The 269,005-nt window shown below is 41.3% G+C and overlaps 2 protein-coding genes, 1 non-coding gene and 1 pseudogene across 5 annotated transcripts; all 4 read left to right on the top strand.

Annotated features, from left to right (window-relative positions):
* Positions 1-69,369: 69,369 nt before the first annotated feature.
* Positions 69,370-117,158, top strand: PLSCR4 (phospholipid scramblase 4). 2 transcript variants are annotated; one of them, XM_075555899.1, is made up of 9 exons: positions 69,370-69,508; positions 91,610-91,637; positions 94,071-94,181; positions 105,100-105,335; positions 108,072-108,114; positions 109,129-109,355; positions 110,227-110,388; positions 113,712-113,870; positions 114,978-117,158. In XM_075555899.1, the coding sequence occupies exons 2-9, from the start codon at positions 91,631-91,633 to the stop codon at positions 115,023-115,025; spliced, it is 993 nt and encodes a 330-aa protein (XP_075412014.1). In that variant the 5' UTR covers positions 69,370-69,508; positions 91,610-91,630; the 3' UTR covers positions 115,026-117,158. The 2 variants fall into 2 exon arrangements, with proteins under 2 accessions (XP_075412014.1, XP_075412013.1); XM_075555898.1 differs by lacking the exon at positions 69,370-69,508 and adding an exon at positions 69,637-69,878.
* LOC142455937 (U1 spliceosomal RNA) lies at positions 109,453-109,616 on the top strand. The gene has a single exon (XR_012786041.1). It is a non-coding gene; the product is annotated as a U1 spliceosomal RNA (small nuclear RNA).
* LOC142454621 (methionine-R-sulfoxide reductase B1 pseudogene) lies at positions 115,442-122,791 on the top strand (annotated as a pseudogene).
* A 17,767-nt stretch (positions 122,792-140,558) lies between these two features.
* PLOD2 (procollagen-lysine,2-oxoglutarate 5-dioxygenase 2) lies at positions 140,559-267,846 on the top strand. 2 transcript variants are annotated; one of them, XM_075555897.1, is made up of 20 exons: positions 140,559-140,861; positions 191,936-192,027; positions 194,208-194,344; positions 219,362-219,525; positions 222,604-222,716; positions 227,320-227,383; positions 229,287-229,384; positions 244,482-244,583; positions 248,283-248,408; positions 249,777-249,898; positions 251,917-252,021; positions 255,473-255,598; positions 259,041-259,182; positions 260,292-260,354; positions 261,208-261,321; positions 262,618-262,683; positions 264,426-264,530; positions 265,704-265,850; positions 265,965-266,090; positions 266,794-267,846. In XM_075555897.1, exons 1-20 carry the CDS (start codon positions 140,747-140,749, stop codon positions 266,947-266,949), a joined length of 2,283 nt encoding a protein of 760 aa, XP_075412012.1. In that variant the 5' UTR covers positions 140,559-140,746; the 3' UTR covers positions 266,950-267,846. The 2 variants fall into 2 exon arrangements, with proteins under 2 accessions (XP_075412012.1, XP_075412011.1); XM_075555896.1 differs by lacking the exon at positions 260,292-260,354 and having other exon boundaries at positions 140,589-140,861.
* Positions 267,847-269,005: the final 1,159 nt, after the last annotated feature.

Raw genomic sequence — 269,005 nt, 5'->3', positions numbered from 1 at the left:
GTTGAATAAATTAGTGGAAGTGACAAAAATTTGGGTAGAAGAGTCATATTAAAAAATATGTGACACCACCACATGCCTACAGATTATATCATTCCTAATTAACATAACTGCCTATAATTCTGCTTTTTTATAGAGGTTAGAATTCTCAACACATCAAACTCAAACTCACTGCCATTGGGTTCCTTCTGAATCGGTAACCCTGTTGTGACCCATAGTACACTCTAGTGACACTACAGACAGAGTGGAATTGCACCTGTGGGTTTCCAAGGCAGTGAAACTTTACAAGATCAGAAAGCCTTATCTTTCTGGAGTGCCTGCTGGGTTTGAACTACTGACCTTGTGGTAAGCAGCTCTCTATACCAACAGGTCTCTTTTTCAACATATAAAGTAATTAAATAACAGATAACCAGATAAATAACAGAATACAAAGTGGAGAGTAATTTAATAACACTGAGAGTCAGGACCTAGCCAAGTTGGCAAATAGTTTGGGGGGCACAATTCAATTCATCACAGTAGCAGAGCAGTAGCAGTAGCAGAGCACTTAAGCATTGTGAAATTTTACATAACCACTACATAATCAAGTCAATAAACATCAAAAAAGCATTTGATGGATTTTAACATTTATTTATAATAACAACTAACAGCAAACCAGGAATTGAGAGGAACTTCCTTAACCTGAAACTGGGTATCTATAAAAAACATGGGGGTAGCAGAATAGGTAATGATGAAATAGTGAGTTTTTACTCTATGATTTAAGACAAGCAAAAATCCCAAGGCAATCCTGTAGTGGGCATGCCCTCCACTGGAAGGATGCATTAATCAAGCTCCAAATGGAGGAAACGAAATGGCCGCTTATAAGCAGAGAACTTCCAAGAGCCTAAAAGGATGCTAGGAATCATAAGTAAATTGACAAAGACACAGATGTGAAGTTAGTGATAAAAACCAATTGTATTTTTATAACAGCAAAATAATTGGAAATTGAAATTATGGAAAATCCATGTATGGTAATTCCACAATACAGCACTATTTCGAAAGAATGTAGGGGAACAAAAGACATCGAAGACTTCTACACTTTAAACGATAGTCCATTGCTGACTGGGCTGAAAGGGGCAAATTAGTGGGGAGGCAAACAGTATCAAGGGTTGGAAGAGTCCGTCTTTGTCTGATACCATTTTTGTAACGTTGACCGCTGGCAGTTTTTAAGCCTCACTTTGCTCTCTACTTCTTGTGACCCACATCTGGACAAAGTGATGAGAGAGCTTGGGTGCTTCCTCCCTGGCATCATCATGGGCTTGCAAATCCAGCAAACCCCAAGCCCTGCCCCTAACCATCGTATGAAAAAGTAGGCAAGTCTACTTTCTTTTCTCTCTCAAGACGTTTGTATCTTGCTTAAGGGGCTTACCTTGCTCTCCCCAAAGACTTCAATTGTATAAGTAACACACCTTATTACTCTCAGTAGTCCATGAGGGTTCACCTATCTGAGCAAGCAACCATGAAATATTGGGACGACATCAATGAACACAAACATGCTATCACATAAACATATCACATAAATGTTTCAATAGCATCCCAAACACAAGTCATTGGGTGCTTTTTTAGAACATATATGAAAAGGTATGTTGTTACTCTTGCCCTGTGCTACTAAGTCCATTTTAAGTGGACCCTGGGGCAGGGGAGAAGGGCCTGTGCTGTTTCCTTTGTGGCCATCAAGGGCAGGTCTTTCCTCCTGCAAATCTGAACCTTTGACATTGAGGTTCCCATCCAAGGACTTACGTAATTATTTCACTGTAAACACTGAACTATCCAAAGCAACTTTTACAAAAAAGAATCAAGTTGGAGGATGTACATCATTTCCCCTAAAATTACAGTAATTAAGACAGTGTGGTACCAGCAGGAAAATGAACAAATAGGTGAATACGACAAAGCAGGGATTGGAGAAACAGACTCACACAGTGAGGGCAAAAACAGATGTTGATGAAATCATGAGAGGATTCTATGGGAGATCGTAAAATCTTTCCAGCAGATGATTCTGGGACAACCGGAAAGCTACCTGGAGGGAAAATGAACATCAAAGGGACAACTTTACTTCTTAATAATTTAAAGACGTCATTTGCAGCATATTTGCCCGATACAATACATACTTTAATTTCTGACTGCAGCTTCCATGAGAAACGATCCAAATAAAATAGAATCCTTGACCACTTCAGTGTGTCTTCAATCTGTCGCGATGCTGCTTAATGGTCCAGATTTGGGTGTTTTTGTTTTCCTGAATTAGAGTCCACATTGAGGCTGCAGTCTGTTCTCCTCATTCAGTTCAAGTCTCCACGTTCAGCAAGCCAAACTGTGTTACCTGCAATATAATGTTGCTGATGAGTCTTCCTCCACTCCAGATGGCAGATTGTTTTTTTTTTTTCATATAAGCCAGATCCTCCAATTACTTGCTCAGCATACACACTGAATATGTATGGTGAAAGGGTACATATCTGATGCATATCTTTCTTCATTTTAAACCAGTCAGTATCACTTTTTTTCTGATTGAATGGATGCCTATTGGTATATGTGCAGGTCTGGGTCAACAGAATTAAGTGTTTTGGAAATCCTAGTCTTTCACAATATTTTCCATAATTTATTTTATTCCACATGGTGAAATGTCTGTTCATAGTCAATAAAATACAAGTAAACATCTTTCTGGTATTCCTTATTTTCAGCCAAGACCTATCAATAGTGAAATGTCTCATCCCACATTGTTTTTGAATCAAACTTAAATTTCTGGTAGCTCCATGTAGATGTACTGCCCCCATTTAAAAATTCTCTTCAGCAAGATTTTATTTACTCATGATATTAATGATATTTTTTAATAATCTCTACATTCCTTTGGGTCACCTTTATTTGGAATGGACCTAAATATATATATCTTCAAGTTGGCTGGCCAGGTCTTCCAAAGTTTTTGATATAGACTAGTGAGTGCTTCCAATGCTACATTCCCTTGTTGAAACATTTTAGGATAAAAAAAATAGGATACTATCTGAAGCCTGGGTGCGATAGTTTATTGTGCCAGCCTGGCCGATAAACACAAGTAGGATTAACTGAAGGACAGAGGGATAAATGGCTCGGTGAGCCTCGCCTTGATTGTTCTGTGCCTCAATTCAAAGGGGTACACTACCTGTGGGATGCCTAGCCTGTGGACTGTGTCGCTGTAAGTTAAGGTCCCTTTAAGTTCACATGATTGGAATGTTCGTCTCTGGAGCTGGGGACCGACAGTTAGTGACAGTTGGTGACCTGCCTTGCTGTTTGCTGCCTGGATATATATAGCCCAGCTGTCTCAACTGAAAGGGACTGGCAACTGGCGGCTCTCAAGCCTTAAAGGACTGCTGCTTTATAATTTAACTGTTAATTTTTTGTATTATCTATCTGTATATAATTTAATGGTTCATTTCTTGCATTATATATCTATTTTTTTAAATAAACATTTTATTAGGGGCTCATACAACTCTTATCACAATCCATACATATACATACATCAATTGTATAAAGCACATCCATACATTCCCTGCCCCAATCATTCTCAAAGCATTTGCTCTCCACTTAAGCCCTTTGCATCAGGTCCTCTTTTTTTTCCCTCCCTCCCAGCTCCCCCCTCCCTCATGTGCCCTTGGTAATTTATACATTGTTATGTATCTATTTTTATAAATATATTTATATATAAATTACTAGCAATCTGGTTTGTCTCTCTAGAGAACCCTGTCTAACACACTGAGTTAATAAAATATTTCTTTTTTTATCATTTTATTGGGGGCTCGTACAATTTTTATCATAATCCATACATATATTCATTGTGTCAATCACATATGTACATTTGTTGCCATGATAATTCTCAAAACATTTGCCTTCTACTTGAGCCCTTGATCAAATATTTCTTAGAAAAGACACAAAACGAATAACCATGAAGTAAAATAATCCATAAATTGTATCTCATGAAAATTAAACTCCTGTTCTCAAGACTAAAAGATGACCCAGAAGCTAAAAGATAAATCTAATAATGTATTGCTATCTATAATACATGCATAATCTTGTAACAAATTAAAAACACAGCCCAATTAAAAATGAACAAAATATTTTAATAAATATTTGAAAACAGAAGTACAAATGGCCAATAAACACTTTTTAAAAACACAATTATTCAACATCTTTTTTCTCCAGAGAAATATATATGAAAATCATAATCAGGCAATATTCTTCTGATTCCTTAAGGCTTCCTCACCCCTCACTGTCATGACCCCAGTGATGCTTTCACTTCAGACTAGACAGGAGCATGTACAGAGGTCCAGACAAGAGGTAAGAGCTCAGGCAGGACACATGGGATCCAGGAACAGGAATGGGAATAGCAATACCAGTAGGGTAGGGGGAAGGAGGGGTGAAGAAGGGAAGAATGGGAAACTGATTTCAATGATCGACACAAGACCACCACCACCTCCCCTTTCCAGGAGGACGAACAACAGAAACCATGGGGGAAGGGAGACAGTTGTCAGTGTAAGATATGAAAATAATAATAATTTATCAAGGTGTCATGAGAGTGGGGAAGAGAGGCAGGGAAAAAAGAGGATGATACCAAGGGCTCGATAGAAAGTAAATGTTTAGAAAATATGATGGCAACATATGTACAAATATGCTTGATAAAATTAATGTATGGATTGTTATAAGAGTTGTAAGATCCCCCAATAAAATGATCTTTTAATTTAAAAAAATCATAATCAGATACCATTTTAAAATGGCTAAAAGGGAAAAGATTGACTTCACCAATAATAGAAAAGAATGTGGAGAAATTTCAATTTACACACATGGTTGGTGAAGCATACAATGGTACAGCCACATTGGGAACGTTCTGTCGGTTTCTTATAGAACCATAGTATATGTACAGTATGATCTTTTAATTCTACTCCTAGGTGTTTCTATAAGGAAAATTAAAAATACATGTGGGAATAAATCCCAATTTATACAGGAATCTTTACAGAATCCTTATTTATAAGAACCAGAGCCTTAAAACAGTCTCATCAATAGGATAATGGAGTTTGAAAAAGAAAATTTAATACATTCTTATAATGAAATACTTCGCACCAATAAAAGGAAATGAACTACTTATGCATAAGGTCACTATAAGTCAAAATCAATTAGATGGCAGTGAGTAACTCATACACAAAAGAATATGGATGAGCCTAAAACATACTCTCCTGAATGAAAGAAGCCTTATATATGAACATGCAGTATATTCTTATAATTTATAGAATATTTAAATTGGCAAATTAATCTGTGATGGGGAAATTTGAACAGCGGTTGCTTCTGTGGGGTGGGAATTAGAACAAGAGCATCGGAAACCTGTCATCAGGATTGCAGAAGCTAAGTATTGCTTTTAGGCAATAAAGCAGTATTTCTGACAGACAAAGGTGAAGCCATTTTAATGAAGGCATTCTATTTATATGAAAGAGTGCTGATATTTATGTTATTTGATGTAATTTTAAAATTATATTTATCTTTTGATATCAAATGCCAATTTATGCTTATGTTGAGTTACATAAAATTCTACTTACCTTTTAATGATTTTTAAAAATTTTTCTTGTTAAGCTGTCTTAACAAAATTATGGAAACTACATTGTCAACATGAAGTTGAAAAGGAAATTTATTACAATATTAGATATTTCCCTTTTCTCCACTCACACCCTCTCCCACTTGTCTCACTCCATTTTATTCAATTAGTCTTTTAAGCATTCATTGCTTCCTTGCCTACATGAAATTCAATAACAAAAGTATAACACAAGCAAAAGCAGCTAACAAAGAATAAAGAAATGCTTTCCTAGCTTTTGAAACTCTTGACTCATAATTCTGTGGCATTGAAGTGGGAAATTTAATAGGTTCATGGCACATAAAGAGATCCCCAAAGAAGATTAACTTGGCAGAGGAACTAATGATTGTCTTTACTAGGAGGTTGGATTTGTCAATACTAATGGGAACCATGGGAAGCAAAATGCAAGATGCAAGATGGCATCCTGAACTCAGAAGGAAGACCAATGAGGGTTCAGTTACCTCAGCAGAGACTTGAGAGCTAGTCAGATTTCAGAGAAATAAATTGTCTGCATTCTGCATCTACCAGAAGGTTTCAGGTCTTGCAGGAAACTCCTGGGGGCTTGTAAGAAAATCAGAATAATTATTTCTGGAGACTTAAGACTAGAAACACTCACTTGTCTATGCCAAGAAGTTTGGAAGACAGTTATATAGGAGACACCTGGAAGAGATCCATATTTGTACCTATTCCAAAGTAAGAGAACCTAACAGAATGTGTAAATTATAGAATATTACCACTGATATCACCTGAAAGTAAGATGTTGCTGAATATGATTCCACAACAATTGCAGCGGTACATTGAGAAGGAGCTACCAGAAATTCAACCTGGATTCAGAAGAGCATGTATAACAAGATATGTCATTGCTAATGTCAGATGAATCTTGGCTGACAGCAGAGAATACCAGAAAGATACTCACTTGTTTCTTATTGAATTTGCAAAATCAATCGACTGTGTGGGTCCTAACAGCAGTGCTAAGAGAAAGAGCAATTGTACGTACCTGTGCTATGATGATGAAAATACAGAACCTCTCCATGGTGCCTATGTTATGTTGGGTTCTCTAGAGAAGTAAAACTAGTGACACTTGTAGATGTATGTATATAGAAAAAGATTTATATCAAGAACTGGCTGACACAGTTGTAAAAGTAAGTAAGTTCATTCCAGTTCAAGGTCAGACATAAGCTGGACATTTCTTTTGACTTGTGTAGCTGCATGAGAAATAGGGGAGATGAAGCAGCAGTATCAGAGGCTGGTGAACACAGAGCTGAATTTACCAGACATAGGCTAGTCAACGAACCAGACATAGTATCCAGATTTGGCAGGGGCACAGGGACAAGAGAGAGCTCAGGGATTTCTTATGTAAAAGGCCACACCACAAATATATGTCATCAGCATGGGGCCTCCACTCAAGCACTCCCTCAATGCAAGAATACTTTCTTCTATTAAATTGGCATTCTATGATGCTCACCTTCCCAACACAACCACTGAAGACAAAGCGGGTGAATAAGCAAATGTGGTGAAGAGAGCTGATGGTGCCCGGCTATCAAAAGATATAATATCTGGGGTCTTAAAAGCTTGAGGATAACAAGCAGCCATCCAGCTCAGAAGCAACAAAGTCCACATGGAAGAAGCACACCAGCCTGTGTGATCACAAGGTGTCGAAGAGATCAGGTATACAGCATCATCAGAACAAAAAAGTCTTACCATAGTGAATGAGGTGGGGAATGCAGAGTGGAGACCCAAAGCCCATTTGTTGGCCACTGGAGACCCTTTGCAGGATCCTTTCCCCTTCTAGGGGAAGAAACGAGCCAGTCAAGGTGCGACGTAGCAACCATGAAAACTACAACTTTCCTCTAGTTCCTAAATGCTTCCTGCCCCCATCCCCATCATGATCCAAATTCTACCTTTCAAGTCTGGCTAGATCAGAGGATGTACACTGGCACAGATAGGATCTGGAAACACAGGGAATCCAGGGCAGATGATCCCTCCAGGACCAGTGGTGAGAGTGGTGATACTGGGAGGGTAGAGGGAGAGTGGGTTGGAAAGAGTTAACAGATTACAAGGATCTACTTCCAGGTTTAGTGGAATCAGTGTTGTGTCTCCAGATGGTAGTGTTCTTTTCTTTGGCACTAAGATTTCCAGACTCCAAGAGCATAGAGGAAGTAGACCTGTGTAATCCAAGGACAGGAAGGAAAAGCGTAGCACGTGAGTCATTAGGAGTAATAGCGTGTGCTGCCACTCCCATTTCCACCCTCTATTGAAAGCTGGTTTAAAGCATACACAGTCTCCTGAAGAATGTTGCCCCAAACCTGCAAGGTGTTACCACTTAGCTGGCACTGTAATTGTGACTTTAAAAGTTCATTCCATCATCTTATAAAGCCAGCTGATTCAGGATTATGAGGAACACGGAAAGGCCACTGTATTCCATGATCCTGGGTCTATTGCTGCACTTCATTTGATGTGAAGTGAATTCCTTGTTCTGAAATGATGTTGTGTGGGAGACAATGCCAGAGGATGAGGCATTCTCTAAGTCTGTGAAGGGTGGTTTGGGCAAAAGCATTGCATGCTAGGAAAGTAAATGCATATACAGAGCGTCTCTTCCAGTAAGAACAAAACATTGCACTTCCCATGAATCTTTCTATAAATCTTTATGGGAACAAGTTAACTTTACCTTTCTTTTTTTAAATCATTTTATTGGGGGCTTGTACAATTCTTATCACAATCCATACATCCATCCATTGTGACAAGCACATTTGTACATTTACTGCCATCGTCATTCTCAAAACATTTGCTTTCTGCTTGAGCCCTTTGTATCAGCTCCTCATTTTCCCCCTCCCTCCCCACTCCCTCTTCCCTCATGAACCCTTCATAATTTATAAATTATTATTATTTTGTCATAGCTTACACTGTCCAAAATCACCCTTCACCCACTTTTATGTTGCCACCCCCAAGGAGAAGGTTATATGTTGATCCTTGTATTCAGTTCCCCCTTTGTACCCCACGTTCCCTCCACCCTCCAGGTATTGCCACTCTCAGCACTGATCCTGAAGGGATCATCTGTCCTGGATTCCCTGTGTTTCCAGTTCCTATCTGTACCAGTGTACATCCTCTGGTCTAGCCAGATTTGCAATGTAGAATTGGGATTATGATAGTGGGGGAGAAGGAAGCACTTAAGAACTAGAGGAAAGCTATATGTTTCATCGTTGCTAGCCTGCACCCTGACTGGCTCATCTCCTCCCCACAACCCTTCAGTAAGGGAATGTCCAGTTCCATATACTTGGGCTTTGGGTCTCCATTCTGCACTTACCCTCATTTACAATAATATGATTGTTTTGTTCTGATGATGCCTGATACCTGGTCCCTTCAACACCTCGTGGTCACACAGGCTGGTGTGCTTCTTCCATGTGGGCTTTGTTGCTTCTGAGCTAGAAGACCGCTTGTTTATCTTCAATCCTTCAAGACGCCAGATGCCATCTTTTGATAGCTGGGCACCATCAGCTTTCTTCACCACATTTTCTTATGCACATATTTGTCTTCAATGATCATATCGGGAAGATGGGCACCCACTGATAAGATGTTTTTGTTCTTTGATGTCTGATACCTGGTCCCTTCTGCACCTCGTGGTCAGCCAGGCTGGTGTGCTTCTTCCACGTGGGCTTTGTTGCTTCTGAGCTAGATGGTCGCTTATTTCCCTTCAAGCCTTTGAGACCCCAGATGCTATATCTTTTGATAGCCAGGCACCATCAGCTTTCTTCACCACATTTGCTTATGCACTCATTTGTCTTCAGCGATCGTGTCGGGAAGGTGTGCATCATGGAATGCCAATTTCATAGACCAACATGTTCTTGCATTAAGTATTTGAGGGTCCATCTGAGTCCAAATGAGTGTCCATTTGAGTGTCCAATGTCCATCGGTTGCCTTAATACTAAACCTATAAATATATGCACGTAGATCTTTTTCCCCACCATCATCTATAAATATATTTACATATGTACATGCCTGTATCTAAACCTTTATAAATACCCTTTGTCTCCTAGTTCTTTCCTCTATTTCCTTTTACTTTCCTCTTGTCCCACTATCATGCTCAGCCTTCATTTGGGTTTCAGTAATTTCTCTCGGTTACATTGCCCTTTCTGAATCCCTATCAGGCCTCTCACACCTTCCTTGCCACTAATTTTGGATCACTTGTTGCTCCCCTGTCCCTGGGTTGGTCAACACCACCCCCCAGGAATCATCAGTTCCATTGTTTTCTCCTCCAGACTATTCATCCAGCCTCTCTTATTTAGGCAGATCTGTAGAGATAATAATATGCACCAAAAAACAAGGCATAGCAAGACAAGGTGACGAATGAGAACACAGCAATGACAAAAAAGAAAACCAAGATCCATAAAAGAATAAATTAATTAAAAGAAAACATTTTAAAAAGAAAGAAAAACCTGTAAATAGATCAAGGTCTGATTTTTGAACTCTAGGCGTGTCCTCCAGTCAAGTCCGATGGGGTGCAACGCACTGGCTCCAGAGTCTACCCTTTGTACTCCCTCGGGAGCTCCCTGCTCTGCTCTCCCCTGCCCTCCACCGTTGCTCTGCCACATGCCTTTAGTGTTTGCCTCAGTGTCGCAGAGTAACTTTAGACTCTATGCTTACCCACAAGTTTTAAAGATCCATTAGGATATATCCCAGGTGTTATCTGAATCCTAAAAATGGATATTGTCATACAGTTACACATAATTTTGTTTAAATTATATTTTCCAATTGCTTGTCTCTACTATATGAAAAAGTTATTTGCATATTCACTTGCACACTGTGACCTTGCTAAGTTAACCATTTTAGTGGTTTCTTTTGAATTTTTTAGTCATACATTCATATCAGTTGAAAATAGTCATATTTAATCATTTCCAATCTTCATGAAGTTTTTTTCTTAAGGCATTATGTTAGGCAGATGCTCCAAAGGAAGGATGAAAGAAATATTGGTATTAGACATTGGTCATTAATCAACATGTATGGTGTTAGGTTTACTTTTTTTATAGATAATCTTCATCAGTTTGAGGTATTGAAATTAATTTCCTGAATACGTACTATTTTACTTTATTATAATTAATGATATTATTTTCCTGCATTTTTATAAGATCACTTTTTCTCCTTTATTCTCATAAACTGTTGAATTAGTTTGATTCATTTTTGTATATACTTAACCAGCCTTCTTCCATTACTAAATTATCTATTTTATGTGCACAACTACTTAATCTTGATGCATTCATTTTATGGGGGTTTTTGTGGGGGGGTGGTTGACTGAAGTTAATATTAATTTATATTTTATTAAACTTTTCTACATATAAGTTCATGAGTTATTTTTGCAAGTAGTTTTCTCTCATCAAATTATGAAATAAAAACTTATCAGATCCTGTGCATTGCTAGTAAATGTCAAACCATTTACTCCCAAGTGAATAAAAATGACAGTTTGCAGCAATTGATCATTATGCTGCTGTGCACATTCCCACATTGGCTGCTTCCAAATCTCCAAGGTGAAGTCATTGGAAGCAGAAATGGAAGAGATGCTCATACTTGGCTCTTGTGAGCCTTTGTAAGTCGTATCCAGTGCACCACTCTCTGACCTCATGAAACAAGTTGGCGATTCTTCTTGCATGCTTTACTCTGAGAAAGAATTTGTGTAAGGTTGGGATTACTATTATTTCTTCTTTTGATTCTCTTAGAGGTTATAATTATTTTAATTAATGAATATGAACATTGAATCTTACTGAAGTGGAAAAATAATGAAACTTGACCAGAGTAACCCCAGAGCTACAAACAACTGCAGATGGTTCCCCAACCCTGGAGGAGCCACTGAGTGAACATTGTTTACTTGCTCTGATAAAACTTCTGTTTTTGTCAATTCCACTAAAAAAAACCTCCCCTTACAAGCTGGAAGTAGAGAAGTAGAAAAGGCTTATTTGTTAGGCAGGGTTGACTAGAGAAACAAATCCAGTGGCACTCATATGTGTAAGAAAGAGCTTTATATCAAGAAGTAATTATATACCAAGCAAACATTCCATTCCAGTCCAGATCAAGTCCTTAAGTGTGATCCTAACCCATAGGTCCCTCTTCAGTCTCACACAGCCACATGCAACGATTCAGAATGCAGAAACATCACAGGCCAGTGGGTGCAAAGTCCTGTGGATCCAGCGGCAGTGGAACCATGAGGTCTCAGAATGGCTCACCAGGCAGAAGGTGAAGGCAGAGAGAGCAGGGAAGGTTTCCAGGGCCCTCCTTATGAAGAAGCCACGCCCACAAGGAGGCACCATCAGGCTGTGACCTGATTGACAGGTTGAATACCACCTCTTCACTTTTTTATATCTTGACGTTGACATGGACTTATGTAACGACCACGGCTTGCTTGCTGTGACTTCATTTAAGCTCAGCCTGCTTAATAAAGCGAGGGCTTCTTTACTCCTTCTACTGCCTGCTTTCTTTCTCAAGTCATTTTCTGTCCCAGGTCCAAATTTCTACACTATTATTATTCATCAAATATATGAAGTATTTTGGGGGAAAGAGATGAGACTTTCTATTCTTATAAAGGGTTACAATCTTGGAAAGTCACAGGGATCATTGTACTCTGTCCTGTAGAGTAGCTGTGAGTCAGAATTGACTCGATGGTAATAAGTATATATATTTGTGCTAGTCTGGGTAGACTAGAGAAATGAATCCATAGAAACTCATATGTGTATAAAGAATTTTATATAAAGGATAACTGTACATTAAGAAAGCATCCCAACCCAGTCCAGCCCAAGCCCGTAAGTCTGTTATTAGCCCATATGTCTGATACCAATCTATAAAGTCCTCTTCAGATTCATGAAGCACATGCAATGACGCCAAATGCAGGACAATCACAGGCCAGTGGCATTGCAAGCATCTCAGTGCTGGCAGGGTCTCCACATGGCTTCTCCAGTTCCAGAGGTCTGGTTGCATAAAAATAGGCCCAGGTGGCTTCTCCAGCTTGCAGGGCAGAGCATCTCCAAGGGAGTGAGCGAAGAGAAAGTGCCTCTTGCCTCCAAGGAAGAAATTCAGGAATTCCCATAATTCTCAGGAGCAGGCCATGCCCACACAAAGGCCTCATTTGCTATGATTCGATTGAAAACAGACTCCACCCCTTCATTCTTTATCCTCTCAAGTCCCAAACTGACACCAGATTATGTAACTACCACAATATTCTTAATTTAGAAAAATATTCCTTTTCTAAAAGGAACATGTGTCTTTCAAAAGAGGCTCTTATTTAAAATGTAAGTGCCATGTTATAAGAAAAAAGATGAAGAAAGAGCCAAGAACATCAGGATCCTACAGCCTGAAAGCACATTTGTAGTTGGTTAGCTAATCAGCAGTGGTTTGGGTCAAAAGCTGTCCAACAAGGATTTATGCTAATAGTGGTTCTCTTTATCTTATGCTAAGACATTAATTTAATCAGTGGCACAATTTCTCTTTAACTAAGACATTAACTAAATCACATTGGGAAAATAAAACCCAGAAGCAGAAACTAATTGGAAACATTGCTTTTAGGTAATGAAGCACTTATACATCCATTTTGGGATTCATTAAGTTTTACTTTGGGAAAATGCTCATATAACTCACCTGAAAAGCACACACTCGTGATGGAAATACGTAGTTTCTAAAGTCAGTGAGTAAAGTGGGGATTTAGCGCTTTATTTCATTTCAACAAACACTTAATCAAAGTGTTGATTAAATTTTTTAGTTCTAAGATTAAGTGGATGCGTAAGAGAGTATTCCAATACTTAAGGAGCCCAGTAGGGGGAGCAGCACACTCAAACCAATAAGAACTCCACCAGGTGATAAGTGCTGTTAAAGAGGCTTCTATTAAGGTGCTGTTGGATCTCTCTCTCTCTCTCTCTCTCTCTCTCTCTCTCTCTCTCTCTCTCTCTCTCTCTCTCTCTCTCTCTCTCTCTCTCTCTCTCTCTCTCTCTCTCTCTCTCTCTCTCTCTCTCTCTCTCTCTCTCTCTCTCCTTTCGTATTTTGAAAGTATGTCCCAAGAAAAGTTAAAGTATCCATGTATCACTTCAGGAAAGTACGCAAAGTCACATATTCTCCAAGGCCTGCTGTTTATGAGAATCTTTGTCAAGCAAACAAAGGGGCCGTTTAGAAGCTACAGAGAGACGCAGTGGAGTGTCTTCCTGTGCTGAACTCCATAAGCCATGGAGAACAGTTCAGCAACAAGTGAGTTCACACAAATTCTGTGACTACATTTTTCAGAGAACACAAAATGCTGAAATAGGGAAAGTTGTCCTAGGGGGAAACCATTACCAAACTATAACAGCAAGGGAAACAACAATGTATTCAGCAGATATATTGATGAGAAAGGCGAGGAGTGAAATGGACAAAGCTACATCTGACTAAATCTAAAGAGCAATGCAGGATTTGCATTGTACATACAGAGTTAGTAGTAATTTGGATCTTTCAAGAAATGAGATAAACATAAATAGTAACTTTGCAAAGTTCTTTGTAAAAAAATTTGGAATAAAAATAGCAAACAACCCCCCCCCCACACACACACACACGCACACTAAAAAAAAAAAGAAAGAAAACAAAACACCTACTGCTGTCAAGTCAATTCTGACTCATATGGACTCTACAGGACAGACTGGGACCACCTCTGTGGGTTTCTGAGATGGAAATGGTTTACTGAAGTAGAAAGCCTCTTCTTTCTCCAGAGAAGTGGCTGCTGGTTTCAAACTGCTGACCTTGTGGTTTGCAGCACAATATTATCAGAGCGCAAAGACAGTTAAAGAGGGGTCTTTTGCTGATGCATCAGACCAGAATTGAGAAGGACAAAAGAGATAGCCCTCATCTATTTGCATATCTTGGTCTTGAGGGGAGTCTTCCTTAAGTCGTCCCTTCTTCTTTGTGAATGTCCCTCCTTCATCTATCTGTCTTTCCCGTAAGCAAACTGGCCCTCCCGGACTTCCTGTGTTACCAAGCTTGCTCAGGGCTACTGCCCTTCCCTGTCTCCTGTGGACTTCACCTGGGCAGTTTCAGGCGGTGAATGTGGTATACTCAAGATGGCTTTAGGGCTGTTTCAAGGCTTAGGATGAACGCAGGAATCTGTCAGGGCACCTTTCATTTTCAGTTACTAATGCACAGTGAAGCTCTTTTCCCTACTGATGAAAAGATAAACTGTATATACTCGCGTATAGGCCGGCCTGAATATCAGCTGAGGCACCTAATTTTACCACAAAACTGCGTTAAAAATGTGCTGAAAACTTGGCTTATACTTGAGTATATCCGGTAGATCACTCCCAAACTGTCCAGGACAGCACTGTTATTCATTAGAATGCATTTTACCACAATCACTACAAACATGAAGACTATTTAAAGTACTGAGATATTTTCCACAAGCAAAGCAGCACCAGCTGTTCCTAGGAGAAAAACAAGGAAGTGACAGATGGTCTCAGAAACACTCACGGCCAGTTCCACCCTGTCCTCGAGGGTCACTCTGAGCCGCGTTATAGTGAGTGGTAAAGCATTTCATTTTACTGGGCTCCACATCAACTGCACACGACCTAGGCTCCTCTGTCAAGTGTGGAAAAGCATAGATGTCACTTTGGGGACCAAGGTGCACCTGACCCGAACCAGGATATTTTCAAGTTCCTCATAGGAAATCCTTGAAAACTTCAATCTTTTCTCCTTTTATTGATCCAATTGAGAGAATTATGTGGAAAAGCTTGCTTTGCTTTTTGCTTTGTCTGGATCCTGCATCTAGCTCATTGACCTCTGGTTCTTTGGACTTTAGCCAGCAGCTTGCCATAGTGCAGTGGTTCTCAACCTTCCTCGTGCCGCAACCGTTTAGTACAGTTCCTCGTGTTGTAGTGACCCTTCCCCCCAAGTATAAAATTACTTTTGCTGCTACTTCATCACTGTCATCTTGCTACTGTTATAAATTGGGCGACCCCTGTGAAAGGGTCGTTCGACCCCCAAAGGGGTCATGACTTACAGGTTGAGAACCGCTGCCATAGGGCTTGTTATTCCTGAAAGGTAGTGAGAGGCCTATTGACTGTGGATTCATTTGCCTCTGCAGCCAGCCGACTGTGGTATTCCCGCTGATCTTGCATTCATCAGCCCCCACAGCTACGGCAGTCAGGAGAAGTTACTAGGTTCACATCTGATCCCTGACTTGGAATCTACCTGGACTTGATCTTGCCTGCTTCACCAACTGTGTGAGCCATTTTACTGATATGGATTTCTACATGCAGATAGATATATAAGCATCTCTGAGTTTGCTTTTGTATAGAATCCAGGCTAATTCAGGCACAGTGTCTACTTCTCCAGGAAATCTGTTTTTGTTCTTAAGCTTTCCCACACACATTATTCAGAGTAATACCCTCAACTTAATGTCATTTTAGATGTTATTCATTGAATTGGGGGGTCCCTAAAATATGGCTTGGAACCCTCACCCCTATACCTATGCTACAAGCCTCTTTGAAAATAGAATTGTCTTTGTATGATTTTGAGCTATGTAAATGTTGGGTCTGTTCTAAAACTTCAGAATTTGATGGAGCCTTATAGATGGGCACAAATGAGCACAAAGCAGGGTTGGGTTGTGGGGGAAATAGATGCCTTGGGAAGATGACTAAGGAACTGAGGACTTTTTTTAAGAAACAAGGATCTCATACCAAAGCTGAGAGAGAGAGCGCACACATGTGATCTATACCTTTAGAGTTGCTAACATGAATTTGGACTTCTAGTCTTAAGAATATTGAAACAATAAAGTTCTGTTTTTCAAAGTCACCCAATTTAGGTATATTTTTTTAACAGCAGCACTAGAAAAACAAGATAGATTTCCTTCCATTCCTATGGCTGTACTTTAAACATTTGATTTTTTAAAACCCTGCTCAAAATCAGGACCCAGAAATGAAATATACAATATTCTACAGTCAGTATACTCAGTGATGACAATGATTAAAAATATGTGACCTTTCCTGCTTGGATACTGGACACAGGACTATAAATGACCCTGGCATCAATTCCTTTGGTAGCTCTCAATGAGGGACTCATTCATACTGAACAAGGCGCTGACTGATTCACTTTGATTTTATTTATTTATGTTTGTTTACTTTACATGAAGGGTTTTATAGTACACTACTTAATTACTAGTTCACTTGATTTTATGGAAGTCATACCAAGTAGCTGAAAGGGTATTAGACTTAACATGAGAACTTGGGTTGAGTTTCTACAATAATATTATTAACTCCTTCAATTGCTATTCATCAGTCTCAAGAATGTATTATGTAACCAGTCACAGTTTAGTTTTTAATCTATATGGACTTCACAAAGATTAAACACCAAATTTATAAATGCCCATATTATTAGTTATCCTCTTTTAAAACTTAAAAATATCATTTCTTTTCATTTAAAATATATTAAACTTTTCCCAACATTCCTGTGTCATGAAGAGTTAACTCTGGGGGAAGATAGATAGGGTTAATGATCTCAATGAAAGCCATAGAAAGCAGGTGGTTAGGCTCCTCTAGAAATTATTCATGCCTTGTCTATTAAGAAGAGTGAAAAAGTGTGTGTGTCAACTATAGTAATTACCTTTTTTGAGCATTTACAAAGTAGGAAATAGCTAGATCTGAGAATGACTTAAGAACTGCATCCACAGATATGCAGATGTGTGCATATCATGAAAGATTAGAACTGTTGCACCTCAATTTTAGATTATAAAAATCTCTTGATCATTTATTATTTCTATCTTATTTGTGAATTCTCAGAGGACACCAAGGTCAGTTGGCATAACATAATTCACAAAGCCAATGGCCTGTATCCTTCTTTGGCGAGTAAAAGGCGAAGTCTTTGAGATGTGGTCAGTTACTCAAGAGAGCCCTTCTAGCCATACTCTCACTTACTATGCTCCCTTTTGTGGTGTGTTCTAAATGCTTGCTTCTGTGCCTATGGTTATAATCCCATTTTGGAGCACGTTCTCTGTTACGGAATTAAAATGGCATGAGCTAGTTTAAGTGGCATGAGCTAGTTAGAGGCTGGCCAGAAAAAAGAGGCGACATGGCAAGAATTGTAACACAAAAGAGAGGTGGAGACACACTAACTCTTCAACACAAAAGGAGGTGGAGGGCAGAATCATACACCTTTCCTTATCAATGGAGGAGACCAGAGATAGTGAGGAGAGAATGAAAGGGCAGGTTGAAGAAAGACACTACCCCCACAATAAATGATTACACTCTAGAGTTTTTAGTCTGAGACAAAAGCACAACATGAACTCTGGGCTTTTGGGGTGTTGGAGTGCTGGGATGCACACACTTGGAGAGAGGAGGTACAGAACAAAGGACCAGCCAATAGCAGCAGACCCACAGAAAGCCAGTCTAAGGTGGGAGGTCCTCCATTTGCAGAATACAAGGTTTGGCTCTAGATTCTGCCAGGCCTTTGAGACTCCATAAGGGCCCTTTATACTTCTTTTATATCTCCTTTAATAAACTTATGCCTTCTGTTCAAACTTTGTTTCTACCTCTGATCTGAATTTTGTCCCTCACTTGAAATCTTTATTGCAAGTAGGACAAGATCCGAGGAGTGAGAGGCTCGACACTCTGATCCTCCTCCTGGGAACAGACTCTCCTGGAGGGTGACACCCAAGTCACCATTCTTTTTTTCTCCTGGGGTATGGTCTGCCGAAAGATAACGTCATACCTCCCCCAAAGTCATCCCTGTTTGTAAATCTTAGCTCTGCTTTGTTTCTCAGCTATATTCAGCCTTGGGCTCTAGAACCTGTATTTGTCTTGTCTTTGCCTAGCGTTCAGATTTGGGTCCTAACAGTATCCACAAACATATTAGACATGTCTTTCAGGTTTTGTGAGTTTCTGTGAGTTGCAGCAAACTGCAGGGTCCAGGTGTGTGAGGGACGATGCTCAATGGAGTGGGGGAGGGCAGGAGTGGTAGAACATCTTGGAAAAGTTGGACGCTTGGGACAGCTTGACTTTCCAACTCCTTGGGACTCATCTGCTATTAATTCTTCTGAAAGAAATTATTATCACAGTTGGTAAGGGCAACATCCCTGACTCCCTGGAAATATGGTTTGGAGGGAAAGAAATAAAGGGAACAAAGAGAAAACTTTGACTTCTCAATGGGATAAAGAACGCCCGAGTTTAAAGCAGCTTTATGCACAACCTAATGCACTCAAGAACCAGCAGAGGGAAACACTGCGGGGTCCTGTGGTTCCTACGCTTAGGCCCACTGCGGCAGCCACTGCATCAGCCCGTCTCCTTGAAGACCTTCCTCGTTTCACTGCCCTCCGCTTTACCAAGCACAATGTCCTTCTCCAAGGACTGGTCTCTCCGGACAACATGTCCAAAGGAAGTCTCACCATCCTTGCCTCGACGGAGCACTCTGGCAGCACTTCCAAGACAGATGTGTTTGTCCCTCGGGCAGTCCATGGTGCCACAATATTTGTTACCAGCACCACAATAGAAATGGATTGAGTCTTCTTCCATCTTGCTAGTCAGGGTCCGACTTTCACATGCATCTGAAGTCGTTTCCATAATGAACATCTTGTGGAAATGCACAGTGATAAGGAAAGGGTAGGACAGACAATTCCTTGGTTTCTGTTATCAGTAGCAGCTATGATGGCAGGGAAAATGAAAAAGGGTGAGTTGTAACACTAACTCAAGCCCAGAGCCACTCCAGGCAGAGCGACAACTCCTAGTCTGGAGGCTGAAGCATGAAAGGGAGGTTTTGTGTCAGAACAACAGGAGTACTCCTACAACTGCTGGTCGCCAAGGCCGTCCAGAAGAGAAACAGAGAAAGACAAGAGGCGATTGAAACCGAGGGCATATTGTAAAGAAGTTGTTTCAGTTCATTGGTCAGTCTTGTCAGCTGCCTGAAGAACCATTCCTACAATGGACTAAGGGTGCCTAATACAGGAGCAGAGTCTTTAGTTGAGGAGGTCTGGTAGCTTGGTGGTTATGAGGTGGGCTACCATGCACAAGGATCAACAGTTTGAACCGCCAGCTGCTCCGCGGGAGAAAGACCAGACTTTCCACTCCTGTAAACAAGAGTTGCGGAAACCCATAAGGGCAGTTCTGCCTTGGCGCATCGAGTCACTCTGCGTGGGAGTCACCTCGACATCAGTGCGCTTGGTGGATTGGTGGTCTTTAGTTTTGAATGCTAGTAAATGGAAGAGTATGTTCGGATTGATGCGAGACTCACAGCTCACTATTGAATGATCATGAAGGATATTACTGGATCCAGTCACAAGGAGGTTAGCCAAGTGGGGACAGCTAGCCTGGTGGACTGGAGCTAATTTACAATGAGATTTGTTTACCCTGAGAAGGGAACCCCCTCTCTTCCTATATACTCCCTAGAACACTCCAGAGGAAGCGCCAACATGTTGCTCATGGCAGCAATGCCAGAATGGGTTTATGGTGATCAGGGTATTGATCCAATGAGTGTGCCCTGGGCATGGGTCATGACAGATAGATAATCAAGGGACCCTCTTCTCGCTGGCCACCTCATATAACCAGACAATTCCAAACAAAGCGATAATCCGGGAAGCAGTATCAGATTTGTTGGCACAACTTCCCTGCATGGGTTTTTCAGATGCAAGACATTTAAGGATAATTAAATGGAGAATGGGAAGGGGAAATTGGGGAAGAATTTATCCCAGTAGGAAAGAGATGCTTTTGGATAGCTACTAGGATGTGGGGTGATTATAATGGATGTTGATGGAGCTGATACAAGAATGAAAACTGAAGACAGGTGGAGACAATTAGTCCAAAGGATTAGCAGACTACAGGAACATCAGTATCCATGACCTGAGGCCAAGAGAACTAGATCGTGCCTGACTGCCACTATCAACTGCTGTGACAGAGATAACGTTAGAAGGGCCTGAACAGAGTGGGAAAAACATGTAGAATAAAATTCCAAATCATGAATGGAACCAGGCTCACTGGTCAGGTAGAAATTAGTGGAACCCTGAGACTATATATAGTCGTTGTTATTCTCGGATATGAAAATGAATTCACCCCAGAGGTTCAATTATCAGTCAAACAATAAACAGGTCTTTAAGGGGAACAGTAGAATGAGGGAGGTAATCACACCTTAATATTAGCAATCTTTTGCGATTTGAAAGGGTGATATTTACCTAAGGAGGAAGTTCAGAGGGTGCTGAAAAGCCCAAGGAATGGAAACAGGAAACACGGGGAGGAAGTGAGAGATGTTACATTGGAGCATTGCAATGAATGAAATGAAACAAAATGTGCATGAATCACCGCTGAGTGTAAAACTGATGCTCTACTCTGTAAATCCTCACTCAATTTACAACAACAAGTTTTGTATTTTTTAAGAAGCAACTAAAAAATGCTTGGCACTTCCAAGAAATTAAAATCTGTTACTATGGGATCGAATATGTACTAAAGATTTCCAAAACCAGTCCCAGTAGTGATTGGTTGCTTTCTGAACAAAAGGTTGGCAGTTAGAACCCACCTACTTCAATGGAAGAAAACTTTCCATAAAAATTATAATACGGGAAATCCTGTAGGGCCATTTTACTCTCTCACAGGTAAATTCAAATCATTCAAAGGCCACAGCCAAGCCCTCTGCTATCCAGTCAATAAAGGGTGTGTGGTGGAATAATTTTTCTTTTTTTTCCCTCAAATGTTAAGGACCATTTGGCTTTATTCTACAACAAAAACATGAAATTGAATGAGTTCAGGGTGCAACACTGTTCATAGACAGTCCTTATAATAATTATGAAATGAATTTAAATAGTTCAAGAGAATATCATGTCTTTCCAATTTAGTGATGGCGAATATTTTTTTATCCTTGGAGTATTAAAAAATATCAGACAGCAAAATCCTCATGATATTCACATAATATATGTAAGGGAACATTATCATGCTGATTGTGATATTTAGGAGATTACCAGATGTCTTATTTTGCCATTCTCTGGATAGTTGACTAGTATTAAAAAATAGTAGCAAAATAGAATATGATGTGATCCATAAAATTTTGACAAGAAACCGAACACTTACAAAAACAAACCGTTTGAGACAGTGTTATCTGCAAAGAAACGTAAATACAGCCTTCACCTTCCTGCTGGCTGACCCTGATTAGCCATCGCCATGGTATCCACTTGACATTGTACCCACCAGCCTGTGATCTTCCTGCACTCTGCTGTGGGGCACTGGTGTGCAACTGCTAGAATCAGCAGAGTAAAAGTTAAAACAAGCCATATGAAAGCTGGGGTTCCAGGTAGGCCTAGGTTTTGGTTTCAGTTTCAGTTTTGGTTTCAAGTTCCTGGTCACTGATGTAACACATCACCTGATCCACTTAACCAATGGGACATCGCCCGACATCGCCTGATCCTACCTAACCAATGGGACACATCGCCTGATGACGCCTTAGCCAATAGAGTTCGAGTGACAGCCCGCCAGTGACCGACCAATCAGGAAAGCACGCGCGAACTTACTCACCAATCACTGCTGGACAATGCTGGCGCCAGAAGTTTTCTCCAATAAATTTAAATAACAGCAACCCTGGACTGCCCCGTGTCCCGCCCCTTGTCCCTGGCCCTATAAAAATCAGAAGAACAAAGCGCTGGGTGCTGATTCCTTTGGTGCCCCTTTGCTCCGGGCAGCGGAGGCAGGTGGCAGGAGGCCGTAGCTGGAGCTAGCAGATAACCTCCTTTTGCCGCTTTTGCATCTCAACTGGTCATATTCTTCTGCGTGCCCAAGGTAATCTCGCCTTCCTTCCCCAAATCTAACACTGCATCATTGCATGTGGCTGCATGAGTCTGAAGAGGATTTTATGGCCTAGTATTGGATTTATGGACTTGAATTGGACTGGCCTGGGATGTTTTCTTGATATATAAAGTTCCCACTTAAGCATAGTTGAGTGTCACTGGATTTGTTTCTCTAGTCAACCAGCCTAACACATGCTACCAGGAGTGGGGAGGGGTCTAGAGAAACAAACCATAAACACGGAGAGGGGATGATTGTCGCACCTCTGCCTTCTGGCAGGGTTTCTTCTTGGCTAGCCAGAGGTCGGATATCGCCATGCTGTGCACTCAATTGTTTTCTGGAAAGGACCTGGGAAGTGAAGGTTTTCCTTCCTAGAAGTTGTCTTTTGTTATTCCAAACTGATATGGTGAGAGTGAATGTGATAAATATTGTAAATAAAATACTGTAACAAATGAAAAACTCAAAATATTATAATAAAATACTGTAAATATTTTTATTGTAAATAAGAAGACCAGAGGAGGAAATTGTGTTCTAATTTTAATTTTGCAGAAGGCTGTGGCTGACAATGAAAGCCCCCAATCCATTTTCAGCATCCCATGTGAACTGTCTCCCCTGATGTCCTTCTGATCATCGACCAGAGATATGAATAACTTTGTCCTCAAACAGAACGCTTTGTAAAATGGATTACTGCAACTATAGTTAGCTTAAAATTTCACATCTTGCCATTTGTTTTCCCTCTTCGCCCATTTTTAACTTGTTCTAGTGTTTATTGTTTTCTGTTTTCTTTTTGATTGAACGCTGTAGAAAATCTCTAGTAACGAAGGAGAGGTCAAGAAGGAGAAAAATAAATTGTCATGGCTCTCATAAGACTGGAAAGAAAAGGATAAGGGCAAGTTCATGATTGACCCTAAGCGAGGAGAGGCAAACTCCACCTGTGAGAAAGGACTTTTGCTAAATATGAAAAAAAAAAAATTTTAAGGGTGGGGCAGCAGCTGCAATTCTTTTTTAAAGAGTCTTTCATAAAAAAAGTACACACACACACAAACCCAAAACACGTTTTATTGTGCATTGGATGGATGGACAGAGCAGCATTTTATATGTGGATACTCAGACACTGTTTCTTTCAACCCATCCGTGGCTTCCCCTCAGTGTAATCTCTTAGCCCACTCTCTCTCCCTTTCGGTTCCCATTCTTCTTTCTTTCCTAACCCACTGACCTTTGCCCTTGTGTAAATGATGCCTTCTGATCTTAAATGGTTGATTCTTTTGAGCTGGGTGTACCACACTATTGTAGTTGAACCCTTTATAAGCCTGTTTCTTGTTTGGTCAAAAATAGAGGTACAGTTCTAAATTCATAGCAGACCAGACTAATTCAGGGGGTTCCAACAACCACCTATCTGATTAGGAAAAACAATCTCTCTCATAATTTTGAGTTTTGCTCCATATTTCTCTCCCACTCTACCCAGGACCTTGTAATGTGATCCTTTTTTAGAGAAACTGTCACGGGAAACAGGACATAGCTAGTTCTTTTAGTCTCCGGCTTGAGAAGACTAATGGTTACAGGTTTCATCAGCCTAATAGTTTCCATAAGCTTCAAGTTTTCTTCTTCACTCTTCCTTCATCTGGAAAGGGAAAGACACATATTTGCACCTTAGATGACAGCTCACAGGCTTTTTTTTTTTATGTGATTACCTTAACTTCTTTAGCGTATTGAAGGGCAAGGATGTTGCTTTGAGGAATAAAGTGAGCCTGACCCAAGCCATGGGATTCTCCATTGCATCATATGCATGTGAAAGTTGGACATTGAATAAGACAGACCTTAGAAGAACCGATGCATTTGAATTGTGCCGCTGGAGAAGAATACAGAAAGTGCCAGGGATTGCCAAAAGGGCAAACAGATCTATATTGAAAGAAGTAAGGCCAGCGTGTGCCTTAGCGGCGAGGATGGCAAGACTTCATCTCACTTAGGACAGTCTGTGGCGAAGGACATCATGTTTGTTTAAGGTGGAAGGGTGGTGAAAAAGAGGAAGGCCATCAAGGAGATGGACTGACAGTGGCTGCATCTATGGTCTCAGACATCAGAACAATTGTGAGGATGATGCAGGACCATCAACGCTTTTTCTGTTGTGCATGGGGTCACTATAGGTTGCAGCTGACTCAATGGCAACTAACAACAACAACTACCGTATATACTCATGTGCTGAAAAACTGGGGTTTGGTTTATACACAGGTCAGTGGTACCCCAATGAGGTGTAACATCTCACTGGGGGGCCCTGAGGTAACTGGACGAGCGCCTGTTATCGCGCAGGTGATCGCCGTTTCTCCGCTGTTCATTCAAGGGCCCCCTGACACTGCAGGGCTTTGAATGTTTGTTTACTCACATCTAACCAATCAGAGCCATCCTATGACATGTATCTTTGAATAAGCCGTTTAAAGACCATGTGCGAAGGATGTGTTCTTCCTTATTTTCTAACTCTAGGTCATTGCACATTTCCTTAAAATATTTAACTTTGTCTTCTCAATCTGTCCTTTGAAAATTTCTATTCAGCTCTTTGAATTCATAATTTCTTCCATTTGCTTTAGCTACTCTACAATGAAGAGCACATCTCAGAATCTCTTCTGAGATCCACTTTGGTTATTTCTCTCTTTCCTGTATTTTTAATTACCTAATTCTTCATATATGAACATCCTAGATGATGTTCTTAATGTCATCTCCCTGCTCTTTGGGTCCTTGGGCATACAGTTCCAGATGTCAAATCTGTTCTTGAGATGAGGAAATTCAGGTGGGATAAACTCCAGGTTATATTTTAGTTCTTGTGGATGTCTTTTAATTTTCTTCATCATTAACCTGACCTTAGGTATGTATAATTGGTGGTCTCTTCTAAGTCGGCCCCTGGACTATCTTAGCTGCTGCTTATGAGCTTCTCCATTTTTCTTTCCATCTGTCTTTCCACAGATGTAGTCCATTTTATTTCTATGTATTCCATCTGTAGGTAGCCTGAAATGCTAGCTAGGTGACTCTCTTGATCACTTGTTGAGTAGAAATGGAAAAAATGTAGCAATGGAGAGGCAGGGTGAGTCTGGCCACCAACACCTGTGGACATGGTTCATGGGGACTAGAGGAGAGGCCAGAGCGGGCTGGCTGGTCTGAAGTTTAAAGAATTGTGTGGCATCTGAGCTATGGCCTGACCCAGCTCATTTTATCTTAACTTCTAGTTTTCTCCTCTAACTATTCTCATAATGTTCACCTATACATAGTTTCAGTTTAAATATTCTTCTTTAATATTAAGGACCTTTTTTTGAACATAATGTGACCCAGTTTGAACTTTTTATCTTCCCTCTTTCCAGTTCCCATCCTCTCTCTCTTGTATTCAGTGCATCAGCAGCTCCAGTAGGTTTCACTTCCATATAATCCCATCCATCTGAACACTTTCATCCTTTTCAATCTTACCTCCCAGGCTGATTCAGCAACAGCTCTCCTCTGGGTGACAACAGCTGCACCCTCATTGCCCTGCTTTCCCTCTGCCCTCCAAAAGCCCAAGATGACAAAGTAGCCCAAAGAGTAGGAACAGAGCAGAACCCCACTGTTTTAGATATATAGATGATGATAGATAGATAGATGATATATAGATGAGAGTTTGAAAAAGTCAATGAAATTAGAGCCAATATATTTCACTAGAAATAAGATGCATACAGGTAACCTCTGTCCCTGTAGTATTTTTCTGGAAAAGAAGTGCTTACTTTCCCTTCTGTGTTAGGCTGGGTTTTCTAGAGAAATAAGCTGGTGACACTCATCTATGTACAAGTAAGAATTTTATAACAAGGAGCAACTTTAGATTTAGAATGAACCCCAGCCCAGTCCAACTCAAGTCCATGCCTTGGCCCTCTTCAGACTAACATCGCTGGAGGTGGATGCTGTAAGGTGAAGCAGGCAGCAGGAAGATTAGAGGCCAGTGAGTGCAGTCACTAGGGTTCAAGGCATATGGAAGCATGGCTTGTTGCCGACCGCTCTCATGGTCCTGTGACCCGCATGGACACAGAGTCCCAGTGAAGCCCCAGCCAGCAGGAAGGTGAAGTGGCCAGGAAGACTCTTCTCCATTCCAACTTGCTCTTATATGAAAGACCAGCCCCTCAAGCAGGTCATCAAGCGATCACTTGATTGACAGGCTGAACTCCACCCCTAGCTAGGAGTGTCTAATTGACATAATATCACTCCTTTTTATACATGCATGTTATATGAGTGTGATACAGTATAGCTCCTCATTACAGGATCCAAAAAAACAAAGTCCATTATAGTGGTCCTATAGGACAAGTAGAACTGCTCTCCATGGTTTCTAAGACTGTAAATCTTCTTTCTCCCTGGGACCAGTAGGAAGTTAGGCCTTGCTGACCTTGCATTAGTAGCAAAATACCTATCATCGTGCTGGGCCACCGCATCAAAGCATAAATCACGGCCAGCAAGCTCCTTCTCTCTGGTGACCCTGCAGGACAGGCTGCCCTCCTTCTCTTGGTGTCTGAGTCTGTAACTTTTACATGAGGAGAAAGTGTGTGTTTGAACTGCTTCCCTGGCAGTAAGCAGCACCACAAGTAACCCAAGGATTTACTGAATGCAAGAATAGCCCCGCCTAAAGGCAAAGTCTTGAGAACTCTAAGTTATAATTAAGGTGTAACAAATGCATTTTTTTATTTTACTTCTATGCCTTTGAACATGATCTATTTTAAGTTGTTTTTCATTTATTGAAGATAAAATAATTCTGTCCAACAAAGTGGTATTTGATGGTTTTTGAGATTCAGCTTTTCCAATAGTTCTCAACCGCTTAAAGAAGTACTTAACCACAAAATAATATTGGCTAAATATCGTTCACACTAAAGGGCTTCATTTATCTAGGGTAGTTTGATCAGCACCAGACATTTTACTAATTTGTGAATATTTTTATCTTCTAATCCTAGATTTAAATAACCTGAAAAAAAAGTTTTAAGTCCTTCAAACCCTTTAGCATTGATAATTGCTTACATGCACACCAAAGGTTTAAGGAGTCATGAAGTTTAATATGATTGCATTCTAACTGTGGCAGTCACATAATCTACTGTGAACTTGAGGAAGGGGTGGAGTCTAGCCTGTCAATCGGGTTGTAACCAATGATGCCTCTGTGGTTATGGCCTTCTCCTGATGTTTCTGGGCATGCTTGTCTACCTCCCTGGAGGTGGGACACATACTCTCTCTGCTAGACATTCCAGTTGACAATCCACATAGAGCTACACTGATGGAGCCAGAGCCCTAGAATTGGAGGAGCCATATGGAGACCCACACCAGCGCTGAGATGCTTCTACCCCTACTGGATCCACAAGGCTTTCCACCCACTGGCCTGTGATCTTTCTGCATTCGGCATCATTGCATGTGTTGCTAAATCTGAAGAGGAATTTATAGACTGGTATTGGATATATGGACACATATCAGACTTATGGACTTGATCTGGGGTGGGATGTTTTCTTAATATACAATTATTCTTTAATATAAAGCTCTTTCTTATATATATACTAGTGTCTGTGAATTTCTTTAATCAACCCAGATTAACACACTAACCCTCAGCAAAGATAAAGAAAATAAGCACATAATTATAGCACTAATCTGAACAAAAATTGCTAACATGAATAAATGTAAAGTGATGGCTTTGTGCATGTAGATAATGAAATTCACACAAACAAATCATAAGACCAATCCTGATTAATCATAAGACAAATACTGATTAATCCCGTTCTTTTAAGAAGGTGTGATAGGTTGTCTTGTCTTGAGAAACAAAATCAATAACATCCATACATGTATAAGAAAGAGCTTTATATCCACAAGTAGTCTTATATCAAAAGAAGTTGTCTCAGTCCAGTCCATAAATTCAGTGCAAGCCAGGGCCCTCCTCCAACTCACATAGCTGCAGGCTGATGATGCAGAAAGATCACAAAGCAGTGGGTTTAGAGTCATATGGATCTAGTATCAGTGAAAACATGGAGGGAGCCCATAGCCATCAGAGTCAGGCTCTCACAAAGGGCTACCACTGGAGGCAGTCCAGTAAGCAGGACAGCAAAGTGAGAGCAGTTTCTAGTTTCTTCTTATAAGAAGTCTACATCACCTGATTGGTCGGTTGGACTCTACCCTTACACTTTCATAAAAATGCATGGGCCCAGGAAACAAGGGGTGGAAGCTGGAGTGGCACCACTCACTATTACTCCTAGTGATCCGCTTGCAGCATTTTTGCTTCCTGTCCCGGCACCCTATGCAATCCAGGCCTCAAGGTAGTAGTTTCAAAGGGAGGAATAATTCCCCCTGCAAACACAGGACTGATTCTATTGAATTGGCAACTAAGAATGCCCCCTGGCCATTTGGGGCTCCTCATGCTTTTGGATTAACAGGTAAAGAAGAGTATCACTGTACTGCGTGGTGCGATTGTTCATGATTACTAAGTGGAAATAGATTGGTGCTACATAATGGAATTAAAGAAGAATAGGTCTGGAATCCAAGAGATGTCTTAGGTCGTCTCTTAGTACCACCATGCCCTGTGACTAAAGTAAATGGTAAACCACAACAACCCAGTCTTGACAGGACTGCTAATGACCCACACACCTCAGTAATGAAGGTCTGGGTCAACCCACCAGGCAAAGAACAATGACCAACTGAGGTGCTGGCCAAGGGTAAAGGGAAAACAGAATGGGTAGTAGAGGACGGTAGTTCTACCTATCAGTTATGACCACATGATCAATTATAAAGGTGAGGACTGCTGCCTGTGTGCCAACCCTGCTCATCTTGTCACCACTCCAGAGGCCATACAACCAGCCAGCCACCTTGTGTGGGCTCAGAAACATGGACTTCCACTCACAAAGGTTGATGTGGCCACTGCCACTGCTGGGTGCCCCATCTGCTAGCAGGAGAAATCAACACGGAGTCCAAAATATGAGACCATTTCTCTACGGACACATACCACCTTTGGTACCAGGTCTCCACCGCAATCTGCTTCACTATGCTGTGTCCCAGGCCTCTGACACGCCTCCCACCTCGTCTTCCTACTGCCTACTTCCTTGGTCTTGAGTTAGCAGCCACGTGAGTTGGAAAGACCTTCAGTATATTAACTGACTCACAAAAGTGAGTCTGAGTGAGCTCTCTGTACTGCTGTATGGACTAATTTGCCATTATAATTCATTTTTACCATATAACTGTGTGTATATATATATATATACATGTACAGTCATAAATGTCCTGATTTTGCTTCTCTAGCAGATTGGCTCACTTCCTCTTCTGGGATCAAACCCACATGTCTTTAAATTAGTAACATAATGGTTAATTAACTATCTCCAGGGTTCTCTGTGACAAGAGCAGCTCACCCTTTTTATCTGCCAAGACCAATTCTGGTCCTTATTATTCTTTTAATATGTTAACTAATTTAATCCTCATAATAACACGAAGAGTTAGATTACTATTATAGTTCCTATTTTAAAGGTAAGAAAATTGAGACTCAGCATCTTGCATTAGATCAGTGGTTCTCAACCTTCCTAATGCCATAGCCCTTTAATATAGTTCCTCATGTTGTGGCGGACCCCCCCCCAACCATAAAATTATTTCATTGTTACTTCATAAGTGTAATTTTGCTACTGTTCTGAATAGGGTGACCCCTGTGAAAGAGTCATTCGACCCCCAAGGCAGTTGCAACCCTCAGGTTGAGAACCGCTGCCTTAGATGATCCAGTTGGCTATCCATCCACATCTGGCTCCAGAGTCTGCACCAGTCATTTTAGCATTCGCCTCTTTCATTTATGTGACTTTTGATTTCTTCATTTGCTAGCACAGTGAATAGCACAGTGAATAGCACAGGGGAATAGAAATATATGAAAATGAGGGGATGCTAATTTGTGTTCTCTAGTTTGGGTGCTGGCTGATAAGTCCATGAAGTTCCAAGGAGACCATGTCTAGAGGTGTGCTCTCTCCTGAGAGGTTAACTTTTCCTTCTGCTGGGGCCTCAGTGGTGCTACTAACGGAAGGCCACTTTTTACGTGGTTTCAGTTCAGTATTTTCCAGGTCACATGTGCATAATAAACATGCACCCCAAAGCAATGACAACACACCTTGATAATAATTTTTCAGTGGACAATTTTCCCACTGTTTCTAGAGAATATGCTCATACTCTAGCACAAATCACAATAGTCATGCATAATTTCTGTTTGTCAGTGGGAAAATTTTTCCTAGCACTACTCTATACAGGGTGTGTTTTTTTTAGATTTCCTGCATTATTTGGTTTTCTGTTCCAATACGCCATCTTGTTCAGATCTAGGACTCCACTTGTCTGCTTGGTTGGTAAAACCAATTCTCCTTCTGAAGACAGATTTCCTTCTGGAAACCAAAGCAAAGTAAATGTCTACCTGTGCACAACAGTCAAATTTTTCAAATGGTTCCATATTTTGCACCCCATATATTTCTTTCACTTCCCTAAAAGCTCAGCTTTCCCTGTTAATGGATTCAGATGAATTCAGTCAGCATTTTCTATGTTCTTAACATGAACTGTTTTGCAACATAGCCAGAAATGAAAGTGACACATTGAAATAGGGCATAGATAGTCTTTTAATTACTAAAAGATCATTTTATTGGGGGTTCATACAACTCTTATTGCAATCCATACCTCAGTTGTATCAGGCATATTTGTACATATGTGTCCATCATTCTTTTCTAGATAATTACTTCCTATTAAGTCCTTGGTATCAGCTTGTCTTTCCCTCCCTTCTCCCCTCACCCTGGTGACCCCTTGATAGATTATAAATTATTATTTTTATATCTCACACCGACCACTGTCTCCCTTCTCTCATGGTTTCTGTTGTTCTTCCCCCTGGAGGGGTGTGTGTGGTTGTGTGTCGATCATTAGGATTGGTTCCCACTTCTTCCCCTGCCCCTTCTCCCTACCATTCTGGTATCACTATTCCCATACCTGCTCCTGGATTCCGTGTATTGTGAGCTCTTATATATACTTGTGTACACGCTCCCGTCTAGTCCGAAGTGAAAGGCAGCACTGGGGTCATGATAGTGGGGTTGAGGAAACCTCAAGGGACCAGAAGAATATTGTGTGTTTCATTGGTACTTTATTGCGCCCTGGTTGACTCATCCCTTCCCTGTGATACCTTTGTGGGGGAGATGTTCCATTGTTTACAGATGGGTTTGGGATCTCTGGTCCAATGCCTCTCATTCTCAATAATACGGTTTTGTTTGTTTTTTGTTTATGGGTCTTCTGATGCCTGTTACCGGTTCCCGCTGACACCTCATGATCACACTGGCAGGCAAGCTTCTTCCATGTCGCTTGTTTCTCTGTTGGATTACTGCTTGTTTCACTTCAAGCCTTTAAACCCCCAGACACTATATCTCTATATCTTTTAATAGCCGAGCACCATCTGTCTTCTTCACCAATTTACTTATGCACCCATTTTTTCCTCAGTGATTGTACCAGGCGGGTGGTTATCACAGAATGACAGTTTGCTAGAACAAAGCATTCTTGTATTGAGGGAGGGTATGAGCAGGGGCTCGAAGTCCATCCACTACCTCACTGTATTGCCATATAAATATATGTACATAGGTCAATAGCTCTATTTTTATAAATTAATGTATTTACATATGGACACACCTGTGCTTATCCCTCTATCCATTGCTTTGCTTCCTAGGTCATTCCTCTGTTTCCTATTACCTTCCTTCTGCCCCACCATCACGTTTGCCCTACTTCTGCCTCTTGGTACATCCTCTCAGCTAGATTGCTGTTGCTCCAACACCCCCAGAATCTCTCTATCCTCCTTGTTGTTGATTTTAATTCCCTAGTTGTTCCCCTGTCTATGGCATTGTTTACTCACCACAACCTTCCCCTTTCCCCTGTTCCTCCCAAGTCCCTCTGGGACCATTAGTCCTATTGCTTTTTCCTGTAGCTTGCTTCCCATGCCTGTCTTGTGTAAGTAGGCATACCAACAATGGGTTAGACCAAACAAATAGAAAACAAAAGATTGAAAAAAAATGAAAAACAAAGAGAGAGCACAGAAGAGAAAACATATATAATTCCAGGTCTGTCCACTGACCTTTATGACTCCCTATTGATCCTGGGAGTCTAAAGTCCATTTTGGAGGGCTCTTTAGGGGATTTGTGGCCTGGCTTTGCCCCAGTTGCTGATCTGTTATGTTCCCTTCTTGATCTGCCCCGCTGTGGGGGGTTCAGTCTCCACTACCTCCCCGCCATGTGTCCCCAGTATTGTCCTCTGTTGCAGTGTGCTCCAGTAGGGGACAACATGTCATGAGCTTTTGTTGGCCCTACAGTTCTCTCTGTGGCTTAGCAGCTCCGTGCAGGGATGTCGTCCTCCAGGTTTGGTGTGCACATATGGGGTCAAGACCGACATCCCTTTTTTTTCCTTCTTGGTTTGCTTCTGTGTGGGCATGATATGCCAGCCCCTCACCCAAACCCATAGGTTTAGTGTTGTTCTCTGTCTCACGTACTTCTAGGGAGGGTGTGAGTTTGGCTCTGGTTGGGCCGGCCCTATAGCCCAATCTTGCCGTGCATTCCTCCTTGTGGTTACGTTGAAGGGCATAGAGGTTTTAATGTGAAGCATGTCCAAGAAAATGCTTAAGCACCAACATAACAATAAAAAAGTATCCTGGTGAATTATTATTAATTATTGATAATAAATAATTTAAAATCCTCATTTGTTTTCTATTTGAGATGGCATATATGAAGTTTCTGTCAGCACACTGTTGAATTCCAGATCTTCTGGAAACATTTACATCTATTACTGTTTTAATAGGTCAGGCAAATTCAATTAATATGGGGATGGTTCTGAAGTGCAGGTAAAGATATCTCATAGAAGCTGTGAGGTTTGGGAAAGTTACATAAACACATTTTCTTTCTCAATTGCCAGCTCAAAACAAAACATATTTTTTATTAAATTAAATCTTAACAGAGTTACAAATCAAAGAATGTTTTCCAAAAATTTATTCTGGGCAATAATAGTCAAATGTGGAATTCCAGAAAAACAAGCAGTTAGAGCAGCATAATACTGTTTATCTAGTGTGGTAGTTACATAATCTGGTGTCAGTTTGAGGAGTAAGAGTGTAGGGGTAGTCTAGCCTGTCAATCGGGATATAGCCAATAAAGCTGTGTGGGCATGGCCTTCTCCTGAGGATTCTGGAAGTTTCTGTATTTCCTCCTGGGAGACCGGAGACACTCTCTTGTTCACTCCTTGAGAGACTTTCTACTGACACGACATATGGAGCTACGCTAGTGCCCTGAGCTGGAGAAGTCATGTGGAGACCCCTTCCAGCGCTGAGATGCTTATAAAGCCACTGGATCCAAAAGACTTCCCACCCACTGGCCTGTGATCTTCCTGTTTTCTGCATCATTGCATGTGTTTCTTGAATCTGAAGAGGACTTTATAGATTGGTATCGGACACATGGTCTAATATCGGACTTACAGACTTGATCTGGAATGGGCTGGGATGTTTTCTCAATATTCAATTGCTCTTGTATATAAAACTCTTTCTTACACACATATGAGTATCTATGGATTTGTTTCTCTAGTCAACCCAGACTAACACATCTAGTTTTCCAAAGTAATGACTGTTGGTAGCCTTTTATCACATTCCTGTCACAAAACAACTCTATAAAGGGACAGCCCTGGTTCATACTTTTCTTTACTAAAATATGTTCATTTTCTTAACCAAATCGATGCCAGTATGAGTCTATTCCTTTGATAAGTAGATTTGCGTTTGTGTATGTTTTTAGACTTAAAAGAAGGATGAAGAACTATATCTTCTGCATTCTGATTTACAAAAGAAACTAAAGAAGACCCAGGTCACCTCCGAAATGGAGCAATGCATCAAAAGAGCTACCACAAACCTCAGCTCGATTTACACAAGTTCTTGGCATGAAGGAAATCATTACCGATGCCATACACATCTTGGCTGAAAGCAGAGAATGCCAGAAAGATGGTTTTGTGTGACTTATGCAAAGACACTTGACAGCGTGAATCATAACAAACTTTGGATAAAATTTGTTGATTGCACAATAGTAGGCGAGCACAGGTTAAATCAAATCATTGCCTTGAATACAAGAAGGGAAATTTAACTACAGGGTCATTGACTACAGTTCTATCCAGATGTGCCCTACTCTGGGGATTGGCTTGGTAGATGATACAGTGCACCCAGATATATTTTGTTCAGGAATCTGAGAGATCACAGTGAGAGAAAGAGATTACTTTGAGGATGCTACAATATTTTCTATCCTCTTGGGTTGTTTATTCATGTTTTTCCACCAAATGTAACATTTCCATTTTCCTTTCTGTTTTCTGTTTGTTTAATTCTGATTGTTCTGTATATCTTTTCTGGGGACCACTTAATTCATTTCATTGCTTGCAGTGTGGTCATAACATGTGCGTGGGCATGAAAATCATAGAGAGATTGCATTGTTTTCACTGACAGTTTTGTAAATTTCAAAGGGAAAATGTGTTCGTTTTTGTGGTGTTCTGAGAGATCATTTAATATTATCACCACTCTTTACCTGTGATGAAATTCTCTTTGAGATAGACACTGACTAAGACAAACTTCACCTTTGTTCTGATTAGGCTGTTTGGAGGGTATGGTTATGTATTAGTCTGGGAACTAGAGAAACAAATTCATAGACATGCATATGTGTGTAAGAAAGAGGTTTATATACAAGAGCAATTGAATACCGAGGAAACATTCCAGTCCAGTCCAGGTCAAGTCCATAAGTCAGGAATTAGCCCATATATCTGATACCAATCTATAAAGTCCTCTTTGGACTCACAAAACACGTGCAGTGATGCTGAATGCAGGAAGATCACAGACCAGTGGATAGAAAGCTTTGTTTGATCCATTGGCAGTGTAAGCATCTCAGTGCTGGTGTGGTTTTCCACATAGCTCTTCCAGCTCCTGGGCTCTAGACAGGTCCATGTGTGTTGTTATCAGAAATGTCTTGCAGGGAGTGTGTGTGTCCCACTTCCAGCGAGCTATTTATCTCCTTAGCACCTCCAAATGAAGTCATCAAGCTGTGACCTGATTGACAGCCTAAATTCAACCCCTTTACTCTTACTAGTCTTAAATTGACAGCAGATTATGTAACTGCCACAGGTTATGTTCTCTGGGAAGTATCGATTTGCAGAAGGTAGTAAATGGCAGTTACCTTATCTGCTTCAAACACAGCTGGAACATCACAGTCTTCTCAGAAGGAGGACTGGCACTATAAAACTTACCCCGTTAAGGACTTAGGACGGTGTACTGTCTGCAGACAGAATGCCTCTCCAAAGAATCAGGGAAGGTATGAACTGATAGTATGAACTCATGAATTCCTACCATTTGTTCTTTAAAAATCCCTGGTCTGATTTATCATTCCTACTCCCTGAAGCCAGTAAAAGAGGGGCAGAGGCAGGTCAGGAGTAAGTCTAATACAGCTCCCTTTGTATGGAAATGTCGGAAGTGTGGAGTACTTATGGTAGAATTTCTGTATGTTCCCAGAAGTCTGTGTGCCCTTCTTGCCCAGTAACCCTCTGATTACATTAGTTCCCTCTGGATGCCTGGTATTCCACTTAAAGCCTGGAAAAACACAATCGAGGTAATTCTCCCTGCAGATTCCTGACCCATGAGAAGTGGGCTGACTCCTGTAAAAGCTAACTGGCACATTCCCTTTGCCTCCCCTTAGATGGAACGGGATAGGAGTGTCCTTCCTAGAATCTGAGCTGATTTGGGGAATCAAATGCATAAATCATAGAGAACCATCATATAAGAAGTCTGGATTCCTGATCACTTCATGGAGTCAGTAAAGCTAATGTAAAAATGGCCTACAATATCTAGGCTACCCAATAGCAGACATTCATGTAAGAAAAAAATAAAACTTACTGCTTTTGATCTGTTACTTTCACCTAAACATACTAAAGGACATATCATATATTTCCTAACATGCTTATTTTTTAATTGTGTTAATAATGGGTTATCTTGATTATTTTTAAACGCTTATCTAAGAGTTAATAGACAATTCGGCATGTTTTAAAATACAGACTAACCTCAGTGATTTTTTTTTTGCACTTTTTCTTCTAGGGCATATAAAGACAGTTGTTTATTTACAAATTACTTCTTGTAATTTAGTCTATATTCTTGATGATAAATGCAAAACAGTCGTCATCATATAGTTAGTTTCCAGTCCTTAAATTCTCTCCTCTTTTGATTCTCAACAATGGGCTCAAACATGAGACCAATTGTGAGGGCGGCTCTGTTTTACAAAGAGTGGCCACAAGTCAGAACTGACTTGCTCCTCAAAGAACAATCTTCTGTTCCTTTTCCCAAAATATGAGACTCTTCAATGCCTCGGGATCAGAATTTGTCTCCGAGTTAAGTCACATAAATCATAGACTGCAGTAAGGCATTCTTTTTAAATTCATTTATCTGAATAACAATGCTCAGGAAAGCAGCAGTCAAGAGACCAAGCAACACATTGCATTGAGTACATCTGCCTCACAAGACCTCTTTAAAGTGTGTCAAAGCAAGGAGGCCATTTTGAGAATGAAGGAGCACCTGACCTGAGCCATTGGTAATTTTAATCGCTTTCTATGCATGTGACGATTGAACATTGCAGAAGGAAGAAGAATCGGTGCATGTGAAGTAGGGTGCTGGCAACGATTATTGAAAGTACCATGGGCTGCCAAAAGAGCAAACCAATCTTTCGTAGTAGAAGGAGGCAAGGATGGTGAGACTTTGCCTCACAGGCTTTGGACATGTTACCAGGAAAGATCAGCTCCTAAAAAAGGACATCGTGTTTGGTTAAGTAGAAAGGGCACCAAAAAAGAGGAAGACTCTCAAAGAGAAGGATTGGCACAGTGGCTACAACTGTGAGGATGGCGCAGGACTGGACAGCGCCCTTCGGTTGTATAGAGATTGCTATGCGTTGGAACTGACTCATGGGCAATGAACAATAGCAACATCTGATTAACAGGTTGTTCCATCTTATTGATTTTCTCGATAAAATACAAACATCTCTAGTACAGAACACATTGTGTCATCACAAGCTCAAATTCTTATTGCAACCAACCTTGTGGCATAAAGAGTGATGTAAGACCACCAAAGACCGTACAGGATTGCAAGCTAGTAACTCTGAAAGGCAGACCATGCACTGTGCCATACAGCCTGTGTCACTGTGCTGCAGACTCAAAGGTGTGTAGCTCATTCTGAGATGGTGAGAAGACTTATGTTTCCATTGTGCCCTCCAAGAAGACTCTAGAAATGTTCTAGGTACACCAAAGCAAGAGAACAGAATGTACATTTCCCTGAAGCTATTCTACTTTATCATCTCCTGACTTGATCAACTGGTTAAACTCATGGATATAACTATTTCTACATAATAGGTGAAATGAGAGACCACCAGAACCGGAAAAGTACCATCACTGGTTTTATATCGACCTTACAGGTCTCAAAGAATAAAACAACCTCCTCTGTAGAAATAAAGAAATTTTATCCAGAACACAGTCAGGAGCAGGGAACACAGGTATAATATAAAAGTGGCAAGTGTGCCAATGTTTTGAGAAATTGCTGATTCCTGACTTGCAATAAAGCACCTGGTCCCAGGACTAGAAAAAGACAAGGCTCCTCCTTCCTCACGAAATGGGATGTGAGCATTTGGAATAAAAATGCTACAGTTCTAGGACAACATGGAGATCCTAAACAACTTGACATTTCAATTTCCAATCTTGTTGACCAGGATTCACAGCCTTGAGTCTGTCCAGGCTTGGTTCTGCTTTCCATTCTATTTTCTGTATTTCATTGTCCTCTTGGAGGACAGCATGATTCTGTTTATCATCATCAGCCAGAAGAATCTCCATGAACCCATGCGCTAGGTCCCATCCATGCTTCCAGCTACTGACCTATGGTGTTAACTACTCTATCTTCTGTGGTTTGAGGCAAACAAAATCAATCTGAGTACCTACATTATCCAGTTGTTTTTCCTCCATGAATTCACCTTTATGAGAATTAGCGTACTTGTGGCTATGGCTTTTGACCTAATATGGAAATTTGTAACCCTCTGAAGTACAACCCCATCCTCACTAATTCCAGAATCATTCAGATGGATATCTTGATAATACAAACTGTATTAATAATAGCACCACTACTCTTGCTGCTTAAACATCTCTCTTTCTGTAGAACTAATGTTCATTCCCACTCCAGATGTTTAAATTAGCATGTTTAGAGACTTGGGTCAAGAGTTTCTTTGGATTAATTGATCTCAACTTGACCATAGGAATAGATAGACCAAACGTTATCCTGTCTTGCACCATGATTATTTGCCCTATCTTGGGTATTTCCTCTCTTGAAGTGCAGTATAACATCTTTAATACTTGTGGTTCCGTGTTTGAACAGTTGCCATTTTCTACATCTCCAGGTGAGCCTATACTTAGTGCATCACTATTGTCAATGAGCCCCAGAGTGGTCCATTCATTGATAACCAACATGTATCTTCTGCCCCCTGTGCTCAACCCCATCTACAGTATCAAAACCAAACAAAAATGCAAAGTTGCACTCCATCTGCTGCTCACAAAATCAGTGACCTATTACTTAATACCATGAGCAACATGCAAATCTCAGTGAAAAAATGGACACATTCTTTTCCTAGATATTTCCTAAAATGTTTTTGTTATCATAAAAAAGACCTTCCTGTGAATCATCTTAGCAGCTTTATTATTATTTATACTAGATAAAATTCCTATATATCAATAGGTAATAGATAAAAATAAGAGCAGAATTTTTCTTTCTGTAAAAGAATCTTGATCAAACAGGAGAAATGTAGGACAGAATTTCCATTTGTTATGTTAAAGGCAAGAAAAGGGAATGCTGTCACATAAGCAAAATTTAAAATTACGTTCTTGTGAGCTCCAGATTCCTGGGCACATGAACTCCAGGGGGAAATTTGCTTTGAAACAATCTTTAAACCCTTACACAAAAATATACCCTAATGTTTTCTTAAAGTCAGTCCATAGAATAGTTTAGTCTAATTAGAAAGAAAAGTCTGCCTTGAGCTGTGTGCTCTTTAAACTATCTATTTGGGATCAAATTGACAACAGCAATTCTGAAGATTAGCTAGAAACTTTAGGGTTCAGTGAATTTGGTTATGTGGTGAAGAACAACCCAGAAAAAGGGAATGAGAATTGTTACACAGCTTAAACATGTAATCAATGTCACAAAATGGAACATGTAAGAATTATTGAATTGCTATATTTTGCTGGGTACTATAAACAACAACATAAAGAAAGTGTTATCTTAAAAAAAATAGGAAAGCTGCTATTTAGAATTAGAGTGTGTGAGAATTTATAAGGCCACCCTGCCAATTAGGGTAGGCTAGGCTGTGTTGAAATGGAAGTAATTCCAAAATAGTAGTGCTTATAAGAACGAAACCCTGGTGGATCAGTGGGTTACATGTTGAGTGCTAATCTTAAGGTCAGCAGTTAGAAATCACTAGCTACTCCATGATAGAAAGATGAGGCTTTCTACTGAAAATAATTAAAGTCTCAGAAACTCACAAGGATAGTTTTGTTCTGTCCTATAGAAACAAATTGGAATTAACTCAGTGGTAGTGAGTTTTGTTTGACTTAGCTTACTCTATATGTCCAATGCAGATGATCAGGATGCCTCTGCTTACAATGGTCACTCCAGGACTCCATGCTGGCAAAGATTCTATCTTGATTCTTGCTTCCGTATGTGTCAAGGCAAGAAAAAGTAGACAATAGCAAGCCCTAAAATGGTTTTATGATTTTTGCCCAGATGGAACGCATCGGTAGCAAATTCAGTGGCCAAAGCAAGTCATATGGATGCGATTAACTTAAAATGACAAGAAAAAATGTAATGACAGAATATTCCTGGAAGGGGAGGGAATAATAAATTGTTTGTAAATAGCACCAATGACTCCCACACAGGTTTTCTTCATAATACTCAGCATGCCAGATGTTATGTGAAATCTCTGGTTATACAAATGAGGGCAACTAGGTATATTTTAGAACGTGTATGAACTGAAGAGGTTTGCTGACTAGTTTGTCGTCGCATGTCTAAATTAGATTCATTTGGTAGCTGAGTAAAAGTGGTAAAAAGCCATGGAATTACTCTACACAAGTTGTTGCTGTTGTTGCTGTCATCAAGTCAGTTGTGACTCATAGCAACTCCCTCTCTGGTCCTGCACCATCTTCACAACCGTTGCTGTGTTTGGACCCTCTGTTGCCGCCATGGTGTCAGTCCATCTTGCTGAGGACCTTCTCTTTGTCATTGCTTCACTGCTTTATCAAGCATGATGTCCTTCTCCAGGGAGTCGTCGCCACTCGCAACACACTCAAGTACATGAAGTGAAGTCTCTCCACCATTATTTCTAAGGAGCATTCTGGCTGAATTTCTTCCAAGACAGATGTGCTTGTTTGTTGTTTATTTTTAATATTCTCCAGCACCACAATTCAAATGAATCAATTCTTCTTTGGTCTTCCCAGTCCAGTGGCCAACTTTCACATGCATATGAGGCTATTGAAAATACTATGGCCTGGATCAGGGGCACCTTAGTCCTCAAAGTAAAATCCTTGTTTCTCAACGCTTTCAGGAGGGCTTCTGCGGCCGATCTATCCAATGCAGTGTGCCACTTGCTCTCTTGACTGCTTTTTACGTGAACATCGATTGTGGATTTAGCAAGATGAAGCCGTGACAGCTTCAATATTTTCCCCATGTATCTTGATGTGATCTTTTGTTTTCTTGAGAGTAGGTGTAATCCACACCGAGGGCTGCAATCCTTGATCTTCAATAGCAAGTGCTTCAAGTCCTCCTCACTTTCAAAAAGCAAGGCTGTTCCATCCTGATGCCACAGTCTTCTTCATAGAATCCAGCTTCTCTGAAGATTTGCTCCGCATGCAGATTGAATAAGTCTGCTGAGAGGATATAGCCCTCTGCATGGGAAAAACACAAATCAGCGAGGTGCCAAAGGTATATTTTTACCTGCTTCTAAAAATGCTGTCTTTTCTGACTGGTTAAAATGAAAAAAACTGACAAATTGAGGTGTTGCTTGTGATGCGGAACAATTGTTATTAGGTTCAGCCCAGAAGGTCCTGACCCATGACTACCCTGTGCTCCACAGAAGGACACACCGCCTAGCCTTGGGCTTCACTAGAGTTATATTTGAACTCATTGCTGCAGCCAGTGGGTCAGTCAACCTTACTGAAAGTCTTCGATTTTGTTCAAGGACCCTCCATGATATCCAGCATTATGTCCTTTTACAGGGACTGTTCTCTGCTTATAAAATACCCAGTGTAGATGAGATGCAGTCTGACTGTCCTGTGGTGCTTCCAAGATGGCTTTACTTGCTCTTATGAAGTCCCTGGTACCTTCATTATTCACTAGCACAACAATCCAAACACATTCATTCTACTGTCTTCCTCATACAGTGCCCAGCTTCTCCATGACTTGGGGCAGGTGCACCTTAGTCCTTAATGCAATACATCATTATTTGACTTCTTGACTGCTGCTGCCAAGAACAGTGATTGTGGATCCATTAAAATGAAATCCCTGACAACTTAAATCCTTTCTCTATTATGATGTTGTCTATTTGTCCAAATGTATTTTTGTTTTCTTTACATTGATTTGCAGTCCATATTGAAAGCTGTATTTTTTATATTCATCATTAAGTGCTTCAAGTACTCTCGGTTTTCAGGAAGTACAGTTATGATATCATCATACCATACTTTAAAAAATAAACTTTTATTGTATTTTCAATGAAGGTTTATGCAGCTTATTACGTTTTCATTTAACAATTTCTATACAAACTATTCAGTGATATTAGTTGCATTTATTTTTCAATCCAAAAGGAAGCAGAAAGTAATTTAAAGAGGACAATTTAAGAATGTCTTAAAAGGGAAAACATGACACAGTGTTAAATTTTAACCTAATTGTATCTGCAATAATTCACTTTCTTACGTACTTTGGCTCAGAGATTTTCCCATCCCTGGTCAATGGTCTGAGAGTATTCAATGAAAGTTAATTTCCTGTGGGTCTCTGCAAATAGATTTCGGGCTTTCACTGTTATCCATAGCCTTCTGCAAACCAAGTGCTCAGATTTTAAGTTCTAATATATTCTGCTCCTCTGATCATGGATTTCATGATTTACAATCCCTGGATCACCTAGGAAGAAGGACTTCTTCCATGTGGGCTTTGCTGTCACCTCACTTGGATGAATGCTTGTTTTGAGACAAGCTTTTAAGATCCCAGATGCTATTCTCTCTGATAGCTTATTACCACCTGATTTCATCACCACAGTTGATACAACAAGAAGGAATTTAACAGCTATTTAGTCCACACAGCAGTATAGAGGGTTCAATTCAACATACTTCCGTGGAACAGTTAATATACTGGAAGTCCTTCAACTCACATGGGCTGCTGGGTCCAAGGTCTAGGAGGCAGACAGCAGAGTCCTCCCTGGGGCAAAATAAGCAGAGTCGGTCTACAGGCAATAAATGGCAGGGTGGTCACCAATAGCAAGTAGGTCGGGAGTTTATCGAAGCTGGTCCAGATGGGATATCAAATGCAAGAAATGCAAGGCGATAGGATCCACCAGCCTCAAGCTCAAGTAATTTAAGCACCAGCAGTGTGGTGAAGCAGGTCTTGAAGGTGACTGAAGCTCTAGCAACATGATCCCCGGGTTGGCTTGGCCCACAGGTAGTATAGCTCACAGGTTGAAGCAGAGAACTAGCTAAAGCACCAGCACACTGCAATCATCAGAGAGCAAGAAAGAAGAAGGTGGGCCTTTCAGAGCACCTTATCTCTTTGCCCTCCAATCAAACTCTGACATGATTAATCCCACATGTTCATATTGGCCAGGTTGGCATAATAAAGTTATCACAGTCACTACGGGATTTGTAATATGGAGCAAAAGTTGGGAGTCATTGGTCTGTGTTACCCAATTCTTTATTGTTATATACTACAATTACCTGAAAAACCTTGGGGTGGGTGGAATCTCAATATGCTGAACTAAACCCAGCAATTATTTAAGAATTTCCTTGAGTTTCCTGAGGGATAATTTTGGATCTCTGGGATTAGAAAAATTAATTGTTCTGCCTCCCAAGTTCTAGGACTCTCATTTCACACAAAGCAATCACCAACCCCTTTCTTGGCCCTCCAATTAAGATGGCTGATAGTCTTGATCTCTGAATTTGTTCTTCATTCAAGACCTAAGGTCACATATTGTCTGAGTGCCAGAGGCCAGAAGGATTGATAACACAGAAAATATTAGAATAATACTAAATATAATAAGAGTTAGCCTTCCCGACAAGTGTCATGTGTTTTGTGACTTTTAACACAGCAATGGTCTTAATGTGGATGTTCACATTACTGCTCATTCCCTGCCCCGTTTTATAGCTGAGAAGATCTACAAGACTAATATTAAGCAAGATACCCAGGGTGGGCAGAGCTCATATTTAGACCCAATCATCTGACACCAGATCCTGCTCTTTCAACTACTAGACCCTGCCCAGGGCAAGGGCCACAGCCCAACACTATGTTCATGATAATATTAAGTTGTTTTTCTCCTCATTACATCAAACATGGGCAGTGGAATTTTCTGCTGTATGTTTTAAAGATATAAATAACTCGGTGAGTTAATATACTTCAAAGATCCAATGTAGAATGTTACAAAATCATACAAGAGTAAAACTTAGAGTTCTGATAGACCAATAACTTCAATGGAATAGAATATCAGTGTTCATCAATACATTTTCAGATCCTCCAGTGTTCAGACATGGTCAGATCTTGGCAGGTTCTTGTCTGGTGATCAAATCAAAGCTTGGGAGGCTGAGTCCACCAGGTGGTGTCTGGGGGGGGGGGGGAGTTTCATAATTCATTTCTGAAAAATGAAAAATTAGCCATTGAATAACAGCGAGCAGAGGAATTCATGGGTCTGCTATGAGTCAAAATCAAGTTGACAATAACTGGGATAATATAGTAAATAATAATATCCACAATTATCTGCAAAGGCTATTTTTCTGCTACATCTTTGCATGAGACCAGATTTTCTTAATGCACTTCAACAACAAAAGCAAAACATCACTGCGAGCCGAATGTAGTATTACAAAAAAACATCTGTGTTCTATTAGGCTGGCTATTACAAATTTTGCAAGCATGTATAATAGTGCCACAGATTTTTGTTTTGGAAAATAAAGTTGATGGATTAAAATGTGTTATTTAGTTAACATATAATGAGCGTTGCTTTTAAACAAGCATTTTTATTTTATTTCACTTTTGAATATGATGCCTATTAAAATAACCGCTGCTATCCAGTTGGTTCCGCCTTACAGTGGCCCTACATAGGGTTTCCGAGGCTGTAACTCCTTCCCCAGCAGGGAGTCTCAACTTTCTTCCAAGGGCTGCTAACCACAAGGTGGGTGATTCGAAGTTGAGGCTGTCTGCTCCCATAAAGATTTACAGCACTGGAAACCCTGCATAGGGCCCCAATGTATAGGAATCAACATGATGGAGGTCAAAATATCAACAATAATATCAACATAAAAATAGGAAGTAAATATCCCAGGGCTGTAATAATTGTGCTGAAAATTACCAAAGCAGATAAAGTATATAAATAAATTTAAGTAATTATTTTAAATACTTACAGGGATACCATTTTGTGTCTTAACAAGGAAATTTTCCCATGAAACTAGTGACAATGCGACTTTTAGGGAGAAAACAATAAAAAATGAACTATTGGCTAGATTTGACATGATTGAAATAAGTCACCAACTGTCTGAGATCAGCTGACCTCGCGTTAGTATATGGTATCTCTGGTCCCCATTCATTTGAAAATGTCCAAAGTTAAGTTTATTGCACGAGATACTGTATGATTTCTCAGCTGTTCTATCCCAAAGGGAGCATTACGGTGTTGTTTCCCTCTCCCTACGTCATTTCTTTTCATCTGTTACTGGGTTTATTTCACCTTGGCTGGTGACCCTTATGAACGTTCCTGTACACCAAAAAGAATCCCTCCATTCCTGTTCCTAACTTCCTCTCTTTGAATGTTTGCTAAGAATGTAAGTGTTCCAAACACTAAAAAGTTTTAGAATTATTTTCCTAGCAAGAGAATAGAAGGCTCCTAAACTTATTTGGCTTACCACTCCCTTTTCAGGAATTAAAAAAAAAAACTCAGGGTTCCCTTGGCAATTAAAACATTTGTACTACAGAGCACAATCCAGGATAAAAGGTTGTTTTTTGCTTTTGCAGCCTCTTGAATTGTTCCAGCACCCCTGGGCGGGGGGGAGGGGGGATGTGGCACCGCCCACTTTGGGAAACATGGGGGATGGATAAACAGGGCTGAAGACGGAGGTGTTTTGATCGTGTTATAATAGACTGTGCAGTTGAATGAGAAGAATGCAGAGAGGAGGGTTGGCGGGATAGGGTGGTTGGCCAGCAGGAAGAGCGGTGTAGGCGAAGGCTGCAATGGTCAGCTTGCCTTGCAGGGGCCTGTGACGGTGCTTGATTGCGTAACTCTAGTGGGGTGATAGAAACAGGGAAGAAAGCTCAAAAGGAGTTATGTGAACAAGTAGATGGATTCCACCATCCCAAAAGACAGAGGATTTTTGTTTGTTTGTTTTTGAAAATAAGATTAGTCTTTGGGTCTGAACAAAAGAAATATCAAAGAATGCAACTGGATTATCTGTTCAAATTAAAGCAAAAGTTATTATTGGAGAAATAGAACAGCTCACCCTGGGGCAGCCTTTACGAAGGATTCACTAAGATACCCTGGCTTTCTAAAAGGGAATAAAACGTGTTATACAAAAAAGTGAAGAGTGCAGATTGTGTCTGCCGTCCAGGGGGCTGGGGTTGCTCAGTGTTAGAAGACAGTAGCAAATTGAAGTTGTACGAGATCAGTTGATGTTGTTCGGTGCACGGGGCGCACTGTTCCAGAGGCCTGCTGTCCGAGCATTCTTCTGGGACAATCTTGACAAACACTTAACTGGAAAATATTGTTTCCTGAGGGTGCTTTAAATTTCACAATAAGTTGCAGCTCTAAATCAAAAGCTAGAAAAGAGGACTTTCAATAAGTTTAATCCAACAAGGAAGTTTTGATTTCAATGTAAGACGGTCCTCTTTAACTATGACAACCATCTCCGTGTTACAGGAGATGCTTTCCATCTCCATGGAAATAACTGACTGAACTCTGGGTAAAAGACTTCCAGTCCATTTTCTAAAAAGGTGTCTTAACTTTTGCAAATAGTTGCAGCATCCCTCTCCTGAAAAATTCCTTAAACCATCATCACTATTGAGATTTACACTGTTACACTCTGCCAAGAAGACAATTAATTCATTCTTCTCTCTAGTTAAACTATCCTCTTCCTCAAGACCCTCTGCAAATATTTCCAGTGGTTTGAGTTCAAAGTTAATTATAAGCAGAGGCAAAATCGCCTAAAGTGCAGGGTTTTTAAAAAAAAAATAACAACAATAAAATGGATTTTGGTCTGTACCGGGGTCTGTCCTCTCAGCCATGACAAAAACTCCAAATATTTGGGTGCTTCTCCACAGAGATAAAGAGCTCTAAACATCATTAGAGGGATAGCAGAGAAGCTTCGAAGAACACAGAGGTTGATTTGAGCAAAATGAATTATGCTCCAAAATGAATCAGTTCCAAAAATGAATAATGGAATTCCTGGAACTTCTCATGGAAAAACTTAATTCTTTTGTTGTTGTTGAAACTATTCATTCAGGACACAGCTTAACTCTTGGGAAGAGAGAAGAGGAGGATAGGAGGCGGAGGAGGAGAGGAGGAGGAGGAGGAGGAGGAGGAGAAGAAGAAACAGTAATTCCAACGAATGGCAGCTATTGTTGCTGGTTTCTCGAGTGCGGCTCTGTAACAACTGCAGAGACTCGGTACAGGTTCACCACTCATGGGGAGCAGAACCCACGACTGCTGCCCCTGGAGGCAGCATCAGCTAGAAATGCGTGAAGGGTTATTGATCAATTGCTGCATCATGGACCACCTTCAGAGATTAAACACTCTTAAAGTTGGAGCCTGAGGGAAGTCCTAATACTCTTGACACTGACCTGTGGGAGCACCACCAGGTTTTAATGTGAAGCATGAAGAAATTCCCCTCATAGTTATAGCAGAAAAAAGGTCATAGATCTTACCAATAGGTACATAAAATTCTCATCAAATCCAACTCCTGGGTTTTCGGTTAGGAGCTGAGCTTATTAAGGGATGGAGCCACCCAGGAATAGTCCAGGGTTCGTTGAAGTTCACACAGAGGAAACTCAGAAGGAAAGTCTGGCAATCTACTCTGGGGAAAAAAAACAAACAATTAAAAACCAGTCATTGAAAACCCTGTGATGGGACACAGTCCTGCCCTAACACACAGAGATGCCATGAACTGGAATCAAGCCAGGGAAAATGGTTTCTACCCCACTAGGAAAGCTAAATTCCAAACTACTGAAGAAACCACGTGTGGACAAGGGTGCGGAATAACAGGACCTGTCACTCACTGCGGGGGGGGGGGGGGGACACAACTCAACGTTTCACAGCTATTTACCAAGACAATGCGACATTTTGATCCAGCAGTGACCGTTACCCAATTGAGTTAAAATGTGCCCACACGAAAACCTAATGCTGACACGTGTACAGGCTAATGGACATAAATAACACCATGAAATTGTCCTTGGGAAGAGAGGTGAAATAGAAAGTGTTTTCACATAGGTATTTACCACCGGAGGGGGAAAGGAGAGAGGAAGGGTGGAGCTGAAGGGATTTTAAGGGCAATGAAACTCTTCTATCTGACATTGTATTGTGGTGTCAGGGTTAATGTTGGTAAGTGAACTGACCTTGTCCATTAGACCACATAACTCCACTGTCCTCAGGGGCAGGGCTGGTAAGATCAATGTGGGCATGAACATAGCAGGCCCCAGGGAGTGAGGTGAGGTATGGAGAACCCGCAGCACAAAGTTGTTGTGAGAGTCAACACACAGAGGCACCGCCAGGGGACAAAGAAGACCCCTCCCACGTGTGTGCTCTGCCCTAGCCTTCAGAGAAGCAGATGACCAAAGTTGGAGTGGGCTTGAATTGCCAGCTTTTGGGGTTACCACCCAAAAGCTCACCACCAGCGCACCCTGCAGCCCAGTGTAAGGCCTCTCAAATTAAAAAGCAAAACAACAAACGATTTTGTTAAGAGGTTGACCTAATAGGTGCAAAGAGATAGTCCTAATAAGGGTGCCTACCTACAAGTAATGCTTCCAGACGTGTGCAAATCTTTCAGATTTAAAAAATAATTCGTTATTGCAGAAGGAGGTCTTCATGACAGAAAACGAGTGCTGTGGTAATGCCTGGTTACATTTGTCGCCCACGGTGAAGCGAGGCTCAGAGCTCTCTTGTTTGTCCTGTGCTTTCTCTGACCTTGCTTTCTCATTTCTAAAATGACGCTCTCCTCAGTGTGCTCTTAGTAGAATCATGCCTGAGGCACTGAAGGTAAGGACTACGAAGAATTAGTTATCTTTAGGTTACTAACATTTTTCTTTTCATTTAAAAAGTGATTGCTGGTTTGGAGATATATATATCTCATCTACATTGTTCAGTTTGTGGAAATCACTTAATTACACTGACTTTTTCATAGTTAAAAATATAATTCCAGTTCAATTTTGGATTTTCAGAAAATACAAAATACTCATCACAACTAATCTGTAAGCTAAGCATTTCTTGGTGCAGTGTTTGTCAAGTTTGATCATCAGTCAAAAACACCTGGAAAGCTTCTTAAACTACTGCTTGCTCGGCCCCCTTCTTCTCAACAGGGCTTTCTACTCCGGTAAAGAGTTAGTCTCAGAACCCCACAGGTTAGGAGTTCAAACTCATAGAGAGGTGCTACCAGAAAAGGCTCAACAAGCTGCTTATATAACTATGACAGCCAAGAAAACTCAGTGCAGCGCCATGCCACGTAATGCGTTTTATTGCCTTGCACTGGAATTGACTCAATGGCAGTGTGTTATCAGACTCATTACAACCATGAGGACCATTCAAAGAGCCATATTTTTTCCAGAAGCAGGGCTGAGTATATAATTTTCTGTGGCTATTGCGATGGAAAAGAATTTGCTGTTTTTTCAAATATTAAGAATGTCAATATAGAGAACAAAAATAAAAACAAAACAAAAACTAGACATTTTCCCCACAAAACAAACCTACTGTCAATGAGTCTCTTCCAAGTCACAGTGGCAATATAAGACAGGGTAGAACTCCCTGTGGGCTTCCAAGGCTAACTTGTGGGAGTAGACAACCCTATCCTTCTCCCATGGAGCAGCGGGGACTTTTGAACTGCTGTCCTCGCCATTAGCAGACCAGAGCATAACCACTGTTCCTCCAGGAACCCAATACAGACAGCAGAGCATCACACCAAGGGCAGGGCCTTGTGCTACCTGTTCCCAGATCCAAGAATTTAGCCCATAGAAAGCAACCTCATTTTAAATATTGAAGCGAAGTGAATATTTGTTATTCTAAACTGTAGGATTTAGAATATAACAAATGCTGATCTAAATCCTAACTCCGTCACGAATTCAAAACTTCCATCATCAGCTCCATCACATGTGTTACATATATGAATTTTAATGTAGAGGATGTACAAATAATGGCATGTATTACAATGTTACAATGTATATAAAACATGATTTTAAAATTTTAGAATAATTTTGTTGACTAGAACTTTTTTCTCTCCATCTACTTCACACTTCATCTGAGTTATGACTTACAAATGAGAAATATCTTAAAATGTTGTTTTAAGATCAGATGTTTTTAACATATAAAAACCTACTGTGTTAGTCTGGGTAGACTAGAGAAACAAATCCATGGACATACATATGTGTATAAGAAAGAGATTTATATACAAGAGCAATTGAACATTGAGAAAACATCCCAGCCCAGTCCAGATCAAGTCCATAAGTCCGATATTAGCCCATGTGTCTGACACCAATCTATAAAGTCCTCTTCATACTCACGAAACACATGCGATAATGCCAAATGTAGAAGATCGCAGGCCAGTGGGTAGAAAGTCTTTGGATCCAATGTCATAGGAAACATCTCAGTGCTAGCAGGTGTCTCTGTATCAGGGTGGGTTCATGTGTCTTGTCAGCTGCCATGCCTCCCAGGGTGTGAACAGAGAGAATCCCACCTCCAAGGAGGAAGTAGCAGATTCCCCAGAATTCTCAGAAGAAGGCCATGCCCACACAGAGGCCTCATTGGCTATGATCTGATCGACAGCCTAGACTCTACCCCTACATTTTGATCCTTAAATTATGATTATATAATAACCACACCTACTTAGGATTAAGAATGTATTATAATATACCTTATATATTCTATATGTTGCATTATAATATTTCACTATTGCTTTTTAAATTTGTTTTAGGTTGAATTCTATTCCCTAAAAAGATATGTTGAAGTTCCAATCCACAGTAGGCTAAAGCCTTCAGAGAACATGGATTTAAGGATATCCCAAGTTAAAACTTCTAGCTTTCAGAACTGTGGTAGTTAGATAATCGTTTGTCAATTTGAGAGGATTAAGGTCACAGTCAATAAGGCCTATGTGGGCATAGCTCTCTCCTGAGGATTTTGGGAACTCTTGTATGTCTCCCTGGAGACAGGAGACACACATACTCTCTCTGCTCATTCCCTGGGTGACATTGCAACTGATTAGACACATGGAACTATGCTAGTGCCCTGAGCTGGAGGAGCCCTGTGGAGACCCCTGCCAGCGCTGAGATGCTTCCACCGCCACTGGATCCACAAGACTTCCCACCCACTGGCCTGTGATCTTCCTGCATTTGGAGTCATTGCATGTGTTTCATTTGAGTCTGAAAAGGACTTTATAAATTGATATCGGACATAGGGCTAGTATTGGACTTAAGGACTGGATCTGGGCTGGGATGTTTTCTCAATATTCAACTGTTCTTGTATATAAAGCTCTTTCTTATATAGGTGTCTATAAATTTTGTTTCTCTAGCCAACCCGGACTAACACAAGAACTGTGAGTGAGTAAATTTCAGTGCTTGTAAATGTCCCAGTTTATGGGACTTTATTACGCTAGCCCTAGGAAACCAGCACAGTGTTCATAGGTTGACATATTTATTTTACATAATATTTAATTTTAAAAGTTTTTTTATTCACATGTTGTCCTTCACTCCAGCCGGGTAAAGTTAGAGTACTTGTTCTTTACTGAAAATCTCTCTCTCAAGTTAGAGTACTTGTTCTTTACTGAAAATATCTCTCTCTCTCTCTCTCTCTCTCTCTCTCTCTCTCTCTCTCTCTCTCTCTCTCTGTCTCTCTCTCTCTCTCTTTCAGTGTCTGGCAGCTTCTCAGCACAACCTGCAGGTGCTAGTTGTCGGGTAGTGCCAAATTAGTTTCCATGCTGAATGGAAAGTGTTGGCTGTTCCCAGCACTTTTTAAAAACTGACATTCATGTTTAAAATGATCTGTTCCCCTGAGCAAGATCGCTGCTGTGCTCACCCCACTGGGCTGCTAACACCAAAGTTGCCAGTTCTAATCTCCCAGCCACAGGGTGGGAGAAAGGTGTGGCAGTTTGCTGCTGTAAAGATTTACATCTTTGGCCTTGCTACGAATGAGAATGGACTAGATGCAGTGGTTTGTATCCATATGGGAAGGTCGTCAGTTGTAACAGCTGATTTACACTAGAATGCTAACCGAAAGTTGGACAGTTCAACCCAAGAGTGCCCCTGGGAAGGGAACAGCAAGTGGCAGAGTGCCTCCGAGGGCGCCCAGCCCAGCGGTCCAAGCACATCTCGAGGGCATTGCATCCAAAGAGACTCCTGCTCCCCAGACCCTTTGCCTGGAATTCCTTCCTGTATCAGGGGAAGCTTATAGCTGTGTCCCTGGGCATTTGCAGGACAAACCTTATTATGTCATTTAGGGTATCAGGTAAAATTTATGAATCTCAGTTTGACATTGAAAATGTTCGTGTTTTTCTGTTTTGTTTTGAAAAATGTTATAGTTCAATCAAGTGAAATGCTTAAAATCACAAGTCTAGTGATCAACCCCAGGTCGCTATGATTCAGAACAGACTCAATGGCCCCTAACAGAAACTCCAGTGATCAACAAAGGAGCCCCCAGCTGTACTTTCAGGTAAATCTTGGTCTGCTAACCTCAATCTCGGCAGTCAATCCAGCAGTCATGCCTTAGGAGAAAGAGCGGGCTGTCGGCGCCCATAAAAGTCACAGGCCCAGACATGCTCCATAGAGCCATGGTGAGTCAGAATCAATTCAATGGAAGTTATTGGGTTTAGAGGTCAACATTGAGGTGGCACTGTTTCACCTGTTTCAAGACAAATCGTCCATCACTTTAACAGTGAATATTGTACAACTCAGAGATTTCATGTTAGAGATTTCATGTCACAAATTCCCAGCTAGGTCATCCATGATTTAGGCATGTGCATCAGAAACATTAGTATGTGACTTGTTGGGGACCTTCAAAGAATTTTTCACTCAGAGGATCCATGTGATAGAATAAAATTATCTCATGTGTTTTTCTTGGCTGTAATACTTATGGGAACAAATTGCTAAGTCTTTTTCCCAAAGAGCAGCTGCGTGGGTTTGAACTGCCAACCTTTCAGGTATTGGCCAGGTCCTTAGCCATTTGCACCACCATAACTTTTAAACCAAACCCATTAAATCCTCTTGTGAACACTTTACATTTAGTAATGCACGTGTCCAGACAAGAAGATAACTCTCTAGAACAGGTTTTAGTCCATTATCCCCTTTTTAACAGAGGAAGAAACTGAAGCCGAAGGAAATTTTTATACTTTCTCAAGATCCATCTGTAAATTGCAGCTGTCATATGGGTCCAGAATCCATGCTTTGGATTTCTGGTGGTACTTGAACTCATATGCTGACCCAGGATTCCTTTTACTTCTCTGAGAGGCTCGTGAGTTACAGAACCAACCAGTCCATGTTGAGGAAAGAGAAGGGAAAGCTCTCAGCAACAGGGGTCAAGTTGGTGGGGAGGGCATCTCTCAAAGACAGGGTAGGGAAGGAATTGTGGCTCAAGTCACTGACTCGGAGAGGGTATGAAACAAAGGCCACAGAAATTCAGAGAGCTGCTGGGCTACGTTACTAATCCTCAACTTATCAAACTCAGCAGACATGTATTTTACTTTCTTTAGGCATTCAGTGTCAGGTCAGCAAACATTTTCTCTGTGAAGAACTGTCCTTTATGCTGCAGGAAATGCTGTGCCCTCTTAATGTCTGCAATGACAGCCATACAACTCTTGCCCACCATTTCCAGTGTGAACTCTGTAAGTGGTTCTTTCTGTGCTAAGAGTTTGTTTGATGAGCACTCAATGACTGCTAACCTAAAAGTGGGCTACTTATCTCAACAATACCACTGAAAAAAAGATCTGACAATCTGCTTACGGAAAGATCACAGATCTCTGGTGATCTATGGAGTTCTAATCTGTACTCATGGAGGGGCCATGCATTAGAATCTATTGGACAGCAAACACAACAACAATTAATGTGAAGAATTGAGGGGGACAGAGTCGGGAGCCACAGGCTGGCAGTCCCTTGGTACTCTGGGGGTGCTTTATACCTTGATAAGCCTAGATTTACAGCAATCATCATTACTTGAGGGGACGCTTTCCATTTCTCCTAAAAAGGTCTGTCTTTTCTTTCCCTCCGGTCTCCGAAGCCACAGTGCCAGTGCTTCCTCAGGAGGTAAGCTCCTAGACTCAAACCATGGAAACAAAATGCTTAATGCTCTCCTCACAGGGAACCATTGTCTGACTTAAGTGGCTGTATTCATGGGTAGAATCTTAAGGCAGCAAAACCCCTGGATGTAACCACAATGAAAGACGTGACTACCAAGTCCATGGCAGAACCCCGAGAATACTGTTAGGAAAGACGTAGCGACTGGTCGCTACACGGCTGGTCCAAACGAGAAAGAAGGAAACAAAAATCTCAAAAATGCAGCTCGTCTACAGAACCAATCTCCACGTGTGCTTTTCTGTTCTGCAGCTAGAACAACGAGTTATCACTACCTTCTGTCTTGAGCACAATCGATGGTTCCAGACAGAATGAATAAAAACTGTAAACCAGACCTCAAATAACTAGAAAGATCAAATTTACTGCAACAGTGGAGACACAAGAACCTTCGAGCTTATTTCCCTGGGATACTTTTCCAGGTTGGAATTCAAACTACTCCTAGATGTTGCCTAGGAGCCAAAAGATGGAGTCGCTCATGAGATCACATAAAATACGAGTATTTTCCTCTTCTAAACGGTCATCAAAGGAGACCTGATGGTCTGCATGTGTCCTAGACCGAAGGTGGGAATGTATATGGTGGCAAAGATGCCACATAAATGGAAATAGAAAAGCAGAATGGAAGAAGGTTGATGTATGGTGGTAAGTATAACCAATATCACTGAACAACGTGAATAGAAATCGTTCAGCAAGAACCTAATTGGTGTAAATATTTTCCCCCAAATCACAATAATATTTATATATTTTAAAGTAAAATTTAAATTTGAAAGTGGTAAGAAGCCAGAGAGATAAGAATATCAAGCCATAAGAGCAGAAGTAACAGATAAATGAATAAAGCTGGGAAACAGATGGGGGTAAATTTTAAAGTTAGTAGACCAGGAAGCTCTAAGTGGGGACAGTCTGAGACGGCACACAGATTATTGTGGACTTGGAGTTGATTACTGGTATCCTGTGGTCATGGTTGCACAGACATCTGAATATGCAAAAATCACTGAATTATACATTTCCAGAGAGTAAACATGACATGTATTATTTCGCAATAATGTTAGTTTTTTTACGTATATTGTTGGAGTAGATAGCAGAGCAAAAGAGAATGTGGCAAGACACTGTACCTAGTATACTCAAGCTCTTTAACTGTTAATTCAAAATTCTTGTGGCTAGACCAGAGGGTGTAACTGCATCTTCCAGTCATGGCTATTTAAAGTCAGAACCCATACGATTAAGGGATCGTGGGTCTAAGAAGTGTTAGCAGGACTACATTTGTTTTCTTGATCTAAAAATAAAAATTTTATTTTCTCCTCTAAGGCATTCAAAGTTAACAGGAGTATCAAAGACATATTTTTAAAAACACATTATTATGAATTTAATAATCAGTTTCATATCCAAAGTTTTATTTAAGTCATGGATGCTAAAATACTTTTGTTTGATCATTATTTTTAAACACGTGTAATTTGACAATATGTGTCTATTCTTTTCCTACCAATAAAAGCTTAAGTCACTTCGTGATTTAATCAAGAAAATAATTTTAAACAACTTATTTTAAGACTTGGCTCAGTAGGGTTAGGGTTAGAGTTAGGGTTTAAAAAAAAACACTTGGCTTAGGCCTTGCAAAGCACAAATAAACATTTAAAAGAAAAATAAACACACAATGACTATTATTTGCCCATGTACAACTATTGTTAGTGCAAGGCACAGAAAAGGTAAACATGGTTACATAAGAAAGTGGCTTTGACTTCATCTCTGGATGTTTAAAGTTGTAATCAAGAAAAATGTGCAATACCAATGGACAGCAGAACATTTGACAAAAATGTATTGAGTGCATTGTTCATTATATTTCAGTTTTAAGAGTACAGTTTAAAAGCTTTTAAAAACCAAAAAATATGATTAAAACAAAGTGAAAATCCCCAAAATGAAACACTGAGCATGAGCTTGGCCATGATGCCTGGTTGGCACTCACTTGTTGATTACTCCAGATTCTAGTAAAAGAGAGGATGCAGTTGGAATTCCAGAAACCATGCACCAGCCACTGTTCCAAGAACTGGGCTAATAAAGTGACCAATCTTTGCCCTTGTGAAATCTCTTGCGAAGATAGACACATAAACACCAAAAACGATTTGTAACATACTATGCACTGGAGAGGCATTGGGAAACCCATAGAAAGATGTTTAACCCAATGGGAGTGGCGGAGGGTAACAAGGAGAAAGGGTTAGAATGGCTTGGACATAAGACCTGAACCAAATCTTATGTAATATTATGATGGTTAATTTTATGTGTGAACGTGGCTGTACTGGAGTCCTTGGGTGGTGCTGGTAGTTACGTGTCAAATGACATATTGAACGATTGGTGGTTTGAACCTACCCAGGGGCCTCCAGGAAAGGCCTAGTGACAAGGGGCCGAAGCCCTGGAAGCCACGGGGAGGTGGTTCTAGGCTTCAGTACGCCCATTGAAACCATACGGAGGCAGTTGCCATCTTCAGTATGTCCATTCAAAGCAGTTCAGGGACCACTGATTTGATCTGGGTTTGGGCTCGACTGTGGTGCTCAGTTGGTTGTTATAACACTAGCCTGGTTGCTGTCATAAAATAGTTTAAAACAAAACAAAATGCATGTCCATGAAGTGGAAGCTGACTCACTGCAATTTTTATAGGATGGAAAGAACCACCCCCACAGGGTTCCCAAGGCTTTACATATTCACAAAAGCAGATTACCACATTTTCTCCGGCACAGCTGGTGGATTCAGATGGCAAACCTTTTGGTTAGGAGCCAAGCAGCTAACCACAGGGCCACGCGATGTTGTAACATGTGATTAGATTGTTTATCCTCGAGCAATGTGATCTGGCTTCAATCGGTTGAAGGCATTAAGAATCAAAAGGGAGCTGTCTTAGTGTGTGTTCTGCCTCCATTGTGTCAGAATGATATTACTCTTCCTTTACTTCATGGACTGAACGTGTGTGTGTGTGTGTGTGTGTGTGAGTGATTTTCTATACCCTAACCTCTGTTTATCCAGAGGAAAACTACAAAAAAGAGTTATCAAAGAAAACAGGTAAAGGGCAACCCTGGAAATGAAGGTTGGGAATGAAGAGGTTCCTAGAAGGTGGAGATACCATGAGCAAAGGATCATATGTGAAAATATCATACAATATGGAATATAGGAATTTTTTATGGGGTACAGTGTAACGAGGTGTGTTAGTCCAGGTAGACTAGAGAATCAAATCCATAGAAACTCAGATTTTTATATAAAGGGTAATTAGACATTAAGAAAGCATCCCAACTCAGTCCAAGCCCATAAATCTGATATTAGCCCATATATCCCATACCAATCTATAAATCTTCCTCAGACTCAGGAAACACGTGCAATGATGCCAAATGCAGGATAATCACAGGCCAGTGGGTAGAAAGTCTTTGCATCTGGTAGCATTGTAAACATCTCATCGCTGGCAGGGGTCTCCAAGTGGCTTCTCCAGCTCCCAGGGCTCTGGTTGTATCAGGGTAGCTCCATGTGGCTTCTCCTCAGAGATGTCTCACGACGAGTCAGCAGAAAGAGAGCATTGTCTCCCACCTCCCACCTACAGGAATTCCCACAATTCTCAAGAGAAGGGCATGCCCATATAGAGGCATCATTGGTTGTATTTTGATTGACAGGCCAGACTCCATTCCTTCCCTTGTAATCCCCTCAGATTGATGCCAGATTATTTAACTAGCACACGAAGTCATGGGAGAGTAAGCTGCAGAGAGATACAGCAGTCATGCATGCCATCTTAGTAGATTCAGCTTTAGTCTAGTGAGCCATGAAGGAGTTAAACAGGGAATTAATGTGGCTACAATTATATTTTGTTTACATATAATATATTAGGCTGCATGGTGACTGTACAGCACCAAGACCATTTAAAATCCCTTATGAATATTTAGGAAGAAAAAAATGAAAACGGAGAAGTACTGGGTAGACCTGGTGTATACAGCAGGACACATGGCCCGTGATCAGGAGTGAGCCAGTTAAGTATAGAGAAGGAAGCACTAAGAAAACCCCCAACATTCAGGTGGGTTGAGTTGTGGTGCCACCAATCAAGACAAGGAACTTACAAGAGTTGACTAGGGGTGGGAGTAAAATTTAGGTGTTTTTTTGTTTGTTTGTTTTTAATCTGCTAAATTAGCCCTGCCATTGTGATACCCTGATGGAAATATCCAGTAAGCAGCTAGATAAGTGAGACAGAGATCTGTGTGGGAATGAGCAGTTTGGAAATTCTATACATCTTAGAAGACAAGGTTATCCATGGGGGATTTACCCAAAAAATGAAACATAGGAAACACTGATATTTAAGGGTTCTGCTGTAAGATCGAGCCTCACATCTGGATGGGTCCTAAGGGGTAATTTTGTAATTGAAGGAAAGAAAGTAGAGATGGGTTAAAGTTTTAGAGTGCTCACCTCTGCATGACTTCAGGAACCAGGTTCGTGCAGAGAGAGAGAGTACTCTATTGTCAACATCATCTTATAGTGGCATACAAGCACCCATAATTATAGATAACCACATCCTTAACAAAGTGGGCTCTACCCAACCCTAGAGGTCCCTGAGTTCATTGAAGAAGTAACCTAACACCAGTGCTGGGGACAGGTAAGGGGAGTGACTGCCCCTGAGCAAGGAAAGCAATAGCACATGTCTGCTCCTGTAGTTAAAGCTGCGAGCCAGCTAGCAATCAGCCATGTACTTGTAAGAGGGCACTTTAAGGCAGCACTATGGTGGGAGGATATTGTAGGGATCAATCTTGGTTATGAGAGTGTGATTGAGGCTGATGGCTAGCCTACAAGTGTGAAGGCCTCCCTCTGCCCTGAATCCTGGCCTTACAGACTTCTTAAAATATGAGAATAAAGATGAGGCTGCTTCTGGAAAGACTTATGGTCTCAGAAGTGCAATGAGGCAGTTCTATGTTGTCCTACTGTTTTGCTATGAGTTGGAATCGACTTAATGGCAGTGGGGTTTTAGTCATAAGTATAGGAGTGTAAAATAAATAAATGACATTGTTTTTGAGAAGCAGGGTGTAGTAATTTCGAAGATCTTGAGATGGAAGTATGTCTCTAGGTTAAAAAAAGCAAACAAAACAGCCTGTTTTGACAAGTGAAAGCAAGAAAAAAAAGTTGAATAAGAACTCAGAGCTTCTCAATTTACATGTTATTGTAAGAACTTTGACTCTACTCTCAGAAGACTGGTAAGAAAAAGTATGTAAATCAAGCAGCACCCCAGCTAGCTCGCCTCTTTAATATCATACATCAGAAAGGCTCTCTGCTTATGCTGGTTTCCACTTAGCTTTCCTATGCAAACGCTGGCCTCCAGAGACTCGTCCATCAGCTCTGGATCAGCAGGCCACACCAACAGCACCATGGAAGCCAGGCCTCTGCTGGGCGTGACTTCCAGGGCCTCAGTATCCCTTTGACTCAGGAGGAACCAGGCATGTAGGAGCTGTTTTGTTTCGAAGGGAGGGGGGCTTTCTTCCTATCACCACCTTCTTAGAGCCTATGATCCGGAATCCATAACCCGATTTATCTTGATGCCATTTAAAAAATCATCTCCAAAAAAAAAATCATCTCCATTTTCACTTTCAAATAATCTGATAAGACAAAATGTTACAAACCAAAAGAAAGGTGTTTCTGCATCTCAGCAAATAGTGTGTATTAAAAGTACTTGTTTGACCTTATTACCATGAACTTTGGACAACAGATTTTGTTGTCCAACAAGAGGTGTATTTTATTGCAAACACTTGTCAAACCAGCACTCCATAAAGTCTTGGTGTGGGCACAAAAGCTGGAACTGGACTCTCCATGGCTAAGACAGCATGCTCCCTCAAAATAAGCACCATGGTAGAATTAGAACTAGTATCTTTTCAACACGTGTTGTTGCTAACTCATACATCGAGCTAAATTCTTTACTCAAATGGTTATCTCCATTCTTGCAGCAACCAAGTGAAATAAGCATTATGGACCTTTTGTTTGTGCACAGAAGGGTAAATGTATGCATGTCTTTTAGACATACACGTCACACAGTATTCTAGCTTCTCTGATTCCAAATCCAGAGAACTTACCATCTACCTACTCAGATTTACGAAGCCACCATGTTCCCTTTGGGATGTAACAAAACCATGCCTTACACAAAATCTGCCAAGATCTCGAGATGCGTTACAACCTTTTGTTTGTCCTGAACAGTTTCTACAGCCAAGCAGAGTAGTTCACGTCTGGCATTACTGTCATACGACTTTCAACACAGAGGCTACAGTGAAGCCATCTGCATATATCCACTGCTAGGAGGCTGCAAGCCAGGAATTACATGTTTAGCCCCCGGACACCTTCTTTTTCAAAGATACAGTTTCTACACTGGACACACTTTGCTGAGCCTCTACCTGATTCTTGAATATTCAGGATCATTTTGAAAGAATGAAATGTATTATTTTAATTTGAATTTATCAGAAAAGAGAGTAATACAACCCCAAAGAATGAATGCACTATCCTCAATTTCATCAAGGGAAAATCACCACATTTGGTATAATTTCAAATTAGCATCATTTGTAGACCAGCTCTTTCTGAAACTAAAATATGGATGGCATGCCTTGCAGTAAGCAGTGGACCACCATGACCTTGCTTCCTCAGGTTAAGTGTCTAAGGACTAGGAACAAGCAGGTCAGGCATCCTTGATAAAATATAAGCAAGTTTGTGATTGTGCATGAGGTAGTCTTCCCAGCTGCTGAATACGGTACTTACAATTATTAGCTATTTCTTACAGCAATGAAAATCTGTAGTCATCCCCTGAAATGTATTTTCCTTGTTTTCATCACTAAACCACTGAACAAAACATATTTCTAAGGAATGACTCTTCAAATGTTTCAGACAAGTCATCTTTTCCCGTCTATTTTTCTATTTGGAAGTTGACTTGTTTTTTTTCAAGTTAACTCATTTCTAGATGCTTTTCAACGCCCATGACATTCTTTAAAACTCTTAAATTTTCCTAAAGCCCAGTTCAGAACAGGACCCCAGAGATTAACTACAAAATTACAGCTGCATGCTTATCAGTGCGGACAGTGTGGTAAAGCTCCGTGACTTCCCTTGCCTGGGTGGGGACAGCTCCTGATATGGGTTACGCTGACATTGGTCTCTTTGGCAGGCACAAGAGATGGCTGACTCATGTTGAGCATGGAGCTGGGTGCCTCACTTAGATGTTTGTCTGTTAATTTGCAGGCACTGTTTATAGTTCTCTAATTAGTTTGTATGACCTTGAAAGACCTTAACGGAGCATTGAACATAAAATCAGGATCTGGGTTTTGCACTTGCAAAACATTCATGAACTCATTCAACAATGTTCAATAAATACATGAACTTGTTATATGTAGCCTCCCACTGTTTGTTTTATGATCGACATATTGGATTTCATAAAGATTAAAAATGAAGAAAAATATTACATGTGAAGTATTCACATTAGAATACATTTTTAAATATCTGTATGACTACTAACACTTTAAGACTTAAATGAGAATATTTAAAGCTTTTCCTTTAAATTTCATCATCTGTTTTGCCCAACTCTAAATGTATCGATAGGCTTTAAAGAAAATTGTCGTGCTAGCAATTCAACTAATGATATGTAAGACAAAATTGTTGGACAAGAAGTTTATCTCTTCTTCATCATGTAACAAAGCTGCCTTTTTCTCCAAATTTTATTGATTTTTGGAATTTTATATGATTAAAAAGCCAAGGACCGATAATGGTTTTCTCAAGCATTCTGCCCAAGTGTATAGGTAGCTATATCATGAAAGAGCATGGCTATTTTATATTTTTTAAAATATATTTTAAGCATTTACTATTTAAAATTGTATTTATGAGTTCTCAAGTCAAAATATTTTGTGATCAAGTCACCATGGAGAAAATAAAATTCTTATAAATATATCTATGACTTGCACAATTTGTTTTCCAATGGGTGTATTACCTGAGCAGCTAGGAATTCCTCAGGGATAGTGACTGCCTTTCGTGAATTTTGCCCCCTCACAAAGAAGTACTGTGCCCATCTCCACCAGACACTCCTTCAGTGAGGAAATAATTCAGGAGCTGAATGCTGATTTCACTAACTGTTGAATTTAGGTTAGTGGCGGCCTAATGAGAACGATTCATAAGATAAAGATTGTGCACAAGTCTCTGGTACAAATATTAAATCATTGGCATTGTTTGTTGTCAGACTTTTGTTGGTCTACACTTTCATTCCACTGAGCTTTTCTTCTTTTCGAGCTGTGTAACCCGGTGAAAAGCATGTAGCTGCCTGCCTGGTTCCAGTTCTGCCTAATCCTGGGAGGGTTTCTCCTCGCTATGTGTCAGTTTCCTGGTCATGGCTATGTCTCATATTTGCTTTGAAGATTAAATAATGTTATAAGCACAAAGCACCTGGAACATTGCACCATCCCTCTGTATGAACTCTGAAGGAAGTGTATACTTCATGTGTGTTTGTTTTTATCTAACAGAACACCCTTGGGTAAAAGGAAGGGAATTTCCCACAGGCCTCACACAACTTTTCGCATTTACTCGGTCTATGATAATCAGCAATTACTAATTTGATACAATTGCAGTACACCACACTATTTGCTTATAGTAACAGGTAAAGTCAATATAATTAAAAGGGAATCCACAAATTTTTTTTGCTTTAGTACATTTAAATAATCGAATGTGCTCCATCTCCTACTTACTGCTTGAGAATTTCCCGGTATTGACTTGGGGAAGGATCTGGGTCCTAGCCAGTGATCTAGTGAGCTGTGAATTCAAGGGACAATGGGAATGGGTTAGGCTTCTCAGGTGGGAAATACCTCGGTTCTTGGCTTCACATGAGAAAGAATTCACACCAAAGCCTGACTTGTCATCCAAGTGAGTTTTTATAAAAGGACAGAAGTTTCAGGTTCTACAGTCACTGAACACCGGCAACCCGCGGGATTGCCCACTCACATGTGGTGGCCTGAGGCCAGAGAGACCGCAGCACAGCCGAGGAGAAGCAGCCGAAGGCCAGGCGGTCTCAAGGTCCCAGTATTTGGGGTCTTCAGCTGGGAGGCGTGGTCCAAGGTATTGGTTGACCCCATTGGTGAAATTAAGCCCACCTGGCCTAGTTTGGGCCCACCCAGGTGTATTGGCGCACACCTCTTAGATGCCCATAGTCCCTGTTTCTAACTACCTAACAAATAGCAATAAAGCAGACCCCTAACAAAAGAAATGGAGAAGGTGATCAAGAAAGTTCCGAGCAAAAAATGCCCAGGTCCAGCTGGCCTCACAGGGGAATTCTCCCAAGTATTCAAGGAAGAGTTGTCACCAATTCTACGCAGACTGTTCCAGAACATAGGGACAGCAAACTCCCAACTCATTCTATGCAGTGAGCATAACCCTGATACCCAAACCAGGCAAAGATCCACAAAGACAGAATGCAGACCACTTTTCCTCATGAACACAGAGGGGAAGATTCTCAACACAATTCTGGCCAGCAGATCCAACAGCATATCAAAACATAATTCATCTTGATCAGATGGGATCCATACTGGGGATGAAAGGATGGTTCAGTATTCAAAAAGCAATCAGTATAATCCACAATATAAACAAGACAAAGAATAAAAACGATATATCAACAGATGCAGAGAAGGCATTTGATGACATCAGAAACAGTGCTTTAACTTCTGCCTGTTTCCTGTTAATGGACTACTGAGACCAGTTTTGAATTAGCATCAGCAAATCTTAACTTGTGTATGATATTAATAATAATGTTCTATAATTTTAAAATATAATTTATAATTCTATTTTGTCATTGTATTAGGCCAGGTTGACTAGAGAAACAAATCCAATGACATTCATATGTATAAGAAAGAACTTTAAGTCAAGAAGTAATTAATTATATGTCAAGAAAATGTTTCAGCCCTGTCCAACTCAAATCCATAAGTCCAATGCTAGTTTATAAGTCCCTCTTCAGACTCACACACCCACATGCAGTGATGCAGAATGCAGGAAGATCGCAGGCCAGTGGATGTAGAGTTGTGTGTGGAAGCATGGTGCCCTGCCATGAGCATGAAAAGGGAATATGTGCTTTGATATGTGCTCACTATCAAAGAACAATTGTACATTGAGAAAACATCCCAGTCCAGTCCAGATCATGTCCATAGTCCAATATTAGCCCATAAGTCTGACAGACATCCATATGTCCCTCTTCAGACTCATGCAGTCACATACAATGACGCAAAGTCCAAGAAGATCACAGACCAGTGGGTGCAAAGTCTTATGGATCCAGTGGTGGTGGAAGCATCTCAGGACTGCCGCCGGTCCCCATGTGGCTCCTCCAGCTCGCTGAGTGTGCCTCTTCAACATGAAAGCAAAGCAGAGAGAAGAGCTCTCACAGGTCTCAGCAAGTCTCTGAGTGAGTGGCTTGTCAACACAAAGGTGAAGTCAGAGAGAGAGGGAGGCCAACCTCCAGAGAGCCATTCATCTCTGTTGCCCTCCAATCAGGCTGCGACCTGATTGATACACTAAACTCCACTCCTTCACTCTTAATACCCTCAAATTGACACAAGATTATGTAACTGCCACAACCTCTCAATCTTTTGACAGCTGTTGGGCAACTTAAAAAATAAAAGCTTTTTTGGCATATACTTCATATATCAAACAATTTAGTCATTCCATCATAGGATGAAGAGTAGCGAAATCACCACCACAATTTCAAAATATTTTCTTCTCCTACTCATTTTTATAAGCTCCCTATCCCACCCCACCCTAACCTGCCTGCCATTTCCCCATATAATTATTACTATAGTTACTATCACTATGAATTTACCTAGCCTGGATTTCATATACAGAAAATCATATAAAACAAACAGGATGCAAACACCAACAACGATGACTAGATAAGGCAGAGAACACCCTCCATTGAAAAGAAAGCAGAAAACATTAAAAACTGGGAGAAATTAGAAATGCGTCACAAAGGAGATCTAATGATGTTATTACATTTTACCCTAACTACATCTGCAGATTGACTTTGCAATGCTCTGTGTGATAGCCAGACCATTCACATCTCTGTACTATGGTCAAGGGATTCGCCAGGGGTGTGATGTATGCAGGGACCCTGCAAATGGGTGTTAGGCTTCTACTGTCCTCCATGGTCTTCTGCAAACTGGGTGTTCTCAATGTTAACTCTGACACTATTTCTTCTTTTAGATTTGGATTTTATTTTGATCCTTGGATCACATAAGCTGATGTGCTTCTTACATGCAGACTTTGTTGATGCCTCACTTGGACGCTTGTTTGGAGACAGACCCAAGATGCGGTTCTTTCTGACAATTAGGCACCATCTGTTTCTTCACCGCACTTTGCTATAGCACTTATTATATTATTATTATATATCTTCAGTCATCTCTTCATAAGGGTGAGTATGGAGTAGGGTCATGTCACAAGAAATAATCATTCTTAGATGGGGGCATGGATTTGGAGCCCCAAATCCATTCAAATATCTATGGTTTATATCTATCTCTTGTCTGTTTTAGAGACATCATTAGCATTTTATGACTGAGAACACTTCCTTGGGGCATAAGGCAATTCGATTGATAGTGTCATTAATTTAGCCCATGGTATAGCATTTAAAGCACATTCGAGAAAAGGAAATTATACAAGTATAGAATGAAATATATGAATTGTAGATTTTTACAGATTAAACTCTAAAGCGACTGGACCTTATTTACATAGACACCATTGTCTATTTTGGTGACAGGACAACTTTCACTAGCTCTCATTCAAAAAGGCAGAACCATGCTTACAAGACTAATTTTAATGCACGTCATTAGAAATCAAGGAGAGCATTAAAATAGTAAATATGTGATATAGTAAATAGATGACACTCCCTAGGTTTGAGGCTTGCCCGCTCTAGTTTGAGAAAAAAAAAAAACACAGATGACTGCTATCCCAAGGCTATGACATTAGAAGTTGTTGGGCTTTGGTTCATATCTCTATTTGGGGGGTCCCCAGTAAATGGCACCCTGGGACCACCATTATTTACTATCTTCATGGAATCTTCTATTCTTGTTTAATCATTTCCCTGTTCCCCTTTAGCTACTCTGTGTTTAAGAGCACGTGTTGGAGTTCCTCCTGACATCACTTTGATCTTCTCTTCTTTTTCTGTGGTTTGGGTGATAATGATCATTAGTCTTACATCCGACAATTCATACACATTTTGCTTCATCTCATGCACTGTTTCCCTCTCAATGTAGTAGCACTTGGATCACTTTCTATGTGCTTCCCATCTCCACCTCTTTCCTAACCCTTCTGAGCTGTGCTCTCGGGTAAATGATGGCTTGTTTTACTCTAAATGAGCAGATTCCACTAAAGTTAATGTTCCTTTGTGGAGGCTCTGACTGAAAACGGACCCTGGTTTGTTTTATGTGCTTTTCTTCCACTGTGTACAAGACTTTCCAGGATGGTTCCATTTAGTACAGTGGGTAGTGGTAGCTGGTTACCATCTAGTTCTTCGGGCCTCAGGGTACTGTAGACTGATGTTATGTGGTCCATTAATCCATGTGCCTTTTGATTTTCATTAAGAGCCCCAATGAGGCTTTCTGCTCCCATAAAGATTTCCTGTCTCGGAATTCCACACGGCCAGGTCTACTCTGCCCTCTAAGCCTGCTGTTAGTCAGAGTCACTTCAATGGCAGGGAGTTAGAGTTTGGTTTGTTTGTTATCACTCTTCCCCCCAAACAGCGTAACACCAACAATCTCACCTTAAGTGGCTGCTTAGGAGCTTTTAAGACCCTTTTTACTCACCAAGCAGAATGTAGAACATTTTGGGGCATACTATGTTGTACTCCAGTGACCTCCAGGCCCAGTGATTGAACCCTTCAGATATTTGGTGGTGTCTCACAAGTTTTCCTAACTCTGTCTTTGGACATTCCACTTTATTCATGGATATATTTTCAGAAAAGGTAAAACACAGAGAGCCTCTGCCAAACCTCTAAAGGTTTGTGGCTATACTCCCACTCTCTCTCCCATCTGCATCTCTATCGTGCATTTGCTTGGAAAGTAAAACACCATTGTTGCAAGAGTGTGTATATAACATTTACTTCTGTTGCGTCTAACTGTGGCATTCCTCCCAAGGTCCTCCCCTGCCTCCGCTTTTCTACCTTGCCCTTCACCTAACCTAACAGGTGTCTGCACCTGGAGCCAGTGCTCTCCTCTTCTTTACCCCGCCCACCCTAGTAACCATGAAAGAATGCTTCTCTTAGTGTGAAAGCCTTTTCTGGATGTTTTCCATTCATGATCTCATTCAATATTTGCCTTTTTATGCTTTACTAATTTCACTCAGCGTGATGCCCTCCAGATTCATTCCTATTGTAAGGTGTTTTGCGGATTCATCATTCTTCTTTTATATAATGATCTCTTGCTTTCTTGATGTCCTCCTTCAACTTGCCTTTCGCCATTAGTTTTCAGTGCATCAATGTTTTCTTGAGATGGTCTCTACGTTCAGGTGGCACATATTCCAGGTCATACTTTGGCTTTTATGAACTCGTTTTAATGTCTTCAGTTCCTCTTGAGCTAGTCATGATCTGTTCTGCACTCTGTCCCTGGCCTTGTTCTGGTGATGTTCTCTGTCACCTCTTTCTCCAGAAACAGACTGGATTTCTGTGGATTTTATCCAGCAAAGGCCACCTGTATCATTATCACAGATCTATACCACGTATACAAGGAAATGTTTCTATAGTGCCATGTACCACAACTTATCTCTAGGGGAGCAGTTCATCTCTCCAACGAACTGAGTATTATAGTAAAACGTGATAAGTCCTTTTCACCATGTTAATGCACTGCTGAAAACCTTGAATAGCACGGGGGGACCCATGCAGAGTGCCACTGTTGGCTTTGGAATTGTTCCCAAGAAACAGAGAAAAGTCATGGTGCTACAAGAAAACGATACATTATTTGATATGTGCCACAGGTTGAGGTCTTCAGCTGTGACTGCCACCACTGCGAGCTAAATGAGTCCAGCATAGGGACAACTTCAGAAAAGAAAAACAAATCCTTGAAGCCTTTGTGGTAGCTATGCCTCTTTGTGAAATAACTTTTTTTTTCATCTCTCACTGAAATGCAGGTTTTATGTGGGTTTACTATCTAAGACCTATTAAAATATATATTGCTATCAGTTTCATTTCCCTACATAGGGTTTCTTACACTGGAAACCGTAAGGGAAGAGGACAGAGCAGCATCGAGCACACAAAATATCTGCTTAGCCATCTGTTGATGTCATTGGTCATGATTCTGGTCAACAATAGTAGTTCAGAATATAGTAGGGAGTCAGAAGTTATACATGGATTTTTACTGCACAGTGGTTGATGTCCCTAGGCCCCACGTTGTCCAAGGGTCAACTATATGTATAGCAATATATATTTTTAAATGTGCACAGCATATAAAATAGGGAAATGTGTCATCTCCTGGAGTACTGCGACGGGAATATGATCAGATTGGGAATTCTGGATGTGGATTAGCATGGCTGCTTTTCATTCAAATCATGATTTAGGTCATATGGAATGCTTTCAGGTGGTTTGTTTATCCCCAAAGCAATATACTTCATAAGACATGTTTTGCTCTTGAATTTTTGTCAACGTACATGTGGCTACTGGGGACAGCTGCTGTCCTAAGCTCTTTTCCTTTCTCATGAATGCAAACAAAACCAATAAGTAGGATTATATTTTCCATAGCTTTGGTTCTTTTTCCTTTGTTTTATGCTTTTAACACAACACTTCTGCATTTGAAAGGAGTCTCATGCACGTTCTACTGAGAAAATGCAATATAAATACAAAATATGTATTCTCACGCACATAATGGCAGACAGCAAGCATCCGATGAGACATGGAAAATTCCAGAGCTTCACTCTCTTTTGCTTCCTCCAATTCAAACTTTCCCCATGGTGGAGCCCTTCCAACTTTCCCCCAGAGCTCAAATTAATTTACTTTTGTTCACTTCTAAGTCTGTGAAAGGTCAGCGGGGGACAGTTGGGCGCTCCCACTTTCTGGGAGGGTTTGTGCTTCTCCCTATGAATCCCGCCAGCTTGGAATCCCATTTGGAAAGGAGCCCCTGGGCGAACAGTGGTAATGAACACATTGCATTTTTGTCCGTGTCAGAAAACACAGGCAACCATGCCCCCTCCCTCTCCCCTTCACCCCCCTGCTTTCCTGGCATGGTGCCCTTGCCCACTCCAAGATGAAACTGGCGGCTTCCAAAACGATGGAAGAGAAAAGGACAGAAAACGTCTGGACCCAGTGCCTGAGTGTGTCCACCCAGCGTGACCCTGCCAAGGCCAATTCTGGCTAAGACCAACTGCCAAGAAGTAGGTGTGGGGTTGCCAAAGCTGAATATAAAGAATCTTGTGAACAAGTGGTTTCTCCGCCCCCGCCCCCCCATCCTAAGAAATCCCCCTCATGAGAATGGGTGGGGCCGGAGGAAAGGGAAGCACGGGCTGGCTCTCTCTTTTCCTTTGGCCTCCCTCTAGGGCTGGGCAGCACGGTGCCCTCTCTCAGGGCCCTCCCCTCCTCCGCCTGTTTGTTTTGAATTTGAAACCAGCCCGGGCGCTGCCCCCCACCTTCTCCCCCACCCCGCGCCCCGACCACTGCGGCGCGAGTTCACGGCTCTGCACCCGCGGCGGATCTGGGTCGAGGCCTGAGCCCCGCGAGCGCCCAGGATCGAGGCCGGGAGAGCAGGTAGCTCCCGGGGCCGCGGTCCCGCTCGCCCGCTTGGATGGGAAGCCTTCTTCTCCCCTCCTGCGCTGTTCTCCAGCGAGCAGCCTAGCTCCAGGCCCACACAGCTGGGTCCTGCGGCCTTCGGGGCGGGCGGGAAGGGGGCAGTGCCCGGCTACCGTGCCTCAGGGTCCGGGCTGCGGCGGCGGCAGACTGGGGTGGGGGACCGGGGCGCAGGGGGGTGGGCGTCCCCGCCCCCCCAGCCGCCGCGCCTCGTCCTCAGGTGGTGGCACAAGTTTTGGGGCACTGCGCACGCGGGCAGCCGAGACCAACGGGAGGGCTTGCTGGGATGGGGGTCGGTATCCCCGGAACTCCCCTTGGGGTGCAGATGTCCATTTCGGGGACTTAGTATGCCCCAGAGGGACTGAGCCCTGTGCTCTCCTGGCGCCTCCTTCCCGCCGCAGACTGACCTGGGTCCCCTCTCCTGGGCGCCCCCCACCTCCACCCGGCTATTCTTAGGGGCGTCTCCTGCCTCGCGGGCGCCTCTCAGATCTCCTCAGCCAGGCGTTTCCTCTGCGCAGCTCAGGCGGCAGCGCGACTGCAGGTCCAACCTGCGTGGGAACAAGTGGCGGGGAAGCCGGGGCACACGGGGGTGGGGGGGTGGGGGAGTGATTAATGGTTAATACTATCCACCGACAAACTGAGGGGATGGAATTTAATATGAGGCATTGCGCCCTTGATGCCAAACCAAAAAATAATGTCTGCTTAAGGACGTCAGTTTCCGTTACTTAGAGTCTGGCTTTGCTTCCCTTTCTAAGTGGCGTCGAACGGCACATATTTAACATGAGAGTCACCCAAACAAATGCAAGTGCCTAGGTTCTCCTTGAAGGTTCATGCCCATGGATTTAGGCGGGTGTAGAGTCAATACTAAAAAGTGCATGCTACCGTAATAGTCGTGGCACCGTGGTTACACACTCTGGAGGCGGCCAGCTTCCCAGCTATGCAGGGCGGGACTGCTCCTCTGTGGACCCCAAACCCTCCCCCTGTCCGGCGCTGGAGCGTAACTCCTGGTCAACTCATATGTGGTCTCAGAGGTTACAGGCCTTAGGGAACAGACAATCTCTCTTTCTCCTGGAGAGTGAATCGTGGATCTGAACTTCTGACCATTGTGAATGGATTTTTTTTCTTTTAAATTCTCAGCTTTCATACTAATTTGTCAGCTATCACCGCCAGGAAACCCTGTGGATCAGGTCTACTTGACCCTGTAGGCTCGCTTTAGGTCTGAATCAGCTTCCAACAGTGGGTTTAATTTTGTGGTTATAACCGGTAGCTTTCACCCTTTCACCCAGCCACCAATAACCTACCTGGCATCATGTTTAATCTAAAACAGTGGCATCATTTCCATCCAATTTGTAAAAGCAAATACTGTTTGCCATCACATTTTGTTACATTGTTATGAATTGTATCAAAACCAAGCTTGTTGCCATTAAATAAATTCCAACTCACAGTGACCCTGGAGGATAGGGTAGAACTGCTCCTGTGGGTTTCCGAGACTGTAATTCTTCACCAGAGTGGAAAGCCTCATCTTTTTCCCAATGAGCGGCTTGTTGTTTCAGAACTCCTGAGTGAAATTTCCAGTGAAATTAGAAGAATAAGAGAATTTACCAAGTGACCTATTGCATTTAAATCTAAATTACAAAAGTCAATTGATGCTCTTTAATAAACTCAAAACTACAATAATGATGCAAATATCTCATTTAATTTGTCAAGAAATAACACAACATTGAAAGATCTATTTGAAAAAGAAAATACTTAACTCTGCTAAGAGAAAAGTACTCATGGGGACCCACATAAAAAACATAAAAGTAAATGTATATATGAAAATGTACAGATGGCAGTACATATTATTTTTAAAATTAAATACCATTTTAATAATATTTTGTTTGTTCTTTGAACTGGTCTATTAACTTATGTGGAAGAGAAAACATTGGAGAACAATTGGGAAGATGTGAATAAAACTTTAAGGGTGGGGCTTTCCTAGGTTACACAAAGAATTGCAAACCTATAGTGAGTAAAGAATGAAACAGATCAAGAACCAGACAGATCAATAAAACCTAAGAGGCAGAGATATAGCAATAAAAAAACCTGCCATTTGAAGCAATGATTTTGAATTAAGAAATGTGGGAAGAAGGTATTTAATAGCTTATACTTGGACAATCAATTATTAATTTGGGAAAATTAATAATACTAGAATTTTACTCTTAATAAATAAATATCTCCTACATGACCTATTATATTAAATCTGAGCATGGGAGACTTAAAAATAGAAAAGAAAACCTCCTACAGAGCCTATGGGAAAACATTTTAAAACATAATACGAAAGCCTAAAACCCCACTAAGGGTCTAAGTAATTGTATTAACATCTGTATACAAAAAACGCATACAGGGACATAACAGAAAAAGAGCTAATTTTTCTAATAGTGCTAAAATTGTCATGTCTGTAAGAATCATTCACCCAGAGGATTAAAAAAAAATCTATTTACAGCAAGGAAAGTACAGATAAACAGAATGCAATTCCAAAACACACATTATCATAAAAAGGCAGATTAAAATAAATCATGTTTTTGCTCATTTTGCTAATTTTTAAATATTAATACCACTCCATTTTGTTAATGCTAAGAGGGAAATAGATTTTTATAACCAGCAGAAATAAATGTGTTCATAGCACTTTGTAATGATAATGTCCATTAAAAAATTAACATGTATGAGCTAACTTACTAGAATTTTCCTACCAAATGTATTTCCATGTGTGAAAATAGAAATCTACATTCAAAAATGTTCACAATAAGACTATTTGTAAGAGGTTTTTTTTACATAACCATTGATTGAGATCTGCTTACATTTGGCATTTCTTTAAGATATGTAGTTAAAAGCATTTGGTAGCTCTAAATAGTTTGACTTGGAAATATAGCCAAGCTAGAAGTAAAAAAAAAAGCAAAATAACCCCCAAACAAATTGAAATCATTTCATAGCTATTTTTGGTAAATAATAATAATTGTTATGCATAGAAGCATATACAAAAATAGCTTCCTGGTGATATAAAACCCCCAATATTTATGTCATGGTTCCTAACTGTGAGAGAGGTTGGAAGTTCGAGTCTCCCAGAGGAGCCTTGAAAGAAAGGCAAAAGCAGACCTTGAAAACATTATGTGCCACAATTCACACACCTTCCGTAGCTGTGTGGAATGTACTTGATACTGTGTTATAGGAATATAGACCCAATTGTGCGATTGTGGACATTCATTTTCTGTTACATATTTCTATAAATAAGGGACACCAACCAGCAAAAACGGTTAGGACACAACTCTGAACCAAAAGTTGGTTTGAAGCCTTCCAAAGAGGCTTCAGAAAAGGCTGGGTGAGAAGTCAGCTTTGGAGAAGGCACAGCCCGTGGAGAGCAGAACTGATAGTGGTTGCCTACTGCCTAATCCACTCCTTGTTAAATACAATAGTTGCCAAAGGGTCACGCAGGAATGACTGACTCCTTCACAGTCATTGGATTTTACAGCACACATGTTGAACCATAAATAGATCCAGATCCCTGGTAACTCCGAAACCCCAGAAGTGAATCAACACAGCACCACAAGAGCCAGTAGTGGATTAAAGTCTATAAAGGGATTACAAGAGGTAGAACTAAGGTTTTTTGTTACATATTCACAACAAATATTTTGCCAGCTCTGATTCTGGCCCCTGCCCCCCCTCAAGCCCTGGTGGTGTAGTGGTTACGTGTTGGGCTGCAATCCACATGGTCACCAGTTTGAAACCATCCGTAGCTCAGCGGGAGTCAGACTGGCTGTCTACTCCCCTAAACAGTGACAGTCTCTGTCGGTATGAGTCAGCATTAACTTAATGGCAGTGCGTTTTTGTTTTGGGAGGATATTTTTTGATTGTTTAATATATGTATTTACAGATGACATGGATTCTATATTTATTCATGCCTTTCAAACAAAATTTTCCACTTATAAACATTTATGGCTGTTACAAAATCATTTGTGATCATATGTTTGTAATCATTTTATTGGGGGCTCTTACAACCCTTATTATAAGCCATACATCAATTGTAGCCAACATATTCATACATATATTCCATCATTCTTTTCTAGATATCTACTTTCCATTTAGCCCTTGGGATCAGCTCCTCTTTTTTTCCCTCCCTCCTCCCCACCCCAACCCCTGTGGTCCCCTGATAGATTGTATATTGTTAATTATTTTCTAATCTCAAACCAACGGCTGTCTCCCTTCCCCTCTGGTTTCTGTTGTTCTTCCCCCGGCTGGGGGTGTGTGGTTATGTGCCATTCATTGCAATTGGTGGCCCCCTCTCTCCCCACTTCTCCCCCGCTGCCCCCTACCCTGTGACCATTTTTTTAAAGGGGTAAACTTTTATTCATAAACTTTCATGATAATGTGTTTATTTAACCATTTTTCTAGATGGTGAACATTTACAATTATCACTGTTTCCATCCTATTTTCTTTTGGTAGGATATAAGATTTAGCAAGATATCACTTAGAAATCACGGACAGCAGATTTGGGGCTTCCTTCAGATTCAGTATAAAGTGAATGAACTTGGGTTTACACATGAGCTTTGACAGAGAATTTGGATAAAGTATCTTCCTAGTGAAAGGAAGGTTTAATTGGGTGGGGAAGGAAGCTCATGAATTTGTATTAAGGTCATTCGGGTACAGCAAACCCTAGTGGCTCTTAAAAGTGTGACTTTTGAACAAGTGATGCTAGGTAGCCTCATTGCCTGGAGGGAAATCCACTTTCTTCTTCCTGACCTAAGATCTGCTGAGCCTGATTCTGTGGGCGGAGTTTAGAATCTGGTGTAACATGCCCTCAGTGTGATCCTCGTACAAATGGACACGTGAGAACTGGCCGGGCCTCTACATTCTAATAAGCTCCAAGGCATATTTCGAATCGTTCTAGATGTCTCTCATCCACTCCCACACTCCTGGAGAGTCGTTGCGTTTGATTGCAGAGGGGTAGAGTAGAAGGAACGTTGGAAATCCATTAGTTCAGGCGTTTATTAAGTGACTGGCACATGAAATTAGTCACCTGTGTATTTAGGACCTACATAAGAAACTTAAAGAAGGCCCGTGGGGATGAAAAATATCCCTGTTGAGGTTGTTTCTGTTTGGTTGTTTGTTCCTAGGGAGAAGGGGCGGGAGGTAAAAGGAAACAGAATGATGATGTTCTTAGAAGCATTTATTTATTTTAGTTGTGACAAAGTTCATTTTTTAATTTGGTCACTTGTGCTGTTAGTATCACACCTATACCCACTATCATACCATTGCCTAATCCAAGGTCAATAAACCTTGTTCTTATGTTTTCTTCTAAGAATTTCATTGTTTTATCTTTTACATTTTGGTCAATGAACCATTTTAAAAATATTTTTTATTTTCTGATACATAAATCAAAATTAATTCTTTCATATGCAGATATGTAGTTTCCCTAGCACAATCTATTGAATGGTCATTTCTGTGTTGAATGGTCTCAGTATATTTTCCAAAAACCCATTAAGCCTAAACCTTAGGATTTATTTCTGGATTCTGAATATTACTTTATTAATCTATTTTATGCCAATACCATATTAATTGGATTTAAAATTTTAAATCAGAGAATGATTTTATTCACCTTTTTCAAGATTGCTATGATTATTACAGGGCCCTGGCATTTCCATATGAATCTTACAATTTCTGGAAGAGGGTATCTGGGATTTTAACAGCTTACATTAGATCTACATTTCAATTTGGAAGGTATTACCACCAATAATATTTAGTTTGCTGATCTGTGAATATGGGATGGTTTTTATTTATTCAGATAGTCATTAAGTTCTTTTGATGTTTATCATATATCAATTATGACAGTTCTCATTACACAAGCCTTCCCCTTCTTGTACTGAATTTTTTCCTGGGAACTTTTCCATTTTAACACTACTGCGCCGGGAATTGTTTTCTTGCACTGTTCATTGCTCGCACTCACTGCAGTTGAATGGGACTTTTTATCAACATTACTGACTTCACAGAAGGAGCCGGGAAGTGCTGTTGTATTTAATTTGTGAAGACATCATCCTGTTTTGTTATTAAGCATTTGCTAGAACTAACCATTGAAGCTTGTGTGCCTCGGTTCTTTTACTGGGAGTTTTGACTACCAAGTCAATCCTCTTATCTGTATAAGTCTATTCTCATTTTATTTTTGAGTTTGTTTTGTTTGTTTGTGTCTTGCCTGGAATTAACTTTGTTTAACATTCTGCCAGTTTGTGAGTAGTCTGAAAACTGCCATGAAGTAGATTCTGACTCATAGCAATGCTATAGGATAGAATAAAACAGTCCCTTTTGGCTTCTAAGACTTTAAATCTTTATGGAAATAGAAACTTTCCTCTTTCTCCTGCAGAACAACTAGTTCAAACCACTAACTGTAGTTAGCAGCTCAATGTGTAGACCGCTAATCCACCAGGGCTCCTTTATAATCACTCTTCCATCTTTGAATTTTTCTACGAATGCTTGAAATTAATACCTGCTTTTGATTCATGATTTTCATAATTTGAGTCTACCCTTTTTTGTATTGGTTAATCTCATTAAGGGCTTGTCAGTTATTCATTTCAAAAGGTCAATTCCCTCATCTGTGTAATGGCAATCACAAGAGCCCCATTAAATCAATATACATGGAAGGTTCTGGCACCTAGTACATATTTAGTAATTGGTATCTACAGTTGAAACCCCAAGTCATTGAATGTATTAGATGGATGGTACCAGTTCAGTCCTGGTGGAAGTAATCCATTAGCAATTGCTGCAGCTAACGCTGCCCTCTGGGCTAGTTTCCCTGGGAGAAAGTTTAGGGAACCTCATGAGAAGTGTCTTCTTTCTGAGCAATGTTCATCTCATGAGAAAACTTGCTACAGAATTTTTCATGAAAGTATTTCTTCACTGGTCCCATTACATTTACTAAAACATGTAAACTGGCTCAGTTTAAGATTTGCTGTTATTTCCTTATGATGCACTGTAATGGCACATATAAATTAGGCCACTTATAATACACAAGAGTATACTTAGCTAAAATGCATATGTTGATATAAGCACATCACCTCTATTAAGATAACACTTGCTTACACAATTATGTAATTAAAGTTTCATTGTAAAGAAAGCATATTTGAACTAGTCATTTCTACTTGGGTTACTTTTCAAGAATTGTGAAATTTTTGCAGAGACAAGAAAATATGGCTTACTGAATTATATTTATTTTCTTTTTCTCATTTTCCACTTTCCCCAGCTCAAAAATAAATATTGAAGAGTGCTCATGTGGCCAAAAGGCAGGCAGCTGCAGTGGAAAATAGGAAGGGACAGAGGGACCAGCATCCTGTAGCCTTGAGGGAAATGACTGGAAAAAATCCCAGTGGTACCGTTGATTAGCTGTGCTCCCTTTGGAAAGTATAGATGCTTCTCTTTGCCTCAGAGCTTCTGTAGTACTTATATAAGTTTTTTGTGAAATTAATTGAGATAATATCCATATACTATCTATGAAGATGTTTTTAAAGTATTAAAATAAAGTGTTAAAATTCAACATAAAGAGAGAAAATGATCAATAATGATATGATCAAAATAATATTGAATACGAAGGGAATTTTTCTATGTATAGGACTATTTACCTGATATTTTATTATGAGATTAATGAGACCTGCTCTCTCACAAATCAAACAGAGTTCGAGAGGGACATGATCTGCAATTAAGAAAACTTCTAGATTTAGAGATAAATGACAAAGTGACAAAGTGGGGGTCAGGGGCACATGAAGCTATAGACACCCACGGTCTGGAGCTTTACTCAAGGGAGGTTTATATACACGCCTTGTCATGTACCCTGCATCTTGGGACAAGTTTCCAAATGCAGGACCTTTTGACAACTGTCAGAAGGCATACAAAGAAGCAAACATTTTTCTTAGTCACGTTGCCCTTGAACTAGAGGGAAGGATAAGGCCAGGCACAGGGCATCACTGATATTTTGCAGAAAGCTCTCTTTCAGCAGCTTTCCTAGGGAGCAGGAGGGACAGTGTGTACTTGATCTTGGTGAGAGTCAGACCAGCCAGTGCATCATCAGCTTCCCAGGATGAGCCGTCAGCACTTTCCTAGGGGCTTCACTTGCACTGGGGAAGGTGGTGGTCCTGTCCCACTTGCCCAAGAAGCAAACAGCTTTTCCCCCACATCTTAAAACTTTTAAATTAATTATTGATGTAAAATATAAATAACAGAACACTTGCGATTCCAGCCAGTTTTAGACATGCCATTAATTCATTGGCACTGATTATGTTCATCAAATTATATAAATTGTCACCAATTTTTCATTTCCAATTTTTTTGGGGGGTCACTTTTAATGGAAACTCCATGTCCCTTAAGGAATGACTTGCTTCTCCCCTCCTTCCCCCAACCCTTTTACTGATTTATTTCTATTTTCTTAAAACTCCTTTGTAATAAGCCCTCATGATCACCCATGTGTTTCTCTAGAAAATCTATTACGATTACTCCTGGTAATCTCAAGAAAACATTTTCCACGACCATCTCCCTGATTTGAATCTAACTGGCCTAGCATATCTCTGGAAAGCCACTGTTTTGAAAGGACCCTTTTTAAAGGCACCCTAAGGAGACCTGGTGACACAGGGGTTATGCTTAGGTTGCTAACCACATGGTCAGCAGTTAGGTTGCTAACCACATGGTCACTATGAGTGTGAGCAGACGTGATGGCAGTGAGTTTTTCAATGAGACTAAAGGAGTAATAGTGGTGTAGTGGAGCACTCACAAGGCTGCTCACCACAAGTTCAAACTCAACAGTGCTCCAGGAGTTACCTCTGCGTTGGTAAAGATTTTGAGCCTGCGAAACCCACGAGAGCAGTGTCACCCATCCTGTAGGATTGCTATGAGTCAGAATCAACTCAATGGCTTTGAGACTTGAAAAGAGTATTGGCATACAATCCACATATACAACTCAATAGTTCAACCTTATCAATGAGAGTGGTGCAATCACCACCACAGTCAACTTCACAGCACGCTTTTCCTTCACCCCTCCTTGTTGTTAGCACCCCAACTCCCCCCACCCCACCCCTCCACTGCCAGGCCCCAGCAACCACTAATCCAGTATCTATAGATCTGTCTGTCCTGGATTTCACACACAAAAAATCAGACAAAACACAAGAAACAAATGACCAACAATGGCAAAACAAAACAGAGAAAACCCTCAACTGAAAAGAAAGCAGAAGACTTAAAACATTGAAACAACTTCAAAATGGGTCAAAAGGGAGATCAGATGCCAAGGTGCTCCATGTGACTGGGCCCACAAGGCTTTCCATTGGATAGCTTTGAATGTGGGAACAGAACAAGGGCATACTACATAGTTTAAAGTCTGGAAAGGTGTGCATCCGGATTGTGTCCCCTCACCAAACCTACTCAACCTGTATGCTGACCAATAATCACCAAAATTGAGCGATATGAAGAGGAACACAGCATCGGGATTGGAGGAAGGCTGATTAACAATCGGTGCTATGCAACCACCACCTCGCTTGCCTGACATGAGGACTTGAAGCATCTGATGATGAACATCAAGGACTGCAGGCTTCAGTATGGACAGAAAACCAAAATCTTCACCACTGGACCAACAGGTAACATCATGGTTAATAGAGAAAGGATCAGAATTATTGTGTTAGCCCGATTAACTAGAGAGGCAAATTCATAGACACTCATGTGTGTATAAGAAACAGCTTTATATAAAGAGTAATTGTATATTAAGAAAGCATCCCAGCCCAGTCCAGATCAAGTCCATAAGTGGGATATTAGCTCATGTGTCTGATACCAGTGGGTGGAATGTCTTGTGGATCTAGTGGCAGTTGGAGCATCTCAGCGTTGGCAGGGGTTTCCACGTGGCTTGTCCAGCTCCAGGACTCTAATATAGCTCCATGTGTCTTGTTAGCCAGAAGATGAAGCAGAAAGTCTGTGTATTCTGCCGCCAGTGAGCTATTTATCTCTGTGGGACCTCCAAATGAGATCATCAAGCTGCGACCTGTGATTATCAAGCTGTCATCAAGCTGATTGACAGGCTAGACTCCACCCCTTCTCAAGTTGACACCAGATTAGTAACTACCATAATTTTCAAGGATTTCATCTTGCTTGGATCCACAATTAGGGCTCATGAGGTGAAACTTTGGGTAAATCTGCCACATAAGACCTCATTAGAGTACTGAAAAGCAAGGATGTTACTTTAAGGACTAAGGTGTGCCTGACTCAAGCCAGTATTTTCAGTTGCCTCATGGCATGTGAAAGAAAGACTGAAGAAGAATTGATGCGTTTGAATTATGGTGCTGGAAAAGATTATTGGAAGTATCATGGACTGCTAAAAGGACAAATAACGATGATGACAACAAATGTGCTCGCCACAATGGGTGGATGGATTGTGATAAGAGTTATATGAGCCCCCAGTAAAATGATTTTTAAAAATTTTAATATATACCATTTATACTCAAGTATAACCTGACCTGAATATCAGCCAGGGCACCTAATTTTACCACAAAAATGCATTAAAATGTGTTGAAAAATGGCTTATTACTTGAGTATATACAGTATATATATAAATAAATTAATCTATTTTGGAAGAAGTCTGGCCAGAGAGCTTCTTAGAGGCAAGAATGGCAAGACTTTGGACATGTTGTCAGAGGGAAAGTAGAAGGGCAGCAGAAGCTGCTCAGTGAGACGGAATGGCCGAGTGGCCGCACCTGTGGTCTTCAGCGTAGGGACACTTGTGAGGGCAGTGCTTCATTCTGTGTGCACAGGGCTCTATGCGTCGGGACCTCCTTGATGGCACCCAACAACCACAGCAAATCTAAAAAGTGAAAAGGGACACTGGCTAATTTAAAAGCAGGAGGGTGTACATCAGAGTTGTAAGGAGCCCTTGTGGTGTAGCTGGTTAAGCATTGAGCTGCTACCTTCGAGACCAGTGGTTCAAGTCTACCAGTGGCTTTGAGGGAGATGACACTGGCGACTTTTGTGAAGTTTCCATGTTCCCATGGCAGCGAACAAGCACTAAGTACTGTTTGTTTTCCCTTATGCTCGTCTGCATGCTTTGGATTTTCTGCACATGAATGTATATTGCTTCACCATCTCAGCATGTGTGTATTGTGTCCACTTTTGGCTTTTCTCAAAGTCTACCTTGCATGTAACAACTAGAATTAGATAACCATTATTTCCTATGAAGTTGGGGAGGGGAAATTATATATCAAACCATTTAACAGCTTTCTTTTTGTTGTTTAAAGTAAGATGTGTTTACTGACTTAGAATAATCAGCACATTAGCTTATATTCATGAAGCCTGGATTTCTTTTGTGAAATATGAAACATATCAAACTTGAAATTTTGAAATATACCTCTTTTCCTTATATGTAGATGCTTATCAATCCTTTAACAAAATTCACTTATAATACTACTTCCAATCACTTACACATCTATCATTTCACTTGAATTTTACAGCACAGAACTCTCCACTACTATAGAGTTATAATGTTCATTTTTCTGTAGCGCAGCACTTGAGCTAAAGGAGAAGAGAGAGGGAGAGAGAGAGAGAGAACACAGATCAGCTCCTGGAGTGTAGGAACCCCGTAAAAACCAGCAGGACACCCGCTACTCTTCCAAGAACAGGGTTTTAATCGTGTGAGGAAATCCAGTTTTGAGCCAACAGTGGTGACCCGTTCCTGTGAGGATACCAGGGACAATCTTGCCAGGTAGTCCAGAGAAGAAGGATTGGTTGGTAACAGGAAATTGGCAGAGTTTCTTTGCTTGTTCAAAGTTTTACTGAGTTTTAAAACATCCTTGTGGAGGCTTTCAATGTTCACAGCTCTCACTTTAAAAGCTGCTTATTTTCTTGGGCTCCTCTCTTTGTATTTTGCTCCCACTTTATGACCCAGAACCCTGAACCTTTAGACCGGTCAGAGAAGAGGCTTGCAGGTCGGCCAATCTATGTGGGCACCGTGTCTAAGAATAGTAACCCAGTCCGTGAAAGAGCAAATTTTGGCTAGTTTTGACCTTGTAGACAAAACAGAAAGATTGACGGCCTATTAGAGTGTGCAACGAGACCTCTATGAGTCTTCTTTACAAAGAAAGGAGGGACAAAAACTTACAGTGGGCTAAGCGGGGAAAGTACAGCCACCCTGCAGTGAGTTTCAGTCACAGTGTAAGATGGAAATGGGACAAGCAGGATCCCACAGATGAGTCCTTTGGGGCTGATCTGAGGAAGTTAGGCCTACTTTGTGGGTGAGGCTTAAGGAAAGGAAAACGCAAAAGTGTGATGCAACCAGGTTTGGCCACTGAACTGATTAACTGATAGAGTTGAGTGACCAGAGACTGTCTCTGGTGATTTGATTACAGTTATGCTATTAGATTTGCTTTGCATTAGGACCAATAAATGGGATGAGAAATTTTTTATAGAAGCTTTCATAACTCTGTAGATATAATCACACTCAAAAACTAGTTCCTTATAATTGCATATTGTATGCTGTCATATGTGCCTTATAAGTGAATGTTGAGTGGGGTTTTATAAACTTGAGTTTTAAGAGGCCTGGTCGCATGGTGGTTATGCATTGGACTGCTAACTGCAAGATCAGCAGTTCAAAACTACCAGCTGCTCAGGGGAGAAAGACAGGCTTTCTGCTCTTGTAAAGAGTTCCAGTCTCTACCTGCCCTTTAAGGTCGCTGCGAGTCAGTCTCGACTGGATGGCAGTGCATGATCACTTTTGTGCTCCATTGTGCTCTGGGAGCTTTATGTGTTTAAGCTTATGCTTTTGTATTGAGGTAATGGCAATCTGACAATCGCAGTTCTTTTACTTTTCCAAGAAAAAAACTACTTCCAGGTTTAGACTCTAGACTTTTAATTGTTACTCTAGGAAACTTTGCTACAAAATTGTATCAGAAAAAGGTGATATTTTTAGTTCATCCTTAAAAACAACAACAACAACAAAATTCACTCTAATGTGGTTTAAAGACAAGAGGTTGTTTGTGGGTTAAATGGTGTCAATATTGTGGAGAACTGATTACTTTTAACAGAGCTTTTTGTGTTTCAAACAATGTTGAAATGAAGATATTCCTAAGTGACTTATTATTTATTACAGAATGTGACACTAGTTGTTGCAGAATGAGGAGAATGATTCGTGATACAACCCAAAGAAAATCATAGAGCCAAGATGAGAAGAAGAAACTAGATGGATGTAGGACGTCATAGAGGGTTGGAGTGAATTGTATAGAGTCAGAGGAAAGATGAATTGGAAGATTGTAAAAAGAAGGCTGATTTTTTTTAGAGAGAAAAAGAAAATAGTTTTGTCATAAACAAATATACCACAATATGAAAGTTAATAAAAGCTAATTAAACATGAGGATATAGATGGTAGAAGAGGAAACTTGAATAAAAGCTAAACTAATGCCAGAGAGTATATGTGTTTGTCTGGGTTGACTAGCATAACAAATTCACAGACATTTATGTGTATAAGAAAGAGCTTTATGTCAAAGAGTAATTGTATATTAAGAAAACACCCCAGCCCAGTGCAGATCAAGTCCATGAGTCCGATGTTAGTCCATGTGTCCAATACCAGTCTATAAGTGCCTTTTCAGACTCACACAACACATGCAATGTCACTGAGTGCAGGAAGATCACAGGGTAGAAAGTCGTGTGGATCCAGTGGCAGTGGAAGCATCTCAACACTGGCAAAGGTCTCCACGTGGCTCCTCCAGCTCCAGGGATCTGGTTCCATCAGTGTAGCTCCATGTGCCTTGTCAGCAGGAAGATGAAGCAGAGAGAATGTGTGGCCCACTTCCAAGGAGGAAGACAGGAGTTCCCAGAAACTTCAGGAGAAGGTCATGCCCACACAGAGGCGTTATTGCTTATGGCCTGATTGACAGGCTAGTCTCCACCCCTTTGCAAGTTGACAGGAGATTCCATGAGATCACCAGTTTGAAACCACCAGCCACTCCAAGGGAGAAAGATGGACTTTCTACTCCCATTAACAGTGACCATCTGGGAAACTCACAGGGCCAGTTCTACCCTGTCCTGTAGGGTGCTGTGAGTTGACATAGACTCAATGGCAGTGAGTTTAGTTTTTGGTTTAAGAGGTTTTTGTATTTAACAAAAGTGGTGTCTTATTCTCTTTCAGGTTAAAAAATTATGTTGGTGTTTTCACTTGATATTATATTTTGTCTAATAATAGACAGCAGGTATATTATGCTATCATAATTTTAATTTCTAGGTACTAAACATACACACAACTTTGTTTCTTTTAAATCTGACTGCATAAAAGCCAGGAGGTTTAACTAAGAGAGTTACTCTACATACTCATACACTTTAAATATGATTTTTAAAACTTAATGATATATAGAATATTATTTCAAGATTATTATATGGTATAGCTAAAGCTTTTTAAATAAGATTAATCATTTATATTTAGGGATACTGCTGGCACAAGTTTTTGGATGACTTGATTTGGCTTTACATTACTTTTATAATTAATTTTTATTAAGTTTGTACTTTTAAAAGGTCTTTTTAAAAGGTTTTATTATTGATTGGGAGTTAATATATCCATAGTTTACTCACATCAAACAGTATTGTACAATTGCTACCACAGTCAGTTTCCAATATTATTCTATTTCCTGGAATCCTTGACATTGTCTCCATTTTACCCACCCCCACCCACCCTTATTCTACTTGCTGTCCCTATAGGTTCATCAATCCTGGGTTTCATACACCGAAAAACATAACAAACCTTCAAGAGGGTGAGCCAATGGCATAACACCTCTGAGATAAACAAACAAAAAATAAAACAAAAATACAGAGAATCCTGAAAACCAAATTAGGTCCAGCATGTATCTGAGAGGGGATCAGCTGACACTGTTTTAATGGTTCAAGTCAGGCTTATGCCTTTGATCGTCTATACTCCTCTCTCCAATGCACTCTGTTTAGTGACCACTTTCCTCCCATCCCTCAATTAAGGACAGAGGGAGATCACGGGAAGCATATTTCCCATGTAGACCCTACAAATGTGCCTTGGCTCCCACTTATAAGCCTATGAAACTTTTTCATGGACAGTTTTACATAGGGGTGGGCGTTGGTCATGTGTAGGGTCCTGGCGGAAATTCTGAGCAGCTGCCTCCAGCAGCATAGTGAGCAGCTAGGAGCAGCCCACCTGGATGAAACCGACTGGGCTAGAAAGAAAGGGGTGTGCTAGGCAGAACCAGAATAGCAAGGACCTGAGAAAAACACAACAATGTGTGGGATAGTGAGCTCTCCTGAAGCCCCTTGATAGCAACCTGAGAACCAGGGCCCACAATGATAAATAAGAACCAAAACAGATAAGGAACAAGCGGCAGCTCGTGCAATCTTAGAAGAAGTTGAAGGCAGAGCAGTATCCCTGTCCTTTGGATACCTTCCAGGGCGGTGGGTCTCTGTGGAAGAATTCCCATTGCATCCCTCCTCAAGTCGTGTTTGCTCAGGACTAGCTTGTCTTCACCTGAGAGGGGCATCCGTAAACATTAGACCTGCGCTCACCTGGCCAATGGTCAGGAGTAGACAGTCGCATAAGAGTTAGATAGGCCATGCCAAGATCCAGGGACAAGATCACACAAGTAAAAACAAAGTCACTGAGCTTTTTATAACTAGACTTATCGTTTTGTTCCATGTTCTTGGATATTGCCCTATCTGGCTGGTTTTAAAATGATAGGTTAAATGTGCTTTAAATCATTCACCTAACATAACCTCAAACCAAATTTGCCTCTATGGGGCCGATGCCAACTCAGAGCCCCATTGGACCTGGTAGAATTGCTCCTATGAGTTTCCAAGACTGTAAGCAACTCTTTATAGAGGCATTCTCCCAAGTGGCTGCTGGTGGTTTTGAACTGCAGACTATGCTGTTAGCAGCCCAGTACATAGCCACGGTACCACCAGAGCTCCTTCCCCTCACAAACCACAGCAAAACCAGACTAGCTGCCATTGAGATGATTCCAACTCTGAGCGACCCTATACCAGAGCGACTGCTTCTCCAGAGTCTGTGTTTTCTCGGCACGGACTCGGAGTTAGCACATTGCCGCCATAGAAAAAACATTGCCAATACTCAGGCATTGAGATTGCCAATGAAGCTAGCCTGTAGTTACATGACAGGTTACATAGCAGTGATGATACCCAGCTATCAGAAGGATAGTTCTGGGGCTCTTAAAGGCTTGCCCTAAAAGAAGGGACATCTAAAGGACCAGTTGGTGCATAAAAGAATGCCCACCTATTTTATTTTAAATAAAATCCATAATCAAGAGGAAAGTGTGGGGCATCTAAATCCAGAGGCACATTGTATGTGTGAGTGGAAAAGTCTAAAAGCAGAGCCGTAGCTCCATTTTAAATCCCTGGCATGAGTCTGAAATCCACATTGAATGTTAAAGAGTACTCCTTGTACTAGCAGTTCTCTGGATTGACCTCCACCTGGAAGATGGCCAGACCGAAAATATAGAAAAAGGTGACTGACAAAAAAAGGGTGAAGCTCCTGATATCATTCAGTTAATGATAGCGTCAATAGTTTGAAGCGGGTGTGGGGGTTGTGGATGGAGGGGAATGATACCCAGAGTTCCGTAGGCGGGGAGGATATATAGATCTATCTATATACACTAGTCTTCAAAAGTTTCCCAAAGTTCCCCCAGTGAGATGAGAGAAAGAACTGAAACTTTTTACAAAACAGCTGGTGGTGAAGACTTTTGCCTGACACCAGAGGGATCCCAGTGATCCTGAGAAACAAGTATATTGTACACTGTTCACACGTGCAGATAGTCTGTAACCACCTCCCCCCTCAAAAAAATGTAACTTCTGGCTTTTGTTTGAGAAGAAATGTGTCAGCCCTAGATCCGTTGTGTCATCCTGTTTGGTGGCAGCACTCATTGAAGCTCTTCCTCACCACACGATTTTACAACACCTAAAACAAAATTCATGTTGAAATCCCCAGTTTATCACAGTTAAAAACGGTCTTTGTTGTCCTTTTCCTGGGCGTTTTTATATGTCGTTGTAGGTCAGGGGCTCCTTGTATTTGCTTGCATTTCGCTACTTCCAATCAAAGTAGCCCGTTGGCTTCCTCTTGGTGTGAATTTAGAGAATTTCCAAGTTAAATATACTGATCTCCAGTAATGTGACTGAGTCTTCAAGCCCGTTAATAAAGGTCCAAAGTCTCAAAGGAGGGGTTGTGAGTGCTGACAGTCTGTTGCCAGTATATATACATATGTATATACATCTGACTTAAGTTTCAGAAGAAATGTCACTAAGCAGAAGTGTCACCACTGCCAGACATATTTAGGTTTAATCTCTTTTGCTTAGTGCCTCAGACAGATCCTCACGTGCGTGCTTCCACTGTTTCCCTGCCCTGCGAGTTTCATCCGTGTTTCCTAAAGGGGCAATTCTTCCCTCCTGGGTGCTGGAACAATCTACCCAAAACAAACAAACAAATAAACCAAACTCACTGACATCCGTGAGTTTGACTACCTGTTATACAGGGTAAAGCTGCCCCTGTGGGTTTCAGTAGAAAGCCTCACCCTTCTTCTGAAGGAGTGGCTGGTGGTTTTGAACTGTGGAACCTGTGGATCGCAGCCCACTGCAAAACCACTTTGCCATCTAGTGGAGAAGCAAAAAGCACTTTATCCTGGATTATGGGCTAGCAGACCAAGTTTGTAATTTCCAGGAGTCACTGAGTGACTTCCTTATTTTAAATTTTGTGAAAAGGGGGTGGTAGGCCAAATAAGCTTGGGAACCTATGGTCCAAATCTGGTTCGAGGTCAGCCCGGTTGTCTCAGAAAGTCTGAGCAGGCAAGGTCATCCAGAAAGGCAACTTCTGTATGATTAATGGTCACATGCTTTCTGTGTGTTCACCCTGTGCCGTGACACTCTTGTGACTTGTCCCGTCCCTAAAAACCACCTACATGCAAGCACATCCCTCGCAATGTTAGGAAAATGGAATCAACTTTGCTTGTAAGCTGAAATTAGCTGAACTCCCACGAAAGAGCCTTTGCTGCTATCGGATGCGCCTTATCAAGGCCTGGCTCCCTGATGAACAGCTTTTCCCAGTTTCTGCTCCACTTGGAAGGGCTACTTATGGAGCTTAACCGCTCCAAGGCGGACCTGTTATTTGGAGTAACGAGCAGCAGGACCCAGGGGGTTAGGGTGTAGATGCAGGAGGCCCAGTCTAGTCTCTTGGCAATTGTCTTGTGTGTTCAGAGCTTCCCTTTCCCAGACACTAGGACAGCTTCCAGGAAATACTCAGGAGTCATTGCTGATCCGTAGCCACGCTGTAGGATAGGGTGGAACTGCCCCGGAGTGTCCGAGACCGTCACTGTGTACGGGAGTTGAAAGGCCAGTCCTCCTGCAGGACAGCTGGTGGGTGCCCACCGTGTAAGCTGCAGTTAGCAGACCAGTCTATGCGTAACCAGCATGTCCTCGGAGCTCCTGCTCAGCGGAAAGAGCTGGCCAGTTCACATGGAAGTCCACATGGAAGTTCCCATGGAAGTTCACATGGTGTGAGCTGCAGAACTCGTGTTTGTGCCGAGCTCTGAGTGTGCCGTGAACTCGCCCCATCTTGCACACGCTTTGGGGTGGAGGGAGCATCTAAGGCAGCTGCCCTGCTGCCTGCAGCAAGTGATCACCGAGTGCAGGAGCCTTTCCTGAAGGATAGGATATCAGGGCCGCCTCCCAAGGCCGCAAACTTCAGCTTTCAGCCAACCTTGTCCCTTCCGGTCCATGTCACTTTTCTTTCTTTTTTACGTCGCATTCCGCTCGGATTCCCTTCTGAGCAGCCTGCATCCTGAGCATGCCAAGACCGTGGACAGGGAGCGCTGTTGGCCGTTATCCTCTTTGGAGGGCGGCTCTATCTGCTCATGTTGCTTCACCGATGGAGAGTCAGAGGTCGTCAGTCTCTTCGACTTGTGGCAGGCTTGGCAATGGCTAAGAGATTGAGAAATTGGGAGAAGTTTTAAGTGAGCGGTCCTGGTCGCACCTGCCTAGGTCACCCTTTTTTGTCAACCCTGTATGGTGACGTTGTCCAAAAGGAGACAGATTATAATACAGTGAGAAATGTAGACGGGAGAGAGGTGAATAAATGCTTTGTGTTCCTGGAGTTTGTGAGGCACCATCTATGGATAGCTTAGTTTGCTTATATTCATTGATATTGCATTTTTATATATTAATTGTTTTGACGTTATGACAGTCAATTGAATCAGATGTAAACTATGATTTCTCCAGACATGGTTGATAAATGCCCTATTTCTTCATCCTGTGCCCTTCTCAGATAAACCTGATCCTGATTCAACTGGAACTCCCTAAGAATGCAGGTTTGAGCAGGAGCCATGATGGCCCTGTTGGATAAGCACTTGACTGCTAACCTCAAGGTCAGCAGTTAAAACCCACAAACCCTTCCATGGGAGAAGGATAAAACTGAAAATAGAGATTTTTCAGGCCTCATCCCTCAACTTACTACTTCAGGGTTGAGGCTCCTACTTCTGTTCTTTTTTCTTCAATTTTTTATTCTGAAAGAAATGTTGAAATATGCATCTTCACCTAAGAAGAGGCATCAATTATTAAATAGTTTCCACATTTGTTTATATAATGATAGATAGATGATAGATGTGTAACCACTTTTCCCTAATACAGTTAATAATCTGTTCTAGTAAGCTCTCATTCCAATTCCTTAACAGTTGAGAATCCTCAGACTTAACAGCTCAAACAGACCTTTAGTTAGAAAGAGCTTAAAGCCAGAATAGATGTATCACTGCCAATTGGTTCTGTTTATTGTGAAACAATGTTGCATGTAATCAATAACACATGTAATGTTTACGGATTTAAAATAACCAGTTGCATATCCTTCTACTTAAGAACTAGAACATTAGTGGGATCTTGGAGCCTTTTGTGGACTGTTCCTAAGCACTTGGCCTTGTCCCCTTCGCAATAGTAACCATTGTCCCAAATGTGTCTTATTCATTTTCTGGCTAAGTTTTCTTCCTTATCTCCATGTATTTATTGGGTGGGGGAATCTAGTTCTTATTTTTTTTGAACAATCACAAATGGAAACATAGTATTTTTTTGACTTATTATATTTTTGAGACTCATCCTTGTTGATGCCTGTGGCTGTTGGTCACGCCCCCCCCCCCCACACACACACACTACACTGCTTTGTTCTACAAATGGGCCTCAGTGCATTTATCCAGTCGACAACGGGGTATTTTCAGTCAGAGGTGGACAGAAGTCGGCAGTGTGTACCATCAATGGAACTGGATATGCTCTCAGGTTCACTGACTGTGAACGGTGTCGAGAACATTTGTATACATCTCCTCTCTATAAATGTATACAACTTTCTCCAGGGTGCATGCTTAGGAGTGTCCAGAATTTACAGTTCTAGAAAAGCATAATTATTTTTCGAAACACCACAGATTCTTATAATGGAAGGTGTCGGACTAAACACTTAAATGCTTTGGCAAACCCTGAATTGGGTCCAGCATTTTGGGGTGCTTCAGCATACGTTCGTGCTCACAAAGACTTGAAGGACAGGCACCAGACGCGCCCACACGGGCATCCCTCTTTACCGCGCTGACACCCACCGTGCCTCCCAGCGCCCCGCACTTCCCTGCTGGGTCCTGTGATTCTTTGCAGGGGCCACACAGAACCCACAGACAACATCCACAGTGATGGGAGTCGATTAGGGAAGTTTAGAGGAGCCCACAAGTCAGGATCAGTAAGCAATGGGGATGTAGAGCCGTTGGTTCATCGCTGCATTTCTCTTCAGCCAGCAATCCGATCTGCCTCTGGCACTCAGCCTCTCAGCCTGGTGGTCCCTTGGCTTGTGGTTTCCTGGACCAGGAAGCCCGCCTGTCACTGTGGCACAGTCCCCAAACCTCTGCGCTGCCCCAGAGTCCCATACAAGGTACAGGCCTCTCCGCACATCCTGCCATGGTCTGCCCGTGACTTCACTTCCATCTACGCCTCTGAGCGCCGCTCTCTTGGAGCCGCGTGCGGCCTCGGCTTCCCGGTGGGCTTTCATGCTCCTTCCTGTCTGCGCGCTTGCCCTCCCTTAGGCCCTGTCTTCCTGGAACTCTTCTCAGACTTCAGTGCGCACCTCAGCCTCAAGGCACCTCCTCAGAGGGGCTTTCCCTGACCCCCCAGGAAGTCCTTGCCCCCGCCCCCCAACCTTCTGCTTCGTTTTCTACATAACTCTGCCATGGAAACGTAACTTGACATACATGTTCACGTGTTTTAACGTCTTGCCTCTGAGAACGTAACCTCCCGCTGCACGGAGCCCTTTGGTCCCTGGTCCGTTGCTGTGTTTTCTTGTCCGTAGCAAGTAACCCAGCCAAACCGCTGCCATCAAGTGGATTCCAACCAACACGAGATGAGCGATCTTGACGGGGGCAGCTTCATTTCCTCGCTCCGAGTGGCTGGGCGGTGTAAACCACTGACTGACCTCGGCATCAGAAGCCCAGTGTGCAGCCCACGGCATTCGCAGGGCCCCTTCCATCCACAATGGTGTCGGGCTCATCACCGCCCGTGTGCATTTCTGGGCTTACTGCAGGAACGAGTGAAAGTGCGTCAGTACTGAGTGCATGGTACGTGCTCACATAACAGAGCATGTGCGTCTACCTATGGCGTTGAAGTCATGCACCTCTCTTCTTTTTCAGGATCAATAAGAACTCCTCAGAATGTCAGGTAAGCCTTTTATGAAAGACTTTTAAGTCATGTGACTCGCGTGATGCCTTGCCTCCTAAAGCGATGAGTGTGTGCTTATTTTGAAGCCGTTTCTGCTGTCCTGCAGATGGCACAGGAGGGGCGGCCGTGCTCGCACGAGTGTAGGGTCCCTGTGGGTCAGGAGTGACTTCACGGCGTGGCATCTAAGAGCAACACGGGAATAGCACTGGAGTTCGGAGAAGAGAGCCATCCTGGAAGTGAAGAGAGAAAACCCAGGACCCCTCACTTATGCATGTGGCCATACGGCCTAGCTGACTGAGTTATGTAACAGGGATTCTAGTGACTCCTGTTTAAAGAATGTTTGAAACACTAGTAAGGGGGGGGGGGACAGGCCTAAAGAGAGGACAGAATAAAATAGTTGTCCAAAAAGTCTGCCTGGATCAAAGAGGGCTGGAGAGTCGGCCTTGCGTGTTCTAGTAGCTATTTCCAGGAGAGAGAAAAAAACAACAGCACATTTAGACGGCTTGGTTTTCTGTTAGATCAAAGTCAGCCAGTTCTTTCAAAGATGCCAAACGATTCCTAATATTGAGCCGGGAAAAACGTCTCCAATCTCGGTGAGACGTCTGGAATATTCTGGGTGGGATCTTCTGGAAAGCAACCCCAGGAGCTCCCTTGCCATCGTCACAGTGACCCACGTTGTTTGCGGGAAGAATAAGGCAAATGTGGTTCAGGGGCAACGCCAATGAGATCCCATCTCGCTGCTTCTTAAGCCATGAAGCGTTCATAGTGTTATGACTTGGATTTGGTTAGACACAGCCACTTTCCAAAAAGGCTATGAGAGAAGAATCAGATTTATCTTTGCTGGTGTTCTACACATTATATGATGAAATTATTTTATATACATTATACAAAAAGACTTCCTGCGATTTAGGAAGAGATTTATTTATGAAAGAAAAGGTCAGCTGAACCACTAGTATGACTGCTCACTTTGATCACAAGTGCAAGATAGCTGCTCAGTTTTATTTTACAAGAAAGGAAACATGGCTGTGTTAGTCTAGTGGCAGGGGTCTGCCTTTCAGATCGAGTGCTATTGAGTGTTGTCCTGCGCCCAGCCTGCAGTGTTTCTGTAAATAGTGTCCATGCACTCAACTTTTTAATCCGGTCAAGTCAACAGTCCAAGTTCCGAACTCACTGCCATCGAGTCAGTGCTGACTCACTGCTACCTGTCTGTGGATTTCCAAGCCTGTAACTGCTCACTGGAGTAGAAAGCCCAGTCTTTCTCCCGAGGAGCTGCTGGTGGCTTTGAACTGCCCACCTTGCATAGCACAGACCAACCTGTAATCACTACACCACATGGCTCCTATTTAGGGATGATTTATAATGTTCTCCAATAAAGTGATGATGATTTCTCTACAGGGGTCCAAGGATACATGTAAACCATAGATATTTGAATGGATTTTGAGCTCACACTTTATCGAGGCCCTAATATGAGAACAATTATTTCTTTTTATGTGGCCCTACTCTATACTCGCCCTCAGGAAGAGGTCATTGAAGATATGGGTGATATAGAAAAGAGTGGTGAATAAATCATATACTACCCAAATAGCAAAAAGAATACTGTATGGAGTCTTAAAGGTTTGCCTTAAAAAAAGCAATCATCTAGTGAGGTATCAGCTAAGTCCTCACAGAAGAAGTTCACCTGGTGGACCAGGAAAAAGTCTGATCTGGGTCATGAGTGGGATAAATGCTGTGATCCAAGAATTGTATATAATACACCTGGTTTGCAGAAGGTTATGGATGACAGTGCAGACCTAAAATCCATTTTCAATGCCCCTTCATTACCGGGGTTAAGTCAATGGTGAACTCCCTGTGACCATAGCCCAGTGATGGGACTAGCCTTGCTCTCAGACAACGCATTGTAAATTACATGATTGCAGAAGTGCGGTTAAACTAAACTGTAACACCTTATCCTTTAACCTTCCTTTTGACCCATTTTATATTTGTTCGTTTAAGATATTTTCTGCTTTCTTTCAACACAACTGAGGGTTTTTGTTTTATTTTATCTTTTATTTTTAGTATGTTTTAAATTTTGTATATCAATTCTATAATAGGTAAATCTATATAGAGAGTAACTAGATTAATGGTTTTTGGGGGGTATGGTCAGGGAGGCTGGCAGGAAATGAAGAGCTAATAATAAGTATAAGAAGAAAATTTTCTAAAATTGATTATGGTGATGATTGCACAATCCTTGAGGATTGATTTGTATGATATGCAAACTTTATGTTAATAAAAATATGTTTCTTTTTTTTAAATCCACCAAATGCATAAATAAGTGATGCATAATATATATAATGTGTATCATTTTATAAGAAATAAAAGAATTTACTTCTGTTATTTATATCGTAAATGAAGAAATGCACTTCTTGGTAAATCATGTCTTCTCTTCCCCACAAGGTGTTGTCCCAACAGCTCCTGAACACCCAGCCGGTGACATGGAAAATCAAAGCAAATCTCCAGATCCAAGACCTGCCGCCCCTCCAGACTACACTTCCCATTATGCTCCAGGTCGGTGAACAGTCGACCTCCTCCCATTCCAGGAAGGGAATGCTTGAGAGCAATGACTAGAGTATACTGATTTGGTATCAGTTTATTGGATGTCAGTTAAAATAGATGTGTGACATCAAAGGAGGCACAAGCTATTGAAGAAGAAAATTGTGAGATCCTTGGCTTTCTCCATCTTCTCTGATGGAAAAATGAGCAAAACCTAGAGGCACAGAAGGCGACGACAACTGCCTTTGCCGGGGATTTCAGGAATGCCTTAGCCGAGAAAGTCCATTTTTACCGGCATGAGATGGAGCTTCCCGATCAAAGAAGAGGTGAACTGGACTGTGCCTGCAGACAGAACAGCGTGTCCAACAGTGCAGGGTCACGAAGAGCCTGCTCGGGCTCTGAGTGGGATAAATGGTAGGAGACATGGAGAGAGGTGGATGTGAAGGGTGTTGAGTGCCAAGTATGGATCAAGTATTGTACTCTTGCCTGATAGAGACTCAGATAAAAATTGCATACTTTAGTAGAATTGGGGATTATTTCTATATTTTTAGAAAGCCTTTTGGCAACATGTGAAATAAAACTAAAAGTACACTTTTGACCATGAAAGTAGTTTTAATCAGCCTTTTGTTCAAATGCATAGTTCTTGTTATAAAAATTCCTAGAATACCATGTATTGAACGTTTTCTAATCTACCGTATATACTCGAATATAAACCGACACGAATATAAGCCAAGGTACCTAATTATTACCTGGGAAACCAGAAAAACTGATTGACTCGAGTATAAGCCTAGGGTGGGAAATGCAGGATGTGAATTAACACAGAGACCAGAGGTGAGAGATGGAGCGCAGCCAGACACATCATTACCAGTTCAGCTGCCAGCGTAAGTGAATCACTACGGGTGCTTCTGTGAATTGGAGCTGTCCACGTCATAGGACGGCTCTGATTGGGTAGATGTGAGTAAACAAATATTCAAAGCCAGGCAGTGTCAGCGGGGTTTTGAATGAACAGCGGAGAAACGGCAATCACCCACAAGATGTTACACCTCACAGGGGTACCACTGACCTGTGTATGAGCCGAACCCTGACTTATACACAAGTATATGCAGTATGTTGATGGCTTTGAGATTGATGACAAGGTCCAGTGACCATTCTTTACGTACTCTTATCTCAGTGTATTTTTCAAGGCGTATAAATATTTTTGTAGGGCTCGGTTATAAAGGATGAAAACCACCCCCGCATATACAGGGTGATGACTGAGGCACTGCTTGGGGTCCAGTTGCATCTTCTCTCCCTCGGTACTTCCTCTCCATGTTCCCCTCATGTGTCTGCAGGCTACTCCGTGCTCAGCCTATGGTGCCTCCAGGGGTCCCGTGCTGTGTGGCTATAATCCAAGCCATTGCCCGGAGCTCAAAAACAATATCTTGACAAAATCTGAAGTATAACCCAGTGATATGTGCCCATCACTGTAGACTGTCCTTCAGAAACGGTCAGCCTAATTTACACTACATGTACTCTCCATGACAGGGCCTGAACTCAACAAGGATTAGAATGAAAAGTCCAGCATTTTTTTTTGTTTTTTAAATTTATGTATGTTTTTTATTTCTTTTCATCTTTTTAAATCATGTTATTGGGGGCTCGTACAACTCTTATCACAATCCATGACATACATCCATTGTGTCAAGCACTTTTGTACATTTGCTTCCTTCATCGTTCTCAAAACATTTGCTTTCTATTTGAGCCCTTGGTATCAGCTCCTCATTTTCCTCTCCCTCCCCGCTCCGCCCTCCCCCATGAACCCTTGATAATTTATAAATTATTATTATTTTGTCATATCTTATACCGTCTGACATCACCCTTCACTTTCTTCTCTGGAGGTTATATGTAGAGCCTTATGATCTGTTCCCCCTTTCTCCCTCACCTTCCCTCCACCCTGCCGGTATCGCCACTCTCACCACTGGGCCTGAGGGGTTCATCTGACCTGGATTTCCTGTGCTTCCAGTTTCCATCTGTACAAGAAAATATTTGTTAAAACTTGGTTTTGCTCTCTGAGGAAATGTCTGCTTATGCCTCAATGCCAAAAAATTAACACCACACCAGAATAAGAAACATTTTCAAATGAACTAACTAGATAAACTGTCCAATTTTGTAGTGCATAGTATACAGCTAATGATTTTTGAGTTATGAAATGAGTGATAAAAATTCACTGAGATCGCCACCTAGTGGCTAGCCTGTAAACTTACAAATAGCTGTAATTCATATCGAAAGAATGGCAGTGTTTCATATATTTGGCCTTGGTTAATTGTTCTAAATTCAGTGTGGAACTCTCATATGCATTGAATTATTAGATATATGTTCCAGCATAAAATAATCCCCCAAAATGTATTTAGAAGAAAATGTTAATATGTGTAGCCGATTTAGAGCAAAAATGTCATGTTGTAAAATGAAAGCGATAAGATTATTCAGAATAACAACATATCCCTGACTCTTGATGTGGTAGGACGATGTTTCACAGGGAGATTTTATTAAAATAAGAGTGGGATATGTAGGCAAACCAAGTTAACGCACGCCTGCTGTCCTGCAGAGCCAGCCAACCCTAAACGGCCATGTCAGAGCCCACAGCGGAGTTTGATGTGCCCATTTTCCACATATAATTTACCATGCTTTCCCCTACACTTCTGCTGACATCTCTGGATAATAAATACCAAGAGCAAGTTATTTATTTGCATATTTTTTTCTTAGAAATATAATCTCTATGATGAAAAGCCCCCTTAATCTAAATTGTGCTGTTCTGTCTGGTGTATAGAGCTTCACGTTTATTACATGGTGTACACATATGTTCCTATCCCCCAGTTAACTATCACACAAACTAAGCAGCCACTCACTGACAGGATACAGCCATTGGAATGCATTCCAAGATAATTATCTGACTTTTAATTACATTGTTTTTCATCTTGGTTTGAAAAAGAGTAGGAGAATGTATATCTGATTTCCAGTACAGTTTGTATACTTGTAAATACAATTCTGAAAGGAATTAATGTATATTCTTCCCAACGAATAAAATACATGTTCTCTTCCACTTTTCAACCTAAAGATAGTAAATGATTTTTCACCACCTAGCTCCAGTGAGACATTCCTCTGGTGACCAATGTGTTTCTTTTGGTCTCTGTGCTCACTCGGGCTCTCTTTCTAGGGCTCTGTGCCCCTCACCCTTACAAGCTGGTATTCCTGACATCTCCGGTCTTTCCCCGTCTTGCCTTCCTCTGTCACTCCCACTCAGCTCTTTCATCTTCTTGTCCCCTTATAACTCTGCCTCAGTCATCTCGCCAGTACCATGGCTCTGTGGCCACTAACCATGAATCCAGCATCCCCAACACCTGCTCTCCATTTCCCATGCTCTAAACTCATATTTCCAACTCCGTACAGATCGGGTGAGTTTACATGTAGTGATCCTGAATCCAACTTCGTCTTCTTTTTCCCAAGCTCACAGCTTCTATGTTTTCTCCATTCTGGAGGACAACAGGGCCCCACTTCAGAACTGGAGAATCTCTCCCTATACTCAGTCTGTCCACAGGACAATGCTGGCTTGGATAAGATGATCACCCCTCCCCTTTCCCTTCTGTTCACCCCTGCAGACACCTCCTGCCTAACCTCAGCTTCTCACTCTTTAAGGTTTTCGGGATAAAGTTAAATGTTATGCTTTTCATCTATAAGCTGTGTGTACAGAGGGCTAGCCCTTTCCCAATTTGTAGCCCGTCCCCGCCATCCTTTCTGGCCTTTTCTGCTAGATCCACACACAGCCTTCCCACTTGCAGGGCTGAGCCCCCTGTGTGCATCTGCCCCTTCTGCTGGGAGCTTCTGGGGAGGAAGGCCAATCAGGGAGTTTTGGACAATTTCAGATGTGAGCTTGACAACACCAGAAGCCTTTCTAGTGCCAAAAAACTTCCAAAGCGAGTACCTGTGGGAGGCAGGAACCCGATAGAAAAGGAAAATGCAAATGTGGCCCATTAAAATATTTCCAGTAGGAACTTGGTAAGATTGTACCCTGTCAGAGGTAGAAACCTCAAGGCTGGGGAAACAAAAGTCTCGGGAACTCAGCCCACCCAGTTTCGATGCACTTCTCTCTCACCCTTTCACACATCACTGGTCCACCTGAGATCGTACCAATTCTTTTCTTCATGGTAACCATCGCTTTAAAAGAAATTAATCTGAGTATCCCCATACTGACGGATACCCAAGGACAGACATGTGTCTGTACTTTTTTTTCAGTCCCTAAAAGCAAGCCCAGCAACTGATCCTTGTAAAGAGCTTGAGGAATGTTTCCTACAAACAAGACACGTGGAATGTTGGATGGCTGTGGCCTGTTTGTAGAGAAGGAGGTGCGGTGGGCTTCACATCAGGCTGCAAAGCTCAAAAGCAGTCATGGAAACCACCAGCCACTCCCAGGGACAAAAGGATAAGCCTTTCTGCGCCCCTAAAGAGAGATGTTTGGCTTTGGAAACCCCAAGGGGAAAGTCTGCTGTGTCCAATCCCGTCATTATGAAGCAGAATTTACCTGAAGGCAGTGAGTTTGGTTTGGTTTCACTTTGTATTAGACTTCATTTCACAATTCATGACTTCATTGGTGGGAGTTATTGATGAGTAGCTGAAAGGTGCTCCACCAACTTCCGAGACCACTCATCCCTTTACTCCTCCAATCACAACAATCTGAGCTTTGGTCCAGATTGGCCATCAGAATTATTGTCTTTGCTCCAGTTTTCAACCTTGCAAACTTCTGGGACTTCCAGAGAATGCCTCAATGTCTCTCAGATCCCTCTTAATTTCTTAGCAGAAGCTAACACAAACCATTGTTCTGACCCTATGTTGTTCACCAGATACAGCCCTGAGGTCAGCTATCGGCCAAGTGTGTTGCTCTTTCCTGTTCTGGCCTGTGGGAGGTTGCAGAACTTAAAGGCTTAAGCTAGCAAGTAGCTGGAATGAATCTTTCCGTCTCCGTAGAACTTCTTTGGGGGACTTGTCTTCCTAGTGTATGGCCTAGGTAGAAGTGTGAGCATAGTTTCAATAAGAGTTTCTGCAGTCAGAATTCTTGAGTTCAAATTCTGGCTCTGTCACACACTGACTTGTTACTTTCAACAAGTTATTTAATCAACCTGTGCCTCGCTTCCTTTCTCTGTGATTATCAGTATTAATAGAATATTCACCATACCTTTCACACAGGGCTCATGTAACAGTGACATGGAGATTATTTGCATAGAACGACAGCGCATTGAACATAATACAAGGGCTCATTGTTAGCTTTTGTTTTTGTCATAGTCTTTCCAGCTCCCCCTGGTACCCAGGCTGATTGGGCGTTGTTAGAAGATAGAGTTTGACCTTACCTCCTCGCTCAGGTCTTCGGTGCGTCTTGCATGGGTGACCTTGTCAAAGAACACTGGCAACAGGAAGGTCCACACATTTTAAGAGATATGAGTCTGTAATCTACAAAACTCAGTGACATTGCTCTTTGACTGAAGCACTGCCCCCAAAGACTGGTTCATTTGGTGATGCCTAACACCATTTGGGAGTCTTCAACACCACAGCCCGCTGGGCTTCTACGACCCAAGCCTTGCCCCTTGAGCCTACTCACCTAATGAAAGTACAGCTTCCAGTGCCTTCTGGCCATCATCTGGACCAATATCTTGATCAGTTTTTAGCACTCTGAGAAAGAAAACGCACATGAACACGTATATGCATCCAAGAACAAATAACTTTTCAGAAAGCAGGAGGGGGCTTCAAAAAGTTTGTGTAAACATGAACTGGAAAGATAATGGAATTTCTTCCCTACAAACTTCTAGAATTCTCTCATAAAACCTACCTCTTGGTAAGACTTTGGTATTTCCCTCAAGAAGGAATCTTCAGAGAGTAACTGCAACCAGAGGGTGATACAAGCTCTTCTGTGATTATGCACAGTGGTGCTATAACTGTTTCCATCGCCTTCACTCTGAAACTTATCAAACATGGGATCAAGACGCTTTGATAATAATTGGCAATTGGGATGCAAAAGTTGGAAAATAGGTCTTGGTGATAGCTACAAAGCTAGGGGGTCTCATGATAAGACTTTGCAAGACCAACAACTTCTTCATTACAACCACCTTCCTTAAACAACACAAATGGTGACTATACATGTGGAATTCTCCAGATGGACTACACAGAAATCGAATGGACTCCATCTGTGGAAGAGACCGTGGAGAAGTTCAATGTCAGCAGCTAACCCCAGGCTATTGACTGACTGTGGCACAGACCATCAATTGCTCATGTAGAAGCTCAGGGTGAAGCTGAAAAAAAATTAAAACAAGTTCACGAGAGCCAATATCACCTTGTGTATATCCCATCTAAATTTTGAGAACATGGAAAGAACAGATTTGATGCATTGAATACATCCAGACAGAAAGAAAGAAAAGATCAAAGTGAATGTCAAATGGAAATAATGAAATTTGCTCTTGATACTACAGTAGCCAAGGCAAGGGGGAAAAGAAACTAAAAGAGCTAAACAAAACATTTCAAAGGGCAGCTTAAGAAGATAAAGTAAACTGTTATAATGAAACGTACAAGACCTAGAGTTAGAAAACCAGCAAGGGACTCACTCACTCACTCTCTCTCTCACTCACTCACTCAGTCTCCACTCACTCACTCACTGACTCACCACTCACTGACACATTCACCCACTCACTTACCCACTCACTCACCACTCACTCACCACTCACTCACCCACTCACTCACCCACTCACTCACTCACCCACTCATTCACTCACCCACTCACTCACTCACCCACTCACTCACTCACCCACTCACTCACTCACCCACTCACTCACTCACCCACTCACTCACTCACCCACTCACTCACCCACTCACTCACTCACCCACACACTCACCCACTCACTCACCCATCCACTCACTGACTCACTCACCCACTCACTCACTCACTGACTCACCACTCACTAACTCATTCACCCACTCACTCACTCAACACTCACTTACTCACCCACTCACTTACCCACTCACTCACTCACCCACTCATTGACTCACTCACCCACTCACTCACCCACTCCCTCACTCACTGACTCACCACTCACTCACTCACCCACTCACTCACCCACTCACTCACTCACCCACTCACTCACTCACCCACTCACTCACCACTCATTCACCCACTCACTCACCCACTCACTCACTCACCCACTCACTCACCCACTCACTCACTCACCCACTCACTCACCACTCATTCACCCACTCACTCACCCACTCACTCACCCACTCACTCACCCACTCACTCACCCACTCACTCACCCACTCACTCACCCACTCACTCACTCACTGACTCACTCACCCACTCACTCATCCACCCACTCACTCACTGACTCGCTCACCCACTCACTCACCCACCCACTCACTCACTGACTCACCACTCACTCATTCACCCACTCACTCACCCACTCACTCACTCACCCACTCACCACTCACTCACCCACTCACTCACTCACCCACTCATTGACTCACTCACCCACTCTCTCACCCACTCCCTCACTCACTGACTCACCACTCACTCACTCACTCACCACTCACCCACTCACTCACCCACTCACTCACTGACTCACTCACTCACCCACTCACTCACTCACCACTCACTCACTCACCCACTCACTCACTCACTCACCCACTCACTCACCCACTCACTCACCCACTCACTCACTCACCCACTCACTCACCCACTCACTCACCCACTCACTCACCCACTCACTCACTCACTGACTCACTCACCCACTCACTCACCCACCCACTCACTCACCGACTCGCTCACCCACTCACTCACCCACCCACTCACTCACTGACTCACCACTCACTCACTCATTCACCCACTCACTCACCCACTCACTCACTCACCCACTCACTCACCCACTCACTCACCCACTCACTCACTCACCCACTCACTGACTCACTCTCACCACTCACTCACTCACCCACTCACTCACTCACCCAGCCACTCACTCACTCACCCACTCACTCACCCACTCACTCACCCACTCACTCACCACTCACTCACTCACCCACTCTCTCACTCACTCACCCACTCACTGACTCACTCACCCACTCACTCACCACTCACTCACCCACTCACTCACTCATCACTCACTCTCTCACCCACTCACTCACTCACCCACTCACTCACCCACTCACTGACTCACTCACTGACTCATTACTCACTCACTCACTCACCCACTCTCTCACTCACAAAAAAAAAAAAAAAAAAAAACCAGCAAGGAAGACCAGGTCCAGCACGCCCATCTTCAGCTGAACAAGCTGAAGAAAAACATCAAGCCTGAAGTTGCAATATTGAAAGATTTTATGGGCAAAATATCATATAATGTATGACGCATCAAAATAATATGGAAAGAATCTAGAGTCATTATACTAAAAAGAACTCATCGACATTCAATCATTTCAAGAGGTACTATATGATAAAAAAAAGAGGGTTTTAAGGAAAAAGTTGATGGAATAGAAAAAAAGAATTAATGGAATATAGCAAATGGGATGTTTAACCATGCTGATGATGCACTGGAAACACTCATTCAAGCCAAGGAATTATAAAGACACCTAGCTGGCCTACTGACTGGAAGAGATCCATATTTGTACCCATTCCAAAGAAAGGTGAGCCAATAGAATGTGCATATTATAAAACAATATCCTTATTATCACACAGTAAAATTTTTCTGAGTATCATTCAATGATGTTTCCAGCAATATTTTGATCAGGAGCTTCTGGAAAGTCATGATGGATGCAGAAGAGGACATGGAACGAAGTGTATCGTTGTTGATGTCAGATGGATCTTGGTTGAAGGCAGAAAATACTAGAAAGATGTTTACTTGTGTTTTATTGATTATGTAAAGATATTTGACTGTGTGGTTATGATAAGTTATTAATAGTCTTGGATGGCAGTTAACCTCCTGTCAACTTGCTAATGGGTGAAGTCTAGCCTGTCAATCAGATCACAGCTCGATGACCTCATTTGGAGGCGCCACAGAGATAAATAGCTCCCTGAAGGACAGATACACACACTCTCTGATTTGTCTTTCTGTTGACAAGACACATGGAGCTACACTAGAGTCCTGGAGCTGGAGGAGTCAAGTGGAGACCCCTGCCAGTGCTGAGATGCTTCCACTGCCACTGTATCCATAAGACTTTCCTTCCACCCACTGGCCTATGATCTTTCTGCATTCTGTTCTGTGTCATTGCATGGGTTGCATGGGTCTAAAGAGGAATTTACAGACTGGTATGGGACATGTGGGCTAATATTAGACTTACAGACTTGATCTATACTGGGCTCGAATGTTTTCTTCATATACAATTACTCTTTGACATAAAGTTCTCTCTTAAACACATGAGTCTCCATGGATTTGTTTCTCTAGTCTACCCAGACTAACACACCTTAAGAAGGATGCAAATTCCAGACACTTCATTGTGCTCATGTGGAATCTGTACATTGATCAAGAGATTGTGTGCAAACAGAACACATGCATACGATGTGGTTTAAAATCAGGAAAAGTGTGAGTCAAAGTTGTATGCTGTCACCATGTTTATTCAATCTGTATGCATAAAAAGTAACCAGAGAAGCTAGATCACATGACGAAGAATGTGGTATCAGGATTGGAGAGAGGCTCCTTAACAAGCTGCAATATGCGAATGGTCAACTTAACTTGCTGAAAATAGGGAGGACTTGGAGAACTTGCTGAGGAAGAGCAAGGATTGCAGTCTTCAGTATGGATTACAACTCAATGTAAATAAAACCCAAATCCTCACAACTGGACCATGATCGTGGCATGATAAACTTATCAAAGATTGAAGTTGTCAAGGATATCATCTTGATTGGTTACATAATCAATGATCATGGATTCAGTAAGCAAGAGATCAAACGGAGAATTACATTGGGTAAATTGGCTGCATAAGATCTCTTTAAAGTGTGGGGAAGCAAGAATGTGCTCCTGACCCTAGCCATGATATTTTAATTGCCTCATTTGCATGTGAAAGTTGAACATTGAATAAGGAAGAACACAGAAGAATGGATGCATTTAAATTACAGTGATTGAATACTGAAAATACTGCCAAAAGAACAAACAGATCTGTCTTGGGAGAAAAATTGTCATGAGGCACTTTAGAAGCAAAGCTGGAACGACTGTGTCGCACATCCCATGGACATGTCCGGAAAGACCAGCCCCTGGAAAAGGAGACCATGCTTGGTAACGGAGGGGCAGTGGAAAAGTGGAAGAGCAGCACGATCCATGGACACAGGACTGCGACAATGGGCTCAAGCGTAAGAGCAATGTGACTGAGGATGGCACAGGACCAGGAGGTGTTTCGCTCTGTGGTAGACAGGCTCACTGAGTCGGGACCCACTCAGAGGCATCTAACAAGAGAAGTGAGTTCAAACATCCACCCTTAGAGATCAGCAAAATCCAGACAGAGGATGTATTGCTTCATTCTGTAATGCATAAAGTCACCATCAGGCAGAGTCAACTTGACCACAACGAACAATACTATGTTTAAGACCTTAAAATGTAATAACAGCAAACATAACAAGAAAAAAATGCGTGTGTTTGCCCTTGTGTTAACCTTAGACCAACCTAAGGCATAGAGATGCTAAATAATACTTCATGCTTCACACCTATTTTTATACCTCTGAAATAGAGATGATTATGTCATAAGGTTTAAGAATATTAAATAAGCTAGCAATTGGTAAATTACCTTAATGCGTGACACATTTTGGAAAATGAACTTCTTGTCATTTTTAAAGAATATACCCTGTGAGCCAGATCATCTTTGTTTAAAAAGTCATTCTATGTGTCATATGTTAGCATCTTAATAATATATATTATATAACTATCTCATTTGTTTTTACACACAGGGCCCCCTGGACCAGTTGTCTGTCCACCTGCAGGGTATCCAGGAGGCTTTCCAATGGGATACTATAGTCAGCCGCAGGCCAATGCCTTCCCTTTGTATCAGTCAACTGGTGGTACCCATATTACTCAGTATCAGCCTGGACGATATTCTATGTCACATCAGTCTGCTCCAATATTATGGATGCCAGGGCCAACTCCTATGACAAACTGCCCACCTGGACTGGAATATTTGGCTCAGGTAGCCCATCAAAACCTGTGTTATTTTCATATGAAGCCTAACATTGGAATGTAACCCGAAAAGACGAGTGGCTGAATAGAGTGGATAGAGGAGATGGGTGAATGGTGACAGAGGCCTAATTCATGAGACTGTTAAGAGATGCATTGCGAAGTTCAGAAATGTTAGGAGCAGATAGAGAATGCAGGCATGTTCTCCAGGGGAAGAGTCAGTTTGTATAAAGAATGGGTGGTGAGTTTTAAGCTATTAAGGATGACAGGTAAATGACAGTTTAAAAAGAATAGGAGTAATGATCAAAGAAAGCTATGCTAGTTGGAGGGTCATTTGTTTAGAAGATAGAAGATTGAAAACAAATATAAAGAAAAGGTACAGGGCTGTAGAGAGTGAAAGATACTCGAGTGCCTTAAACCAAAACACCGAACTCGCTGCCATCAAGTGAATGCTGACTCATCGTGACCCCTGGGATTCTGAGACTGCACCTGTTTACCTGAGTAGAAAGCCCAGTCTTTCTCCTAGAGTTGCTGATGGTTTTGAACTGCCAACCATGCAGATCACAGACCAACTCTCAAGGACTACACCACCAGGGTTCTTCAAGTGCCTTAGACCGTTGGTTTTCCTTATCCCCCATAAGTTTCATCAGCCACGCCCACCGCCCTGAATAACATACAATATGTAGAAGTGTGGGACCTGCGGAGACTATTGCCTTTGAAGCTATCGCCCAGAAACGCCCTCCCACACATCTATCTGTGTAGATGTTGTAGAGCTACCAGGACACACAGATCAAGCACTGGAGTGCGATCTAGAGTTGAAGTAGCAAATTGGTTTAATAAGATAGGTCAAACAGCAATTACTTTAATGGAGATAAGGTGAAATTAGTATTAAAAACTATGGTACTCAGAAGTTCCTAGATTTTTCCTGGACAGGGGGTGTTAAATATACTTTTCCCAGTAGTGTCCCAATCCCATTTAATCAAGTATTCTATCGTTAAACAACTCTTGAGCGTTGACAGGCTTCTCTTTCCAGTTCCATGTACTGGTGAGTTCCTTGTTAATCTTGTGCATTGAAAATTGTAGGTCTTGCAGTAGGGTTTTTTGTAAAAGCCATTCAATTAGATAAAGAAAATTTAGATTTTACATGCAGTTGTTTTTGCAAAATACCAACGAAAACAAGCCTGGCGTTAAAATGCTGGAGTAAATTATGGTACATATGAATTTTATGTTTATAGTTAATTTAGAATGTCTGTTTTCTTAAGCCTTGACAATAAACCTGATCCCAACCCACAGCAGCCTTCTGGCTGCAGAGCAGGACTTCTCCGTAGGGTTGTCAGGCCAGAATCTTCACAGAAGCATATCACCACTTGGGGCTGGGTGAGGGGGTTTGCTGAACTGTCCATCATTATTTCAGTAATTGATCACAAACTGTGCCAACAAAAGAGATTACCTGACAATAATACAGAAACTTCCCTTGGAAGCCAGGATAGTCTAAGGTCAGTTTCCTCGCTTTTAAAATTGTACAGAGCAATTTAAAATAGTTGCTCAGCTTCTTCCATTGTTGATAGGTTAAATAAATATATTTTCTGGGATGTTTAGAGCTTTAAGAAAGGCAACAAAAAAGAAATGCAGGAACCACGAGTCTAAAACCACGGAAACCCAGTTTTAATTTTAATCTTCTGCTAACTCTACAACTTTGACTAACTCTCTTAGAATCTTCGTGCTCCAAAGCTACATTTATCATGTAGTGCCATCAACGCCTGCCTTACTAAAGTGTTGTGAGAATTGTTAATGAGATAACACTTGTAAAGTGCCTCTTATTTCCAGCACATAGGACACACTCCAAGGGGTGTGGGTGAGATTTGTTGAATGCTTTCTTGGATTCTAATGAAAGATAGACCATCGTTTTCTTTCTGTCCTAAGACTTACATGGATCCTCATCAGGATGCCTTAGATAATATTATTGCAGCTTTTGGTCCACTAATTCTGCAAAGATCTGTCTCAACTATAGTTTCTAATTGGGCGAATTGAAGAAGGAAAGTTGACCGAGTCGTCCACTGACTGTCCTAGTAGGAGGTCAAAAGGAGTCAGATCTGTCTAATGGGGTCCGCTCTCCTGATTCCATTCAGATGCCTTCCTGGGATCTCCCTCTCTCTCTGAATTGAGATGTATACCTGGGGAAGGCCCTGGAATTTGCAGCCCTCGTGAATGGAAGTCAATGCATTACTTTCTCTCAGAGATATGAATGAGGAATATACAAGAGACCCCACCTGTGTGACAGACTTCTTGCTAATTTGCTCTCTAATTCACTGAGAAAACAGCTTTCTCCTTGAACGATCTGTGTGAAATTCTCCTGAATAATTCCGGCCTGTGGAACAACTCTAGTTTACGGATGCCGCCTCTCCAGTCATTAAGACTGGGGACTTGGGAAAGCTGAAACCAGTCTATATAACCAGCCTTTTGTAGGTGTTCTTACGAAAGCAAGTCGGCAGTTTTCTCATGTCTTAGACAACTGGTTGAGTTTTTTGCAAAAGAAGTGAAAAAGATGTTTTTCTTAGCTGGGCATCTGTGCTAATAACCACCCGATTAGTTACAGATAGCTAACTCCATTTGTTAAACTATTTTAGTTGATTCCATCGCATAGTATCAATGGATTTGTTTTAGCACATAGTTCTTCAGCGCTTTTTCTAATATTTGATTTCGTTTCATTATTTTGCTTTTTCCTAACTGCTTTGTTTTATCTCCACAGTTGGACAGCCTACAGGTTCTTCAACATTTGGATCCTTTGGAATGTATGTATAATTTTGTATAATTTCAGCAGTAGTTCAAACAGGTGGAAATTTGCACTATCAAACGTCTTTTTATATTAACTATTTTTAGTGGTGCAAGAGAAAAGACAGCCTTCTATCATCTTGTCTTCAAGGTAGTAATAAGGAATATGATTTCATATAATCTTGTTTGTGTACATATCATATAATTATAGGTTGGTTTTTGTTTTTTAGACATGACAAAGACCTCGTTTGTTATCTGTACCACATGCCCACCCATTCACATCACCCTTCGTCTGCAGTCCCCTTGCATAGATGAGGAGAAGGAGGAGGCAGGAAACTCAGTGGAGTGGTGGAGAAACCAAGTCAGCTGTTGGTGCTGAGCTGGAACTCGTCATTAAAACTAAATGCTGTCCAGGGCCTTTTTTATAGAAGTTAAAAGAAGCCTGTTTCCTGTCCATCTGAACCAGAAAGCAGCGTATGCTGCGCGAGCTCAGCATGTTAGTTTGGGCGTCACTCCAGGCCTTTTCTTTAGCTATTTTATTGGGGGCTTTTACAAATCTTAGGACAATCCATCATTCAGTTGTGTTAAGCACACTTGTACATATGTTGCCATCAACTTTTCCAAAACATTTCCTTCCTACTTGAGCCCTTGCAATCTTTTTTTCCCTCTCCCTCCCCCCTCTGTGAGTCCTTGATCAATTATATATTATTGTTGTTATTTCAACTTTTTCATGGTTCTTTTTTTTATTGGCAACAATTAGTGACTCTGGTTCTCTGAGTTTATTTTGTGAGAAACATTTTAAAAAGCGTTTTAAAGGGAGCCTCTGAAATGTCTCAACGTTTCATAGGTATTTAAGTACTTCAGATGACTTGTGAATAATTTCCTTGCGTTAATCGCATGTATATGTGCCACTAGAAAAATTGTAAAAGTTATTTTGCTTTAAGCCCTGCAGAAATGCCATACAGAGACTTCTTGGGGGAGATTTTAATAACTTCCGATTTGAAAGGGCTTTCCTGTTTTCTTTCCTTTTTTAGTGATGACACACTTTGAAACTAATAATAGATATGATGTTAAAAACAACTTGGGCCAAATGGTGTACGTTGTAAATGAAGATACGGATGACTTCACCAGGAATGCCTACCGGACACTGAGACCCTTCGTCCTCCGGGTCACTGATTGTATGGGCAGAGAGGTCATGACGATGCAGAGACCCTTCAAGTGCTCATGCTGTTGCTTCTGTTGTCACACGGCCAGGCAAGAGGTCAGAAAAGAGAAGTCTTCTTCCCTGGTGTGTCATCCCCCTTCAGTGCGCGGGGCGTGATTGTGCTTCTTGGAGAGTAAGATAAGAGGGCTTTCACATATTTACCTGGCAGGGGAGATGCCATGATCACAAAGGTGGTTTTCCCAGGCTGAGGCTCACCCATTGCACTCCGGGTGCGCTGACCCCTGTGATTTCCCCAAATGTGGGAAATTCGACTGCATGATTTGTGGTAGTGGGGGACTGTGTTCTCGCTCTTCCCTGGGGGGTGGGGAAAGGAGGGGCTTTCACAGGCAAAACAGAAGAAGATTGTGGGTATGAAGGTCCTAGTGCATGAGTCAGACTCAAAGTAGGGGTTGGATCCATGATCACATTCTATTACGTGTGTTTACCAGGTGAGAAATGTGCACATCCTAACAGTGGCCATGCTGTCAGTATCTAAACCTGCCTGCATCTCTCTGGTGAAAGCATGTAGCAGGAACATCAGGGTGTGTGTATCCATTCCCATGACTCCAGGTCCCGTAGGGTCCACATGGAGAGCACGGAGCTTGAGGAACTGGGCTGTTTGTCGCACATGTTGATCAATCACTCTGCTCTGTCCTTAGGGACACATGGCCTCATTTCTGCTCGTTGTCCAAGCCAGGTAAAGAGTGGCCTGGGGTTTGCCTTCTTAACTTATCTATCGAGTCATACAGACTCGAGAGAGGCCCATGGAAGATGCTCATTTCTCCACAATCACTCCTTAGTCTTAATGTGATTTAAGACCACATCTAGGTGGTGGGAGTATGCGTGCAAGTGCACACGCCTTTCTGCGTGTGCATACGGATGTGTGTAGGTGTGTAACACCTGTCTGATGTGCTGACTTTATGCGCAGATGGAGGTGCAGTGTCCTCCGGGTGTGACTATCGGCTATGTCAAGGAACGCTGGAACCTGTGCAGGGCGGTGTACAGCATACAGAACGAGAAGAAGGAGGACGTGATGGGAGTGCGTGGGCCATGCTCAACCTATGGCTGTGGTTCGGATTCTGTTTTCGAGGTAATTTAATCTTAGCCTGGGAACCAGGACTGCCCCACAGGGTTGGCTGCTAACTGGACGGGCTGGTAGCCCTAGACCTTGCTAGCTGCCCCACGAGAGATGGGTGTGGCAGTGTGCGTCTATAAAGGGTGAGGGCCTCAGAAACCCTGTGGGGCAGAGTTTGACTCGACAGTCAAATTTTGTCTTGTCTTTAATTTCAATCTATTTTTTTACATATATGAAGAGATCTCAGAATGATTCAAATTTCGACTACTTTTTTTCCCATATAAATGAAATGTGGTTTACAAAGTCACATATAAAATGGGTAAAATAGCATAAGGAATTAGAACGAGTCCATATCAAAAGATCTTCAAGTTCCCATTGGTGGATTGCTTACTTTCTTCCAAAATGCGACATCCTTTGCCATCATCTCATTGCTTGATAAAGATCAAAAGAGTAAGTGACAATTTAAAACATTACATCTTCTAAGAGTAAGTAGCTTGACATTTTCTTTCTCTTATACTTGGCTGCATTTAATTAATATTTTCCCAAATATTTCGAGGTTAGGAATATTAGTACTGAATTGGCAAACTGCTCAGTACTTTACTGAGCCAAATATTATGCAAATTACTTATTTGTAGGCTAGAAGTCTCACTGTTTCCTCAGGAATAGAACAGCTCTGAAACTCACAAAAGATCACATTAAGAATATTTTCTAAAAAAAAAAGTGAAAAGAAAATATTTCCATTGCACCTTTATCTGAGTCCCTACAAAATAGTGCTTTATTCCTCCTAAGAATCTGGCAAAGGCTCTAATTGGGAATATTTCCTGCCCAATTAAAGAGTCCTTTCTGGATGTCTTGTTTCCAGTCGAGGCTTACCGTGTACTAAAATGCCATCCCACTTTAAAGGAAGAATGCCCCACGAGTTGATTCCAGTCCTCTGTGCACCCATGGGTTACAGCGTAGAACAGCTCCAGAGGGGTTTGTGCCTGTATTTTCCACAAAAACAATGCAGTACGCATCCCTCCCCACTCCCCATCATGGTTTTCCTAGGTAAGTTCAAAACTTCAACATATAGGTCCTCAGTAGCCAGTCACACACTGCTTCTGTCAGCCAAGTTCTTTAGATGTTGCTCATTTAATAAAAACCCATTGTAAAGAGTTCGAAGATGCAAATAAGCCAAATGGTGGGAGGCTCATACACCCTGTCATTTGCCACCGGGACAGTTTAGCATGAGGGCAATGGCTCTGTGGCAGTGGTTTAGAAGCTGCCCTATTTGGAGCACTGGGATCCCTTAAAGGAGATGGTGAATGTAGCCACCCAAAGCATGGAGTTTGCAAAGGGACAGTTTCCGATCTCTAGTGGCTGGAATGGAAGAGTCCCGCAGAGCCCCAACCCTTTGCTATATCAAATAAAAGTAAAAATGAATTCAAAACATTCGTCCTCCACCAGGTCCCCTGAGTGATGCATTTTAAGGATGAAAAATGGTATTGGTATGAAAGTTTCAAGAAATGCACACCCCTTCACGTCACTCACGTTGGTGTCACCTAGTGTGGTCATTCTTGGGGCCACACTCCCCTCCATGCACTTATCAGATCTTATAGGATCCTTAGCCATATTCACTATCAATTCTAATCACAGGACAGTATGTGATAAGTATAATTTTAAATGGTTTATGTGTCAGATTTCTTAGATTACGTGACTATAAATGCAAAATTGTTTTGAAAACATTTTTATACTGACCTATTATTAGGACTAAAGGCTTTACTTTTTTCTCCTCCTTTTCCTTTAATTACTTGCTACTTTTTTCCTCAAAAGAATTGTTATACACTCAAAGATAACACTTCTTGCATTATTACAGCTAAGCCACCAGAAAATTTAACAAAATCAACAACTATAGCAACACTTGCAGCAACAACAACCACTGCGCATGTCTGCAGAATCGCAAGAGGAAATCGCGGGGTTCAAAGCGTCTGTGTAATGAGCTCATCAGGACAGCTCTAACTAGAGTGTTCAAAAGGAAATTAACCTTGACACTGCACGCAACCAATTTTAGTGTTTTAAATTTGCATTTTTTTCCAGACCATTTTTTGGGAATTAATCATATCAAGTAGTATTGCACAATTGTTACCCCAACCAGTTTCAAAACATTCTTTTCCTCCTTGAGCTCCTTGACATCAGCTCCCTCTTACTTCCTCACTGCCCCCTTCACCCCCGAACCACCCAGTAACCCTTACTCTACCTGCTGTCCCTATAGGTTCATCAATCCTGGTTTCAGATACTGAAAAACAGACATACATATAACAAAAATCCAAGAGGGTCACTCCAAATGACAAAACACATGTGAGATAAACTCTCTTTTTTAATACGTGCTTGTTTTCTCCTTTATTATTATTTTTTATTTTATTTTTTAACATTTTATTAGGGGCTCATACAACTCTTATCACAATCCATATATATACATACATCAATTGTATAAAGCACATCTGTACAGAGATAAACTCTTATATGAGCTAAAAAAAACCCACAGAAATTTATGAAAACCAGATCAGGCCTAACGTGCACCAGAGGGGGATCCACTGACAAGGTTTTAACTGTTCACATCCGGTTTATCATTTTGATGTTCTATACTCCTCTCTCCATAGCGCTCTGGTGACCCCTTTCCTCCAATCCCTCTGTTATGGATAGAGGGAAATCACCAGAGGCTTATTTCCTATGTAGATCTCACAAAGGCATCAAACCAGATTCTCACTGGTGAAGAAACTAGATGGTGCCCAGATAAAATAGCATCTGGGGATCTTAAAAGCTTGTTTCAAACCAGCAGCCATCTAAGAGAGATGTCAACTAAGTCCTCATGGAAGAAGCACACCAACCTCAGAGACTGGCAGATTGTAAATAATATAATCCAAAGCCAAAGGACGGACTAGTATCAGAGTGTAAATTGTACAAAACTTTTTACGCACAGTCATTTGGATGTGAGGTCTGCGAAGCAACACGCCCTCTGTGGTGTCCTCGCTGTACCCAGTTCAGGAGAGACCCACCGGGAGGCCAGCAGGCTGCCCGTTGGGCTACTGTCACCAGGTCAGACTGCTCCTCAGTCCCGAAACCCCACAGGGGCAGTTCTTCCCTGGCCTATATGGTGACTCTGAGTCGGAAAAGAGCTGGTGAGACTGAGTTTGATATGAAAGGCCCTCTTCTTGGCCATCACTTACTTGGTCATTTGAAATGACGTAATAATGTGCCCTTTCACTGTGCTTATACTACTTGTATGTTGGCTAGGAGGAAGACCCCAATGTGTTTCAAAGACTGTCGATCTTCATAACATCACATTCTTGTCTTTGTAGATCAAATCTCTCGATGGTGTGTCTAACATCGGAAATATTATTAGAAAGTGGCATGGCCTGATATCAGCAATGGTAGACGCGGACCACTTTGACATTAACTTCCCCTTAGACCTGGATATAAAGATGAAAGCTATGATCTTTGGAGCTTGCTTCCTCATTGTAAGCGTTTCACTTTTGGTTTATCATAAAAATTTATCCTTTCTGATGAGAAGCAACTTGGGGTCATGGAAAGAGAATGACCTTTGGAGCTACAATACCTCCTGGCTGTGCCAGCTCCAACTGACAAGACTTGTGCCACATGCTTCATATACAAACCTCAGTCCCCTTGTCTGTGAACTGGGTAGAAAAATGTCTCTCGTTCAGAGTTACGAATATCACTACCCTGTATGTAAAGTGGCCAGCAGAGTGCTTGGAATATGGTAGCCTCTGCAGGGGGTTGAGTGTCATCAGTGCACACCACTTCTCAGGCTCACTATTCAAGATGATCGATGCTATGGTTTTTGAAGGAAGGAAAGTGAGTCAAAAGCTGGCTTCCTTTTTCCTCCTCCTCGTTGCCTTGCCACTAGTGGACGATCCTCAAACTTGCTAGCATTCCATTGGCCTTTCCTGGATTATATGATATAACACATCTATGGATTATGTAAGTAACAGTGATCATAGTTACTTTAATAATCAAATCAAAATATAACTATTGGTAAGTTTAAAATTTTAAAACATGATTATCAAGTTGTTCTTTCACTTAGTATTAAAACTTTAGTAAATTGGTGTCTAAAATGGAAAGCTTGCTGACTACCATCAGTTCCAAGTCTGTAATTGCTGCTCCGCATATTAGATTCTCTTCATAAAGGTTCCTGTAGATGGATTTATTCTTAACTTGAATCCATAATTGCTTGATAAAAGGATAATATTCTGTGTACTGTTTTCGTATTTGGTATAGTGAAGTGCTTGTCATTATTTCTGCTTTATAAATTGTTCACCAATAAATTGCACCCACTTGAAAGTTATAGAAACTGATTTTAAAATTGCTACAATACTTTTCAGTGTCATATGTTAATTTATTTTAAAAAACAGAACCACATTATTCTTATTTTTCTAAAAATAATTTAGTAATTATTTAAATGTACTTCCTCTTTAAAAATTATTTCATTCTGATCATGTTCTCCTGTAAAAAATAGTACTGTTAATAAAATCAAATGAAATTTTTTATGAGACACCTAATAATTGATCGCTATTACATGTACATTATTATTGTTTTTCCACTTCCAGGACTTCATGTATTTTGAGAGGTCTCCGCAGCAGAATCCAACAACATAAAAGGATGCAGCAAAATCAAAATTATGGTTAATAAAAAAATTTTTTTATTTGGAAGAGTTTACAGTTAACCCTCAGTTATTTGCAAATGAGTTTTTGTGCTTTGTGGGTTATTTTTTAAGATGTTAGCTTTGACAGATGGATTAAGAGTATGAGTAAAAGAAGGTAAATTCAATGTTGAGCATCCATCTATTTGGTAGGCAGGCGTACACCCTGAAAAAGCTGTTGCTCATTAACTACATGAACAAAGTCACAATTGGCCTGAACAATCAATAAGCAGAAGATATGGGAAAGTGAGTCCTAAACCTTTCACACTAATAAATAATGGGAAAAGAATGACTCTCTTGAGCCTCTTTGTGGGGAAAAAATGAGTGTGGTACCCATCTTCAGCCATCCCCTCCCCTCTCCTGTCCATCAACATGTCCTTCACTGAGACGTTACTGTCACTGCAGACCAATCTGACCCCGCTCTTCACCTGTAACAAAAGCCCAAAACTCGCTGCCATCGAGTCGATTCTGACCCATAGGGACCCTCGGTAAGGTCCCCAAAGTGTCAGTCTTGATGGGAGCAGACAGCTTCCTCTTCTCCTGTGGATGGTGGATGCATTTGAAGCAGCGACCCCACACTTTAATAGACAGCACTATGAAGGCTCCTTTAAGGATGATAGAAATACTATATATTTTTTACTGTACAAGGAACATTTTACTTGGACTCAGATTATTAAAATCTCCTTTTGCAAAGTTTATAAACTTTGGTTCCATTACAAAATAAATCCTGTCTTTTTTTGGGGGGGTATAAGGTTTATATTGACAGTGTATGTACTCTCATTCATTATCAAAGACAATCAGGTGCTGTGTATGTATAAAAACAGGATCATACTGGCAGGAAACGAGCTGACAAAGCTGCACCCCAGATAGATAGTGCCCTGACCAGAGACTTTCAATGAATATAGCACTTAACCTTTCTTGGTCAGAGATGCCTGAAGTATGAAATGCAAACGTATGTAAAAAGAAGTTGGGCCTGCTCTCTAAGATTGTCTATGGCATCTTAGTCTCTCATTTGATGTAACACAAAGAAGAAGACACTTATTTTTTTATTCAAGAAGATCCTTGAAAATTTGTGTGCTGTTCTAGGGCAGTGATTGATGTTTCTGTTTTCAAATTGTTTAAGGTGACCTTGCTGTGTAGCACTTTATAAAAGAGAAAACTACAGATTCTGACATGGCTTCCTATTGCTCCATTGCCTTTTTATTTACACAATAGATAAATCTGTATCTATTTCAAGAAGAAAATAAAACTAATCATGTTCTTTCTTGGTGATCCACAGTATCAGTAAAGCCTAGTTAGGATCTCTATGCTAACAAATAGTCATGCCAATTATACTCGGTTGTATAAACCAAGACTGTAATCAAATATGCTCTAGCTATTCAGCCCATCTTCTCTGCACTTAGCTCTTTGTCTGCATATGCTCTTTGACCACAGCCAGCATGTGGGACAGAGTATGTTATTCTGCCTGAGAGTAACAGTTTTAAAGCCTGAGTGTTCTTAGCTGTGGTTTTTCTGGGCTGCATGAGGCCTTTAGCTCATAATTCTTTTTGAGATGAAAGTAAGATGCTTTGTTTTTCAATTGTACTCATCCGTTCATGTTAAGAGTTGTTTTACTTAGTGTCTTGTAATGTTCATTTTTATATGTTACTAATTAAAGATGTCTGGTGCTGTCTAAAAGAGTGACTCTTCTGCCTTACATTTGGAAATATAGTCACAATCTTGAACAGACCCACATTCGGTTTCCTGTAATTATGTGTGACATTCTATATATAAAATGTGACAAACAGAGTTCAAAACAGTTACCTACTTACCTGTATTCCCTACATACGAAGACCTGCTGCTTAATACTAAATGTAGATATAGTTAGCACCAGTCATGACATTCAAATGTCTGCTTCAAGTTTTTTGTGGTATTAATATGTCTTTTACAGTGACACTTTCTATTTCTTAGAAAATGTATATTTTATACTATACTTCATAATATAATTTCTGTATTTCTTAATGGTGTTCCAGTATGCCAAAACGATGAGGTTGGTTTTAAACAAGCAGCAATGATCTTATGAAATTTTTGTATTGCCATGCTTCATATTTTTTTCACTTTTAAATAAACATAATATTGCTTGATAACAGTCTTTTTTCTTTCTTTACTTGTTATTGAATCTTTGAATACTTTTTATCAGACAGGTTTTTGAAGTGATGTTTTCATTTTCAGGTGCATTCAGGATCGTTGCTTTCTTATGTAAATGTAATGCTAATGAAGTGAATCCTGTAACTTTGTCATACTGGTGAATAGCTTTCTGACATAGCTTTGTTTTTTATAAATGCTTACTGCAGATATATTTATTTAAGATACATCTAATTCTCTAACAGGGGTGTTAGCATCAGGCGCATTCAAGCAAGCTGCTAGAATTTGCAAAAAATCTTTGAAGACATTAAAAATTTTGTTCACAATGAATACTCTCCACAAATTGCATAAAATGATGATGAACAGGTAAGTTGACTACCTGGCTTCTCCAGCTACTGCGATGTTAAATTACGTCACAGAAGAAACTGAGTGGAGTAGCTCTCGGGGTATGGCCTCTTGCTTCTATTGATTTAATAAACTGATATCAAATTCAGCTGTTTGGCTAGTTGAGCTAATTCTTGAATGAGCCTTTTTTCTGTAACTTGGTTGGCTTCCACAGAATGCGTTTTCCATTGGTCTGAAGGCCTTGGATTCCAGAAGAGAAAAGAAAAAACAAAAACAGTGCATCCCAAGGGTCAAATCCCACGGGACAGTAGAGAATACTTACTGCATGGTGGCATTCCCCACGGTGAATGGCAGCACTGTTACGCATTCAATCAGTGTCTACTAAATGCATAAAAATTCAATTGGTGAAGCTATTTTGAAGGACTAATATTAGTAGCCGAAAGAGAAAAAAACATCTTTTCTAGTATTTTTCTCTATCCATAATTACTTCACTAAGCAACAGCTAAACGCAGGCAGTGGTGGAAAATGCACAGTCATTGCACGGAGGGTCTGATATTCTATTGTGTGGCCGAAATGCACAGTCATTGCACGGAGGGTCTGATATTCTATTGTGTGGCCCAGACTTGCAAACAAGCAGAATCCACCCCCTTGAGGACCGTAATGGATGCTTGTTTAGTGGGCTAGTGACATTAGAGGTCATTTCAGCAGCGTCATTTCCAGTTCTGGTTAGAGGTCTTTCACCAGCATCATATCTGTTCAATTTAGTCGTGCAGGTACGTCAGGCAGGTTGTGTTGTACTGCCAGGCAAACATGAGTAAGATGTATCTTCACAGTCATGTCCACATGCTGAATGCATGGGGGTGCACTCATGGAGGGCAGTTTAATAAATTTCCACCAAATAACCCAAATGGAGTGTTCATTGCAGTGCACACAGTGTCCAATACATCCAAGGGGGACAAAGAACATTTGTTAAATGAATGTCAACTTTACTATGTGTACAATATTCTGTGTTCTAGAGGACAAGAGAAACAAGTAATTATTGTCTAGGAAAGATAAAGTGAGTCAGTGAATAATAGTACCACAAATCTCGAGTATAAAATAAATGCAGAGTATATTACTAACAAATATGTATCTGTTATTTTTAGCTGTCATGTGTTAAGGTGCCAACCCTAATCTCTAGAGGATCAAGTTGAAATTCATCAGCAAGTAAGAGAAGGACGATGAGGTGCTGAGGTGTTTCTTCTGTTAAAATGTTAGAGCTGACCAGCCGGACCAGAAACCTAGGGAAGCAACTTCCTGCCTTACCCCAGTTATTTTCCTGGTTTCCAGAAGTAGCTGGATGGCGAGTGCTAACTGGTTTGGAGGAGGATTGTGGACTGGCTTGGTGGCAGCGCCTCTACATATAAAACTATCTAAACACCACCACCCCCATTTTTAAAAAATAACTAAATAGTAAATTCTAAAACCATGTTTTGTAATTAGATATGTAGCTGTGACTCATTAAATTGTCTGGCAATTCTCACACACGTGCGAAAGCATGTGCATTTTAATTTGAGTCGTTGCTGGGTTTACCTGGTGACTGACTGCCAGGCCAGGTGGAGGCGCAGCTCTGCACATCAGGAGAAAACAAGTCTCATGGGATTGGTGGGATACTGTGACCTGTAATCACATGGACACGCATTGTGGTGGTCCTAAGAGTAATGAACGTATTTTAGTGTTTCTTCTACGCCAGGCTTCATTCTGGTTCGAATTACTTTTCATATGTTAACTTTTAACTCATACAACAATTCTCTGAGTTAGATTACTAAAATAACTCCCATTTTACATATGAGAAGACTGAGGTGAGGTAGATCTGCAAAGCATGACTGACAGCTGGCTCCGGAGGTTAGGCTAGCCTTTCAACGAGGACTCTTTCCACCTGTGTTATCTTTGTTTCTATCGGTATTAAAACGGAGATTTGGGAAAGCAGAAATGCAGAAAAACAGTGGTCTAGTCCTTATGTGCTTCCAAGTGCAGAGTATGGCTGACTAAACCATGAAGCTCCAGTCCGTTTGTGTCTGCGGGTGTGCTGTTTCCAGAGAGGTTTTCTTTTGGAGACCTCTCTGGGTGCCTCAGAGACGTTACCAGGGCGAAACTGTTCCTTATGTTGTTTCTGCTTGATGTTACCCACAGTCATGCGTGTTTTTAATCTGAACCTCAAAACAACAAGGACAGATCTTGCTTATGGATCTGAAGTAACATTTTCTCCACAACCAAACACCATAATAGACAGATTCCTCTTAATTGACAATTGTCAGCTTGAGGTTTTTTGGAGTCCTTCCTGGGTGCAGATGTGCACCTTCGAGGGGGTCCCTTTATCGGGGTCTCCGCATCAATACTCCTCCTGGATGACTTCGCCATCCGCCTCTCCTTGGTGGGGGAACCCGCATTCTTTCGCCAACTCCTTCTCCTCAGGGAAGCCAAGGAAAGTGTCATCTTCTAGACAGAACTCAGATTCCTTCGTTTTTCTTTTCCGCTGCCACTTCACTTATGTTTCTCCTCTTTAACCTTACTTTCTTATGAGTTCGATTTTTCACTTAAAGAACTTTGGGTTATACTTCAGGGAGACTTCCTGGGTGTCTTACAACAAAAGGGTTTCAAGATTACATCATTTGCTCTGTTGCCCAAAATGGGCAAAATGCATTTGTTAAAACAGCATATTATTTTGAAGATGAAATATTCATATCCAATCAAACCCAATGCCATCAAGTAAATTCTAACTCACAGCGACCCTATGGCACAGAGTGGGTTTCTAAGACTAACTCTTTACAGAAGTAGGACCCTACCCGCCCGTCCCAGCACCCTACCCTGACTCTTTCTCCAGCAGATCAGCTAATGGTTTAGAACCACTGCCCTGTGGTTAGCAGCCCAACACAGAACGTAAAATTAACTAGGCCCCAAGCCATCTGCTCTGCCAGGCTGACTCCAGGTGTTACAGAGTAGAACTGCCCGTAACCTTTTGTGTTTAACAGGTCACCGGGCTTGTCTTCAAGGTGCCATGAAAAGATTCGAGCTACCAACTTTTTCATTCGTAGGAGAGTGCAAACTGTTTGCCCTGCTCAAGGGCCTCATACATAAATAGAGCAATCAAATATCACTTTGAACCTATTACTGCTTTTTGGTCGCACTTAGCGACGACATGTACTCAGTTTTAGATGGCACCTGTTTCTATCATCACATTAAAGACTCCAGATTCTCTCCAAAGATGCTTGATGCTTCTAGTACTCTATAGTTAGATAAACTCTCTTCATTTAATATGATGCTGGCAGCTCTTCTACAATCCAGGCACAGATCAGTTTATTTGGAGAAAGTAGAGAAACAGCTTTTTCCTGAAATGGTTTATAAATGTGCTTGCTCAAATTATCTTTGCTAACAATCATAACACATGATAGCATTGAGCTTCAATGTTTTCATTATAATAGAAGAAAATCATGTTAGATATTAGACAGGTATTAGAAATTCTTGATTATGCAGGGATTGGAAGGTGAAGGGTGCAAGGGAGAAGTAATTAGAATAAAAAATATCTTGTTTTGCAGGTCACCCCGCCCCCCAGCCCCTGGTGTGTTAAAAAGAGGCTGAATAACAAATATTTGTCTGAGACCACTTTTAGAAAAAACTATTCAAATAAAGGTTGTCCTAGGAAAGGAAACAGATGTTGACATTGTGGGTGAGGCGGGTGAGTCCAGCGAAGGAGCGGGACGGAAAGGAACAGGTTAAGGGTAGAGCTGCTCTCTTGGAGGGGAAGCTGCCTGCCTACCGGAGAGCAGAGCGGGGCTGGTGGGAGGTGGGAGGTGCCGAATACAAGTTCCCAATAGGAGGCAGCACCCGCTCGGTATTTCTTTCTAAAACGCGCTCTCTTCTTTAGCCCTAAATACTAGATTCAGCACGATGGGAACTAACCAAAGCAGAAACGAATCTACACCTTACTGAATCCGCAGACTCAAAGGAGCATTAAGCACCTTTGATTAAGCTCTTGATTAAGCTTTGATTAAGCTCCTGGTTCCAATGCACAAAGGAGGGGACTAGACAAGGTTCCGGCTGACGTTGCTCTGGGAATTGGTAATATCCTCTCAGACTCCTGTAAATGGTCTGTCGAAGAGAAAGAAGGATTTTTCTCTCTGCCAAGTTGTAAACTCCCTTTTTTAGAATTCTCCATTACCCACACAGATCACCTCTCCTGATAACAAAATTATAATACAGTGACATCAAATGCTTACATGGTAACTGTGTCTGAAAGTCCCCTGGGGTGAGGAAAGCAGAAACGTATCACTGAGTGCACCAGCCTCTGTGGAACCACAGGCATTGCTCCGAGTCCAGCAATAAGCTTTGCTAATTAAGTCATCTTAGGCTAGAGATGAAGCCCTATGTTCTGCATTTTTGATCTATAAAATTAATCTTGCAATGCCTGCCTTATTTTCATAGAAGTTTATTTTGATCATTAGAATAAGAATATTTGAATAAGATGGAGTTATCAAAATATTTAAGTGACTCTGATAGCACCATGGGTTAGCCATTGGGCTGCTAACCACAAGGCCAGCAGTTCAAAGCCAACAGCCAATTGAGGGAGTAAAATGAGGCTGTCTCCTCCTAGTAACTATTAACAGTCTCAGAAACCTTATAGAGCAGGGGTCCTCAAACTACGGCCCGCGGGCCACATGCTGCCCGCCGAGGACATTTATCCGGCCCGCCAGATGTTTTTGCCCGTTTTGTTTTTTTACTTCAAAATAAGATATGTGCGGTGGGGTCGGTGCACTCGGAGCTGTCGGAGTGTGCGAGCGGAACCGGAACCTGGTAGCACTGTGTCTTTCTGCAGCTTCTCCGGGGGCGAGGTTTTCCAGAATCACCGTGAACCCGCTGTCTACGTGTGTGCCAAGTGCGGCTGTGAGCTGCTCTCCAGCCGCTCCAAGTACAGCACTCGTCGCCGTGGCCAGCCTCCACGGAGACCGTCCACGAGGACAGCGTGGCCGAGCGCCCGAGCGCAATCAGCCTGATGATGCCTTTAAGGTGTCCTGTGGTAAATGCGGTCACTGGCTTGGCCATGAGTTCCTCAATGCTGGCCCCAAGCAGGGGCAGTCCAGCTTCTGAATATTCAGCAGCTCCCTGAAGTTCATCCCTAAAGGCAACAAATCTGCCTTCCAGGGGAAGAAAGCGGGCAGCCCAACCCCAAGCAGCCACAGGTATGGGTCACCCCCCTTTAGAACTACACCCTACTGACCTTCAGGCAGGGAGGGCTGGATGGGGGAGGGGGGGCAATGTTTCCTGATGACCCTACCCCTGTGCCAGGATGGGGCCAGGGCTGGTTCATCTTGGCCTCCGAAGCTCCAGGCTGGGACTCTGGTCTTAGGGTGTCTGTGTCTTGAAAGACAAAACACCCTTGGCTTCTCTCCTCAGCCTGGAGGCCCCTCCCTGCCTGTCTGGTCTCACCCCTATAAGCCCCAATTCCCAAAGGGGCTCCAGCCCTCACCAGGGCCCGTGTTGACCCCCTAAGTTGTGTGAGCAGATGCAACCACTACAAGGCCATGTCCCAGTCGGCGGCTCCGGCCAGGTCACTGCATGAATCGCTCTGGTCAAATTCTTCCGGGCTCACCAGGGCACTGATGGTCTGTGACCTGCTGGGGCATGCAAGCCCATGGCACAACCCCTGAGTCCCAGGTCTCCATCTGTGTGGGAGAGCAGCCACTGATCCATGGTCTTCCTACCAGTCCCTGGTGGGGCCCGGGAGGTCTTGTCCCACAGTCTGTACCTGCCAAGCCTGCCACAAGAGAGTACGTCCAGAGCTCCTGGTAGCGGCCTCACCTGCTCCCACCTCACCCTCTCCAACTTTCTGAACTGATGGGCTGGAAACTAATAAAGGAAGGAGACCCAGCAGGCTGCCGTGTCCATGACTGGGTCCATCTCCACCCTTCAAAAAAAAGTGCAGTGTGCATAGGAATTTGTTCATAGTGTTTTTGAAAACCATCATCCAGCCCTCCAACGGTCGGAGGGACAGTGAACTGGCCCCTGTTTAAAAAGCGTGAGGAGCCCTGTTATAGAGGGTTACAATAAGGTACTCATAGGGGCTACACATTGACCCGATAACTGCAGTTCGAAATCACTAGCCGCTCCTCCAGAGAAAGAAGGGGCATTCTGCTCCAGGAGAGTTACAGTCCTGGGAGTTCACAGGGGCAGTCCTACCCTGTCCAGCAGGGTCACCATGAGTCGGCACTGACTCGATGGCAGTGAAGAGCAGTAAGTATGAACCAGAATCAACTTGATGGCAGTGGGTTTGGGTTTGCTAGCATTTCTGTTGGACAAAATAAAAAGGAGAAAGAGGCACAGAAGTTGCTTTGCTTTATACTGGAAAGCTCAGTCAGAAGCAAACTGACCCAGAAATATCCTCAAGATAGAAAAGAAATGCCTGGTTAGCAGGCCAACTGTAAGCAATAGTTTTTAAAGGGGGAAAAGGAGAGGTGGAGAGTGCCAAGCCACCAAAGTACCCCTTCTGTGGCTGCTGGCACGGCAACTGGGGATCGCGGATTTGTGAAATCATCATGTTGCCTTCCCTTGGTTAGATGGAAGCATGAAGTCATGCAACTTGGAGGCTGAGTCACTGACAAGCTTATGGGAAGAACCTCAAAGTCTGCCTGGCAAAGTCATGAAAGGGGGAAATGTGCATGGGTGGTGTGTGTCCACATGTCTAGAGAAGCCAGTTTGAAGTACAAGGTAGGAGCCAGCGCTGTTTCTGGTTTTAGAGAAGGACATCAAGACCCTGCCTCATAATCGAGTTTATTTTTTATCTTGCAATCCAAGGAATGACTTGCTTCTCATTGGCATTCCACTTAGAAGCTATATCTGTTTAAGTTTGGCTCCCTTCTACAATGCCAGCTCGTTAGTTTGACTGAGTTCCCTGTGCCCAAGCTTCCACACCCACTGCTATCTGCCCACCGTTTTCATTTTGAAGTTAGTACTGCCATTTTTTAAGTATTTACCAAGTTGAAGATGTCATTCCAACTTCATAGTGAACAAAGCCACTAATTATTTTTTGTATGTGACCTAAAGGCCAAGGCATATATTTTATAAAGCTTCTGTCCTACAAACTTAACAGTGAATACAAAATATATATGGGCAGGTAAATTTGAGAACAACAGAGTGTGACATGGAAATGAAAACATGAATTATACAAGAGTGGGTTTAAAAAAAAAGTTGCTATAGAGAAGGAGACTGCATGTACTACTGCTTCTCCAAATATAAGCACAGGGTTCTGTGGATAGCCTCTACCCTGAAGCAGGTAATTACAATTTCATGAAGAATTACACAAATAATGAAAATAACATTTGAAAATAGAGAGTGAAGAGGAGAAAAATATTAAGCACATGCATAAGAGGGTAAATCAAAGAGCAGGGCAGCTAGGGTTCCAGTTCATGTATGCATAGGTCTGTGGGTTTGTTTGTTTGTTTACAATATTTGGGCATGCCTCTGCAATCAGTGTATGGCTGCAGACAAGTTCTTCCAACAAAATCCTTCACCTAGTCTTGCTGGGCCTTCAAAAAGAGATCCAATAAAAACAGCAGCTTCCAGGGACTTGACCCTGAAAGCCTCAGCAGCAAAATCAGCTCAAAAAACTATGAACTAAAACTAACATCGTCCACATTGAGTTGCTTCTGACCCACGACAGCCTTCTAGGATGGAGTCCATCCGCTCCCTAGAGATTCCAACACTGTAAATCGTTCTGGGGCAGCGCCAGTCTCCATAGGAGTCGTTGGTGGGTTGGAAGGCAGTCTTTTGGTTAACACTGCCCCACCGAGCTCCAGAGGTGATGGGGGCATCTCTCCCCCCGCCCTGCATGCTGAGGCAGTTGTTGTTGCTGCTGTGGGTGAGGTCAAGTTCGTTCCAACTTACGGTGGCCCCGGGAAACGACCCCGACCTGCACCATCCGCACAATTGTTGTTATGTTCTTCTATTATTGCTGCGGCCACTGCAACAATCGATATCTTTCATCAGCCTTCCTCTTTTCCTCTGCACTCTGCTTTAAGAACTGGTCTCTCCTGATCATATGTCCAAAGTACCTAAGAGGAAGTATCCCTGCTGCCCCACTTCTAAGACAGGTCTGTTTGCTCCTTTGGCCATCGTGGTACATTGACTATTCTTTGCCAGCCACATAATTCGGTGGCATTGATTCTTCTTTGGTGTTCCTCACTCAATGTCCAACTTTCACATGCACAGGAGGTGGTTGAAATCACCAGCTCGTGGGTCAGGCACACTTTCCTCCTCACAGGAGCATCCGTGCCCTTCAACACCCGTGGAGCAGATTTAATCAACACAGCGTGTCCTTTGATCTCTTGACTCCTGCTTCCCTGTGCAGTGATTGTGGACCTGAGCAAGGCAAAGCCCTTGGCAATGCCCGGCTTTCTTCTGTTTATCATGATGTTGTCTATCAATACAGGTGTCAGAATTGGGGTTTTGTTTACACTGAGTTGTAATCCATGCTGATGACTCTCACCTTTTATCTTCACCAGTGAGGCCTTCAGACCCCTCACATCCAACAGGGCACATGGTATGACTTGCATATGGTAGGTCATTCTTAACCCTTCTCTAACCCAAATGTAATCTTCATCGATTTTCTCAAAGAACACAGCGAAAATCACAGAGGTTTACAAGAGGCAATTGTGAAGAAAATGGAAAACTGAATTAGTGAAAATGGAAAACTGAATTGTTATCAAGGAATTTTTTTCTATTCCAACAATGCACCTGCTCATTCTTTAAGGGTAGTAAGGATAGTCCTGAAAGATTTCTAGTTCAATATTAGCCCATATGTCTGATACCAATCTACAAAGTCCTCTTCAGATTCACAAAACACATGCAATTATGCCCAAAACAGGAAGATTCCGAGCCAGTGAGTGGAAAGTCTTGTGGATTCAGTGGTGGTTTAAGCATCTCAGCACCAGCAGGGGTCTCCACGTGGCTCCTCCAGTTCAGGGCACTAGCGTAGCTCCTTGTGTCTTGTCGGCTGCTTACGTCTCCCCGGTAGTGAGCGTGCATCCTGCCTCCAGTGAGCTATTTATTGCTCCACCCCTTCACTCTTAATCCTCTAAATTGACAACAGATTATGTAACCATCACATCAAATCATCAAAAATCATTGTGACAATGGAACAATTCATTCATTTCCCCCCTCAAATCCTAGAGGAAAGTGACATTCAGTGTGACATTTTATATTCAATAAAACTCCTTGTTTAAAGTTTGAGAATATGCTAAGAAAATTTCAAAATGTTTACTTTTCATATACCTTTTCTCAAGATGTAATTGGAAGTTGTAATTCAACAAAACAATGTTATTAAACCAGAAGAGAATGCAATGCAGTAGAAAGACCAAGGATTCTCATAATTTGGTAGAAGAGGAAGTTCCATGGAACTATAAGTGAGCTCCCAAATCCTGGTAGGAACAGGTTAGAATCTTGCTCTAGGAGCATTCTTTTTTTTTTCTCTTTGTTTTCTTTTTTTTTAATCGTTTTATTAGGGGTTCATACAATTCTGATCACAATCCATTACATCAGTTCATCAATTGTGTAAAGCACATCTGTACATCCATTGCCCTCATCATTCTCAAAATATTGGCTCTTCACTTAAGCCCCTGGCATCAGGTCCTCATTTTTTCCCCTCCCTCCACACTCCCCCCTCCCTAATGAACCCTTGATAATTTATAAATAATTATTTTGTCATATCTTTCCCTGACCGACATCTCCCTTCACCCACTTTTCTGTTGTCCGTCCCCCAGGGAGGAGGTCACATGTAGATCCTTGTAATCAGTTCCCTCTTTCCAACCCACTCTCCCTATACCCTACCCTCCCAGTATTGCCACTCACACCATGGGTCCTGAATGGATCATCTGCCCTGGATTCCCTGTGTTTCCAGTTCCTATCTCTACCAATGTACATCCTCTAGTCTATCCAGACTTGCAAGGTAGAATTCGGATCATGATAGTGGGGGGGGGGGACTTTTAGAAACTCGAGGAAAGTTGTATTTTTCATTGTTGCATAGCATCTTGACTGGCTCATCTCCTCCCCTAGACCCCTTTGCAAGAGAATCGCCAGTGGCTGACAAATGGGCTTTGGGTCTCTACTCTGCACTTCCCCCTTCATTGACTAAGGTAAGATTTTTTTTGTTCTGATGATGCCTTATACCTGATCCCTTCGACACCTCGTGATTGCACGGGTTGGTGTGCTTCTTCCATGTGGGCCTTGTTGCTTCTGAGCTAGATGGATGCTTGTTTACTTTCAAGCCTGTAAGACTCCAGATGCTATAGCTTTTGATAGCTGTGCACCATCAGCTTTCTTCGCCACATTTGCTTATGCACGCATTTACTTCTGCGATCATATCATGGAGGTGTACGCCCAATAATATGATTACTTTGTTCTTTGATGCCTGATAACTGATCCCTTCAGGACCTCGTGTTCACACAGGCTGGTGTGCTTCTTCCATGTGGACTTTGTTGCTTCTGAGCTAAATGGCAGCTTGTTTACCTTCAAGCTTTTAAGACCCCAGATGCTATATCTTTTGATAGCTGTGCACCATCAGCTTTCTTCACTACATTTGCTTATTTACCCACTTTGTCTTCAGCGGTTGTGTCAGGAAGGTGAGCATCATAGAATGCCAATTTCATAGGAGAAAGTATTCTTGCATTGAGGGAGTACTTGAGTGGAGGCCCAATGTCCTTCTGCTACCTTAATACTAAGCTTATAAACATAGACACATAGATCTATTTCCCCATCCTCATATATAAATATATTTGCATAAGTACATGTCTTTATCTAGACCTCTATAAATGCCCTTTTCCTCCTAACTCTTTCCTCTATTTCCCTTGACTTTCCTCCTGTCCCACTATCATGCTCAGTCCCCACCTGGGTTTCAGCAATTCTCTTGGTTACCTTACCCTTGATCATGCCCTACCAGGCCTCCCACACCCATCTCACCACCAATTTGGATCACTTGTTGTTCCCTTGTCCCTGGGTTTGTTAACACCACTACCTTTCCCCCCACTGTCCCCTCTCCCATGTCCCCCTGGAACTGTCGTTCCCGTTGTTTTCTCCTCCAGATTGTTCTTCCAGCCTATCTTATTTAGACAGACCTGCAGAGATAATAACATGCACAAAAACAAGACAGAGCAAGTTTTTTGGGATGATCCGAGGCAAATAACTTAAGCAAGAAGGAAAGCCCAGACTGATGTAAAAAACTGGTTCCCTTACAAGAATCAAAGAGCAGAAAAACACAGCCAGAGACTGAACACACTGACCTTGGACACTGCCCTGACACTAAGCTCTTCCTAAGTGACTGAACACACTGACCTTGGACACTGCCCTGACACTAAGCTCTTCCTAAGTGACTGAACACACTGACCTTGGACACTGCCCTGACACTAAGCCCTTCCTAAGTGACTGAACACACTGACCTTGGACACTGCCCTGACACTAAGCTCTTCCTAAGTGACTGAACACACTGTCCTTGGACACTGCCCTGACACTAAGCTCTTCCTAAGTGACTGAACACACTGTCCTTGCACACTGCCCTGACACTAAGCCCTTCCTAAGTGACTGAACACACTGAACTTGGACACTGCCCTGACACTAAGCCCTTCCTAAGTGACTGAACACACTGACCTTGGACACTGCCCTGACACTAAGCCCTTCCTAAGTGACTGAACACACTGACCTTGGACACTGCCCTGACACTAAGCCCTTCCTAAGTGACTGAACACACTGTCCTTGGACACTGCCCTGACACTAAGCCCTTCCTAAGTGACTGAACACACTGTCCTTGGACACTGCCCTGACACTAAGCCCTTCCTAAGTGACTGAACACACTGACCTTGGACACTGCCCTGACACTAAGCCCTTCCTAAGTGACTGAACACACTGTCCTTGGACACTGCCCTGACACTAAGCCCTTCCTAAGTGACTGAACACACTGTCCTTGCACACTGCCCTGACACTAAGCCCTTCCTAAGTGACTGAACACACTGAACTTGGACACTGCCCTGACACTAAGCCCTTCCTAAGTGACTGAACACACTGACCTTGGACACTGCCCTGACACTAAGCCCTTCCTAAGTGACTGAACACACTGTCCTTGGACACTGCCCTGACACTAAGCCCTTCCTAAGTGACTGAACACACTGTCCTTGGACACTGCCCTGACACTAAGCCCTTCCTAAGTGACTGAACACACTGTCCTTGGACACTGCCCTGACACTAAGCCCTTCCTAAGTGACTGAACACACTGACCTTGGACACTAAGCCCTTCCTAAGTGACTGAACACACTGACCTTGGACACTGCCCTGACACTAAGCCCTTCCTAAGTGACTGAACACACTGACCTTGGACACTGCCCTGACACTAAGCTCTTCCTAAGTGCCATAATAAGTCTCAGCTTGTTCCAGAGATTAGGAATCCAGACCAGAGTGTCACAGGCATTGATGGCACAGTTAGGCTTGGGATACAGGCTGGCCTGAATACAAAGATAGCACTTCCTACTCTTGGAAAGATTATAGTGTCAGCAACTCATAGGACAGTTCTACCCGTTCTACTACTGAGTCGCTCTGAGTAGGCATCGACTCAATGGCAGAGAGTTTGGTTTGGGGAGTTTTATGGCTAATTGTTGGATAAGTGAAGTATCCAAACAAACATATTACTTTGCTTTGCACTGTTCTTCCTAAAAGGGCCAATAGTGAGAATTGAAAATAGAACCCTATTTGGCATTTAAATAAAGACATGACACACAGTGCCATTTGAAAAATTTATCATAACCGTAGAGGGTCAGTGAAAAGAAGAAAAAGCCTCAACAAGTTGGATTGACAAGTTGGGGGGCAATAATGGGCTCAAATAAAGCAACAATTGTGAGGATGGTGCAGCAGCCGACAGCTCTGTGCTGCTGCACATGGGGTCACAGTGACTCAGAACTCAGCATAATAGCTGAACATTAACTACTTCTTGGCTGCTTGAATGAGTAAATGACAGTGCACCTACATTAAGGAAACCAGTTGTGGTCTAAAGAAAAGAGAACTTTTCATCTTTGTCAATGATTTTGGGCAATTTTGCTGTATGAATAACATTATTTACAATTCTGTTTGGAGTTAGGCAGTAGAACGCAATTAATTGGCAAACTAGTTAACTCAAAGGAGATATTTGTTGTTTTTAGTGGCTGGTCCTTTCAAGTCATTGACTTGATATTTCTTTCCCAGTTGTAGAAGCTTTAAGGGTTTCAAGAAAAACTAACTCTTGCTTCAAAAATATTCATTAAATAATTATTTGCTTGTCAGTCTAGTCCATATCTAAAACATTTTAAATATTCATAACATATACAAATACTTTTGAGTAAAATTGGCATTGATTATATCTGAGTTGTAATTTCAAATAATCATATTAATTAGCAGAGGGGGCGGGGGAGGAGATGAGAGGACCACTCATTTACAAAGTAATACTAGAAATTAAGAAAAACACTCTGATTGAAGTAAAAAGATAAGGTAGAGACTAGTCACTAAATAGCTACCTTCTGACACCAAAATGTAAATAGCTACCTTCTGGATACCAAAATGGTGTCTGGAAAATATTGGAGAACTTCACAAAATGAGAACCTTCCAGAGAGTTCACCGAAGATTTCACACATGCTAGACAAAATTTGCACGCATAGTCAGCACACAGCCTGTCTGATTATGGTTGTCTTCAAAACTTTGAAGAATCGCCGTGTGATTCTTCACTCTATGAGGTGTGCCTGTAATGCCAGCACTTACACCTGTGCTGACCATGCCTTCTGGGGCTATGATGACAGCGCTAAGGAAAACGAACAACTCTGGGCTGTTGCCTGAGGACGGGCGTGGCCTGGCATGTTGGCCAATGAAAGCTATATTTTGTGCTACTGGGACACTAGTAATTCTCTTTCTTGGGAATCTATTGCAAAAATATTTTTTAACATATGTCACAAAATGCATTCCCCAGATTTTCGCAATGAAAGATTCAAAATAGTCCTGCATTTTCATAGCATATTTTTAATAGAATATATTTTCCTTAAGATCAAAAATATATAATTTGCTACTTTTTTCTCTCTGTTCCTTTTTATAAAGGAGCTCAATGGCATAGTGGCTTACACTTTGGGTTGTTAACCACAGGGTCATTAGTTTGAAAGCATCAGCCACTCCTTGGGAGAAAGATGAGGACTCTGCTCCCCTGAGCGCTAGTCTTGGGAACGTACAATTCTCCCTTGTCCTGCAGGGTCACTATGAGTCAGAATTGACCTGATGGCCACAAGTGAGCAAGTGAGTTCTTTTCACGAGCAGCACTATGGTGCTGTGACTAAGCCTTTAGCTGTTAACCAAAAAGTTGGCAGTTCAGCCTTTTCTCAAGAAAAAGATGAGGCTATCTGCTCCTATAGGATTTAAAATCTCACAAACCTTATGGAGCAACTCTGTTCTGTCCTATATAGGGTTGGTATGAGTCACAATTTACTAATAGTGCAGTTATATAAACACAGCTATTTTTATTACATAATGCAATTCTATTTTTTTTCAGTTAGACTCTGCTTATTTCAAGTAACATCCTTGAAGTTTGCTTAGCAATCTTAACTTTTAAGTGACTTAGCAATCTAATTAGATGGCTGAAAGTATGCTGGTTAATTCAGACAGTTGTAACATACGTATGCTAAATTCACTTCTGCCATGACTGGAAATAGTAGACCAGAAAGCTACAGAGGAGAGTCACCAATAGCAAATAGGAAGGCAGAATCAGCAGGAGGTCTTGAGAAAGTTTGGGGAAAGCTACTGAGTTCTAGTTTCTGGGGATCTCTGAGAAGACCCGGAAATATCTTGGTCAGAGATGAATTAAGCTATTTAACAGGAATCGAAAATAGTTATCCAGCTTCTTGAGCTAAGGTGTATACAAAAGTATTTCGCTCAAAGGGACACGGTAACAAAACAATTAGTGAAAAATCGGAGTAACCAGGTCAACAGACTTGTCTCAGGACGGCTCAACTCCAGGAGTTATTAATCATAGACTTCATATGCTGAGAGGTATGGAACTTGGCGTTCTGGGTTCTAGGGCAGGGGTGCTCAATACGTGAATCATGATCTACTAGTCAATTGCAAATGTAGTGTGGGTAGATCGCAAAGCATTAAAAAAAATAGACGTAAACCTATCATCAGTCCCGCCACTTCACTGATATACAGTACAGCCAATCAGATGCAATCTTAGGTGTCCAACGCATTTGCAAACAACTGCATTAAGTGCGGCAAAACTGACCAGCTGTTATCGCCAATTTTCAGACCTTGGTTTTTTTCTCTTAAATGTAAGAAAGGGTAGTAAAAGGGGTGGGGGAGCTGGACCAAGTAAGAAGACAAAAACCTATCACTTGCATATGGAATGGGAGAGTTTGACACGACAAGCCGACATTCAGCTCAAGTCCAGAGCGCACGAGCAGTTCTGGAACTTACTTGCAGCAGGAAAGTACCCAAACATGAGAAAATGTGCTACCTCCTTGACTGCATTATTCGGCTCTACTTATTTATGTGAGTCAGCGTTTTCCCACATAAAGATCATTAAGTCCAAATACTGTTCTACCATGACTGATGCTCATTTGGAAGTGTGCTTGAGGCTGGCTGTCAGCACCTACTGGCCGGACTGTGCATCCCTGGCTCATTCCATTCAGTACAAGTCATCAGAGTAAACTCAGGTAATGACAAAAAATGCACAGTTAATTGTGTTGTGCAAAATGGACGCATACAATTATGCAAGGTACATAAATATACATTGTATATATGAAGCATTCTCAATGCATTTATGAATTAATGTAATATATAAATAAAAATAAATATATTTTTTCCATATTTGTAGCTGGTAGATCATTTTGACTAGATCATTTTATAAGTAGCTCGCACGCTGACAAAGTGTGGGCACCCTGCCCTAGGGATAGAACAACGAGGAATCAAGGTCTCTTGGGGAGTCAGCAGTGGTTCAATAATAGGTGCCCGCCTTTCTGGCCAAAGCATCTCAAGGGCAGTCACCACCACGTCTCGGTGTGATGGGAGGGTGCTGAAGACGTTTCCGCACAGTTTGCAGTCTAAAACAAACTAGGAAGAAAGGACTGGTCACGTACTACCAAAACAAACAGTTTAAAAACACACAAAGATCTGATCCCATTGGGTCGTGGGGATGATTGGATAACAGCTGATGACGTAAACGTTCATTTTAAGGGTCTTGAGGAGAAAGGAACACATTGTTACAATTGGTAAAGAAGGCAGAGAAGTGAGAAAAGACGCAGTGACAGTTGACTGAATCTGGGAGCGTAGGACTTCTTTCTAAGATTCCCGTGAGGTAGTTTCTGGGAAATACTTTCTTAGTAGTCTTTGTTGATTATAACCTGGCTTTCCTCCCACCTAGAATTTTGTAAAACTCCCAGATGTTCATATGCACAGGGACCCTTCCAAGTAAAGGACTCTTCAGTGCGATTGGTTTCTGGGCAAATCTGTCTCTCGGTGACTCTAGAGCGAGGGGTTAAATGGTCCTGAAAATGAGTGAGGAGGAGGGGGCTTCAGGAAAACCCGGAAGGCAGAGAGCCATGAATAATAAGTAGGAACCACCTTGGAACACACCGTTTTTTGACAATGTATTATTGCCAACTTCGGGTCACGTCATTCAGGGGTCCATTTGCCATCAAGTGTTCCACGAACAGAAAAAGTAAGTTCGGAAAAGTGGACACACAAACCACAAACATCCCCCGCTGGCCCCATCGGGTGACTCACGGACTAGACTACTCTGTTCCAGACATTTCAAGGAATCACGAAACATCTGCTACGTTCATCTTCGGAAATTTCGTGTGCTGTCTGGCATTTTGCTATCTGGGCTTGCTCTTCTTACTTTGAACTTGGCTGAGTTTAATAGTACAGCGGACACCCCTTTAAGTACGAGGTTTCCAAACTGATCTCTACCCAGGGAGGTGTGCTCAGACAAGGAGATGAGCATGTTCAAGGTCTGAAAGGAAGAGGGGACCTTGGCAGGGAGTGCTGAGGGAGCGCCAGCATGTGAAAGGGTTCTAACGCTTCCAGAACACGAAGAAGAACCAGGAGAGCACTTAAAAAGTCCGGGACACCTTCCTCCCCGCCACCCCCAACCCGTGAAAAACGGATCCTTTTGTGGCTGCAAGTACTGAGTTTGCTTACCATTTGTTAAGCAGCTCCGTGTATTTTCTCTTGCTAGTCTTGTTTGAAAGTACATCCTGCTCTTGTAGAGAAGGCCTTGTAAATCGCTCCCTAAATGTGCAGCCTGAATATTTTAAAAAGAAAAACCGGTGGACTTCCAGAAGCTGTGCCATCTTTCCCTGCACAAGGAGGCCTGGTGGCAGAGTAAGTCAGCTCAAAACCATCCACTGCTCCTCGGGAGAAAAAGGAGTTGCAGTCGGGAACCCCACAGGGGCACTTCTACAGAGTCACTGGGCATCAGGAGGGTTCGGATTTTCTCAGATACAAAGGGCAGCTTTGTGGTAATGGGCTCACCCAACCATGAGAAAGCACTCTTGATGTCCGCCTGCAGGAGAAGCTTGAGTGGATGGAGTTCTGAAAAGCACATGGAGAGATCGCTCACAGTGCTCTCACCAGCTGTTCACAGGCTCTGCCCCAATGTAAAGTTTTGATCTTAAACCCAGGCCTCCAACACTAAAATCAATGACTTTTCAAGCCTTTCTTCTGTCAATGTTTCCCATTGTTCTGACCTGATCAATCCCCTCTGCTGCCTGTGATGGTCCCGTCCCTCCCACAGGGTCAGTATGAACCCACCAACCAGTTTCTGCCCTTGGCTTCCCTTCTCATCTATGTTATCTCAGTGTCCCTTCCCTTTCACACGCAAAACTGTTGCATGTGATGCCAAGCATATACTTCTCATTCGTGGATAAGTATTCATTGAGTATATATTCTTTGACATTTTCTGCTACACCCACATTCAAACTGTCAGGTTTTTAATTAATGATTTTTTTACTCTACATTCAAAATTTATCTAGAAACTTGTATTCACTGCTATCAGCCTGATTGAATTCACCATCTCTTTCTTGGACCACTCAATTAGCCTATGAATTGCCCTCTACTTTGCATTGACTGTTCCCCACTCACCCCCAATACTCCATTCGCCCAGAAAGTGGAATCTATGCTTCTCTTCAAACGCTAGGCCACGCCATGTCATGTCATCACCACACAACCTACAACCTTTCAAATGTCTTTTCAACTTATTAAGTTCCGGCTTTAGTTGTCACCGAGCTCAGCACTGAACCATATGGGAGGGAGGCCACCGAGACACACCAGACCTAATATCAGTGCATCTTGGTGGTTTAACAGCTATTTGACAGACTATATACTATACTTTCAAAAGTATGCTTAACTCTTTCTTCAGGTGAGAATGAAGTCCTCATAAGAGTAGGGCTTTTTGTTTCATTTTTATAAATTGTTTATATACTTATTTTACCAGGGTCTAGAATAGTGCTGAAGATAAGTAAAGAACAAGAGAAGCAGCACACTGGTGAGAAACTCAGAAAATTCAAGCTGGATTTAGAAGAGATGTGGAATGAGAGATAGCATTGTTGAGATCAGATGGATTTGTGCTAAAAGCAGAGTCATAGGAAAAATGTTTATTTGGCTATATAGCTTCTAATAAATTGAGGATAACAATGCAAAGAATGGAAATTTCAGGTCACTTAATTATGCTCATACAGACAGAAAGACCTTTGACCGAAGACCTTTGTTTGAACAGAACATAGGGACACTGCATGGCTTAAAATCAAGAGTTGTATCCCTTCACCATATTTGTTCAAGCTTCATGCTGGGCAAATAATTTGAAAAACTGGATTATATGAAGATATAAAATTAGGACTGAGAAAAGGCTCATTAATCACCTGTGATATGCAGATGACACTACCTTACTTTCTGAAGAACCAACTGATGAACATCAAAGGCTATAGCCTTCAGTAGGCATCACAGCTCAATGTTGTCAAGATCACACCTGGACCAATAAACAACATAATGAGAAACAGAGAAAAGACTGAAGGGGTCAGGAATTTCATTTTGCTTGGATCCATAATCAGCACCCATGGAAGCAGCCATCAAGAACTAAAGTGGCCTACATCACTGAGCAAATTTGCTGCAAGAGACCACTTTAAGGGGTTAAAACATAATGGTGTCAATTTTGAGCGCTAAGGTGTGCCTGACTCAAGCCATGGTGTTTTCTTCTGCCCTGTATGCACGAGGAAGCTAGATGATGAATCAAGAAGATCAAAGAAGAAGGAACCAACGGCTTTGGATGAGATGCTTGTGATACATATTAACTGCACCAAGGGTTGCCAGGAGAACAAGCACCTGCCTGTTGCGGAAGAAGTAAAGCCCACATGCTTCTTAGTAGGGACAATGCAAGATGTTGCTTCATGAACATTGAACCTGCTCTCAGGAGGAGTCATTTCTTCATGAAACAGAGGATCAGTGAAAAAGAGACAGACTCTCAATGAGACGAATTGACACAATCGCTTCAACAATGGACGAAAACAGAACCAGGATTGCTAAGATGACACAGGGACAGGTATTGTGTTGTTCTGTTGTACATGGGGTCACTATGCATCAGAACCAACTTGACCCCTTAAAAAGGACAAGAAGAGCTATGCTTGAGATACAGTAGTATGTAAGGCCAGGGAGACTAGAGAAACCAATCCAGTGACATTCATATAGGTATAAGGAAGAAGTAATTATATATCAAGAATACATCCCAGCCCAGTCCAATTCAAGTCCCTTAGTCTCATACTCCATAAGTCCCTCCTCAGATTCATGCAGTCACATGCAATGATGCAGAATGCAGAAATCTCACAGGCCACTGGGTACAAAGCCATGTGGATCTAATGTCATTGAAAACATGGCAGTGCTCTGGCAGCTCCCAGGGTGTCCAGCAAGCAGGAAGGTCTGGACACAGAGGAGGGGTGGTGGTTCATTGGTCCCTCCTCACCAGACAGAAGGTCATGCCTGCAAGGATGCACCATCAGGCTGTGACCTGATTGACAGGTTGAACACCACTCCTTCACTTTTATGTATCTTCAAGTTGACATGAAATGATGTAGCTACCACAAGTAGAAACTCAATAAATTATTTTGTAATGAGCAAATGAATGACTACATACAGGAATGTATTCTACTATATGCCAGTCATGTAGTACGTGCACTGATGAAAAATGTTTGGAATGTGTCTTCAGTAAACAGATGGTCTCAGAAGCAAATCATCACATAGCAAAATGAACAACATGGGACAGTTAATGAGAACGGTTTACTGAAGGTGATAAGAAAGACTGGAACAAGGGACCTAAGCCAGCCAAATAGAGGGAGGTGCTGAAGTCAGGGTTCTTATAGAAGTTGACATCTGAAAAGAGGCAGAAAGGTTTGGAGAAAATCATTCTAGCTAGAGGGAAACCATGAACAGATGCACGAACGATCAAATGGCTGTTTGGGAGTCAAATCTCACCAGCTGTCCTTAGCATTTCTGAGCATACCAACCTGATTTATCGCTGAGACCTGTATCACGGGGGGCGGGGGGGGGGGCGGGTGCTGCTATATGTGTCTATGAATAGAGCAGGCTGGGAACATATGGAAATTAATGAATGTTCTGTAGTACACAATCAACATGTGCCTATCTAGCTTACTGGGTTCTCCATCCCAACTAGGGAGTGCACATTTGCAAACAGGCTTTAATTTCATAGGAAAGGGCTATTATGAGATCGGGAGCAAGACAGATGCCAGCAGAATCTGTTATATGTGGCACAGACATGCGACTACTGCTGAAGGGGGGAGTAGAGAGATATAAAAAAGAGGAGCTGATCCCAAGGACTCAAGTAGAAATAAAATGCTTTGAAAATGATGGCAACATATGCACACATGTGATTGATACAATTGACATATGGATTGTTATAAGAGCTGGAAAAGCCCCCGGCAAAATGATTAAAAAATACTCAAGGCTATATGAGTTTGAGACCAGTACCATCATTACTAGAGATAATGAATCTGTACATGGGATTTGGGTTGGAGGAGTTAAAGACAATGTTGAGTTTGTGGGAGTGGAAAACACAAGTAGAAGCCGTAGCAGACAGCTGGAAAGAAACAGGCAGGAAGGAGCTGGAATCAGAATGAGAGTTTCTTCGGACTTCTATAGAAAAACCTGGCTGTTCGGAAGTACAAGCCTTACACACCTGGCTTTGTAACTCAACACCAAAGGCGAAAAACCGAAGTATCCGGAGAGACTCTGATTTAAACACATGCACTTGCGGTGAGATCAGGACTGTGGCAGAAACCCAAGTGCAAACCATGAAAGCGCTCGACTGGAACACACAAGGGATTTGGGGAAGTAGGTGTCAAGTTCAAGAAGTTTGGTAGAACTCAGGAACAATGGCCATGTTTGAAATTCTGGAAAATGAAATTTAGCAGAGCCCCGGGACTCTGAAAACTCATTTGCTTCCAGTCTGTTTTTATGGAATCCTGCTGGGCACACATGGAAGGAAGCCATGAAGGAGGCCATTCCATGGTTCTTCTTGTTCAGACTAAATAAACCTTATTTAATTCTCACAGGTCATACTTTCCACGGCTTTGTTACTCTGCTCTGAACTCTAATTTTCCTTCCCTTAAAAAGCAAAAACAAAAAAATAACCCACTGAGACCAAACTTGCAAAATAGTGATGATGGGCTTAGTTCTAGGCCAGGAAATAAAACTTCTTTTTCTAAAATGTTGTTGTCCACTCAACATTTTTTTTTTGCAGGTTTTCCTACCCCCAATAAAATGATTTAAAAAAAACCACCCAAGACTCTATGAGCCTGAGATTCATTTATTACTTCCATTTAGTGCTCATTTCATGTGGACATCAAGTTAAAGTTGAGCAACATGCGTCCATGACAGCAGGTATGATGTTCAATATTTTTGTTTTCAGTTCAGAAATAGCAGCGTTCCTAATGCATCAGCTGCTCCTGGGGGCCGGGGAGGGTGGGGGTTTCTGCGCTGGGGAAGATTTACAGCGTCGGGACGAAGAATAGTAATTTGTCACACAGGGTCGTTATGAGTGGGGTCCACTCCATGGCAGTGGGACTGGGTAGGTGGATGGCGTGTTGGTGCAAATATGCTTTATGAAAACACTGTCGAAAGATGAGCAGCGGTAGAAGTCTTGAATGCTGCCAGTCTGATTTCTTTCTTCCACACTAGCTCACGTCATGAAAGAAGGCTTAAAAAACTCTGCCACACTTGAGCCCCACCCGTCGCGACAGATTAACCAGCAGGCTTGATACAGTGTGATGAAAATGGGGAGAAACCGTCGGAATGCGCTCAGACATGAGTCAAAACTGGAAGCCAGGGAAGGCGAGCAGCCTGGAAGTGGCCCAGAGGACCTCGCTAGAAGGGAGGAATTTTCCACGTGGGCCGGAAGCGAGCTTGTCAGACACAGTCCGCTCCGCCGGGCTTCCCAGCCCGAGTCCTGGAGCGCGTGTGGTCCTCCCGGGCCGGGCGAAGGACGTCGAGGTGTTCGCGGAACTATACAAAAAACCTTTCGGGGTAGAGTGCAAGAACAACAGCCCCGGACGGCCTCCTGTTAGGGGGTGAGGGATGAAGCGTCTCCGGCTTTAGAGTCAGGCTAGGTTCCATTCTGCCAAAAGACTGGGGCGGACTTCTGACTTTTCTGCTGGGGGGGAGGGGGGCGAAGGAGGGGGAAGGGGTTCGAGCCCAGCGCCCGGGAGCGTCTCCGGAGCGCCCTCCCCGGCCCCAGCCGAGCGCCGCGCGGCGTGCGCCTCCCCACGTAGCCGCCGACGGCTCCTTAAATAGGGTGCCCGCCGCGCTCGGGCCCCTGGGCGGGCCCGGGCGGCCGGGGGCGAGCGGAAGCCGCAGGGCGCTCGCGGCGGGTCAGCGGGCGGCCAATAGCCCGGTGCGGCCCGCCCCGTCGCCGCCCCCGCCCCCGCCCGCAGCCTATAAGTAGCCCGCGGCGCCGGGCGCCGGCTCCGCCGCCCTGCGCCCTCGGCCCGCGCGTCTGCTTGCCGTGTCCGTGGGTCCCCGCTCGGCGCGCCGCCCTCAGCCGGGGGAAGACGAGGGGCCCCGCTCTCGCGAGAAGTGCGTCGCCGCAGGGGCGTGGGTGCCCGACCTGCGCGGGCCTTGGGGCCGAAGATGGGGCGGTGCGCCGGGAGGTTCGCGCTGCTCTGGCTGGCGCTCGCCCTCCGCCCCCGGGACGCCTGCCTGGGCGCGGACACGGACTCGGACACGCGCGCCGGCATCCCCGCAGGTCAGTCCGCGCCGCCCGGCCGGCTGGGCACCTCATTCATCCGCCCGCCGCCCCCGCGCGCTGGCCTTCGGGGTAACGGGCGGGGGCTTAGCGCTCCCTGGACCCGCGAGGTCTGGGCGGGGTGCCCGCGCGCGTTCTGGGGACCCCTCAGGGAGCCGAGCGCGTGAGGCTTCCCTTTCGCGTGATTTGGGGTTTCCTCTGGAGAGTGCTTTACCCCTGGCGCCACCACCTTCCAGCTATTCTCTCTGCTCTCCCGCTGTTGGCATGAAACAGCTCTTTGGACGAGGCCCAGGCACCCGCCGTGACTTCCGCGCGGGGCTTGGTGTACTTTCTGATTGATGGTGACACCTTCCTTCCAGCGCCTCAGGTAGCGGCCATCCTCTTGCCAGAAACAACGCTGAAAACCTCTATGGGGATTTACGGCAGGCGGGGGTGCGGGGAAGCAGTGGGCACACAGCAGTGACACACACACACACACACACACGAGTAGGAGGACGCAATGACACACACACACACACTCCCGCCTCCCACCCCCCAACACACCCCTCCTTTTTCTAAGCCTGATCCTGTTTGTTTCTTGTTTCAAAAGCTGTGACTGCAGCCAATAGTCTATTGACGTTCACGAAAAACTAAAGTTTTGTATATTAAGTCGGATTAATTTGTCGAGACACGTTTCAGCCACTTAAGAAATTCGTGGGGGTTGCCACTTTCGCGCCCTGGCTGCTACAAGCCACCAAACCAAAACCATCGCCAGGAAGCGGATTCTGGCTCCTAGCGACCCTAGAGGTCTGAGGAAGACTGCTCCCTCCTTAGGGTTTCTGAGACTGCAAAGCTGCCCCACCCCACCCCACCCCACCCCGCGCCAGTGCAGCTCAGTTCGCGGCCCACGCTCTGGAATTAGACCTGGCGTTTAAATGCCCGAAAACGGGTGCGTGCGTGCGTGTGTGTGTGTGTGTGTGTGTGTGTGTGTGCGCGAGAGAGAGAATTGGAATCGCTTGGGTGCTTTCTTGTTGGACGTTTTCTTAAGTATAAAATTTGAAATCTATTTCATCGTTACAATTAGAAATTGATATTTGAAGTAGAGCCTAGCTAACTCATTTAGTAGCTTTTTCTTTAAAACTTCAGTGGGCTACACTGCCCCCCTTTTTTTAAACATCCCTGCCAAACAGTGCTTGCTTTGTTAGCCTTAGAAACTCTGTCTTCAGAAGGGTTTCTGTCCATTACACAGTGCTTCGCTTTTATCAGATATATGGAATGGCTTAAGACATGAGCGTCTGAGCCTTGTGTGGTTATAATTTTAAATCGAATGTTTGGTAATTTAAAAATATTTTATATGTGCAAAGCCCTCGGAAATAGGCAAGCAAGTGCCTCCAGCAAAATTGACAATAAAAGGCACACACACACACACAAAAACCACCAAAATTTCTCGAGAAAAAGTCTTTCTGTTTGAAACTGCCAGTGGACCCTGTAACGGAAAATCAAAGAGGCAGTGTGCAGGTCTTCCTTGCCATCAAAGGGACCCTGCAGTCTTTGTATGTTTTGTTCCATTTCATTACCAGCATCAACAGGACGTCTTTATAGACGGCATTTCTTTGTTGGCTGCCTTTAAGTTTATCATGAAAATGAACTTCCTTTCCCAGTTTGGCTTTCAGATGTCACAGAGCTAGACAGTGCAATTTTAGTGGATTATAACAACGGAGAAAGGGGATTTCAGATATGAAGGTTCTCTTCAGATAAAATTACACAGACTCTAATGTTCAAATCCAAGGACGAGCTGTTTTGGCTGGTAGGGCATGGGAAATACAGTTATCTCTGAAATGCAGGAAGTATTCATTTGTATAGTCAACCATGTGTATTTTATTTGTGATCTTCTGTAAAGGTTAATGGTGTTCGTTGTGGGACAGGTACATGTTGAAGAAACACTGCTTGATAACGTGGCCAGAATGATGCACTGTAGCCACATTCCCACTAAAATAGCACTGAAAACAGCTAAATTAAAATTTATATTTGTCTGTGTAAACATCAGTCTCTTCTCTGGACTCTAGCTTAATAGGAGGTCTGTGAGGAAAGTGCTTATTGTCTGTAACTTTTGTAAGCATTCTTGTGTCCCTGGGAGCCGTATATAATCAGTCTGGACTGGGCTTTCTTGGACCTAGAGAACTAATTTTGATCAGAGAAGTCCATGTTGTAAGGGGCTGTCCTGTGCATTGTAGGATATTTGGAAGCATCTTTGACCTGTACCATGGAGTCCTGGTAGCACTTCCAGGGAACCTTTGAGCTGCTAACCCAAAGTTGGCAATTTTAACACCCTAGGTGGAGCTCCATGGATACTCCAGTAAACCCTCTGCAAGGTTCTGACTCCTTGAGATCCACATGACAGGGGTGGGTTTGAACTTACCCCACTAGATGCCAGTGGTATCCTCTACTCCCAAATGTGAATAAACAAACACACAATTCCAGAAACCACCAAATGTCCCCTAAGGAACAAAATTGCCCAGAAGAATTGAGAACTATTGGATTGGAAGAATCTTTGTGTGTTGGGGACAGTGTAGTAGAACAGTTTTACCGGAATGGTAGTAGTAACTTTTTGGAAAGCAAATACTTATTATAGTGATTCCCTGTTTGCTATCGTAGGGAAGTTGGTATTTGAAGTGTGGAGGTGAATTTTGGGAGGACAGCCTTTTCTAGGTTTGGTGCTGCGTGTGAAGCAGCACTGAGAACACTGCGATTCTTCACATCTACTGAGAGTTCTGCTGCAAGCTGGGTTCATTACTCTTTTGATTGTCTGCTGTTCTTAGCATGGAAAGAATCCAAACAGGATTTGTTTAGACTTATTTCTTTTTTTGTGTGTTTAGACGTATTTCAAAAACAACTATTTTCTCTTAGAATCACAGGTGTCAGTGCACCTGAACATTATATTGTTCCCGTGGGTGCTTTCTTTGGCAGTCCTTCCTGATGTTTGGGAATAAATCGGGTTCAGACATTGTTTGTTTCTTTCCTCCCAAATGTCTTATCTGCTAGATGAGAGGAAGAAGCGTGTGAATATACTTCAGATCGTGATCAGAATGCATGTTTTCTGAAGCATCCTGGCTGTTCCATGACTTCTGTTGGACAGAAACCAAGTTTTGGGTAAAAATGGAGGAAATGGTTTCAGATGTTTCTGTCCAGACCAGTATTTTTCAACCATGTTCATTTGTGAACTCTTTCATTTACCCTGGCACGTTGCAGGAGGAAAGGAAAGGGTTGTCTCTATCTATTGATGCAAACTTGCAATTTATAGGGTGTGGAGGGAACACATGTGGTCCTAGAGAAACCTCTGGAAGAAAGAGAGCTTGTCCTCTGTGTACTCTCTGTGTCCTGGTCTCCAGCCACACAAAACGACTTTTTCAAACAGACTATCCATTTTACTTCACGAGACAGGAAGAAATACACAGACCAACTACAGAGAAGATGAGGGCATCGTGAAGTAAAAGATGAGTGACGATGTAAAACTGTTTTACAGCCGCCACACTGAGTATAAAACTTCTGATCCTTCTAAGTGTGAGGATAGGAACCCTCCAAATCCTGATGGGAGTACACATCCCCAGAGCACGCAGTGTAATCGACTCTATAACATACGACAAGAGTGAAGTGGGTTGCTGGCTGTCATTTTCCCTGTGGGATACCTTGGTTTACTTCTTCGACATTACCCTGTAAACAACCAACCATGTAGGCTGCTACGATGCAGGACAGGTTCCAGTAGAGCTCCTGGATTACAACAGACCAGGAAATAAGGTCTGACAACTCGAAAACCAGCCATTGAAAATCCTCTGAATAGAAGTGGCCCTATCCACAACACATCATAAGGGCGGTGCAGGACCAGACAGCTTTTTTTTCCATTGGGCATGGGGACACCAGGAGTTTTTTGACTCAACACCAGCTAACATAACTATAGGAACCGAGAACTCACCTATTCTGTAGTCCTAGATGTGTATATGCACAGCACTCACACCATCAGTTGCCAAAGACTTGATTCCAACTTGTGATGGCTCCACATGTGTCAGAATAAACTTTCCACACAGAATTTTTAATGTCGATTTTTTTTGCCAGTATATCACCAAGCCTGTCTTTCAAAGTGTCTCTGGGTAGACTCAGCTTTTCAGCCATTCAGTTGGCTGAGCACAATAATAATTGTACTACTCAGAGATTTATATCTGTATATACCAAACTCACCACCATTGAGTCAATTCTGACTCATTGCAGCCCTGTAGGCCACAGTGGCCCTACCCTGCAGGGTTTCCAAGACTGCAAATCTTTACGGGAGTCAAAAGTCTCCTTTTCATGAGGAACGGCCAAAGGTTTTGAACTGCTGACCTCACAATTGTGATAAGAGTTGTACAAGCCCCCAATAAAATGATTTATTAAAAACAGGCTGTCCAATAAGTAACCCTCTGCACTACCAGAGCTACTTAAACATGTATGTACTGTGAAACTTCTGTGTATGCTTGCTCTTCTCCTTGAAAGTTTGTTCATGGGTTAAACTAGCTCCTAGGAAATTGCTCTCCATAGTATTTTCTGTTCCTCTCTGTATATTCTTAATTCAGCTAGTCTATATAAATCATACCTCTTGGTATTATAGGTGTCTGTGATAAATCAATGATAATTTATTTAAAATAGGGACCCATTGTGCTATCAATACCTTCTCTATTTGCTTATCATGAAACAGATTTTCAATTTGTGTTTAATTCCTACCCCACATGAGAAATATGAAAAGTGGTGTACCATCAAGGAAACTGTAAATTTGTTCTTTGGCCAGGTTTTAACTGTATTTATTGAACTTACTTTCTCTGCATAGAAAACCATGTCCTACCATTATTAACGTACTTGCTGTGAAGTATCAGGTGGGGTTTTATTCTGAACTACAGGTATGCAATCTTCTCTCCAGATCACATGAGGAAACATCTACCCCCTACCCCTTCCAAAAGGGAATTTTTTCCACCAAAGCTATATATTTAAATTTTTTTATGAAACAACCCTATCACCTTCAAAATATTCTCCATTACACTTAATACATTTGTCAAATCTGTGATTTCATTCTTGGAAACAGTTTCAAACTCATCTGTTTGGATGTCTGACAGCACCGCCTCATTTTTTTCTTCACTTGTGTTATGTTGTCAAATCACTGCCCTTTCAAATAAACCAAAAAAGTCACAGGAGTGACTTCAGGTGAGTCAGATGCATGGGGCAAGAGAGGCATGCTGGGGTTTTTTTTGCCAAAAACTGGCACACTGAGATGGATATGTCAGCAGGTACATTGTCCTGGTGGCAAAACCAGTTCCCCATCTTTCACAAATCAGACCTTTTTTGTTGCACACTTTACGCAGTGTTTTCAGAACCTCTAAATAGAAACAGTCTGATTAACAGTCTGACCTGGTGGAACAAACTCCAAATGCACTGTCCCTCTCAAATCATAAAATCAAATAAGCATTGTCTTGATCTTTGATTTCACTTAAACTTTTTTTGGGTGAGGTGATGTTGGCGTCTTCCACTGACTTGATTGATGTTTACTTTTGGGTTTGTAAGAATAACACCATGTCTTCTCCCCATTACCTTGGGAAAAAAAGTCTGGGTTGCCTCAAAGCTGTTCTGTAAAGGCACCACGTTTCCACTCGATCCTCTTTGCTTGTCAGTCAGAACCTGAGGCGCAAATTTTGTAGTGACCTTTCTCATTCCCAAATCATCCATTAAAATCGCTGACCTGAGCCCCAAGATAGTTCAGATAACTTCCCCATCTTTTCAATGGTCTTTTGTTGGTCTTCGAGCACCAGTGTATGAATTTTGTTGACATTTTTGTCCCTTTGGGTCCAGAACGAAGTTTATCATCAATTGACATCTCACCTTTGAAACAAGAAAACCACTCAAACACTTTTTTTCCCCCATAGTGCTGCTCTTGTAAGCTGTATTCAACATTACAACAGTTTTCACATCATGCTTCCCGGGCAGGAAACAAATTTCACAGCTGCACACACTGTTCTCTTAAATTGGTCATCACAAAAACAAGGTTCGAGCGAAACTGCTTTTATGAAAAATTCACTGTGAACCGAGGAACCTTCCCAGGTGATGCCACTGGGAGCACTAACTCAGAGATAGATGCTTGATGCTCCCCTAGTGGGAAAAATGCATACTACCAAAGCTCCGCCCAGTGCACCATTTTTCCGATTTGAGGGGGAGTTAACCCCTTATGTATTCTGTTCTGTCTACCCTGGTTGTTGCTGCTGCTGAGTTGATTCTAACTCTTAGTAATGCCTTTACTACAAAACACAGGTGCTCCATAAGGTTACTTGGGGATAATCTTTAGGGGAACGGATTGCCAGATCTTTTCTCTTGCTAAGTTACAGGTGGGTTCCAACCACTGAACTTTTAGTTGGCTGCCAAATGCTTAACCACTGCGCTTAATCAGTGCGCTACACCATCGCTCTTAAAATCACACCTTACTTCACTTAAAGTAACACCTCCAGAAACACCTTAACTAAAACCCAGGTGGCTGGGTATTATAACCCTTTTGTTGTAAATAGCGAAGTGGCGATTAGAACCACCCTGACCTGAACAGGATTAGATAGGTGGAAAGTAGCAGAGCAGAGCCCGGAAGCATCTTTTGTTGTTGTTGCCATTTTTAGTGTCTGTTGGCCTTTGGCCAACCTGTGAGAAAAAAACGGAGACTGGTAGCAAGACCTTCAGGAGTTTTGGTGAAAAGGAAGCACATGATTATCTATGTGAGAGAGGGACAGGCATTGGCAAACTACGGCCCATGGACCAAATGCATTAGTCTCAAACCAGCCACCTGCTTTTGTGTTGTCTGTGAGCTAAGAATGGGTTTGCATTTGAACTAGTTGGGGGAAATCCCGGGAATAGGAACAGACAAGCACACTATATTTCATTTTGTTTCTCAGATAGTGCACTTCTTGCAAACCTAAGGTCTAAGGCTGCTTGTTGTACAGCAAGTTTCTTGGCCCCATGTCTTCAAAAACATGCTTATGTCCTGCCCTGGTATTGCATTTTTGTAGTCTTCCCAATATTTCGAACTTGCCCCCAGTGTTTCCTATGCGTTGGAGAATAATACAAATTCACGTGTCTCACTCTCATCGTAGGCTCAGTATTGCGATGTTGTGGAGCTGAGCCTGCAGTTCCCCTGAGGTGTGTGTGTGTGTGTGTTGACATGGAAACTAGATGACATGCACAGTTGAGAGTTCGTAAATGCGTGATCTCACAGTCATATTTGTTCCCTGATGGCCTGGGTGCTGAATGGCCATGGCACAGTTGAAAGAAAGCCCATGTGTCTTGCAAAGCCTTACTTGTTTACCGTCGTGCTCTTAACAGTGAACGTGTGCAGCCTGCACCTCAGTGGATGGCATTCCCACTTACGCACTGGCTCACGGAGATCTGCTGCTCTGCTGGAAGACTGCCGATTGTTGACAGTAGCAGCTGGTTCTGGGCTCTTCATTGACCTGTTTTAATTTTAGACTTTGACAGTGGTTTCTACGGTGATTTGAATTCAAACATAGAGTTTCTCGGCATCTTTTTAAACATAGCTCTTGAGAATAGCTAGACATGCATGTTGGTGTAAATGATGTCCTCATACTCAAAAATGGACCAAGGATCTCAAAGTCTGTTGACAGAAGAGGCATCATTCCTCATTCTGGCCACTTGGTTCCCAAAGTGTATCAGAGGGGAGATCAAGCTGACAAGCTTTTAACTGTCCAAGTCAGATTTGTCATTTTAATCTATTGTACCCATCTCTCCAATACACCCTGTTTGATAATGGTCTTTATTCCCATTCTTCATTTATTGTTAGAGGGGAACTACTGGAGGCTTTTTCCTGGTGTAGCTCTACAAATGTATTTGGGGCTTGTACGGTCATCCATGGCCTTCTGTACACCAAAGTCTCAATTTAAGCTCTGATACTAGGCCCTCCTTGGGATTTGGATTACATAATTTACAATCCTTGGGTCACGGATGTTGATGTGCTTCTTCCATGTGGACTTAGTTAATGTCTCACTTCGATCACTGCTTGTTTGAAAATAAGCCTGTAAGACCCCAAACACTATTCAGTCTTATAGCTGGCCACCATCTAATTTCTTCACTACACTTTGCTACAGCACCTATATCTTCTGTGTTTCCTACTTGTGGGTGAGTATTGAGCAGGGCTATGTCATAAGAACTAATGGTTCTTCCCCTACCCCCTTCTTATATGCATTGTTAAAATTATCTTGTTATTGAGAATATGTACAACAAAACATACACAGATTTAATATTTTTACCCTCTTTTAGAGTCATTCCTCCCCCATTAACATACTCACTGTCACAAAGTTCCTATCTTAAAAAAAGAACTGTTTTTAAATTGGACTTAGTGTGAGCCCTAAACCCATTTCTGAATCTATGAGATTTCTCTGCCTCAGACTCCTCTTAGAGACCTCCTTGTTAATTTATGGCAGAGAATATGCCCCATCACTTCCCTGGAGCATGAGGATCTTTTGTTTATAGTGTCATTGATTAGCCCATTGTGCTAACTTTTAAAAAACTGCGCAGAGAGGGAGATTTCTAGCATGCTATTAGAAATTTGATTTGCCTTACAATTTGCATATATTTGGTATTTTTAGTTTTAGTTTCCTTTCTCCTCTTTTTCAAGGAGAAAGCTGTAATTAGATTGTGGATACTTTTTTCTGTGCTTTTCATTTCAAGAGCAATCAACACTGAAATCTTATATTTTAATGTTCTTTCTGACTGTTCCTCTTCTCACAAGAGATCTGTAAGGCACTCTCCGCAGTTCTGAGTGCTGAGGACACTTCCCGTATTATGAGGCTCAGGTGGCAAGGAGTATCACATGTGAAAGTCTTCTCCATTTGGCCACAGACCTGTATTTATGCCTAACTATTGTATTTACAATTAAATTCTTCACTAGAAGCAGGGAATAAATACAATTGAATGCAACTTAACAAGATCATTATTGTAAGAATAAAATGTGAAACTTTTAATACAAACAAGAGTCATAGTACATATACTGCTGAGATGAGAGACTACATTTTAAGGATGGTAGAGAATGACGCTGAGCAAATATGATGGAGCTTCTAAAAGGGAGTGATGTGACAGCCCCATCTCACTTGGTAAACTTGTCATTTGTGGGATATATCATTGTGGATGTGATCGTGCTGTCATTGCTTTGAGTGCATTGGGTGGCTACTTCATAAACTGATTATCTGCTGTTTTTCTTTACAATTCACGATCGAGTTAAAGAAAATACACTTCTTTTTATCCCACCCTACCCCACCCCTTCTAGTTTCTTCTGAAGCTATTGCTAACTCATTTCAGAGTTCCTCCCAGGGGAAGGCCCTTTGGTAACTTCGTGGGTTGTGCATTGGGCTGCTGACTGTAAGGTCAACAGTTCAAAACCACTAGCCACTCCACAGGAGGAAGATAAGGCTTTCTTCCTCCATAAGGATAGATAGCTTCAGAAACCCCAGGGGCAGGCCAACTCTGTCCTGTAGGGTCTCCATGACTCAGAACTGACTTAGTGGCAGTCAGATTGGAGTTTGGGGTTCCCAGGGGAACCGGAGATAGAATGAGAGAATACAATATGATTATCTTGGTGGGCAAGGGGGAGTGGGGGACAAAGAAACTTTCAGACTCATGTGATTTTACTGCTCTCACCCCAGAGCTAGTTGGCCCCAGACATTCAAGTGCACGATGGAATATATAATCATCATGCCACATAGCAAATCCTCCCTCAGCTCAGCAGAGAGAAAGGGGGTGTATAGATTTCTGTTCTTGCCTTGTAGAAGTTGCCTGGAAGCTAGTTCTGCTCAGGACTACAGAGCCCCTGTTGTCAGTGGACTCCTCGCCCCCCCAACCAGGCTCTGCCACTGACATACATGTGAGTTGCGTTGAAGCCATAATGTCACAGGGCTTTAGGGTACATATTTTTTATGCTTAGTGCAGGGAGAAAAGGGGAGCCAGTAATGTTGCCGTTACTTTATATGCTTTCTCTAATTCGGTTCTTTAAATATTAACCCTTCCCTTTCTGATTCTAGCAATAGACCAAACACCAGCAGCTATTTTGACATCTAAAAATGAAACAAAATAAACAATACCCAAACCTGTATACAGAGTTTTTAATTCATTAACTTAAAAGAAGAAGAAGCTGGCTAAGACTGTGTAGGCCAACAAAAATGACCTCTTTCATTCGATCCTCCGAGGAAGTCAGACAGAGCTTCTGTGCACAGGGCAGACTGGCCCTTTGATGGGATTTTCCAGTCCTGCCCCAGCCAGCTTTCCAAGGCCCCTGTCTTCAGAGGACCCTTCTTCCTGCTCTGGCCATGCCTGTCCACCCTGGCCCTCCTGCTGGCTCCACAACTGCCCCTGGAATGCCGTGCTTCCCCAGACTCTCTGACATTCCTAGTGGCCAGACCTTGAGAGGGACAATTCTCCTTTTCTTCCTCATTAGCTGGGACAAGGTTGGAATTTTTTAAAGAGTGGCTTTACTAGGTAGCCAAGGGCAAAACAAAACAACCCTCCCAACTGGAAAACAACCAAAGCAAAGAACAGCGCAGACCTAGAGAGTCCATCTGCCACGTTCTCATTGTCCCCTGACTGACTGAAGACCCCTCAGCCCGATGGTTCCTTCGAGGCACACGCCAGTCCTTGGGCATTGTTTTCTCTCCCAGCGTTTTCTTCCTCCAGTCTCTGGACTCCTCCCCTCTTTTTCCCACGCCTTGTCACCCCTAGCCCCTTTTCCTCTGGAGAGTTGGTGTCCTGAGGTCCATTGTTTGGTAATAGTGACTGGAATGGTTGTTTTTGTCTTATTTTAGGGACATGGCATTGTTTTTGGTATTGTGTGCTAGTGAGTCCATTTCAACTTGTAGTGACCCCGTGGGACCGAGTAGGACTGCCCCGGGGGTGTCCTCGGTGGTGTTCCGTGTGGAAGCCCTCACCAGCCTCTCTCCTGAAGCCGCTGATAGGTTCAACCTCAGACCTTGCAGTCAGCCATGACTCAACCATTGTATCTGTATTTTCTTCTAGAGGGTGAAAGATTTTTTTTTAATGATTAGAAGCAATTTATTATTTTTAAAAATTACTTAGGACTTTAATTCATCATGAGTTGTTTATTATTATTTTTAAATCGTTTTATTGGGGGCTCATACAAATCTTATCACAATCCATACATACATAAGTTATATAAAGCACATTTGTACATTTGTGAAAGTTTTTATGCTTTGTTGCAAGGAACTCATTATTGATTTTCTTCTTAGTTTGCCTTCATGAATCAACATCATGTAATAAATCTGCTTTTATTTCATGCCAAAAAATGAGGATAGACTGTTTAATATTATTCAAGTATTAAATATATATTTATAAACATAATAATTAAAAATATGTGTTTTCAAGATTTCACTGGACTGGTGCTTATTGAATGGCTGTTTCCATTCTGTGTTGTGCTGTGCCTTATGTGGAGGAAAACTAGAAAAGAGAAAGCAAACTCAAACACACCAGCCTCTTTTTTCTTCCCCATTGAAATTCTAAGTTTCTTACAGGAAAAATCATGTATATTTAAACTGAAGAAATCAAAGAAGCCCTTGTGCTGAAGTAGCCTATGATTTGGGGGTAGAACATAGAATTTGGGCATTAAGAAACCTGTATCTACATTCCAAGCTTTCTATATTCAAGCTCATTAACCTTGAACTAATTAGCTTGGCAGGACTTTCTAATCTTTTTAGCTCATGTACTTGACATTTCTAGAATTCCAAATGTTAGACTGAGGGGTAGAGAGACAAAGTATTGCAGGAGATGCAGAAGAACTATCAGAGGTATTTACTATTAAGTTATTTGTTAGGCCAAAAGAAACCATTTCAGTGTCATTTTGTATTTCATATCTTGGTTTTGCTGCTTGTTTTTGTAACACAGAACTTGGTTGGGCCACAATGTTGCTTTTCATCCCTACTTAATTTTTATTCAGAGGTAAAAAAAAATAAAACCAAGAATAACTAGACTAAAATCTGCATTTAAATGCATCCAATGTGTATTAATATGAGAGGTTTGTGTTTAGAGGCAGCCATTTCCATCCTCTGAGATGAATCAAAATCTTTAGTGAATTTATGTATTTTAAACTAAAGAACATTAGCTATAAAAATAGCTGTACTGCTGCTTCTGTCCTAACTGCTTGGGTTATATTGGTTAATAAAATAGTATATTTAATCTTTAGATATTAAAAACAAGACAAAATAGAAACCCACAAAGCACAACAAAACCCTATGATAATATGCTTTGAAAATTTGGAACCCCGTCTTCAAATTATTATTGCTGAAACAAATGTTTGTCAAATACCAGAAGCCAGAGATTAGACTAAATTATTTTTAAATATCACCATTAATAAACTAGAATTATGGTAAATAGAAAATCAGTATATGAGAAAAATGTTTATGTATATGATCCTGGGTGTGGGTACTTGTGTGTGCTTGTGTATTTCTAGCCCTTAAGATTAATATTGCGCCTAAATAACGTAGTTCAAAGGAGGAATGCTTTATAGTCTGGACTTCCTTTTTTGGAAGTGCTTTCTCTATTCTGATCTGTGAATGATGCAGTATTGAAACCATTCCTTCCAGGAGATGGGGCTTCCCAGTGGTTTTTCTCCTAGCCTGGCTTGCCGCCTCCAGCTCCCCAATTGCTTGCTGAGGGAATAGATGTGAATTGAAGCAATTCTAATAATTCAAACAGAACAGTTGGAAGGCGAGAGCAATAAGGCAGGCTTAATTTAAAAACACAGCAATCGCTTTGTCAAATCTAAGATTAACAAAAAAGAAAATTCACAAAACCATGAGCTTGAGTGTTGTTTTCAGAGATCAATCATTGAGTTTTTAAAATAATTTTATTGGGGGGTTCATACAATTGGGGGTATCACAATCCATATATACATCCATTGTGTCAAGAACATGTGTACATTTGTTGCCATCATCATTCTCAAAATATTTGCCTTCCACTTGAGCCCTTAATATCTGCTGCTCATTTTCCCCCTCCCTCCCCATTGCTCCCTACCCCATGAACCCTTCATAATTCACAAACCATCATTATTCTGTCATATGTTACACTGTCCTATGTCTCTCCCTACCCTCTTCTTGGCTGTCCCTCCCCCAGGGAGGAGGCTATACATAGATTCTTGTAATCAGTTCCCCCTTTCCACCCCACATTCCCTCCACCCTCCAGGCTTCACCACTCTCACCACTGGTCCCAAAGGAGTCATCTGTCCTGGATTCCCTGTGTTTCCAGTTGCCCTCTGCACCTATGTACATTCTCTGGTCTAGCCAGATTTGTAAGGTAGAATTGGGATCATGATAGTGAGTGGGGAGGAAGCTTTTAAGAACTAGAGGAAAGTTATATGTTTCATCGTTGCTACCCTGCACCCTAACTGGCCCATCTCCTCCCCACAACCCTTCAGTAAGGGGTGTCTGGTTGGCTACCAATGGGCGTTGAGTCTCCACTCTGCACTCACCCACATTTTCAATGATAGGATTTTTTATTCCTTGATGCTCGATACTTGATCCCTTCAACAGCTCGTGGTCACATAGGCTGGTGTGTTTCCTCCATGTGGGCTTTGTTGCTTCTGAGCTAGATGGCCACTTGTTTATCTTCGAGCCTTTAGACCCCAGACACTATATCTTTTGCTAGCTGGGCACCATCAGCTTTCTTCACCACATTTGCTTATGCACACGTTTTTCTTCATTGATTGTATCAGGGAGGTGGGCACCCATTGATATGATTTTTAGTTCTTTCATGTCTGATAACTGGTCCAATCATTGACTTGTTGAGCAAGCAAGCAAACTTTAGATTTTTTTTTCCTGTGGGGTATATTTGAATATTCATAGTATTTTAAATTTAAAGGCTAAAGAGAAATATTTTATTAAAATTGATGAATTGGGTTTCAAATTACAGTTTAATGTATAATAGTTTGTATTTTTATGTTCCTAAATGTGAGCATGCTTGTTTCACAGATTGAACAATCCCAAACATCCAAGTCCGTGCTTATAGCAAATAACGAGTGGCTGTATTGCATTAGCCCCTGGTGGGGCTACAATTGACAGCTGAGTGGATAGATGAAAAGATTTTCTCAGGCTGAGATAAACGTTACAGGTTAATGAATGCGTTCAGGTTGAGCTAAAAGAGATCTACCTTAAACCATACACACAAAGCTAAGAAATAATTTAAATTTAGAGCTAAAACGTATCCTTTTCTATTGCCAGATTTAACTTTTTTATAGAGCCAAGGTGTGGATTTTTCTTGATAACTTGCAGAATGACCCACATTTGGAATTCATTTAAAGCATTTTTGGAGAGTGGAAATCCCATTTGAACATGATTTATCCAGGTATTCAGTAACTCACTGTCATCCAATTGATTCCAACTCTTACTGACCCTGTGAAGTAAAACAGCATACAAGACACTGACCAAACAAGTTAATAGAATCAGGGCAAAATCATCAGGAGTTAAAATGGAAGTAGACACTGCTGCCCTCAGTGCTGGCAAGTTAGAATTTTGCTTATGCAAAACTGAACACAACCCAAGTAGAGATAGGGTTTGGGTAGCTTGATAATCGGGGTTTATGTGTCTGTTATGCTAACTACAGGTATAGCTCTGCATATTATTTGTACCTCTCTCATAGCAGTCCTTTTTGTGCACCGACTCCCAGCCACCCAGTGTCCCCCTTGAAGTCAGTGCACGCTTGGACTATGTGTCGTCTTGCAGGCACGTTGTATCTGGAAGCAGGAAATCAGGGGCACAGGCACTGTGACTGTCTGAGCCCAGCCCTGGGTTCATAGCATGGTAGGCGAAGACCTCTATACCTCTGGGTCTTCTGACCAACTGCCAGGCCCATCATCGTTCTGAGAAAAGTAGGCCAGGAGCTTATCAAAAGGTTGTGGGAAAATTCTATCGCTTCATTCCAATTTTCCATGAACTTTTCAAAGCCCCTTTGCACTGTGGCAACTTGACTCTGCAAATACTGGGGCAGGTGCAGAGACAGCATAGAATGAAGTACTTACTTTCTGGATAGAATCAATAGAGGGAAGGAGATTCTTAGAGGGTTCAGTGTACCTATAGTCTTGGCTGATTTATGGGGAACATGCTTGTTTAAAAGCTAGATGCTGATAGAACAGCATGCAGGCTAGACATGAAAGAGGTCCACTGGACACAGTGTTGGTTAATATTGAGGACGAGGGGTTTGGGGGTCAGGCCACTGGAATTTTAGTCTTGTCTCTCTTGCTTATTTTCTGACTGTCCTCGGGACAAATTATCCAACTACCATGCAGGATAGTTTCTTTCTAGAGGCGATTCCCTCATGGTGGGTAGTTGGTTTAAATATGATCATATTTCTGTATTCTCCCCCCCCCACCTCCTTCTGTGTACATTGAAAATGTGGACAGGCTGTGCTTCAAACTTCCAAGCACTCATAAGCTTGCTGCTAGGAATCATACACGTATACCCTTTGGCATCAACCAACCTGTGGGTGCTGTGTTCATCTGATGTGTGGACAGAATACAAGTTATTATTATTTATGGAAAGCAAGTGGTAAACAACAACAAGAGATTCTCAGATGGGGATCGGACCAATCTTTCCCCAGTTGGCCATGCCCTTCAGTCATCAGATGCCATCTTGATATCGCCCTTGTCCCTGCACTGCTGGGGAGGAGGGAGACGAGGCCGCATGTCTCTAAGATTGCTACCCTGCACAGGACCACACTGGCTTCTATAAATGGCTCCAGCCAAACTACGTAGGCCTGTGGAGATCTCTTGGCACAAGGCCACCCTGGCTCCTGCTGGCCTAGGGTGGTGTGTGTGTGTGTGTGTGTGTGTGTGTGTGTGTGTAGGCATGAAACTCTTATATGGAGCATGCTCAGGTTTTCTTGCCATGTGCAAGCAAGTGCTATAGGTCCTCTGGCTTCACTGGTAAGCCGTTCCCCAGAGTCATCTGGCTCTACCCTGCTGTAGGAAAATCCCCACATAGCCGCCTCCGTGGCCTGCAGGAAGCAAGGTCACACTTCTGCCTCAGCATAGGTAAGCATCCTCTTAGCTCCACCGTCAAGACCATGCCCGAAGGTGCTCAGGCCTTGCTCTGTGGCCTGGCCAACCAATTTCTACTATTTTTCACCATCTATGGTATTTCAACATTTTTATTCTCATCACAGGAATCCTGGTTCTTTGGACCGTAGAGCATCCTGTGTTTCAGATACTTCTTGATGGGAAGTGAGGTTCCCAAACCTCTAGGCTAGGGAATTGGATAAGCCCTCCTCTTTGGCAGTTTCAAGGCATGGTGAAAGGAATGTGATCTAGTTTTTCTGTCCCTTTGGTAGAACACAATCACTCAATTGGCAAAGTCACTCATCAGTCACTTTAGTCGAAAGCAAGCCTCTCAATTTGCCCTACCAGCACTTTGGGAGAATTCTGCGACTATGACTAGAAAGGCCGTATGAAAGCACTTAACTGTATCATAGCTTGTGAAAAATCAGCCTGCACGCAGACAATCCGCAGTAAGTTCCGTTAGGTAGTGTTACTATTTTAAATTAGACAGCTCTATTCTAAAGTGGGAGTTGGGATGTATGGAATTGATTCCTGGATTCCGACATTGAGGAGAAGGAACTTATAAGCTGCCAGTCCTTTTTAATTTTAACCAGTTAGATCTAAAGATAACTCCTCCTTCTACCTGGAGAACTCAAAGTAAATAAGTTAGTCACACAGTCTTGTTGGTGATGTACTTTGATCCCTTACTCAAGGTTCCAAACTCTGAAGGTGCCAATATTCATTCCTGTGGTTTATCTGTGAAGTCACTTCTTTACCTTTGTTCCTCCAAATAGTGTGATGCTCAGATGTCCTCATGTTCACCTGCTGCTTCTCCTTCTCTACGTCATCTATAATGGAAATCCTACACACAGCATTAAATCTCTCCAACAGATTAGAAGGTTTAAAAATCATCTTAGTACTGTTAATACACTTAGTAATTTCTTCATATCACCTGTGCCTATGAATGTTCACTTTGCTCCCTTTTCTCAGAAATGTCCTACAGTTTTGTTTGATCCACGTATCAAGCTCACTCCATTGCTATCAAATTAATTCTCACTGAAAGCAACTTTATAGGGCAAATTAGAACTGCCTCCCAGGGTGTACAAGGCTGTGTGTCCGAATCGACTCTGGCTGTGAGTTTGGATTGTGTCTGGAAACTGGAAGCATTTTTCTCGCCTGCCGCAGCTGGTGCGTTTACACCACTCACGTTTCAGTTAGCAGCCGGGCAGTTATCCACTGCACCCTCAGGGCTCATTGTGTCCAGTGAGGATCCACGATTACCCTTGCTGAGCCACCACCAGCGTAATCTAGGCTGCAGGTCTCACTCTGGCAGCTTGACGATCTGATCCAGACTGTAAGTTTGTTTTGTTTACGGGAAGCTTTGATCTGTAAGATTTTAAGCAGAAATCTGGATTTTATTTTCACTTTTCCTTTGAGGGGAAAAGGAAAACCTGGGAGTCCCGGGCTCTCCTTTTGTATGGTGCTGTGTGCCCACTTCAGTTCACCGCTGCTTCCCTCCAGCTCAATCACTCTGGTATGCTGGGAATCCCTAGTCTAGGTACATATAGAATACGATCAATCGATCGTTTTAACAGATAGTTCCTTGTTGTCTTCCTACTCTCATTTGCTCAGTGGCTCTTACCGGGGAGCTGATGCTTCAGGCCCCCTGGAGGGTGATTTAGTAATGCCTGGAGTGATTTTTGTCATGAGGTTTGGGTGCTGCCAGCATCTTGCAGGTAGAGGTCAGAAGCCATTCTACAATGGGAAGCCATGCTCTACAGCCCCAATACAGAGTTATCCAGTGCCACATGCCAGTCATGCTATTAAGTGTGGAAACGCTGCCCTCGTCTCATGGCACCTTTCTACTTCCCTGCTCTGCTCACGGATATCCAGTGTTTTCCCCATTGCCGAATGCATTGATTGTGATTTTGCCACTTCCCTCCATGGTCATGCTGACTTCCTCACCGGCCAGCCAAGATACTATGATTTTGACTTCCCCCTTCTTTAAGGAGACCTGGAGGTGATCCCGGGTAAACAATAGGCTACTAACTGAAAGGTCAGTGGTTTGAAACCCACCAACTTCTCAGAGGGAGAAAACTGAGGCTATCTGCTCCCTTAAAGACTTACAGCCTTAGAAACCCTACATGGGGTTGTCATGAGTCAGAATTGACTCCACAGGGCAGTGCCTTTGCATTTCTTAGTATACATATATATTAAGGTGACGAGACGTCCCGCTTTAGGCAAGACAGTCCCGCTTTTTAACAATTTGTCCTGCGTCCCGCGGTGTTTTAAAAAAGTCTCGATTTTTGGAAAGAATGCACGACAAGCTAGGAAATGACGGGAGAATGGGAAGGGAATGTACGGTTTTCGGCTGCCATGTGGCTATTTTGCCAGGATATGACTTTTATATTATTTTTGTTAGTTTTATAATGTCAAACTTTAATAATAACAAATAATTGTTGAGAACTGCTTATCAAAGTTCGCATTGTTGATCAGTTGTTAGAATTCGACCACCATTGTTTGGACTTAGTGAACAATGGCATTTTTTGGCATTGGCAATGATGAAAACATTTTGTAACTTTCTCTCAGACGATACACATTGTACTGTGTGCTAGTGCTAGTTAAACAAGTGATGTAGACAAATTAGCTATTCAGCTAATTTAGGTAAGTAATTTATTTATTTCATAAATACATAAATTTTCTTGAATTTCGCAGACAGTACTCATATTATTTATATTTTATAGTGGCGGCAAAAAGTCTAGCACCAGCCTTGAAAGTGATACTTAGGACTTATGTTACAGAAGATTCAGAGAAAAAATTATACACATTAGTATTGTTATTATTTAGAAAGAAGTGTAGGATTAAAATTAAAATAATTTAAAATATATAGTTACTTTATAACAATCAAATTAATTTATAAACTAACAATAAAATAGGTTCATGTAATTATGTACCTACTTGCTGTTTTAAGCAATATGTATATAATTTATAATACAATTAAAAAAATTTTTTTAGATTTTAACATGAGTAAGAAAAGAGGATGCATTTTTTTTTTTTTTTTTACAGCCTAGGAAATCCTTTTATTGTTTTTTTGGCCAGGCCCCAGTGCCTCACTCTCCCACGCTCCAAAAGAGCAGAGGCCACGTCACCACCTGCTGGCCAAAGGCAGTATTGCTGGAATGAATATTTTGAGCTCCTTCCCTGTACACCCCCAGCACCAGCACCCAGCAAGGAGACCTCTCTCACCGACACCCTGAGAGGCAGAGCTGGGGCTCGTCCGCAGCCAGATACAGCATCCTCTGTTGGAAATAATGCCGGTTCTTGGGACCTCACCCTGCACCTACAAAACCAGAAACTCCAGGCTGCACCGGATGGACCTTCCTGCAGTCTGGTACAAGCTCAAGTTTGAAAACCACAGCAGGGGATATTTGATGCTGTGACAATAAGAGGGTGTTCCAGAGATTGAGTGGGTGGAGTCCAGGGATACTGCCCAACATCCCACAATGCACAAGACAGGCTCACCACGAGAAGGGCCGACCCCATCAGCAGTGTTGACCAGAAGGGGAAAAAATCTGCATTTTATATTCAGGAGGAAAAAAATCTTGGTCCCTGCTCACACCAGACATCAGAATGAATAGCCTATGGATTATAAAACAAAACCCACTGCCATCGAGTTGATGCTGACTCTAGCGACCCTACAGGACAGGGTAGAACTGCCCCCGGGGACTCTGAGACGGGCACTGTTTACAAAAGTAGAAAGCTGGTGATTTCAAAGTGCTGACTGAGTAGTCGGGAGACCCTCTCGTAACCACGGCCACCAGGTTCCTGGGATGGCCAGGTATGTCCGTGCAAATTTGTGGAGCACCTGCTCCCAAGGTGTGCGCCTTGCCTACTGGGGTTAGGCTTCCATTTTTGAAATGATCACTTCATTGTCTTCCGACAGCTTCTGCACCAGGGCCACTGTCCGCCCAATGTGGGGAGAGTCTCTGCATTTTGTTCTGGATGATCTTTTCTTCTCAGTTTATACCTGCCTGTGGCCCTAGAAGGGACTGTCCTCTTGGCCAGGGCACCTTCTCTCCATCCCCTGTCTCCTCAGCTGTTGATGCTCCAGGAGACCACGAGTCTATCTTGGATTCAAGAGGATGCAAACTTAATGATGATCTAAGAAGTGAATTTCCTTGTACTACAAAAACAATTACATGGTAAAATGTGAGAAATGTAATGGTGAATTTTCTGTTCCACACCGTGGGAAGAATGATATTTCAAAGCACTTGGAGACACAGAAACATAAAAGATACTTAAATACTGCTGCATCTTCCTCCAAAATATAGGATTTTTCCCGGAAAACAACTTATGGAGACGAAGAAAAGAAATTAGCATTAGTAGAAGGACTTATGTCTTTTCGTGCTATTAATCACAATCATTCCTTCAGATCTCTGGACTGTACATTACAAGTTGTTAAAAAGTTAATCAACAAGGAATTTGCCTGTGCAAGAACAAAGCAATTGTGTGTAATGTGCTTTCCCATATACATTTTCAGAATTAAACAAAAATCTAGAAAAAAATAATTTTATATCTATATATTCTGACGCATCTCATCATAAGGATATAAGTTATTTCCAACCATTATTAGATTTTTTGATTTAGAAACTGGAATAAAAACTAGAATTTTAGATTTCGTTTTAGTGCCTGGCGAAACTTCTGAAATAATTTTCAGTTCCATTATTTATATTTTGGAAAAAAGCAATTTAAAACAAAATGATTGCATATTGTGCAGACAACACGAATGCAAATTTGGGAGGAAAAGCGAGAAGAGGTACAAATAATATTTTTTATAAATTAAACAAAAACTTAAAACATTGGTGTTGCTTACGCAGCACACATAATACAACCGTCATTCAAACAACTGCTGATTTGTTGCCCATAGATGTGGAGAATATTGTTATTAAAATATATTCTTATTTCTATATATACACTGTGCGCATTGAAATGCTTAAAGAATTTTATGAAACTGCGGAAGTCAAATATCAGAAAATACTTGGATACAGTAAAACGCGCTGGTTTTCTCTTTTGCCAGCTGTTGAAAGAATTTTGAAAATATGTGATCCTTTGAAATCCTACTTTCTATCACAGGATAAATGTCCTAGAATTTTAGAAGAGTTTTTTTTGAAAAATAATCTTGAAAAATTTAGCTAGAGTTTGTACACAATCAAGTAGCTCTTTTTCAAAATGCTATAAAACTTATTGAAGGTGACAAAATTTCAGTAATTAAAGTAACAAATGAAGTTAATAATTTAAAATTTCAGTGTCAAGAGCGGTTAGAAAATAATTTTCTTCTGTTAACTATCCATAATAGTATAAGCCAGCTAGAAGAACAAGATACAATAAATCATGCAGATATCATAAAAAAGTCCTTTAGTAACTGCATAGACTTTGAAAGCTATTTTATGTGTGAAATATAATTTAACAAATTCTTGTGAAAATTTTCATGACTTTTTAAACAGTGACAACAATCTATTAAAAAACTTCACTCAAATGAGAACTATACCAAAGAATAAAATATACTATACATAAATTTTAATGTATTATATTTGTAAATTGTACTTGTTGAAATTAAAAATATATTTCAATACTATTTTTGCATTCTATGAAAATTTTTGTTGCTCCATATAGACCAAATTTTAAATCAAGCTCAGAAGCCAAAAAGCCCACATGGAAGAAGCACACCAGCCAGTGCAATCACGAGGTGCCAAAGGGACCAGGTATAAGGCATCATGCAAAAAAAAAGATATATATATGTGTGTATATGTATATATATATATATATGTGTGTGTGTGTCTATATATATATATATACCATATTGAATGAAGGGGGAGTGCAGAGTGGAGACCCAAGGCCCAAGTGTCGGCCACTGGAGATCCCCTCATAGAGGGGTTTTAGTAGAGGAGATGGGTCAGTCAGGGTGCGAGGTAGTACCGATGAAGAACACAGCTTTCCCCCAGATCCTGGATGCTTCCTCCCCACAACTACCCTGATCTGAATTCTACCTTGCAGGACTGGATAGGGCAGAGGTTGTGCATATGGGGGCTGGAGGCACAGGGAATCCAGGGTAGATGATACCTTCAGGACCAAGGGTGTGAGGGGCGATGCTGGGAGAGTGGAGGTTGAGCGGGTTGGAAAGGGGGAACTGATTACAAGGATCCACATGTGACCTCCTCCCTGGGAGATGGACGGCAGAGAAGGTGGGGAAGGGAGACTCCGGACAGGGCAATATATGACAAAATAACAATGTATAAATTACCAAGGGGACATGAGGGAAGGGAGTGGGGTGGGGGGGAAGAGGACCTGATGCAAAGGGCTTAAGTGGAGAGCAAATGCTTTGAGAATGATTGGGGCAGGGAATGTGCGGATGTGCTTTATACAATTGATGTATGTATATGTGTGGATTGTGATAAGAGTTGTATGAGCCCCTAATAAAATGTAAAAAAAAGAAAAGAAAAAAAAGAAAATGATTAGGGCAAAGAATGTACAGACGTGCTTTATACAATTGATGTATGTATATGTATGGATTGTGATAAGAGTTGTATGAGCCCCTAAGAAAATGTTTAAAAAAATAAATATATATTACAATACTATTTTTGCATTCTATGAAAATTTTTGTTGCTCCATATAGACCAAATTTTAAATCAAGAACACCCCCCCCTCGGAAGTGCAGAGTGGAGACCCAAGGCCCAAGTGTCGGCCAATGGAGATCCCCTCATAGAGGGGTGTAGGAGAGGAGATGGGTTAATTAGGGTGCAAGGTAGTACCGATGAAGAACACAGCTTTCCCCCAGATCCTGGATGCTTCCTCCCCCCAACTACCATGATCCGAATTCTACCTTGCAGGGCTGGATAGGACAGAGGCTGTACACTGGTACATATGAGGGTTGGAGGTACAGGGAATCCAGGGTGGATGATACCTTCAGGAGCAAGGGTGTGAGGGACGATGCTGGGAGAGTGGAGGGTGAGTGGGTTGGAAGAGGGGAACTGATTACAAGGATCTACATGTGACCTCTTCCCTGGGAGAGGGACAGCAGAGAAGGGGGGGAAGGGAGACTCCGGATAGGGCAAGATATGACAAAATAACGATGTATAAATTACCAAGGGCACATGAGGGAGGGGGGAAAGGGGAGGGAGGGGAAAAAAAAAAGAGGACCTGATGCAAGGGGCTTAAGTGGAGAGCAAATGCTTTGAGAAAGATTGGGGCAGGGAATGTGTGGATGTGCTTTATACAATTGATGTATGTATATGTATGAACTGTGATAAGAATTGTATGAGCCCCAATAAATTGTTAAAAAAATGATGAGGGCAATGAATGTACAGATTTGCTTTATACAATTGATGTATGTATGGATTGTGATGAGTTGTATGAGCCTCTAATAAAACATTAAAAAAAAAGAACACCCCCTCTCCACCCCCCCCACCCACCGGTCAATGGTGTCCCGCTTTACCAATGTTAAAATCCTGTCACCTTAATATATATGTTGGAATTTAATACGTGCAACATTATCATTCCATATTTCAATCGCGGCAAGTAGAATTGTACAATCGCTACCACAATCCATTTCCAACCATTCTTTGTCTACTTGGACTCCTTGACATCCTCTCCATTTTATACCCCCCCACTGTACCCCACCCCCCTGAGCCCCTTATTTTATTTGCTGTCCCTAAAAGTTTATCGATCCTGGGTTTGATACACCGAAAAATGGAAAAGCATGTACCCCGCTTAAGAGGGTGCCCTTCACTGAGGGGCTCTGTATTTCTGAGGGGGTTTCTCCCCTGCCTTTTGGTCCTAACTCTTCCAGCATCCCCTGCCCTGTACTGTGTCTCTGTGAGCCATTCATGAAACTGACCTTGGTGGCCATTTCTCAGTCTCCAAGTCACGTTCTTGGAACTAGGGACATTCTTAAGGATGATCAGTTTCATGGTGTCTTTTGAGTGATCCTCTCTGCTGCTTCTTTCAAATAATGACCATTCTTTTGGCTATTCATCCAATATTGTTTGCTAGTGTATATTGTATCATGTAATTAATCATCAACTATATAATTTCTAGTCTTTTCATGCGAATTATCTTCAGAGTCCCAGCTAGAGGGAAGAGAGTCAAGACAACATCTCTTGTGTTTGAGCGTCAGGCCTGTGAATAGTTGTCTCGCCAATCTATGTCTCTGCAAGGTCCTGCTAAGGGGCAGGCAGGTGATTCATAATTCTACTCAGTCAAACCTGATGAGCGAAGAAGGGGCACCTGCATCTTCCAGAGTTCTGTTCGTTAAAGTGAAGCCACAATAGGCATTTTGAGCCTAAAGGAACTCAATACAAGTAATGACTAAACAAAATAAACTCAGTGCCATCGAGTGGACTCCAACTCATAGCGATCCTATAGGACAGGGTAGACCTGCCCCTGTGCGTTTCTGAGACTGTAACTCTTGATGTGAGTATAAAGCCCCAAGAGTGCCTGGTGGTTTCAAACTGCTGAGCTCATGGTTAGCAGCCCAGTGTGTAACCACTACACCACTAGGGCTCCTCACTGAATTAGACTAGCACAATCATGGGAAAGCCTGAAAGGATGAGCCTTCAGCAACGACTCCTAAAACACCAGTGAGTGCTGACCAAAGATGCACTACTTTTACCACCTACTTTCACAAGCAGGGCGAGGCAGGAGACTGCCAAGTAGAATGAATGTGCTCAAGAAGATGTTACCATTAAATACAATACAGGGAGCAGAGAGCTGCCTCTCCTGTCTCCTTATACCCAGTTCCATGATTTCCTGTCAACTTGAAGTGTAGGGGTGGAGTCTAGCCTTTCAATCAGGTTGCAGCCTAATGGTGTCTCCTTGTGGGTGTGGCCTTCATAATTTCTCTCTCTCTTCACCTTCCTGTTGATGAGCCTCTGAGCCACACTGATGGCAGCCAGAGCCCTGTGATGCAGCCACCTCAGCTGGATCTATAAAACTTTGCATCCCACTTGTGATCTTCCTGCATTCTGCATCATTGCATGTGGCTGCATCAGTCTGAAGATGGATTTATGGACTAGTATCAGACTTATGGGCTAATATTGGACTTAAGGGTTGTTCTTGACTGGGCTGGGATGATTCCTTAATATATAATTACTCTGATTTAAAACTCTTTCTTATCCTTGAATTTGTTTCTCTAGTCAACCTAGCCTCACACACCGAAAAAGCTGGTGACTCGTTTTCTGAAAACACAGTTCTACCAGTGTTTCTGCTGCATGTTCGTCTCTCTCTCTCTCGTCTCAGCTCCCGGCGTGTGGGAGGCTGGACCCGAGAGATTGATAGAGTATGACCCCACGTCTTCCTGACCTTGCTAACCATCAGAGTAGCCTAAGGTCATGGGGAGAAGGCCATTATTTTCCTCACATTTCGAAAGGAGGACATGTGAATGGTGGGATGTAGTTTTATAAAAGGGAGGGACATGATTTTATTTAGAAGTCTTGCTCAAAAGGAATTTGGAACATGCTTTAATATTTAATTTTTTCCTCTTCTTGAAACTTGATAGGTATTATCTTTGACATTTGATACATCATTCAATTATTTGTCAAGATTCAAGAGGGATGTATTAAAAAATAAGGATTTGGTGGTGAGTCCCTTTAACCATTGAAGCCTACTGATTATCATGGAGCTCTGCTGGACAGTTCTGTGACTGGTGAATTCTTTCTCAAGTTTCAAGAAAAAACAATAGTTAGGAAAGTCATGGATCGAATGATAAAATTGAAGCATTTAAGTAACAGGATTATATCTCCCCTCACTTCCCTCCTTTTTTTTAAAATAAAAAGTTTAATTTTAGAAATTGAGTTAACCCTTTATAAAATACACTAAAACACTTCCCTCCTTTTAAGGTCAGGGGGATCATAATTTATGTAGGGGACTATGGGTTCAGCTCATCTCTAATTGAAATTTTATAGTTTGTTTGACTTTCAGTTTATCTCTTTTTATTTTCAAATGCCTGGTTTCTAGTGCTTTCATCTTATAAACAACACTACTAACTTTCAGTAAATCTTTAGCTGATTGAAGATACTTTTCTGAAATGAAACTGGAGCTTATTCAAGGCTTCTGGAATTTGAGACGGACAAGAGATAGCATAACATTTTCTGGCTCGTTTAGTAAGCGGGATTTAATTTGACTCGGCATAGGCTTTTTAAGTGTTCACATACACACACAAAACAAAGTAGAAAATAACACTTTCTGGGCCATCATAGTGGTCCTCTGCAGTGACAGATTTGTTTTTAATGATTCCATCGGAAGTTAAGGATCCCTGGTGATGCCTGGGTTAAGGTTTGGACTGCTTGAAAAGCTTGTTGGTTCGCACCAAACAGCGGTTCCACAGGAGAGAGATGAAGCCATCTACTTCTGTCAAGATTTACAGCCTCGGAAACCCTTGGGAACATTTCTGTTGTGTCCTGTAGGGTCACGATGAGTCAGAAACCACCGAGAAGCAGTCGGTTGGGTTTATTTGAAAATTTGATTTTCATGTGTCCCCTTTTTATTCTTATGGCTTCTTTGCTTGTAGCCAAACCATTAATAAGCTTGTGGCTGAAATTTCTAAGCAATTCCACAAAGGCTACCATTGAATTATGACCCCAAAATATGTACTTAATTTCTACGTCTATATTTATGTTGATAGTCCCATTTGAGAAGGGGCTTTCTTTTATGTTAATGAGACAGGATTAATGCAGTGTGTGTTTTGAATCTCTTTTGAAATATAAGAGATTGATTAAACAAGTCAGAGAAGCAAATGCTGGGGATGGTGGGGAACAAGAGATGCCAAGCCATATGAAGACTGCCCAGGAGCAGGGGCTCAGAGGAAGCAAGGGGCACACAGAGAAGCCCTCCCTTAGCACTGGCATCCAGAATTCAGACTCCAGGCTTCTGAACTTTGAGAAAATAAATTTCTGTTTGTCATTCACTTTTGCTATTTCTGTGATAGTGGCACTAGCTAATTAAGACAGTAAATTAGCTTGTATTAGGAGTCGAAGGCCGTTCTTCCTAACGTGACTTGGCTTTGGGGCATGCACATGCTGTCTCCTTTTACTTGGCTTTAATGGCTTCTTCCCAAGCACACGTGGCTTTTCTTACTTATTGCTTGTGGCAATGCTAGGTGGTAATTGGACACAATCTCAGTGTTAAGATAGACAAAGCAAACTAGATTGGGGATAGATGAATTAGAGTAATAAATGGCTGTGTAATGTACTACTGTGCAAAGTTGAGTTTTGTGGGGCTTGTTTCAAATAAATTCAGTTCAGAAAGTTTTACTCTCTTTTTGACAAAGATGAAAAGAAATCTTTGGTGATCTGAATTCATTTTGATGACACACGCTTAGTATAATAACTATGCAGTCAGTTAAGCCCTTTTTAATAATGCTTTTCATCCATAAATCTTTCTGAACACTGATGGAATTCTTTTAAGAAATAATAATGTACCAGTAGGAATAAGTAAAAACTAGACAATAACAGACTTTTATAAATAAGTTTTTATTATGGTGGTATTATATACCTATAACTGAAGACTAAATCTAAAGAAAAGGCAAATAACATAAATATGATAAATCTATTACATTTCTGTCTCCATTAGTAAACAATATATTATAGTACTTTATGTATTACATATTTATAAAATCAGGATACACATTGTTATAAGCAGAAAGAGATAATTTTATGTTCTACTTTATTCTTATTCACAAAACGCCATAGTCTGCATTTCATCTAGGCATTGAATATTTTTGAAATCATACTTAGCATTTTGATAATTTATCTTGAGAACATATCATAATTTATGTAACCACTATCATTTTATTGAATATACAACTTTTTTGATATTTTATGCTAGTAGAAATAATATTATAAGAATATTCTTGAAAATAAGTTTTGGCTTCCTTCTCTATTTATAGGATAGATCCAGTAAATGAAATGATGTGAAAGGCTATAAACTTGTTTCTATCTCTTGTTACATATGATCCAATTACTTTCTAATAGACAAAAATAAAACAAAAAAGCCCAAACAAACAAACCCACTGCCATTGAGTTAATTCTGACTCATGCAAACCTGTAGGACAGGTAAAATGGCCTCACCTGTGGGTTTCCAAGACATCAAGTAATGCTTTACGAGACTAGAATGTCTTTTCTTTCCCACTCAGAGTGACTGTTGGTTTTGAACTGCTAACCTTGTGGCTAGCAACCCAGTGTTTAACCACTGTTGATGTTAGTTGTCATCGCCATCAGCAGTGTGTGAGATTGCCTGCCATGTAGAATTTTTAACATGGTTACCATCTATACTGGAGTATAAGCAGACCCAAATATCAGCTGAGGCACCTCATTTTACCACAAAACTGCATTAAGAATGTGCTGAAAAACTCGGCTTACCCACAAGGATATACAGTGCCTTTTCAACAGCACTATCTCCTTCAGTTATTAGAGGGAAATGGTTTATAATTCTAGTGTGCTGTCTTAAATTTATCCTTCAGAGATCCAAAAGGCAGCATTTCCCCATCAGAGCTCAGAGGGTTGGGGAAAGAGGAGGAGGAGGAGGGCAGACATGGGAAACCCAGGGAGGAAGGTGGTGAGTATGGGCAACACCCGGAGGGACCGTGAAGGGTAAGAGTGGCAACAAAATGTGGATGAGCTATTCCTGGAAGACTGACGATTTGCTCTGTTAACCTTCACCGAATTTATGGTTAAAAGTTTAAATAGTATTTCTTAAATAGACAGTGTCTTTTTTTTTTTGCTTGCCAAAATAATGGTGTGTGTGTGTGTGTGTGTGTGTGTGTGTGTGTGTGTGTGTGTTCATTGATGTTCTCTTATGAGCTGAGCAGTCACAGTCATGGAGTTACATTCCGCTGTGAGGAAGGACAACAGGCAAATGGTGGACCGAAGGTGGACCTACAGACTTAGAAGAGTTAGAGGCGAGAGTGCTGGGCTTAGGGACTGCCATTTAACTTCTCTTTGTTTTGGGATGACTTTTGGTCACATCTGAGCCAAAGCTGGAAGGGCGGGTGTGCTGTTGGCCGAGCAGTGTTCCGAGCAGCAGAACATTAAGTGTAGAGAGGGGCTCTGAGCGCTTAATGCGGTTTCAGGACTGCGGAAGTCCAGTGTGCTGCCGTGGGGGCATGGCATGGAGGGGAGGGACAAGGGCAGAATCAGGCAAGGAGTTGGGTTTTATTGAAAATACCAGAACATTTTTTACAGAAAAAGGACAACAATCTAGGTGAATCAGAATAAGTTATACCTACTCAGGACCTGTCTGGTGGATAAAACACGGCTGGAATCCTCACCTTTCTCCTCCTCGGCACCTCTGCAATTCATTGTTCAGCCAAATCAAAGCCCAAACCACTGCCACGGTGTCAATCCTGGCTCATAATGATCCAATGGGACAGAGCGGAACTGTTCCCTGGGGTTTCTGAGCCTCCAGATATTTACACAAGCAGGCCGTTTCAGCTTTCTCCTTCCCAGGAACTATTTAGCCCTGTGCTTCAACGACTACCCCACCAGCTACACACAGATCCAACATCCCCACGGCTGTTGAGCCCCGTCCACCGCATGGTGACTATAGGACTGGGCCATAGGGCTTCTGAGGCTGTGAGTGCATACTGCCTCATCTGTATCCCCTTTACTTAGCAGCTGAGCCCTTCACAACCTGGGGTGGCTGTGCCATTCTGACTGCAGGGTGTTGCAGAGATTGGAGGTAAACGCAGCTAAAGGCATTGTCCTCTAGTAGATGCTAACTCATAACGAATTCTGTGGGACCTAGTAGAACTGCCCCCGAAGGCTTCCCAGGCTGTAAATCTGCATGGAGCAAAACAGTCTTTCCCCTTCCAAGGGTGGTTTCGAATTGCTGACCTCCTGGCGAACAATTCAGGAGAGATTGGAGGGGAAAAGGGCCTTCAGGTAAACCTGCCTTCTGCCCAGGGCGCCCAGAGACCAGTCGCAGGGCAGGTGGCCAGGTGAGGCAGCCCTCTGTGAGGTGCATGAACTTTGCAAGCAGCTGGGATTGGGGTGTGAGAGGAAGAGGGGAGTCGGTCTGACTGAGGGTTCATGCTGTAAATGAGTCCATCAGTGCACACTTGCCCTGCCCTTCCTGTACACGTGGGACTTCCGTGAAAAACTTGGGTGACTAGTTTATGGTTCTTTTTGAAAAAAAAAAAAAAGCTGTCTTTTTTATGTCCTGTCATATGGTCACCAAGTTTTTATTTAGTAGCGTGCTAGTGCTGAGAAGCAGGCCCCCCAAATCACCATTTTGCGAGGGAGTTTGCAGTGTTAAACTGCAGGAAGGAGGCCACAACCTCTGCTGCAAGGTACTGAGCTGTGAGTTTGAAGGAGCAACTTTGCAAAACATTATAATGCTGAGAAGTCACAGAGCCGCTGTGAGGTAGTTTATTGTCCCAACCTGGCAATAAACACATGTGGGATTAATTGAAGGGCGGAGGGATAACTGGCTCAGTGAGTCTCGCCTTTCTAGTTCTTAGGTCTCTTGCTTTCTGATGGTCGGACGAGGGTGCACTTGCCTTAACCAGGTCCCTGCTTCAGCTGGCAATGCTCATTTCCTGCAAGACATCCCTGAGGAGAAGCCACAGGGACCTACCCCAATGCAGCCCTGGGTGCTGGAGCACCTGTGTGGAGACCCCTGCCAGCGCCGAGATGCTTACACATTCACTGACATGGCTTTCCTCCTGCAACTGGCATCATCGTATCTGTTTTGTGAGATGGGGGAGGACTTTGTGGATTGGTGTTGGACATTAATGGGTTAATGTTGGGCTTGGGGGCTTGGGCACCACTGGGTTGGGATGTTTTCTTGATGTGCACTTAACCTTTATATAAAGTTTATACACGAGTTTCTGTGGATTTGTTTCTCTAAAGTACCCAGACTAACACATTATGGTACCTTGGAGTAGGGTACTAGAGAAATCATAAGATGGAGAGGAGATACTTGTTTGACCTCTCCCTCATGGTAGTTTTTCTTCTTTGTTTAGCCAGAGGTCAGATAAAGCCACACTTTACTCGGTTGTTTTCTGGGAAAAATATGGGAAGTAGGAAAATAAAGTTTATAAGCCCACTTACTTTCAGCCATTAAAATTTGATCTTTAGATGGGTTTAGGCCATGCTTGCAAAGAAAGCTTTGAAAATATATGTCCCACCCAGTGCTTTGGAGAACTCAGGAACCAGTAGTCATATCAAAAGCTGGAAAAACTCTGGAACCATGAAGAAACCTCCTCTCTGGGACTGAATGTTAAGGGAAACTGAGCAGGTTGAAATGCTTGCTAGGTGACCACCTGCATCTGCTTGTTGGGTGTAAGTGGGAGAAATGCAGCAATAAAGAGATGGGCTGAGTTTGGCTACTGACACCTGTGGACTTGGTTTACAAGAAAAAAAGGAGAAGACGAGCGGATTGACTGGTGTAAAGTTCATGACCTAGCACAAGGGGGCTAGGCTTGTTGAGTATTGATGAGAGCCCATGGACTAAAGGCAAGGCTACCAATGGGCACCCTGTGGATGCTGAGTGAGGCAACCCACATTGAGTTGACCAGAACCCGACCAGATGGAGATGCATGAGTCTGTGAACTGATGCATATTGTTACTGACTTTACGGATGGCTTGTCCGGATTTGACTTTGCTTATGGATGCAGACTTGACAAGGTTCCAACTGGAATGAAGACTCTTCATGTCGAAAAATATGATTGTCTTCTCAGAGAACTGGGTTGATGTAAGTGGGCAGTAAATAAATTGGATATTCAAAATTGGGATAAAGGTATGAAGTGGTTGGCTTACAAACTTTCATAGGTGGGGGGAACATATTCACAGAATTATAGAATTAAGGTGTAGGTGTTACTTAATTGCAACTGTGAAGCTAAAGAATTATGTACAGGTGCCAGGTTGGGATTGTGGGCTTTGGCAGCATTGGGTTGGGATGTTTTCTTGATTTGCACTTAACCTTCATATAAAACTCTCTTATAGATGAGTTTCTGTGGATTTGTTTCTCTAAAGTACCCAGACTAACACACACTGTGAGTAGATATTTCTGTTTGCAGACCATGTCTCCCTCCCCCCGCCCCACCCCAGCCAGACATGTGAGAACAAATGGGGAGAACTCTGGCTTGTGACAGTCAGGTCCCCGTGGTTACAAGGGCCCAGAGTCAGCGGTGGCTTGTCTCTGGGCCTCAAATGTTTGTGATTTGACAGGAGAATGGAATGTGTTGACAGTGTCCTCTCTTATAACTCGATGTGGTATTTGAATTTAAGTTTCTCAAAGTTTAGCTTTTGGGCTTATTAGTGTGCTTAAATTATGTTTTAAAGGCAAGCAGTGGATGGTTTATGTGCCTGAAAAATTCTTTCCGCAGTTTCCAGTTAGTTCCATGGGGAAATTAATCCTGTCATAGAGGTTTGAGTGATGGAGTGTTTTCACTGATGGATGAAGTCACAGGGGCTGCCACAGTGGACTCCAAGGTAGTGCTGACTGTGAGGATGGCCTCGACCACAGCATTGGGTTCTGTCCTGCCAAAGGTCACAAGGAGTGGGAGCCCAGCTGACCAACTGCCACCACCGCCATTCTTTTCCCAGAAATGCGACTTCCCTGTAAGGTGGTCCCTCCTCCATGTTTCTGACTTCTCTGACTGAAGCCTTGGGCTGGGCGGACCCGATACATACTCCGGTTTGTCCTGTATGTGCGCACCTATGATCAAGTGACCTGTATATGGGAGACCCAGGAGGGGGTACTCCACCATCACTGCAGTCGGGCAGCAGTAGAGACACTGGGCAAAGGGGTGTTTCACGCCCCAGGTCAGTGCAAGATCCCATCGTGTCAGGCCTTGAGCATTTTCTGAAACCTCACAAATTGAAATCGTGAATAAGTGAGCTGGGGCGAGGAGGGGCAGAGACGCATTATAAGAATTGGAAACTTGTCCCTCGTGATTCTGCTGTGTTCCACCTCTGGTTTTCAGATGCAGGAGGAAGAGAAACTGGAAAAAGAGACTGAAAAAAAGTAGTTGTATCAGGAAGTAAGATTAATACAGCTGGCCAGCCAAATTGGCACTAAACACTTCTGCTAATTGAAGCGAACAAGCCAAATATGTCCAAGGAAACTTGTGGGATTGCATAGTTTTCCTTTTTCTGAAAACAGAGAACACAGAAACATTAACTTAGGCAACTGTTTTTCTTGGAGAAAGAAGTCAGATGGGGAAAAAGCTTTTTAATCACAGTTGTGGATTATTAGAGTTAAATTCGAGGCAGTGCCTCCTTCATCCTTTTGAAAAGTAAAGAGTTGAGGCCATTTTAACGTTGATTCGTTCTTGTGTTAGGAGCAATGATTAATGGCAACTGGTCAGGCGTGTACAGCAGGGGCATCCGTACAATCTGCTAACCTCTAAAGACAAATGTTTTGCATGTGGTGCAGAGAGAGACGTGAATATTGCTGGTGTACTTTGACACAGAACCCACCTCTTCCCTTGGTGAACCGTGCCTTTCTGCAGGTGTGTGTGTGTGTGCACGCGCCCGCGCGCACACGTGCGCTCCTCAGTGCTTTCTCTTACCCTTCCTGATTTCAAACAGCCTCCTCTGTCAAAATCTTTCATCACCATTGATTAATTAAATCCTAATGAATAGCACAATCTCCACTTGTGCTTATTTGTGCAATTGTCTGCCTAGTGTCTGCCACTTACTCCATGGTAAAGTCCTTGAAGGCAGGGTCCCTCCTTCCAAAAAATATTTTTGATGCCTCATGTATGGATGCGTGACTTGAAGGGATACATCTACGCCTGGAGTTGTCAACTCCAGCAAAGGTTCCTCATTAAGTCCTTCTGACTTTGCTCCCCCGTCATTTAGCACTTGTTCATTCGGAACGGGCCCTTACTCTTTTTTCAAAGGATGGAGATGAAAACCTACTCAGCATGATTTGTAGCCTCAGTGGTTGGGGGAGAGGCTCAGGGGTTAAACGTGTAGTTGAGAAGCACACATTTTCTACCCTCACAGGCTAGAATGCCCAGGTGTCTCCAACCATGTGGTACAGGTTTGGTGTGCAAGAATGTCTCACTGATCACAGCAATCTGTCACTTTTCTGCAAAGGGAAGTAGCAGTACCCTCAGAGATGCTGAATTACTCACTGGTGTGAGGTGAGGGCAAGAGTTTTTTATTCTCCCAAAGCCCTTCAGATGTCCTATGTGCGGGGAATTCATAACCTAAAAGGCAGAGGGTTGAGGTCTAGAGCGTGCGCATCAAACACTCCTTGTTTTCTGTGGGCAGAGAGGGGTGGAGGTTGATGTGTGTGTGCATCTACGAGTATGTGTGTGTATTTTTCCCCCAGAAATATTTTCGATTCCCTCCCCTCATTCCATTCTAAAAATTATCAAAGCTACACCATTGTCCACAGATACTAGGGGAGTATTGTAGTATTTTTCAGTTCTTCAACATGAAAATGTTTTAGGACAGCATGACTTTTCTTTCGGTCAAAGCAAGAAAGTCACCAGATCATATTTTATGAACTGCATCTGGGGAACGTCTGCACTTTAAATAAGCTGCAAGATAAATCTATCAGGGCCTTGTGGGGTTGCGATCATTTAATTACTGTCGAACACTTATGAAATTCAGCAGTTTTAATTTTAATATAGTTAGCTTTGGGGTTTTTGGGCCATAATTAAACATCCAGCTGTTCTTTATATTATTTAAGATTAAAGATAGGAGAACAATCTGCTGAATTAATTTAATACACAGTGTGAGCAAATGAGTTTTTTTTTTCTCTCTCAGTTCGTAAATATGTTGTAAAGTGGTAAGGGGAAGTCAATGGAGAGGCACATGCTGTGTTACTGATAGAAGTAGGTGTTCTGACACGCAGTCATCAACATGAAGACCAGGAAATTAAAAGCCTGAACAGTTAGGGGAAAGCACTCTACATGGGGCAGCTTATGATGGGAGCCAATGTCTCCGCAGAAATAGGTGTTTCGGGAATTTCTCCATCACTGAGATGGAGAGGAGGAAAATATCATGAGACCACACGCAGAAGTCATGATGGGTTTGACTGACTTTGCTCCATGATAGCATTTTACAGTGTGGTTTCTATTTCAGAATATGTTTTGAGAAAGATCACGGCTTAACTGACTGGGTTACTCCAGGACTAAAAATGCAAGCAGAATAATATGTGACTTTTTGCCACAACCGCTTGAGCCTGGAAATAATGCTGACTAGGTTTTCATCTTCATCCTTTCCACAGCGAGCTGAAATGTAGACTCTAGACCCTGTGAGGTCTCTAGTCTTTCTAATAATATTGTGTGTGTGTGTGTGCGTGTGTGTGTGAGTTTTCACATCCTTTGGGGAATATTGGCATTACGTGTGAGCGGGGGCGGTTAGCAGAAGTCAGTGAGTGCTTAGCCCGGTTTCTAGGGCACTGCAAAATCCATCTGCACCGGGGAGTACGTAACCGATGAGTAATGCCCTGAGTATTTCAGCAGTGGACGGACCTCCTGTGGGAGTCCACAGGCTTGTCGAGAGCTTGGACTTTGGAAGTTTCTTCATAGCAGTTGGCCCCACATGAGACTGGCTGAGCTTTTCAACAACCCCAAACCCAAATCTACTCCCATCAAATCGATTCCAACTCATATGGAAGGCACACCCAGGCATACACACACACACACACACACACACACACACACACACACACCCACACACCCACCCCCCCCCTCAATCCCGGCTAATACTACCCCAGAGTGTAGTACATTCAAGACTCTCAGCTTAGCATAGTGGATAAAGCGGTTTTCATCTGTGAGCCTCCGTATGAGGATGTAAACTCCTAGATAGGAGAGAGATGTTCTGTTTCTTATGTTTGCCTCGTGATTCCTCAGCCCCAGAACATCTGCTTCAAGTATATTTCTTGTTTCTGCTCTTGCTGCCTTCGCAAAGCTGACTACCTTACCGTCATAGAATGGGGCTTGGAAATGTTTGGGGGGAAATTATATTAACCCTTGATTCCATTTTTAGGAGTTTTTTGAAACCTCTTCATAGATGAAATCATTCACATTTCTGATGAAAATGTGAGAATATGCCACACCTTCATAGATTATCAGACTTCACAGTGGAATTGATATGAAGTAATGATTTAGTAGGTTCCGCATTTCATTTATTTAATATCATTAAATAAATGGGTAATATTTAATAGGAATAATAGGGTTATTAATATTAATTCATAGGATAAATTAAGCTAGACAAATAGTAGAAAATATGGGAGAATGAGTCAATGGTGGGGTAACATGGACAAAAGCACTGATAACAGATAGAAACACCACAATAAAGAAAGACCTTCCTGCCTATAAGAATGCTATCACAACATAGTCCACAGAATATTTCATTCAGAAATGCTACTTCTTGGAATTTATACTACAGTCATACTACTTTTATTATTATCTATACTCTCCCTTTCCTCCACTCCTTCTGTCCATTTATCCCTCCGTGTCTGTCTCTGTATTGCTTCCTCTCTATTTCTTTCTGTATTGTGGCATATTGGAAGATGATTACATGCCTGGCACTAACATGCTGGCTAGTTAAATTATGGTTCTGCTATAACATGGAATACAGTTGTATTTCATTTGAAATAATCTCAAAGATATCTAAATTTAAAGAAGATGCAGAATGAGGTGGAGAATATGTCTATGCATGGGAGCATACATATATTTGCTTGTGTGCATAATGAAATGTCTATGGATGCATACATGCAACTAAGAGTAAGTCCTGTTATCCCCTTACGGGAATAGAGCTGCTTTCCTGGGAGAAAGTCCTGAAAAGGAATATCACATCTTCATTACACAGTCCAAAAATTACATTATACAGAAAGGAAGGGGTGAAAAAAGCAGTCGTATTTTATTAACTTGGCACATTTATTACTAGAATGTACTTATATTTTCTGGGATATACTAAAAAAATCAATCAAAAGATAAGACATCTCTTCTATAAAAATCAGAGTTTATGGCAGTTTTTCAAGCACTGGGGGCACGGCTCACTAACCATGAGGTCAGTGGTTCAAACTAAGTAGTGACTTCGTGGGAGAAAAATAAGGCTGTTGCCCCTGTAATGTTCCCCCTGAAGTGTACTTCAACACTAAAGATTTGCATGTTGAAAAACCTAGAGAGCAGCACCTCTTCTTTGTCCTCCAGGGCCAGTTAGGGTCAGCAGTGGTAGGTTTGGGTTCAGTTCATGGCAGTTTGCAATAGAATGTGAGTGTAAAGCTACTTTTATTGGTATCTAGTAGTAATTTCATTGGATAAGAAATCTACAATTCATTTAATCAAATCTTTGCCATCTAATTTTCTGTCATAAAATATCTAAGACACCAATACAATTTTCTAACAGTCTCTTACATGGGACAGACTGCCCCATGTAAGAGATTGTCAGACCAGCTAATTGAGTATCGTGAAGAGCTGACAAGTTGAGGGGAGGGAGAATTCTCAGTTGCCAAAATTGATGTTCTAAAATTCCAGTCTAGGATGATTGAATGTTCTCATTTTAGTAAGTTGGGCACCACAGAAAATATATTCTTTTTTAAAATGCCATTATATGTTCATGGCAGTGTGGAATGGCAGAGGGAATGCTTTCATCATGACTAAAGATTACGAACGAAGGTTACAATCTTCTCTTTTTCTGCCATATCAGTATGCTTTGAATTTTGCATCAGGCATACTTTGAATTTTCAGGCATGCTTTCATCAGGCATGCTTTGAATTTTGCATCTTACAGATTTTTAACTAGGGAGAAATATATGTATTTCTACTTGTAGGGAAGGACAGGCCATCAGAATTTGAGGTGCCTGACCCTCATACCATTTCCTGTGAACATGGCCCATCTGGCCACAGGTCCACCTCCTGGGCATCTCTTGGCATCTCCTGGGCAGTTCTGCTGCTGCTGCTGTTTTTCAGGTTAACTTTGCTACTGATGTTCTTCCTACAGGAAGGGGCCTAGAGAGTATTTTGTGTAAAATAAGTAAAATATAGTAACAGAGCAAATCTATTCCAACAAACGGCCCGATTTCTGGCACTCTCTGATAAGCATTTGGCCAACAGATGTGCTGTCCCATCCTACTCCCAGGAGACCCGCATCTTCCTGTTTTGTGTACATCATTTGGAATTCAACAAATTCACGTCTTTGTTCTTTCTCAAGGCCACAGACCCTTTATCTCTAGCATTAAAGTGCATATTTTAGAATAGAATTTACATGTGTAGGCACCAAGTTGTTCTCCCAGTTATAATAGTTATTACTCTGTTAAGTATTTATAGAGACAGGAAACGTACTGCTGTTTTTTTCATGGCAAACCATTCATACTGAGTACTTTTAGTTGGACCTTGTTTTGATATAATATCTTCCCCCATGATTAATCTATTCCCTACTGCAGCCAGTCCTATTTTCTAAAACTATGTTGAGGAAATCTCTCTTTTTCTCCCTCTTCAACGGGGAAAATTTGGCCCAAAAAGATGATGAGTTAAAAAAATTCCAGGTAGGATAAGTTTTCTAGACTTTTTCCATATGCGCTATGATCACTAGACCTCCAGTCAAGTTGGCCAAATTCCATATTTGTCAAAATTCTCTATAAAGTGGTATGCCCATCATTTTGCCTGTATGGGCTCTATAGATTATAGTGGGATCATCAGCTCTCTTGTTCCTATTTATTTTTGAATAGTTTTACAAGACAGTGGGCTCATTTGTGAACTTCTGTTCAAGCAAAGGCTCTGGCCTCTGGTGCAGTTACCTAATTGTTCACTTACTCTAACTGATGCCCACTGCCCAGGCGGAGCATGGTAACTCTCTGTTTGAAGTTGGTTTGCTTTTTCCCCATTCTAAATTTTACAAAGGATTTGCTGAAACTCAGTGTGGAGTTTTTGGCGGCATCGTATCTCCTTGTGTGCAGGAAGGAATTGAGATGCAGGAGGCGGTTCTCTTTAGGTGTCTCCTTATTCACGGATATATTTAGGTTGAGCTTTCAAGGTTAGGCCTACCAGTGGCTGGGAAGCAGAAGTGGACTCTCATGCACATGCTGGCAAGAGCACCACTGCAGAGGGTCATGTCTAGTGCTCTCTGAGTGGTTTGTTTTTCTTAGCTATTGAATAAACTATGTACTTCACGTATACATGCATATATATGCATAGATTAATACACAGGTACTTTTGAACATGGAAAGTATAAATTTGTTCAAACATGCTAGTGTATGGATAAGAATGTTTTATTCTGATTTTTCTTAATAAGTACTACTTTTTTATAATAAGGTTACACCTTATCCCTAGGAAAAATGGGTTTATTATAAAAATTCTGATCATAGCCTAATGATAGTTAAAGTTTTTCCAAACTACAAATGTATGGATTTTCATCTTCTGAGTTTTGTGGTCATGAGATGTCTTTCAGCTCTCAGAGCACTGTTGCAGCAGTGGCTGCAGCTGTGTTCCGTCAGAGTGACCCCTGCTCAGTAGGATGGTGCAGGACAGACTGGAAGTGCTCCTGGGGGTACCTAGTCTATAGTCCAGCCAGTAGCCCAGTGGCCAAGCACCTAGCTACTATCTGGACAGATGATGATTTGAACCCACCAGCTGCTCTGTGCAAGAAAGGTGGGGCCTTCTTTTGATTCCAAGATTCCTGTCTGGAAACCTAATGGGGCAGTTTTCACATTCCTAGGTTGCCAGCAGCGGGAAGTGACTCCATGGCAGTGGCTTTGTTGAATCATAGAAGGAGTGGATCCACCCGCTCTTTTCTCCTGTGGTGCTATTGGTGGGTTTGAACCTACAACCTTTTGGTGAGCAGCCTAGTGCTTCCTTGTTGCTCCCAAGGGGCTTCTTTCCACGGAATACCAGGTCACCCAGGGAACAGAGCAGACATGTGCATGGGTCCTCACGGAAGGGGGAAGTAGGGAAGGGGAAACAGAGCATTTTAAATCAGAATGAGTGGAAACCCTTAATTTTTGTAGGTGTATAAATTTGTCAGTTGCGACTTCCTTTTCTGTCTAATGTCCTTTATATTATTTATGAGAGGTGGGTAGGTGACTTTAGTGCTTTCTGATCTTGTAGGCATCTCTGGCCTCTTTGGAAATTTGTCCACTGGCCCTGCCTCACTTTCTGTCTGATGCTGACTCCCCAGCCCTTGAAGCCTTTAACTTGAAAGCCCATCTCCCCAGGGCCACCTTTTGTCCAGGTTTTTAAAATATATCTGGCCATCAGTCTCCCTCTGCAGACCTGCTGAACATGCCTGAGTGCTTTGTTGTCTTCACTTGCCTGCGACTTTCCCAGTTTTGAAACCTAAGCCCTCCACGAAGGGAAATCCTTCAACCGTGATTGCCCTACTTACCACCACCACCACCCCATCTCCTTTGCTGTATGTTCAGAATGGGGAGTGGGAGCCCAGGCCTTGCTGACACTGTCCCATATGGTGCATTAACGTTCTAATAGCCTACATGTAGTATTCGTGGTTAGGGGGCTTGCTTTCCTATATTGCTTGCTCTCTCTCTCTCTCTCTCTCTCTCACACTCACTCACTCACACACACACACACACACGGCCACTCCCTAGCTGCTGCTTGGACATATTGTTTTCAAGGTTCTTAAGAATTGCTTTTGTGGAGTTTTGTGTCTGTGTGTGCGGTTTTTTCCCCCCTTGAATTTCAGTGATTTCAGGAAATAAAATGTTTCTTTGCCATTCGGACTGTTCTTTAGTCTGTCAGCGATACTGTAACTCGCTGCTTTGGAAAGCAGTGGCGCTGTGTCCTGCAGGGCTGGGGAGAGCTGTGTTTCTAGGAGTTAGGATTTGCCCTTTCTCATCTCAGGTTGACTGCCATGTGTCTCCTGAATCCCGGCTTCATCTTAATTGTCGCTTTAGGTCTCGCCTCCCTCCTCTGTCAAAGAAGAGAGTGGGCTTTGCTGGACTCGCTCTGAAGTCATGCTTTGTAATTGACTTTCAGACAGCTGAGGAGCACGGCATCAGGATCAATTTGGGTACTAAGTGTTTCTTGTCTGGAGACTGCATCTCTGTGGACTCACCTCTGAGCCCAGAGCTGTAAAACCCCAGTCACCACTCCCCAAAGGATGAAGGTGTAGAGTGTTGTCTTTGTGAATTGTTAGGACCATTGACCATAATCCTCCTCTCCCTCCATGAATATGGACCTGTTTCCAGGCCCAGTGACTCATTCCCTCAAGGTTTGGGTTATAGCTAAGAAGCTCATATGCCTTTGTCCCATGTTTGCTCTGTTAAATGCTTGGATACATTGAGCTCACTTAGCAGTCAAATCTACATAGTACATGAATTTAGATCCTATGCCTAGTCACACTTGTGTATGTTGCCGATCTCCTTGTGTGTCCACCTTTGTTTGAGAGAAATGATCTTTTACACACTTTGTGATTTATATGTTATGGGTCCTTGATGTGTCCCTCAGAGAAGAACCATGCAGGAGTGGGAGAAGGGAGCAAACATGTCTGGGGGAACACAAAGGCATATCTGTTGGTAGGGAAAGAGGGAGGACTGATTTTCAGGTGTGGGGAAGAATGACTGGAAATGCTGTTGGGGACTCTGGGGGTGGAGTGCCTTTGGCCGGGTTGCGAGGTGTGCTGGGACACTGATTCCTGGATCTTCAAGGCACACAGCATGTTCCAGAGGCTGCACTAGTGAGATCTCATGTCAGAACTCCACTGGGTGAATTTGACTGTACCTCAGATGCACCTAGAACTTGCGGACTTGTCAGAAACCACTTGGTGTCTGAAGAAGCAGAAGAAAGGTGTACATGACTGGTGAGATGCTGCTAGGTGGACAAATAAGGTCTTGCTACATCAATGTCCTATGCTCTGTATTAAGATATGTATTGTGGCAAACCTGTGATGGGTGTTCTGTTTTATTTGGTTTTTGTTTGTTCATTTTAGGTGTATCACAGAGATGCTAGGTCACTGGGGGTTACCCTCTTGAACTTGTGTTAGTTCTTACATCATGGCCTTGCTTGATACTTGCCCTCAGGAAGGGAACACGGAGGAGATGGGTGCTATAGCAAAGTGTGGTGAAGAAGTTAGATGGTGCCCAGCTATCAGATAAAATAGCGTCTGGGCTCTTAAAGGCTTGTCTCCAAACAAGCAGTCATCTAAGTGAGATGTCAACTAAGTTCACATGGAAGAAGCACATCATCAATCACCAAAGGATGGTTAATCATAATCTGAAGTTGAAGGCAGGTTTAGCACCAGAGCGTAAATCGTGAGAATCCAGTTTGCAGAAGGCTATGGATGACAGTGGGAGCCCAAGATACATTTGTGGGAACTACATGGGAAATAAGTCTCAGGTGAGCTCCTTCTACCCACAATTGAGAGATAGGAGGAAAGTGGTTACTAAACAGAGCACATTGGAGAGATGAGTATAAAAGATTGAAGGCGTGCTGGACTTGATCTGATTTCTAACATTTTCTGTATTTTTTGGTTTGTATTCTCTTTGTTTTTTGCTTGTACATGGCTAGGGTGTATCTCAGAGGTGTTAGGTCAGTGGGGCCACCTTCTTGAAGTCGTATAATATGTTTTTCCATATATGAAGCCCAGGACTGATGAATCTACAGAAGTTTTGGGGGGAGGAGAGGTTCAGTGGTGGAGGGAGGGAGGGTGAAGGGGAGATGATGTCATGGAGGCCATGTAGAAACAGAACGTTTAGAAACTGGTAGCAATTGTACAATTCTGCTAGATGTGATTGAACTGTGGAATATAGGATATATATTAATTAGAAATTAATATATATTTTTAAGAAAGAAATGTTTAGAACTGCTGTGGAGTTCCTAGGAGATTTGATGGCCTAGTCCTCACACTACAGCCCGCGGGTCACATGCGGTATGCCAAGGACATTCATCTGGCCCGCCAGGTGTTTTTGCCCCATTCGTTTTTTTACTTCAAAATATGATATGTGCAGTGTGCATAGGAATTTGTTCATAGTTTAAAAAAAAACAAACTATAGTTCTACCCTCCCAACGGGCTGAGGGACAGTGAACTGTCCCCCTGTTAAAAAAGTTTGAGGACCCTTGGCTTAGTGGATTGAGTTGGGTTGCTAACCACAAGGTCATTAGTTTGAACATACCTGCCACTCCTTAGGAGAAATATTACAATAAAGATGAACAGTTTCAGAAACCCTCGGGGGCTCTTTTGCTCTATCCTGTGGGGTTGCTGAGAGTCAGAGTTGACTGTTTGCCAGTGAGTTTGATATGGAGTCCCTGGTACTACAAACAATTAAGTGTTCCAACTATCATCTGGTAGGTTGGCCACTTGAAACCACCCAAAGGTGCTTTTGAAGACAGGGTTGGAAAACTGTCTAGACTTGTTCTACTCTGACACACAGAGTTATGCCATGAGTCGGAATCAACTGGACCACAACCAACAACAAACCAAACCAAACTCACTGCCATCAAGTCAATGCTGACTCATAGTGACCCTACAGGACAGAGTAAAACTGCCCAGTGAGTTTCCAAGATTAACTATTTAGGGGATTAGAAACCCTGCCTTACTCAGGCAACAACAACAACAACAACACTACTGTTGTAGAGGTGCCCTAGAGGTGTCGTGAGCAAAAGGAGTCCCAGCATTTCTGGAGTTCACAGATTAGTTGTGGAGAAACACTTAAATTTCAAATAATATTCTTGCAAACTAATCTATACTTGCAGTTTGTGAAAAGTTCTCTGAGGGAAATAGAATGAAATGAAAAAATATAAAAAATATTTGTAATGGGTACTTCTTTCTGTAAGAGGTCATGGAAGGTCTCTCTGAAGAAATGGAATTCACACAAGAATCTCAAGAATGAGATTGCATGGAGATCAGGGAACGATGTAAGCTCTCTTTGATTTGAGCGCCTCTCGTTGGAGTACCTTACAAGGCAGTATAGTTGGAGCATTGAGCAAATCTGGAGCAAGGCTAGAAAGGAGAGACAGGTAATCCAGGTACACATCACTGTATTAGAATTTGTTAAGCTGTTTAATAATGAGCTGACTGAATCGTTCACGAAGGGTTTTCACAAAGACCACTCTGGATGCTTCATAGAGATAGAATTGGAGGGGGCAAAACAGCTTGAGGAAGCTATTCAGAAGCCTGGGCTTGTTATGATAGTAACTTGAATTAGTGTTATAGTTTTCTTGGAGATGTTGAGATATGCAGAAATTTAAGAGGGGAATTTCTGGCTACTTCCTATTGTATTTGAATGAGCAGTTTTTACAATCCAACTGTTTTTTACATAAATTTTTGGTTTTTGTCTTAAGTAAGAAAATCTTGACATACAAAGAAATCACAGATTCCTGGGTTTGTACTTCTGGCAGAAAAAGAAATGGAGCTGTAGCTGACATTTGCATCTCCACTATAACACCTACATCTGCTGAGTAGAAATAAGTAATAAAATCACATTTAACATGTGTGTAAGAGTCACAGTGTCAGTCACTTTTCCTCTATTTACTTAACATTTAGGACAAACCCGAGTTGTTATTTTAATCAAAATGTCAAACAATATGCACTTGCTCCAGGATTTACACTCAAGCAGTCTGTCTTCAGATCCATGTAGCTGACCAGAGTGACTATCAACAACCCGCAGGCCACATTGAGCCTCAGGGTGGTTCTACAGCCTGCATGTAAGCTAAAAATGTTTTGTTTTGTTTTAATATCTGTAAAGGATAGTTAATAATGAAAAAGAAACCAGAGAAAACTTAAGACAAAGACGAAATATGGCCCACAGAGCCTATAATATATACTGTTTGGTCTTTGACAGCAAAAATTGCCCTACGCTGGCTCTAGGCTAATCATTACTAGGGAAATGTATTTCCTAGGTAGGAAGCTGAGAACTAGGAAACATTACATTTTTGTAGGAAGAAAGTTACTTAGTAAGATCAAAAGGCAGCTGAGTTAGTGTTCTTTGTGGTACGGTTTACTCATTAAAATGATGGCTTTCAGATAGATGTTTTTTATATGCAGCTTTGGCATTTGGGGATAGTATATTAGTCAATGTTTACTTGTTTTGATTCCCCTTCAGCTGTGTGTGTGTGTGTTTTAAAGAAATATGGGACCACTACTGAGTATTGATAAATTCTGCTGAGAGTATCAACTATGTGGAGAAGAAAACTGACTCTTGAACACTAGCCCCCCGCCTTCCCAATAATACATGTATTAATGTGAGAGACTGAAACATGCTTTAGCTTTTCTAGAGAAATTGGCCTCTTGGTTTTTTGGAGAAATTCTGATACTCCTGTGAATATTAGTAGAGAGCTAATAGCAGTCATTTAAGAAATATCTATTAAATGTTACTATCAAGCTAGGCTTATTTTGAGACTGTTATAAATGATTATGAAAGATTTTATTTAAAATTTTTTGTCCATAAGCATAATTTCATTTTTAAAATGGTTGTACAATTATACTATCTTGAATAAATGCATTATAAACTTCTTATTCATGCAAACCATTTTAATCTATTTCCTCATGGAACCAGAAGTGGCTACCATATATACTCGAGTATAAGCCTAGTTTTTTCAGCACATTTTTTTATGCTGAAAAAGTCCCCAACTTTTTTGTGGTAAAAATAGGTGCCTTGGCTTATACTGGAGTATATATGGTCTATAGAGGTTACATGTGAGAATCTGTGCATTACCATTGGCCTACTCTGGCACCGTGATGGCCCTGTATATCTTGCTGCGACCTAGATGACCATGAAAAAAGCCAAAACCATTGTCGGTGGTAGTTATTACAGGTGGTCGTGATTGTGGTGCTTACTCCTGAAGTTGCTTCAGTTTTCTTGCTTTGTTTTTCTAGTTGTTGTGGGGAAGATTGGGTAAGGTCCTGGTTGTCGTTAATTCAGTTAAATATTATTTGGTTTAAAAAAATTCTACCCTTCCTATTTATTTTATTTTCTCAAATGTCTAATAGTGTTTTAAAAAGATTTGAATCAAATATTCTTCTGACTGAAGATCTGAGATTTTGCATATATTTGAACCCCAACCCATGGCCAGCCCTGTTTAAATTTTTAAAAATGTTTTATTAGGGGCTTATATAACTCTTATCACAATCCATACATACATCAATGTGTAAAGCACATCTGTACATTCATTACCCTCATCATTTTCAAAGCATTTGCTCTCCAAATGCCCTTGACATCAGGTCCTCTTTTTTTCCTTCCCTCCCTGCTCGCCCCTCCCTCGTGAGCCCTTGATAATTTATAGATTATTATTTTGTCATATCTTGCCTTGTCCGATGTCTCCCTTCACCCCTTTTCTGTTGTCCGACCCCCAGGGAGGAGGTCACATGTAGATCCTTGTAATCGGTTCCCTCTTTCCAACCCATTCTCCTTCTTCCCTCCCAGTATTGCCACTCACTCCCCTGGTCCTGAAGGTATCATCTGCCCTGGATTGCCTGTGCCTCCAGCTCCTATGTGCACCAGCGTACATGCTCTGCTCTAGCCAGACTTGCAAGGTAGAATTCGGATCATGATAGTGGGGGTGGGGGTGGGGTGGGGAGGAAGCATTTAGGAACTACAGGAAAGGTGCGTTCTTCATCAGTGCTACATCACACCCTGACTGACTCATCTCCCCTAGACCCCTCTGCAAGGGGATCTCCAGTGGCCGACAAATGGGCTTTGGGTCTCCACTCTGCATTTCCCCCTTTCATTCACTATGGTAGGATTTTTTTTGTTCTGATGATGCCTTATACCTGATCCCTTCAACACATCGTGATCGCACAGACTGGTGTGCTTCTTCCATGTGGGCTTTGTTGCTTCTGAGCTAGATGGCCAGTTGTTTATCTTCAAGCCTTTAAGACCCCAGATCCTATACCTTTAGATAGCCAGACACCATCAGCTTTCTTCACCACATTTGCTTATTCACCCGCTTTGTCTTCAGCAGTTGTGTCAGGAGGGTGAGCATCATAGAATGCCAATTTAATAGAAGAAAGTATTCTTGCATTGAGGGGGTACTTGAGTGGAGGCCCAATGTCCTTCTACCCTAATACTAAACCTATAAATATAGACACATAGATCTATTTTCCCATCCTCATGTATATATTTGCATATGTACATGTATTTATCTAGACCTCTATAAATGCCCTTTGCCTCCCAGATCTTTCCTCTATTTCCCTTGACTTTCCTCCTGTCCCACTATCATGCTCTGTCCCCACTTGGGTTTCAGCAATACCTCTTTGTTACATTATCCTTGATCATGCCCTAACAGGCCTCCCAAACCCACTTCACCACCAATTTGGATCACTTGTTCCCTTTTCCTTGGGTTTGTTAACACCACTGCCTTTCCACCCACTTTCCCCTCTCCCTTGTCTCCCAACTGTCGGTCCCGTTGTTTTCTCCTCCAGATTGTTCTTCCAGCCTATCTTATTTAGACAGACCTGCGGAGATAATAACATGCACAAAAACAAGACAGAGCCAAAACCAAGCAACAATATACAACAAAACAAAACAAAACAAGAAAGAAGAGCTTATAGTTAGTTCAAGGATCGTTTGTTGACTTTTAGGAGTGTTTTCCAGTCCATTCTGTTGGGGCACCATGCCCTGGCCCCAAAGTCCACCTTCAGCATTCCCTGGGGACCTTGCTGCTTCATTCCTTTGCTGTTCCGCTGCATTCCCCCAATGTTTTGCCTCAGTGTGGTGGGGTCAGCTCAGTCGCACATCCCCCACTGTGTCTCAGATGCTGTCCCCTGTAGGACCATGGGTCAGTGCAGGATGTAGCATCTTGCCATGGTGCCAGCTGTGTGGTCCTCTCTGTACAGCCGGGCTATCGTCCTCTGAGCTTGGTGGGCCCAGGTGTGCTCCGCTCCATTCTTCCTCCTTCCTTTGCTTCAGCTTCCTTTTGGGTGTGGTGTGGTAGGTCAGTTCCTTTCCCACACCACACGATCTATTTTCATTTCTTATGGTACTTTCTTTGATGGTGGGGGTCAGGCTAACTCTGGTTAGGGTTGGCATATGGTCCAGTCTCTTTGTGGATTCCTCTGCACAGTACGTTGCCCTCCTGGTTTGGTGTGTCATGGTGGGGTCCGTATGCATGTTCCAGTTCTGTGGGAACACAACCAATACTTTACCCCTGGGTGGGTTAGTGCCCTGTTCCCCCACCCCCGTGCTATCAACTCAGTTTCTCCCCACCCTGCTCCGTCCACCTGCCCGCCTTCCCCTTCTTTATGTTGGACTGTCATGCACCTCCCTAGGTGTGACCTGCACTCCCTGCAAGTATCTATGCTTCCACCCGTTTATTGCGAGATAGGTGTTTGTTCTTCTATTCCTGGCATGCTGATTGTACTTACCTCAGGGGACTCATGTTATACCTGTCCTTTTAAGTTTGACTTACCTCAGTTAACATGATTCCTTCCAGCTCTTCCCACGAAACGACATGTTTCATGTGATCGTCTGTGCTTTTCAGTGCCGTATAGGACTCCATTGTGTGTGTGTGCCAGAGTTTACTAATCCACTCATCTATCCATAGAAACTTAGGCTGTTTCCAAGTCTTTGCGATTGTGAATTGTGCCACAATAAACATTGGAGCGCACATGACTGGTCGTGTTTTATTTGTTGCTTCCACCGGGTATATGCCCAGTAGAGGAATGAGTGGGTCATTAGGTAGATCAATTTCCATTTTCTTTAAGTATCTCCAGATTGCTTTCCACAGTGGCTGTACAAATCTGCACGACCACCAGCAGTGGAGGAGGGTTCCTACTTCACCACAGCCCCTCCAACACTTGTTGCTCTCTGATTTGCTGATCTGGGCTGGCCTCAGGGGTATCTCATGGTTGTTTTGATTTGCATTTCTCTTATGGCTAATGACCTGGAACACTTTCTCATATGCTTATTGGCCATAAGGGTCTCCTCCCTAGCGAAAGTTCTTTTCAGTTCTTTTTCCCACTTCCTTAGGGGTAAACTGTTTTCCTCTTTTTGCAGGTCATGATGGTGTTGTCGATTTTAGTGGTGAGGCCTTTGTCTGATGTGTCATTACTAAAAATCCTCTCCCAGTCTGTGGGTTGCCTTGTCACCCTCTTGGTGAAGTCTTTCGAGATGCACAGGTGCTTTATTCTTATTAAATCCCATTTGTCGATTTCCAGTTCACCTGTATGTGTACCCTTCCCCATTGCAGTGAGCCTGTGTGTTCCCTGGGCTAGTGCTCTGAGGTTAGTCCCAATTCCCTCCTTGATGGTCCTGATGGTTTGGGGTTTAGCTTCTAGGTCTGTGATCTACCTTGAGTTTATTCTTGTGCATGGGCTGGGGTAAACATCTTGTTTCATCTTTCTACATGTGGATATCCATTGTTTCCAGCACCACTTGTTAAAAAGGGCATCTGCTTCCCACTTGGTTTTGGGACCCTTGTCAAATGTCAAAGATCAGTTGTCTATATCTTGATGGTGAAATTTTGTTTTAAAGAATGAGTAGCTGGTTGATAAAGTCCTTATAAATATATCTACTTATAAATGGATAACTTTAATGAAAAAGAGTATTTTTTTCTCATGAAGTAATGAGTATTTGTAATGAAAACATAAAAAGTAACTCTTTCTTTTAAACTCTAAGTATACGGATAATTATCTCTATGGAAATATTTCCCTTTTTTCCTAATGGATATCTGCATTGATTATGTCTTTGTATAAGTTCACATTTCTTTAATTATTTTCCTATTTGGTGGGGTATTTCCTTTGTTTATGTAAAATTATTTTAAACTAATTTCTGTAGTACTTTAATTTTGTTTTTGGTGCTTTTTTATTGCTTAGGGAACATTTAATGCCTTCTGAATATTTTCTTACAGGCACCTGAGAATCAGTACCCAACATGTTGAACAGTATGTGAGCTTTGTCCTCTTAGTTTAACCACCACCATATGGCACACAAATCTGATTCTAGCTCATGTATCCTGGCTCTTGTGTGTCAATACACAGTTCTGTTCTTTAGGGTTTGCAATGACTCTTTTTTTGGCACTAAATCCTGCTTTTCTTATACTTCCTGCTGATAGCTGAGCATACTGACCTATTGTACTGTGCAGGCACTCCATCTTATTCCATTGAGCCAATTACTGTGCAGTGAATTTTGGTTCTTTTGACTAAAAAAATAACTAACAAAAAAGCACTTAAGGTTGTTTAAATGTTATGGCCACAAGACTTCCGTATACAATAATTCATGACTAGTAGGGAAATTATATTTTTGCATCTAAATTTTTGCTCTTTATTTTAGAAATTCAAGATTAAATGAATGATTGGATCCGTTTCTCCCTCAGAGTAGTGTTCAGTGAATGTAAAAGGTTTCAGAACTTCGTTTATGTAATAAATGATTCTATAACAATGAAGCAGAATGATCAAATAATGTCTAGAAAAGTCTGTTAAAATGGTGTGCTTAATAGAAGCATTTTTAGTGTCAAAATAGTCTGTTGAATTTTTTTCTTAAAGCCTTAATATACTCTCATCACTAGAAAAAGATTCCGGGTTACGTGCTAAGAATCTAACAGAAAGGTCAGTGATTTTAACTTACCAGCCACCTTGGAGGGAGGAAAGATGTGGTGATCTTCTTCCATGAAGATTAAGCCAAATCTGCTGCCATCGCGTCAGTTTTGTAACCCTGCAGGGGTTCTGAGACTGTTCATATTTATGGCCGCAGACAGCCTCATCTTCCTCCCTCAGTGCGCCTGGTGTGTTTGAATCACGGACCTTGTAGTTAGCAGCCCATCACTTACCACACAGCACTACCAAAACTCCTTCCATAAAAGGACAGTGTAGGCAATGCTGTTGGGCAGTGTACCTCTGTCCTGCAGACTCCTTACAAGTAGACTCCAGGGCACGCAAAAAATGAGCACTGAACACTTACCACTTGACCTTCTGCCCTTTGGCAACAATGTGATCAGCTGAATTGCCTATGTTTTAAAGCAGTTCCTTGTTTTGTGTTCTCTAGGTTGACAAAGTGTTCCCAGGGACTTACTGAGGTCTTTTATTTACTAAGGTTCATTGTAAAGTGATAGCATTTAATTACTTTATGTTGTTTTATTTTCTGTCTTTGCAGATAAATTACTAGTCATCACTGTAGCAACAAAGGAAACTGATGGATTCCATCGATTTATGCAGTCCACCAAATACTTCAATTATACTGTGAAGGTATGGTGTATCTTTTAATTGGTGGAGATGCTAGTATAGATCCCTTGTGTGCATTTTCATAACAATAGTAATAGAACATGTAATCTACAAAGGAAGATAAGGTGTGTGCACATCATGGTAAAACGGTAACTGTGGCCTTAACACCTTGCCGCTTAGATAACAATTTCTTAACAGTTGCCAGTTGTATATAATTATGGTCTATAAAATATAAGAAACATGTTTATATATGTGTCTATATTCCAGGGGACTTAAAAAGTGGAAAAATTTCACTCATATTTGAACAAATTTTTTGAGGTCCATTTGTATATACATATGTACATATACACACTTTTGGTGGATGGGGGATATCACATGCAAGCATAATATAATATTGGATAATATGGGTTTTTTTCTACTTGGAATTTTTTTTTTTACTTTGAGTATTTTTATCAGTGTACAAGTTTGGTGTTTTTGTTTTGTTTTTAATGAGAATTAGAAACATGACTGTGAAGGGAATATCTTTGTGTCCCGTTCAGAGTTGAGGCCCTGCCGCTGGCCAGCCATGGTCCTCTACGTGCGTATTATGCTCCAGAGTCCTGCTGATCATCCGATCAGTGTTCTGCATTAGACTTTTGAAACTTTCAGGAGGAAAGACTGTTTGCCCCCCTACCACCCCCAAAAGACTTGGCCCTTTCCAGTTTCTGACTGCTTTCATTACATTGTTGTGTTCCAAAAACATCAACTCAGTACAAAGTACCCAAACTCACTGCTGTTGAATTGATTCCAACTCATGACAACCCTTTAAGGCAGGGGAGAACTCTGTTTCTGAGAGTGTAACCCTTTACGGGAGTAGAAAATCTTGTCTTTCTCCCTCAGAGTGGCTGGTGGTTATGAACTGCTAACCTTGTGTTTAGCAGGCCAACCACTATGCCACTAGGACTCCTACTTCATGGTGTCACAGCTCTTTTAGGCTTGCCTCCTCTCTATCTCTGCTTTTTCTCCTCTTTTCTTTGTTTCTTCTTCCCATAACTGGTTTTTGTTTTGTTTTGCTTTGTTTTCCATCTCAGTACTTCTGGTCAGTTGGTTGCTTACGGATACAAACTTCTTGTCAACTTAAGGGCTTGTATTTTGACCAGCCCCATGAACTGACCGATCTCTGTCAAGAGGCCACAGAGAGTTTAATTATGGCGGAAGCTGGCCAGCTCTGAAGCTTATAGCAACTGTTTGGGGGTAGTTCCTGAGGGGTCTTCTTGATATATTTTCTCAGGTGACACAGGACAGGTGTTTTAGGAAAACATTGCATTTTTGAGAATAGCGCAAGGAAAGTTATTCCACGGAATCCCCCCATCATTTGGAAAAGAATGCACTTCATCATTCCTCAAAGGTAACAAGGAGATCCTATGAGCATTTCATTGGAAAAACCGTATCCCTCCATTTACCCTATACCCCTGATTTTTCCCCTCCATACTCTTTTTTGGTCCCTAAACTCATAATTGCAAAGAACAGAATTGTGGTCTCTCAAGGATCCCAGAACTGTTCTGATGTGCTATAACTTGAAGCGCGCGTTGTTCTTCAGGGAGGTCTTGGATGCCAGCACTGCCCTCAGAAGAGTACAGACCTAGAGGAAGATGGTTTTGAAAAACAGGCTTCACATGTTGTTATTGTGTTTAGTAAAGGTTTAGATGATTTTGATGTAGCCATGCATAAGTTTGAGCTCTCCAAAGGGAAGGAAGGTGATGTACTACTAGACGCCCTCGGTGTTTCCTTGAATAATCTATTTTTGTTCAGTAGGAAAAGCATTTACAGGCCCACCCCAGAAGTCACTCAATGTAGGAGATTTCAGTGTTTCGTGATGCCATGATTTCCTGTGAGATTGAAAAAGCATTGTGAGAATTTTGTTCATTTTAGACTAAACAAGTAGGGATAAATGAAAACCACTCTGAGTTCTTTCTGCCCACCGCTGGGATTGGACTCATTGCTTTTGGACCTCATGTAATGGGAATGGCATTTTCTTGTGGGGAATAGATAACATTGAAGAATTATCACCTGATTTCAATGTCAAGTTTTTTATATTCTAGCATCATGATTTAGTGAAACATTAAATGAGTACAAGTTGTACAAGTTGATAACTTCCAGTGTTTGTTTTATTACACTGTCACAGTTTGACTTTCTGAGCTATGAACTATTGATTTCACTTACAGGTCCTTGGCCAAGGAGAAGAATGGAGAGGTGGTGATGGAATCAATAGTATTGGAGGGGGACAAAAAGTGAGATTGATGAAGGAAGTCATGGAGCAGTATGCCAGTGAAGAAGATCTGGTTGTATTGTTTACTGAGTGGTAGGAGAATTTACTGCCTTATCTTTACATGCATTCATTACACGCTGTGAGCATTTAAAGGCCTATATTAATCATTTTAAAATATTGACATGAACATTTATATATTATATACTAAATTAACAAATCATATTAAAAAGAGTTGAATATAAAGCCCTTGTCGAATATAGTTATGTAATACAATCAAAGCTTATATGTTTCTATAAATAATAGAAAACCTAGCATAAACTAGCACTTCTTATGGAATTCACGGTTTTAACTTGGACTAAAAATTATGGGTAGTTCATCCATTGAGGATGGACATATGTACGTATTCATGCAAATGAATGTTGATTAACCAAGAGATAGAATACTGTATGTAAAATTATAAATAGAAGTGAACTATATGAAAGCATGTGTTAAGGAAGGAGAAATTGCTAATATGTAAATACCTTTTAACATAATCCTTCACCAAAGTAGCCACCAAACCTTTTCTCATTGTCTTAGTGGCTACGTCCAGCTCCAACAGAAATATCGTCAATTGGGTAGCTTTAATGGATAGGGTTTATTTTCTTACCATTAGGCTGGAAGTCTGAATTCAGTGCACTTGGTCCAGGGGAAGGTTTCCTTTCTCTGTTGGTTGGGAGGAGGGGCCTTACTGCATTTCGCCTGGGATCCTGGGTGGTCTTGAGGGTGGCCTCAACCTTGCCCTGTTTGCCTTTGTTTCTATTTCGAAGCCCCGCCCATTCCCAGAAGGGATTTTAGCCATCGGTCTTCGGGTTGCTGTGAGTGAATTCTCATTCTTGGTGAAGTTATATGTTAGAGAGCGCTCTGTTTCCAAGACTGTGACCATGGAGACTGTCTGTTCTATCTTCTGAGTTGTCTCAGGGTGGATTGGAACCATTAACTTTTAGCTAGTAACCAAGCACTTAAATAATTGTAGCGCCCAGGGGACTATCCACATGTATAGATGTTATGATTTCCAACACGTTTTTTTCTTTTGTGGGAGGGTACAGTTCAGTCCCCATTTGGGTATAGTTAACACCGTTTTCTTCTTAACTTTTTAACAATAAAGTCAAGTCATCAATATTGACTAATACCTCCTTTCTTACAGTCTCTCTCTTTTTTTAATCTATGGATCCAAGGTCTGAGGCTGCCAACAGAAGATGTGAGATATACACAAGCAGAGGAATAACACATTAATCAGAGAGAGAGTAGACTAGGCAAGGTCAATTTCACTTGAAGGCCCCAATTTCTCATAGCCAATGAGTCACCCCTGTCACCAGCACAGGGCTAATGGTCTGTATGCACCCAGCCTCTGTGCTACAGGTAAGAGAGAGCCTTCCCTCCTTGCCAGGAAAAGATAGAGCTGGTTGGCTAGGTACCATACATCGCACATGCTTATCTTTTCCTAGGGATAGGAACATGTGCTCAGGGCACATGGCACATGAGAGAGATGCTGACAGCTCACCAGCTGCTATGGCATGCTATTTGGGTCAAGATGCCCACATAAAAGGGAGTCAACCCACATTATCATTTTCCAAGAAGTCAGCTTGACGTTTCTGGCCCTACCACAAGACTTAGTATGAGGTCACAGGGAAAAGCAGCAGGCTGCTCCAGGTCTGCCTCTTCATTTGCTCAGTGATGACTCAGTTACTGCTTTCTGGCTCTCCTTCTCATTGACTAATGCCTCTGTGTATATCCCTCTAGCTGAAAATCAAAAGACATAAATGATTACAGATCAAGGGTGATGCTTTTAATGTAAATTTGTAAATTAGGCTTGGAATGTGAAATAAAAGCAGGCACAATGGAAGTCCATCGAAAGGACCCATAATATGTGCAGCACTAGAATTATTCCGATAAATCCTCAAAAACAAAATGAAAATTATGTGTCTACCTCTTACAGTAGGATGAGAGGTGGGACAAAGAGACATTTTATATATTGGGTTTTTCCCTACAGAATATATACTTATGTATACCCTCACCCCCTTACCCCCCAATAACTATTTAGGTAGATACTTGGTGTGCTTTGATTAAAATTACTCTGGAATCTAAACAACTAGCCACGGTATTGGTCAGCTTGAACTTGCCACGTGCATGTTTTGATTTTGATTTGAAAGGGGATTTCTCCTTATAAAAATTACTATTCATGATTCAGTAATAATTGTAGGCTCTGGGTTGCCTTTTGGGTTTTAGGAAGAACTCCTTCTCTCTGCTTCCCCTTCTCCAGCTCCCCTCTCCCGGATTTAAGGCTTAGCCTTGGGAGAGCTGGTTTAGTAAGGGCACACTAGTTGAGCACACAACATATCAGAAGCTTGCTTGTAGTGGGATCTGTTTACTGGATGATTTTACTTAGGTCAGTGCTAAACAAAAGAGGATACAGAGGTCTAGATAGCACTTAATGGTTTAGATTGGACTTTTTTTTCCCACAGCTTTATTTCCATACCATGCGATTCATTCATTTTAAGTGTAAAATCCAATTATTTTAGTAAATTTAATTTGTTCTTTTTATTCCTGACTTGAGAATTCTTGAGATGGGACCTACTTAGAAATAAAGTCTTGGTGCACTTATATGAGTTCAAATTTGATCCTAGCATACATTTTCATTTCATACATTTATATTTTCATAATCTGTATGCAATTGTGACCTATTTTAAATACTCAATATATGTCATTTGAAGGACATATTAAGGGTGGTTATTAACCTTACCGAAAACAAACAGAACCATTTTCTGTTTTAAAATACCTGTTTAAGGATTTTGGTATATAAAATATTCTGGGATTATTAAAGTATTTCCTTCAGGATGATTAACTACCTGACTTAGCAGTGAGATAAAGGACTTTGAAATTATACGAGATGGATTCCAAGAGTTTATGAGGAAATGGTATAAAAAATAATGGAATTTTCCCACAAACACTTTGAAGCTATTTGGTGGGCTATTGCCAATTAAAGATATTAGTAACGGAGACTAAACTTTAAAAATAGCAAACAATTGGGATAATCACCTCCTCACTACCATCAAGTCCATTCGACTCACAGTGACTCTATAGGACAGGGTCAAACTGTTCTGTGCATTTTCTGAGACTGACTCTTCACGGGAGTGTGAGCCTCTTCTTTATCCCCAAATGGGATGATGGTCAGTGGTATACACAAAACTGGTGAGGCAATTGATGTAAACAAAAATCAAGCCAGTTTTTCGTCAGTGGTTTGGTCTGGCTGAGTGGTGTGGTCCAGGACATACAAAACCTGGCTGAAAATTGGAGGAAGTCTTGGGAAACAAGTCCCTGTGTTACCCAGGGTGCCTTGTCAGCGCGACTCCATTCACGCAGGCTGAACGCTCTCTGTGAACAGGCACACATTAAACAGTCAGGAACGTGGGGGAGGGGGGGAGCTGTTGGCCTGCCAACCGGAAGTCCAAACCCACCAGCCAGGCAGGTGAAAGACGAGGCTGTCTCCTCCTATAAAGATGACAGCCTAGGAAACAGCAGCTAGGAGCCAGAATCGACCCAACAGCAGTGCCCTTGGCTGGTTTTGTAGATTAGTAAATCACAGTGCAGGTAGACAAGGTCTAAAAGGGAGGAACACCGTGAGTGCTTTTAAAATGTATTTGAGGATTGTTTTTCTTTGTTCCTTTGGAGAAATAAAATGACTTTTGAAGATTTTTTAAGTTTCAAAGGGTTGAATATATCAACACAATTTGAACTTTGATTAAAAACCAAGAATATGATGCTATTGTTTCTGATCCCTCGTATGCTAGCCAATGTTTATTTCTTTTGGCTTTTCACGAAATATAGTTTTGCTGAAACTGAGACTAGTGGGAAAAGTTCTCACTTTGCATGCATATACATGTGTTTGTGTTCATGACCCAAAACTCGATTAGAAAAAGGAGATTAAAAACAGGGCCCATGGTCAAGGAATTCTCATTTTCATGATATTAATTGTGCAAATAAACCTGGGAACGCCTAATATGGGAAAAAATGGATCTCTTCCAAATAACTTGAGTGTTTGTATTAACTTTCAAGAATTACTTACCTTTAGAAAATTGTGGAAGATTCCATTTTATGGGGTCATTTTATTAATTGAGGTATCCGTTAAATGGCTTTTTATGTGTTATAAGAGATATAATTTATATTATGCTAAATGTGATCAGAATTTAACTTAAATATAGTCTAAAGTTATAAACATTTTATAACTCTTATAGTTCAAGTTGTCCAGTAAATCTGCCTTTTATATTTCATCTTCTAGTTTATCTAGAAGACTGTGAACGAAGCAAACAAAAATAGAAAGCTAAGCTTTTCAACCTCAATAGTTTTGCAATTTTAACTCATGGTGGGGGATTTAGTTGATGGGCCTGCCTGACAGTGATGACGGTTCCAGTGGGAAGGTGTGAAGAACCTAGCCCTTAGCTATGGACATTTCCTTATAGTAATGTGGAAGAAAACCAAAACACCTCATTAAAAAGATCTTTAAACGCTCACTGCCATTAACCTTCCTAATGCCGCCACCCTTTCATGCAGTTCCTCGTGTGTTGGTGACCCCCCCAACCATAAAATTACTTTTGTTGCTACTTCATCACTGTTATTTTGCTACTGTTATGAATCAGGCGACCCCTGTGAAAGGGTAGTTCAATCCCCAAAGGGGTCACATCCCATAGGTTGAGAACCGCTGCTCTATGGGTTTCTGAAACTACTGTATATACTCGAATATAAGCTGACCCGAGTATAAGCTGAGGTACCTAATCATTACCTGGGAAACCAAAAAAACTGGTTGTCTCCAGTATAAGCCTAGGGTGGAAAATTTAGAAGCTGTAGGTGAGTTTCAATAATCAAAACAAATGAAAATAAAATTACTAAAAATTGAGACATCAGTGGGGTAATAATGTATTTAAATATTTATTTTAAATAACATAAATAAAAGGACAAGTCATGTAACATTAATAAACTAGCACAGTAAGTAGAAAATAGGTTCAACAAAACCAATAAGGTATCAGCAATGATGCCTTAAGAGTACTATTCCCTGAGCTCAATCAGCAACCAAGCTAAAATGTAAAGAGTTAAAATCCTTCAACACTGGATTCCTCCTCCTCATCATCATCATCATCATCATCATCATCATCCGTATCCCAGTGCAGAACTTCAGCTGGTGTGAGGTCATTATAGACTCTGTCCTCACTGAGATCACCATCATCACCATCACTGCCATTCATAGCATTACTGATACTACATTTCCAGAAGGCACGTCCCACCATGTCTTCTGGAATGTCTTCCCATGCATCTCGAACCCACTTTGCTATTTTAACTCTGTTAGGCTTCATGAGATTTCCTCCTTTTGTTAATCGGGCTTGGCCAGATGACATCCATTCATGCCACATCCTTCGCACATGGTCTTTAAAAGGCTTATTCAAAGATACACGTCATAGGATGGCGCTCGTCCCGTTATCTCAAGAGACCCCAGCGAGATGTTACACCTCACTTGGGTACCACTGACCCGTGTATAAGCCGAACCCCAGTTTTTCAGCACATTTTTGGGCACGAGTATATACAGTAACTGTTTATGGGAGTAGAAAGCCCTTTCGCCCAAGGAGCAGCAGGCGATTTCAAACTGCCAACCATGCTGATCACAGCCCGTCTTGTAGCCACCATACCACCATAGCTCCTAAACACATCATAGTTTCAGCTTTTAATGTGTTTTTTTAGGGAAATATTGCAACTAATAGTTGTCACAAATTAAACAAATACAGTGCACTGTTTTCTGACACAGCTAGAATCTGAAATGTATTTAGGAATTAAGAAGGGAGTGTTTTTTTATTGAATTTTTGTTTTTCAAATTGTGTTCTTGTTAATATTTGCAGAGCACCAATTGAACATTTTGATGAGTATGTTGGATGGGGCAGAGGAAAATGATGCTGTAAAGCAGCATTGGGTATTTATATATGTCTGGTTTGATTGTCCTGGGTGCTCTCATTGGGAGTAGAGCTAAATGTTACCTGACAACTGTCCTGTGTGGGAACTCTGTATATTCATATAACTGTTCCCCAAACAGAGGCTGTACTCCCTGAACCTTGGTCTCTTTAGTAAACATGTTTAGTAAACATTCAAGTACCTGCTATGTGTAAAACACAGAGCAATTGTGGTTCTGTGGTAGGATTCCTGCCAGATTTATGCTTAAGTCAGTGCACCTCATTTCCATTATTGGAGGAGTCTGTGGTGCTTTGATGCTGAACAGGTTTCAGGGGAGCTGCTAGACTTACATGGACTAGAAAGAAATGTCTGTGGATCTACCCCTGAAAATCAGCCCATGGGAACTCTGGCATTCCATTTCACAATCACACCTAAGGACAGTGTTTCATTCTGTTGTGCCTCCGTTCTCTGCGGACCAAGGGTTGGCTTGACAACAGCATGTGCAGATGTGGTTGACCGAGACAGAAGCCCCATATTTTTCTGATATTTGCTATGCACATGTGGTAGCCAGAGTGTAATAAATAAAGATTAAAAAGCATCATTCCTTCACTGGTTCAAAAAACTCAAATTGTGCATTAGAGGTGTCAGATTTGAATGCTCTAGCATTGCAGAGATGAACATAACTAATTTTAAATGAAAGGAGGTTTCTCATTTAGTTAGCCATCTCATTTTACAAATAAAGAGATAGTTGTGGAAAGAACAGGTGCTCACTTAGGATCTCTCAGGCAGCTTGAGCCACTGCCGTGTCTGCTACCACCCTTTCCTTGGCACTCTGTGTGCTGGCACTCTGGCACTGCTCACCTGTGGGGGCACCCTCTGCACCGACAGTGCCAACTCCCACACATGCAGCCTCAAGAAAGAGTTCATTTAGCACACAAAATTTCCTCATTAATAAACAGCTTTACCGTAGGACCCAACAACTAACTTCCTTCCACAACTTACTCCGCCATTCCTAGTAAAATTCCTATTGGGATCATAATACAATTTTTTTTTCGTAAGTTACAATTCTTTTGGGGGTGGGGGCGTTGGGGGTTGATTACGGTTTATAGTGTTGGTTTATGGTATAAATTATGTGCGAAAACACAGGCATGTTTGAGATGAAACCATTGGCTTCAAGTTAGTCTCAACACAAAGCAGCCCCATGCTTATCCGAGTAGACCTGGCTGATTTTTCAAAAACAGATGGATAGGCCTTTCTTCCAAGACTCCTCTGGAGGGACTCAAATCTTTAGTTTTTAAGTTAGAGGCTGAGGGTACTCATCACTCAAGGACTCCCTCAATGAGCAGACATGAAAGACCGAATGATCAAGTGTTTTGCTACTACTGTTTCAGTTTTTATGAAAGATATTTAAGCTCCTAGACTATAGTCAATGGATAATTTTCATTTATAATTGCAATGAAGCTAGGATTTAATCGGAAGGAAACAAGAGTTTTTTTTTGCCAGCTTTTGGTTTGGGGGATGATTGAAAATTGGGAGGACATCCCCACCCCCAGCCAGTCCTGGGGCTTTGGGGCTAGTCTCAAGGGGAGTCCCTGTGGGACATGGGGGTACAGTGAGTGGTGTGACCCTTTGCCTGGGCATGCCTATAGAGTGAATAATAAAAGGAAAAAGAAAATCGAGAGGATTCATTGAGTCACACACTTGTTCAACCAATATTTATTGACTCTTCACAATGCAAAGCTGTGAAGTACACAGACGAATGAGGTCATTGTCTAGCAGGAGGAAGATAGATACACGTAATCTGGAGAGTAGCAGAAAAATATGTGTGAGAAGTGGAGGAAGTAGGTGGATTAAGAAGAAGAAAACATGTTTCAGCAGCAAAGATGGAAGAAAACCTTCTAGAAAGGCAAACTGTTTTTTGGGCGAGGGTAGGATAAACAGAAGAGGGCCTGTGCAGCAGAGACTTTCTGAGAAATGGCACAGGTGACAGATGAAGCACCTCAGTGTGGCCAAAGCCTCATTTTATCGTGAGGCTGATGACTAGGCTTCAGGCCAAGGGTCATTAAAACCATGGCCCAGCCTGCTGCCCATTTTGTGCATAGTTTTCCATCAGTGCTTCCTAACATTTCCTCTCAAACACTTTGGGCATGCTATCAAGAGAGATTGGTCCCTGGAAAAGGAAGTCATGCTGGGTGAGGTTGAGGAAGACTCAGCCCGATCGATGGCTAGCAGCTGCACACATGGCTTCCGACATAACAACCATGTATGTAAGGTACATGGCCAGACAGTGGCGCCCTCTGTTATACATGGCGTAGCTGTGAGTAAGCACCAACTCAACAGCGTCTCACAGCCGCAGTATACACAGCGAGGCTCATTGGTTTACACATCTAGGGCTACTGTTCTTTGAGGCCTTGTGACAGAGACCAGCCCTAAAATATATTCCACTTGCCAACTCTGGCTCCAGGCCATATTTGAGAACCACTCAGCCAGCTCGGACTTGGCAGAGTGGCCTCAGAAATGTTTATTCGAGTCCTAATCAAAGTTAGGGAAAAGATGAATATTGTGGAAGCTAATAGGGTTATTTAAGAAGCCCTGGTGGTGTAATGGGTTATGGGTGGGGCTACTAATTGCAAGGTCAGTCAGCGGTCTGAACCTACCAGTCTCTCTGTAGGGAAAAGATGAGTCTGTCTGCACCTGTAAGGCTTTACAGCCTTGGAAACAGACAGGGGCAGTTCTACTCTATCTTGGGCGTTGTAAGTCAGAGTCAACTCAATGGCAGTGAGTTTGATAGACAGGATTATGTAAATAATTGAAGTCAATACTTTCTGATGGGAAGGACTTAAATGCAAAATAGATTGTTGTTGGCATGAGTTGCCCTTGAGTTTGTCAGAACTCATGACCACACCATGTGCATCTGAGTAGAAGGGGCTCCGTTTTGGAAACTGGGACCTATTAGAAGCTGACCACCAGGCCCATCTCTCCAGGCACCTCTGAGCAAATTAGAAATTTTAACCCTTTGACTAGTAGATGCACGCTTAACTATTAGCGCCACCCAGAAAGTCCTTCAGACAACTCATGAAGAAGATGGAAATTTGGCAAGAGTTGATGAAAAAGGTGTGGTCAAATGAGCCATCAAAGCCGAGTTGAAATTTTGAGCCTAGGTGCCTTTAGTGGATGTTGCCATAGAAACAGGCAACACAGAGTGTAAATACTTATAAAAGTCTCAGTGACTTGTTGGAAGTAGAACACCAACATGTCTGGTTGACCACATAAATGGAAACTTATGATTTTTTTCAGGACCTAGAAATATTTACCAGCATTAATGTGGAAAAGTCTTATTTTATTTTCATATTGAAATGGGTCAGCATCTTCCGGGAATTTTTTTGTGACTTTTAAGTTTTTTTTGACTATTTGAGTTTTTGAGGCCCAAATTATTTTATGCAGAAAAGCTTTCTTGACCTTTAAAAAGCTGTAAATCTCTTCAAAGTATTCTTCTGAAGTACTTAAAACAGAATTGACAGAACCACTAATTAAATGGCAAAGTTCTAGCAACTTTAAATGATTATCTAAATTCAAATTATTGAGTTATGTAAATATACTTTCACTTACAGTTATTGTTGTTGAATTTTTTTCTACAAAGGTAGTGCATGCTTATAAATTCTTAAATTATAAAAGTTGCTGCCACACTCCTCTCTCAACTCTTGTGAATCGTTTGAGATAGACGGTGTATAGTATCCTTCTTTAGGGCTCAAGGCAGGAAATAAAATTTGATTCCCATATCTGCATTTATCATTTTGAATACTGGATGCTACCTACAAAGTTTCTGATTTCATCTGTTTCAAGTGTCCAGTAATATGATTCTCAGACATAACTTAATGCCATTGAGTTCATTCTGACTCATAGCAATTCTATAGGACAGGTTTGAACTGTGGGTTTTTGAGACAATAACTTTTACAGAATCTCACAGAACTGCTGGTCTCAAACTGCTAACTTTGATGCTGACAGCCCAACGCATAACCCACGATGCCTCCCAAGGCTCAATGTTCAGCCAATCCATAGTTGGGCCTGTAGGGTGATCTTTCCCACCAGAGTGGTAAACATCCTTATAACCATCCTTGAGCTCAGAAGGGCAGTCTTTGCCCAGGGCACACCTCTAAAGGCAGAAAGGATGGGAAAGGCGGCGGATTGGGAGCAGTGGACAGTGAAGGAAGTAGGAGGATCCTGTCATTGTGAGGACTGCAACCAGTGCCATCAATCAAAATGTGTAAGAACTGTTGACAGGAAAACCAGTTTCCTCGTAACCTTCACCCAAATCACAATGAAGAATCCTTTTGTTAAAAAAAAAATCATTTTATTGGGGTTTCATACAACTCTTACCACAATCCACACATACATCAATTGTGTAAAGCACACATACATTCATTGCCTTCATCATTCTTAAAACATTTGCTTTCCGCTTGGTCTCTTGGAATCAGCTCCTCATTTTTCTCTTTTTCCCCCTCCCCGCTTCCCTCTCCCGCATGAACCCTTGATGATTTATAAATTATTATTTTATCATATCTTACACTGTCTGATGTCTCCCTTCACCCACTTTTCTGTTGTCCAATCCCCCAGGGAGGAGGTGATATGTAGATCCTTGTAATTGGTTCCCTCTTTCTAACCCCCCTTTCCTCCTCCCTCCCAGTATCAGTACTCTCGCCACTGGTCCTGAGGGGTTCATCCGTCCTGGATTCCCTGTTTTTCCAGTTCCTATCTGTACCAGTGTACATCCTCTGGTATAGCCAGGTTTGTAAGGTAGAATTGGGATTGTGATAGTGGTGAGGGGGCGGGGAGGGGCATTTAAGAACTAGAGGAAAGTTGTGTGTTTCATAGATGCTACACTGCACCATGAGTGACTCATCTCCTCATCCACTGCTTTGCAAGGGATGTCCAGCTGTCTACAGATGGGCATTGGGTCCCCATCCACACTCCCCCTCATTCACAATATGATTTTTTGTTCTTTGGTGCTTGATACCTGGTCCCTTCAACCCCTCGTGATCACACAGGCTGGTGTGTTTCTTCCATGTGAGCTTTGTTGCTTCTGGGCTAGATGGTCACTTGTTTGCCTTCAAGCCTTTAAGACCCCAGATGCTATATCTCTCGATAGCTGGGCACCATCAGCCTTCTTTACCACACTTACATATGCACGCATTTGTCTTCAGTGTTGATATGGGGAAGGTGAGCACACAGTGATGGTTTTTGTTCTTTGGTGTCTGCTACCTGATCCCTTCAACACCTTGTGATCACAGAGGCTGGTGTGATTCTTTCCTGTGGGTTTTGTTGCTTCTGAGCTAGATGGCCACTTGTTTACCTTCAAGCCTTTAAGACCCCAGATGCTATATATTTTGATAGCCGGGCACATTCAGCTTTCTTCACCTCATTTGTTTATGCACACGTTTGTCTTCAGCGATCATGTTGGGAAGGTGGGTATCATGGAATGACCGTTTAGTTGAGCAAAGTGTTCTTGTATTGAGGGAGTACGTGAGTGGAGGCCCAATGTCCATCTGCTACCCTACTACTAAACCTATAAATATATGCACATAGACCTATTTCCCCCATAATCATAAATATATTTACATAGTACATGCCTATAGTTAGGCCTCTATGTATGCCCTTCACCTCTTACTTCTTTCCTCTATTTCCTTTTGCTTTCCTCTTGTCCCACTACCATGCTCATCCTTCATTTGGGTTTCAGTAATTCCTCTCAGTTACATTGCCCTTGTTCACTCCCTACCAGTCCTCCTATCCCCTCCTTGCCACTGGTTTTGAATCACTCATTCCCTTGTCCCTGGGTTGATTAACACCTCTTCCCTTCTCCCACCTCCCACTCTCCCATGTCCTATCCCCCCCCCCCCCAAGAACTGTCGGTCCCATTGTTTTCTTCTCCACATTGTTTATCCAGCCTGTCTTATCTAGATAGACCTGCAGAGATAATAATATGCACATAAAATTGTGGATGGCCTCGACAACACCAAACAAAGCAACACATAAAAGCAAGGTGACGGCAGCAGCAACAACAGACTAACAAACAAAAAAGCCAATGACATACAAAATCTAAAAGAAAAAAAAAAGGAATAAGAGAAAGAAAGAAAAGCCTGTTAATAGTTCAAGATCTGTTTGTTGACCTTTAGGAGTGTTTTCCGGATGAGTTTGATGGGCTGCCATGCCCTGGCCCCAAAGTCTATTTTTGATACGCCCTCAGGACTAACTTGTTCTGCTCCCCCTGCCCTTCTATTCCACTCCTTTAGTGTTTTGGCTCAGTGTGGTGGGGTCAGCTCGGTCACACATCCCACACTGTGTCTCCAGTGCTGTCCCATGTAGGGCCATGGGTCAGCGCAGGATGTCGCATCTTGCAGTGGAGCTGGCCATATGGTCTTCTCTGTGCATGACTACTCCGAGCAGGGCTATATTCTCCTGAGTTTCATGGGCCAGGGTGTGCTCTACTCCCTTCCTCCCCCATCATGTGCTTCAGCTTCCTTCTGGGTATGGTAGGTTGGTTCCTTTTCCTGGTTGGGGCTGGGCATATAGTCCAGTCTTTTTATGGATTCCTCTGTGCGTTATGTTGCCCTCCTGGTTTGGCACATCATAGTGGGGTCTGTATGCACATTCCAGTTCTGTGGGAACACAACCAATACTCTCCCACTTGGTGGATTAGTGCCTTGTTCCCCCATGTCATCATCTCAGTTTCTCCCCACTGCGACTCTTGATTCTCCCTCCTCCTGCCCCCTTTCCTCTTCTTTATGTTGTACTCACATTTACCTCACTGGGTGTGGTCTGCTCTCCCACCCCCCCCCCTGACTACCTATGTTCCACCCATTTACTGCAAGATAAGTGTCTATTCTATTTCTGCTATGCTGATTATACTTACCTCATGGGACTTATGTTATACCTGTCCTTTAGAGATTGACTTACCTAACTTAACATGATTCCTTCCAACTCTTCCCATAAAACAACATGTTTCATGTAATCGCCCGTGATTTTCAGTGCTGCATAGTACTCCATTGTGTGTATGTGCCAAAGTTTATTAAGCCATTCGTCTTATCGATGGAAACTTAAGCTGTTTTCAAGTCTTTGCAATTTTGAATTGTGCCAGAGTAAACACTGGAGCACAAATGACTGGTCATGTTTTGTTACTTCCTCTGGGTATGTCCAGTAGAGGGATGACTGGGTCATAGGTAGATCAATTTCCATTTTCTTTAAGTTTTGCCAGATTGCTTTTCACAGTGGCTGTGCAAATCTACACAACCACCAGCAGTGGAGGAGGGTTCCTACTTCACCACAGCCCCTCCAACACTTGTTGCTGATTTGGGCTAACCTCAGGGGTGTTAGGTGGTATCTCATGGTTGATTTGATTTGCATTTCTCTTATGGCTAATGACCTAGAACACTTTCTCATATGCTTGTTGGTCATATGGTTCTCCTCCCAAGTGAAAAAAATTTTGCCCACTTCCTTAGGGGGTTAACTGTTTTCCTCTTTTTACAGGTCATAATGGTGTTGTAGATTATAGTGATGAGGCCTTTGTCCGATGTATCATTACTCAAAATCCTCTCCCAGTCTGTGGGTTGTCTTGTCACCCTCTTGGTGAAGTCTTTCGAGGTGCACAGGTGCTTTATTCTTATTAAATCCCATTTGTCAATTTCCAGTTCACCTGCGTGTGTACCCTTCCCTATTGCAGTGAGCCTATGAGTTCCCTGGGCCAGGGCTCTGAGGTTAGTCCCAATTCCCTCCTTGATAGTCCTGATGGTTTGGGGTTTAACTTCTAGGTCTGTGATCTACCTTGAGTTTATTCTTGTGCATGGGCTGAGGTAAACGTCTTGTTTCATCTTTCTACATGTGGATATCCATTGTTTCCAGCACCACTTGTTAAAAAGGGCATCTGCTTCCCACTTGATGGTTTTGGGACCCTTGTTGAAGATCCGTTGTCTATATGCTGATGATTTTATTCCTGGGCTTTCTATTCTTTTCCACTGGTCTGAGTGCCACTGTGCCAGTTACCATGCTGTTTTCACCACTGTAGCTGTGTAATAGGCATTAAAATCGGGTAAGACAAGTCCTCCAACTTTGTCCTTCTTCTTGAGGAGTTCTCTGCTAATTCTGGGTTTCTTCCCTCTCCATATGAAATTGGTGGTCGGTTTTTCCAATTCTTTGAAGAAGGTTGTTGGTATTTGAATCGGAATAGCATTGAACTTGTAAAGTGCTTTGGGTAAGATTGTCATCTTTACTATGTAAATATTAAGCCTTCCAATCCATGAGCATGGGGTGGTCTTCCATTTGTGGAGGTCGCTTATAGTTTTCCTTGTATAAGTCTTTATGTTTGTTTTGTTAAATCTATTCCTAGGCATTTAAGTTTGTTCTTAGCTACTGTGAAGAGTACTTCCTTCTTGATCTCCTCTTCCATGGTCCTGTCCGATATGTATAGAAAAACTACCAACTTCTGTTGATCTTGTATACTGCCACTTTTCCATATTTCTCTATAGCTATTGTGAAGCTTTGGGGGTTTTCAATGTACAGGATCATGTCGTCTACAAATAGCGATAGTTTCACCTCCTCCTCTCCCATTTGGATCCCTTTGATGTCCTTCTGCTGTCTCATGTTGTTAGCTAGAACCTCCAGAACTATATTGAATAGAAGTGGGGACGGGGCATCCTTGTGTTGTGCCCCTTTTCAGTGGGATTGTTTTTGTCTTTTCTCCATTAACTATGATGTTGGCCATTGGCCTTTGGTAGACAGCTTGTATCAGCTTGAGGAATTTATGTTCCAATCCTATCTTTGTGAGTGTCTTAATTAGGAATGGGTGTTGGATGTTCTCAAATGCTTTTTCTACGTCTATGGATATGATCATATGGCTTTTATCCTTTTTCTCGATGTGTATAATATTGATGAATTTTCAGATGTTAAACCATCCCTGCATCCCTGGGATGAATCTTACCTGGTCGTGGTGGATGATATGTTTTATATACTTTTGTATTCTATTGGCCAATATTTTGTTAAGGATTTTTGCATCTATGTACATTAGTGATAATGGTCTGTAATTCTCTATACCTGTGGGATCTTTGCCCTGTTTGGGTTTCAAAGTTATGCTGGATTCGTAGAATGAGTTTGCCATCCTTTTCTATGCTATGGAATACTTTGTGGAGGATCGGTGTTAACTCTTCCCTGAATGCTTGGTAGAATTCTGCTCTGAAGCCATCTGGTCTGGGGCTTTTTTTGTTGTTAGCTTCTGATGACTCTGTTTCTTTCGCTATGGGTTTGTTGAGGTTCTTGACCTCTGTTGGAGATAATCCAGGGAGGGACTGCTTTTCTAAGTATTTATCAATGTCTTACATGTTTCTGAATTCATTAGAATACAGATCTTCATAGTACTTTGTGATTATCCTTTTAATCTCATTGAGGTCTGTTGTAATTTCCCCTGTTTTATCCCTCATCCTGGCTATTGATGTTTGCTCCTTTCTATCCTTGGTCAGATTCACCAGCGGTCTATCTAATTTGTTGATCCTTTCATAGAACCAGCTTTTAGCTGTATTTATCTTTGCATCATTCTCTTGTCTTCTCACTGGTTTAACTCTGTCCTGATTTTTATTACTTCTTTTCTCTTGCTTTTGGAGGGGTTGTTCGGCTGACTCTGTTCTAGTTGTTGGAGGTTTTGTGATAGCGTATCTGTCATAAGCTTCTCTTCTTTTTTCATATATGCATTTAATGATATCAAGCTATCCCTGATAACTGCCTTCACAGTATTCCATAAATTGTGATACATTGTATTCTCATTCTCATTGGTTTCTAGAAACTTCCTAATATCCTCTCTAATCTGGGCCTGTATCCATTCAGGTTGCAGGAGATCATTGTTCAACCTCCAATTGGTTTCCCTTGCTTTTCTGGACATACTTTTATTAATCTCCAGCTTGATGGCATAGTGATCTGAGAAAGATGTCTGAATAATATCGATGTGTTTGAATTTACTCAGGCTTGACTTGTGTCCCAGCATGTGGTCTATACTTGAGGATGATCCGTGTGGACTTGAGAAGAATGTGAATTTTTTTGCATTTGGATGGAAAGCTCCATAAATGTCTATCAGGTCCCATTGCCTAATTACATTTTTAGCTCTATAGCCTTTTTGCTGAGCTTCTTTCCCAACGATCTGCCTTTCTTTGATAATGGAGTGTTAAAGTCGCCTACTATGATTGTTGAATCCATGATTTCTTTTTCATCTTTTTAATAATTTGGCAAAATACGCCGCACCATTATTGGATGGATAAATATTCAATGTGCTAACTGGTTCTTGGTTTACTGAGACTTTGAGCATTATGTAGTATCCCAACTTGTCTCTTTTTATGGTTTGACCCTTGAGGTCCATTTTGTCAGAGATTAAGACAGCCACCCCTGCTTTTTTTAAGTTGCTTGGTATACTTTCAGCCAGCCTTTTATGCTTAGCATATTTTTGTCTGTGCGCTTAAGATGTGTCTCTATCAAGCAACAGATTGATGGATTATATTTTTGAGCTGGTCCTCCAGCCTTTTTCTTTTAATGTATGAATTGAGTCCATTGAAATTCAGAGTTACTATCACAATCTGGATTCATAGTGGCCATACTCTGTCTTGTGTTTTGGGTGCTTTCCTATCTCCCTTCATATCAGTGTGCTGCGTTTGAGTGGAAGTTTCTATCTTGCCTTATTTTCCCTCTGAGCCCCTGTTGTCCTGGTAATTGTTGCTGGCATGTTGGCTTCTAGATGGAGATGGGCTATATGGTGGTCTCCTGTTTGTTCTTGGTGGAGATTGATCCTCTGGGCATAAGTCAGCCAGAATCTTCTGCAGGGTCAGGTGTCTTGCAGCATATTCTTTGAGTCTTTCCTTGTCCTGGAAGACCCTTATTTCACCATCTATCTTAATGGATAACTTGCAGAGTAAAGGATTCTGGGGAGGCTTTTTTTTTTCTTTCAGCTTTTGGAAGATATTGCTCCATTCTCTCCTCCTCTTCATGGTATCTGCTGATAGGTCTGAGCATACTCTTGCCTGCACTCCTTTGTATGCGACTGTCGTCCTTTCTCTTGCTGCTTTTAAAATGTTCTCTTTTTCCTCAAAGTTGGATATTTTTACTGTTATATGTCTTGGTGCCTAGAGTAGCTGGTGTCCTTTCTGCTTCCTGTATGAACACCTGATTCTCACTCGTTAGTGTGGGAAAGTTTTCTTCCAAAAATTCCTTTGCTATCTTGGCTGTCAACTCGTGTGTCCTGCTCCAGTAGACTAATTATTTGAATATTATTCCTCTTCATAGCATCTGTCATTGATCTCAGGTTATCTTCTGCTTCTTTAATTTTCCTATCTGACTGTCTTTCCCACTTGCTTAGGTCTATTTGAGTGTCCTTGAGATCACTGATATGGCTTTCTGCCTTCTCAAGCCTTGTCATAATTCTGTGACCTTGTGTGTGGCTTCTGCTACCTCCTCTGTTAGCTCCTGTAGTTCCCTTTGATGTGTGGATTTCATCCCCTCTGTTGCAGACTTCATCCCCTGTCTTGTGGACTTCATCTCCTCTATCATTACATCCTTATTTTGGGTTTCTTCCCTCAGCTCCTGTATTACTGCGAGCAGACTTCTGAAGATTTCCTTCTGTGACAGATCTGTGTTTGAGTCTTCTATGAGAAAGAAATGTTAGTTCTGCTATTGTATTTTGTCTCTCTGGGTTTTTTTTTTTTGGTGGGGGGCGTGATGTGGTCTGTTGATTTTTTTTCATCAATCCTTTCATAGGCCCCATGTTTCTTGGAGACCAGGGAGCCATTATCTGTGTTACTATTAAGGATTCTTTCAGGGGGCTGCCTGTGACCTACTATACAGATGGGTCAGACTGCTGTGTGTGTAGGCAGAGTTCACCGATGGCTTTGTGTTTCAGTGATTGGAGTGGGTGCTGGAGCTCAGTGATTGTCCCTAGGCTGCTTTGACCTGGTCTGTCAGGGCACACTTAGTAGCCCTTTTATTTGTTTAATTAAAAAAAAAAAGAAAAAAACATTTTAGGAGGAAAAAGAGAAAAAAGGAAAAGCTATAAAAGGAGAAAAAGTAATGAAAAAGAAAAAAGAGAGGAGGAAAACCTGTAAAAGGAATAAAGAAGAGAGGAAAAGAGAAAAGAAAACAAAGTAAAAGATAAAAAACGTAAACAAATGAAAAGAAAAACCAGCAGGAAAAAAAAACATGTATATCCCCCTCCCCCCCCCCCCTCTTTCCTTTTCCCTCAAATTTCTAGAGGTGCCTAGTAGAAGGCAGAGGTGGGTCAGCCCTCTCTGCTTCAGGAAGTGGTGCTGATCTGGGCCTCTGGAGCCAGCCTATGTGAGGGGGAAATGCTCTTCAGATCAGCATGCACCCCCAGGTCCCTTGAGACCTGTAGAGTTAAGCCAGTAAGCAGAGCCTACACTGGCAGAGACGCACCTCAGCGAGGAGCCTCCTGCACCGGCCAGAGAACGCTGTGGCTGCAAGGGGTGCTGTGGGAGACTCTGGCCACAGTGCCCGCCTCTTATACCGGTGGGAAAGGGCTGGAACTGGCAGGCTTAGAAGCTGGCGCTGGGTACCCCACAGGGCACCGCAGTGGCGTGAGCTGGCCAGAGTGGACAGACGGCTCCTGCGGGGACCACAAAGCCATGTCCTAGGCTCGTTAGCAGGTGGGAACGCTTGTCCTTTGAGCTGCCAGCCCTGTGAACGCAGGCTCCACAGTGACGTGGGCCGAGCTGGGAACGCACAGCAGCGGTTCCGGTGGAAACAGGGCAGTGGTACCCGCCCTCCGCACTTGGAGGAATGCCCTGGGGAAGGTAGGCTCAGCCCTCCTGCTGGTGCTGGGCACCCCGCAGTGCACCAGAGCGGACAAAGTCGGCTCCGACAAGCGCCAAGCCGTGCAGCTAGCCATCTTAGGCAGGACGCTCGCTGTTCGGGCCGCCAGCACTGTGGGCGGTGCAGGTCTGGGCTGTGGCCACAGCCCACTACACTGGGAGGAACGCCCTAAGGCTGGCAGGCTGAGCGCTTCAGGCCGCGGGCACAGGCTTCTGCAGTGGCGCCGACCAGCTGAAGTGGCTTCAGGGGAAACGCAGGCCCAAGGGTTGGAGTGGGATGGGCCCCGGCAGCTGGATGGAGCTGGCGGGAAGTACGCAGCACTGGCGGCTGAGAGTGTGCCTTAACGCGGCCTCCCAGGCAGGGAGCAGAGTAGGAGTAAAGCTGACGAGAGCAAGCGGCAAACAGGGTGCCAGTGGAGAGGTCCCAGACAACAATGAGGGTGGATTGTATCCTGTGCAGGTCGCCCATCCAGCCACCGGTAGATTGCAGATCTGTTATGGAGCCTTGGGTGGATGGATCCTGGATCATGAAGGCCCTGGCTCAGGACAGATGTGTGGGGTGGGGGTGGGGTGCTCTCCCAGGAGTATTTTTCACTCACCAGACTCCTTCCAATTGGCTACCTGGACACTAAACCTGCCTTGTACTAAAGAGCCCTCAGAGTGTGCGGCTCACCTGGTCTGTCATCTTCCTTAACCAGCCACACTGAATCTTGAAATTCTATTACTCACCTCATTTTATGGCTGAAAAACAAAGGTTTAGTGAGAGAAGCATACTCTCCCAGAGTCAGAAACTGAAGTTACGGGAACTGAATTTGAGTTAGGTTGGCCGGATTCCAAAGTCCAAGCCCTTTTCATGACCCTGTGATTTTATTTTTAAAATACCTCCGTCAATGAGTCACTCAGGGTTCAGTGTAGCAATAATGAAACTCACAACCTTCCTCTAGTGCTTAAACGCTTCTTCCCCCCAACTATCATGATCCCAATTCTACCTTGCAGACCTGGTTAGACCAGAGGATGCACAGCGGTACAGATGGGATCTGGAAACACAGGGAATCTAGGACAGATGAACCCCTCAGGACCAAGGGTAAGAGTGGTGATACCTGGAGGGAAGTGGGAGTAGAAAGGGGGAACCGATCTCGAGCATCTACATATAACCTCCTCTCTGGGGGGGGGGGTGGGCAATAGGAAAGTGGGTGAAGGGAGACACCGGGCAGTGTAAGATAAGATACAATAATAATTTATAAATTATCAAGGGTTCATGAGGGAGGGGGGAGCGGGAAGGGAGGGAGGGGGAGGAAAAAGAGGACAATTAGCTGATTCCAGGAACCCAAGCAGAAGGCGAATTTTGAGAATGAATTTTGGGCAACGAATGTATAGTGGGCTTTACACAATTGATGTATGTATGGATTGTGATAAAAAGTTGTATGAGCCCCAATAAAATGATTAAAAAATACTTCCATCAAGACTAGTTCCAAAATACCATGGCTTGGCATGTTGCTGCCGTTACATGAGGCTCAGTCCAAAGATGGCCTCCTTTAATCAAAATACCCCCATCCAATTCTACCCCCACCCCCCACCGCCACATATTAGTTTATCTTACTGGAAAATTACGTATATGCTCAAAATTTGGTTGGGACCAGAAATTCACCAGCTGGACTGCTTCTCAGAACCACTGAAGAGTGAGTCAAAGTCTACATGGAAGTTCATGCAGGCAAGGATCTTTGCTGGATTGTTGCCTGAGTCCCTGCGAGGCACAAACAGGAATTAGAAAGATGACTACCTGAGCTATTTTCTTTCTTGTACTGGCTCCTCATATTGTGCCGGGGTTCTCACACAGTAGTCTTTGTCTCAGATGGCTTATTTGCTTTGATTCTCACTACCCAGTTGCTCATAAAATTGATCTTTTTCATAATCTTCCATTTGAAAATTTTAATTTGGCTTTGTATCACCGTCAGTGAGTACTTGTGAGCAAAATGTCCCTACTGGTGTAGATGACAAGGTGACCATATAACATGGCAATGCTGAGGAAATCAGTTGTGATCATTAAGAGTAAAAAGAAACTAGATATATTCCACAAATGTTATCCTTAAATGCCATAGTAATTCACTTGTTTTTAAAGTGAGAATGCAGGGAAAGATAATCTGTGCTTCCTGGTTATTTTATTCTGATTTAGGATATAGTTAAATACTTGTGTATCTGTCTAACAATGCAATTATTCTAAATAGGTTATAAAATAAATGAGACTTTTACTCTAATCTATTCCCTCCATTAGTGTCTCTTCTAGTAATAGTAATACAATTTTTTAACATTGTGGAGTGCTTACATGTCAAGTATTTTAATTTTCTACTTTTTTATATTAACTTGAGATCAATACTACTCTTCTCCCTCCATTCTCATACAATAGACAAAGAAACTGAATCACAAAGAGGGTAAATACCATGCCTAAGCAAATGGTAAATATGAAATTGGAATCCAAAATAGTAGACTACCAAGTATTTGTGTGATGCACTTTATAGTTACACTGTTAGTGATGTTAATTATCTTAGCAATTTATTGCCTATTGATCTTGAAAGAAAAAAACTCAGTAAATATAAAACTAAACCCCACAGACATTGAATCAGTTTCAACTTATAATAACCCTATAGGACAGAGTAGAACTCCTCCTTAGAGTTTGTGAGACTGTATATCTCTACTTGAGCAAATAGTCTTGTCTTTCTCTTGTGGATCAACTAGTGGGTTTGGACATCAACTCTTGAGGTTAGCATTCCCACACCCATCCTACACCACACATGACTCATTGCCAGTATATATAAATATACAATTATATTTTAATTTTGAAGCAAGTTAAATGTTTTGCAACTGATATGAAAGATAAAAACAAAAAATCTAAATCATGTAGAACATAGTAATCCTATCTCAACTCAATCAGTGCTCATTTACTAAGATTACAAACTATAGTAATGGTAATAACATACGAGGGAGTAGTTTAAAAAAAAAAGTTCTGTTGGGTGCAGCGTTTGTAGTAGACATTTTTCCCATTAAGCCAGCATCCAGCAACTCACTGAATTAGTGCACCCAGTGGCATTGCTTGGGAAGTGTCTCTCTGATCATAGTGAATTTTTTCATAAAAATTAGTTTCATTCGAACCTCATTTTTTGTGATGCCAAATTTAAGAGAACATGTGGTTGTGAAATTTTGCTTCCTGCTCTGGGAAAAATTCTGCAGAAACTTTTGTGATGTTCTGAATACAGCTTACAAGGAAAGTGCTATGGGAAAAAACTCAAGTGTACAAGTGGTTTTCTCATTTCAAAAAAAGTGAAATGTCAATTGATGACAAACCTCATTCTGGACAATCTGTCAATTTCCCGAGTGGACAAAAATGTCGACTTATAGTGCATTTGAGATTCTTTCCACCAGGTCAGACTTCATCAGCTTTCTCTTTAGAGGCTCTGAAAAGCTAGTGTAATATTGTGCAACAAAAAAGGCCTGATTTGTGGCAGACAAGATCTGGTTTTGCTACCACAACAATGCACCCACTCACATAGCTATCTCAGTGCACCAGTTTTGGGCCAAAACAGCAGGTGTCTCTTGCCCCATGCACCTAACTCACCTGACCTTGCCCTGTGCAACTTCTTTTTGTTTCTGTGAATGAAGAGGGACATGAAAGGACAGTGATTTGATAACATAGAAGAGGTGAAGGAAAAAAGTGAGGGAGGTGCCGTTAGCCATCAAAACAGATGAGTTTGAAAAACATTTCTAAGAGTGGAATTGCAGAATTGACAAATGTGTTAAGTGTAATGGAGAGTACTTTGAAGGTAATAAGGTTGTTCTGTAAATAAATTTAAATACATAGCATTGGGGTGGTGAATTCTAGGACTTTTGGGGGTACCCCTTTGTAATTATTAAGATTAATTGCATATTAATAATATTTAAAATTATTTCTTTTACTTATTTCTTTGTTTAAAGCTTCAGAATTGTGAATGTACATCACAAAAGAGCCCTTGTGACATAGTGGTTATGAGTTGGGCTGCTAACGGCAAGGTCAGCAGTTCAAACCCACCAGCTCCCCCTCTGTTTTCTACTCTGGTAAAGCGTTTCTGTCTTGGAAACTCGCAGGGGCTGTTCTAGCCTGTTCTGTAGGGTTGCTATGAGTTGGCATCTGTGGATGGCGATGAGTTTGGTATGTCAGGTAATTTTTATTTGTAAAGTCTGGCTCCCTGGGAATGAAAAAGAGGCAGCAAATCACTGAGACCTTTATTTGGAAAGTACAGGAACTGGAGGTGAGACCCTGTAACTGCTTCACTCTCAGTATATATAGCAGAATGTAGTCTTGGGGCCACAGGGTCACATGTTTCTTCAGATTAGACTGGGAAAAGCAGGTTCCCCAGGGTAGAGACCATGTGTGTTATCAACTAAGCCTAGGGATGTTGGGCATGTAAGTGAGGACCAGTTAGCATCTCTGCCATAAGTGCAATTAATATGTATATCTTTATTCTATTCTTGATAAAGTAATTTCTTTTAGAATTTGCTCCCTTATGTTATATAAACTGAACAAAAACAAAAGCAAAGCAAAAACCAATGCACACTTACATACATACACACATTTAAAACCTGTTGCTCCTCAAATCAGTTTGACTCTGAGCTACTCTGCAGGGCAGAGTAGAACTGCTGTACAGAGCTCCTGAGAGTGGCAACCTTTAAGGGAGCAAATAGCCTCAACTATCTTTCATGGGCTGTCTGGTGTGTTTGAACTGCCTACCTTGTGGCTAGCAGCCCAGCATTTAACCTACAGTTTGGTAAGAGTATATTACTTTGATAAAATAATTTATATTTAGAAAGTTATTAAATCTTGCCTGAGATCTTCATAGCATATTAACAGATCCCTTGAAAGGGGGTCTTCAGGGAAAGGTGTGTGGTGCAGCCCCCTTCCTCCTAGTCAGGGAACACAGCAGGGCATCTGGATAACTGGCACTTAGAAAGATCTCGTTTGGCTTGGATGCTCCTGAAAGCATCAATGTGCCATTCTGAATTGTTTGCCACCATGGAATTTAGGGTTAAACATTTACCATCTTTGAAATCTTCTGAGACATACTTGTGGTATACTGATGTCCAAAGCATGCCCATTGATTCTGGTTATAATGAATGTTACTGCTCAGTGCTGCTCCGTGATTTGGCCTCATAGAAACTCCACGTGACTGTAGAACTCTCCCATAGGGTTTTCTAGGTTGTAATCTTTAGGGAAGCACGTGAGTAGGTTTTTCTCTTATTGAGCCAATAATGTATTCATATAGCTGACTTTTAGGTTGTCAACTAGGGGCACTACCAGGACTCGTTATGTAATGAAGAGGGAACTTACTGCAGAGTGAAAATATTTTGGGGAGTGACTTTTAAGTTTCCTTTTTTGCTCTGCTATTTTGGTCTGTGACTGAACTGTGAGGAGTGAAGTCTCCATAAAAGAAATCAGTGAAATGGTAGACATTACATTACGGTGTCAGTTTTTAGCTAATATGTTTTCAAGTATATTCTGTTTTCAAAAGATGGGCTTGTCTGAACACGTTCACTTTAGGATTTAGTGTGGAATAATGATTCATAGACTGAAAATGTGTTGAAGGCAGTAGTTGGACACATTTGTCAAAGATATGAATTCCTTCAGAATTATGGCAGATACAAATAGGCTTTAAATGGTGAGCAATTACAATGGCAGCTTCTGTTAATTACTCTATATTATCATGTTATATAGCAAGTGGCTGGCTTATTAGCAGTTCAGTACTGTTTTACAATTATTATTTTGGTAGTAACTTGCTGTTGAAAATTTACTAAGATTGTCACTAAACAATCTGCCCTTGTCTTGGACTTTATTTGCCAATGTAATATAAATAGGGATAACATAATGGAAATGTTACATTTTACATCGAGGGAGCTTCATTGGTGCCCATTGTAAATAACTATTAGCCTATTGACTGAGATCAGGTATAATTCTGTGTTGGATTCTATACCCTGACTTTTATTAGATTTTTTCTGTACTTCCTGGGAGGCCTAATGGCATGGTGGATTGTGTGTTGGGCAGCGAACTCCAAGGCGAGCAGTTTGGAACCACTATCTGCTCTGTAGGAGAAAGATAAGGCTTTCTATTCTTGTAAAGAGTTACAGTCTCTAAAACCCAGGGGTCTTATAAGGTCAGAATTTAGGGTTTGGGGTCTGTTTTGTTTCTTAACTATTCTGAACTACGTTTCTATGCCTGAATTCCAGTGAGTGTATTTTAAACTTTTATTACTTTGTGTTTTTAATTAAACAGCTTTGATGTCATATTTGCTGGTGGTCCAGAAGAAGTTCTAAAAAAATTCCACAAGATGAAGCACAGAGTGGTCTTTGCAGCTGATGGAATTCTGTGGCCAGATAAAAGACTGGCAGATAAGTACCCTGTTGTGCACATTGGGAAACGCTACTTGAATTCAGGAGGTGGGTAAGACATGAGTAGGAAGTAAATGATCAATGTGGGAAAAAACAGCCTTTTATTTTTGGACACTGTCCTACCTGTAGATGCAGGCATAACCATCAACGTATTAATAATATGAACTTACCATATCTGTTTGATTGGAGTACATTCTATAGTGGACAGTGTGCTGCCTCATCTGCTATGCCATTTGATGCTCCTAACAACCTTAGGCAGGGCTGCTATATTATTTCCATATTCTTCCAGAATTAAGTAATTTTTTCCTCAACAAGAACCCTGGGCAGACAGAATGTCTAATGAACTCATCTAACCATATGGGTAGTGTTTCCAGTCTACCCAGCGGCCCTTGGGGCACCAGGCAAGCCTGTGGAGCACAGTTCTCCTCTGACACATGTGATCACCTTGAGTCCGCATCTCTTTGCCTGCAGTTGTTTGTTAATGTTGTTTCCCTCACAGTTGTACTGGGGACTTTTGTTATTTTATATATGTATCGCACTTCGGAAACTCTAAACTCCAATTGTCACCCCCTACCTTCAGCTCACCTTCTTCCTTTTTCCATCTTAGTAGATCTCTGTTGCATGCTGTGTGGGAACTCTTGACCGTTTCATTTTTACCTAATCTCCATGTGGCTGATTGTTCCCATAAAGATTTATACTGATACCAAGGGCTCAATAGAAAGTATGTGTCTAGAAAAGAATAATGGCAACATATATGCTTGATACAATTGATATATGGATGGTTATAAGAGTTTTAAGAGCCCCCAACAAAATGATCTTTAAAAAAAAAAAAAGATGTATAGCCTCAGAAACCCTGTGGAGCAAATAATTCTACTGTGCTCTTTAGGATCACGGTGAGTTAGTCAACAAGATGGCTCTCTGTGTGTGGTCACGTGCGCGCGTGTGACTGACCTTTGGGTGGTAAAGGTTCCTCATGTTTCACATTCTGTCTTCTTTGCCTCAGCAGTCCCTGCGGCCGCTCAGGTGGCTGCCCACTGTGATTCCTCTGCCTTCAGTACTCAGCCTCTAGGCTAATCATTCAGCATGTACTAAATCATAGATAATTTAAAAACTTATTCTTAAGGCATATATAGCTATAGATATGATATGAATTTTATTTTATATTTATAAAGTTTCCTTAAATTGCCATATATAGGGAACTGCCCTCTGTAGATCCATCTGGGTAATGATACATCCACTTTAGTATCTAAATTTCAGGCACAGTTATAGTGCTGTGGGAAAAAAAATAATAGGTATCAAGTAAGTGCTTGTGTGGGCCATTTTAATGAAGGAACATGCATTTACCAGTGTATAACAAAGCCATCAAACAGCATCCTTATGACCGCTGTAGTGAAAATAGAGATGTCAGATCATCTCAGCATGTTTAATAAAGGCTTAAATGATTTCATGAATGAAATACAGTTCTTTACGAGCATGAGTCATTTTGTGGGCCTTTCTACTTTTATTATATTGTGGTGTAAAATATAAATAACAAATTGTACCTTTGAAACCATTTTTAAATGTGTGATTTAGTGCAATTGGTTACTTTTCTAATATTATATAATCATCACATGGGTGTATCTTTTAATAGTCAAAAAACATTTATTACAGTGATCAAACACTTTTTCTTATGAGAAAAATTCATATTAGAAACCATATTGGCCTGGAACAAGATGGCATTTTAGTATAAAAAAAGATACATCACTTTGAAACATATAGATGGTATGAAAATAAATGTCACTTACATGCATTTATTGAAAGCTGTTTTAGATATATAAAAATGATGAATACATGTTTTAGAAACACACTAATGTAAACCATTGGAAAAAATGTGACAATGTCACTGTATTTGTTTATGTACATTTTCCACCACGGGGGATTGATTGATCACCAGAATAAAACACTATGATTTCTCAGGGAGTTAGGGTTTTTTTCATTTGGCAAGGACAAAAATAAACCAATCAGTGATTGGGTTTTTATTATCTTTTTTTTTTTTTGCCGTGTTTTCTCGAGGTAACAAATAATATTCCTGGTCCTATTTCCTTCCTGTTATTCCTATCAGGAAATTTGGGTTTTGTGAGTAAAACATAGGTTTCCTTTTAATTGCCAAGAGCAGCATTACTCCCTTTTAAAAAGTATTGTGTGCCAATGAAGCATAGCAGTTTGGGATATTTGAAATTTACAGGAAGACTCAAATGGGAAAAAATGATCCAATTATATGTTTTATTTTATAGGCAAATGCTTGGCAGATTATGTGCTTATCTTCTTGGGCCAAAGGGAACAATCTAGTGTTAGACTTCATTTTAATACTTTACCACCAAGAAAATAGCCAGAGAACAGTTTAGTGAGCATAACAGTGACACACTTAAGTAAGGAGAAATCTTTGAAATGTCTCAGGTTTAAATGCCTTGGAGATGCTTGTAGTCAGTGACAAATCCAACATTCCTTTGATTGTGTTAGATTCTGGCACTGACAGTAAAACCACTGTGATAGAAATGTTCTTTTTCAGAAACTGAATTCTCTGCAAACGATCCAAGGAAAGCATTGTAGACAGGCAGAGAAAAATATCTTTTGTCTTACTCTATCCCTTTCCTAGCAACTCTTTTTTTCTTAAGAAACATAACATTTATTACCGCTTTGTTCCAATTAATTTGGGGAATGTGTTTATTAGAAGGAGGCATTTCTCTACCTTTATTTTGCTATTTAGAGTAAAACTCACTATCATAGCTTGTATATAAAACAAAGGGCACTCGATACAGTGAAACTAATGAGAAGCTGGAACCTAACCGGACACATTTGTGCTTTCACGTTTTCTGCCTTTGTCAGGATGAAGTCTAACCACCTTTCTCTCTTGCTTTTTTGTAGAAGATACTTGAGTTTTCCTTACACAGGTTTCCTTACACAGGTTCTAATGTTCAGAGGCTTTACTGTATGTCTCGTGGTGATTTATGAAGACCTAACATAAAGATTGCTCCTTCTGATGCCCTGAATCTGTGCAATTAATGTAGAATTAATCTGGGATTAATGTAGACATGAGTTTGGGCCTTTGAATATTAAACCCTCTCCCCTCTCTTGGCTGCATTGCAGGATTCATTGGCTATGCTCCATACATCAGCCGTATAGTTCAGCAGTGGAATCTCCAGGACAATGACGATGATCAGCTCTTTTATACTAAAATTTATATTGACCCACTGAAGAGAGTAAGTAAAGGCCTCTACTTTCTTTCTGGTTCACAAGTAGAACAAATCAAAAGAGCAGTGCTATATTTTTGCACTTACTTATTTTTCCTTCTGTTATATAAAACCGGCCTAGAAGTGGGTAGCCCAAAGATACAAGGGGGTATCCCCCCAAAAATGAATTTTTTCAAAGCTATGTATTTAAAGCTATGTATTAATTTTTATAAAACAACCTTATCACCTTCAAGTACTCTCCATTACACTTAATACATCTGTAAAATCTGTGATTCCAGCCTTGGAAAAATTTTTGAAACTCATCTGTTTGGAATAGCTGACAGCGCCTCCCCATTTTTTCTTCACTTCTACATCCTCAAATCTCTGTCCTTTCATGTCCCTCTTCATTCGTGGAAACAAAAGAAGTTGCACGGAGGTCAGATGAGTAAGGTGTGTGGGTCAAGAGAGACTTGCTATTTTTTGCTCCAAACTGGCACACTGAAATGGCTTGAAGATAATCAAGCAGCCATTTATCAGGGAAACAACAAAACCCACGTGGAAGAAACACACCAGCCTGCGTGATCAGGAGGTGTCCCAGGAAGAGGTATCAGAAGTTCAAAAGCAAACAACCAAATTGATGTAAAGGGGCGTGGATGTAGTGGAGACCCAAAACTTACCTGTAAGATCATTAGACAGTCCCTCTCAGAAGGGCCACATGGAAGGGATGATAAATCCAGGGTGCCGTAGAGCACTGATGAAACTCATAACTATCCTCTGGGTCTTTAATATTTCTTTCCCTCAAAATTAAGGCTTATGTTTTACCTCATTAAGCCCTACGTTTATTTATTTCCATAATTAAGATAGTCCACTCCAAGAATGCCAGGATTGATGACCCTTCAGAAATAGAAACAGGAGTAGTGATTCCTTGAGGATATGGGAAAGGGGGGCCAGAGGGAGCTGATAGCAATGATGACTGTATAACCCCACTCAAGGGGAGCAATTAGCAGTAGGTGAATGGATATGCTTAATGGGATAAGATACATATATATATATACATATAGTTGAATAATAATAAATAACGGGTTCTAGGAGGAAGGGTGGGGGAGGGAGGAGATAAATGGGAGCTGATATCAAACCGTTCAAGAAGAAAGAAAATATGAAACTGATTGTAGTAGCCATTGTACAATTATGCTTGATTTATTTGAATTCTGGAATGTTATGGCATCTATAAGAGATCCCAATGAAATGATGAATTAAAAAAAAAAAAGGCGCACTTTTCTGCTCTACTATTACTCCACAGCTCCATTTTCAGTGTAACCTCCTTGCTCACCTTGGCTACTGGAATTCTAGCCTCTGCACACACATTCTGCGTGCACGCAACATCAAAGGCAGAGCAGTCAAGAAGAGTCCTCATTTGAGGTAGTCCTTCTAGAGTTCTCCCATAGCACTTTCCCATGCTTATTTACGTGGCCACACAAAATAGGAAAAGGAAATCTTGCCTTGTATTTCAATATGCCCTACTAAAGATCCAAATTCTGGTATCAAGGAGCACATGATGGGACAATAAGTCTGCCACGGGGCGGTTCATTTGGGAAGTGACACTTTGGGGAAAAGTAAAGCCAAGGCTCTCTGATTCAAGACTATTTTTAGTATGTATTTGTAAGTTTGTACTATCCATAAAAGGAATATATGTCTAAAATTTACTGAATTGTGTACTTTTGGAGTAGTGTCTTTAGAAAACTGGGTTTTAGAAAATATGGTTTGCAAAGAATTTGCAACTATAGCCATTTCTTTGTCTTGAGTAAATATTTCTGTCATCTAAATATTTTCATAATGTAATTAAGCTTTCCAACCCAAAAACCAAACTCCTAACCATCAAGTTGATGATGACGCATAGCAACCCCCTAGGACGGGGTAGAAGAGCCCTGGTGAGTTTCCGAGACTGTAACTCTATGCGTGTCGAAAGCCTCCTCTCTCTCTAGCATAGCAGCTGATGGTTTCAGTCTGCTCATCTTGAGGTCAGCAGCCCATGGGTATGTCACCAGGGCTCCGCTTGACGCTTAAGACTTTATTCTTAAAATGTCTATTTTTTTTTCATTTCCCTATTTTGTTAGTGCTCTTGTGTGTCTCATGCAACAAGCCAAGGTTGTGGCCCCACTGGGGAGAAGAAATCTACTCTTGGCATGTACATGTGCGTGCGCTAACGCACTACAATGCTGACCTTTCCTTATCATCGTGAAGCTGAGAAAGGACTCTGAATCTTACTTGGTTGCTTTTGACTGGGGGTGCTCTTTCTTGAATATAGCTACTGGGTGTGCATTCTTTTCAATGGTACGTGTTTTAATGCAGTTTCTCTGGTTAACATGCAAAGACGATCTGGAGGTTATTATTATAAAAAAGGAGGAGGATATTTGTTCATTGGTAGATTTCTCACCTTGCATGGGGGAGAATCCACTACTTCTCTTTCAGCAGAGGCTTGTGCATTGCTGTGATCCTGGACAAGTTTCCGTGGAGATTACAGAGGGAGACCGACATGGAAGACAGGCTTGACCATTTACTCCCCAAACTCAGCTACTGAGAACTCTGGGAACCACAGTGGTCCAATCCCCTCTTGTATCGGTCACCATCAATCAAGGCCTGACAATGGCAGCTAACAATGATAACATGGCAAGGGGATCTCACTATATTACTGGTGCATTTAAAATGATAAATATGTAAAGATGATATGGTGATGTTGATGTATCACTAACCTTCTGTATCAGTCAGAACAGACAGACGTGTCAGTCCTCTCCTGCTCCCTCTACAGCAGGAGATTTCTGCTTGTTTCCATGACTCAGAGACTCCGATGGAATGCCCACCTCCAATCTTACTGGTTGATGTGGCAGAAGGAAAGAGCACACTAGCTGCTTCTCCTGGCAGCGAATTGCACCAGGATAGAAGTGACAGCGATCCTTCTATTTGTAGTGTCATTGATTTACCCTCTGGTAATATATTTAAAATAGAGTTCAGTAAAGATGATTAAACAGGTGTAGGCTAACTGAAAATTACAATACATGGAATATTGACCTGCATCGATCAATTCCTTACATGACTGGACACGATTTACACAAACAATGAGAGTTGGTGTTCAAGCAAAGTTTAGAGTAACATCCACTGACAATGTCAGACACAGTCTGCCAGAATAGTGCATATCTTAAAAAATCAAGTAGGGCATTAAATTAGTAAGTAAACGTCAGTTCACCTGTTTCTGTAACTTGAGATAGCTGTCCTCTGCTTCTTCATACTCCTTGTAATTTTGGCCTTCGGGAGTACAGGTGTGTTTGAGGAAGATGTTCAATAGGATTCTCTACCATAAAATGACAAAGATGTCTCTAAGGTGAGTCAGAGGCAGATAGGAAACAGATTTTAAGCTTGCCCTGAATCCTAACTCCAAGCTAAGAGTAGTGCTGTAAAAACGTTTACATGGAAGATATGGGCGCTATAGCAAAGTGTGGTGAAGAAATTGGATGGTGCCCACCTGTCAGAAAGAATGACCAAACCAAACAAAAGTATGGCAACTGGGAAGTAGATAAGTGAAATTTCAACCAAGGCCACGTGCAAGAAGCACACCAACACCTGCGATCCAAGAAGGGAAAAAATAAAATCTATATCCGAAGGAGGGAATGGATTAAATTGTGAAATTATAGTGTGCAGAAGGCTATGGATGACAGTGGGAACCCAAAATATATTTATAGAATCTCCACAGGGAAAAAGCCTCTTCTGATTCCCTTCTGACAACAATTGATAGATAGGAATAGCCTAGTTATTAGAGTGTTGCATAGACAATTATAATATATTAAATTAATAAATCTGAATTGAATGATTAAAGTGCATCATTTGATTTCTCTTTGGATACACTTTGAGCTTGATCTGGTTTTTAATATTTTCTGATTCACACACCCCTGCCCCCACTGATGGGGCATATCTCTGCCGTATTTTGTTATTGGTGGTAGCATTCTAGACTTTCTTGTTATGTGTTTTTCTCTTTTTCAATATATGAACCCCAAGTGGGGGGACTCTGTAGAGACAATAACTAGAATAAGGATTCTTGCTGTTCTGGCTGGTGGGGAGGGAAGGGGTAACAGGGAGTCGATCGAGGAGTACAAGAGGGAAGAAAAATGATTTTGAAAATGACTCTGGTAATTATACTACAACTGTTTGTATTGTCTTGAGTGGTATGATGTCTGGAGTATGTCCTAATAAAATGACTAGAAAAAAAAGACGTGGCAATTATCACTCTGCTAATAACTCACTTGGTAGCACTCACTTGTCAGAAGTCACCACAGTGCAGATGGGGAAACCTTTGGGGTACATTGTGCATGATAGCCATGCTCTCTGCCTCTGAAGATTGTTGGTGTGATTATTTTATGTATAGGATTTTCTCCTCCCCCCATCCCTCCCCATGAACTACATCAATGTGATCATGTCACGTGCTGTGCTTTTGTTGTCACTTTTTTTGTTTTAATCGTTTTATTAGGGGCTCGTACAACTCTTATCACAATCCATACATCAATTGTGTAAAGCACATCTGTACATTCATTGCCCTATTCATTCTGTTGTCACTTTCAATATAATTTGTATTCTTATTTTTTAGGAAGCTCTTAATATCACATTGGATCACAAATGCAGAATTTTCCAGGCCTTAAATGGAGCTATAGGTATGTTTCCTCAATTATAACTTGTGTCTGTGTGCACATTCTTTACTGTTTTATATTCATTTTGGGGCTGTGACCTAGTTTTTATTATTAATCATTTTATTGGGGGGCTCTTACAAATTTTATAATAATCAATAGTATTAAGCACACTTGTACATATGTTGCCATCAACATTTCCAAAACAATGTCTTTCTACTTGAACCCTTGGTATCAGCTCCTCCTTTTTGCTCCCTCCCTCCCACTGCCATGAATCCTTGATCAATTACATATTATTGTTATTACTTTGTGCCTTACACTGTCCCTTGTCTCCATCTACCTTTTTTTATATTTGTCCTCCTGGTTGGGGCGGAGCTACATATCTTACCTTGTGGTGGGTTCCCCCTTTACCCCGCCTACTCCCACCATCCCCCCATCCTCATGATATCACTACTCCCACTGCTGTTCTTCAGGGTTTTATCTGTCCTGAATTCCATGTGTCCAGAGCTTATATGTGTTTTCCAGTCTAGCTGGACTTGTAAGGTTGAACTGAGGAGCTAGAGGAATGGTGTGTGTTTCATTGGTGCTGTACTGCACCCTGGTTGAATCATACCTTCCTTGTAACCACTCTGTGGGGAGATGCTGTCCAATTGTCTACAGATGGGCTTTGGGTCTTGTGACAAAGGTTAGAAGTTTGAATATTGTTGCCCCTTAACATGTTTGTACTTGAGCCTACCTTGCTAGTTTAGTACCTACAATAAGTACTGCTACCTAGTCCTTTCTGACTCATACCAAACCAACCAAACTCACTGCCATTGAATTCATTCTGAGTTCAAGGAACTGTTTAGGACTAAGTAGAATTGTCCTTTTGAGCTTCTTGGACTTCTCAATCTTCACAGGGGCAAAGACCCTCATCTTTCTACTGAAGAAAGGCTAGTGGATCTGAACTGTTGGCCTTGTGATCTGATGCTTCAACAACAATGCCTATATTCAGTTCCAATAATTTTCTAAGCCCTTTTTCAAAAATGGGAAATTATCTGGCTCTACGTAATTTAGGATTTAGTGACTCAGCATGTGGAGATTATAGATATATTATGAATATGAATAAATTTAAAACTATGTCTTGACATGAGGCTTCCTATCCATATATCTTCTGGTTTAATCCACATAAAACCTATTTATCCGTGCCTGTAAGTGGGTGATAGTTGCAGACAAGTTCTCTTAGTAATACACTTGCCTTCGTCGTTGGACTAGTAAGCAGAAAGTTGGTGGTTCAAATGGATCTGCGACTCCACGGGAGAAAGATGGGGCTGTTTGCTCCCATCAAGTTTCACATGCTCGTAACCCTACAGGGTCAGTATGAGTTGGAATCCACTTAGTGACAGGAGATGAGTTTATTTGTGATAATTTTCTGAACGTGCACAAGATGATGACAGGCTTATTTGGAGGCTTTGGGGTTTTTTATTCAAAACTATATTGGTGGGGAAGGTCACCTGGAGGATTTTGCTTCTTCCTCTCATGACAATGCACCTACTTCATTCCTCAAGAGGAAGAAGGCTGGTTTCCGAGAATTTGATGGAGAAACCTTAGCTTGCCTACCCTGCAGCCAAGAACTGGCCCTGTCAGACTTCACTTTGTTCTCAAAACTCAACATTCAAAGTGATCTATAGCTTCAGTATTGTGGGATACTTTCTGAGGAGGAAAGTGCTCAAAAGAAACAGGTTATAAGGAAGTCCAGAAATGGTTAGCTGTGGATTTTATATGAAGCACACACTTCAACATCCTATGACAGCATCTCATAGCCTTAGGATAGGTTCACTGGGCAAGTCGTAGGGTTTATACCTAGACCCAGGGCTAAGCAGGTTGGACAGTGATCTCACCTATTTAAAACTCCTTAAGTCCATTTTCTTTTTTTTTTTTTTTAACTCAGACGAAGTTGTTTTGAAATTTGAAAATGGCAAAGCCAGAGCCAAGAATACTTTTTATGAAACATTACCAGTGGCAATTAATGGAAATGGACCCACCAAGGTGAGTAACGGTGACTTCTACTTGCTCTTCTTGATTTGGAGGTAGACTGTGGATCCATATGTAGGGCATCTTCTCTCATTCTCTGTAACAACGCTCTTTATTTTGTAACACAGTGCAATTCCTGGTTTCGTTCAAATTAAATGAACTGATGATTTTTCATATACAGACGGATAGCTTTTCATCCTATTTGTAAAAAAGTTAACTTTAGTGTTTTATTTAGTTATCAATAATTGAGAGCAAGCCAAATTTTCTCACACTGGATATCCCCTCTGAACAGAAATTATTTGGAGTTTATTAAGAGCCCTGGAGGTATCATGGTTACATTTCACCTTGGGCTGTGATCTCATGGTCAGCAGTTCAAAATGACCAGCAGCTACTTGGGTGAGAGACTGGACTTTCTGTTCCTGTCACCAGTCACAGTCTAGGAGACCCATGGGGGCTGCTATTAGTCAGCCTTGCCTTAATGGCAGTCAATTTTCAGGTTTGAAGGGATTGGGGTTAACGAGGCCTATGGCTTAGTGGGTTACAAGTTGGGCTGCCATCTACAAGATCACAACCACAAATCAGCTGCTCCATAGGGGAAGGAGAAAAGAGTTCTCTGCTCTGTAGAGGAAGGATAAAAGAGTTTCTGCTCCTGTAAAGATTTACAGAAAGGCCATGGGCTGCTGTACTCTGTGCTGTAGGAAGGCTGACTCAGAACCTACTCTGTAGCAGTGGATAAGGGATCATTTGTTTAATGCCATTGTCTAAGTTAGCAACACTGTTCAATATGGGCTGTAACTAAATTACTGGAAAGCTTATGGAGGGCCCGAGTTGATACAAAGTTGGTGCATGTGTGATTTTGAATGCTTTAGTGGCTCAACTATATTTAACAAATTGAGATTTCTCAAAATGTTAATGATCACAAAAATTTATCATATAAAAATTGCACACTTGGTATCAGAAGAGACCACAGGTTACATTAAATTTGGAGAGTTTGGGTTCTGAGAAAACAAAATCTTAAATGTGTATAGATGCATGTACGGGTGCATGCACAGTAATAACCACCATGTTCGGAGATAACTGCTTGTTTGTGGTTTTTGTTTTTTTTTTTTCTGAAGAAGAAGTTAAAAGGTAGATTTGCCTTGTGGAAAGAAAGAATGAGGAGGTATAGTCTGCTATTTGAGAGTACATAACTATATACTGTGAAATTCTTCAGCATTGTTATATTCAAGTTTAGTTGTGTTTAAAGAATAATCTTGGTTGTGAGCATTTAACTATGGTGGGAAAGTCCTGGTGTATTCAGTAGCTATGATGATCAACTCTGCCCAAATCCAAGGATGATTCTGACTAGAACATTTTTAAGTGCCTAAAAGACTTCATATGAGAAGACCATTAATCCATAATCTTCAAAAGGTGAGCATTAAGTTTTAAGTTTTATAGGAAATATGTTCATTCTAGGGTGAACTCTTTCTGGCATATATATGATGATGTATTTTATTTCCTCTGACAGGATAATCTTATCTAGCCTATTTTTCTATGATTCTATTCAATAAAAAATGAAGATTTCTAAAATAAAGTATGTGGTGTAATATATAAATGAGGAAAACCTACATAAAACACTCGTAACTAATGTTTATTCTTTATTTTATAATATTACTAAGTTCATAGAGGCACCTAAATGTACCACATTTTACCCTATGTGTAAATGACAAAGGGACAGAAGAGTTTCCTATTTAAATAGAAAAAAATATTTCATTAATATGGAAGAATTATATCATGCATTTTTTTTATTTTTTTTATTTTAACAATTTATTGGGGCTGATACAATTCTTTTCACAGTTCATACATATACATACATCAGTTGTATAAAGCACATCTGTACATTCTTTGCCCTAATCATTTTTTTCTCTTTTCTTCTTTTACATTTTATTAGGGACTCAAACAACTCTTACCACAATCCATACATATACATACATCAATTGTATAAAGCACATCCATACATTCCCTGCCCCAATCATTCTCAAGGCATTTGCTCTCCACTTAAGCCCCTTGCATCAGGTCCTCTTTTTTTCCCCCCCCTCCCTCCCCATTCCCCCCTCCCTCATATGCCCTTGGTAATTTATACCTCGTTATTTTGTCATATCTTGCCCTATCCGGAGTCTCCCTTCCCCCCTTCTCTGCTGTCCCTCTCCCAGGGAAGAGGTCACATGTGGATCCTTGTAATCAGTTCCCCCTTTCCAACCCACTCACCCTCCACTCTCCCAGCATCGTCCCTCACACCCTTGGTCCTGAAGGTATCATCCACCCTGGATTCCCTGTACCTCCAACCCTCATATGTACCAGTGTACAGCCTCTGTCCTATCCAGCCCTGCAAGGTAGAATTCGGATCATGGTAGTTGGGGGGAGGAAGCATCCAGGATCTGGGGGAAAGCTGTGTTCTTCATCGATACTACCTCACACCCTAATTAACCCATCTCCTCTCCTAAACCCCTCTATGAGGGGATCTCCATTGGCCGACACTTGGGCCTTGGGTCTCCACTCTGCACTTCCCCCTTTATTTAATATGATATATATATACATATATACACATACATATATACATATACACATATATACACATACATACACACACTTATATCTTTTTTTTTTGCATGATGCCTTATACCTGGTCCCTTGGGCACCTCGTGATCGCACTGGCCGGTGTGCTTCTTCCATGTGGGCTTATTTGCTTCTGAGCTAGATGGCCGCTTGTTCACCTTCAAGCCTTTAAGACCCCAGACACTATCTCTTTTGATAGCCGGGCACCATCAGCTTTCTTCACCACATTTGCTTATGCACCCATTTGTCTTCAGCGATCCTATCATGGAGGTGTGCAGTCAATGATATGATTTTTTGTTCTTTGATGCCTGGTAACTGATCCCTTCGGGACCACTCGATCACACAGGCTGGTGTGTTCTTCCATGTGGACTTTGTTGCTTCTGAGCTAGATGGCCGCTTGTTTATCTTCAAGCCTTTAAGACCCCAGTCACTATCTCTTTTGATAGCCGGGCACCATCAGCTTTCTTCACCACATTTACTTGTTCACCCACTTTGGCTCCAGCCGTTGTGTCGGGAGAGTGAGCATCATAGAGTTCCAATTTAATAAAAGAAGGTATTCATGCATTGAGGTAGTGTTTGAGTAGAGGCCCAAGGTCCTTCCGCCACCTTAATACTTGACCTATAAATATAGACACATAGATCTATTTCCCCATCCTCCTATATATATTTGCATGTACATGTCTTTGTCTAGACCTCCATGAATGCCCTTTGACTCCTAGCTCTTTCCTCCATCTCCCTTGACCTTCCTCCTGGCCCACTACCATGCTTCATCGCCACCTGGGCTAGAGTATACCTCTTCTCTAAGCAACCTTACGCTTGATCATTTCCCACCAGGCCTGCCACTCCCCCTTCTCTACCATTTGGGGTCCCATGTTTTTCCCTTGTCCCTGGGTTTGTTAACACCACTTCCTTACCCCCACTACCCCCCCCACCCCAAGTCCCCCCGGAACTGTCGGTCCCGTTGTTTTTCATCCAGATAGTTCATCCAGCCTGTCCTATTCAGACAGACCTGTGGAGTCACTAACATGCACGAAAACTAGACAGAGGAACGCAAAGCAACAGTATACAACCAGACAACAAAACAACCAAAACAAACCACTGAAAAAGAACAGAACAAAACAGTTCACAAGAGAAAAGCTTGTAGTTAGTTCGGAGATCGTTTGCTGGCCCTTAGGAGCGTTTTCCAGTCCAGTCTGTTGGGGCACCACGCCCTGGCCCCAAAGTCCACTTTCAGCATTCCCTGGGGACCTTGCCACTCCATTCCCTTGCTGTTCCGCTGCACTCCCCCAGTGATTTGGCTCGGTGTGGTGGGATCAGGTCAGGTGCAATTCCCACACTGTGTCTCCGGTGCTGTCCCCTGTATCGCCCTTAGTCACTGAGGGGCATCATGTCTCATAGTAGGGCCAGCCATGTTGTTCTCTCTGTGGACTGGCTGCTCTACTCAGGAACATCATCATCACGGCCTGGTGGGCCAGGCTGTGCTCCACTCTCTCCTCCTGCCCCTTCATCTGCTCCCGTGTGCTCTGATCAAATATGTCCATCTCCCATAGCTGCAGAGTCAATGTCGTCCTTTGGAACAAATTCTTTTCGGGGGAGGGGCAGGAATCCACTTAATTTATGGTGCTGGGGCCAGCCTCCCAGACCTCTCCACCGGTTCCCTCCTCCATGCCAGGATATTGCATTCACACCTTGCGACACTGGGTTGAAGTCTGGTCCCACTTTCCCTGTGGAGATATAAACCATACCCTCCCCTTGGGTGGATTAATGCCCCATTTCTGTCATGCTGATTGTACTTACCTCAGGGGACTCATGTTGTACCTGTCCCTTTGGGTCTGGCTTACCTCGCTTAACATAATTCCTTCCAGCTCTTCCCATGAAATAACGTGTTTCATGTGCTCATCGGTGCTTTTCAGTGCTGCATAATACTCCATTGTGTGTATGTGCCAAAGTTTGCTAATCCACTCGTCTATCGATGGAAACTTAGGCTGTTTCCAAGTCTTTGCTATTGTGAATTGTGCCGCAATAAACATTGGAGCGCATATGACTGGTCGTGTTTTATTTGCTGCTTCAACCGGGTATATGCCCAGTAGAGGGATGGCTGGGTCGTAAGGTAGATCAATTTCCATTTTCTTTAGGTATCGCCAAATTGCTTTCCACAGTGGCTGTACAAATCTGCACGACCACCAGCAGTGGAGGAGGGTTCCTACTTCACCACAGCCCCTCCAACACTTGTTGCTCTCTGATTTACTGATCTGGGCTAGCCTCAGGGGTGTTAGGTGGTATCTCATGGTTGTTTTGATTTGCATTTCTCTTATGGCAAGGGACTTCGAGCACTTTCTCATATATTTATTGGCCATATTGATCTCCTCTCTAGTGAAAGTTCTTCTCATTTCTTTTGCCCACTTCCTTAGGGGGTTAACTGTTTTCCTCTTTTTGCAGGTCATGATGGTGTTGTAGATTTTAGTAATGAGCCCTTTGTCTGACGTGTCATTACTAAAAATCTTCTCCCAGTCTGTGGGTTGCCTTGTCACCCTCTTGGCAAAGTCTTTCGAGGTGCACAGGTGTTTTATTCTTATTAGATCCCATTTGTCGATTTCCAGATCACCTGTGTGTGTCCCCTTCCCTGTTGCAGTGAGCCTATGTGCTCCCTGGGCCAGTGCTCTGAGATTAGTCCCGATTCCCTCCTTAATGGTCCTGATGGTTTGGGGTTTGACTTCTAGATCTGTGATCCACCTTGAGTGTATTCTTGTGCATGGGGTGAGGTAGACGTCTTGTTTCAACTTTCTACATGTGGATATCCATTGTTTCCAGCACCACTTATTAAAGAGGGCATCTGCTTCCCACTTGACGTTTTGGGACCCTTGTCGAAGATCAGTTGTCTATATGCTGATGATTTTACCCCTGGGCTTTCTATTCTTTTCCGCTGGTCTGAGTGTCTATCATTGTGCCAGTACCATTCTGTTTTGACCACTGTAGCTGTGTAGTAGGCATTAAAATCAGGTAGGGCGAGTCCTACAATTTTGTCCTTCTTCTGGAGGAGTTCTCTGCTAATTCTGGGTTTCTTCCCTCTCCATATGAAGTTGGTGGTCAGTTTTTCCAATTCTTTGAAGAAGGTTGATGGTAATTGGATTGGTATAGCATTGAACTTGTAGAGTGCTTTAGGAAGAACTGTCATCTTTACTATGTTCAGCCTACCTAACCATGAGCAGGGGAGCTTCATCCATTTGTGAAGGTCACTTTTGGTTTCCTGTAATAGGGTTTTATAATTATGCTTATAAAGGTCTTTAGTATTTTTTGTTAAGTATATTCCTAGGTATTTCAGTTTGTTCTTGGCTACTGTGAAGGGTACTTCCCTCTTAATCGCCTCTTCCATGGCCCTGTCCGATGTGTATAGAAACCCTACCGACTTCTGTTTATTGATCTTGTATCCTGCTACTCTTCCGTATTCCTCTATTGCTGTAAGTATTCCAACTGTGGAGTTTTGGGGGTCTTCAATGTATAGGATCATGTCATCTGCAAATAACGATAGTTTCACCTCCTCCTCTCCCAACTGGATCCCTTTGATGTCCTTCCGCTGTCTTATGTTGTTAGCCAGAACCTCCAAAACGATATTGAATAGAAGAGGGGACAGGGGGCATCCTTGTCTTGTACCCTTTTTCAGTGGTATTGTTCTTGTCTTTTCTCCATTGACTATGATGTTGGCTGTTGGTCTTTCATAGATAGCTTGTATGAGCTTGAGGAACTTACCTTCCAATCCTATCTTCATGAGTGTTTTGATTAGGAATGGGTGCTGGATGTTGTCAAATGCTTTTTCTGCATCTATGGATATTATCATATGGTTTTTATCCTTTTTCTTCTCGATGTGGTGTATGATATTGATGGATTTTCGGATGTTAAACCATCCCTGCATCGCTGGGATGAATCCTACTTGGTCGTGGTGAATGATATGTTTGATGTTCCTTTGTATTCTATTGGCCAATATTTTGTTAAGGATTTTTGCATCTATGTTCATTAGAGATATTGGTCTATAATTCTCTACACCTGTGGGGTCTTTTCCCTGTTTGGGTATCAAAGTAATGCTGGCTTCGTAAAATGAGTTTGGGAGCTTGCCGTTCTTTTCTATGTTATGGAATACTTTGTGGAGGATCGGTGTCAGCTCTTCCCTGAATGTTTGGTAAAATTCTGCTGTGTAGCCATCTGGCCCTGGGGCCTTTTTCCTTGGTAGGTTTTTGATGACACTCTATTTCTTCCTTCGCTATGAGTTTGTTGAGGTTCTTGATCTCTATCTCAGATAATCTAGGGATAGATTGTTTTTCTAAATATTTATCCATGTCTTCCAGGTTTCTGAATTCATTAGAATACAAACCTTCATAGTACTTTGTGATTATCCTTTTTATCTCATTGGGGTCTGTTGTTATTGCCCCCGATTCATCCCTCATCCTGGCTATTGATGATTGCTCCTTTCTATCTTTGGTAAGCTTTGCCAAGGGAGTGTCAATTTTATTAATTCGTTCATAAAACCAGCTTCTAGTTGCGTTAATCCTTTGCATTGTTCTTTTGTCTTCCCACTGGTTTAACTCCGCCCTGATTTTTATTATTTCTTTTCTCTTGCTATTGGAGGGGTAGTTCTGTTGACTCTGTTCTAGTTGTTGGAGGTTTTGTGTTAACATATCTGTCATACGCCTTTCTTCTTTTTTCATGTATGCATTCAGTGATATCAAGCTACCTCTGATAACTGCCTTTGCAGTGTCCCATAAGTTTTGATATGTTGTATGCTCGTTCTCATTAGTTTCTAGAAATTTCCTGATATCCTCTCTGATCTGGACCTTAACCCATTCATGTCGCAGGAGATCGTTGTTTATTCTCCAATTGGTGGCCCTTGCTTTTCTGGGTGCCCTCCTATTAATCTCCAGCTTTATGGCATGGTGGTCTGAGAAAGACGTCTGGATAATATCTATGTGTTTGAATTTACTCAGGCTGGCCTTGTGCCCCAGCATGTGATCTATTCTTGAGAAAGATCCGTGTGGATTGGAGAAGAATGTGAAACCTTTTGCTTTTGGATGAAAGGCTCTATAGATGTCTATCAGGCCCTGTTGCCTAATTACATTGTTTAGCTCTCTGGCCTCTTTGCTGAGCTTCTTTCCCTGTGACCTGTCTTTCTCTGATAGTGGAGTGTTGAAGTCCCCCACTATTATTGTTGTTTCTGTGATTTCTTCTGTCTTTTTTTTTAATAGTTTGTTTGACGAAATTTGCCGCACCATTATTAGTTGCGTAAATATTCAGTATGCTTACTGCTTCCTGGTTTACTGAGCCTTTGAGCATTATGTAATGTCCCTCTTTGTCTCTTTTTATGTTTTGGATCTTGAGATCCATTTTGTCGGAGATTAAGATAGCCACTCCTGCCTTCTTGGAGTTACCATTTGCTTGGTAAACTTTCTGCCAGCCCTTTATTCTCAGCATATGCTTGTCTGCTTGCTTAAGGTATGTCTCTTGCAGGCAGCAGATTGATGGGTTATGTTTTCTAATCCAATCCTCCAGCCTCTTTCTTTTAACATATGAATTGAGCCCATTTGTATTCAGAGTGATTATTACAATCTCTGGCTTCATGGTTGCCATATTCTGTTTTGTGTTTTGAGTCTTTGCCTATCTTCCTTCATATCAGTGTACTGCGTTTGAGTGGAGGGTTTCTATCCTGTCCTCTTTTCCATCTGAGACCGTGTTGTCCTGGTACGTGTTGCTTGCATGTTGGCTTCTAGATGGAGATGGGCTATATGGTGGTCTCCTGGTGGTTCTAGTTGGAGCTTGATCTTCTGGCCATAGTGAGTCGGCCAGTATGTTCTGCAGGGTCGGGTGACTTGCAGTATATTTTTTGAGTTCTTCCTTGTCCTGGAAGACCCTTATCTTACCCTCTATCTTAATGGATAACTTGGCAGGGTATAGGATTCTGGGGGAGGCATTTTTATCTTTCAGTTTTTGGAAGATGTTGCTCCATTCTCTCCTCTTCATGGTTTCTGCTGATAAGTCTGAGCATATTCTTACCTGCGCTCCTTTGTATGTGACTGTCTTCCTTTCTCTTGATGCTCGTAGAATTTTCTCTTTTTCCTCTAAGTTGGATAATTTTACAATTATATGACTTGGCGTGTTCTTCTTGGTGTTTAGCTGAGCCGGCGTCCTCTCTGCTTCCTGTATGAGAGTCGGATTCTCCTTTGTTAGGTCGGGGAAATTTTCTTCCAGGAATTCCTTTGCTATCTTGGCGGTCGATTTGTGTGTTATGTTGTGTTCCGGTAGACCGATTATTCGAATATTATTCCTCTTCATAGCATCTGTCATTGATCTCAGGCTGTCTTCTGTTTCTTTAATTTTCCTATCTGATTGTTTTTCTCGCTTGCTTCGTTTGGTTTGAGCGTCCTCGAGTTCACGGATACGGTTCTCAGCCTCCTCAAGCCTAGATATAGCTTCTGTGACCTTTTGTGTGGTCTCTGCTACCTCCTCTGTTAGTTTCTGCAGTTCCTTTTGGTGGATAGTATTCATCCCCTCTATTGTGGACTTCATCCCCTCTATTGTGCATTTCATCCCTTCTATCGTTGCATCCTTATTTTGGTTTGCTTCTCTTAGCTCCTGTATTACTGCAAGCAGAGTTCTGAAGATTTCCTTTTGTGGCTGATCTATATCTGTTTCTTCTATGAGTGACGTTAGGTCTGTTAAAGTGCCTCGTTTCTCTGATTTTTTTGTTGGGAGTGATGTGGTCTGTTGATTTTTCCTTGATCCTTTAATAGGCCCCATGCTTCTGGGAGACAGGAGTAACCTTATTGTGTGGAGGCTCAGGCCACTGTGCCGTCTCCTGGGGTGGCTGGGGCGGGCTGCGGCAGGCTTAGGGCTGGCACTGGGGACCCAACAGGGCCCCAGGTGGTGAGAGCTGGCTGGAGCTCACTGATGGCTCCTCAGGGACTGCAAAGCTGAGACCCAGGCTCCACTGCAGGTGGAATGTTTGATCTGCCCGGGCTGTGAGCGGGCGCGGGGAGGCCCCTCGGACAGCTGCGCAGACAGCTGCGCGACACTGCAGGGAACAATGGTGTTCGCTCTCCGCCCTGCTCTGAGCTCAGAACCCCGCGGACCGTAGTGGCTTGGCGCGAAACCGCAGGGGGCAATGGCGCCCTTCCTCCGCTCAGGCTCAGAGTCGCCGCCGCCGGGGTCCCCGCAGCACCCTGGGGAGGGCACCTACTCTTGTGCCTTGCGCAGGGAGGGGCCCTTGGTGGGCAGACTCAGCAGCGCGGGGCGCGGCGCTCCGCGGAAGCTCAGGGTCCGGGACAGGCGCGGGTTGGGCTATGGCTCCCGTCGGCGGGAAGTGCTCAGCGCAGGGTCCCCGCCAGGAGTGGAGCTGGCGCTAGGCTGCCAGGGGCTGGCGGGGGCGGGCGGGGGTGGGAGGCCGGCGCACGGAGGGCAGGTGGAGAGGTCCGCGGCAGCGGTACGGGTGGATGGTCCCCCGTGGGGGTCGCCAGACAACCCGCGGGTCCGCTCCCCTGAGCTTGGATGAATGGAGGGAGGGACGTGGACCCGAGGGCAGATCGCTGCCCTGCGGGGAGAGGGGAACTGCGGGAGAGGAAAGCTTCTCTCCCAGTGGGGATCTGCGAGTGGGGAGTGGGCCGCTGGAGTAGGGAAGCGTGACCTGCTGCGCCTGTCTAGGCAGGGCAGGCAAGCGGCTCTGGGCTGGCGTCCGGTTTGGGGATGGAGCCTAGGCCGGTCGCCAGTGAGCTCATGGCAGCTTAGTGGCCAGAGATGTCCCACTAGTCCGGTCCTCTTTCACCTAGACCCCTGCTCAGGACAAATACGTGGGGTAGGACTGGGGTGCTGTCCCAGGGGGATATTTCACTCACCAGACTCTTACTATTCAGCTACCTGGTCGCCAATCCCGCTTTGTTTGGAGGAGCTCTCAGAGTATGCCGGTGTCCCTGTCGGCCATCTTCCCCAGAATCCTATCATGCATTTTTATAATATCATTTATGACCTTAATTTTTAGTAAGAGATAATTATGCCACTGGTTTTGAGATGATTATACCACTGGTTTTGAGCCATAATAATTAAATGACAACCTCCAAAAATATATATTTTTAAATCTACTGCCATAGAAACAATTCAAGCTCATAGAGACCCCATAAGACTGAGTAGACTCTCTCCCATAGGGTGTCTGAGACTGTCGATGGAAACAGACTGTTATATCTTCCTTCTACCATGGAATGGCTAGTGGAATTCCACTGACCTTGTATTATGCAGGTGCAGTGAGATGACACTGCTTGGTATAGCTCTTCTACCCATTGTCTTTATAAATAAGCATGTAAATAAGATGTAGATGACTCTGTCTTGGGAATTGGTCAGTTTTGCCATCCTGCTGTGTATAAAAGTGAGCCATCTCAGAGACTCAAACTCTCAGACACTAAAACACTCAAGAAAGAAGAGTCAACAATGGTGTCCTTGTGAACTTCCTACCTAAAGAGGCAGAAGTAGAGGCAGCAGAGGCAGCAGCACCAAGACCATGGGACAGAGCAGAGGAGTCACACCAAGATCATGAGACAGCAGAGGAGCAGCATTGAGACCATGAGATTGAGCATCAGATTTCCTGACCCATGGAATGAGCAATGCTGAATGCCTTGGGCAAAAGACTGGCCTGGAAAAATGGGTGTTCCTTAGGCGTTTACTAATGCTAAGGGAGCTTTATAACAGTTGCCCATGCAGGGCAGAACCCAAGGAGTAGCATAACTGAGAGGTTGAGGCTGAGGACGAGAGAGAGAGAGAGAGAAAGAGAGAGAGAGAGAGAGAGAGAGAGAGAGAGACCCTTCCTTCCTTCCTTCCTTCCTTCCTTCCTTCCTTCCTGGTATGAGTTAGACGAGGCACTACCATAGAAAAAAGGACTATGTCCTCAATGTTTTCTGAACCTGACTTGTGTTTACCTGTGAACTTCCTTAGTAAATGATGGTATTGCCTCTGAGTTCTGTGTATTCTCTGCAACAAATTATTGAACCCAGCAGAGAACGAGAGTGCTGTCAGAAGGATGGTTGATGTAGGGATAAAGAAGGATGGAGGATAGAGTCATGTCTGCCCTCTGCCTGGTAGCAGTTGCCGCATTGGCTTGCTCTGTAGTTGGATTCTCATGCTTACTGAAGGTAGGCAAGGTCAGTTCCCAACTCACCAAGTCATATTAACTATTATTTAATTTAAAGGTATATAGCTAGTATTGCAAAGCATGCATTATTTTATAGTGTGTTTTTATTTCAAAGTATACAAAAATTAATTTATTCATTGCTATCTCTAATTCTCATGCTGTTAAAACAAATGCTTCTAATTTAAATGTATTAAAATGCTTATAATTTTACTTCTTCCCCATACTTCTTTTTCATTCAAAGCTCCCTTCAGCTTTCATGTCCTTTCAGTATATATCTATACGCATGTGTTTTCATAATGGTATGTAAACACTTGCATTTTTAAAAGATGATACTTTATTTGAAATATATCCATATTTTTCTGCATAATTATTTTAAAATATACTTTTCTTAATGTAATCTAATAAATCAAGAATAAACCAATCTTTAAATTCAAACTGATTTCTGGGTTGACACTTTTATTTCGTAAAGATAATTTATTTCAAGTATAAACCCTACATGTTTATTTTATTGCTCATCTTTATCAGATAACAAGCATATGAATGTGATAAGTCATTTATGAATCTAATTTGATATATAATAAAAATCGGGACCTTAACTTTTTGTGTAAAACTTCAGTGCTTATGTCACTGTGACCTTGAACAGTGATATGAGTTTTAAAGAACAGGAGGTTATGGCTGGAAACTTTCTCTGCCAATGACATCATAGTTGGAAAGCTTTTGCTATTGTGAAAGGAGACTTGAAAAGGAACTACCACCTGGAAGCTGGGAACAACCTAACTGTATAACTACATTAACAGCTTTCTGCACTTCCCTTAGTTGCCAACATAAATGTCTGCAGTTTTTATTAAGAAGACAGATGTTTAGTGGGAAAGATGGATGACTTAGTGTAGCGGTTCTCAACCTGTGGGTCTCGACCCCTTTGGGGGTCAAACAACCCTTTCACAGGGGCCGCCTAAGACCATTTGCAAACACATATTTCCGATGGTCTTACGGACTGAGACACCACTCCTCTGTCTCCAGGCGGGTCTGCCCACATGCAGATATGTGCACATATGAGTACCCTGCGTGAGACTGACCCATACTTCAAGAAAAAATTTCAAAATACATCCTGCATAACAGGTATTTGCATGATGATTCATAACAATAGCAAAATTACAGTTATGAAATAGCAACAAAAATAATTTTATGGTGGAGTGTCACCACAACATGAACTGTATTAAAGGGTGGCGGCATTAGGAAGGTTGATGACCACTGACTTAGTGCTTGTGATGAGAAGAAATTCAAGAGATACGGGTTTCCAGTAAAAAGTTATGGTCTCAAAACATCTATGGATATTGAATTGAGAAAAACAAAATGGAAAAGTACCATTTTTTAATATTGATAGGAATTTCAAATATGCTTGAGATCATAAGTATTTGGTTTTTGTTTTTCTTATCTGAAAACATACTCAGTATTTTGAAGAAAGCTTAGCAGTTAATAAATCTCTGCATCTCACACTCCCGATTTTGTAAAGTCCCTGTTAGAAATAATGCTGAAGGATTCACTTTCACATGCATTTATTTTTTTCCACTTAGATCCATATTGTATAGGACACGTGTGATTATATTAATGTTTTCATTCGTAATCATTACTTTGAAAATTACGAGTAAAATTTATGTATGCCTACAGTTGTTAAAGGCTCTTTAAAATGACCACATTGACTTAATGGTGACAAATTTTATATTCTTGAAGTGTCATTAGGAAATACCTGACTGTATATTTTCTGCTTTGTAATTTATTTCTTTAACTTCATGTAGTCTAGAAGAAAAGCGAATGAGTCTTTTGATTATACTATGGCGATTATATGAAACACCCATGATATCTGTCCAGGTATACTCCTTTCAATGAGTAGCACACGTTTCAGCAGCTGACAGAATCTCATATTTGGAAGGAATCTGCTAAAGGGAACCAAACTAATTTCCCCATCTGTTGAACATGCTAAAAATCTCTTTATGTGTTTTATGAAGCTAGAACATTCCCAGTTTACATTGTTTGAAATTTTGACCACCACATTTAATGCATATGTTTTGGATTTCTTTTGAGCTTGTCTCTGCTTTCCAATAAAAATTGATGCTCATAAAATAGGGACGGACAACAGAAAAGGGGGTGAAGGGAGATGCTGGATAGGGCAAGACATGACAAAATAATAATTTATAAATTATCAAGGGCTCATGAGGGAGGGGGTAGTGGGGAGGGAGGGGTAAAAAGAGGACTTGATACAAAAGGCTTAAGTGGAGAGCAAATACTTTGAAAATGATTAGGGCAAAGAATGTACAAATGTGCTTTATACAATTGATGTATGTATATGTATGGATTGTTATAAGAGTTGTATGAGTCCCTAATAAAATGTTAAAAAATAATAATAATAAAGAGGTTTCAAGAGTTTGCCTTTCGGTAATAAGGAATCAGGGTCTTATGTTGGTTTACTGCTATATTACTGTCTTGAGGTAAGATCATTATAATTTGTGAAACAGTTACAATGTTTGAAAATTAATAACCATGCACACACATTCTAGGGGTTAAAATAACAATAGTAAGGGTAGTCACTTTCTTTAAAAAATGTGTGAAATACAGAGATTTATTTGAGGGCTCTTTACCACACCTGCTTCTTTCTACATGGACACACTGACACAGAAAACTTGGGGTAAAGCCAATACCAGTAACTGACCAAGGAGAGTGGAAATAAATCACAGAATTCATCTGAGAAGTCTGAAGGGGAGTAGGGGTGGGAAGAATTTGTCTACTTTAGCTTATTGCTGATAGAGTGATTCATTTGGTGACAGTGATTATGTAATTGGGAACTTGTTCTAGATCTATTTTAATATGAGAAGTTTTCTTTTCTTGACATCAGTGCCCTGGCACCATTGCCCAGAATGATGCCTGGCTTACAGTGGGGTTGATTCCTGGAAGATTTCCCTGCCTTTGAGTGATACTACCCCATTCACTGTAGGTGTCGCCTCTGGGATTTTAAAATGATCTTACTACTAAATTAGTACTCATTTGTATTGCTTTTGCTAATAGATCTCATTAGTCCATTTGAAACTGGCTTATTTCCTTAAATGTGTATTTCCCATATTATTTCATAGATAATGAAATATAAGCACCTTTACTATTTCATATATATGTGTGTAAAATTTCTTATGATTCCTAGTCTTCAAAGAATCAATTTATGTAATGCGTACCTATAGGTGATAGATAAAAGTAGACTTATTAAGGAAATGTGCCTATTGTACTAAACCAATTTCAAAAGTAGATTATAGATTGAAAGTACTTTCAGGCGAGAGACTTTATTTGTTCATACACTTTTCTTTAATGCCCTAGATTGTGCTGAATTATTTTGGAAACTACATACCTAATGCATGGACTCAGGACAGTGGCTGCATTCTGTGTGATTCGGATGTCATTGACTTGTCTGCAGTAGATGTAAGTGGATTTGGCCATATGTAAAATGTAATAAAAGGTGCATTGTGATTTGTAGAAAATAGGACAAATGATTTAATGCTTTGATTACATGAGAGATAGAAATTCATATATTTAAAACAAGGACTCAAGAAATTGCCAGATTAGTGTATTTCTAACAATTTTTTAAAGCAAAGCCAGATGATAATTAAGTCAGATTAAAAGGGCTTGGTTCTTCATATTTGATAGCTTACCACAGATGGGTACTTTTGTTTTATTTAAGTCAGCTAAGTTGGTCAACCCAGACTCTGTGTGTTGTACCTATGGTGATAGTACTTAGCTTCTAACTGCATGGATGATGATTGGAGTCCACTCATTACAGTACCTGGGGGGACGCCTGGTAGTGTGCTTTCAGAAATTCCATCCTTGAAAATTCGGTGGAGTATCATTCTACTCTGACACACATGGAGTTGTCGACACTGGTAGAGAGCACCATGGTCAGAGCATTGAGAACAGATTATAATGATGCTTCAGCATTTTCATAATCTTATCTGTGTTTGGTTTCTATTTTGGATAATAAAATTACTAAATCATTTTAAGTTCACAAAAATACTTGTGGTAAATAGTACTATAGGTTCAATTTTACAGATGAGGTTAAGTAAACCACCTAAAATGTACATATTTCTTAAGTTGTTGAACTCAGGGTTTAAAGTTCAGTAACCTGACTCCTAAGTGTATATTCTTAAACCACTGAATGATTTTGACTCTGTCATTTATGCCAGACATAATGCTACTTATATAATATATATATATATTTCATAGATAATTAAAATTATTTTATCACTTATACATTAAGAGTGGAGAAGCAATTGACAATGTGTATTATTTGCCTATAAAACATTCTTATGGATCTTTGTTCTGTCATCAGTTACAGCAGTGTTAGGAGATCCTGAATCCACATTTTTCTTCCAACAAATTGCTTTAGTAACTTGAAAGAATATTATGTGTATGAACAATTGGTGTCTAGGGAGTGATTTTGTCAGTAAGGCTGATTCATTCACTCACCCACCCTAGCTTTATTGCAGAGTTACAGCATGGCAGGTAAGTACAAGTGAGAGCACAATAACACTCCCAGGAATATAGTTCTGGTGACCCCGCAACCAGGCAAATGTAAAATAGTTTCACCGCAGTGAACTCATACTCCTGCCTTAAGTGGCTTCTGCCCGAATCATGGCAAATTCTTGTCCTGACTTCTGCTTCGGATCACTTCCCAGAAGGAGGATCGAGAGCAGCTTGTACACATTTGGGAACTTCTGACTAGAGTCCTTTTTATGTGAAAATAAGACTCGCTGGCCGCCAGTCTCTCAGATAACAAACTGCATGTTTCCTTCCTGGAAGGAGTGCCAGAATCATCTGAATGAAGCGGCTTCACCCAATGGGTCAAACGTCCACTGATCTGTTTAGCAGAAGGTGGCACTGTCCTCCCGAGGGAGAATTGATGCATCCAACTGTGTTTCCCTTCATAATTCACTTTCTGGCATTAACATGGACATCTCTCTCTCGTAAAATACTGTTTCCCCCATGCTGTAAGCCACTAGAGTTTTTAAGTTCATTTTGTTTGTCAGCTTAGTGAAGTGAACTGGGGCGGGGGGAAATAAACTATTCATCATGGAAACTAAATGTATGAGGTGGTTTCCTCGTATAGCTTGTATGCCATAGAGATGTACATTTTTTAATTGTGTGGGTGGTAAAGAGAGTCGAAATGGTCCTTCAAGTCGGATCCCAGGTCCACCGTATGCTTAGATGCAGGCCAGGGCCTATTTAAAGATCCTGCTCACTCGGGATTGAAAGGAGCGCGGAGGGCCCAGTTTACAGCTACTAACTGAAAAGCCAGTGATTCAAACCTGCCCGCAGCTCTGCAGGTTGAAAGACAGGCGATGCGCTCCAGCAAAAATGAGCTGCCTATGAAACCCTCTGGAGACATTCTGCACTGCCTCTTGGGGTGGTGGTTACAAGTTGGGCTGCTTACTGCAATGACAGCAGTTCGAAACTACCAGCTGCTCTGCAGGAAAAAGACTGGGCTTTCTACTCCCGCCATGCATTACAGTCTTGGAAACTCATAGGGGCAGTTCTACCCTGTCCTGTAGGTCTCTTTGAGTCAACATCCACTGGGTGGCAGTGAGTTTGATTTTTTTTTCCCTTTTTCTGATAGGTTAGTATAAGGTTTCTATGAGTGGGAGTGAGACCAACCCAGGACGACAGAGTTATGAAGGTTAAATGAAAGTGTGTGTGTGTGTCATGCACCCTTGAAGGAACATTGGCCATTGTTCTTATTATAAAAAAGAAAACTATGAAACTGAACATAGATTAATAAAAGAGAACAATCAGATTGAATTCCAGCTCGTCACTGATGGCTTTGTGTAATTTGTGAATGAGGAATAATAAATGCGTAGCTTTTCATGTTACTACGGAACTCTGTTGATGTGGTGGTGAAGTAGTCAGCTGATAGCTGACAGGTCAGAAGTTCCCATTAGCTTCTCCAAAGGAGAAGGATGTAGTATTAGGAAATCTCATCCAATGCCTTGTCTGTTTGAAATGGAAAACCCCTGTTTCAGAAGATAGCTGCTCCACAGGGCTGTCATTGGTGGATTTTTGGTAGTAGTTCAGACTTTTCCTTAAAGTTAACTCTGAATACAGGGGTGTGAGAACAGATAGAGGGTCGATATTTTATGTCTAGTTTTCTGATTTTATTTATTCACTCAATAGTAAATATTTTGGGTGAGCAAATTAATTGAAATACTAGAAATACACAAAGTGTGCTCTCATGCCCGCAAATACTCAGTTAGCATACAGAAAACAACTGTGCGGTGCATGGTGGGTAAACGATGCAGAGAGGTGCCTAATTTTAGCATGAAAGTATGTTGTACTTTTAACAATCCTTACTCTTTAAGTTTGACTTTAGGACATCGTTTTCAAAAGATATTGTACAGACATTATTTATATAAAAACCTTGCATGACACCCAATCATTTAAGTTTTACAACCAGGACTTTTCCTAAATGTTGACCGCCACATGTTCTGACACATCCTTTATACAATAGAACAATCAACTACACATCAAAACGTAGCCAAAGATGATTTTCACAAACGTAGGATTGGCACAGTACAATAAGATACAATATACTAATGAAATAGCTTTCCTGCATATAATAATGAACAAAACTATCAGGCTTTCAGGAGGGTTCTACTTAAGGGTAGAAATAAAGGCACATAGAGCTTCGATGAATACTTCATGTGAGCTGTAAATTAAGATCTGAACTTAAGGAAACAAAGAAAACACTTAGCATTCAAGTTTCCTTCATGAAACTTTAAAAATGACTTTGAAATCTTAAGACTTTCCTCTTAGGGATATCATGAAACAGTGAATAGTGGAGTAGATCCTATATTTATTTTAAGTTTTCAAAGCATCTGACAGATATGCGTACCATTTCCTCTATTAAATAGAAAGCTCCCTGCCGAGCTGTGAGTCGGTAAAGTTACTGTGCGGGGGGAAGCAAAACTGTCGAGACTTAGAGAGCTGCCATAGAACAATGCAGATCTACCCACCTGGACGTGAGATCCTTGTTGTTTGCATTGTGCTGTTTGAGACTTGTGCAGGATCAAAATTAAACCTCATTAATGATTTTATCTCTGTGTTCTGTTTTGTTTTTGCGATAAAACACAGCTCCATCCAAATGTAACAATAGGCATTTTTATTGAACAACCTACTCCTTTTCTGTCTCGATTTCTGGACATTTTGTTGACATTGGATTACCCCAAAGAAGCTCTTAAACTCTTTATTCATAACAAAGTAAGTATTAATCTGGATAGTCTATTCCAAAACTATCTTTAATATTTTTTGGAAAAAATCAATTGTTTGTTATTTTTGTCTAAAAGAGTTCATTGGATGAAATTTGATGAGAGAATTTTTGGGTGCTTACTGCCTGACATTAGAGGATGTAAGAATTTTTTTTAAAGTTTAGAAACCAATATCATAATATTGTGATGACTCATAAGTAGATTTAAAAATGAACACCAGTACTTTTCATATGGTTAAACTTAAATAATGGCGAAGATGTCACAGGATCTTATATTTGTCTTTGTTGTTGTCTTCATTATATCTTTTGCCACCGTTTGTAAAATCAAAATCAGAACTTAAAATCCTGACACAATACACAGGACATGTTTTTTTCCCAAAGAACTTAGTTACTTTTACTTCCTTTAAAAATATTCAGCAGTTCCCAAATACCTCTCATATAATTAATTAAACTTAATTACATTATTTTTCCATTTATGTCTATTTCCTATTAAAATTGTCATTTTGTTCATTTGCTTTCTTCAAAGGGACTGTTTTAAATTTGTAAAGAGAAAAACAGTTAAAATAAGCTTTAATGGATGAGTCATATAAAATGTTTACTTTGTAAAATGCTCTGTAACGTGGGTCCTTTCCTTGAAGTTATAGTTGATGGATTGTGTCTTCTTTATCTTTTTCTGCATTCGTAGGATCATAAACTTCTTGATGGTAGGAGTTTTTGTCTTTTCCTAATGGACTTAAAATTAATGACAATGGTTATAATATGCCTCAAAGCATTAATCTTTTGGAAAGATTAGTGAAGTGAATAAAAAAATGCACTCAGCTGTTCATATCACTGCAAATAGATAAGGCTATCTGAAATTTAGCACAATAGAATCATACCGATCTGATAGTCTTATGTTGATGATTGTCTCATCCTATTTTTCCTAATATTAATGTTTGTTAAACTTCTTGCTGTATTTGTTACACAAAATTGTATCCATCACCATTAATTTTTTATGGTTTTTCAATAATATTAAAATGTTTTATATTATAAAATATGTTTTTGTTAGATTGCAACTAATTAATGACTTTTTTCCTGGGTATTTTACCATACTTAGGCGACTTATCATATTTCCCCTTTGAATTATAAACATTTTAAAGCATCCAGAGTTAAGCATTTATGTCAAGACATGTCTAAGAGAAGATATTTAGAGAATTTTGGAGTTTTTTTTCTCTTTAAAGAATATGAATATGTACGCATTTTAGACTTAAAGGATATTTAATTATAGCATGCTTAAGAGAGCATTGGGTGGATATGAGTGCATAAAAAGATTATTGAATTCACAGTACTTTCTAATTTTGGATATTTTAAATATGTTACAGGAAGTTTATCATGAAAAGGACGTCAAGGAATTTTTTGATAAAGCTAAACATGAAATCAACACTATAAAAATTGTAGGACCAGAAGAAAATCTAAGTCAAGCTGAAGCCAGAAACATGGGAATGTATGTGCAAATACATTGGAGCAATTTCTAGTAAATTTCCTCCAAATCAGTGCTAAACTTGGATATCTCAACAGTGTGTTGGGGTATCTATTGTCAGACTATATTTTTGTTCAGATATATTTACATTTAAAATGTATGGGAGTTGTGCTCGCTTTGGCCACACATATACTAAAGTGTATGGGAGTTATTTACATTTTTATTTTAATGTATAGGAATCAATACATTCAATCAAAATAGTAATAGGACTGTAGATCGAGGTTTTAAATAGAAATACACTGAAAAACTAACACTAAGGTACTGTAAAAACTAAAACTGGCTTAGCAGACATTTAGCTATATGTATTTTTGTCTCAGTTCAACAAACTGAGGGAAATAACTCAAAAGTAATTTTTATACCCTATAAACATGCTTGTAATTTTTAAAAGGATAGAAAATTACCTGATAATAGTTAGAAGTATTAATTTAAATCACAAAAATGGTGTTTGTCAGTTTTATTTGGCCTATCCTTCTAAAAGTTGAGTCCATCTGATGCTAGTAAATTTTAAATGGTTTAGCCCCAGTTTCAGCTTGTGTTTTTTGGTAAATCACAGAAAATGTAGGACTTACTCGAGTTGGGCTTTGTGTGGGGGGGCAAAGTATGTTTCCCATTGTAGGGTGAGAAGGATATCTATATTTTACTTACCTATTCATGTAGATTAATAGATGAACAGGTATTCCTCTGAAGCCCCCATAAGAGCAATTTGAAGTTGGTTGCTTACCCATTAGAATGCTTAGGAACACAATAAAACAGGTGGTTTTAAAAATAAATTACTCAGTGGATGGCTGATTGAATCAGTCAGGCATCGTGTTGTGAGCTAATTGACTGAAAGATGATAAAGACCTGGTGAGCCTCTTGGCAGCATATATGCCTGCCTGCCACTAACTGTAGCGCCCCTGCTGTGGAAGCTCAGGGCTTGGCCTGATGGGCTCTACTTGGTTTGGGAATGTAATGGTAGGCAGGAAAATGGGCCTCTAAAAATTCAAACAGATATCCTTACTAATGGTCTCATAATTTATTCACTGGGAGGGCCCTGTGGAACTTATTTTCTGTAATGACTTTGAGAGTTTTAATGAGTTTCCTGCCTGTGCTTGTTTAGACGTAGAAATAAAGTTTGTGTGAGAGACAGATTGGCCTCAGCAGAACGAGGTAACTGGAGTCAGTGATGAGATGGCGAGAGAGGACCTCAGGCCCAGGAAAGGGAGACCGCAGATGTCAAAGATAGCAGGCAGGGGAGATTCCCGTGTGACAAGGGGCTCGGCCTTTGGTGTGATGTCATTTATGACAGTGCTGCAAATGCTCCCCAGGAAAGGGGAGTAGCTATTACACAAAGAAGTCCACGCAAAGCCATTTATAAAAGTCTTCATGTGAATCATTTTACATGATCTACAAGATTTACTGAAAATTGAGTGTGTTTATGTATAAGAATATGACAAAATAAAGATTTATAAATTAATCAAGGATTCGTGAGGGAGGGGGAAGCAAGGAGGGAGCAGAAAAAAAGAGCTGATACCAAGGGCTCAAGTAGAAAGCAAATGTTTTGAGAATGATGATGGCAACAAAGGTACAAATGTGCTTGCCACAACGGATGGATGGATGGATTGTGATGAGTTGTATGATCCCCAGATAAAGTGATTTTTTTAAAAAGCATCTTGATTTTTAAAAAGTTGACAAATATATTGGATTCCCTACCCCCTGCCCTTCAGAAAGAATTAAATTTGGCTTGAGATTTTAACATATGACTTAAAAATTTCCATGGTTTGGCAATATATTTTACTTGTTCTAAATTTGTAGTGTTGATCTATATCTATGCTGATATGTTGACTATTTTAAAATTTAAAATATTTTTCCTTGAAGATATTGTCTCACTATTTCTATTATAACGCTCTTTAGAGAAACCTTATTTTGTGTATAAGATGTGTCGTAGCGTTTTCAACCACCACATGCTTATTCTTTCTGATTTTTTACCTTTTTAACAACAGGGATTTTTGCCGTCAGGATGAAAAGTGCAGTTATTACTTTAGTGTGGACGCAGATGTTGTCTTGACAAACACAAGGACTTTAAAAATACTGATGGAACAGAACAGGTACTATATAATATTCCATATCAATTAATTATTAAAATAATAATAACCCTTTGCTTACATGTATAGGGTCTTGCCTTTGGACCGTACTGTATATTTTTGGCTCAGTTTAGCAAATTGTGGGAAATAACTCAGAGTAATTTTTTATGCCTTATATATTTTCAATTCTAATATTTTTAAAGTAGAAAATTAGCTGATGACAGAACTATTAGTTTCAATCACAAATACATTGTTTGTCAGTTGTATTTGACCTGTTTTCTTAAAAATTGAATGCATCTGATATTAGTGAAATTTAAAATTGTTTTATCCTGAGTTTTGTTTTGTGTTTTTTTAGTAAATCACAGAAAACTTATGACTTAGAAACCTGAGTACTGTTAAAATTTGAAAGAAATTTCAGAGATATAAATCATCCCATGGTGAAATCCGCATCTTTCTTTAGTGCTATAGTCATGTGCCATGTATCACCGCCATCCAGGCAGTATGTCTACATGTCTGTGTCCATGCTCCCACCCCTTGTAATGGTCATATAATAACAATCCCCAGCTCATATAATGGTTCATAAAACTAACAGTTACTACTTTGTGATAGTTATCAAAGCATTATTTTAACTACTATTATGTTAAGATCTGTAAATGTGTTTATATATGCCTTTTTAAGTTTCTAGATAGAAATGTATACTGTATATTAAGAAAAGCAATTGGCTGATGATAGACACAAATATAGCTAACTGTTCCAACCTTTGCATAAAGTAAAAGAAACTTGTTTGTAATCAAAGGATTGCAAATGTAAATATATATGGTCTTTTCACAATTTCTAAATTTCATCATGTATTTTTTACAGAACATATTCTGGATAGTAACCAACACATGACAATACAATTTTCATTTAATTAAATTGAAATGAAAAATCCATCATTTTTATCATTGTATGATATCATTGCATAATGATACTAATCTTCACTCATTATAATAACACTGCTACTATTATTACTATTACTGATAACTTACATTATATGATGCCTTACCAAATTGCAAGGATAGTTCTAAATATATTGATATATAATTACAATTTTTTTCTCATTTGAATGCATAAAATGTTTAGTTAATGCAGTCCTAGAATAACTTTTTCATTTTGAGTAAAACATGGGTAGTCAGTCCAATTATTTTCTAGAACTTGTCAATTTGTAGAATTTTTTTCTTTCAGTTTTTACTTCAAAAGCTGAAACTTCTCTGAAACTGTGTGTGTGTATGTGTGTGTGTGTATATATATATAACTCTGTGTGTGTGTGTACACAGCCCCATTCCTTTAAAATAATGGTCTATAATTGCAGGTCTGCTGCAATAATAATTTTCTGAAGTATATGAATAAGATTTTTCTCTTTAGACAAAGAAAAGCAGTTGGGCTCTCCTAGATATAGAAGATAGGGTGGTAATTTCTAACTCATATAGCGTAATGGAATTCAGTAAAATTTTCTTGAATTTGCTATTTTAATTTCTTCTTAATTTGAAATATAATATGTAATATACATATGCTTTTTAATACTATCTAGATGCTTTTATCTTATGACACATTGGTAAGGACTTATCAGTTGCTTGGTGAACTGTTTATGAATCTGTTATTTATTAAGCACAACACCCTTTGTATTATTCTAACATTTTAACCCTGCTAACAATCCAATTCCCCTGATATGGAGCCCAACTCCCATCTCAGGCCTCTGTTTTGTAGAGCTCAGGCGAAACCTGGCATGTATTTCTCATTCCCGTGATCATATTAATTATCAAAGACTTCATTTTATACCTTTGATAGCCAAGCATGTGGTTTCCACATTAAATCTACATCCTTAAGAGTTTGGGGAAGTTTGGTAGATATGAGGAAGGTCTAAGTGGCCAAGAGATGGGCCTCATCTCAGGATCCTTGACCATCAAACATCTCATTTACTCTCTCCCCATCTTTTCCCCGTATCTGCTGTTCACTACTTTGACCCCAGTTTTACCTTTGCAGTTCATTAATGCAATTCACCATCTCCCAGCTGTTAACCTTTACCTTTCTAAACCTTGAAGCAAATAGCAAATTAGTGTGGGTTTTCTAAGTTTCTTGAGCCAAATATTTTAGGAGTCAACTAGCACTATAGAATTCAAAGGATTTTTTTCTATGAAATATTGAATATTTTCAGTTATTGACATTAAATAATAAGTCTAATATAATGCATAAAGTAATTTGATATTTGCAATATCATGTATTCTAAAACAAAACAAGAAAATACTTCATTTTAATAAGAATTGAGAAAAATAAAAAGTGTTTATTTTGCATAGTGTATACTTATTCCCTATTTTGTTTAATTTTTCTATGTGTAACTTAAAAGTTCTCAGCTGGTCTTCACAAAATTAGAATGTTGTGAAACTGTTTTGTTACTTTTGTGTGTGTGTGTAGACTGCTTAGTCCATATGTTTCCTCCTGAAGGAGTTGTATGATCTTTTCTTAAAAATTAGATGGTATACTACAATTCACTTCATTTTAGATGTAATACTAGAGGAACCTTCAATTTTGTTGTTGTCTTTGGAAAATAAAAGCACACGATAGATATCTCTTATGTCATGCCTTTTAAGTTTTAACATACCTTTGTCTAAAAGGATCCACTTTCTTGAGACAGAATGTTCTATCAGTCATCCTGTATTTTGTTTTCTAAAATAAAGGGCCAGAGAAATGTTCAGTATTGCTGAAGCTCTATGTTGTCCCATATATATGTATTTAAAGTATAGAACATGAAAACATGCTTTAAAGTAATCTGGGACATAATTTTAGGGGAACTGGACTATTTATAGAGTTCCTTAGTGGTGGAAACAGTGACCAAAAAGCTGGTGATTTGACGCTCCCGAGGGGGACTCTCAGAAGAAAAGCCTGGTGGCAATCTCAGGAAGCCCTGCTCGTGGAGCCCTGAAGGACAGGGTACTGTGAGAATGTGAGCACAGGCCTTGCCACGAGTTACTTGGCAGTGACTGCAGGGCATCTGATTTGTTGTTGTTGGTTTGTTCGTTGAATAATGTACAGATGTCTCGGCCCATCCATGTTTGTTTGTTTATTTATTTTTAACTTGACCTATATTGAATGGGCACTTTAATTTATCAGGACTATCTGCCAGCCCATTCGTAATGGAAATAAATGATCCCATTGGGCATAATTTCTAAACTCTGAATTAAATTGAGAAAAAATTAAATAACAGGTATTTTCAGGTTTGTTAATTTTCTAATTCATTTCATTTGCATTTCCTTTTTACTTTACTCTTAGAAAATTATATACTCATTTAAATAGTGTGTTGGGAAGAACTTCCTCTTTTATTTATTTTTGTGTGTGGCATATTTAGATGTATGATCAATGACTTGTGCTAGGTAACATGGTAACTCAAAGATACTTTTTAGGTAATTAAAAATGAAGTCATTCCTTTCTCTGTCTTTAGGAAAATCATTGCCCCTCTGGTAACTCGTCACGGAAAGCTGTGGTCCAACTTCTGGGGAGCCTTGAGCCCTGATGGATACTATGCTCGAGCTGAAGATTATGTAGACATTGTTCAAGGGAACAGAGTGTAAGTTCCTGTGAGAGGCTGGGTTGTCTAGAGAAATAAAACTAGTAATACTCATATATGTATAAGCAGGAAGTAATTCATTATCACGAAAGCATCGCATCCCAGTCACACTCAAGTTCCCAGGTCTGATGTTTCCAAGTCTCCTGTAGCTGCAGGCCTAAGATGCAGAAAGGTGAATGGGGATCACAGGCACATGGATTGGATGCAGGGTTGTCTGAATGAAGGTTAATGGCACGTGGCAGGGCGCAGCAGCTCTTCAGGTCTGCAGTCCACATGGGGCCACCTCTGGAGAGGTGCAGAGTCCCAGTGAGGGAGAAGGCAGATAAAGAGAGGAAATGCTCATTGTCTCTCTTGTAGAAAAGGTCACATAGCCCCCAGGACTCATCGATAGCTTGGTCTCCACCCCTATCAAACTCCAAAAAGCATGCTCACAGCCATGAGTAGATTCCGATTCATCATAGTGACTCTATAGGACAGAGCAGAACTGTACCTGTGGGTTTCCAAGGCCCTGTAACTCCTCATGGGAGTAGAGGCCTCATCTTTCTCCTGGTGTCTGGTGGTTACGAACTGCCAGCCTTGTGATTAGCAGCCCAGTGAGTAACCACTATACCACCAGGGCTCCTTCCACATTCACACAAATTCAAAGTGACATGTAATCTAGCTGACATAGTAAATCCATTTTTGTACATAAAGCACCAGAATCTAAAAATACATGATCGCTCTAATATTGTTTGATTTTTTAAAAAATACGTTTTGTTTTATCTCTATCTAATGAGATAAAAGTCAATGTTATTTGAGATGCTACAAAATACTAATATGAAATTAATGGCTTAAAACAATACCTTAAATTTTCAAAAGAATAAAATTTTGTGAGAAATACCAGGAGACAATATGTAGCTGAGTAGACATCTTGTAGTGCGTAGAAAAATATTTTTCAGTTAAAGATTTGCATAGGAAATAAATTTAGAAATTTTGCAAAGGTAATATATTTAGTTAATTTATTATTTGGTAGCCAGGGTGAAGGTTGTGCTGGTATTGTTTTTTTAAATCATTTTATTAGGGGCTCATAAACTCTTATCACAATCCATACGTACATCAATTGTGTAAAGCACATTTATACGTTCATTGCCCTCATCATTCTCAAAACATTTGCTCTACACTTAAGCCCCTGGCATCAACTCCTCATTTTTCCCCTTCCTCCCCACTCCTCCTTCCCTCATGAACCATTGATAATTTATAAATTATTTTTGTCGTATCTTACACTGTCCGACATCTCCCTTTTCTGTTGTCCCTCCCCCAGGGAGGAGGTTAAATGTAGAGCCCTGTAATCGGTTTCCCCTTTCCATCTCACCCTCCCCGTAGTGCTGGCAATTTTAAACCTGTAGATAGCAAAACAACCTCAGCTACCCAAAAGTTCATATTAGCTGATGTTCTTTATTGGAGATTGTACTTTTAAAGATTTCTTTACTGATTGGTATTTTTAGAGTGTGAAGGAAGATATACTTCTTACAAAGTGAATATATGCTTGATATTTATCTCATTGATAAAATTTTATATATTAAGCTACAAAATAGTCAGAGATCTTTTTGATAAGCAATCATCAGAGAAGGGGTTTTTGGTTTTTATTTGTTTTTATAGAGTAAACCTAGACCAATGTAACTGAGTCATTAAGTGCTCGGCCTTAGTTCTCAGACAAGGCAGCCCAGCCAAAAACATCCTGTCATTGTTAAAAGCTTCTCTTTTTAAATTTAGAAAATAAATTATATATTTCCCTTTAAACTGTTAAATGGTGAAAGGTTGTTTTGCTGATGAAAGTATAGAACACTTAAATATGAATGATGTGTGAGAAAGGATTTTGCTAATAGTTATTAAGAAGCATGATGGTGAGAGACATTCTGAGGTCCCATCCTGTTGTTTATAAACATTTCCGTGACTCCAGGATTCCTTGATGAGGCCATGTCCCTGAGACTGTCTGTGTCTGAATCAGAGTTCACAGAACTAAAGTAGAGAGTGTGTTTCATTTAAGTTGCTTTAGATTCAGGTCATTTTCTGCCGATTGTTTTCTGATAGATGAGGAAAAGAACAGACATTTGATCCTTAAAACAGCGGTTCTCAACATGTGGATTGCGACCCTTGCACAGGGGTCACCTAAAACCATTGGAAAACATATTTCACAATATATAACTACATATTGTTTTGTGATTAATCACCATGCCTTAATTATGTTCAATTTTTAACCATGAAGATACATCCTGTGTATCAGATATTTACATGACAATTCATAACAGTAGCAAAATTACAGTTATGAAGTAGCAACAAAAATAATTTTATGGTTGGGGTCACCACAAACATGAGGAACTGTATGAAATGGTTGCGGCATTAGGAAGGTTGAGAACCACTGCCTTAAAAGAACACCCTTCATGTCTAAAAGCGATGTGAAAGTGTGATATTTTAGGTTATGTGTGTGAGGGTGTGTGCATGTGTGTGTGTGGATGAGATCTGTTTTCTTCCTTCCGAACTGCAGCACCACACATTCCAGTGACTCATTCCTCTCTTTAGCTGACAGGTTGCATTCTTCTCTGGAAGGCCATGTCCTTTGACACTGACTGAGGAAAACACAATGATATCAAATTCCCTTCAATATGCTTTTGCAATTGCCTTTCCTTTGTCATCTTATTCCAAAAATGAAGCGACTGGCCCCACCATTTAGACAAAGCTTGTTTGGTCCTCTGTGTAAGTGAGAAGGCAGGCCCAGGAAAGAATGAGACCCCTAGATGTAGCGTGTCTTTCACTAGTCCTGTGCTTCACACAGCATTGTTTATACCTTCCTTGCTCCATCATGATTTGAAGCGGAGGCACGAATTTCAAGGAGACATGTTTTAGAAAGGTTATATTCAGTGATATCCTGGTAAGCATCTAGCAACTGGCTTGGGGATATAAAGTGCACTTGTTGAGTGTATTTTCCCATTTTTGTGGTGTAATTATTTCCGCCATGCTGAATGCAATATTCAAATATGAGGGCACTGAGCAGGAACTGAGAAGAGCTGCTCTTCAGACCCATGGGAACCAGCTCTGACCAATCGGGGAATGAAGGCGAATGGCAACATGTTAAAATGAATCAAGTTAATAAGAAAAATAGTGACTCATTCCTGAGTTGCAGGTGGTATATATACCAAGTAATCCCTTTAGCTTGAGAGTTAGTTTCATAAATTCTTTATGCAAACATCCAAGTAAAATTTAACATACATATACTTATGGTTGCAGAATTTTAAAGTCACCTGCATTTAGACTCATGTATGTCAACTGTGATTTAATGTGTTTTTGCATAATTTATTCAACAGTGTATAATACAACTCTTTGGAAATATACATATTTTTTTAAAACCTAAAAATAAAACTTTGTGTATTTGTGGTAATTTGGGGGGTTTCTTCTTTACGTCCAGAGGTGTTTGGAATGTCCCATATATGGCCAATATATACTTAATTAAAGGAGAGACACTCCGATCCGAAATGAATGAAAGGAACTATTTTGTTCGAGATAAACTGGATCCTGATATGGCTCTTTGCCGAAATGCTAGAGAAATGGTAAGGTTTGCAGGGATGGCTTGCTTGAATTTTCTCTTGACATGGCTTGCTTTACCAATTGTGTTGTCATTTTTTTTGAGGCTGTTTTTCTAATTTGAAAGTACTGGCCAATTTTTTGGTTAAATATTAGAAAATTGAGAATATTTTTGGAAAATAGTTTTTAATATTTGTGAAAGGAAAATTTGAAAATGTTAGATTTGCTCCCCAGACTAATTCATAAGCAACAGGAGTTTTTCAGTAGTGGATATGAAGCTGCTCTAGATCAGTTTTGCACTTTTAAGAATTCTTCCCAATTTTCATTTTAACAGCTTTAGTGCAATGAGACTAAATTAAAATTTATTACAGTTCTGATGATCATTTATATATTTTAAAGGTATACACATTTGTTCTGAGATAAGTATACTTGTTTTCTCTAAGTATATATACCTTTGGATCATCATTAATTTCACACATTTAAAAAACAAGTCTGGGACTAAATTGAGAGAAGGACTGAGATAGGTCATCTGTTTTTTCATTTGAAAAATTAATAATATATTGCTGTTCTATAAGTATGGGTTTATAAAATATAAAGTTTGTACTTCAAAATGTATAAATATGTCTTGAGACATATTTATGTAGATGTTGCAAATAGGATTTAGGGGAAAAAAATCAGAAAAGTTGGCAAGTATTTGTTAATTATTCTTGTTTTAACAAGGCATGTATGTTGTTTGAATATATTTGTTTTCCTACAAACATATGTGCATTGTGTTGTTGAATATCCTTAGTACCCGTGGTTATAATTTGTGCTCATGTTTGGCTAATTTGACCCAACAGTGCATCCTGGAATGGCCTCTCTCTTACTTAATTTTTTTCCCTTTTCTTAATTTTATATCTACTGAGCGTTCTGCTAAGGAATGAGCTTGGATTACTATTTGGTGGGGGCGGGAAAGGCAGGAAAGGGCTGGAGTTTTCTTTATGTTTGGGCTGTGAGCTTTGCTTGTCCTGCATGCTGTCTATGAAGGGCGTTTCCGAGTGTCCTCTGTTGACAAAGCCCCGCTGTCTTTGTTTGCCTCAGAGTACCTGAGCGAGCGTGCGCAGGTCAACTGACCCAATGCTTCTCTTCATTTTAGACTTTGCAAAGGGAAAAAGACTCCCCTACTCCGGAAACATTCCAAATGCTCAGCCCCCCAAAGGTGTTATTTTCATTTACATATATATATTGTTTGCTTATTTAAGTAATAATAGATATGGTATATTTCCTGGCTTAAAATATCTTTAAGAACTTTCTTTCCATTTAGCATGATGAAATGTTGGTATCCATTGGTTTTGAATTGGTGTGTGCGCATGTCATTTGCATGCCATAGTCAATACTCGGTTGTTTTTGCAGGCTAATATTTTTACTTGAAAGGTGAGAAAGCTAAACATGAGTCCTTTTCAATGTTTTCTCTAGCATTTTGTTTTTTTTCCCTTTAATGATAAGCTTATAAAAGTGGCTATATATATATCTTCATAGAAATGAGGTTTGGATGTTTTTTGTTATTTCTTAAAATTTAATCACTAACATTTCTATTATTCAAACAGGTACAAAAGAGCATGTTGGTCATGTTTACTATATTTATTTGATTGGAGTTTAAGATATGGAACTGGTTTTCTTCAGCTGCCTTATAATACAGGGTGCTTATCAATTACTCTGTTCCAGAAGCCAAAAGAGTTACAACTCATCACACTAGAGTGTCTCAAAACATTTCTGCTTCCAAACAGGGATTCATTTTCTGATGTCCACATCTAGAATCAATGAGAAAGGGACAAAACCAATCCATTCTTTTTTCTTCCATTGCGTGTCTGTACTGCCAAACGGTTTTGTGTGATGTCTGAATTAATAATCAAATTTTTAATCTATTTTATATTTATGTATAATTTTGAATGAGAAATAAGAATTCATATTCATGAATTCCAACCCATATTACCTTCATGTTTTCCCCATAGTTAAATTAATTTTATTGTATTTTCCTGTAAATTATTAATACTATTTTTTTTGACACATAGGGTGTGTTTATGTACATTTCTAATAGACATGAGTTTGGAAGGCTTTTATCAACTGCTAATTACAATACTTCTCATTACAACAATGACCTCTGGCAGATCTTTGAAAATCCTGTGGTATGTACTTTATTTGTGACTTCATTTTCTTACTTATATCTAAGTGGCTATAAATCAATCAATTAATAAAACCATATTAAATGACTTTTAAAATGACAATTATATTTCATGATCTTTAGATTAGGTCTCAAGTGGATCAAGAAATATTTTCATTAAGACATGTTAGGTTTGAAAATAGGAATTGTCAAATTCTTGTACTTTTGTCCATTATTTCCATTTTGTGCTTTCAAAAGTACTTTTATTTTTAAATCCCAATTGCAGGGGAAAATGCTTCTAAAACTATGTGTTACAATATGAAGAAAATTCATAAATTACTGTGGGAGATAGACTTTGTCATCTTGTTTATATTTTAAAGCAATCTGGGAGGTTTATACCAAAGATAAGGCAGAGAGAAAAAAATTGCAAAATAAGCTGACGTGGCATATTTTTAAAGCCCTCATTGAATGAACCATTTTGTTTTAAAGTCTAAATTAAAAAACAAAAAAAAGACTTCAATGATTTGGGGTATTAATAGTTTTTCTCTTCTTTAGTCAAGTTGGTACATGTATTTGAGGGGAAATACATTTGAATACTTCTCTGTGTTTCTGTAGCACTGCTGTTTGTGCCTTTTCTTCAGCCAGTAGTAAATGTTTCAAGTTACACAGACTTAATCCCCTTGATAAGAATTGGCCTTTATCTTTTACTTTGTAGGCAGAGTTGACATCCAGCAATAGTAAATCTAATCTTCTTTGAATACTCTTTTGAATTGGGAAAGAATATCATTTGACATTTTTGCATTTTAAAAGTACTTTTGTTCCCTTTTGGGTGCATATCTTCATCTTTCCTGAAGTGGAATTGAAAGAGGCTTTTCATGGTGAGGGTAGAATTGCATATTTTACATTGGCATTGAACCTCCTGGTATTTTGAGAAATGCAGTGATTAGACTTCTTGGGTAACACTAATTTCCTGGTAAACGCCTTCAGTTAGAGCCTCAGTTCTGCTCCCAGGAAGAGACATCTGGAAAAACTACCAGGACAGTTCCACCCTGTCCTGGGGGTTGCTATGAACCAGTAGTGATTCGATCACAGTGACTTTGATTCCTTTTGGAATTTTTTGTCTCCTTGAGAATGATGTGAGCATCCCATAATCTAGCAAATATTAAAGCATAAACTGCTGTCTGTAAATTCCTCTCTTAACCCCTTATATATAGTCATTTATAAGTTGTTTGAACAACTTCTGAGATGCATACTTGGTGTTTTGCAATATAAAATCTTTACAAAGAAGGCATTTGCTTTATTTTCTATCATTTTTTTGTAGGACTGGAAGGAAAAATATATAAGCCGTGATTATTCCAAGATTTTCACTGAAAATTTAGTCGAACAGGTTTGTAATTATTGTGAAGTGTAGGACATTTTTGCTTCTTTTCCACTAGAAGATATTGATGTAGGCATGTTTAGGTAGAATGTTTGAAAATGGAGAAAATATCCTATCTTAAAATTTGAGTCAGTTATCAATTATGCAATTTTATCAATGCTGTCAGAAATATGTAGATTGGAGATTAACAATAATTTAAAGATCGTGACTCTTTTTAATAGACTCCCAAGTAGTCAAGCTGTGCTAATAATCTATTTTGGAAAAATTAAAACTAGACTAGTCCCAAAGAGTTGGGGATTAATGATGCCCCCAATGTCCAGCTCTTTCATGATGCTATTCATCTCTGTCCCTGGCCCCCTCCCCCACCCCCAGTATATTCCCTCACATTTCTGGCTTCTGAGAATCATTGCAGCATCTCATAGAAACTCACGGAGGTTTGGGGAAATGCCTCATGTGGTGGTGGTGGGTACTGTTCAATCCAAAATCCACAAGTCAGGCAGGGTAAGCCCAATGCTGTGTCCAGAGGTTGTCCTCCACTCTTGCCTCTGGCCAGTGAGAAGATCACACCCCCTGCTTCCCAGAGGACTCACTTTATATGCAGCAGGATGGCTTGCAGGGAAGTATCTTCCCACCTTCTTACCAGCCCCATGTAGGAAAAGTTCTTTGGTTGGAATTAAATTGAGTATTATTAGTGCAATCAAATTAATGTAGACTGTCCACCTTTTAATGATACCCAAATATTAGAACCTATTTTCCACTCCTGGACTGGATCTTATTTGTCCACATAGGATGTAGGGCCTCTGGCAGGTTGTTTCCCGTTGGCATGGGCCTCCTACTAACCTAACCAGCCAGGCTTTTTCCTTAGGCCACTCAAGAAGCAGCTTTTCTCCTTTCAGCTGTAGCCTATCATTCCTTACATCCTTTATAAATAACAATTGCCAAGATAACCGTTATACAAAGGAGTGTGGCTTGATTCACACTCTCTTATTTATCACATAAATCAGCGACCCTTTAATACAGTGCCTCTTGTTGTAGTGATCCCCAACCATAACGTTATTTTTGTTGCTACTTCATAACCGTAGTTTTGCTACTGTTATGAATCAGGTGACCTCTTTGACTAAAACCACTTAAAAGAAACTATGGAGAGAGCACTGACATAGGACTCTTACAAGGAAAGTTTGTGTTTGAAAGAAATGGAGCTCCAAGAATATTTGCTCCAAAATTTTTTTAAGATGAATTCTGTTTTAGTGTTTAGGACGATTGATAATACCTTATTTAAGATTTTGTAAAGTTCAAGCCACTCTGAAAGTTAGAATATTTTATGTACCACAAAAGAAAAAAAATACTGCCAATTAAACTATAGTCTAATATTTTTGAATCGTGGTTTATTTGATACTTATTGAAAGTATCAAATATGGGAGCCTAATTAATACATGTGTTACCATACATATGTATGAGTAAACTATCTATGCAAAATAACTTCATTTCAATGACAAATCAGTCTAAATATTTTTAAAACATTTCAGAGTGCAAAGCAACAAGGGAAGCACCAAGTAAACACAAAGTGCACGTGCACGTCAGCCTTCGGGCTGCATCACAGTTCTAAAACCTGACTGACCAGTTTATATCGGCCTATGCCGATAGTGTCGGGCGAACCCAAACAGACATGTAAGGGAGATGAATGCTTGAATAGCCTGTCCTTTAACTCTTGAATGCCATTCATTAAAAGGCACACTGTGTACCTTTCCCAGCCGTGTCCGGATGTCTTTTGGTTCCCTATCTTTTCTGAAAAAGCCTGTGATGAATTGGTGGAAGAAATGGAGCACTATGGCCAGTGGTCTGGGGGGAAACATCACGTAAGTTCAAAGTTCACCAATCCAAAGGGGAAGTGTGTGTGTACATTACCAATATTCAGTTGAGATGTCACACACCTCTGAGTCCTAGAGATTAGTTAATTGTTTAATGCACAAAAAGTCATTTGTTCTAAGTCTTGATTGTTCAGCTGCATGGGTAATTATGCTGGCTCATATGTAAAGGTCAGTGCTCTGCGGCTAGGGGTAAAAGTTAAAATGTGTGCTTACAATGAGATTTCACTCTTCTCCAAGCTAATCTTATTTCCTCCCTGCCTGTAAGGCATGGTGCTGCTGCTGTGCTCTCAAGTCACTTTCAACTCATGGCGACCCTGAGAGCCACAGAGCCACCACCACCAGCCTCACGGTCATTGTGACAACTGCTGGGTCCGTTCACCTCACCCAAGGGTTTTCTCAGCGGCCCTCTGATTTATGTTCTTTTAGGGCATTGTATTTTAGAATACTAAAACACCCTTTACCTGGTTAACTCCTCAAACTTCGTGTGTATTCGTGTAAAGAAAGGAGAAGGCTAAGCTGTTTGAATACTTTGGTGTATTTCAGTTTTGCGTGTACAGTCATGCCAACCACTACAGAGGAAGCATTACTAGTAGTGGGGTGTACTTCCTTCCTTCTGAGAACCTGTTGATGTCAGCTACTTAAAAATACCAAAATATTTAGTGAGAAACCCTTTAAAGTTACGCTTCTGCTCAATAAATGCTCTTAGCTAGCTAGTTCATCAGAAAAACGGAAGTCCAAAGTGTGAGGGACAATTCTAAGTCCGTTGGCTGTAGAGTAAGAAATCATTGAAGAGCTTTGGGTACCACTGTACAGCAGTCAGCAACACAGGAAGATAAGCAGAATGTTTGCACATAATGTGAGATTATCTGAAAGGTGGTTATTTAAAACAGCAACTAATTTTTAGTGGAGAATAAGGCTTGGAAAGTAAAGTTTATTTGATTTACATTCAAACCTCTATATATGAAATATAAGTTAAAAATTACATATTTTACTTCAATATTTTGAATTACCATTGACTAAGTTATTTTGATAGTTTGGCAATTAAAGTAGCTGGCATACCATAATTGAACAGCTTTTATTTTTAGTGGCTACGATGACGTTGTAGCTAAAAATACCAAGATAATGTAAATGCAGATTGACTGTGAACTCTTTTGTTTCTAGGACAGCCGTATATCTGGTGGTTATGAAAATGTCCCAACGGATGATATCCACATGAAACAAATTGATCTGGAGAATGTGTGGCTGCATTTTATCCGGGAGTTTATTGCACCTGTGACACTGAAGGTCTTTGCAGGCTATTATACAAAGGTAGTTATCCCCTACACTCCTTCCTGCCCCCTACTAGTCACTACACAAATGTGTGTGGGTTTTGCCCCCCCATTTTACTGATTAGCAAATGTGCTGATTCACTTTGTTTTTTAGGGGTTTGCACTATTGAATTTTGTAGTAAAATACTCACCTGACAGACAGCGTTCTCTTCGCCCTCATCACGATGCTTCTACCTTTACCATCAACATTGCACTCAATAATGTGGGAGACGATTTTCAGGTATTTATAACTCCTATTCTTAACACTTTTAAGAAGAAATAAGTGTCATTTTAGAAATGTCTTTGCCTTAGGTTCTTTACAAGGTACTACTTAGATGTGTCTGAGGCTGGGTTCTCTAGAGAAGACAGAATGGTGAAGTGTCTCAAAAATGCACTGTCATCAAGCCAACTCGGACTCATAGTTATGGATATATGTATGAGATGATTTGTATGGCTGTGTAGGCTAATGAGCCCAAGATTATGCAGGCTTATGAGTTCAGAAATGAATGGATCCAAGGTCAGCAAATGTCAGGCTGCTGACAGGTTCCAGGATTGACAAGCAATATGGCTGGTCATTGACTTCAGCCAAAGAAATGGTCAATGATTCAGATGCAGAACCCAGACCCACGGAAGAGCAAGCAAGCTTTTCCAGAGCCTCTATTTGTATGGGAAGCAAGTCAAAACCCAGAAGAAACTTCATTTTATTTGATTACATTAGGACTGATCTGAGGAAGGATGTTACATCCTTACAAATGACTGACTTTCTCACCGAATATCCAATTATAGAAGTGAGTTCATTGCGTTAGGCTTAAGGACTACAAGGCCACACCACTAAGAATCCTGTCTTAGCCAAGTTGACACAATACCTAACTACCACCAGTGGCATAATTTGAATATTTACTAAACATTAAAATGCTAATCTGATTCATCTCTTTGTTCTTTAGGGTGGTGGGTGTAAGTTTCTAAGGTACAATTGTTCCATTGAATCACCACGCAAAGGTTGGAGCTTCATGCATCCTGGGAGACTTACACATCTGCACGAAGGACTTCCGGTTAAAAATGGAACGAGATATATTGCAGTGTCATTTATAGATCCCTGATTCACTCACTTTTCATTGAATCGGAATTTCTCTTTTTGAATGGGTGCCTGGCAAAATCATGCCTTTGAAACTATGCTTGAGAAGATAAGAGGAATATTTCAAAAACTTTAGCCGAACTTCATTTTGGGCCAAATGTTTAAAAACACTTTTTACAAAATAATTGATGTTTCTTAATGTCTGCTCTGAGCCTTAAAACGCAGATTGAAGAAGGAAGGAAAGAAAAAGTATTTATTTCTCTGCCTTATTGTTTCTGAGAATAATGTCAAATTTTTTACATTTGTGCTTCAGTTGATAAATTATTTAGGTATAAATGTACAAGTGACAAATGAGACTAGTACTGATTTTATGTTTGAGGAAACCCTGGAGAGAATTTTACTTATCACTATGTAGCAGACATGCAGACAAAATGGATCTGAATGGAAGTCCATAAGAACCCATGGGAATCTGGGGTGCTAAGCAAATTCCTAGGCGATTCAGTACTTGTTCATCCAGGTTTCTTTTCAGCAGTTGCTAAGAGAGCACAAAGGGCAATGTCACAAAATGTTTTCTCAACATGAAACAATACAAAGCACATTTGAGGAACTTAACTAATTGGAAACATTTTTACATAGATTGTTAGATTTTTTTATTAAAAATATTTGTATTGGACGTCAAATGGTATGTTCTTTCATTGTGACTTTCTCTCATTGGGTATTGGATTTGGCAAAGTTTACAAGCATTGGCCTTGTTTTACATTCTCTGTTTAAGATCAGCAAGTTACCCCTAACTTGATGGGGTTTTTTTTCCTTTAATACTTAAAAAAGATTATTTTATTGAAAATAGTAATGTCTTTTACTATTTTTTCTGACTTTTTAAGTACTTGAATTTCATATCAGGAAAATAAAGTTATTGAGCCTATTCCCTTTTATTTTTGTCTCATTTTTTTAAAAAAATGAATGGGTAGATTATTCACTTTTTTTCCTCTTTACTCCATTGCCTCTACTTTATCACGCTGACTTTCTTTATATCCTTTTTAAAAAGATTCCCCATCATAAAAGCATTTGTTGACTTGATTTTTTATAATTTCTCTGAATGAGGTTTAAATATTCTGATTGTAGCTACTGTTTTTAATTTAAATGTTAAACTTGAAAAAAAAGTTTTAAGTCATGGTGCCAAAATTCATTTTTCTAACACTATGTGTTAGAATAAATAAAGTAATTTAAATAAGCTTCTGTTGTTTTCTTACTCTTGGTGATTGATCTTTAAGAATGGGTGTATATTAGATTAGCCTAAAACAGAGGTCCTCAAATTACGGCCCACTGAGGATATTTATCCAGGCCACCAGGTATACTTGCCCCATCATGTGCAGTGTGCATAGGAATTTGCTCTGTTTTTTAAAACTATAGCCCCCCTCTCCAACGGGTCTGAGGGACAGTGAACTGGCCCCCTGTTTAAAAAGTTTGAGGATCCCTGGCCTAAAGGAATGTCTGGATATAATGAGCTGAGATTTTCTTCCCCCATTTTGCTCAGTTCATTCATTATCAGTACTTAATTAAATTCTACTTCTTATACTGACTAAGGATTTTATTTACCTCATTTTATAATGAGGTAGGCTACCAAATCCTCCTCCTAGTTTGTCTTAGCCTGGACGCTCCCTGGAAGTCACCTTGGTGGGCTGCTGGTGTTTGAAATACCGGTAGCATAGCTTCTAACATCACAGAAACGTGCCAGCCAGCACGATACAACAAAGATTCAATTGCTCCTTTGAAAACTCAATTTCTAGCTGTAGAAAAATAGAACCGTGAATACATTCTACTTGAATTTAAAGACACTCCAAGAATATATGTGATGCAGTGGACACTAGGGACCAGAGAACATCATACATGAAGAAAACAAGGTAATTAAAAAGACAGGAATGCAAGAAAAGACCAAAGTGCATGTCAGAAGAGACTCAAACATCCTCTTAAATTTAAAGTGAATGGAAGAAATGATCAACACGGTGAATAAAAGACGTCAAGGTGCAATTTGAGAAAGCAAAGTTACAATGAAATTGGCAAAAAAGCAGGTGTTCAAAAGC

Source organism: Tenrec ecaudatus, chromosome 8 (assembly GCF_050624435.1).
Source record: "Tenrec ecaudatus isolate mTenEca1 chromosome 8, mTenEca1.hap1, whole genome shotgun sequence".
In the NCBI taxonomy this organism is placed as follows: domain Eukaryota; kingdom Metazoa; phylum Chordata; class Mammalia; order Afrosoricida; family Tenrecidae; genus Tenrec; species Tenrec ecaudatus.
The sequence above is the reverse complement of the archived record's forward strand: the minus strand, read 5'-3'. Positions and strand labels throughout refer to the sequence as shown.

What these genes read in the sequence shown, in the direction of transcription:
- PLSCR4 (XM_075555899.1), top strand. An exon ending in CACTTCCCATTATGCTCCAG is followed by an intron (nt 94,182 to 105,099) that starts GTCGGTGAACAG and finishes TTTTACACACAG; the next exon opens with GGCCCCCTGGACCAGTTGTC. An exon ending in TTGGAGCTTGCTTCCTCATT is followed by an intron (nt 113,871 to 114,977) that starts GTAAGCGTTTCA and finishes TTCCACTTCCAG; the next exon opens with GACTTCATGTATTTTGAGAG.
- PLOD2 (XM_075555897.1), top strand. Translation starts at nt 140,747, where the DNA reads ATGGGGCGGTGCGCCGGGAGGTTCGCGCTGCTCTGGCTGGCGCTCGCC. An exon ending in GCGCGCCGGCATCCCCGCAG is followed by an intron (nt 140,862 to 191,935) that starts GTCAGTCCGCGC and finishes CTGTCTTTGCAG; the next exon opens with ATAAATTACTAGTCATCACT. An exon ending in ATTGTTCAAGGGAACAGAGT is followed by an intron (nt 255,599 to 259,040) that starts GTAAGTTCCTGT and finishes CTTTACGTCCAG; the next exon opens with AGGTGTTTGGAATGTCCCAT.